This window comes from Epargyreus clarus, unplaced genomic scaffold (assembly GCF_041222505.1).
Source record: "Epargyreus clarus isolate Ecla_fem2 unplaced genomic scaffold, WU_Ecla_fem_2.2 ptg000006l, whole genome shotgun sequence".
In the NCBI taxonomy this organism is placed as follows: domain Eukaryota; kingdom Metazoa; phylum Arthropoda; class Insecta; order Lepidoptera; family Hesperiidae; genus Epargyreus; species Epargyreus clarus.
The window spans coordinates 8,545,388-8,833,745 of NW_027332214.1; the positions used below are offsets into that span (position 1 = coordinate 8,545,388).

General features: G+C 36.5%; 5 protein-coding genes across 6 annotated transcripts; all 5 read right to left on the reverse strand.

Moving 5' to 3' along the window:
- Nucleotides 1-3,352: 3,352 nt before the first annotated feature.
- LOC140742561 (CLIP domain-containing serine protease HP8-like) lies at nt 3,353-7,865 on the reverse strand. Its single transcript, XM_073073463.1, has 5 exons — nt 7,721-7,865; nt 7,172-7,323; nt 6,620-6,755; nt 5,981-6,158; nt 3,353-3,599 (listed from the first exon to the last, which is right to left on the reverse strand). Exons 1-5 carry the CDS (start codon nt 7,743-7,745, stop codon nt 3,353-3,355), a joined length of 738 nt encoding a protein of 245 aa, XP_072929564.1. The 5' UTR covers nt 7,746-7,865.
- A 5,444-nt stretch (nt 7,866-13,309) lies between these two features.
- LOC140742913 (venom protease-like) lies at nt 13,310-23,042 on the reverse strand. Its single transcript, XM_073073983.1, has 7 exons — nt 22,853-23,042; nt 20,153-20,292; nt 19,294-19,633; nt 18,548-18,723; nt 17,600-17,708; nt 15,105-15,279; nt 13,310-14,546 (listed from the first exon to the last, which is right to left on the reverse strand). The coding sequence occupies exons 1-7, from the start codon at nt 22,917-22,919 to the stop codon at nt 14,315-14,317; spliced, it is 1,239 nt and encodes a 412-aa protein (XP_072930084.1). The 5' UTR covers nt 22,920-23,042; the 3' UTR covers nt 13,310-14,314.
- Nucleotides 23,043-25,992: 2,950 nt separating this feature from the next.
- Nucleotides 25,993-33,427, reverse strand: LOC140742911 (CLIP domain-containing serine protease HP8-like). The gene is made up of 7 exons (XM_073073980.1): nt 33,272-33,427; nt 31,941-32,068; nt 29,883-30,039; nt 29,011-29,177; nt 28,318-28,426; nt 27,158-27,317; nt 25,993-26,354 (listed from the first exon to the last, which is right to left on the reverse strand). The coding sequence occupies exons 1-7, from the start codon at nt 33,333-33,335 to the stop codon at nt 26,123-26,125; spliced, it is 1,017 nt and encodes a 338-aa protein (XP_072930081.1). The 5' UTR covers nt 33,336-33,427; the 3' UTR covers nt 25,993-26,122.
- A 2,115-nt stretch (nt 33,428-35,542) lies between these two features.
- LOC140742915 (venom protease-like) lies at nt 35,543-43,946 on the reverse strand. The gene is made up of 7 exons (XM_073073984.1): nt 43,705-43,946; nt 42,983-43,116; nt 41,418-41,709; nt 40,536-40,702; nt 39,414-39,522; nt 37,582-37,756; nt 35,543-36,636 (listed from the first exon to the last, which is right to left on the reverse strand). Exons 1-7 carry the CDS (start codon nt 43,763-43,765, stop codon nt 36,405-36,407), a joined length of 1,170 nt encoding a protein of 389 aa, XP_072930085.1. The 5' UTR covers nt 43,766-43,946; the 3' UTR covers nt 35,543-36,404.
- Nucleotides 43,947-45,994: 2,048 nt separating this feature from the next.
- On the reverse strand, nt 45,995-214,678 carry LOC140742912 (B-cell receptor CD22). 2 transcript variants are annotated; one of them, XM_073073981.1, is made up of 15 exons: nt 214,441-214,678; nt 140,795-140,878; nt 77,518-77,710; nt 76,664-76,790; nt 74,995-75,188; nt 64,632-64,742; nt 58,564-58,764; nt 57,106-57,269; nt 55,746-55,899; nt 54,964-55,094; nt 54,020-54,179; nt 53,112-53,450; nt 50,462-50,737; nt 49,215-49,391; nt 45,995-48,394 (listed from the first exon to the last, which is right to left on the reverse strand). In XM_073073981.1, the coding sequence occupies exons 3-15, from the start codon at nt 77,603-77,605 to the stop codon at nt 48,219-48,221; spliced, it is 2,298 nt and encodes a 765-aa protein (XP_072930082.1). In that variant the 5' UTR covers nt 77,606-77,710; nt 140,795-140,878; nt 214,441-214,678; the 3' UTR covers nt 45,995-48,218. The 2 variants fall into 2 exon arrangements, with proteins under 2 accessions (XP_072930082.1, XP_072930083.1); XM_073073982.1 differs by lacking the exon at nt 140,795-140,878.
- Nucleotides 214,679-288,358: the final 73,680 nt, after the last annotated feature.

The following is a 288,358-nucleotide window of genomic DNA, read 5'->3' on the forward strand; positions in this document are numbered from 1 at the left end:
ATAACAAAACGAGATGACGTCACCAGAACGTTTGTATTTTTTTTACATAAATTAATTTTCACAATATATACTATATTATGAAATATATACTAGATTTATTTGATTAATATTAATTGTGAATGAATTGATTATATTATTAATGATGATAAATTATGATTATTATTATAGATAAAATGGGTAAATTGATTAACATTAATAAAGTGCGAAGTTGCTCTTATTGATCAAACTTTGGCAAATTTATTCAGCAAAATTTGGAGAATTTCGCGATTTTGTTGGAAAAAAATATTGGATTTGCAAATATAAACGCTTTCTACACTCACAGCCCCACACTAGGATTCCCTGTGTCGTGGGTGCCAGGGACACACATATACAAATACACAAACACCCAGATTTAGAAATATAAATTCATCATTTAGATATCTGTCTGGCCGGGGATCGAACCCGGGACCCTTTGCGCCTCGGACCGTTATGGTAACCGCTCCGCCACGCGGGTCGTCTATTAATAACAGTAACCTGACAAACCTGTAATATCAGTCACATCTTTAAGTCTACCTACTATAGAGGGGAAATTATTGAGATATTAATAAATCCAATTAAAAATGAAATTTAATAAAACTTATAGCCATTAGTTTACATAGGAAAGAGTAGGTAATGTTTCAAATGCGTATTATTAAATCCAAAAAAATATTCAATCGTCTCCATCGTTTGTGTCAATATTTTTATAGTCTTCACTGCTACTCCAATCTATGCACCTATTGGTCATTAACATTGTCGCCGTCTTCGTCTGTTTCCGTAATAACTCAACAAAGTTAGAATAATATTAGCCTTTAATTTATTTATAATAATTTCATATCATAATTACAAACCTGACGAAGTCCTTAGAAAATCACGGAAGCAAGCTGAAAAATGGTATTGGTCAGCCATTATTTTCTGGTTCTTCTGAAGTCGTTTTTTTTAAGTGAGCGTTGTTCGAAATTGTACAAATAAAGTTAGCAAAAATTGTTGTAATTGGTCACTTTTAGAAGATAGTAAACTGCTAGCATCAAAATTTCATCACAAAGAAGGATTAGGCCACAGTCCACCGCGCTGGCCAGGTGCGTATTGGTAGACTTCACATACCTTTGAAAACATTTTTTTAAGATTCCTCAGGTATGCAGGTTTCCTCACGATGTTTTCCTTCATCGTTTAGCAAGTGATAATTAATTTCTAATACGCACATAACTTTAAAAAATCAGAGGTGCGTGCCTGTGATTTGAACCTCGGGCCCTCAATCGAGAGGCCGAGTTTCTTAACCACTAGGCCATCACTGCTTTCGATATATGGAATCGATAGATTATTGAAAACTGACGTTATTTACCGAGACACATTTGTTCAAATCATACTATAATTTCCAGTGATACGAGAGGTTAAAGAAATAAATAACATCTTTAGATTTATATTATTACTCTATGTGAGTATGATATCATTACTTTAATAAATACAAAACAAATGATAAGTTGTCATGTGCAATAATAATAATTTATAATAATCGGTATTTTTCCTTATTATGTTTCAATATTATGGTAAGGTAAGTTGACACTGCGGACACTGCCGCACATGGACCTCCACAGTCAACAACAGATTAGATTAAATTCCTACTGGAGGTAGGCCACTAATGCGCTGCTACCACTCATAACTAAGCTGGAATGCCTCGGAAAATGATGATTTCTTTACTACACCCCCCAAACCAGAACACAGCAGCGCTTAACACTGATTTTATTTGGCAGAAATAGGTGTGGCGACAGTGCCATCGGATTCAAACCATAATGGGTTCTACCACCTTTAAATAAGTAGGTAATCTAAATACTGTACTGTCATATTCGTACATTGTTGTTTTAATTTTTACGTTAAATTTAGATGGGAATTCAGATGTTTAAAAAGTAAAATGCTCAGTAGGACTACCATGAGTTTACAAAAGTATTACTTGCTAGCGACTGCGTAAAATAAATGTATGAAAAATTGTACAGCGCCTCTGGTGGTTACTCGTAGAACTAAAATCCGTAGTGACGTAACTCGATACGTAAAAAACCTATCGACATCAAATCGCTAGCGAATGTCATTATGATCTATTGCCATACAAATTCGGTCCCATGAGTCATTAATTTGACAGACGTTGTCAAGAAATACCGTAACGATAGTAGTTACGAGTATGTTATTCACTAGCAAAATGACAATAGTTTCCTATTTACCATTTCTATAGTGGCGTTTCTATGCCAACTCATGGTAATGCTACAGTTTATTTTCTTTACATTGAGTTTGATTATTAAACTATATGCCCAGGATTTCTGTTTTGTCTAAGATTAACGGACTGGCCAAGTTTACAAAGAACTTTGTCGACAATCCATTATTATTAAATCGGCAAGGCTCTCCTCTTAGAGAGCGTGGAATTTAGGCCTCTGGTTAAGTGCGAATTGGTATACTTCATACTATCTTAAGATATTTCTTAATAACGTCAGTGTCAGGCGTGTAGGATTCCTTACGATGTTTTTCGTCGCCGTTTACAATAATGTCAGTTAAATTATAATAGTTACAAAAAATCAGAGGTCTGGAATTTGTACCTCGGCCCCCTCTGCTTTAGAAACCGTGCTATTAACCACCAGACTATCGCTTTAGCTGCTTTGAATTAAATCCTTATTGTGACTTAAAAACGAAGATTGGCGTCAAGTCCATGTCCATGGAAATGGGGTTTCCAAAAATTACATTTCAAGTTTATTACTAACGTCTACTTTTGGAAACAGATTTTATATGCATTACGGACTTGCTTTCATACGTATATCTATATACAGGAGGATATTTTATAAATACATTTTTTTTAAACAAGAGTAGCAGACAAGCATGCAGTCCACCTGAAGGTAAGTGGCTACTGCCACCCATAGACATCTGTAATCAACCCCAGATAGGATTAGATAATCCTACCTGAGGTCGGCCACAGATGCGCCGCTACCCCTGAGGACTAAGCTGGAACGCCTCGGAAAAGTCTGTCTCCCTTAACACACCCGTCAAAACGGAACACAGCAGCGCCTAGCACTGCTGTTATTAGGTATGGCGGTGATGCCGCCGGAGTCGAACCACATAGGGTTCTCTACCACCTACTAATACTTTGAATACTTAGACGCTTTCTGCACTTACAGTTCTAAGGGTTCCCTTTGTCGTGGGTATCATGGTTACACAAAGATGAATACACACATACTAAGACCAAGTAGATATATAATTATTCATTTCATCTTGATATCCGTCTGGCCCGGGATTGAATCTGGACCCTCGCGCGTCAGACCGCTCCGCCACGCGAGTCGTCGGATAATAGGACAATAAACTATTCTTTGATATTGTCTAGAATCCATAGCATGAATGGAGATACAGCGGTGTAGAATTTAGGTGTATGTTTTCGGCAGTTTCCGATTCCGTTGCTCAAAATTCCATACTGGATATAGCTCAACACGTTATTGTATCTCCCTTCTAACATTAGAGGTATTCCTGAGTCTAAATTGCATGCGTCCTTGAGGCAGGTTCCAGCGCAAATCTCTCTGTATCCCAAATTTGCATAGTCCAATTCCAGAGTACTGCAAATAGGAAACATATTTAATAAAATTACATATAAGACTCAAATTTGCTCGATAAATCCCTGTAATTTCATGAGTTTGAAGTTATATCTTCGCTAGATACATAAGAGTAAAAGCACAATGCTGATATCCTGCTCGATCCCCTTGCGACCACTGAAAAACACAAGCCTGTGAAATATATCACAGGGGAAGCAAACAGCCTAAAAAATCTGTTGTCGTTTCTCAAAGAGGATTATACTACTATTTGAGGTCAGGCACAGATGCGTTTTTACTCCTGGCTTTTTTTTAGTAGACGAGCATGCAGTTCACTTGATAGCAAGTGGGTACTGTCACCCATGGGTAATAAATGGGTAATAATGGGTAATTTTTTAAATAGGCCTTCAGGGCCAAATCCGAAACCACAATGATAAGCGAAAAATGCTGAAAAAGAGTTACGAGGCCGATTTTGATAAAAACGAAATCTGCATCATTAGTTTTTTTTAATATCTTTTTCCCTATTTGGGAATGGAACGAGTTCATTTTGAAAAAAATTACACCCTCTATATTATTCCACTCTTTGATAGTGTTGATTATAAGGATCAAATTCTGGGAAGTAATGATAAATGGCAAACTAAACGAAAGGCCTCAATTTTACGATAATACATATTTTTTCATATTAATTTGGCAGATAAGTTCCCGACATTCATTAATTTAAACATTTCGCGTATTAACATTTCAACGGTCCCTATGTATAAAGTGACATGTCAAAAATTGCAATTCTTTTTTTATTGCATAGTCGGCTCTAGATTGTCCATACGCTCATGCCTACATAAGATTTTCTTCTTTAAATATGATGTATTTTACTAGATTTACCATTCGTATAAGAGAACAAGTATAACAATAACAGGAAAAAGGTGTCGTACATGCGGATATCTATACTTATCATTTTGTACGATGTCTTAAGAAGCGCACCACTCGGCATGAACGCGGTCATATCTAACTTAACATCAAGTCTAAAAAGCATATTTTCCGCTTAAAATAATAAGTAAGAACACAAAAAAATTGTTATTGTTTTTCTAACCTACAAAAGTAAGACATCAATGTAAAATCTGAGTAAGATATCAATAGCGTTTTCAAGTTTCCTACGTATAAAGTTGTATCTCAGACTGTCTGGCATGCTTTTATTTGCGTTTTCACGTAGAAACAGTCATCTGTCAGTTTTTCTGGTAAATATAAAAAAATCAATATTTAAAAATACTAGTACAAACTTTCGAAAGCATTATAGCTTTCATTATTTATATAACATTATAAAAAAAATATTCTTAGAATTGTATAGGGAATTATTTCTAGAGTGGTTTGAACATTAATTACGCTCTCATGTAAACCTGCGTTTTCGACATGTCGCTTTATACGTAGGGACCGTCGATTTTTTTGGCCTAATGTTTCAAATCATTCGAAAGCGGACGTTTGTTCTCCAATAATTTACATTTTTATGTTCGACTTGGTTAAGGTTATTTTTAGGACCATTATAATAGATTTTTAACTTATCATGCGCGGAGTTTCGTTTGATACATTTGTAAAGTTGACAAATTGCGAGAATAATATTTTCGAGCGATATCCGAGTGATTACTTAACAAAGAGATATAGAAAATCATATTGAACGTTGAAACGAAGTTGTCTATAACAAAAAATACGAATTTACTAATAAATCAGTTATATATTTTTATTAAAAAACTAAATTCTAAAAACGGCGGGAACATAGTTGCCAACCTATTACTTTCTCATAGTAAGCCTATGTCATGGTCATAACATCGAAGAATTAGCCAACAAATTCTTCAATATTATGATAAACTTATAGTCCTAAAGAATTATACATAAGTCATAAGTTATGTATAATTCTTAAGGATTAGTATGCCAATGTATGGAAAAATATGCATTTTCTTCAAAGTTTTCCTTTTCCTTTCATTTGTCACATAACATTTCTTCCTAGAATTTGATCCTCATAAGCGACACTATCAGATAGTAGAATAACAGGGTGTATTTTTTTTCAAAATGAACTCGTTCGATTTCCGGTTAAGGAAACAGATATTTTTAAAAAGGAATGATGCAGTTCCAGTTTTTATCAAAATCGGCCCCGTATCTCCTTTCAACATTTTTCGCTAATCCTTATAGATTCGGATTTGGCCCTGAAGGCCTATTTGAAAAATTCACCCTGTATAATTAACGCCAGATAAGATAAGACTTCTATCTGAGGTCGGCAACAGATGCGCCGTCCCTGAGGTACCGCAGAAGTCGAACCAAACAGGGTTCTGTCACTTCGGTGCAAATGTCTGTTTCTAACACACTCCTCACAAGAATATACTGAAGCGGTTAAAACCAATAATATTTGGATGAAGACATACTTTCTAGAATAACTAATACACTCGTCCTTAGTGTAAACGGTAACAACTGTCTTCGAGATAACTGTGAGTTCTTTGGTCATATCCGCGACTCCCCATCCAGCGACCGTCGCTACTTTGTTTTCTAAGGAACCTTGGCGGAGCTCCTTCGTTATCGGCAAACACATTTTACCAGCATTTTCTGTACAAACAAAATAAACCAACCAATTTACGTATACGAATTGGATACGATTATGGCGACATCCCATAACTCGTCAAAATTGCGTGATTCAGAAACACCATCTGTTTCTGAATCACGCTGTAGCGACTTTCTGTTCTTTCTGGCTTGCAACATGCAGTCCACCTGGTAGTAAGTGGCCACTGATTCTCTGGACATCTGAGGTCAGCCATAATAACTGGCAGTCTCTGAGGCCTAAGTTAGAACGGATAAGTTAAACGTTAAAGTTAAAAGTTAAACGGATCTCCCTAACCACACCCTTCATAGCAGAACACAGCGGCGCTTAACACTGCTGTACTAAGACAGAAATAGTTATGGCGGTGGTGCCAGGGTTGTACCACAAAGGGTTAAACTCCGGAGTGGTATGGTTGGACGGAGTGCTTATATCACTTTAATGGGAAGTAAAATTGAAGTGGTTGCCTTACTGTATGAGAAGTTAATGTGTGACGCAAGACGTATTAATCCGATATCGTTAACGTATTTCGGATGACCTTCAAAATTTTCGTGAACAATAGCTGCTTCTACTTGTATATCCTGTAATATAAAAATACATATAAAACTCTGGGGCCCAAAAAAATATATTTTTTTATTTTTTTGGGCCCCTGAGTTTCAAATATGTTTATCATGTTTTAAAAATGTCCTCCTTAAAAAATCTATTGAAAAAAAAATTGAGAGGTTACTCAAGATTATTTAAAATCAACATTTGGAATGCATTTTCGTTTGTGTTTTTTGTCAAAAAGTATAATACTTATGCTATCAATTTGTCAACTGTTTGATATGCAAAGTTTTTGCGTTATTTTAGCATAACAATCACAACGGCACCAGAATTGTTCTCTAGATCACACCCAGCATTGACAGAACAAACAGAATTTCTATCAGCGTCGTTACCGTGCTGTGCCGTTGTTGTCTCAATGAGGAAGCGCCCATTAAAACATTTTAATACACCTACTTGTTTGTGTTTTTCACAAATTTCAGTGCCGGGTGTTATTTCCTCGCTCGGTCTCATATCGCAGGTCAAATTCGCCGACACGAACGCCGACAGTATTCTTGTTTGCAATACAAACTGCTGCTGTCAACACGTAGCGTGAGTTGATCACACTTCCTTCACACGCGAATAAAAATCCATCGTCTGGAAACACATTTATTTCATGCAACGCACGCAACTTTGCGTGCATGAGGCCTTATGATACCACAATCTGAAGAATTTTACGTCTTCGCGCGAGGCAAGATTGTTGGATGTCGGGTTGTCACCTTTGGACCTGGCTCTCAGATAAATAGATTTGCAGCGTGTTTTAGTACACGTCACGGGAAACACGGCGTACTTAATAAATTTTAACTAATTTTTACGAGTTTTAAAGCCGTAAGACCTAAGTAATGATTATTTCTTAACTAAAAAGTGTTTATTTTTTGTTATATTTTTATTATTATCATTTTCCATAACTGTATATTGTGGATTATCTATTGTATTAAACGTAGTTAACGGCATAGAAGTGTATTCTGAATAGAAATAATAAACTATTTCTTACCCGATCGGTGTGATATCAAGGCCATCCAAGGGAATTCATGAATAGATGCCTCTGTTCTTCCTGAGACCCGATTAACGGTGATTTCGCCGCATTCCGTTGGCAGCAAGTTGATGTTCGGGTGGTTTTCCACCTCATCTTGAGTACCACCTGAAGAAATCAATATTTTTAATTTAAAATACATATTTTTTTACTAAGAAAAATGTTCTGAGGAGCTCAGCAATGATGTGCTGTCAACTAAAGACTAATCAACTATCAACTAATGACTAAAATAAATTGGAATATAAATGTACATATGTATTTTTTTAGAGAATTCACTAGTACTTCAAATTAACAAAAACCTTATAGTTTTTATACTTACCTTATTTACGCAGTAAAATGTGTTTACTGTAGTTATTGTACAATATTAAATACTGTATTAATTTTATATAAAGTAAACAAATATGAAGCGAAAGTTACACAGTTCCGCCTTCAAAGCTTGCATAATTAATAATATTTTTTTATGTCCTAGAAAGTCGTTTGTTACTTACTCGTAGATACTATTAGCTAGCGCTTTAAAATTCGCCGATATAAACACACACAAAACGTACTTAATATACCACATAGTTACTCTTTGCGGCAAGCAAGCTAAACGTTTGTTATAAATTTAATTAAAGATCAACTGTATTAGACTGGTCTCACTTCCTCTTACGCTTCTACAGTACTAGCCACTCATTGAAATAGAAGTGTGCGTTTGTATTGTTCGACGTTTGTCCACCGCCACCGTCATTGAACCGATACCGATAATTAATGACGACACCGAAGTACCGTGCATACAGGTCCTTCAAACGAGCACCGTCATCCTTGGCACCGATGTTTCGAGTAGATTGGCTTGACCGCTAGATCGGCACCGAGATTTTGATTTCCTGTTGGAAATAATAGAACTTTTTTAACACCATTTATGGAAAATCTACCCTTAAGAGGGTAAAATAGGGGTTGAAAGTTTGGTGGGAAGTACGCAGATTTTGAAACAAAGTCTATGAAAAGTGGTATTCAGCTTTCTGATTGAAAATAATAGAACACATATTTTACCGTTTTTGAAAAATCAACCCTTAAGTTCGATTAATAGGGAATATAACTTTATTTTAAAATTCGTTAATTTGGAAACAAGGATTGTAAAATTAGCATTTAGCATTCTGGTTCGAAATAATAGAGCTTCTTTAACACCGTTTATGGAAAATCTACCCTTGAGAAGGTAAAATAGGGGTGGAAACTTCGTTTAGAAGTCCGCAGCTTTTTAAGCAAAGTCTATGAAAATTGTTATAGTTATTAAATGTTAAATCAGAAAGCCAATCTGATTGAAAATAATAGGACACCTATTTCACAGTTTTTGGAAAATCAACCCTTAAGGTCGTTAAATAGGGGTTGTAACTTTATTTTATAATCCGTTAATTTGGAAGCAACCACTATGAAAAATTATCATTGGACTTAATTAAGCATCTGAGTCACTGTTTTTTTCTGTTTCAGCATTTTTAGCAACTCAACAATCAACCCCATTAGGGTACTATAAGTAAAGATTTTTTTTAAAACCGTTATTGAAGTTACTTTCTTTGGCGTGTCTGGAAAAATAACAGAGTGCAGAGAAGTTTAGTGTAGGGCAAAATTCCACGGGCCGTCGTAACATATATTTTAATAACATGGGAGTGTATTGCGCGTGCTGAAGTGCAGCGATTTTTTAGGGTTCCGTACCTAAAGGATAAAAAACGGAAGCCTTTTACTAAGACTTCGCTGTCTGTCCGTCTGTCCGTGTGTCACAGGGCTCTATCTCTGGAACCGTAATAGATAGACATTTGAAATTTTTACAGAGGATGTATAACGGTGGCCGCTATAACAACAAATACTAAAAATAAAAAAGGTGAAAACAAAAAGGGGTCCCCATACAACAAACTGCTATTCGATATTTTCCCAACTAACTTTTGAACCGTTAGAGGTAGACAGTTAAAATTTTCACAATATGTGTACTTTAATTGCTGCAATATTAAATACTAGAAATTAAAAAAAAAGAAAATTTTGGTTGTACGGAACCCTCCAGGTGCGGGTTTGACTTGCACTTGGCCAATTATTAGTAACGCGTGTATTTGGTATACTGATTAGGTATACCAACATTTTGTCCTGCCGTAGGGTATGGTTGTGGTTATGCGTGGATTAGTGATGGTGATGTGGTAGACACATAGACCTTGGATTAAAATTTTGGGCTAGAACAGGGCTACAGTATTCCCTGCCTATCCCTGCCTATATGTAAGTCCAATTTACGTGCAATAAAGAGCAAAATTTACCTGCATTAAACGACAGATTTTTTGAAACTACTTATTTTGATAAGGATTACTATTTGGTATCTATTAAAACCATTTTAATATGAACTTAATTTTTGTTTTCTTTTTAAATCATAAAAACAATTATTGGGGAGTACGCAACAAAGATAGACATATGCCATCGCGGGCTTATTTGTAGACCTTTTTAAAGTGTATAATACTGTAGAACATTATTTTGATTTCGCTCGTAGGGTTCAGCCGGCGTTTGCAATGTAACTTGTACAAAAAAAATGTTTGTTTACGAAATCTGTAAGAAAGATTATCAGTGTTTTTCTACTATGTTATGAGTGTATTATACATGTAAACCTTCCTCTTGAATCACTCTGTCTATTAAAAAAAACTGCATCACAAAATCCGTTGCGTAGTTTTAAAAATCTAAGCGAACATGAGGACAGACAGCGGGAAGCGACTTTGTTTTATAATATGTAGTGACGATAATGACAATGCTTCCAAAACTTTTTCAAATTCCGAATCACTTACTTTTCTTTTATTTGAACTCCTAAAATCTCTCCAGCCCGTATGACATAAATGTAAATTATTATTTTATACATTGTGTTATCGTCGAAATAACATCAAATGATTAATTAAAACAAGAATGTAATAAAAAATGAATAATATGCGAACAATATATTATGACTAGCCAATGTTACAGAATTGGAAGACAGAAGTGGAGCCAGTCGTCTCACGCGATTATGCTTCAGGAACAAACGCTTATTTTGTGATGAGTCTGAATAATATAATTGGTACAAAGTAATAATAAAGTATATAAAGTACCTTTTTTGTGTGTTAATGTCGTTGATTTTTGAGGCGTTAGCTAACCGTAAGTAATCAAGTATATTATAATAAAATAAAAAGTATTTTCTGTAGCAATTTACAACTTTTTTTTTATTCAAGAGCGTTCTTTTTCTTTTTTTTATGCTAACTCATAAAATCTTATCAGCCAGTGACTATATGAATCATCATCAACATCAACCCATTATTGTCCCAACGCTGGGCACGGGTCACCTCTCAGAATGAGAAGGATTAGGTCATAGTCCACCGCGCTAGCCAAGTGCGTATTGGTAGACTTCACATACCTTTGAGATTTCTTTTTTATAAATCTTTCAGGTATGCAGGTTTCCTCACGCTGTTTTCCTTCACCGTTTTAGCAAGTGATATTTAATTTCTACTACGCACATAATTTCGAAAAATCAGAGGTGCGTGCCTGGGATTTGAACCTCGGACCCCTCGATCGAGAGGCCGAGTTTCCTAACCACTAGACTATCACTGCTTATATGTGCACTTATTATTATAAAAATAACACATCTTGAAAATAATACAAAATAACTTCGTATGATGCATTTATGCAATCATGTAACTCTTTGTATTAATTAAGTAATATTATTTTATTTAATGCAATATATAATACAAATAAATAGGAAGTCGGTAAATCACACTTAAGATAATCCCAACGATAGGTCATTGTGTATTTTGATGACCCAAAACACATTCACGTAATTCCTAAAATTACAATTTGCGTCATTCTGTACATTGAAAATATTCATTGATGTCATAAAAGCAGTATTGCATACACAGACCTGTATATTTGCATAAGCCATTCGGCAATTTTCCTCTTAAAAATGTTTAAGGTCAGATCTTTGTATATGTCTGGTAACTTGTTATATATTTTTATAGCTATAAGATAAGCATTTTTCCTCAGTGAATCGATCTTTCAATCCAGAAGATCGAAATTCGATTTATTCATAATTTACCTACAGTTACTTTACTTATCCATGTTAGTCGATCATCTATCTATTTATATAAAAATGAATATTTGTCCAAATATATTTTATTATAGAATCGTAAACTATTCATTTGATCAAGTGATGATCATTAGCAAAATTTTTGTCCAAGAGTTCACGAAAGTTTGTGAGTTGGTAAGACCAATTTTCGACAGATGGCGCCACTGTCAATCCAATGAAGGTACAAATTTTCTGTTTTATGTATGTCATATTATTTCTTTAAAACGTGGGCGAAAATAATGTTTTTCCTCCTTATCGAGCTCTGAAACCTTTATAACTCAAAACCCTCTAAAAAACTACAAGATGATCTGTCAATACGTTTAATAATAATGATGATGACATAATGAATAATTCTTTTCAAAATAAAATAAAAATCAAGCATTTAATGTATATAGAAAATGAAATAAATGTATATGTAATAAATTTGGCCTTTATGGTATGTAATTTTGATGCATAGTTAGTTAGTAAACTTTCGGTCAATATCATATTGCGGAACATTGTTGCGGAATCAATTAATGGAGAAGCGCACGAAAATATGTTTTTTAGTGGATTTAGTAGAAACTAACCATAAAGAAACAATTCAATTTCTTAGATAGGTTGTTTCTTAAAGTAACATATTATATTTATTAGTTTTATGTGAATTAGCTGAACCTCTCTGCAGCAACTTACGTGGAAGATCATTGATTTTTTTACAAAAGGAGAGAGAGAACAGTGTTGTAAGTGGGGTGACAGTGAATGCGGAGAATGGAAAAATGAGGAACGTGTTCCTTTTCATTATCGAATGGAATTTTATGCGATCTTTACTAATTGAAAAAGTGAATCGGGAGAAAGTTTTTCATGAGTAATTTAAGATGCCTTCAATGTGACTACAATTGTTGTTGATTTATGTAATTTACAAACTTGACGTAACAGGTGAACAGATAGCTTTTTATAATATAGGAGTAACAGACGAGCATACAGTCCACCTGATGGTAACTTCCGCCCATGGACTTATGTAATCAACCCCAGATAGGATCAGATATTCGTACTTGATTCAGCCACTGACGCGCGGCTACCCCTGAGGACTAAACTGGAACGCTGGAAAGTATGCCTCCCTCATCTCACCCTTCGAACCAAAACACAGCAGCATATAATACTGCTGTTATTAGGCAGAAAACGTGGAAACACGGAGGGTTCTACCAACTTTTTCAATGCGGAGAAAGTTTTTCCCAACCTTATATTTTAATACCTACAGTACCTACATCATATATACATATAAAATTCTCGTGTCACAGCGTTAGTTACCCTACTCTTCCGAAACGGCTTTACCGATTTTCACCAAATTTTATATGTGTATTAAATAGGTCGATAACCATAATTACAAATGCACCTTACGTTGAATGATATAATCGTATGAACATAATTGCTTCACAACATAGCAATTTGCGAATTCAAGCAAATTAAAATAATAATTATTGGGATACTTGTGTAGGGTATTTATTCTGTTATTACTAAAACTGTATTATATTGTACAATTTATTATTTAATAATTGACTTGATTTATTTTGTCGTTCTATAGATTTGTGCATGTGTTCTATTAAGGCCTTTATCTTACTGGGACGCCATGGTTACACCAGATAAACGTACGTAGGCATTGAAGGCACGATGTTATGAAGCTCGGTAACCGTCACCGAAAGTATTTGATATCCGAAATAAATATACTCGTATATCCGAAAACGTAACTGACTATGATATAAAAGTTTCGAATAATTTCAGATTAGGGCGGAACGTAAAAAATACCATTATGAAAAGTTTTTATGCGACGCCGACGCCGTCGTTATTTTACAAATAAAATCAATCATTCCTATTTTCTTCACGCATGGTTAATTAAAATTGTAATTGTAAAACGAAGAATCTGAATTAATTCCATATCCATAACTGCTGCTCGTCGCCGATGTACTAGCAGCGGTTGCCAGCTCAGCTGTCACTCGTGTTAGAGTCAGCCCCAAACTTCTAGTCCGCTCTGAATATAGAAACGAGTTGCACAGAACGCAACAGCAAATTGTAGATATTAACGGGACAAGACAGCACGGGACCCCCCTCGGCACCCGTCCGCTGCCCGCTCTCCCCCACGGGTACATAGCTGCGTTAGTGTGCGTTGGTTCTGAGTATATGCTTGTAGTTGTGTTCGACCGCATTCGCTCGCTGACTACACCTGCGCGCAACAACTTCAGAGCGGACTAGAAGATTGGCGCGGATTATGCTTCCCTTAGTCCTCTACATTTTACTGACAACGTCGCTAGCATCTCAACACAACCAGATACCACACGTGGAGCCGTAATTTCACATCGTCATGTAAGTCATCTGTCTTGTGTTTCAATATCTTTTGGATACATAGCCGACGTCCCGGTGAGATAAAAGCCAAATTGGTCATGGTACCAACACATAATAATATACTTTATTTACAACACCAACGTGTAACATAATCATGCTACAATATTCTTCAGAATCCAATCGATGAACTTCCTCACATCAGTATAGACCCCTGGCGCTTGCGTCCCACAAGTTGCCGGCCCATTTGATACAATTCCGTATTGGATATACCTCCCCGTGCCCTCATATTTTCCTTCAATGATCAGGGGCCCACCGGAGTCTCCTTTGCAAGCATCCTTATTCTCAATACCGGCGCAGAATTGCGTGGTATTTGCATTCATGGAGCTGAAAAGTAATTTGTTTTGCTCACATTAAATAAATATTAAAATACCTTAAGATAGGCTGTTCCTTATTGAAGTTTACATAAACCGTTACACAGCACAGCAGGACACGGGCCGTGCCTGTCAAAACATTGTTTAATAAAATTGGTCAAGTATCAGTCAAACTTGTCCACGGGGGTTCCGTACCACCAAATGTTTATTTGTTATTAGTTTTTTTTCATTTGTTATAGTCTTGTTACAGCCATAGAAGTAAAGGCATTGTGAAAATTTGAATTGTCTACCTATTACGCATAGACTAGCTAATGCGGTTCAATAGCGGTATCTTGTATGGCTGTATCCATTTATTTTTAAGATTTTCTTTCATTGTAGAGATTTCAGAGTCTCAGTAATACGATTCGGTTTCTACCCTTTATGTACGGTATCCTAGAAAACATGATTATGTCTGCCACGGCCTGTGTCTATTAATCAATGTCAGTTGGCTAAAACTTAGTTAAATCTAATATTATTTTACATTTGGCTTCGGATAATAGAGAAAATAATAAATGTACTTTGCAGACCGTACTTGTAGTAATATTCGCAGGATTCGCGTGGTGGCACGGGAATTGTCACTGTGCGAAGGATAGAAGCTCCGGTTTTGTTTTCTGTGAGTCCCCACCCGGTAACAGTTGCTATCTGGTTGATGAATGACCGAGTACGCAACTCTCTCGTGACCGGTAGGCAAATTGGCTGAACGTTTCCTGCAATATAGGAGTGTACCGATTTCAATGGTATTTTCGCTAATGGTAAGAAGTGATAGCCTAGTGGTTAAGAAACTCGGCCTTTAGATCGAGGGATCCAAGGTTCAAACCCTAGGCACGCTCTGATTTTTCAAAGTTATATGTGTATTAGTAATAAATTATCGCTTGCTTAACGGCGAAGGGAAAAATCGTGAGGAAACCTGCACACCTGAGAGATTTTATAAAAAAAATCTCAAAGGTATGTGAAGTCTACCAATACGCACTCGGCCAGCGCGGTGGGCTATGACCTAATTCTTGTCATTCTGAGAGGAGACCCGTGCCCAGCAGGGGGATAGTAATGGGTTGATAATGATGATCAATTGTATTTTTATAACAAATTCTACAGGTAATTCTACCGGGCAGATACACACTACAGCTATTTTTAGTATGAAGCAGTTATGTTATGCAGAAGCAGTCCGGTGGAAGCTATGTCGATAAATTGTGATATCACTATGTGTGTAGACGCCGGCGCCCGCCGCTGCTGGCCGTGCCGACAGCCAGGACCGAGCTATTGGCTAAGTCACCTCTCACTCGAGCACTCTGTACACTCAACCAGGCGCATGAACAACTTGACGTATTTTCATGCAACTTGAGTGAATTCGCAATAGTTGTGCTTCAGATATTATGTTTAATGAAGTAGGAATGTAGGTAAGAATTTAGTTAAGTATTTAAAATAAGGCCTCTCTATCGTATTGGGTGTTTAGCCTGTAAGGATAGATGTAATGGTGTTTTAAGAATAAATAAATAAATAAATAAATAAAATCATCCCAGGTTGTTTAAATTAAGAAAAAAATACGCATACGAGTAAGTACATAAGTCTTATGAATTTTAATTATCTGTCTTATAATGTTGTCGGATAATTCACTATAGTATCAATCTATATGTTACACTCAAAGTGATCAAATAGCTATACAGGGTGAATTTTTCAAACGTGCCTTCAGGGCCATATCCGAACCTATAAAAATTAGCGATTTTCAAACGGGCCTTCAGGGCCAAATTCGAACCTATAAGGATTAGCGGAAAATTCTGAAAGGAGTTACGAGACCGATTTTGATAAAAACTACATCATTACTTTTTTAAAAGATCTTTTCCCTAGCCGGGAATGGAACCAGTTCATTTTGAAAAAAAATACACCTTCTATAATATTATTCCACTATCTGATAGTGTTGCTTATAAGGACCAAATTCTTCGAAGTAATCATAAATGGCACACTAAAAGAAGTCTCAGATTTAGCCCTGAAGGCCTATTTGAAAAAAATACCCGGTATATAATAGCAGGTAAAGTTAGTCAAAGTAATAAATATGTTATTGTAAAAGCGCGAAGTACGGATAATCTTAGATTAACTGAAATTATTCATGATGAATTCTGCTGTATCAACGTCATGTTGGTTGTAGTATTACAGTTACTATAAATCATATAGAATAATCGTGAATTTTCGTGAATTGGACTCGCCCACTCGCAGGGCAGTAAGACATGTATTTTTATTAATTAGGCTTTTTATTAATCCATCCCATAGCTGGTTTACATAACATTTTTTTCCATTTTTCGACATGTGGATCATTACAAAATTACAAAAAGTATAAGGAAAATTGAAAAATAAACTTTACCTATACTTGTTTTATTGCTTTATCCAAGTCTTCAAAGGTATTATATATAATGGCTGGTTAATGTGATTAACTCTGTGTTATTTATCACATTGACTAAATTAAGTAGATATTAAACAAAATTGCTAGATATTATGTATAACATCCCCGAATTTGATCCTTATAAGAAACACTATCAGATAGTAGAATAATATAGAGGTTGTATGTTTTTTCAAAATGAACTCGTTCGACTCCCGGATAGGAAAAAATATATCTTAAAAAACTAATGATACAGTCTTAGTTTTTATCAAAATCGGCCTCGTAATTCCTATCAGCATTTTTCGCTAATCCTTATAGTTTCGGATTTGGCCCTGAAGGCGTATTTGAAAAATTCACCCTGTATATGTATATAAAATAAGTGTTTCCCTATATGTCCTTTATAACTTTGCATTTCATCATGCGATTATTAGCAAAGTTGTCACGCATGAGCCCACCAAAATAAATGAGTTGGTACGACCAATGTTCGACGGATGGCGCCACTGTCATCCCAATGATACATTTTTTTTATTATATGTATGGTTCTTATTAGTGATCGAAGTATGTATGTCATATTATTTCTAGTTTAATTTCTTCTTCTACTTCTATTTTTTAAAACGCGGGCGTAACCGCGGCCACTTCTAGTATCAAAAAGTTCTTACTGTGATTAAAGTCAATTTCTTGTTGAGTACGTATCAGGGCAATATCATATTCATAATGTGGAGGTCCTACGTAGTCCTTGTGGCAGATCAACTCTTCCACTGGTGTATCCTGTAATTTAAGTGTTGGTATAGTATTCATTATGATTGCACCTAAATATGAAAGTCTGTCTGTCCAGAGCTTTGGCTGCTCTCGGTTCAAATAGTTGCACTCTGTAATAAATGGGTAAAAGCAAAATATATGTAGTACATTATACTATATGAAGTTACTATCGGTACTATCGCTACTATCGGCTTTAACGATTGGTGACTTTAGCAATTAATTAATCAGTCTGGACAGTTTTTACTAGCATAGAAATTTGTCGATTTCTAGAAGGCTATCTTATGCAAAACGTTGGACAGATCTCCTGTCATAACTACCTACTCTCAAAGTCAGTTTGAAACTGCTTGGCTATTAAAATTAATAATCGAATTCATTTATTGCCACACAAAAAATATTATAAAAGAGAAAACAAAAAAACATAAAAGATGTAATAAAAAAGAAAGAACAACAAAAAAAAGGTTACACATCGAAAAAACAACCAAAAAAAATGCACCTTAAATGCATATGAGTTGTGGGCATAAGGACATGTTAATTAGTAGTACGAATAATATGCAAGTGTATCGACATATAGACGAGTGAACAATCGAATAGTGACCGAATTGTCAAATGAAATTTCGAAATTAAACCCAAGTATGGTATCGTATCAATTTTATGGTATCGAATTTTCTAATGGTTTTGTAAAAAATCACTCTCATTATTTTTTCAAATGCACCAAAAGAAGACTTTGGGATTAGATCAGCTTAAATTAAAAATCTAAAAGCAATTGATACCGTTGCAATAAAAAACGCAAGTATACATCAACAAGCGAAGCCGGGGGAAAACGCTAGAATTTTCAACGTTTTGTTTACCTGAAGATGTGATTCACAAGCTACGAATGGAACGGATACGCAATCTGTCTCTTCTTGTAGATTGTATTCCCCAATGCGCACGCCAACTACATTTTTGTCATCAACGCAATGTGCGGCTGTGAGTACATACCGCGAGTTGATGATTGAACCTGCGCAATGAAATGAACGAACACCGTCTGAAAGGGAAAAAAATATTTTAAAGGAAATAGGAATTTGAAGGTAACCCTTTGTGATTCACCTATGTCTGCATAATAATAGGAGTGTTAAGCGCTGCTGTGTCCTGATTTGAATCGTGAATCGACATACATACGTTCCGAGGCGTTCCATCTTAGTCCTTAGGGGTAGCGGCGCTTCTGTGGCCGACCTTAGGTAGGAATATCTAATTCTATCTGGGGTTGATTACAGATGTCCATGGGTGGCAATAGTTACTTACCAACAGGTGAACTGCATGCTCCTCTGCTACTCCTATATTATAAAAAAAATGTTCAACGTTTGAGCAAAAGCACCCACAAAGCTCCTTCAAATGCACCCACTGATCTCTATCTTTTGTCTGGACACGCCACTCTTTTGAATGCTTGGCTCTTGCTTTGCTTGTTGCATTATCATTTCTTGGGTCTCCCTCTTCGATAGGCCCATTAAGGCACTATTGTGCGACGATTCAAGCCCTCGTAATTACGTAATTTCTGCTCATATGCCAAAAAATCATATCGATAAAATAAGACTGAAGTTCATTTTACGTTACTTACCGACCTCGGAGGAGATGAGCACCATCCATGGGAATTCATACATCAACGCTTCGTGTCCTCCAATGATCCGTGATCCGGAGATATCCCCACAATCATTAGGTAGGAGTAGATTTATTTTTCGGATTGTATTCTCTGTATCATGTTGTTGACCTGGTTTGGGTTTTCCCTCTAAATCTGGCCCCATTAAGCGTGATTCGAACATAATTTCTGGCGATTGTTCTGTCGTACTGTCGAAATGTATCGTATCTTCGTCGGACGATCGATAGGTCGATTGGGAAGTAGGTCGGTCAGTCGGTCGGTCAGTCGGTCGGTCAGTCGGTCCAAAATCTGAACAACATACCTGTGAAAAAATTGGGAATTATGAACACATTTGAAATAGATAGAGATCGTTATAACGATCGTTATATCGTTATAACGATCTCTAAATATATAAATTGATATAAATTTTATTTAATTTATAAATTGAAAGTTAGGTTTTCCATTTCTGCGGGCAGAAAAGAAAAATAAATTCCGTTAGCATAAAGTAAACTAGTCGTGTGTTAATTATATTTTACAGTGGCACTGCATCCGTGCTCGGCTACAAGGAGAAACGTATTTCTCTATGGATTTGGTTATATACCACCAATGGTCTCTCCCACCCATCAAGGGTGGGAGAGACCATTCACCATCTAGTGGACTGCATGCTTGTTTGTTAATGCTTTATCATAAAAAACCAGTGACGTAAATATTATGCTATTTTAGCACACAACTCAGTAACATACTTCTCTTGATAAGAGGAGATTGGCATTGGTTAGTGACTTTTTATGACCTAGGTATAACCCTAAATGATAACAAATAATAAGTACTAGATAATAATAACCTGGACAGTAGTCGACTCATTAGTATATCCGCAATATGAATTTCTGATTAACTGCTTTGTAGCCTCATTTGGTTCATTTGTGGCCTTTTGCACGGCTTGCGCACAATCGTAATATGGCATACAATCTCGAGGACACGATTCTGAAAATAAGATCACATATTTTGAAAAAAAATATATTTAAAGGTGGTAGTAGTCTATGTGGTTCGACACCGGCGATACCACCGCCACACCTATCAGTATCGTGTATGTGTTAGAACTTTCCTTAGTTCGACTCTAGATGCAACAATGCCGTTCCTATTTCTGCCTTGTTAGCCGTGTTAACTGTTGCTGTATTCTGATTTGGGTGTAGGAAGAAGAAAGCACTCATAGGAGCCGTTCTAACTTAATCTTGAGTAAATAGATATGTGTGATCAACCTCAGGTAGGATTAGGACTCCAATCCTGTTTAAGATTCATGTAAGACCATGGTTCCATCGGATTCTATCTATATTTGTATGTATTGGTCGTTCGGAAAGTAATTTCGTTTTTTCCCGATAGAGGATTTAATTGTATTTTTTCACAGCTAATTTCACACTTAAGTCGCATTGTCATTATATGTTTTTACAGCTGATATAGCAAGGCTTATGTGTGAATAAGTTTAATTGGTTTTATGCAATAGTTTTTGGTGGGTGCCCTTTTAAATTGCAAGTCAGAAAAAAAATATCTAATGGGTATGGAGAAGATGTGTTGTCAGTACGCCAGTGGCAGAACTGGTTTACAATATTTAGATCCGGCAATTTTGAAGTCAAAGATCCACCACGTTCTGGCAGGCCGATTAGGGATTTTTTGAAAAATTAAAATTTAATTGAAAATTAAATTTTGCAACATCAAGATAATAAGAAAATTCTATTCTGAGTGAATGTTAAAAACATACAGAATGTGCAGGCTTTGGGTTGCCTATTATTTACGTGGACGAACTACTGGGTTGTCAGGTATAAACAGGTATTTCGCTGGCAACTACTTTCACTCATGATGATAATAGATAAAATTTTATATCAGTAGAAGCGCTGTTTTATTGTGAACACGTTGATATAGGGTTGTCTGCAAAATGAAAATTAATTTTTCAAAAAATAATTAAAATTATCCTGTCCAGGATTTTTTTAGCAAACCCATTTTTAATGTATTACCCAATGTACTAATTTCGTTATAAAATGAGTTTCATTCTATTATCAGCTCGGTCCAGTTCGATTTAGCTTCGGATCTTCTACTAGTGGAATTACGCTCCTACCAGAAAGATGGCTTAAGGTGTTGGGCCAAAATGGCCAATATATAATTTTATAAAATATTTATTAATTATACGAAAATTGTCTTTCTTTTTCACAAAAATAAACGAAATGACTTTCCGAACAACCCAATAATACATTCGTAATGCTATCGGTAATGCGTCAATGATGACGTAATATTTCAGTATGATGAGCTTTATTTTTGATTCTTTTGTCACAATCACAGACATGTAATATCTATTTTAGGCGATTTTAAACGAATCTTAATCGATTTGTATTGTTTATGTCTGTTGTAGAAAATCTTCTTTAATTGTCAATTGGTTTTAATGACTCTTTATTAAATAATTTTCCTCGAGTGTGGCTTCGTACATTCTTAAAACTTAAAAATAGGATAAAATTTCCCATTAGATTGTACAACTGGTTTTGTTTCAAAGAGTGTGACTTTTTTAAAGATTTATGAGTGTTTGAAATACATATTTGTTTATCATACAAACCAATATAACGTTTTATCAAACCAATATAAAGTATTTCTTACTTTAATAAGTAAAAAAAAATGTAAGCATTAAAAAAGAAGCTTGAACTGAACTCGAGAATTAGTCAAAAAAATTGGCCAAGTACCACCAATTTTTTTTTTAATTTGTACTATTTGTTATCATCATAGCTCCCGTAGAAGTAAATGCATTCTTAACAATTCATACGTTTACCTCTTACGGTTCAATAGATAAAGCGAAAAATTCTGAAAAAATAGATGTTTGCTCTATGACGATCTCCATTTATTTCCTCATGTTTTTTTATTTTTAATATTTGTTATTATAGCGGCCAATTATATATAAGTCAGAGTAATTATGTATAAGTCAGAGTATATACTCTGTTAAAAATTCAAGTGTCTATCTATTACGGTTCATGTGTACCTGTGACAGACGGTCAGACAGTGGAGCCTTAGTAATAGGGTTCCGTTTTTACTTTTGGGTACGGAATCCTAAAAACGAACTTAATTATTTTGTCTTGGCTTTTTATATGTTTATCAGATAAAGCTCATCTATAGAAAACTGTGATCTGAAAGCTCAGGATGATTCTGATGATAGTTTAAGTACATATTTTGCACGAAAAATTGAATTGCACTTAACTAATAACTGCATTTGTTATATACATCGTAAAAGATGTCAAAATACATATATAAAAGCAAATAAAGAGAAAATATTTTAAATAAAGTCGTTAGAAAAAACAATCAAATCTTCGTTTGTCGCTATAACATATTAAAAGTTTGTACCGACAAAGTCAGAGAACGCTAATTTAGTAGCGATCATCTGATTAAAGTCCTTAAATAAAGTTTAATAACATCCACTTTTGCAAAAATACGTAAGTTACGTAAATTAAGTTTAAAAGATATAATAGGGAAAAGATTAAAGGTTATCAAATTATAATAAACAAGTACTCACTTATTAAAGGTGTCCCGTCTGTGGTAGAAGCTAATATGGCACTCAACAACACCACTGCAGTAAACATATTAAATAATAACTATATAATATAATAAAATATAATATAATATAACAAAAGCGTGACCGCTTGTGAGGACCGCCCACAGCTAAATGCGATCGACTTGAAGTAGGTAAATATTCCACTGACAGATAAGCAACTAAGGCCGTAGATCTCGGATCATTATATTAAATACTTAAAAAACGTATATTATATAAACAATTGACCATATCGCTCGTTTATAGTAGACCCGAGTGTGTGCATTCACAGTATCTACTTACGAATAATGGAGTCGAAATTTGTCGAAATTTTTAACTCATCTTGTATACATACTTTGAAGGTGGTAGAACCCTTTGTGGTTCGACTCCGGCGGCATCACCGCCACACCTATTTCTTCCTAATAACAGCAGTGTTAGGCGCTGCTGTGTTCCGGTTTGAAGGGTGTGGTAAGGGAGACAGACTTTTCCGAGGCGTTCCAGCTTAGTCCTCAGGGGTAGCAGCGCATCTGTGGCTGACCTCAGGTAGGAATATCTAATCCTATCTGGGATTGATTTCAGATGTCCATGGGCGGCAATAGCCACTTACCATCAGGTGGATTGCATGCTCGTCTGCTACTCCTATAATATAAAAAAAAATACAAAATACAACTTTTTGGACTAATTCGGAATGTCACAAAAAAGTATCTCTTCTTCACACACAGCGCTTTTGGTGTTATTAAGCAGAAGAAGGTTTTTATAATATAGGAGTAGCAGACGAGCATGCAGTCCACCTGATGGTAAGTGGTTACTGACAGCCATGGACATCCGTAATCAACCCCAAATAGTTTATATACTCCTACCTGATATCGGCCACAGATACACGGCTACCCCTGAGGACTAAGCTGGAACACCGCGGATAAGTATGTCTCCCTTACCCCTTCAAACCAGAACACGGCAGCGCCTAACACCGGTGTTATTAGGCAGAAATGGACGTGACGGTGGTACGGAGTCGTACCACAGAGGGTTCTTCCTTCAAAAGTTTATTTCTGTTTACACATTTATGTTAACCTTTAAGCGATTATGTGTATTATGATCACATATATATTCTGCAATTCTTAAATTTGAATAATGTGTTATTTTAATTGTGTGCGTTATATGACTCTATACAGCTGTGGCTGCCTGTGGAGCATCTTGATTAACCTGTTTTTATACATTTATTGTAAAGCTGGTTTTATCACCAGTCTCTAGATGCTCAGTTGAGTTGACATAATGACCCGTCAGACTGGGTTAAGGCACATCTTCATGGTCACCAGACGTTATATTGTGTCGTAATTTGCTGTGAACTTTGCAGAACTTTTTGTGTCGATGGTTTTTTATAGGTTAGGTTTGAATAAAATCGGGCAAGTGCGAATCGAACCTACACAGTTCCGAAACTTATTGAAATATTGAAAACCTTTATTTTTTTTTTATAATAGCTGCTATAGAAGTAATGGATTGTGATTTCAAATGTCTCATTACAGTGACAGACGGACCCTGGCTTAGCATTAGTATGCCGTTTTTACCTTTGGGTACAGAACCCTAAAATAAAGCATTTATAAACATCGACATTGGTTTAGTTATGTAGAACTGATATCTTTATCAGTCAGAATATTCTTATATTTTTCCTCAACTACAGTTGGATCATAATAAAAAACAAACTGACGGCTAGTGCACCAAAATCATGCAAATAAGAACAAGTTATTTTGTCCTTATTTCAAGGTCATGTTCAGTTTGTTGAGCCAGTGAAACAATGGAACTATAAATTGGTTCCTTATAGGTGTTTTTTTAATATAGGAGTAGTAGATGAGCATAAAGTCCACGTGAGTTCACGTGGTAAGTGGCTAGTGCAGCATATGGACCTCTGTAATCAACCCCAGATAAAATTAGGTTCCTACCTGAGGGCAGTCAAAGAAGCATCGCTATTTTTGAGGACTAAGTTGTATTGTCACGGAAAAGTATTTCTCTCTTACCACAACCTTCAAGCAAGAACAAAGCAGGGCAGGGCAGGGCAGGGCAGGCAGGGCAGGATGGTGGTATCTGCCGACATCGACATCTCTAACTAACCCCAGATGGGTTTAGTCCTACCTGAGATCATATATTCTGAGCTATTCTGAGCATTAAACTGGAAAGCTTCGTATACGTGTCATTCCCTTACCATACCTTTCAATGCGGAACACAGCAAGGCTTAACACTGCTGTTATTGGACAAAAATAGGCGTGCCGGTGGTGCCTCCGGAGTCGAATTACAAGTTTCTATGTATGTACTACCATCAAACTAAACGGCAACAACGCTTAACCCTGCCTTAAGCAGGAATAGGTGTGACGAATTGTTCAACTTTATTTTTATTTTTTATTTTTTACTAGCAACCCGCCCTCTCTTCTCACGGAGAGAATAAAATAAATTTCTATTTTTTTAGTAGCTTCTTGAAGGTGGCACCTTTGTGGTTAGACTCCGCCGGCATCACCGCAACACCTATTTCTGCCTAATAAGGATTACTATTTGGTATCTATTCAAACCATTTTAATATGACATTAATTTTGTCTTCTTTTTAAATCATAAAAACAGTTATTGTGGAGTACGCAACAAAGATAGACGTATGCTATCGCGAGCTCATTTGTAGACATGTTTTAAGGGCTACAATACTGTAGAACAGTATTCCTACTCGTAGGGTTCAGCCAACGTTTGCAATGTAAGCCCAAAAATATGTTTATTTACGAAATCTGTAAAAAATTGTTTTTCAACTTTGTTATGCATGTATTATATACATAAACCTTCCTCGTGAATCATTCTGTCTATTAAAAAAAGCTGCATCAACATCCGTCAGGCACTTTAAAAAGATCTGAGCGCACATGGGGACCGCAGCAGGAAGGGACTTTGTTTTATAATATGTAGTGATGTAGGTGTGTGGCGGTGGTTCCCGTCAATACTTTCTATCGAAAACTTATTTGCTTAGTGCTAGAAATGAGAATGACTGGTATATGCGTCCCCTGTCGAACCATACAGGCTCTCCCAACTTTCTTGTGATTTACATCACACTGTGATCGAACAAAGCGGGTATGGAAGTAGTATAAGTATATTAAAACTACTCGTACATAATATCATTTATTTGAATTTACCTCTGTAGAAAGCAAGTTACAACATAAATTTTAAAATGTAAAATGATATATTTTAAATGTATCTTAATGTAAATATTCTTATACTCCAAATCTCAATTGATTATTCGCTAATATTATTTAGAATCCAGTTCATGTATTTCCTGACATCGGTATATACTTCTGGGGAATTTGAGCCACATGGTACAGGACCATGGGACAAGATCCCGTATTGGACGAACCTCTGGATGCGTCCATCCGTGGTATCAATCATAAGCGGGCCGCCGCCATCGCCGACACAAGTCTCATTATTTTTGTTTTCAGTGCAGAGTTGTGTGGAATTCTCAGGAACGTTCCTTAAAATATATGTTCTTATTATATAACGGGCAGTAATGATGGTATGTGCCTAATGTCGCCCATGGACATCTGATATCAAACTAATAAGATTGGTCTTATATAAGGTTGGCCACAAAAGCATATAACCTTAAAGACTAATTAATGTTCGGAAACAGTTTTAAAAAAAATATCAAACCGATAGTGTTAATAAATACATAAACTATCGGCAAAATGACTTCAGAAACCGGCCAGTAGAATTCCTTTGAGTAAGGTACCTTACTACACACTAACTCAGAATACAACAGTTATAAGGAATGGTAGGAATAAATGTTATAAGGAAGAGATACTGTCACCCAATTCTATATACAACAGACATAGATTAGTAATGATTACACTCTTTACAAGATAATGTAAACAGTTTTGACAATTGAAATTTTTTTCGTGTTTGAAAAATATTTAAAAAATGTAGTTTGTAGATCATTTACGAATGAAACGATATTTCTCCGCTTTTTCTTCTTCGATTTCGTGTTTTTGCAGTACTTAAAACTGCGCATGTCGGCATTGTTCCGCGTAAATTACACCATGACAGCCCTTAAATGGCTGACACATTTATCAGCTGTTTGAGTGGCTTCCTTCAATTAAAAGGCGGTGAGATATCTATACTTATCTATGAGAACAGGGATAAAATATGAAAGTCGATACAAGAATCGTTGGCAAGGCATCCATACCCCTCTACCGAAATGCAAAAAGTGCGTCACTCTAATTATATGTTGAAGATAGTTTCCTGGTTGAACTATAATTTCCACTGTAAACTGTATTTTACCCAAAGCAATCTTCGAGAACAGGGACCATCGCTTTCCGAATGATTGAAACTCCTTCATTACTTCCAAATAGACCCCATCCAGCTATTGTTGCTAGCTTATTTCCTATCGATCCAGAAATTTGTTCTTTGGTCCGCGGTAAGCAAATTGGCCCTGCATTTTCTGTGAATGAAATAGACATAATTATAAAACAATAAGCCCCACGTAAAGTAAGCGTCTTGGGAACCTTGGCCAAAGACAGTGATGGCGACAATTTATTATGGTAGTGTTTTTGTACTTTTGTTTTTCATTTTTGTATATAAGTAAATTTTGTAAGTAAGTGATTTTATATTTATAGTTAAATTATTATTTTTATTTTTCTGAAAGTTTAATTATAATTGTAAATATTTATCAGTTAATAAAAGTTACAATTCTAACTTTAAAAAGAAAAGAAAAAGAATAAGCCCCATTGTATAAAAATACAGCCTATTTTAATTCACCAATTTAGACGTATCTAACGAAACCTTAAATATTAAAATAAGACAATTGTTTGGGCTATAGGGCGTGACAAAGAATGAGACACACATCATCATCATCATCATCATCATCAACCCATTACTGTCCCACTGCTGGGCACGGGTCTCCTCTCATAATGAGACACATATACTTAGTTATATACGCTCGGTAAAAAATCCCTTTGCACGAAGAGTTGGGTAAGAACATTGAACCAGAACCAAATAAAGGTCTATCTATTTAAATTTCTTTTCTACTTTTTCTGTTTCCTTGTGGAATAAACTACCTCATCGTTTCATATTCCCTTTTCTAACTTCATACGCACTTATACCCCAGATAGTATTAGATATTCCTACCAGAGGTCGACCACAGATGCGCCCCAGATCCTGAGGACTAAACTGGAACGCCTCGAAAAGTATGTCTCCCTTACCACACCCTTACAAACCATAACATAGCAGCGCTTAACACTGCTGTTGTGAGGCAGAAATAGATGTGGCCGTGGTGCCGCCGGAGTCGAACCACAACGACTTCTTCACCACCTTCAAATTTCCAACATTTTCCACCCCAAGTATATTACGGTAGCATATACCGTTTAAGATCTGTTCACACAGTGTTATGTTAAATTTAAACAATGGCTAAATATTGACTAAATATGGCTAACAGTGCTTACTAAATGAAAAATCGATTGGTTCCTGGACACGTAACAAGGCAATATTGTGTTCGAAGTTAGGTGGCCCTTTGTAGTCTTTGTGGACAATTGCCTCTTCCACTCGTTTATCCTGTAATATTTATAATGTATATACCAATCATATAAGTGTAAAGATTAGGGTTATGATAGGGGAAGAAATACTTTGAAACCTTTCGTGTAGTACAGACTAGTGATTTTTTTATTATATGGAGTAGCAGACGAGCATGCAGTCCGCCTGATGGTAAGTGGCTACTGCCGCCCATGGACATCTGTAATCAACCCCAGATACGATTAGAAATTTCTACATGAGGCCGGCCACAGATGCGCTGCTACCCCTGGGGACTAAGCTGGAAGGCCTCGGAAAAGTCTGTCTCCCTTACCACACCCTTCAAACCGGAACACAGCAGCGCCTAACATTGCTGTTATAAGGTAGAAATAGGTGTGGCGGTGGTGCCGCCGGAGTCGAACCACAAAGGGTTCACCACCACCACCTTCAATTCTTGATCTGGTCAGTCCATCGCATGGGACAATGTCTTGTACACAGGAAATGTGGAATGTCGATTTTAGGTAGGTAATACATCGGGTAAACATTTAAAGGACGTAAGTTTTGTTTCATTATCAAAGTATGTAAGATGCTTTAGTTACTGCTGTCAAATGACAACACCGATCGCTTACCTGAATATGATTTTCACAAACATCGCCTACGCAATCATATTCCTGTTCTAAATTGTATTCACCAATACGGACACCGGCTATTTCATTATTCATAACACAAGAAGCAGCTGTGAGTACGTAGCGTGAATTTATGACGGTCCCGGCGCACCGAAATTGTAAGCTGCCATCTGAAAATAGAAACTTTAGTTAGGTTAAGTTAAGTTCGATTAGGTTATGTTGTGGGCAGGCGCCGTCGGGACCGCGGACGAATGCTTTTAGCGTACCCGCAGTCCCGTCAAAGGGCGTGAAGAGGAACACCGTGGGGTTTTAGCCGGTAGGAGTCCGGCATATCCTCTCTGCTACCCCCGCTGAGAGGAACCCATGATGGGTTTCCCCACGAAAAAAAGATTAGGTTATGTTACTTTGTTAGGTTAAGTTTTATGGTAGAACTCTCTGTGGTACCACCCCGGCGGCACCTCCGCCACACTAATTTCTGTATAATAACAGCAGTGTTAAGCGCTGCTCTTCTGAGTTGAAGGGTGTAAGGGAGACACACTTTAACGAGCTATTCCAGCTTAGTCCTTAGGAGTAGCGGCGCATCAGTGGCTGACCTTCGGTAGGAATATCCAACCCTATCTGGGGTTAATTGTAGAAGTCCACGACAGTAGCCACTTACCATTAGGTGGACTGCATGCACGTCTGCGATTCTATATTATATAAAAAGGTTTCAAGAGTATTGTAAAGGAAAACATCGTGAGGAAACCTACATACCTAAGATATCTTTAAAAAAATCGAACTAACCTACCTCGGACTATAGCCTAACCCCATTCTGAGAGGAGACCCGTGCCCAGAAGTAGTTGACGACGACATTATAGGTCTAAATTGGTACATACTTATTTCGAGACTGATAAGCGCCATCCAAGGCAATTCGTATAAGGATATGCCAAGTCCTCCTAAAAGTCGTGAATAGTAGCTGACCCCGCAAAATGTTGGTAGTAGACGTAAGTTCTGGTGCTCCCGTTCTTGAGGCTTAAAGTCAGAGCAGCATATCTGTGTAAAAAAACCGTGTGACTAAGTAAAATTGCATCTGCAATTATAATCTTAAGCACAACTCCGGCGGCACCACCGCCACACCTATCTCTGCCTCTTAATAGCAGTGTTAAACGCTGTTGTGTTCTGGTGTGAAGGGTGTAAGAGACATACTTTTGTCGAGGCGTTCCATCTTAGGTCTCAGGAATAGCGGAACATTTGTGGCCGATTTAGGTACCAATATCTAATAATATCTGGGGTTGATTACAGATGTATATGTGTGGCAGTAGCGACTTACCATCAGGTGGACTGCATGCTCGTTTGCTACTCCTATATTATAAAAAATAAACATCTTAAGAAGTTTTTGCCCAAGCATAAAAGATCGGTTGAAAGGGCACTAGGGCTCGCGTGCGTGCCTTACTGATCAATAACTCTTACCGATTCCTATAAGAATGATGTTATTCATGAAATTAATCGCTCGAATAACTTATTAATTATGCTTAGTGGATATAATCTGTTTAAATATGCTTCGTAAAGTATTTTGACATCTGATCTTTCCTAGATACAAGTATTACAACTATTAGAATTTAATAATATCTACACTGGGATAATTTATTAATAATGCTTAGTGGTTATAAGCTATTTGAATATTCTTTTATGTGTACTTTATATACTATTGGAAATTAATTATCACTTGCTTTTAAACGTAAGGAAAATATCGTGAGGACCTTCATATTTGAGAAATCTTAAAAAAAAGTTTTCATAACAATGTTTCAAATTCAAATAAAATAATATATTGCCTGAAAATGAGTAGGTACAAATGATCGACGGTAATAGAATAGGTCCGCCAAATTCCACATGTCAAGGCATTCAATTTATAGGTACATACAAATCATTATTATATTAATTTAAAAGATTAGTCACAGTTCAAGTACAATTATTCATTAAATTCGTATGTAATAAAACGCATTGCAATATTTAATTACAATATAAAATATCAATAAATATGTCAATAATCAAAGTCTACCAATTCACACCTATTACTAATAATTCTTCTCATTCTGAGAGGAGACCCGAGCCCAGCAGTAGGACAATATTGAATATACTACATTGAAAGCAGCATATGGGAGTGCACTTGAAAGAATAAATTGCATTTGACCTTATCCAATAAGGGATTTACATGTTTTCGATAAAAGTAAAACAGTGGTGCGTCACTATGACTCAATAAGACCGGTAAGTGTGACAAAGAGCAAGGCGTCCTGCTTGCTCATATAACCCAATGAACAGCAACTTTTTAGGGTTCCGTACTTAAAAGGTAAAAACGGAGACCTATTATTAAGCCTCCGCTGTCTGTCCGCCTGTCACAGGGCTCTATCACCTAAACCGTAATAAATCGATACTTGACTACCGCTATAACAAAAAATACTTTTAAGTTTCCGTAATAAGTAGACAGTTCAAATTTGTTCAGTGCATGTACATCAATGGATGGAATAATAACGAATAGATAATAAAAAATTTAAAACATGAGAATTAGTTTTACGCCACCCCCGGGCCAGTTTTTTTTTATAATATAGGAGTAGCAGACGAGCGTGCAGTCCACCTGATGGTAAGTGGTTACTGCCGCCCATGGACATCTGTATTCAACCACAGATAGGATTAGATGTTCCTACCTGAGGTCGGCCACAGATGCGCCGCTAGCCCTGAGGACAAAACTGGAACGCCTCGGAAAAGTCTGTCTCCCTTACCACACCCTTCAAAATGGAACACAGCAGCGCCTATCACTGCTGTTATTAGGTAGAAATAGGTGTACAGTTCAACTTGTACTTGGGCAATCTTTAAGATTAATAGTATAATTATTCCCTGTGCACGTTATTTATCGTGTGGGACAGCCCGGTCTCCGACCGGTTCTTAATACACATTACCATTATCTTCATATCTTTTAGTCCGCAGTATGCCTGCCTCAACTTTTGTGTTGTTTCGTCATTTGACGTGTTCATAAATTTTAAGGCATCTTCACATTCGAGCACTGCCACACATTCATCGCATATCCCTGAAATAAAGTATTAATTATACTACTTCCATTTCTTTATTTTCTCGATGACAGTTCTTTGTAGTGTTGTGACCAAATAAACGATGATATCGATCGCATATATTCATTATATGTATTTTGAACAAAGAAAAATACAACAAAGAAGTAAGAAAAATAACATTTTGTAAAAAAGGGTCTATTATCGTGTTTCGTTTATATATATAGTCCCTATAGTAATCATTATGTGTAGCATATGTCCATGAAGTACAGTATTATCTGTGTGACATTTTAACGTAAACAACACAAAATTACATGGGCGTCGATCTGTCATCAAGAAAACAAAGAAATGGAAATAGTATAGGTATTAAAGTATTTAGTAGTAGTGCGTTCGTTATTGAAAGCTTAGGATTCATCCATCAATGCATGGTATGGTGACCATACCGGTCTGACACATAGTGGGTTTCGGGTTCGATCCCAGGCCAGACAGATACCAGAATGATGAAATTAGATTTCTGTTCTAAGTCTGAGTGTTGTGCTTTTATTTTGTGTATATATATATGGCACTCATCACGTTAATTTAATAAAATATTCGGTTTATTTAATATAATTGCGATCTTAAAAGATTACGTTATTTGTCAATGGAATAAATAATTTTAACATTATTATTAGAGATTCTTATATGCGTTACTTTGATAAATGTGTTGGTTAATTTTTTCTAAGTCTTAGGTAGTTTTAGCAAACTGGCAACATTAATGACCAGTGGCGCCCCTACCACACGGACAGGAAAGTTTTTCGGACTATAGCACGATCGGTATATTTATCTGTGACACATCGGTAGTAATAAAATGTTTTAGTAACACCTAAAGGGCTCTTTAACTTCGATCAAGTAAATTAGTGCTCTTCTATCCCTTGTATAACATAATACTTATACCTAATGGTTTTGAGGAAAATATACGCAATGTGTCTATAAGGAAGTACTTATAAGGAAATATTGTAATATTATAATATAAAACACTGATTTATTTCGTCGAAAACAAAATAATGTAAATGATTTATTATTCTCACGGTATCCTCACAAATAATGTTATTAAACACCATCAATAAACCATTCAGTTACGAAGAAACAAATAGGTAAAGTATAATAATAATTATAACATTGTGAAGACCTGTTGTTGAAAGAGGTGGATTTCCAAGAATATATACATATATGGAACGTATACTTACTCGGAACTAGTTCTCCCAGCACAGTTCCCGTTATGACACTTATTAACAATATATAATTCAACATTGTCCGAACATATAATTACAGTGACAGTGACTTCCTCCGAAGTCTGAGTACGACTGAAAGGGATCTCCGTTTGACTTCGTATATATTATAATATAAACAGATAACCAGTAGGCTATCAGTAGAATATTAATTCCATTCGTATAAGTAAGCCTTCATAATTCGAATAGATCAACACAAATTGGTATTCCCGCTAAAGTCTTTGCAAATTAGAACTTGAAAAATATGTGACTCACACTATTGGTACATAAGGAAACGTATAAAATTATTGTCATGTGTGGTTATGTGTGGTAAAATCCAGTCTAAGACACATGAAGGGTAACAAACGCACATAAAGGGATTCGTGCCATTGTTATAGATTATGTATGGTCAATATTAAGATGGAGCCATTACAAGGAAAACGCGGAAAATACCTACTTCTTGTAGTGTACGTGACCTCCAATATTTATAACTTTATTTAAGTTTATTATTTCTTGTTATTACATTTAAAGTTACACATTTTGTACAAAATTCAAGTGTCAACAACAATTATTCGAAAAATAAGCCGAAAACATACCGTTAAATGGGTTTCTCCTCTGCGGATCCCTTCGATTTTTATTTTCAGGTTAATATTTGTAACAAGAAATCTTAACAATATCTTCAGATAAAGAAAAGAGCTTTATCAGATGTTAAAATGAGCATTTCAATATAAAATAAATTAAAGTTAATCAAACAAACTCAACATTAATAATTGTCTAGTAACTTTGCCATGAACTTTATCCCCATAACGCCATCTAGCGATTCAGTGATGAACTTTGTAGATTGATAACCGCGTCACTTGGCTATTCAAATATGATTTAGTCCACACCAATCGTTAATCCTGAGGATCCTGATAAGGACAATGGGACAAAATTATTAATCGTGCATTGTCATCAGTTCTTGACAATTGTTCAAAATTTTTGAATATTTAATAATAATTGACCGTTTAAAGTGGGTAAAATAGTTCAAAAATTCCGTTACATACATACATAACTATGTAGACACACACATATAAAAGTCAATCTAATAAAAGCGTAGTAATAATCAAATCTCTTAGTTGTCTTAATAAGATTTCGTTGGCACCGTTTGTGTAAGAAGTTATCAGACCAATTGTAACTTACATGGGTTTTTCCTGGACGTGCCATATGTTGTTCATATTGTGCGATTGCGTGGATAAATACGTACATACTCTTATATTTAAATAGGCCACCTTTGCCACTTACTATCTCTTTTTTGATTGGTAGGTAACTCAACCTAAAACTGATTGGTAGGTATTTATTATTGATATGTAATGTTCTGATTATAGCGAACAACTTATTTTTTTATCAAGACATTTCATTCTTTAGCAGCAGGTTACATGAACAGGAGGCATAAACGAAACGCGTTATCCATAAAATTATTTCCAAGAGGTAATAAAGTCTATCTGTATATGACAACTTTCAATCTTTCTTTTATTATTTTGTTTTTTATATTATATATAAAATTCTCGTGTCACAATGTTACTTACCGTACTCCTCCGAAACGGCTTTACCGATTTTCACCAAATTTTATATGCATATTCAGTAGGTCTAACAATCGGCTACTATTTTTCATACCCCTAAGTGATAAGGGTTGTTGACCTTTAACATTTTTTTATTTATATGGTAAAATAACCTTTGCTGGGTCGGCCAGTTTTTTTATAATATTGAAGAATTAAAAGATTATATTCTGCACTGTGAGCTTCAATAAAGCAAAGCCCGGTTAATAGTGCAATCTATTTTTTATTACAAACGAGCTTGCAGTCCACCTACATGATAAGTGGACCATGCGGCCCATTTACATCTGAAAACATCACCATATGAGATTAGATTTCTGAGGTCGAACACAAACGTGTCGCTATTGACGAGAACTAAGTTGGAATTCCTGGGATAAGTATGTCATTCTTACCAAAAACACTTCAAACTGGAACATAACAGACAAACATTATACTTACTTTACTTAGCAGGCAGAAATAGGTGCAAAAACTTTCAGCAACGCCAATTTTAACCCCTCAGGGGTGGAAATTTCAAACAAGATTAAAACATTATTATTATTTTGATCTCTGGTACAATCAGTACCCTTTATATTTTAAATATAAAAATACTGTATTGTATTGTATTTTATAAATATGATATGGTTTACATATTAGGGCGTCTAAATAAAACAATAGGTAATAATTTTTACTTATTTATTTACAGACCATAATGATAATACGTGATCACTCAAACCGACTACGAGAAAACTTTATTAAAATGGCCAATAGCTAACACCGGTTATCTATAACCAATCTATCCAATGTTTCGCGTACCAAATATCTATATGTGACAATTTCTAAACTAGAAATCGATTAATTTGTTCTTTGGTATGTAAAAAAATACACAGATTAATGTAGTAATTTATGAAATATTAGATTAATAACCATTTTGGGTAGAAAAAAAAATTGCTATGTGCGAGTTGACCTTGCATACGGAGGGTTACATATGTCTCCCTTAACACACCAAAAGTAGCATAATAGTTTGAGCTATTACAAGAAAAGATTATCTTATAAGTAATTTCTATCATAAAATTTACATATTGCAATCATTTAAATTTATTAATAATCATAAATTTGTCTCAATACTGAGAGCGGACTGAAAATCAGTGTAGTGTACTAGTGTATAGTCCGCGTAAAACTGCGAGTCCGCTCTGAATATAGAAATGTATCGCGTCGTCATAGCAAATTGTATGACTACACCTCCTTGCAACAACTTCAGCCTTGGCCTGCAGAACGGTATGCAATACATTATCCGTAAAATTGTATATTTATAAGTCACAATTTTCTCTACGTTTTTGTTATAAATGTATTTTATATAAGCGGCGAACAACATACCGGCCTCACATGCAAAGGGTTCCGGGTTCGATCCCCGGCCAGACCTAATCCTAGTGTGGGGTTGTGAGTGTAGAAAGCGTTTAATATTTATTATTATGTTATGTAACTGATTTGTTCTTATGTTTGCTGTAGTCCTTGTTTTCGTAAATAAACGTTATTGTTATTAATTATTCCTTAATGGTATCCAGAATCCAGTCCATATATTTTCTGACATCGGTGTAAATTCCAGGAGTTCGTCCACATTCGGCGCCACCATTTGATACGATTCCAAACTGGACGTACCTGATCAAGCCTCTATAAAAATTCTCCAGAATTAGTGGTCCACCGGAGTCACCGCGGCAAGAGTCCTTATGTTCGTTCCCAGCGCAGAATCGTGTGGAATTTTCATTGAAGTCTCCTCTAGAATATTAAGATATTATTGTTATTTCAATACGTTAATTTGCAAGGTTGTTTTTATAAAATTCATGAAGTAAACGACTACATATGGTAAGATGTTACTGGCGATGAACAAGTTACTTGATGAATATTGCCGCTCATAGAGATCTGTAATCAATCGGTTATAGCAACAGTCGGCAACCTTTCTGGTAGCAAGGGTCTGATAGTAATCAGGTAATGTTAGACCGCATTTATGGGTAGATAAGCAGTGTTCCCAACCGTACGATAATTATCGTACATGTACGATAATTTGATACCACCGTACGATGTACGATAGCGAGTCATTATCGTACGCAAATGTACGATAATTGGGTACTTGAAACTTTTTGGGAAACTGTTTTAATGAATTCATAAACGTATTATATATATGCCTTTAATTGATAATTTTTTCGAAAAAAGGGCGATTTATTAATAAATTTTTTTTTTTATTACCGTATCTGCCGAAAAATTATCGTACATTTCATAAGAACGCGAATAAATCAACAATAAACAAACAACAATAGCACGGAAGAGCAAAAAAAAAAAAAAAAAAAAAAAAAAAAAAAAAAAAACCACCACGAGTCGACCTGACTCACCTGACTCGGCACATCTCTACTCGCGCCCACGTTCTTATGAAATGTACGATAATTTTTCGCCAAATAGGATAATTTTACGCCCCTGGTACGATCAACGCCATCTCCCAGGTTGCCAACACTGTAGATAAGTTGTCGATAAATAATAGTTTCTATATAATATGTAGGAGGGGCCGGGAGGCCTATAAAAGATCAGGTTTGCAGGTGTACAGGTTGCTGACCCCTGCGATATAGGATTGAAGTCATGAATGTTGTCATTGAAATCGATCACAGATGCTTAGATGCCCCTGAGGAGTCGGATATTCGGAATGTAAAGAAAACAAAGATACAAACGCACCTGTAGAAACCTGCGCAAACGTCTGGTGAATTGACTGGAATAATAACTTTGCGGAGAATGGAAGATACAGTATTGTGTTCGGTTAGTCCCCAACCGGTAACCGTAGCCATTTTGTTTACTATAGACGCTTCGCGCAGTTCCTTAGACACTGGTAAGCAAACTGCTTGTGCGTTTCCTGAAAATTTATATGTTATGTATGATCATCATTAACAGGAAAACTTTAGGATGGAACTTATTAGCAAAGTAAAAAAGAACTCGGTTTGTTTTTGTTGACCAACATACGGTAATTTTAACCTTGGAACGTCCTTAAAAACTATTTTTATTCCCATGATCATAGATAATGCATTAATGTCTCCTCTCAAAATTATCGTGTTATATATACAACTCGAGAAATACTTTATAAGTAAGCGATGAGCATATAGTCCACCTGGTGGTAAGTGGCTACTGCCGCCTATGGAAACAACCCCACATAAGATATACAGGGTGTCCCGTAAGTACCACGACAAACTTGGGGAGAACATAGGTGAGGGTCTGACCTCTCAGAGAAAAAAAAATTACCTTGGTCAAAGTGTCAATTTAAAGTTGAAGAAAAAAAGTTAAGGCCGTTTTTGCATGAAAGGGACTGAAACCAACTAAAACGTAATGATCGATTTTTTATTTAAATTACGGTTTCTACCGACTCACAACGTGTCAGGCGGTACTACAATCACATTAATACCTATATAGTTAAACACTTAAAAATATCATTGTTCATTTGTAAAAAAACAATTAAGTAACTAACTAGCAAATAAAGTAATACAATTTATTAAGACAATTTTTACCTACTTTGAACTGTCGTTTCGAAGTGAAACTTCGTACATGTATGTTATTTGAATGACAATATCATAATTTGACATCTTGGAACTAATCTGAAGGTGGAGGCAGCAGGTGTATGGTTCATTTCTTAGTAAATCCCTCGAGTTTGGGCTAAATTGGTAAGAGATCTACCATCCATATCCTGACTCCATCATTATATATCATCATATCTCAAGCGTAATTTAAATAAAAACACGATCAATACGTTTAAGTTGGTTTCAGTCCTTTTCATGCAAACACGTCCATAACTTTTTTTCTTCAACTTTAAATAGTAAGTGTGGTACCTTTTTGAAATTTCTATTAACTGGACATATTTTTTTGAGCAATGTACACTTATAGTCCAGTACTTTTTTTTGCACCGCGACGAGTCAGATTTGAGGGAAAAATAGTAAAAAAAATAAAATCTAAAAATATCCCTATTTTTTTATGGTTCCGTTCCATCTTTTAACCAATTTACATTTCAATATGATAGACCAACTATCTGATAGTATTTAACAGAAAAAATAAACACTGCATCACCAAATTTGTACACGCAGTTAACGAACGAAGATGAAGAGGGCTGAATTTCTCAAAAAATGTAAAACAATTGATAGTGCAAAAACGGTGACACTTTTACTAAGGTATTTTTTTTTCTCTGAGAGGTCAGACCCTAACCTATGTTCTCCCCAAGTTTGTCGTGGTACTTACGGGACATCCTGTGTATGCCCCTATCGGATGTCTGGCACAGTTGCGCCGCTACCCCTGAGTACTAATCTGGAATGCCTCGGAAAAGTCTGTCTCCCTTACACAACCTTTAAAGCAGAACGCAGCAGCGTGTAATACTGCTGTTATTAGGCTGAATACTTTTCTAGCGAGACTCAGACGTCATTCACTTTAGACAAAGATGTGGTATTGCTAACGGTTGAACTTAATTGGTTCTACCAGATTCCAAAATTATAATAGATATAAGTACTTATTCAAATTCAAAATTGTCTTACTGCGGTCAAAGTTGATATCATGTTTAAGCCGAATCAACGCAATATCGTCAGCATAATCCGGATAGCCTTTATAAACCTGGTGGTAGATGATTTCTTCCTGTTGTATATCCTGTAATTAAGATTTTAATTAGTTGCTAGGGATTTAGAAGTCTCAGGTTGTTACTGTTATAAATTTGTATCGGAGATAGATAGATACTGCTATTCGTATTTTAAAGGAAGAAAAGGAACGTTTTATGCAGAGCCGGATTTAGAGGTCTAGAGGCCTTGGGGCAACAAAGGAGTGGAGGCCCTCTGGCCAAATTATTTTCCGAATAAAATGAACAATTTTTTCAGTTGAGTTTTTCAATAAATATTTTATTGTGAAACGCAGGTAAGATTCAGATTCAGAAGCAGTATTCATGTTTGTACGAAGTACTGTAGATAAAGGTAAAACAGGGGAAAAAATATCAAAGGAAAAGATATATTTTTTTTACTAGTGTTTACTAGTCGGAATTTAAAAAAAAATCCGACGTCTCTATTGTGGGGGCCCCTCTTTTGTGGAGGCCTAGGGGCTGCCGCCCCGGTTGCCCTTCCTTAAATCCGGCCCTGTTTTTATGTCTTGGGCTTAGGCCACGGAGGTTGGAACTCAAGGAATCCACTTATTCGTGCGCTTTGACACGTCCGTCGTTCGCCGCTGCTGAAGTAAGACTGACTGGAGTCGACGGAAGGTTTACAATCTCATATTTATTATTTGAACCACAGGTACTACAATACACCCAGGTACTACCCAGGTAGTACAATACATCTTGGCATAAAATCGAAAAGTACACCACAGAAAAGTCCAATTCGTTAAATTAGGCTGGCGTTAGTTTAGCAAGGGGCTAAATTTAAAAAGGGCCAAGAATATATACGAATTAACTATTCTAGTCACCTAAATTTTTGTGACTAAAGTAGTCATCACACCTTATTCCGTCCATTTATTAAGTGATAATTAATTTATAATAAGTACATAACTTTGAAAAATCAGAGGTGCCTGGGATTAGAACATCGAACCCTTCGATCAAGCCGAGTTCCTTAACCACAAGGCCACTGTACCACTGACGCTGGATGATTTATTTGGTACATATTATTCATCACATTTACCTGAATATAGCTTTCACAAACATTGCCGTCACAGTCTTCGGCATAACGCATGTCATATTCGCCGATACGAACCCCGGCCACCCTCAAGTTGACCACGCAGTGAGCAGCTGTGAGTATGTAGCGGGAGTTGATCACTGAACCCGAACATTGAAATTGAGTGCCGTAATCTGAAAATATATTTGAGAAGTGAGAAAAGCCATCCAAAACGGTAAAGGAAGCGACATCTTATATTAACATTTTTTATAATATAGGAGTATCCACTTACCATGAGGTGGACTGCATGCTCGGAGTAGCAGAAACTCCTACTACTACTCCGAGCATGCAGTCCACCTGATGGTAAGTGGCTACTGCTGCCCATGGACATAATATGTAATCAACCCCAGATAGGATTCGATATTCCTACCTGAGGTCGGTCACAGATGCGCCGCTACCCCTGCGGACTAAGCTGGAACGCCTCGGAAATGTCTGTCTGTACCCTACCACACCCTTCAAACCGGAACACAGCAGCGCATATATAAAAACACCAAAAAAATATACGCGACGAATAGATAACCTCTCTTTCTTTGGGAAGTCGGTTAAAAATAGGGATTGGTGATAAAAGGGTAAAATATAGGATTTAGGATTAGGATTGTATGTATTTTTAATGCCACATTATAAAAAAAATAAAAACAAAAAAAAAAGTTTAAATATTTAAAAAAAAAATGTTAAGGGTGAACAACCCTTATCCTTTAGGGGTATGAAAAATAGATAAAAGTCGATTCTCAGACCTACTGATTAGGCATATAAAATTTGGTGAAAATCGGTAAAGCTGTTTCGGAGGAGCACGGTAACTAACACTGTGACACGAGAATTTTATATATCAGAAGAAGATAGACTACTTACCAGTGTAGTAGCCAATGAGTGCCATCCAAGGATATTCGTACATGTTTGCAAGAATACCACTAGTTATACGCGATTCGTAAATGTCCCCACAGGAATCTGGCAAGAGACGCAAATTTGGGTGATCTTTGTTCGCTGGAATTGGCGTAATTGGCTTAACTGTCGTAACTGGCGTAAATGTCGTAACTGGCGTGATTGTCGTGGCTGGCGTAACTGGCGCAACTGGCTCTTTACCTACTTCTATCCGGCTAGGAAAGTCCACGGGCTTTTCTGTTTTGAATAATGAACAACATACCTGGAAAAAATGAAAGTTAAGTTGAGATTGCAAACTATTTGTTTATATTACAGAAGTATTAATATAAAAGTGTATGGCAAGCAATGATGGGCTTATTAGGGTTCCATACCCAAAGGGTAAAAACGGAACCCTATTACTAAGACTTCGCTGTCTGTCCGTCTGTCACATGGCTATATCTCCGGAACCGTAACAGATTTTTTACAGAAGATGCATAACGGTGGCCGCTATAACAACAAATACTAAAAATAAAATAAAGTTGAATATTAAAGGTGGTCTCCATACAACAAACCGGTTCTTTTCGGCATTTTTCGATCTAACTGTTAAACCGTACTAGGAAGACGGTTGAAATTTTTACAATCCGTTTAATAGTAAAACTGGTATTATAATAAATACAAATAAGAGACATAAAATATTTTTTAATACAGTTATTTTAATTTTATTATACGTTGATTACGTATAATCGTCGTCCCATCGTCACCCCAACGCCATCTATTATTGTGTTATATAACTAAGTATTGTTGAAAATAATAAAATTAATAAAATAATGAATATTTGGTGGTACGGAAGCCTCCATGTGCGAATTCGACTCGTACTTGGCGAATTATAGTAAAACTTGACATCTCGATCGAGTGGTCCGTGGTTAGAATTGCAGGCATGCACCTACGAGCATGTAGTCCACCTAATGATAAAGGGTCACTACTGTCCAGGAGCATCAGTAATACCGCAGATAGAAAAAGAGTCCCAACAAAGATCGGCCATATATTCATTGCTACCCCTGAGGTTTAAGGCTGTTTGTCATTAATTATCGGTATCGGCTCGGTAGCGGTGGTCGGTGGACAAACAGCGTGGTTAAAATGACTCGTATGTGCTTCTTCTTGACTAAACATTGTCAAACAACACATCAGCGTTTAAGACTGTTGTCATTCGTTAGAAATAAGTGTTACGTTAGTACCTGAAGGTTGTAGAACCCTTTGTGTTTCGACTCCGGCGGCCCCACCGCCACACCTATTTCTACCTTATAACAATAGTTTTAAACACTGCTGTCTTCTGGTTTAAAGGGAAGGAAGACATACTTTTCCGAAGCGTTCTAGCTTAGTCCTCAGGAAGTAGCGACGTATCTATGGCCGCCCTCAGGTAGGAATATCTAATCCTATCTGGGGTTGATTACAGATGTCCATAGGCGGCAGCAGCCACTTACCATCAGGTGAACAGCATTCTCGTCTGCTACGTCCTATATTATATATAAAAATGCGTAATATTGGTATGAACAAACCTTGGTGACTCGGTTTTGGATTCCGCATTTTGCCCGTTGAATTAACTTAGCTGTTTCCTGATCCTTTTTACGTAAAATCTTCATTGCTTCCGGGCACTTATAGATCAGCATACAGTCGTCATTACTGCAATCAGCTATAGGTGAAACAGATTAATGTAGCTTTTGCTTTTGAGGGTTTCGTACACAAAAGGAAAAAAATAATTAACAAAAAAATACAACCGACTTCTATGTTTTTTTTCTAAGAGGCTTTTTTATAATATAGGAGTAGCAGACGAGCACGCAGGCCACCTGATGGTAAGTAGCTACTGCCGCCCATGGACATCTGTAATCAATCCCAGATAGGTTTGGATATTCCTAACTGAGGTGGGCCACAGATGCGCCGCTATCCCTGAGGAAATGGCTGGTACTAAACCAACATTTATTTCAATTATTTTTTACTTTGGGACTTATTATTTGTGACTTATTTTTTACTTTGTGAAGTCGGTTGTATTTTTTTTATTAAATTTTTTTTTCACCGTTTTTAGTGATGACTTTTATTAATATTTTTGTTTGTACTATTTCATTATAGAGACAGGAAACGTTTAATGAAAGACCCTACATATCTATCGTTAGAACTTGTAAATATAATTAATTTAATTATAGAAATATAAATAATTATGATAATTCATAGCAGATTACAAGGTTGCAGACAAAAAGCGTGGGTAATAAATTTATATACTCACTTGTACACGTTACTTGCGTGATAACTGCTAGGAAACTTAATAATAATGTTGCCGTAAACATTATCTGTGATAATTATTTGCAACAGGAATAACGGACGCTTCCCAAGACCTCCCAGTTAAGACTAAACTTATCGTTTTCAATTTAACATTTACGTAGGTACTGCTCACAATAGCGTTTATGCTTTATTTATATGGACCTCATTATTGAACCTAAATGGATGATAACACACTCAGCGCGAATATAATTGCAACAAATGAGATATAGCTGTATTGAATATGTAATCCATTGCTATTGTAAAAAATATATTGCTTTTTATTGAGATGTTTTTTTTAATAATATTGGAGTAGCAGACGATCATGCAGTCACCTAACAGTAAGTGGCGACTGCCGCCCATGGACATCAGTAATCAGTCCCAGATAGGATTAGATTCCTACGCGCCACAGATGCGCCGCTATTCCTGAGGTCCAAGTTGGAACGCCTTGGAAAAGTAGTCTGCCTAACCACACCCTTCAAACCAGAATGTATTCTGCTGCTGTAGCAGCACTTAACAGTGCTGTTATTGTAGAAATAGGTGTGGCAGTGGTGCCGCCGCGGTTGAACCACAAGGGTTCTATTATATGCAAAATTATATTATTATTGTTACATTAAATGCCTGAATTATCAGTGGTTTACTTAGTCAGACACAAATACGAATATGTTTTCCTTATTATGGTGAAGGAATTATATTGTTACCCATCCACAATATATAACTTAATCTTAGACTTTGTTATAATGACTCACACTTTGTTAGTATGGCTATCTCACAAGAATTTAAAGAGTGCAATAATAAAGGCTTCTTCCCTAAGTTTCATACTTGAAAACATACGAAGTAATGGAAATTTAAATTTAAGCTAAACCAAGTTAACTAAGTTAAGTCAAGATTACTCTGCTCAAAATAGATAGTACCTATTCTTCCTTATTTTTGACAGAATTCAAGCTTTAAAAACACGAAGCGTTTCCTTTAGTTTGCGCGTGTGGAGGCGAAATTGAACCATAAATTATACGAGTAGGTATACTTAACTAAAAAAACTTTTGTACTCTGAATTGAAACTCTTTACTCTTAAACTCTTTGTCATTAACAATTATTTTCTAGTTTTTAGCAATTTAGCCATTAGCAATAAAAGCGTTTTTTAGGTTTTTTTTTTAACTTATTTATTTAGTCTTTATTTAAAGAACTTTAGCAATTTCGCTCTGTAATAGATTACAATATGAACAAATTTATTTAATCGTGACTGACTTAGGAACGACGTTCACCCATCCATTTGAGAGGCGAAAACTATTTTACATCCAATATAGTATGATAAAATACTCGTATATATCGTGAGTGACTTGTCTAAAATCCTGGCGTGAAAATTATTCATTAAAATTCAAAAAATGTATTGAAAAACATATTCTTTTCCTTTAGTTTGTTTTAAGTATTTTATGCCCATATATACATTATGCATCCCAGAGCTTGATCCTCCTAAGCGGCACTTTCAGATAGTGTAAATTATACAGGCCAACTTTTTATTCAACACTAGTTATTTTTACCAAAAAAGAAACACATTTTATGTTACGCCATCTGAAATATAATATTATCATAGTTCAGTCTTTTACTGAAGCCTAAATTATATTAAATTATATATGTTTCTATTTCCACAATGAGATGATGTACCTATGCGTAATAATCTATTAATAATATAAAGAAATACGGGCATTGTGACTTTATCGGCGTACGTCATAATGTTTAATTAACAAAAACATAAACAATCCAATTAGTGCCAATTATCTGTGTGTAGTGTTATTTACGTATAAGTTTTGCTCTGGGGAATCCATTTGGTTGTGTCTATAAGGAAAAGACCATTTAGGTCACGTAGGGTTGTGTAAGAGGCTTTTTAATCTCTAGGGACGAGGGGGGGATAGGACTAAAACGGGGCTCCGGGGTTGCGGGTGGCAAGAGTGGGAGCTCGAACCCCTCGGACACGACCCCGGGAAGGACGGCGGTCTGTGTGGTCGCATACTGTTGTGCACACCAGACGGTGTGGCGAGCGACTAGCTCACCTGGGCGGAGCCCGACGGTGCAATGCGCTAAGAGGACTCCGGTTGCGTTCCTTTAGAGATCCCGGAGTCCTCTACACAGCGCCGAGGACGGCCACCGGGGAGGTATTAGTGCGGTAAAAGTCCCATATAACCCGGCGTCACTCCCATGGCGTCGGGTACCTTTTGAAGGTTTCCCATTCGTAAAAAAAGGTTTAATAATAATGACATATATCATCTGTTTAGCGTTTTAATGAAGACGTCTTTACAATTAAAGCATAATTACATTCAGTTTGGCAGTGCGGCTTCCCGTTTTCAACAAATCTGGCATTTATTCATGTATTTAACAATCTTTGTAGCTTTGTAATTAATTTTCATTATTTAACTTCGTTAAAATCTTATCAAGTATAATACATCCTAGCGACTTAAAACTAAATAATTTACAGAATAAAGGAGACTGGGCAAATTTGTATGGAGTCATGAGTCAGTGATGCCACTTATGAATAAAGTTTATATGTAAGTCTTGATTATTTCAAACTATGAAGTAAATCTTATTTTTGTTAGATGTGTAGAAATAGATTTTTTAATAAGAAAGATGAAGACGCTTTCTTGACTAGGTGTCCCTATTTCGTGGGTGCGAAAGACACGCACAAAGGCAAATGGACAAACAGCAGACCTAGAACAAACAGATCGACGGTCTCTACGTATAAAGCGACATGTCACAAACGTAGGTTTACAGGAGAGCGTAATTAATGTTCAAACCACTCTAGAAATAATTCTCTATACAATTCTAAGAATATTTTTTTTATAATGTTGTTATAGCTTTCGAAATTTTGTAGTATTATTTTTAAATATTGTTTTTTTTTTATATTTACCAGTAAAACTAACAGATTACTGTTTCTACGTGAAAAGGCAAATAAAAGTATGCCAGACAAGTCTGAGATACAACTTTATACGTAGGAAACATGAAAACGGTATTGATATCTTGCTCAGATTTTACATTGATATCTTACTTTTGTAGGTTAGAAAAACAATAACATTTTTTTTGTTCTTACTTATTATTTATAGCGGAAAATGTGCTTTTTAGACGTGATGTTAAGTTAAACATGACCGCGTTCATGCCGAGTGGCGCGCTTTTTAAGACATCGTACAAAGCGATAAGTATAGATATCCGCATTTACGACACCTATTTCCTGTAAATGTTATATTTGTTCTCCTATACGAATGGTAAATCTAGTAAAATACATCATATTTAAAGAAAAATCTTATATAGGCATACGCGTATGGACAATCCAAAGCCGTATATGCAATAAAAAAAATTGCAATTTTTGACATGTCGCTTTATACGTTGGGACCGTCGAGATATCTCAATTCATCATTTATGTATCTCTGACCGGGAATCGAACCCGGAACCTTTTTAACTGGGTGGCTTTTTCAACTGGGCATTGATAGGCAATTCCTTAAGGATCTATCACGAATAGCGAAATGCCCAGTTGAAAAATTCATCCATTTTTTATAAAGTATTTTTTTTATAATATAGGAGCGTGCAGTCCAATTCATGCTAGTAGTAGCGACTGTCGCCTGGGACATCAATATTAAACACCAGATAAGATAAGATTCCTACTTGCGGTCGACCGCAGATTCCACTACCCCTGTGGACACAGGAATACCTTGGAAAAGTAGGTCTCCCTTACCACACCCTTCAAAATAGACCACAGCGCTTAACACTGCTGTTAAGGCAGGTGTGGCGGTGTTGCCGCTGGAGTCGAACCGCAGAGTTCTACAAGCATAATTTTCATTACTGGCCACAAGATCATCATCATCAATCCATTACTGTCGCACTGCTGGGCACGGGTCTGTTTTCAGAATGAGAAGGATTAAGCCATAGTCCACCGCGCAGGCCAAGTGCGTATTGGTAGACTTTACATACCTTTGAGGATTTTTTTTTATTATAAATCTCTCAGGTATGCAGGTTTCCTCACGATTTTCCTTCACCGTTTAAGCAAGTGATAATTAATTTCTAATACGCACATAACTTTTGAAAAATCAGGGGTGCCTGGATTTGAACCTCGGCCCCTCGAGAGGCCGACTTTATCACTAGGCTATCACTGCACAAGATCACGCTACAAATGAAACCAACAGCCTTCAAACTTCCCTTTCTCTGTGTGAGGTTAGGGTGACGTCTGGCGGCGGCGGGTCCCAGGTGTCCCAGGTCAACCTCGGACCCCTCGATCGTTAGGCCGAGTTTCTTAACTACTAGGCTATCACTGTACAAGATCACGCTACAAATGAGCCCAACAGCCTTCAAACTTCGCTTTCTCTGTGTAAGGTTAGGGTGACGTCTGGCGGCGGCGGGTCCCAGGTGTCCCAGGTGAACCTCGGACCCTCGAGAAGCCGAGTTTCTTAACCACTAGGCTATCACTGCACAAGATCACGCTACAAATGAGCCCAATAGCCTTCAAACTTCGCTCTCTCTGTGTAAGGTTAGGGTGACGTCTGGCGGCGGCGGGTCCCAGGTGTCCCAGGTGGGGCGCGGCTTGCGGCGGCGGTCCACTGCGGGCGCGGACTCCCCGGAGCCGTCCGAGTACCCGCTGCTACACGATCTGATGCTGCAAGACGCGTGGACTTTGTGCTCTGCAAGATTACGATATACAGGGTGAATTTTTCAAATAGGCCTTCATGACTAAATCAGAAACTATAAGGATTAGCGAAAAATGCTGAAAGGAGTTACGGGGCCGATTTTGATAAAAACTAAAACTGCAGTATTAGTTTTTTAAATTACGCTTTTCCTTAACCGGGAAATAAACGAGTTCATTTTAAAAAAATACACTCTTTATATTATTCCACTATCTGATAGTGTCGCTCATAAGGATCAATTTCTGGGAAATAATGTTATGTGACAAATTGCGTTAAGCGCTGCTGTGTTTTGGTTTGAAGGGCGTGGTAAGGGAGACATACTTTTCCGAGGCGTTCCAGCTTACTCCTCAGTGGTAGCGGCACGTCTGTAGCTGACCTCAGGTAGGAATATCTAATCCTATCTGGGGTTGATTACAGATGTCCGTGGGCGGCAGTGACCACTTACCAGGTGGACTGCATGTCCGTGAGAACCGCCGCTAGAACCAGAGTGGCCTAACAGCATTTTAATGATTTTTGACTTATCTGTATTTTCGTAATTTAAAAATATTGTAAAAAATAACTCAAGACTATGTAAAGATAACCTCTTATAGTATCTAGGTAATCACTTGCGACGTCATCCAGCTGCAGCACCTGGATGACCGGGACTGGCTTGCTCCTGGACCGTCGAGCTAGTGGCCGATCTCAGGTAGGAATATCTAATCCTATCTGGGGTTGATAACAGATGTCCATGGGCGGCAGTGACCACTTACCAGGTGGAGTGCATGCCCGTCTAATCCTATTGTATATAAAAAAAAACTTAAACTATGCAAGGACCCACCTCCAATAGTATCCAGGTAATCTCTTGCGACGTCATCCAGCTGTAACACCTGGATGACCGGGACTGGCTTGCTTCTGGACCGTCGAGCGAGCCTCACCACCAGCGTTGTGGAGATCAGGAACACCGCCACCAGGACCACTGCGCCGACGGAGATACCCACGTCTTTTTCCAGGAGGACTGAAACGACAAGATTTTAAAATATTAATAATATAATTGCAGATTGACTGCTGGTCCTCTTATGATGGGATTTTCGGTTTCGGTTTCGGTTTAAATTCGAATCTTTATTCTCAAAAGAATTATCAAGAACTTATCTAATCTTACAATTAAGTACAATATTCGGCGTGCATACAAATATTTTATCATAATCTTAAATGTTATATTCACATTACTAAAGATTTACAATGTGGTTAGTTTTGTTAAATGCAAGGTATACGAAGCGCAAGCGACGATAAATTACACGGATGCAGAGTGACTAGATTTTCTATCAGAAAACTTCTGTTTTCTGCTTCTCAGTTGAAAGATTAAACTCTTTTATGTGGCTTAAGGGCAGCCCTGTTTTAAACATTTCAAATCTCTAAAGGTGGTTAAACACTTTGTGGTTCGACTCCGTAGGCATCACTGCCACCTATTTCTGCCTGATGTTAAGCGCTACTGTCTTCTGGTTTAAAGGTGTAGTGAAAGACATACTTATTTTCTTTCAAATTAGCCCTTGAGGATAGAAACAAATTTATGCCGACCCCAGGTAAGACTAGCCTTATATACGAGTGATTACAGATGTTTCTGGCCGGCAGTTGTTTTTTACTACCAGGACTGCAGGCCCATTTGCTACGTTTATAGTAGTCTGTACTATAAAACACTTTGTTCTATTTTGACAAATCATCAACAACCCATTACTGTCTCACTGCTGGGCACGGGTCGTCTCCCATAATGAGAAGGATTAGGCCATAGTCCACGACGCTGGCCAAGTGCGTATTGGTAGACTTCACTTACATTTGAGATTTTTTTCATAAATCTTTCATGTATGCAGGTTTCCTCACGATGTTTTCCTTCACCGTTTAACAAGTGATCATTAATTTCTAATACGCACAAAACTTTGAAAAATCAGAGGTTCGTGCCTGGGATTTGAACCTCAGACCCCTCGATCGAGAGGCCGAGTTTTTTAACCACTAGGCTATCACTGCTACTACATTTTGACCAAAACGGTACTGAGTTTCTATAGTATTGAAAAAATCGAAAACTATACTTACAATGCCACCAAGGTGGTGATGCAATTTCCAGTAAATTTTCCGTTGGCCTCAAGAGAAGAGCTCTGGAGCATCCGTATCTGTTGCAAGCGGAGGCTCCTGCCTCATCACCAGCTTTTAGTCTTCCCAGGGGACCTCTCACGAGCCAGGGACTCCCGCCGCCTTGTGCCAACGGCTGGCTGGTCCCGTAACCCATGGACCCACGACGTTCTAAGAGCAACGAAGCATTTGATGTCGACATGCGCCACACGGATACTTCGTAGTACGTCGCGTTTTCCACTAGAAAGAGTAGTATTCAATCATTGATTAGTAATACTCACTCCTAACAAGAAAATGTAACCAGTTTTGAGAATTGAAATAGTTGCGTAAAAAAGTTTCGTCAAGTCTCCGTGCTGAAATGTCCCTAAAATATATGAAATACTTATTTATTTACTATGTAAATTACGCAGTATTACTTATTTATTCGTAAATTTCCTCTAAAATGTTTTTTATTTGTCAAGAATTAAAAAAAACACATGACAAATAGCTGACAAATCAGCCTTTTAGTGGCTTCATTCAATTTCAAGGTGGCGAAGTATCATTACTTATAAAAGTAATTATTCAATGTAATTATTACAAAGAAATATAGTAAATAATTCGCCAAGTACGAGTCGAACTCGCACATGGTAGCTTCCGTACTACCACATTCATTATATCTTACTAATTTTTATAAAATAACCATATCAAAATATGTTTTATCGTTCTTATTTGTATTTATTATAATAGCAGTTATAGTAGTAAACGAATTGTAAAAATTTCAACTATCGTTCTAGTACTTTTTAACAGTTAGATCGCGAAATGACGAAAAATACCGGTTTGTTGTATGGAGACCCCCTGTAATATTCAACTTTATTTTATTTTTGGTACCTATTTGTTGTTATAGCGGTCACCTTTATGCATCCTCTGTAAAAATTCACGTGTCTATCTATTACGGTGTCAGAGATAGAGCCCTGTGACTGACGGACAGACGGCGAAGTCTTAGTAATAGGGTTACGTTTTTACCCTTTTACGGAACCTTAATAAGATATATAATATATTATAGGGTTTGTGCTACTTTTTATTTTTCTGTAGGTAAGTTAAAGCGGTAAAATATATGTATGTAATACATAGACATTTGAATTTCTAGAGTATGAATAACGGTTTGAAAATAATTGGGGTTGCCATACAAGGAACTGCTATTTTTCAAAGTTTTTCGCTTTATCTATTGAACGGAAATGCCACAGACCTGTATCTGCACCCTTAGTATAAGTTTTTACGTTTTTACAAAAATGACTGTTTTAGTATTTGTATACGTAGTTGCCCATACATTTCCAATCAGCGCCCCTAGCGGACTGTATCAGAACGTATTGGAAATATATGGGAAATGCGTAAACAAAAACAAATACAGCCATTTTAGTCAAAACGTAAAAACTCACACCAAGGGTACTGAGCTCTGCGGGAAATAAGTAGACAATTGGAATTTTCACAAAGCATTAACTTCTATGGTCGTTAGAATAACGAATAAAGATAAAAAAATAAATGAAAATTTAGCAGCACGGAAACCTAAGTGTGCGAGTTCGACTTCCATTTGGCCAATTACATAGATTAGTAAAGATATCTCACTGCCTTGTAATTGAACGTATATACAGGGTGAATTTATAATCATTCTGGGAAGTAATGATAAATAACAAACTAAAGGAAAAGCCTAGACACCTTTCAGCATTTTTCGCTAATACTTATAGTTTCGGATTTGGCCCTGAAGGCCTATTTGAAAAATTCACCCTGTATATAATACTATTTATGTAACGCAAATTATATTTAGAGTAAAAAATCGCTGCACGTGTATATGGTATCAATCCTTTTCTTATGAATTTAATTCCTTAATTACGTACGTAAATATAATTTACGTAAATTCGTAAGGAAAGATGATAACATTTACTTTTGCGGTAATTTTTATTTTAGTTTATCGTCACTTGAACTATTGCTCCCAATTTGGTTAGCTGGAATAGAATGGAGGCTATCTAAATAAAATTGTTTTGTTATCAGCTATACATAATAATGACGTGCATTAAAATGTTTATGTAAATACCAGTTTCATTTTTGTTGGTCAAGTTTGAAATTGAATAATCATTATATATATAAATGAATAATTATATCTAACTAGTCATAGTGATAACATTTGATCTTTTATACGTTTTATTACTTTACTAATCAAAATATGATATTGTTTTTTCACAGAATTGAGGTGAATAATGAAAAGTTTTTCCTTGTTTAACTTATTTTAACGATTACGTCTTTTTATGTTGTTGGCGGAGTCATATACTATGAAGAAGTTAACAAAAAAAATACAGCCGACTTCCATGTCCACTACAAAGTAAGAAATGATTGAAACAAATGTTGGTTTAGTACATAGTTCTGAAGTTGGCGTTCAGTATATTTCGTTGGATAACACAGCGTCCAATATGATTGATTTCCTGATTTCCTTATAATGGGACCATCTTGTAAATATATTTTTTCCAACAAAAAAGTTCAAAATCGGTTCAAAAACGACGAAGATACCCGCGAACAAACAAAAAACAACATATATACGGTCGAATTGAAAAACCTCCTTTTTTAATTAAAAAGAGAAAATTACCTGGTATACATCTCATTTGAAATTCCTGGTACTCGAAAGCGAGGTCGCACTGTTGAGGCGTGGGAGGCCTGAGTTGTTCTAGGCTGAAGTTCCTCCTACACGGCCTGTCTTGTGAGGCCACGCCGTTACCAGCTTCGCAGCTGGCGTGGAGTGTGTTCGCTAGAGGACCAGTCACTTGGCTGAGTGGCAGGATCGCGGACCCTGTGGTCAAGTGCTGCACGTCCATGCCGAAAGGCTGGACATGCCAGAAGTAGGTGTCGGGGGTCGGCAACGCCCTCACATTGCAATTTAACGTTTCCTTAACTAGGGTTATGCCGTGCTCCGCGCATTCCGGCGGGTCTGAAATTAAAAATGACGTTAAATGTAAATTGTTTCTATTATATTAATAGTCTATTAAAATGTTACATGAGCGTTGCTTAGACCTTCTTTAATTTTTAAATTAGGGCAAAAAGTTAAATAAATATATTTATAGTGCAAAATATTGTGCTACAAATGATGATTTTACAATTTTTTGTAAGACGCATAGTTTCCAAGATATCGCGAAAAGTCCATTTCAAAATGGCGTCCCAGGAACAATGGTGGCGACCCCACAAACATGAGATTAAGCTTCTATTGACCCCTCACACATGTCCCAAAAATAAAATTGCGTCTTCTGACAAATGCAATGCATGACAAATATTCTGTCCTTAATTTGAAACATTTCAATGGACTATAAATGAAATATTTGCTATTTTATTTTAATATTTGTTGTTATAGCGGCCACCGTAATATCCTCTGCAAAAGTCTCTATCTATTACGGTTCCAGAGATAGAGCTCTGTGACAGACGGACAGACAGCGAAGTCTTAGTAATAGGGTTCCGCTTTTACATTTTGGTTACGGAACCCTAAAAATATCGAATATTACGTACAGAAAACAATAATACTGATATGTTCGGCCATGGTCTCCCCGACGCTATTCCTCGCGGAGCAGGAGTACTGGCCGGCGTGCTTGCGGCTCGCTTCCTCCACAAACAGGTCTTTTGAGGAGGTATTGTAGCCCCAGATACCGTCTGGTTTGATTTCCATATCCTGGAAGGTTTAACATGTGTACAATTAAACAAAATTCAAGTGTTTGAAAATAAAATGCATATTGTTTATATGTCTATGGACTTTGGCCTAATCCTTCTCATTTTGAGATCCGTACCACTCCCAGCTGTGGGACAGTAATGGGTTGATGATCATGGACTAGATTATATATTAGTCACTTCATAGATTAATACGAGTGTAAATTCAAACTGTAATTTCGTTTATTATTATTATTGTGTTTTACTTTTGTGATGTATGCTTACAGTAAGTCTTTGATACTCACCTGCTATGAATAAGTGATTATGCATTTATTGTTAATTGGCTCATATAAATGTAATAATAAATAAATGACGAGACCATCACATCCACTTTCCTACATACTCCACAGATTACCTTTGAGGATTTTATTAACTTACAGTTATAAGTCAAGTTTTTTATGATATCTTCCTTTGCGTTTGGATTCGAATATACACAGCGCAAGGGCAACCACTGTTTCCTGGGTATTATGGACACAGACAAAGACGATGACATAAAGACCCAGATCCAGACCCAGAAGAATCACTCGGCGGGAATAAAACAGAACTGTTTTAGTAGGTCGTGGTACGAAACAAAATAATGTTGATGCAATATGAAATAAAACTTTCCTGAATTATGGTTTTTAAAAGATGGTCGTAGGGCCCCTGGAACGCTTTGCACGTCAGACCACCTCACCTCGCGGAGCGTCAACGTTTTACTAGTAGGTTAAGAACATGAATTTGTATCACCAAATTCATGGAAAAGAACTTACATTAAAGTACCACGTAAACTTCTCAACCGGTGGGTTGGCTCTCACTTCACATTCTAAATGCATCGGATCCAGCTCGACCACCTCATTCAGTCTTCCATCTCCTACCTTTGCTACTTCTACTATCGGGCTATCTGGAATCGTATTAAAGTTTGTTGATTTACATTCTTGCTTACATGAATACGGTTATTTATGTCTATAATATTGAAGGTGGTAGAACCCGTTGTAGTTCGACTCTGGCGGCACCACCGCCACACCTATTTCTGCCTATTACAGCAGTGTTAAGCGCTGCTGTATTCTGATTTAAAGGGTGTGGTAAGGGAGACATACTTTTCCGAGGCGTTCAAGTTTAGTCCTTAGGGGTAGCGGCGCATCTGTGGCCGACCTCAGGGAGGAATATCTAATCCTATTTGGGATTGATTACAGATATCAATGGGCGGCAGTAGCCACTTACCATCAGGTGGACTGCACGCTCGTCTGTTACTCCTATATTATAAAAAAATGTATATAGGTACCTATATGACGATACATTATCTATATGAAGAGAGATTATCTATTCGTCGCGTACATTTTTTTTTTCATATGCGCATAATGCGCTCATATTGGATACGCTGTTTACGCGGTTATCCAACAAAACATATTGGGCGCCGACTTCACAACTATGTACTAAACCAACATTTATTTCAATTATTTTTTACTTTGTAGTAACATAGAAGTCGGTTTTATTTTTTTGTTATTTCCATTGTACATTGATATTATTATTTTATTGTATTTGAACAACTTACATGTAACATTCAAGATAATGACATCAGCTTTAGAATCGCGCCCCGCCGCCATAACAGTGTTTGTGGCTACACACGCCAGCGTCGCTCCATTGTCGGCCACTGATGGTGTTAGCTCCAAGAACGATATGGCGGTACGGGTAGAATTCACCCAACTCTGAAATGAGGTTTAGAATAAAACTAGTAGTATTGTTAAAGAAAAACTCGGTTGCTTACTAGTCGGTCACTCTTACGCTGTTTGTCCACCAACCACCGACACCGAGCCGATACCGATAATTAAGACGGCGCCGAGGTAGCGTACATACATTTGCTATAGCAGCTTGTCCACTACCACCACGTCCGTCACCCGAGCGCCGTCATCCCATAGTAAATGTATGTGTACGCTACTTCGGCGCCGTGTTTAATTATCGGTATCGGCTCGGTGACGGTGCAGTGGACAAACAGCGTTACAGTTAAGTCGAATCCAACGACCTCATATGTTAAAATCCGTCAAGGTCCGTCAAAATCTTTGGGTTACAGGGCGTGCCCTAATCCCGGAGTTCTCCAACAAGCGTTGAGGTCGGCCATCGGGAGAGTTTTAGTTCGGTTAAAATCCCACATAACCCGGCGTCTCTCCCACGTCGTCGGGTACCTTTTGAAGGTTTCCCCTCGTGAAAAAAGGGAACACCTATTTCCGCCTAATAACTATAATCTTAAGCGCTGCTGTGTTCTGATTTGATATGAGCATATTATTATGCTAATGGGCACTTACTTATGCAAGGCTTTCCAACTTAGTTTTCAGGTATCAACGCATCTGTCAAAATTCAGGTTAGACTGATATTATCTGGAACTGATGACAGATGCTCGTAAATGGCAATCACCACTTACTGGTGGACTGCATGCTCGTTTTGTACTTTTCTCCTACATAAACCCATCACTGTCCAGTTACTGGGCACAGGTCTCCTTTCAGAATGAGAAGGAATAGGCCATAGTCCACCGAACCAAAACCGAGTTTCTTAACCACCAGGCTACCACGTATCCTACTATCATTGAAAAGGTGGTAGAACCCTTTGTGGTTCGACTCCGGCGGCACTACCGCCACACCTATTTCTACCTAATAACAGCAGTGTTAAGCGCTGCTGTGTTCCGGTTTGAAGGGTGTGGTAAGGGAGACAGACTTTTCCGAGGCGTTCCAGCTTAGTCCTCAGGGGTAGCGGCGAATCTGTGGCCGACCTCAGGTAGGAATATCTAATCCTACCTGGGGTTGATTACAGATGTCCATGGGCGGCAGTAGCCACTTACCATCAGGTGGACTGCATGCTCGTCTGCTACTCTTATATTATAAAAAAAAAAAAATCATAACAAAAAAACTTGAACGACTTACCTGGTTGCTATGCTGCGTCAAATGGCGATGATCCAGCCACCAGGAGAGCTCCGGAGGAGGGTAGGAGCCGTACGCAGCACACTGGACTATTGCCGGTTTGCCTGCTTGCAAGATGTCCTCTATCGTGCCTTGTACCCAGTGAATTGATACATTATAGGCCGGTACTGAAAGTGGGAAAGAGACATGACATTTGAAGGTGGTAGAACCCTTTGTGGTTCGACTCCGGCGGCACCACCGCCACACCTATTTCTACCTAATAACAGCAGTGTTAAACGCTGCTGTGTTCCGGTTTGAAGGGTGTGGTAAGGGAGACAGACTTTTCCGAGGCGTTCCAACTTAGTCCTCAGGGGTAGCGGCGCATCTGTGGCCGACCTCAGGTAGGAATATCTAATCCTATCTGGGGTTGATTACAGATGTCCATGGGCGGCAGTAGCCACTTACCATCAGGTGGACTGTATGCTCGTCTGCTACTCTTATATTATAAAAAAAAAAAAAAACATAGCACTTTTTAGTAGTAGTAGTAGTCTTATGTAATTCGCGAACGAACTAGTTCGAAAGAGCGCTCCCACAAATGAACTACGCGAACTAGATCCCCAATTTCCCGCTCCATAGTTCAGAAGCTCCTAACTAAACTAGTGATAAAATGACGGTAACCGAGCTAATGTTGTCATATTTTATATGAATCAATAGGTATATCCTGTTTTTACCGCTCAAACATTTTAATTCATGCATTCCTTTATCTTGTCACATAGTCTACAAAATTCAAATCTACAAATTGATTAAAAAAAGGCAGATCTTTTAGTTCATCCGTTCTTCAGTTCCCAATTGTTCGGTGAGCAGCTGGGAGTAGACGAACTAAAATAGCTAACTAGTTCGTTTAGGAGCCCTGAACTAGATAGAGCGATCCCAGTTGCGAACTATTACTTTTTAGAATACACAATAATGCTTAAGGAACCCTATCGTACTTAAAGGGTAAAAACGGAACCCTATTAATAAGCCACCGCTATCTGTCCGTCTGTCACAGAGCTCTATCAGCTAAATCGTAGATATATACTTGTTTTTTTATACAGATTGTGTAATAATATAGTCACCATAACAACCAATACTAAAAATATATTTCTCCATACAAGGCACTAGTATATGAGTATTTCACGTTTTTCGGTTTATCTATTATCTATCGAACGGTAATCGGTAGACAATTTAAAATTTCACAATGCATGTATCTCTATACTTGTTGTGATAACAAGTTCTAAAAACAACCCTCTGTTTATTTTCATATTTTTTTACTATTTGTTAAGCATGCCACTAACACCAAATAATGACCACGACCGCTCTGACAAGAGTGTAACGCTTAAGAAGAATTTGTTAGACGGATAGAAAGACAGACAGCTTAGGCTTAGTAACCTGTTTCCGTTGATACCCTAAGGATACGGAACCCTAAGGTGTGTTTACACTTACAAAACAGTTCAATCTGCAACGCAGCTGATATGGGTCCTGTCAGCTGGGTGTTCGTGGCTCTGCAGGAGAGGGGGGCGGTGTTCTCGCGAGAGAGAGGGAGGTATAGCTCATTCTCTCTCACGCCAGGGATGTCGCTGTTCCCGTCTGAAGCGTCTACCAGCACTTCGCCGGAGTACCACGTGATGCGTGGTGGGGGACGACCTGGAAACAGTGATTATTAATTATAATCAAATGCTTCTACAAATTTTGCGGATGTGTTTTGAGACGCCCATATTAGTCCTCATTTGTAGCCGTAGATTAGTAAAGATTACTCACTCTTAACAAGATAATGTAACCAGTTTTGACAATGAAATTGTCACTGTCATCTTTTTTCGTGTTTGAGAAATATTTCAGAAATGTAGTTTTTAGATCATTTACGAATGAAACGAGATTTCTCCGTACATTTTTTTCGATTTCGTGGTTTTGCACCACTTAACTGCACATGTCGGCATTATTCCGCGTAAATTACGCCATTAAGTTTAGCAGCGTTTGAGCCATTTAATGGCTTCCTTCAATTAGAAGGCGGTGAGATATCTATACTTATCTATGGTTGTAGCAAAACATCTGTGATCGGCTTTAGGTAGAACCCTTGTTCGATAAGGAATTAATAACCAGACACCGATGGAATAAGCGGCAATGGACATTTACCGCCCATCAATGGACTGTGTGTTCGTACTTCTTTTTTTAATAAATATAATTATTATATAAACAAAAAAAAAAATACGTGTGGCACTCGGAGACTGCCGCGGTAAAGCTATTGCATAGCATTTTTTATGCTATGAAAACGCTCTGAAGGAATTCCAGAAATACAATATATTCTTCCATAATCATCAACATTTACATTAATACATCTTTATCCACTATTTTATCATATCTCCATTATATAAGACATTGCAAATATCAGCTGACATTTCATAACTCCAAGCAAGACTGAACATTCTAAAATATAAAATAGAAAAGTATTTAATAAGTGACATAAAGTATTAACAACCAGCAATATAAATGGATCAATGCGATGTGCCTGTGACATTTGGCCGAATGTTACAGGTACATCGCATTTTTCATTAATAAATGCACTTTGTTTATTCATATTTAAAACACTTTGTACACATATTATTTGTACCATAAATCATAATGGCGTTTTGATTTTGTGCTGTCAAGTCTGTCAGTTGTAATTGTACGTTTAAAAATAACAAACACTCTTTTACGTTATTTTATCAATCCAGAATTCAACATAGCTTATGTTGATAAAACATATTATTTGGATAATATGGTACTATAATTTTGAATTTTATAATGGGAATATAAAATATACTTCACGCAATTTTAAGATTTCTGCACGGATTATAAAAAAATGTGTATTACTGCCATCTGTGTTCAAGTTGACGAATTAAGGTTATCAAATAAAATAATAAGGAATGTAAAATAATACTTTATTCAATTATATCCATATTTTTCTATTGACAGTCAACAACTCGGTTGCCTGGAGACTTGATATCCAACAGTCCTCCACCGCTATTTTCACTTACACCACCAGGGGCGCCGGCAGCATTTGGTCAAGGTGACGGCGCACCAGTATGCCATTTTCAGTTCTGACTTCATAATAGAGTCTACCTAATCTTCGGATGACGACTCCGAACTCCCATTTAACTCTTGGGTTGGTGTAACTGCGGACTTGTACCTTATCACCTTGTCCGAACTCCTGCGTTGGCGGTGCATTGTAATGTAATCTGGATAGTGGGGCGGATTTCTTAAATAAGGCATGCATATAGGTTCTTACCTCTCTGCCGAACATTAACTGATAAGGTGATAACTCTTTTGTATTAGGTGTACGTCTCAAGCGTGCCTTGACAGTTAACAGTTTATCAAATAAACTTCCGCTCTTGCTGATATAAAAGAACATTCAGGTATTAGCCGATTATTTTCTTTTTGTACATTCAAAAATTTAAATTTTAGCTTTGTATATATTTCTTCAAATTCGTACCTGTATTTTATTTCCTCTTCTAAATTTTCTTCTGTAAGCCATTAAATTTTTTCTTGAATCGCGTAGAATTTGTTCAAATTTTCTTGTAAAGAATTCAGTCGTATATTTATTTCTTCAATGTCAATTTTTTCTATTCCCGAAATGTAATTTTCGGTTCGTTTCATTAACCCACGTAATGTGGCTCGTATTTCCTTATTGTTTTTTAGTTCATTCGACATCTCGTCGCCAATATCAAATAAAATAATAAGGAATGTAAAATAATACTTTATTCAATTATATCCATATTTTTCTATTGACAGTCAACAACTCGGTTGCCTGGAGACTTGATAGTTGGATATCAAGTCTCCAGGCAACCGAGTTGTTGAAAGGTGTTACTTATTTTCGTTACGGAATTTCTCGATTCGGTCGCCGCGCTCAAAGCCCGCGATAAAAGCTATGCAATAGCTTAATAAGACGAATCGAACGTAGGGCGCGCCATAAAATGAGACACACATGCGTACATACTAGGGTTGTTGCGAATATCAGCATCAGCATCAGCATCCGCTGATTATCAGCTTTCTTTTAAATATCAGCATCAGCATCCGCATCCGCAACAAAAGATGCTGATATTGAAATTGTAAAGTGTTCGCTGAAGGCGGGACCGAGCTTAAATCACGTGGAGTTTTAGCCAATCACAGAAGTTTATAAACACAAGTTTCAACAAACAATCATTCGATTGTATTGACAACGTAATTTGGTCAGACATCAATAACTTTCGATCATAGTTCAATCAATCAATAACAGAATTATGTATTCAATTCATAATGCCACATCCAGTGAAAAGTACAATATGACCAAATATTTCGTTATTGAACAAATATACCACTGCAGAGTGGAGGGTAGCTTAAGTGGATGTTGGTTTGGTACATGGTTCTGAAGTCGGTGCTAAATATATTTCGTTGGATAACGGCGTAAACAGCGTGTTCAATATGAGCGCCGGCTTCGGAGATATGTCCTGAGCCAAAATTTGTTTCAGTTGATTTTTGCTTTGTAGTGACATGGAAGTCGATTGTATTTTTTAATTAATTTTTTTTTTCACCTTTTTTAGTGATGACATACTAAAAATCTTACAAATGCACTAGTCGCCCTAACGATTTTTGAAAGTTCCCCTCGATTTCTCTGGTGATCAGATCCTTATTTTCTTATAATGGAACTACTTTGGAAATATCTTTTTTTCCAACAAAATAAAAATCATCCAGTTCGGTTCATAAACGACGAAGTTATCCGCGAACAAACATAAAAAAGACATATGGTAGAATTGAGAAACCTCCTCATTTTGTGAAGTTGGTTCTTCAAAACGGGTGGGCCGATTTTCACTCCCAGATAAATGATGTTACAAGGATAAGGTTATTTTATTTTAGAATTTCGAAAAGAATTAGAGTTTCGTGCAAGAAATAAAATCTATGAAATGGCGAGAGTATTTACACTATTGAAACAGCGGGTTAATCCGCGGGGCACAACTACTACTTAATAATTACGGCAAGCTTCGAATGCTTCGAAATGCTTAACGCAAAATCTCGAATCTAGGAATTTCAAGAACATTAATAAATTTTAAGCCTGCGTTACACGAACAACTGGAATTTTAGGGAAATAACGCTACATTTCTCGGATTTTATAGTGCGTTTTTTATATCTGTATTGTAAGATGCTTAATGACTGGTTTTATTGCGTTGCGTCTTAAGATCTTGCCTGACAGGAGACTATAACAATATACTTGTAACTCTTAATGTGAATACTGTATTTCTTTCCTTCAATATATTTTTACCTTTTACAGTAATTAAATGAAAAATCTACTTAATGCAAGTAAAATTCGAAGCTCATTACGCTTTTGATAAATATACTTTTTTCTTAAATATGTGGTCCAGGTGTAGTAACTTGACTGTGACCGACTTAGATAGGACTTTAATCCTATTTGCGATTAATTGTAGTATTCTTTGGCTGCTGTTTATAAAGTAAAGGGCGTCCTTGCCAAGAACATGTAAAATGTGGAATGAGCTTCTTTCCGAGGTATTCCCGGAGCGCTATGACATGGGGCTCTTTAAAAAAGGTGTAAAAAGATCTCTCATCCAAAGCCGGCGATGCATTGGCGACTCCTCTGGTGTTGCAAACGTCCATAGGCGGCGTTGACTACTTTTCTTCAGGTAGCACGACTGCTTAATCGTTAGGTTAAACAATAATTAAAAAATAAAAAACTAGACTGCATGATGTTGAAGAACTAGAACATTAATTAAATTTAAAAAAAAAACTTTAAAAGAAAGAAGTAAAAATATACAATGTTAGATTACTTCGTGCATCCCTGGAATCTGGTAATGTACTCCGTGGTTCTTAATAAGTCTAAAATACGATGCTCATAAACTAATCCCTATCATAATGGCACGAAAAGTAAATTAAAATACTACTAAATACATTGCTATGTAACTTTTTTGTAATACTTGTTTACTGAATAAACAAAGTTAATTAGTTGTTCAAATCCTAACTAGATGTAGCTTTGTCAGCGACTAGTTTGTAAATCTAGTTGTTGAATAAAGACGTAAAGCCAACCAGTTAAGTTATTCTGTTTGCGTACATAACTCACATAACTCATTGTGCACGTAAGGCATATTTAATATAGTTATTATACGCTACAAAAGCACAGAATGTGGCGGCTATAAAGAGGAACTATAATAGTTCCATACTGTGCAATAAAATTTATATTAGAAGAATTTTGGCTCGTGTGTAATTTTGCACATGCGTACACATTGCGTCCTAACATATTTGTGATGCGGTCGCAAGGATATTGCAGCTCTAACGTCTTAAGGGGCGGCTAAGGGTGGCCTCCAAACACAGTTGCTAAAAAATGGTAGGAACCAAACAATCTATGAAATCTGTAAAAAAGGTCACCGAACCATACATTTGTCTATTGTAAAATCAAATTATCTTTTTACACTGGAGACCGCCATTCAACTTTCCGCCCCGGGCTCCGACGTCCTTAGTCCGTTACTGGATTGCAGCACAAAATAAAATTCGTTTTTATTTTGTGATTGCAGTGAGTTATTTCACGCGTATCAGTGGTACATGCGTGCGGGTGTCCCGCGTGACAGGAAACAGGTCCTTAAGATAACATCTACATGTTTCTAGCATCGAGACGCGTTACCATAATTTTATAATAAATTACCAAACTATTATTACTGATGCCTTATAACTGCGATAAAAATAAAGTTTAAGCTGTAAAAATTGAAACTTATATTTAGACAAATATAAATAAAAATATTATGTATTTTTTATTTGGTAATCCAAATTAAGGAAAATTAATACTCGTAACGTGGTCGTTTTTTATTACTCTTGTTATAAGGAGTGGCAGACGAGCATGCAGTCCACCTGATGGTAAGTGGCTACTGCCGCCCATGGACATCTGTTATCAACTTCGGATATTATTAGATTCCAGCCTGAGGTCGGCCACAAATGTGTCGCTACCCTTTTGTTCTTACTTAAGGGACTGGACGTATTTGAAGTTACAACGTATTGCTAATAGATGGCGCCATGCGTAACGAAACGGGAAGACGACATATTCTCATGTTGTCGTTTTACTTCGATTATTAAAAGATATCATATCTGGTTTAGTTTTTATTAATTAAAGTTTTCTGTATTTATATGGATATAATTATTTAATTACTTTTGATTTGTCAAAAGACCTAAATACCTAAGTAATATTTATTTGTTTAAACTAAGTAGTATAAATCTCTTTGAATAAGTGTAATGAAATGACTATTATTCTTTTTTGACGCTTATGAAAATACTACGCCTTATGTTGTCAATAAGGAAATACATTTTTTTGTTATTTTTGAAAAATTAATCCTTCCGCTTAGCGGCCACATGTTAAACAAATCGAATGATGCAGTGTTAGTTTTTAACTAGATTGGCATTTTTCTCTATTTCTTACAGTTACGGATTTGGCCCTGAAGGTCCACTTCAAAAATTCACCCTATAGGTAGTCGTGGAAATAACTAGTGAAATAAAAAAATACCAACCTCCGATAACAAGGCAGCTTAGCACCAGGGTATCTCCGTCGTGGTAGGGTCCAATTTTCTTTTCCACTTTATTCCCTAGTTCATCCAGAAAAAACGGCACGCTCGGGAGCACTGTAAAAAAAATAAAAATAACAAAATATTTGTTAGGGTAAAAGATATAGGCGTTAAATTAATAAATAATTTGTTGTACGTTATCACCATCATCGGGTTGTCACTGTCTCACTGCTGGGCACGGGTCTCCTCTCAGAATGAGAAGGATTAGGTCATAGTCCACCGCGCTGGCCAAGTGCGTATTGGTAGACTACGGATACCTTTGAAAACTTTTTTTTAAGGTATGCAGGCTTCCTCATGCTTTAATTCACCGTTAGATTAATTGATAATTAATTTATCTTACGGGGAGAAATATAGCCTATGCCACTCACACAATTAAGACGAATCTAATGGCACCTTACGTAAAATCGTTACGTGAAGGTGGTAGAACCCTTTGTGGTTCGACTCCGGCGGCACCACCGCCACACCTATTTCTACCTAATAACTGCAGTGTTAGGTGCTGCTGTGTTCCGGTTTGAAGGGTGTGGTAAGGGAGAAAGACTTTTCCGAGGCATTCCAGCTTAGTCCTCAGGGGTAGCGGCGCATCTGTGGCCGACCTCAGGTAGGAATATCTAATCCTATCTGGGGTTTATTACAGATGTCCATGGGCGGCAGTAGCCACTTATCATCAGGTGGACTGCATGCTCGTCTGCTACTCTTATATTATAAAAAAAAAAAAAAAACCGTCAAGCCGTATCGGCATGCCAAAGAATGAGATGTGTGTACATACGCTCGAGCAACATTACCCTCTGCAGTCGGCTAAAAAGCAATCAGCAGACAGTAATATAAGTCAGTATACCGAGAAGTTATTCAAAACAGCATTAAGGTCGCCAAACCTCTTTCTTGTACTACAAGTGTACTATTAAATCTAGGTACTTTTTATCACAAAATAACGACATGCGAACATGTACTATTGTATTTCTCGGTAACGGTCCTGCAATCTAACCATTGATTACACGCCACATATTTGCTGGATTTAAACCAGCAGTTATACAGAAATTAAATTCAAATAGCTAGCCTATAAGTGAAAAATAATTCGACTGTAAGGCCCATTGCACACTAGCTACTTTTGGTTTCGGCGATTGACAATTAAGATGTTTTTATGCAATCTTCTGTTCGGCTCCGGAGGCAACTCAGACGCACCTACTTCTCCCTAATGATAGTAGTGTTAAGCGCTGCAGTGTTCCGCTTTGAAGGGTATGGTAAGGATACTTATGCGAAGCGTTTCAACTTAGTCCTCAGGGGTAGCAGCGCATCTGTTGCCAACCTCGGCTAGGAATCTTATAAGGTTGATTATAGATGTCCATGGGCATGTCCATGTCCGGCGGTACTCGCTTATCAGGTGGACTGTATGCTCCTTAGCTACTTATATTGTAAAAAAGCTTGAAGCAGCGATCAAATATAGCGTTTGTAGCCTGCGCAGCTACTTTTGAACGCTCAATGCAGTGACTGATCGCAATAAACGCTATACAGCATGAATACAGTCGAAGTGCGAACGCCTCTAAACGACAAAGCCTGTGAAATGTCGATGCAATCGCTGAAACGCGAATCGCGTAATCGCGAACACAAAAGTAGCTAGTCTGCTTGAACCGTAATATCGCAGTGATTTGATTTATTCTTAATAACACAGTCTGTTTCAAGGAATCGACGAAGGTTCTCATTTACTCATTATTTTCATTGCTCAGTGTTGCACATTGTATCAAATGATGCGAAACTACTACTATTTTATAATACAATTTAAAGGGAAACTGTGAACTAATTTATGCTAAGGTTTGATTCTATTTCAAAATTAGTAATATTATGCTAAGGTTTGATTCTATTTTAAAATTAGTAAGATTATAAAATACACAAATTGCGAACATTACTGATTTTTGTCGTTTATGTCGTGTATGTTTATGTTGCTACAATTACGATATCTTTTAAGAATTAATGTGAACATTATGATATATTTAGCCGTATTCTACAAAGTTTTTGAAGATTTCCATAGTACCTATTTAGGTATTAAGAAGCGTACCTATAGGGTAATTTTTGATGTGAAACATCTATAGCCGCACGTAAAACCGATTTCTGGCGTGGCGACGCATGCCGTACGCTACCACGCTATACGATGGTATATATATACAGTCTATATGCAGTAGTGTGTACGCCATGCGCAATCGAATTCAATAAATAGTCATCGTTATCTGGAAAAAAATCGTAATATTTTATTTTATCATTATGACATATTTAGTTCCTATCACAATATGTTCTTTTCTGTATATTACTTTTACAAAATAATGTCGATGTTTCACATCTGCCAGGCGTCCCGTGACGGCTCACATTTTTTTTTATGGTTATAGATGCTATTATATAGATGCTAATTTTTCCTTAATAAAATAAATTGGTATTATCAACTCTATATTATGTTTATCAAACAGGTATCAATGAAAGAGACCATGCTCTCCAAAACCTAAATCACCCGATGGGCTTTGATCAAATATGTACTTTGATCGAAGCGACGGTCCTTTTCTTTCTATGTAATATTAATGCCGAGTAATATAATAATACTTTTTCTAACACCATAAAGATTGGCAGTCCCTAGATACCATAAAGTGCATAAAAAAAATAACGGGTAGCACTCCGGGGAGCGCCGGCAGAAGTGAACACTTGAATATTAACGTTGATATTTTTGGTATTTTGGAATGGTTAGCGAATAATATTGCACGAATTGCTTTAATTGTACTTCACTGCATAGTCTCTTCAATGATAATGTTGACATGTAGTACACCGCCAGTCGCCAGCCTTGTGTCACGTATATTCAGAGCTAAAAACCTCGAATTCAAATAATTTAAAACAATATCCAACCTACTTATAGCGCCCCCTACCGGTAAATGTCATTATCGTTTTTCGTGCAGCCTGTGTACATTTATGATTTTTCAAAATAAGAAATAAAATAAGTAATTTATAGTAAAAATTGTTAATTTATAACAAATATTTCAATTAATAATTTATAAAAGACGTAGGTGTGATATATTGTGCAGAAAAGTTACAATGGAAAGTAAAGAATTTTGACGAAATTATTCTGAAGACTTGTACTAGGCGGCCATTACGAATGCCGTCGCAAATTGAAAATGTATTATTTTCATTTATTAAAGATAAGATGACAATCTTATATATTAATGAGGAATGACAAGGTAAATTTTTACATATATATTTTTCCAAGCAAAGGATTTTTAGATTACCATATTGTTCTGTAGCAAGGAATTTGACGTCTTATGTTCATTAACTAAGCTTGTCACCTATTTAGGTGATCTCGCTTATTTAAATCCTTATATAAATCTCGCTTATATAAAGCTATGAACATAGAAATAGGGTGCTATTTAGCCCCGTGCATGGGTACTAACCCGTTTATACTGAGTATTTACTCACATAAAAGAATCTACTATTGAGTAGAATATACCTAATGGGTATTCACCCGTTCAAATAAGGTTATGACCCTTACATATTGGATATTTACCTACATTACAAGAAATAGGGTGCTATTTAGCCCCGTTCGTGGGTACTAACCTGTTTATATTGAGTATTTACTCACATAAAATAATCTACTATTGAGTAGAATATACCTAATGGATATTCATCCGTTCAAATAAGGGACCCTTACATATTGGATATTTACCTATGTAACAACTATAACAAGATACTACTATTAAGTAGACGGATACAACGGATATTCACCCATTCTAATAGGGTATTATGTCCTTTACATTGGGTAAATAACCCATATAACAAAATACTAATAATCAGTAGATAGACACAACTATTACCATCGAGTGGATGTAATGATTTTAATGAATGAACATTTTATTGAAGAATCATTCAGATTAATAATGTACATGATACAGGATATAGAGATGACAATTTATATCCTTTTGTAATACTCTAGAAGAACCTAAATTTGGTTTAACCATTCATAAGAATTTGGTATCTAGGTAGATCAGCATATTAAAGAGTAATTTACTAAAGGAACTATCTATCTATCTAGATGGTGATAGATAGACTAAAAGAAAAAATAGTTTAAAGGAAGAACACTAGCCTCTAAGAAACTGTGGGACGGATAACACATGATTAGACTTTAAAAGTTGCACAAGTCGCAGTTACTATTGTAGCTGTAAAGAGTCAAAAGCCATGCCACATCAGGCGAATGCTTACTGCTCTCGAGCATTTGACATGATTGTTTCTTAATAATTTTAAATTATTTGCCTTTATAAAGATAATTTGCTATCAATTATCTTATTACTGGTGCTGGTCATTTATTATGTATAATAAATAATAAGAAGAAATTTCATAGTACAAGTACTGGAAGAAATGATCGGAAAAATGGTTTAAGAAACAATGATTGTTCAATTCATATATATATATATATAGTACAATATTTTATAATAACAAATATAACGAAGATATTTACACTTCATCCTATGATAAACTTCATCCAAAAGTTTGAGATACTCATACCAAATAGGGTCATTATCTGACTTACAACAAGCCTCATGCACAAATACCTGTGTCACAGAAAGGCTTGATCGAAGTTTCCTTTGGAATAAATCTTCAATCACAACAGATTTTTAGGTGAGTGGTTAACAATGTGGTCGATTATAATTATAATTTTAAAGACCAGTTGTAACAAATAACTATTGACCCAAGCTTTGCAAGTGGTTAGCTTTAAGAGTCTATTTGTATAAACACTTAAACTCATTATTCTCAAGGAATGAAGATTTTTTCAAAATATACTCGGTATGTGTGTAGAAAGACTTCTCACATCAGTGGTAACATATTGTTTACTCTTAACCAATTTTTTACAATATTTTACTTTACCAACACCTGATGATGGTGATGTTGGTTTATATTGAATATCTTGGTCTTAATCTTGAGCTTTAAATAAAGCCTGGCATTCCACTCACTACTTACTATTGTTTTCAAGAAAGCATATTTGGATACTAATTCATGATTACCTTAAACAGTGTTTACATGTCTATGGTTAAATGGAAATTCTATGCATTTCAAGTTCTTTCCTTTGGTTTGAGCAGAACACTATATTTATGTTTTTACTAACCTTTTAAAAGATACAAGACCATACATAACTGATTAAGATCTAGGGACATTGTGTCAGTTATATATTTATATAACATAGTTCCTATTTGAAATGTCATAATAATGGACAAGGAACAATAACGATACTTAGTAATTTAGGATCATAGACATAATAAGCTATATCATTCTTTAGGATTTATTGGTTACTTAAAAGATAGTTTGATAATTGGAAATAATACAACTGTTAAGGTTGTATTATACAAGCAAGAAATAAATAAAAAATCAAATTGCTTTACCATTAGATTAAAGATTAAAAATCAACACAAGGGTGAAATAAAAAGAAAAGAAATAAAAAAAAATATATATAATAATAATATTAAAAAATAAAAATTACAATAAATGCAAAGATATGTATATATATATAACAATTTTAATAATGTTTATCAAAATACTATCCCTCTTACAGATAGATATAATTACAGGTGGTAGTTGTCATATTATTTTTATTATCGGGACACAATCAGTTATGTAACATATGGTCATTATTCTCGGTATTTTTGTTATTTGATTTAAATAACAAATCCGATCAACTATTTAAAGTTAAATGCAGTGTTACTTGTGCTTAAAGATATTTTTTCAATAATCATCTTCAACATGGTGAAACCTAATACGTGTAGGCAACTCCACAGTTATTTCATATAGATACAGCATGGTGTTTAATACCCACATTTAACCGTAATATCAAGGCACATATTGGATTTATTGAATACCCAAAAAATGTTTTTATTTCCCTAATACATTCAATAATTTCAGAATGAATTTGCTATCACTAAATCAAGATTATACATTGCGAATTAACACTTTGAAGGTTTTTAAATAGATTTATTTACTAGGAAACCTACAAGAAGTATGACTTACATGTCATGACTAAGGTTATACTATTTAAATGGAAATATTCATTTTATTTCTAATAAAATAATTGTTGTTAAAGATTATCTCTGAACGGTTGGGGAGCTTGTGGTAGTACCAGACTGGTCCAGACAGTCCTAAAAAATAGTATTAAAAAAAAAATAAAAAAAATAATAATAATAATAAACCTTTCATTTTGGAAGGGTTGCATTTTGGGTCTCATATGAATTAAAAAAAAAAAAAAAAAAAAAAAAAAAAAAAAAAAAAAAAAAAAGATCTAAATCCAATTGTTTTTCGTCAACGCTTTACCCTGTATGTTACTCGCTTCCTCGAGGAGCGTTTCGTTTCTATACACGAATCCCAAGATTTTGTTGCTCTACAAGCAATGTTAGACGCAATAATGAAAACGTGATGCTGGTGCTTATAATATTTTGGCCTAAACAGTGTAAATAACTAGATCTATCTGTAGACTGGTTACAATATTCTTTTCATTTTGATATACATATATATATATATCTAGAATTATTTTTGTTCTTAAAATGCATATTTAGGTTTTCTATCCTCCATATCCCAAGTATGCTATTACTTGGGATAGTTACATCTGATGTATAAATATTTTTAGCGAGTTAAGTGTAAAATATTATATATTATTTAGTGGAGATGATGAAAAAATACTATTTACTTTTTTTGGTTATTGTAATTACTCATATAGTAAAAAAAAAAAAAAACAATAATAATATATAAGTAATATATAAAAACAATAGATATCGTATATATTATGACGTTCACTTGGTGTAAGCCCGTGAATGCCATTATTACTACCGATTCGCCTACATCTGAGTCGAGACTTCTAAAAAGTATACATAAACATAATAATAACATTATTGTATATTAACCAAATTGCTTGTCGGAAGATATTGTATATTAAATTGCCACATGAATTTAAACCTTACTATAACCAGTGTTCAAACAATCTAGTATTACCATTATTTCATAGTAATCATAGTATTTGTCCAGCACATCCTTAATAAAATTACCTAGATAGGCCTAGTAACACTTGAGAGTTGCAAGAATAAGTTTATTTCTTTTATGTAATCTTATAATACAGTGACCTTCCAGACGACAGTTTCTAGATTTTATCAACCACGGAAGATGATGGCATTGATATATCATTTTTTACAATACATACCATTAGAGAGCACGCATTACCACGCTGCTACGCTGACGTCTAAACATATGAGTGTCAGTTAAGACCCCTCTTAGAAGGATAGCTGAATGGATCAGATCTAAGTTCAATTTTGTAGTAGAGACGTTACATCAAACATATACTTGATAACTGTAATTAATATTTAAATAGATAATATATTAAATTAGGAATTTTAAAAATAGTAGGATTTATATGTTTTTGTATTTTGTTTAATAGGCTCGTTATTTTACAAATCTCTAAACATCTACATGTCAACATTATCATTGAAGAGACTATGCAGTGAAGTACAATTAGAAATTAAACGAACTTACCTAAGTGAAGTTCCATTTCAATTGTACGAACTGCATAGTCTCGAAATGATATTATAACCCACCCACCCATACTTATATACGATAAGTATTACCCATAATATCATCTATGTTGTAAAATAATCGAGCTAATGAACTTACATCTTGACCCCAGGATCTCTAAACTTAATGACATTTACCGGTAGGGGGCGCTATAAGTAGGTTGGATATTGTTTTAAATTATTTGAATTCGAGGTTTTTAGCTCTGAATATACGTGACACAAGGCTGGCGACTGGCGGTGTACTACATGTCAACATTATCATTTCGAGACTATGCAGTTCGTACAATTGAAATGGAACTTCACTTAGGTAAGTTCGTTTAATTTCTAATTATCCGTGTATAATTACTATCATTTATATTGTAAAATAAAATATTCATTTATTGCACTATCGTAAACAAAGATCACAGTCTTATGAATCCAATCCCGTGTTCTGACGCGAGTTTAAATGAAATGAAATGAAATATATGTTTATTTGTATAGGCCAACGACGGCACTTACAAATTGTCAGGTACAATATTTAAACTACCGGATCGGAACGCGACCTCTACTGAGAAGATCCGGTAAGAAACTCAGTGGGATTGTCTTTTTTTTTAATAATAATTATTCTCTTTTTTTTAATGCCATCATTTTACATATAATTAATAAAGCATTAGTTCCAGTATCTTGCTTTACTTTTTATCTAAAAAAGAAGTTAAAATTTTTACCCATCACAGAAAGTGCATAACGCCGCTAAAGAAATTTTCACTTTAACAATTTCTTAATTTCAACGGTAAAAAGAGGTTTTGATACAAGATACCCCCAAAGTAGTACCATGGTTATGTAATCGAAACCAGTAGATATTAATGACACAAGACCGAGTATCATGGGAATTCTTATGGGGTTTTTCACATTTTTTATACAAATTGCAAACGACGTCGTAAAAGCTGTAATTATTGTGCTACAATTATCCGGATCATTGCTTTTATAATTAGTATGTTTTTTCTGTTGCTTCATAAATTGTAACTATTGCAATACTAGTAAATAATAGTGTTAGGCTCACTTCCCATTACGTAGACTAACATCTTTGTTAAAACAACTTGAAAGTTGCTTTAGCGAAAATCTGATTTTTTTATAATATAGCAGTAGCAGACGAGCATGCAGTCCATGGTAAATGGTTACTGCCCATGGACATCTGTAACCAACCCCAGGTAGGATTAGATATTGGTATCTGAGGTCGACCACAGATGCGCCGCTACCCATTAAGACTAAGCTGGAACGCCTCGAAAAAGTATATCGCTCTTACCACACCCTTCAAACGAGAACAATGTAGCGCTTAACGCTGCTGTTATAAGGCAGAAATAGGTGTGGCGGTATCGAACCATAAAGGGTTCTACCTTCAATTATTGATGGACTGTAATAAGACTTATTAAAATTAAAAAACCGATAATAACCCTGACGACATATCGAGTGTATGACAAAAATATGGCGAAAATATCGTAGGCAGTTGTGGGTCTAATTATTACAAAAACAGAAGACCCAACTGTTTAAACATATAGCCCAAGTCACGCTCATAATTTAGACGAATCCAACGACTCCTTTACAACGACAACGACAATGGCAATGATAATAATAACGACAATGTTAAAAGCCATTTGGGGTGCAGGGCGTCCCAAAAAAATAAGATAAGCTAAAGCGTTATGACATGGGGCTCTTTAAAAAAAGTGCAAATAGAGCGCTCCTTCAAAGTCGGCGATGCATTGGTGACTCCTCTGGTGTTGCTCTGTGCTGTTGGTGTCCATAGGCGGCGTTAACTACTTTTCATCAGGTAGCATGTCTGCTTTATCGTTAGGTTCAAATATAATGTCCCTGTAGTTCCGGGACTAGAATAGGGCTACGGTATCCCCTGCCTGTCGTAGGAGGCGACTAAAAGGGGGCTTCCGGGGTTGCGGGCGGAAAGAGTGGGAGCTCGAACCGTCCAGCCAGCGACCCCGGGAAGGACGGCGGTATGTGTGGTCGCATACCATCGTAAACACAACATGGTGTGGGAGGAGCGAAAACTGCTCCCCCAGGGGAGAGCCCGTTGGGCATCGCGCTTGGAGGGTTCCGGTTGTGTTCCGTTGGAGATCCCGGAGTTCTCCAACAAGCGTTGAGAACGGCCAACGGGGGGGTTTTAGTGCGGTAAAAATGCCACATGACCCGGCATCGCTCCCACGTCGTCGGGTACCTTTTGAAGGTTTCCCCCTCGAGAAAAAAAAAAGGTTCAAATATAAAGAAAAACCTACATTCTGGAAAACATAACATTCCACAGGTAAAACTAGTTGTAGACATTTGAACATATAATAAGGTGTTCCAGATTCGATACCCAGCCAGACAGATATCTGAATGATAAATTTAGATATCTGTTTTTGTATAATGTTCATACCGTCACGACACGAGGAATCCTAGTGTGGGGTTGTTGTGTAGGAAGCGTTTTTAAATAAGCTTTCAAATACCAAAAACCTTACCCAAATTGAATGAGTTGTTGAGAAAATCGCAGACATACCTACATACATGCTTTATTTCTTATCCGACTTCCCAAAGAAGAGAGGTTATCTATTCGTCGCGTATATATTTTTTAACGATGTAAACAGAGTGTTCAATAGCACCAATATCAGAACTATGTACTAAACATTTATTTCAATTAATTTTTACTTTGTAGTAACATAGAAGTCGGTTGTACATTTATGTTATTTTTTTTTTAATTTAAAAAACGTTGTACATACCTGTAACGGAGAGATTGACACCAATATTCTTCGTCGGGGAGAGCAGGAAGTCCACCCTACAGTGATACAAGGCCTGGTCGTCGTCCCGTAGGTAGGAGATGGTGATGGCCGTGGGCTGGCGGGTGAGGTCCGCTTTGAGCCTGCCACTCGAGTTGAAGGAGCTCGACCATTCAGTGCCTACGCGCGCGTCGTAGCTGCAAAGAGTTAGGAGTTAGGACTTGTACGACCGACGGCGGTTAACGAGTTAGGTCGTTTGTCCACCGCCACCGTCACCGTCACCGAGCCGATACCGATAATTAATGACGGCGCCGAAGTAGCGTACATACATTAACTATAGAAGCGTGTCCACCGCACGTCCGTCACCCGAGCACCGTCACCCGGCCGCCGATATTTCGAGTAGATCGGTGTGACCGCTAGATCAGCACCCGAGATTTTGACGGGCTGATGAGCCGGCAATATATATTATATACTAATAATATATTGCCGTCACACGCGTGACAGCTAAACTAAACCAGCGATATCGGTCGCGGTAGACAAACTATCGCCGTCACGTCATATTAAAGTCGACCCGAAATACTCTCGTTCTCGGTGACGGTTCGGTGACGTTGGCGGTGTCGGTGGACAAACGGCCTTCGAGCATTTGTCCATCGCTGTTACGGTGCTCGGGTGACGAACGTGCGATTGAGCTGAGCATCTCACAAAGCGTTTGAAAGTATGAGGTCGTATCCACGAATAATGTTAAATACGTTAAAATTAATCGCTTGTCGCTTCTCGCTAGCCGTCAGTCGTGCCTTCTCATTTTCAAACTAATGAGTGGTCGTGCAACCGAACATTTCTAGTTAAATACTGAAAAGCATATATAAAGCCTTCATTTCCCTGCCACTCCAGCCTGTGTATAACGCCCTTAATAGCCAGCTTAAGTTTTTAATTTGAATATGAATGTTTAAACTGAAAAACTGAAAAATATACCATTCATTTTATATTAAAGTTAGTGGTCTTAACTTCGCACCTTTATTCTTGAGTGTTGGTTATATTTCAGTGAACTAGGAACATGAAATAGCCAAGTAGACGTAAGGTAACACATAAATAAATTTGCAAATATGCCAGCGAGTATTTTTTGTACTAACACAAGTAAAACAGAATGGAAAGTGGTTACTGCCGCTCATTGGCATTTTCAATCAACCCCAGATAAGATTAATAACCTGCCAGAGTTTGCCTACCGATGCGTTGATGTACACGAGGACTAAGTTGAAACGCCTCCGATAATTTTGTCTTCTTTTTTTATAATATAGGAGTAGTAGACGAGCATACAGTCCACTTGATCGTAAGTGGCTACTGCCGCCCATGGACATCTGTAGTCAACCCCAGATAGGATTAGATATTCCTACCTGAGGTTGGCCACAGATGCTAAACCTGAGGTATAAGCTGGAATCCTTTTAATAATAGTATATTTCCCTTATCCTTACACCCTTCAAACACAGCAGCGTTTAATACTGCTGTTATGAGGCAGACACAGGTGTGTCGGTGGTGCCGCCGGAATCGAACCACAGAGGGTACTACCACCTTCAAATACATATGCCTACATACGTATACATAAATTTGTTTGAGTTCTACCATTTTGTTATAAAAGATAGGTCTAAGTATACATTCACTTTTCTAATTAACATACCTATATATTGGTGCATTATTCTTGTACCAAACCAGGAGCATCAGCTCGTCATTGGGCGTGTCTGAAGTGGAATCACAAAGCAGGGTCGTGCTGCCTCCCTCCAATCCTTCCAGGGTTGATACGGGTCCTGAAAAGTGAACCAGCTAGTAATTATAATAAAATTCGAACGCCTAAATTAATTTATGCAGGAGTAAGGAAGTAGTGTAGCTTAGGTTGCTCTCATAATTAAGACGAATCCAAACTTTTAACCCTGTGTAACCCTTATAGGGGTGGAATATCAAAAAATCCTCCCTTAGTGGGTACTTACGACATAAACTTAACCTATGGTTTAGGCTCTGTGAGTTAGTACAAAATCCTTTTTACTACGCTTTTATTAGCTTGTCATGTATGTGTGTATGTATGTATGTATGTAACGGAATCTTTGAACTCAATTTTTACCTTCTTTGAACGGTCCAATTGATTTAAAATTTTGAACACTTATCAAGAACCGATGAAAATATTGACTTGCTAAACGGTGAAGCAAAATATCGTGAGGAAACCTGCATACCAGAGAGATTTATAAAAAAAGAAAAAAAAAGCCTCAAATGTATGTGAAGTCTACCAATACGCACTTGGCCAGCGCGATGGACTATGGCCAAATCCTTCTCATTATGAGAGGAGACCCGTGCCCAGCAGTGGGACAGTAATGGGTTGATGATGATGATGATGACAATATACGAATTTGATAATTATGTCCCATTATCCTCATCAGGATCTCCAGGATTAACGATTTTCTTTGCGCGACTTTAGCGTGGGTTTAGTTTTTAAACTATATATAATTAATATAAATATACATTTGATGTTTGTCCACTTACCGTCAGCTCCTGGTATGAAGCCGTAGACTGAGGAACTGATGAGCAGTAAGTATATCTGCGCCGGGGAGACGCGCATCCTATGGTCCATCCATGCTCCCGCGCAACTCTCTCATTGGGTAACACCACTCATACAATCGGTTATGAGTTATGCTTCTTCTTACATACTGCTTCTTCTACCGTTGTCGATTGCATTCTGAAATTAAAATAAAATAACCGTTATAGTGATTTTCTGAGCCTAATATATGTTAGCTTTATAATAATGTAAGAGTAACACGCGAGTGTACGCGCAGAGCATAATCCTTCCTTAGTAGTTTCCTAACTTGTATTCTAACTTTTATATTTTACTAGCTGAACCGGCAAACGTTGTGTTGCCATATAAATAAAAAAATGTTAAGGGTGATCAACCCTTATCACTTAGGGGTATGAAAAATAGATAGCCGATTCTCAGACCTACTGAATATGCATATAAAATTTGGTGAAAATTGGTAAAGCCGTTTCGGAGGAATACGGTTACTAACATTGTGACACGGGAATTTTATATATAAGAAGATATATTTTAACCGAATTAAAGAAGAGAGATAATTTAATCGTCCCGTATCTAAATATATATAACTTAAAGGTGACTGACTGACATAGTGATCTATCAACGCACAGCCCAAACCACTGGACGGATCGGGCTGAAATTTGGCGGGCAGGTAGATGTTATGACGTAGGCATCCGCTAAGAAAGGATTTTGATCAATTCTACCCCCAAAGGGATAAAATAGGGGGTGAAAATATTATTTCGTAACGCGAGCGAAGCCGCGGGCAAAAGCTCGTTGTATAAAATACAAGTAGCAAACGTGCATTCAGTTCTGATGATAAGTGGCTACTGCGCTTGAAAATCTGTAAGCAACCCGAGGTAAGATCCCAACAGAGTCCCAACAGAAGCCAGCGACGGATTCATTGCTACACGTCAGGACTAAGTTGGAAGGCTTCGTACCTATAGTCTGATTCATAATTAGGTGTCCAAAATGTAAACAAAGGTGTTGTCCTATCAAGAAAATACGTTTCAAATGGTAGTTTCTTATTTTTGACAATATTAAATTAATACAACAATAATAAAATAATAATCTAAATAAATTAAGATCAATTCAAATTTTCTAATATTTATATTACCTCAATTTCGTTTTATACAGTAATAATAATAAAACAAGGTTTATGGTAGAAAATTAAAATGTGATTATTGGTAACACAATCGGAACCCAAGACATTTCTTGTGCCGTCATTTTTAAGTTTCGTAGCTGATGTTATTCATTTTCGTGATTGTAATCGTAACTCAAATGTATTATCGTTTTCATAGCGCGTTCGATAAATTGCGAATAATTGTAAAGTTTTCATTTTTTGTTGAGTTTGTTAAAGTTTTTTTTTCTTGTTAATTTTGACAGTGACATTTGTTTGTTTACATTTTGGACACCTAATTATGAATCAGACTATATACAGGTTGAATTATTCAAACGGGCTTTCAGAGCCTAAACTGAAACTATAAGGATTAGCGAAAAATGCTGAAAGGCGTTACGAGGCCGATTTAGATAAAAACTAAAACTACATCATTACTTTTTTAAAATAGCTTTTTCCCTAACTGGGAATCGAACGAGTTCATTTAGAAAAAAATACACCCTCTATATTATTCCACTATCTGATAGTTTGCGTATAAGGATCAAATTCTGGGAAGAAATATTAAACGTATGTATGTATCCCTTACTACATTCTCCAAACTAGAACACAGCAACGCTTAACATTGCTATACATCTAAAGTCCAACTACGAAAAGCCCTCAATGAGATAAGTCTATTGTTGGGTCTTTATGGAGCATAGAAAATAAGATATGTTGAATAAGCATACTGCAATGCAGTTCACTTGATGTAAAGCTATTGCTGGCTATTGACCGTATATGAAAATCTTTTATCGAATCCAAACAGGGCGGAAGCTAAGTCCTACTAAGGCACAATGACTGCCTATAGATGCTATACAGATGTGTGCGTAAACTTTACATGTAGTGGTTTGTCACAAATACGTAAGCAGGTAAAAGTATAAGAACACACGTAAAGTTGACATGTGTTTGTAAAAAGAAATATCTAAACCTACTAATTTTAATTTAATTGGAATTCCATCTGCAACCACAGATACAAGAGATCCCTTGGCGGCGGTAGCCACTTACTGTCAGATGGACTGCATGCTTGTCTGCTATATTATATACTAGCTGACCCGGCAAACTTTGTACCGCCTCAAAATCTATTTATCAAATATATTTCATATAAAATATAGCCTATGTTACTCGTGGATAATGTAGCTTTCAAATGGTGAAAGAATTTTTAAAATCGGTCCAGTAGTTTTTGAGCCTATTCATTACAATCAAACAAACAAAGTTTTCCTCTTTATAATATTAGTATAGATATAAAAAAGCTTAGTCTTAGGCGTAGCGGCGCATCTGTGGCCGACCTCAGGTAGGAATCCTCCTATATTTGTAATTGTTTGTACAAATGTCCATGTGCGGCAGTAACCACTTACCATCAGGTGGACGGCATGCTCGTCTGCTACTCCTATAATAAATAAACAAGTAATTAATTTAAAAAATCAAAAACCCGACTGCACCAAAAAGGCTGAAATAGAACTTCCAAAAGCAGTGAAATAGGCATTTCATTATTTTTATCCAGAAAACCAAATACAAAGTTTCAAAGTAGGTGTCTGCTTCAAAAACAAAAAATGTTCAAACAATATTATCCTATTTTATCCTCATAGTGCTCATTTACGCTATGTAAAGAACCTATGTCTAAAATTCCAGCACGCTTAAGTTCAGCGGCTTCCCTTTGCGTTGATCTCTGGCACAGCAACTCACTCATTTAGTCAGACAGTCATCCCGATGTGTATATACGAATGTATATGTACTAGCTGACCCGGCAAACGTTGTGTTGCCATATAAATAAAAAAATGTTAAGGGTGAACAACTCTTATCACTTAGGGGTAAAAAAAAATAGATAGTGGCCGATTCTCAGACATACTGAATATGTATATAAAATTTGGTGAAAATAGGTGAAGCCGTTTCGGAGGAGTACGGTAACTAACACGAGAATTTTATATATAAGATAAATTATGTAATGTATGTGTAATCTCCTCTTAAATTCCTTTATTTTGACACCCAACTCGATAGGTTTGGTTAACTTTTTTTAAAACGTGTTACTATTTCGCGAAAAAATCCACCATTTACGGTCTATAAATTATATAACTTCAGTAAATCAAAGTTTCGGTCATTATTTTACCTCGGTAGAGGTAGAATTTAATTAAATTTTAATTTAATTTTTATCCAACAAGCCTGATACAAAATATCATAGTGTTTACTTCAAAATTTAAGATTGTTCAAATGAACTTTTAACCCTTATTTTACCCTCTACGGGGTTGATTTTTCGGAGGGAGATAAATTAGTGCGTCCTTGTTCCTATTCAGAAGGCTAAATACAAAATTTTATAGTAGTTGCTTCAAAATTAAAGGATTTCAAAAAAACTGTATTCCCCTATTTTACCCTCTTAAGGGTAGAATTTCCAAAAGGCCTTTCTTAGTACTTATTAACGCTATATAGAGAACCTATGTGCAAAATTACAGGACTGTAAGGTCCTTGGTTTAGGCTGTACGTTGATTTCTGAAAAATTAAAAAGTAATTTAGTTAGTCAGTCAGTCAGTCACCTTGCTGTTTTATATATATACAAATATGTTTTTATAATCTTCGTTTAATTTCCTTTCATTTGATACCCTATTCGATAGGTTTGGTTAACTTTTTTTTTTAAATGTGTTACTATTTCGCGCCAAACATCCGCCATTTTGTTTTTCTTTTTCTAACACCTATCTTAGGACACTCGGGTCATTGAGACAAATATAATGGCACCTTAACTGTTGAAATTCATCCAGCCGTTTGTTAGATCGGATCAAATAAAGAAAGACAAACATACAAGATTCGCGCGAAAAACATAACCCTTCCTTGGCAGTCGGGTAAAAAGGCAGAAGTAACTGTGATGGTGATGCCTCCAAAATCGAATCACAAAACGTGGTAGCTACAAAATATTAATAACAAAATCGATAAAAATCAAAAGTTAAATAGATGCATGAAACAATCGTATATAAGTAGTCGTTGATTACCGAATGAGATTACCAAACAAAATACATTTGGATAATAAAGTCACGAATGTTTACCATTGTTTGTGAAGCACTGATTCATACGATCAACAATACTATATCTGAGTATCATACGAGTACAATCAGATAATTTTAAATGCATTCAAGTAGATATATGCTGGGATAAATTGCATTCGACTGTGTAAGCTGATTTTATCGGTTTATATGCAGGTTGTATTTTTGATTCATACCGAGTGGTCATAATGGACCGTGATTGTTATTAAGAATTTGAGAAAAATGTTTTTTTGGCAGTCAGTAGCTAAAAGTTACCGAGAAATTGATCAGAGCGGCAAAAGTGGGACGGCAAAATATGGGGCCCGTAATAAAAGCTATTTGTTATAGTGCATTTATATCTGCAGACTTCTCGATCTTCACCTATGGAATTAATGAATGAAAACTAGCGAGCGGGTTGGCTAAAATAATCTTAGCTAGTCTGGCGAGATACTCGTATAATCGATTAAAATTAAAAAAATGTTACTATGAGAATGTATTGTGCTTATTGCAAAGGAATCTTTCCAACGGTTAGGATTTGTTCTGAGAAACTCGCGTGAATTTAAATCTGATCAGGTAGCTCGTCTGTTATTTAATGCACTAGTACGCAGTAAATTGGAAGCCAGTTCTTGCGTTTGGAATCCTCACGAGTCTTTTTACGAGCTACTACTTGAGAAGGTTCAGAAAGCATTTCTAAGATACCTTTACACACGTAACTTTGGATACTACCCATTCATGTACCCCACGGCATTCCTCCTGGGATGTCTTGGCTATAGCTCGCTTAAGACCAGAAGAGCGAACGATCAATTAGTAACTGCATTCAAAATCTACAGAGGGATGATCGATGCTCCTGATTTACTAAGTGAGTTGGTTCAACTTTTCGCCCCAAACAATTACTGCCGGTGCCGTAAGCACGAATTACTTGTGGTTCCATTTAGCAGAACAGTTGGGCGCGCAAATTCACCGATACCTCGTATTCTCTCAGCTATCGGCGCTCTCCTAAAAGCTTTTCCTGACTTTTATATTTTTGCGGATTCATGGCAAAACGTGTTAAAAGTGTGCCTAAAGCACACTGACAAATAATATTGATTTTTTTTCTTCTATTTTGACATCGACAGTTATCATTTAATGTTTATCTTAAATTGTATTTTTTTTGTATTCTGTTTTTTTTTTTATATAATTATTAGAATTTTGAATAATCATGGAAACAATGTAACATTTAATACTTAACTATTGTATTTTCATAACTTGTCTCTTATCATCATTGACATTTTTTTTATTTATTATTATTATTATTATTATAATCAACATCGACATTGTGAATTTATATAATTTATTTTTATCTGTCTATAGAAATGTATTATTTATAATGATTGTTAATAAGTGTAATCGGTGCATAACCGTTCTTCTTAACATTAAACAATAAATAAATAAAAAATAAATGAAAGAAAAATCTTTAGTATTTTCTCTAAAGTGCACCTTTTCCTTTAGTTTGTCATAATATAATATCACTAGTTTTTGCCCGCGGCTTCGCCCGCGTTTAAAAGAAAATATATAACATATATAACATACTAACATACATAAAACTGAAAATTCGTACCTTCAACTTTGCTAAAGATCATCACTTGATCAAATGCATAGTTTACGATTCAATCCATACTAATATCGATTAAAATAATCGATGTTTTTGGGTCCAAAAGATCGATTCTCCGATTAATCGACCTTAGATCGCCATCCCTAGTTCCCGTGGGATTTCTGGGATAAAAACTATCTTATGTCCTTTCTCGGGTCTCAGACTATCTTTGTACAAAATTTCATTAAAATTGGTTCAGTGGTTTGGGCGTGAAGAAGAGGCAGACAGACAGACAGACAGACAGAGTTACTTTCGGATTTATAATATTAGTAAGGATTACTTTGCTTTAGGTGACATTATCAGATAGTCTAATTAATAATGCAGTATAACATATCCTTTATTATTATTTTTTAAGGATCAATATTAGAAAAAATATGAGTTTGTTTAACAGGACATTTTTTTGCCTAGAGCGGTTAAATATTAGCTATCGGGCCTTATAACCATGCTAGCCTTAGGTTACAAGACGTCATAATGTAATTTTAATAACACGTAACTCCATATCGTGTGGGTAAATATAGGCTGTATATAGGCGGGCCATTATTGAAGTATTTGGAATTGATTTATAAAAACAAGGCAATCAGTCAAAGTAATCATTAATTTTATGACTTCAACGTATTTAACCAATGAATCATTCACAAGTGAGATGAAGTCATCACGTAAATCACAATCTTGGCTGTCATAATATTTTTTACCATTAACCGTAATGATTCACTTACATTAATTTAAATCGATATATGTAGTGCAAGCTTCGAATTATAAAAACGGCGAGTGAGCTCACTTAGGGCCAGAGCAGATATGCTACTTTTTTTTATCGTACCATATTGTATGAGGCGACGACAGACTGGGGAGGCTTCCGCCCCTGGACATTCTGGCGGATTTGGATGTATGGATGCATGCATGGTCCTCCTTCAGAGGGCTGAACCCTTCAGCGAAGAGACAATCATAGCGCTTCGGAGGAGAGCCAGATGGCGTGCTCTGAAGTGCTGGCGCGAACGACTTCAGAAGCCTCGGAACATACGCCAAAGGGTGGTTGACTCTATCTTGCCGAACTTTCGAGCCTGGCTAAGGTGTTAGTGGATAGGATATAGTAGGTCGAGTGACCTACTGCCTTACTCAGATACTCACCAGACATGTCTGTTTCGGTGAGTATCTGAATAGGATAGGCAGGGAAGAGACGGCGATATGTCATCACTGTGAGCATTATTATTCATCATTATCACCTTCTGCGACATACTCATATCCGCGAAGGAAGACGCTAAGCAAGCAAGGGAGCGCGCTGAACCCGCTCGGAGAAGGAGTCGCTGCAGGCGTACAAAAAGGGCGCAGGCGACTAAAAGGGAGCTTCCGGAGTTGCGGACGGCGGTATGTGTGGTCGCTTTCCGTCGTTCACACCAGACGGTGTGGCAAGCGTCACGCTCACCTGGGCGGAGCCCGATGGGGCACCGCCGCTATGAGGAATCTGGTTGCTTTCCGTTGAAGATCTCGGAGTCCTCTACGCAGCGCCGAGGACGGTCACCGGGGAGGTTTTAGTGTGGTAAGAGTCCCACTTAACCCTGTGTCGCTCCCACGGCACCGGGTACATTTTGAAGGTTTCCCCGTCGTTATACCAAAAATAAAAAAAATATGCTACTTATAGTATTTACCCTCGATCGAGAGGTCGAGTTTCTTAACCACTAGGCTATCATTTATATCAATATTGCTTTAATTTATGATAATTTCAGATTATCAAGTGCTTTTACGAGCTTCTTTCATATTTCTTTATCCTTCAGAGCAAACGACCTGGCGTATTAATGTTAAACGTATGTTAATGAGAATTACCTTTATCTTGATTGATAGCATATTTTTCGTGTTGGTCCACGTTAATGGCCTTTTGCGCTATTTGTATAATGAAATGTTAAGCTTGGTGCTCACTGTGCGAAAATGCGTAACGAGTATCTAAGTTTGAGGTGGTAGAACCCCTTGTGGTTCGACTCCGGTGGTGCCACCGCCACACCTATTTCTACCTAATAACAGCAGTGTTAGGCGCTGCTGTGTTCCGTTTTGAAGGGTGTAGTAAGGGAGACAGATTTTTCCGAGGCGTTCCAGCTTAGTCCTCAGTGGTAGCGGCGCATGGCCGACCTCAGGTAGGAATATCTAATCCTATCTGGGGTTAATTACAGATGTCCATAGGCGGCAGTAGCCACTTACCATCAGGCGGACTGCATGCTTGTCTGTTACTTATTTATTATAAAACAAGTATTTATAGAAGTTAGGTATAGGTAATGCTGTAGGCGAGCCACGACAGAAAAACAAAGTATGGATGAAACAATTTTTGTAACGGAAATATTACGATTAAGTTACGTTTTATAATAATACGCGATGATAAAATATCATATGTATGAATTTCGGTGATTTGAAATTACACTAAAGAAGTATATCTTTATGCATGCATACGAAAAGACAAAAACAATTTGTTATTTGTAAATAAGTAAGTCCACCTGATGGTATGTGATCACCTGGTCGGGGAGCGACCTGTATTCCTTTCCCAGACGTGGTCTCTGTAATTCTTTTACACTACACTAATATTATAAAGAGGAAAACTTTGTCTGTTTGTTTGGTTTGTAATGAATAGGCTCAAAAACTACTGGACCGATTTTAAAAATTCTTTCACCATTCGAAAGCTACATTATCTATGAGTAACATAGGCTATATTTTATATGAAATAACTTTGATAAATAGATTTTCAGGCGGTACAAAGTTTGCCGGGTCAGCTAGTCCCAAATAAAATTGAAGAATGATGAGGTCCGCCAAAGCATAAATGAAACATAGCATCATAAAATCAAGTCTCCTTTTAAGTATTTTTACCATTATTAACTCATCCTTTGTGTATTTTATAGCTATTTTCCACAAGGTATCGTCTTGCATGACACACGTGTTACATAGCTGACAAATATTTTCCCGCTAGCTAGCTTGATAAAGTAATCTTTTCAATATTCTCTTAGGCACGAATAGACAATTTTTCTCTCTACACTCCTTCCAATCGGTTTAGATCACGTACAATGTTGAGAAAAGCTTTCTCTTGAGAAAAGAGACAGAATCGTATAAAGTGTATGATATATACAGGACAGGGATTTGAAACGTTTTGTTTTATTTAAAAGTAAATTATTATACAGTCTGTGTTGTTGTGAAGCGCACAGACCCGCTCTAAAATCTTAAATTACTTACATAAAATATATTTATATAAGTACTCGTATATATTTTTAGTTATATTTGTTTTGAGCAGGATCCAGTTCTCCGTTTCGAGGAAAGAGTGTCGATGGCTGACTTAATGGGGAACCATCTTACTTCTCAGTAATTGGCTTCGGAGGGGTTACTACCATCTCTTAAAACATTATTTTAAGCGTACATTGAAATTTCGTACCACGACCTGTTTTAAAGAGATCGTGGTACGAAACAAAATAAAGTTTCTTGAACTATGATGGTTTTTAAAAGATGGTGGTAGGCCCCCAGGTAGAACTTTTGTTATATATGGCATTGGTTACAGATACATTACGTGTTGCTTGCGTTTTGAAAAGCTACACCTCATAGCACTCCGCCAATACCTCAGAAGGTTATTCCATATCTTGCACGTTCGAGTGAAGTAAATAAAATAAAGTCCCTTTTATAATTACATTTTTTTAATTTTTAAACTTAGTAATTATTTTCAACAAAGTATCAGTATTTTTATTTTTGTTATCAATAGTGTACACTATGCTTTAGATTACAATAGAACAAGTTTTAACCGTGGCGGGGTGACAGTTAAAGTGATAGACATTGATGGCTGTTGCTTTCGGGCGCAGTTAGGTCACGGAAGAACGGCATTTTATATAGTTCTAGTTAACTGTTTGCTATGGTTTTGATCGACGAATTGGCACATAATCTAATATAATATAAATAAATGTCTGTATGTCCTTTATAGAATCGTGAACTATCCGTTTGATCATGTGATGTTCTTTAGCAAAGTTGTTGTGCATCAGCTCACGAAGTTTCTGAGTTGGTACGACCAATTTTCAACAGATGGTGGCATTGTCATTCCAATGAACATACATTTTTTTAGTTATTCTTTTTAAACGCGGGCAAAGCCGTGATCACTATTAGTATGTTATTACATACGAATAGTGATCACGATACATATATTGATCCGCCGAAATAGAAATATAGAAAGAATGATTTTTTCGGCTAATCGCAACACAAATGAAATGACGAGAGTAAAAATAAAGCAAAAAACAAACAATAAAAGGGAAACAAACATATAGACTTAAATATTATTATACTATGTGATGCAACGACCGAGAAAACATACAAACACCTGCCCATACAACTAAAAATCTTTGAATTTTTGGAGCCTTTGAGTTGTTCAATTTGAACTGAGGATTATCTACGTTAGGTAATAAAATATTGTGTTACTCATTTTAGGTATCCAAAGGGTAGAAAAGGGACCGTATTACTCAGCTACCGCTGTCCGTCTGTCAAAGGGCTTTTCAGAGTATGAATTGTAATGGTTGCTAAAACAGCAAATAAAAATAAATAAGTTACCAGATAATTTATGTTAAACATCTGACTACCGAAACATATGAATTTTGTCAGTACCCCAATTTGGGCGAATCCATCCATACCTCATTTGTAAAAATCCGTTGCGTCGTTTGGATTGTAATAAGTACCAAAAATGCATAGATACACGGATAAAGATTTACTATAAACATTACACTCCACCTTCGGGTAATAAAGGGGTCCCCAATATACGCATATAAGAAACCAGCGGTTCCGAAACGGTATTAATTAATTAAAATTTAAATATAAAATTCCATTCCATTCTATACATTAATATTTAATTTTATTTATCCTACAAGACATTATAGTAAATTCCAAGGATAGGCATTAAATTGCGTTTTTGTTAAAATTAGTGAAACAAAACACGAACATTATTATTATGTAGTTCGTGCTTTAATCGAAAATATCGACATTATTATAAATAGAAATATTTTCTACATTCACAGCCTCAAACTAGGATTTCCTGTGTCGTGGGTGTTACGGACACACACAAAGACTAATATACAAACAGAATATACAGACCCGCAACAGATATCGAAATTCATCATTCAGATGTCTGACTGGCCGGGGATCGAACCCGGAACACTTTACTCATCAGACCGGTATTGTGACCGCTTCGCCACGCACGTCGTAAAATCCTTTTAAAATTATTCTGTACATAACATAAGTTTACGATCGTGTTTATGTATTAATTAATTTAAATTATAATGACTTAATACACTCATTTGTAAATTGCTTAAATTATGTTAAGTATTAGTAGTACTGATAACAATAATTATAATACATGGTCAGGCGTAACCTTTAGAAATACTTCGTTTGTATAGGTATTTGATGATTACTTCACTCTTAGACTAACTCCATTATTATTAATCAATCTATATAAATGTTGCCTACTGAAGATAGAAAATTGTCAATTTATAGTATGCAGAAATTGTCAAATCTATGGTTACTCGGCCTCTTGATCCAGGGGTCTGAGGATCAAATCCCAGGCACTGACCTCTGATTTTTTAAAGTTCTGTGCGTACTAGAAATTAATTATCACTTGCTTTAATGGTGACAGAAAACATCATGAGCATACCTGCATACCTGAGAGATATTAAAAAATCTCAAAGTTATGTGAAGTCTACCAAAACGCACTTGGCCTGCGCGGTGGACTATGACCTAATCCTTCTCATTCTGAGAGAGGACCCGTGCCCGGCAGTGGGACCGTAATGAGTTGATGATCTTTGGAAGGCCAATCGTGGGATTGATTATTAATAATGACGCTAGCACTTTTGGGGTTACCTACCCAAAGAGTAACGTACCACATTTACAAATTGTCAAAGTTGTCAAATTGACAAAATATCCCCTGCGGTTCACATGCCTATATAAATATTTATCTTACAACTCTATTAACCACAATTTAATTTACTAATTGGGATGGGAACGGGAGGAACGAAGCCATTCGACTACATTCAATTAATTGTGGTTCTACAAAATAATCCCTTTAATCGACATAGTTTGTTTTATATAATAGAACGAGTCAAGCCCTGTGGTTTTACCCGCGTTTATAAGATTTGTGGATGATTTACTAGAAAAAGTAGTGTAAGTAACTCCTAATTAGTAATAGTAGTAGTTAATAAAATTAGTTCATTGCCAGTGAAAGTCTCATCAAAATCGGTATAGCCGTTTCAGTCCCGGAACAAACACACAAACAAAAATAATATATATTTTGTAAAAAGTAACCTATACTTTTTCATGCAATTATTAACAACTTGTTATTTTGACTTTGCTAACAGACACTTCCAATCTTTTTTTATTTGTATACTAAAGCAATTAAGAATATCTTTCCTTTTATTTATTTGACTAAAACTAAATGATTAGTTTAGTTTAGTCGTATTTTAGTTTTACGAAATTAAAAAGTTCCTCAAACGTCCTATATTATTATGTATTTGTTTTCATTCTAATCTGTTCTATTATAGTCTGATGTAGTGGTCGAAATTACTAGGCTTTACCCTTCAGTATGCAGGATAGCCGTATTTTCGCCCGAAATGTTGATACACCTTATATATAGGTACTGTCGATATACCTTACGAATAAAGTTTCAAGCAGGCTTCACCAATAAATATTAATATCTACTTCGACACTAATAATTTGACCTAAACTTTAATCTGTTAATTGAATTGTATGAATAGTAAATTACTTTCGGATCCGAAATTTCGTGAAGGAACATGAAAGCGAAAACGTTGGTTTTAAACATGAATTATTATCAAACCGTCATAATTGGACCGAAATCTACATACAAAATGAAGATAATAGTTCTCCAGTTTGAGTTTGACTTGCGTGAATTCAAAGTTTGCATGTCAGTCCTCTAACTTAGTCTAGAGCTGGCTTCCCACGGCCTATGATGTTACGGATGGACGTGGATCAATTTGCAAAGACGTAAAGTGCGAATAACATCGTGTGTTGTAGCGCAAATGGCTTAACCCTATATTTGACTGTGTGCACTTAAATGCACATTCTCATCAGATTTTATTTTCTGAAAAACGCAACATCGAATCTTTTTAATAATAACTCAAAGCGACTTATCAAACGTTTCTTTACGTCAGAAAATGAAATCTATATGTGTTTCGTTCACACATTGTCAGTCGTAAACAAAATAGCGAGCCGTCGGTCAGCGCCTGCGCAACGCTCTCTAAGTATCTAATTTTATCTGAATGAAATTAAGTTATATGTATGAAATTTATATAATTTTACTTTCTGCAAGCTTTATGCAATTTTTTCGTGATATTATTTTTGACATATAATGTTTTGAATATATAGTAATTCATGACTTTTGTTATGTGTGCATTAAAATGCACACTACCAACGACGTACACTATTACTGTTTGTGAATATTGTATCTTTAAATGCACATTGCCAACTTTGCTACTATATACTAAGGTTCTGCACCCAAGGTCGGGGTAGGGTAAATAAGGTTCAGGCAGAGTTTTTTTTTTATAATTCATAACTGCCATTCACATTTTCCCCTTCCTCTAAATTCCCAGTCCTTAGCTTGCTTTTTTTTTTCTTTCATATGACTGGAGGTCGAAAAATTCTAGCTTTGGTGTCTAAATTGCGTAATTAAATCTGACGTAGAATCCAGCAAATTTTAGAAGGTGAATTCCAGATGTGTAGTTCTCATCAAGACGTCTCTGAACTCAAGTCCTGTCCAATCAATAGCGTCTTCTGTCAAAAATGTAAACATCTCCAATCATGATGACTCGAGAACATCTGCAATATCAATCCCAGATAAGACCAAATTCCCACTTGAGATCGGCCATAGATGCGCCACTAGCCCTGAAGACAAAGCTAGAATGCCTCAGAAAAGTATATTTTCTTACCACAACCTTCAAACAAGTGGAATAAGGTCTAGTCATATGCTCAAATTTAATACAGCATTATAACGGAAATATAGATTAAGGTTTAAACAGACAAGTCGCTTTATACCGTACAGATGTGATTGGTCATCGTTAGTATTGTCTTCACAGATTTTGGACATCTTCGTTTGTAATTCCTGGTTGCTGTTTCGCCATGAGAATAGTGGTAAACAAAAATTATTGCCACTCACAAAGTTTCGAGTCGCTTTATTTGGGAAACTGTGTTTTTTGGGAGGAGGTCTTTTAATGTCTCAACTCAACTAAAATATCTCAAAACTTGTCGATATATCATAACTTCCGAGACTTTTATCTTTAGTATTTTCAAAATGTATGATATTTTTTATGTTTTTTAATTATTCCTTAGTTTACCGAGTACTTGGCGGTGTGCATTTAAAGACACATTTTTTTTTCTTGTGAACCTGGCAGTGTGCACTAAAAGGCACATACTATATCCTGAAAACTGAATTTCAGAGATTTTTTCTTTTATTTTTCCTAATATCCTTATAACCCAATTAACGCAGGGAAGTAGCAAAAATATATTTTTTTTAGGATAAAATTCTCTGCCAAGTATAGGTTTAAAGGTGCGTCATTATAACTCACTGTGCATTTTTTCATTTTAAATTTTGAAATAACAAAATGGGCTAAACTGTAAAATAGAATACACCGACTCACAGACCGCCACGCGTCGTCGAAAGAGCATTTATGCGGTCCGTGGCAGTGTATAATCGTTCGTGCGTACATTTGTAAGGTCAAGGACCGTGGGAGACCGCCATTAGTAACGATTGAACTTAAATATGACTTATAGAAATGTATTATTAATATGTAGATATTTTTTAGCCGAAATATAATATGACCACCGTAGCTTTGTCAGCACCATATCGATCTAACCCGCAGGTCCCGGGGTCCGATGACCAGAAATACGTCTTTGAATTTAGAATTGAATTTAATTGAAAGAGAATTGAATTTAGTTTACTACTCTTTTAGGTGTGTATGTACTCCTATTTGGGTTATAGATATAAGGGGCAGGTCAACTTCAGTTACCTAAAAATATACAGAATTAAAACTAAAATAGAATTAAAACTACTATTAACGAACTTAATATATCAATGTGTTTTTTTTTTGTGTACGCGAACGTAAAGGATAGCGTGGTTTTATTTTTTCAGTACAAACAACATTTGTAGTTGTTTGTGGTAGGGAAATAGTTTGCCGAGTTTCAATAAATATAGGCTAAGTATAGGTACATGAACAAACTAATTTATAGAATTCTAAAGGTGCGAGCGTTTTTAAGCCAAGCTGTGGCGTTTAAACGAAATCTATAAAGGTACATATGGTAATATGGTACATATGGTAACATGTATGGTAAATCCATACATGTTGAAGTTGGTAGAAACGTTTGGTGTTCGACTACGGCGGCACCACCGCCACACGTATTTCTGCCTAATAACGGCAGTGTTATACGCTTGGTTTGAAGGGTTTGGTAAGGCAGATATACTTTTCCGAGGCGTTCCAGCTTAGTCCTCAGGAATATCTCATCCTATCTGGGTTTGATTACAGGTCCATGGGCGTCAGTAGCCACTTACTATCAGGACTGCATGCTCGTTTGCTACTCCTACATCATAAAAAAAATGTATGAAAAATCGCATTATGCCAGCAATTTCTTTCTTCTCCACGTGCAAGTGATGTCTGGAGAAGGTTATTCAGAAACAAGGCGGTATGCGCTTCAAACGAAATTCATACGGAATCCTTTTGTTTAGGTTGATTGCGTGTGTCGTTTAGGGATGTGCCTGTTGTTTGTTGAAACTATCGATACATCAGTGACACAAATATGCAACGGAATGTGATTTTATTTATAATTAACTTTTTATTTAGTTCAGAACTAAATGTAAGACATTTAGTTCTGAACTGTTTCATCTAAGTGCGCTAAAACTGTCTCAATTTAATTAATTATATTTGTGAGTGTCTCTATATATTTTATTTGCGTAAAAATATATTGAATACGATTTTTATTCATTTTTTAAGTAGGTACTTAATTCATTTATTTATATGTAGGAGGTTTTATCAAAAACAATATGAGAGTAAAAATATTTTTGCTAGCAATAATTTATTTTGAAGTATTTCATAATGATAATGAAAAAAATGGTAACGTAATTAGAATATGGAATGCTTTTTTTACCGCCGAAACAACTTACATTCTCCAACGGCTTATAAAGAAACTGTGACTAAAGTCGATACATTGCAAGCATCGATACTTTTTTCATATAAAAAGTTCATCACTAGTCGTCTCCAAGGATTTCCTGGCTCTTAGAGTGTAATGACCCTGGCTTTCCTACATGGGCAGATACCATCTCTACTTATATTGGTCGGGACGAAAAGATGTAATTACATAATAAATCAACATACTGTACTGTTACAGCTGCCCAAATATTTTATCAAAGTAACAAAGAAGAATGGTGTTTCATTAGAAGAAATATTTTTGTTGTGTGTCTTTATTTGATGTTGTTTTATTATTTGTAATAGTATCGTTAATAATAAGTAATTTATATAATTAGTAAACGGTATGGTGAAACCAGTGATAGCCTAATGGTTAAGAAACTCGGACTCGAACGAGGGGTCCGAGGTTCAAATCCTAGGCACCTCTGATTTTTCAAAATTACGTGCGTATTAGAAATTAATTATCACTTGATTAAAATGGTGAAGGAAAATATCGTGAGGGAACCTACATTCCTGAGAGATTAATATAAAAGAAATCTCAAAGGTATGTGAAGTCTCCCAATACGCACTTGGGCAGCGCGGTGGACTATGGCGTAATCCTTCTCATTCTGAGAGGAGACCCGTGCCCAGCAGTGGGACAATAACGGGTTGATGACGATGGTGATGGCTTAGTAAAAAACTCTGCTGCTCTCGTTCGAGGGGTCCGAGATTCATACTAGAAATATGTGCTTGCATAAGCGCTAAATGAATACATCGTGGGGTAACCAGCATTCCTGAGAAATTGTTAAAAAATCTCAAAGGTTAAAAAGTCTACCAATACTTGACCAGCGCGGTGGACTATGGCCTAATCCTTCTCATTCTGAGAGGCGACTCGTGCCCAGCAGTGAAACAGTAACGAGTCTCTCTCTATTCTATTCAGTATTACAAGTTATGATACTTGTACTGTGGTATAACGTCACTCATCACATTCTTCGGCTTTGATACATCAAAGATTTTAATCTACCTTACTTATGACCAGTGGCGAATTTACCAGCAGGCTGAGTAGGCTTCAGCCTAGGGCGGCATATTTTTGGGGCGGCAAATTTGGGGACCGAATTTTCTTTGCTAGTTCGTTCATGCCTTAAACGTGTCATGAACTGGTGTGACGAGCAAAAAAAAAACGGGAACCGTAGCATGAGTCGTCGCGGCGAGAAAAAACAACACGAAACAGGTTCTAGGCCGACGTGCCGAGTAAAAAAAAACTAAGACATGACAATTGTAGAAGCAGGGGCGGCAAAAACTGTACAGCCTAGACCTTATTTTTTTTAAATCCGCCACTGCTTATGACATAAAAACTCATGTTTACCATCCCAATGTTCATGTATAGACGACGAAGCAAAGATTATTTGATTACCTTTCATGTACGGCCAGTTAACCTTTAGGTTTAAGTAATCGTTAACAACAATGACTTGTTGTTTCTTAACTGAATAATAATTATGTATCTAAATGATTTGGATTATGTTTCCTTTGATGTGTCAGAAAATGATTGTTAAGTGATGATTAAAGGTAGAACCCTTTGTGGTTTGCTCTGGACCGTCGTCACACTTATTTTTGTTTAACAACAGCAGTGTTAAAGGTTTTGAAGGGTTGGAAGTCGTTCTAATGTAGCTTATATAAGGCGTTTTATCGTATTCCTGTTAATAATAATTAATCCCGTTATTAATAATTAATATGTTGCCTACCAAAGATCGATATTTGACAATTTCGAGAAGGCTAATGTTGAATTTAATCAAAACATTTACAGAGACGTTATTGAATAGGGGTAGCAATGTATAGTCCACGGTGTAGTCATACAATTTGTTATGGCGACGCGATTCAGAGCGGACTAGCAGTTTTACGCGGATGATATCTATTGCCACACTCAGGTATGACTCTGATCTTAGGCTGGGTCGATTACAGATGTCCTATAGTAGACAGTGAATATAGTCTGGATGACAATGTAGGATTAGGTTAGTGATATCACTCTTAATCCAATATTGTTGATGTCCTACGATAACTGTATATTTTTTATGCATCCCCACGAAATGGGTATCAAAGGAGGTTTTAAAAAAAAATGCGAAAAATGAAATGAAGCTACTTAGGTACTATAGACACACTATTAAAATGGTTGTTCTTTTAATATGAATTTAAATTTTCCAGAAGAAGAATGTATGATTCCTCGTTGTCGATTCGTTATTTCTTACAATCCATAAGTTTTCACATCTTTTACCTTACAAAACACTCGAGACCAACGGTCCTTCTTAAAATGGATTAAGTAGAACAACGCTCCTTAAAATGGAATAGCCATAGTAGAAGAGAATGATGAGGTATGATTGAACAAAATGCGACGTGACTTAGTGTAACACAATTGGATTCGTGGCAACGTTCATAACTTTCTATTCGACCACTGAAATTGACCTAATACGAAGAGATTAAATACATGTAATAATATAAGGCTACAGAGCGGATATTTTAAAGGATAAAAAAAAGGTTTTTATTTAAAAAGTTTCAACACTCATATAATCTGAGATTTCTTGCCGTCTCACATATATTTCGGAGCTTATTCCAAATGTCGCCTGTTAGTCATAACCACAGACCTATATCTAAAAAATACAGGTCTGTGGTTATAACCAATCTACCATGAGTTGGCATAGAAACACCACTATAGAAATGGTAAATAGAAAACTATTGTCATTTTGCTAGTGAATAACATAACTACTATCGTTACGGTATTTCTTGACAACGTCTGTCAAATTAATGACTCATGGGACCGAATTTGTATGGCAATAGATCATAATGACATTCGCTAGCGATTTGATTTCGATAGGTTTTTTACGTATCGAGTTACGTCACTACGGATTTTAGTTCTACGAGTAACCACCAGAGGCGCTGTACAATTTTTCATACATTTATTTTACGCAATCGCTAGCGAGTAATACTTTTGTAAACTCATGGTAGTCCTACTGGTATGCTTATAAAGATAGACATAAGACAATTTTGGCATTCTACATTTTATCAAGTTTTAATTTTTGGTAAGCAAAATTTGAATAAATAACAGACGTAAGTCGTGGATGAAATTCCTCACCATATCTTGTCTATTACTAATATACTATTAACTTGAATGTCTTTGGTATAAGTAGATACTGTTCTTTGTATATCCTTGATATCCACGACGGCACGAATCCTTGTGGTAATATAGTGTTTTTGCGCACCTTTCGTATTATAGAGGGTTTAGGAAAATGAGTTTTATTTCATTGTAGTGGTATTATACGATAACGGAAATAGCCAATACTATAGAATAATGTTTTCTTAATGTTTTTTTCGGTTCATGAAAACTTTTTCCAAGATTAATCAATGTATATCAAGAATTGAAAGTGTGATATTTTTTATTTGATTTGCATATGAGTAATTAGATCAGTTCATGCGTTCTGTTGCTACCTATTTCGGGAAAAAATTCGAAAAATGTTGGTATCGACATACGGAGACTTCCCAAGAGAGCATCATCGTCAACCCATTACCTACTATCCAATTGCAGAGGGTTTTAATCAAAAATATTGGAGTCAGAACTGAAGAACGCTAAGATCCTACCAATCGGATAGTTAAGATAAAATATTGTTACAATATGTAGAAAATACGTCGAATTTTGACAACTTCGGTATCATCAAATTGTCTTATTTTTCAAAAAAGCATTGCCCTCAAAAGACATAAATTCAGACACAAACCCGTATTTGTAGAGTGCTCTGTTCTCGACAAAGCCTGAGTGACCCTCGTGATAATATCCATTTCCTATTTTGCGGGCTTTTCTTGTACCGTAAATAGTATTTCTAGTTTCAGGCTAGAACTAAAATACTTACATTGTCAAAGTAAGTCCTATAATCATATTGACTATCATTTCAGTGGAAACATAATCAAATAATTACGACTACTTGTAACTACTATTGTACAACATTTTTTATAAACAATTGAGTATTTACAAAACAGGAAGTAACAGTTAAATAGATAGAGCAAAAAACGTCGAAAATTAACAGTTTATTGTATGGCTACCCCCATTTATTTTCAACTTTTTTTTATTTTAGTATTTGTTATTATAGCGGCCATTCCGGAGATAGAGCCGTGTGACAGACGGACAGACTGACAGACGGCTAGACGGACAGACAGCGCATCTTAACAATGGGGTTCTGTTTTTACCCTTTGGGTACGGAACCCCAGAAAGTAAGGAAAAGGAACGAAAAAAATGTTAGAAAAACAAAACTTCATGAAAAGAAACGTTTGAATTTTCGAAATAAAAGGAAACGGAATGAAACGAAAGTAAGAAAAAACAAAACTAAATGAAACAATTTGTAAGAAGTGCCCTTTATGAGAACCTCTTTTATATACGGAGTTGGTTACAGTCCATGGGTTGCGGTGACCACTTACCATCAGGTGGATGTAGGCAGGTTACCACATGATGGTGAGTGGCTGCCGCCCATGGAAATCTGTAATCAATCCCAGATAAGATTATATTCCTACCTTACCTACCTATCCCTACCTTAGGTCGGCACCGCGTAGCACCGGTACTCCTGAGGACTAAGCTGGAATGCCTCGAAAAAGTATGTGTCCCTTAGCACACACCCTTCACACTACACTGTAGTGTACACAATTCACACTATAGTGTAAAGTACACACTGTAGTGTGAAGGGTGTGTGGTAAGGGAGACATGTGTTGTAACACAGCAGCGTTTAATACTACTGTTATTAGGCAGAAATAGGTGTGGCGGTGGTGCCGCCGGAGTCGAACCACGGAGGGTTCTACCACCTTTCAGATCCATATGAATAGTCACATCGATATAGACAGCAGTTAATTCTATTAAAAAAAGAAAAATACCTTGTTAGCTAAGAAAATAGCAGTTATTTTCAAATTCAATTCTTATCAATAGGTATAAATTAGAACTTAGTACCGAATGCTTCAGGATGTCTTCGAAAAACTTAGGTATTTAATCATCGTCATGTATATATGTAATTTACGCTTGAATTCGTATGAATAATCGCCTCAATTTTTTGCTATCTGCCGAACAAATTACGTTCTACCAACTACGAGTATGTACAGTCAGCTACAAAAGGAGAGGCGCTGATTAAGTTTTCAAAAATACCTATTTACCCGTGCGTTCATAAACAGCAGAACGCCCCTAGAACCATAATTAGATGAACAGCTTAAAAATTTGCTGGACACCGACATGTGCAAAAAAAGCTATCGTCACTAATATGATATGTCATTGTTCAGCTACTTTTGACACTGTAGTGTTCATTTACCTTTGAAACTTTACTACATTCATCTAATTATGGTTTTAGTTGTGTTCAGCAGTCAGCTACTTATGAACGCTTGGGTGTATAGGTATTTTTTAAACCTTCATCTACTTTTGGAGCTGACTGTACGTCTATGTCATTAGAAGACATCCTGATTCATACGATTTTGATCCTTGTGTCTTGTAGTTAAGTGCTTGAACTTTGTAATACAGAATTTCGTGTTGTTGGTACATGAAAATCGCTTTTATATTTTTGGTGTAAGGCTTAAAGTGTGTGGGACGTTGGAGCGTACGAAAATTAGTCGGAAATACCAAAAAACTACGGGGTCAGGCTTTGGGACTTGCGGTTTTGTAACGTGTGGTCACTTTGAGAATTTCCGTTCTATAATCTTATTAAATTCATTGTGTACACAGTTTAGGCTTCAGTTTTCTCTTTGAGCTTTCAAACTTGTTGAAATATGTAATGTAAGCTGAAACTAATATAGAAATATTTTAATAGGTATTCGACATTTCAACACTTTTATACTCTTTTAATATCTTTTGCATATAAATATTTAATAAATATTGATAAGTTTTACTAAAAATAACAATTTCATAGCTAAAACCTAAGTATGAAAATATTATTTGATCTGGAAAAAATCTAAAATTATTTTTATTATTTGACATTTTGACACTTTTACACCAATTCAATACTTACCATACTTGTAAGTGATATCTCCAATACTTGAATCCAGTTATTTTTAATTAATTCCAAGATTCCACATACATCGTCCTTGTCATCTGTCGTTTCCCGCCATAATTCTTTTATTATTTTTTTAAATCACCAATACAGCGTTACGGCCAATTAAATGTAGCCAGCATTATTATTCGAGTGAAAGATTTTAAACTATTTTTAATTTTATTTATTTTCATAATGTTGAATAAAGTATAATAATAAATGTGACCTCACATATTAAACATTTTTTTACTGCTTATTTTTTATTAACTTAGTGTTTATTAAAAAAATAAGCAGCCACTATAAGTAATACTTAACTTATTTGCTATAATTAAATTTCATAACATAAAATAATTTTATATTTTTTACGTAAGTACGCATCATTTTCTGATGGCCACAGATAAATTAGTGACTTTATCTACGCATCGGTTGGATCAGATTAGATTCGATTAGATCTGATCAGTTAGTGTAAAAAATGTCGACATCTCAAACCTGCTCAACTTGACCTTGCGTTTAATTAATTTCTTTACTATTTGACGAAAAACAATAACGAAGTATATACATACCTAAGTAAAACGTATTTATTCGTATAATGTAACTATTATCGATACATCGATAAGTCCAAACTATTTAAGGAGAACCTTACGTAGGAAATTTCCATAGATTAGTAAAGATACTTCGCCGCCTTGAAATTGAATGAAGCCACAAACGGCTTATTAGTAAGTTCTTTTTTCGAATTCTTGACAAATAAAAACATTTTTAGAGAAAATTTACGAACAAATAACTAATACTGCGTAATTAACATAATAAATAAATAAGTAACTTTTTTACGCAACTATTTCAATTCTCAAAACTGGGTACATTTTCTTGTTAGGAGTGAGTAATCTTTACTAATCTATGGGAATTTCACAAATTATAATTTCTTGCGACCTTTGATTTTTGGACTAACGCATGTTATTTTGATTAACCAAGGTTCTGTGCGAGTTATAAATTAATTGTCGTGAGGAAACCTGAATACTTGATAGATCTTTGAAGAAAGAAAATTCTCAAAGGTATGTGGACTCTACCAATACGCACTTAGCCAACGCCATGGACATATTCGTTGTCATTCTGAGAAGAGACTCGTGCCCAGCAGTGGGACGGTAATGGTTTGACAACAGACAAATTTCAATCTTGGCAGATTGAAAATCGAAAATATGGCTTATTACTAATGGGTTTTACTATTTAATTTATTAACTGACGTTTATAATATATTTTAGAAGAACGTCGTTGAATAAGATCGTAAAACAGTTTTCATAAGAAAACAATTCCGAGAAATATTTCTCAAAGAAGTCAAGCGCAGAAGCTTTCAACTCAGTGGTTTGTGTACATTGTAACAGATCTACAAAGACAAGCAACGTCGGGTGCGGTCGGTTGACTGTGTGACTGGAAATGGTTAAATGTAAAAAGTATGAAATTTTCCGTGTCTTGAAAATAATTTATAAAGATACTAGTTTTTGCCCGCGGCTTCGCCCGCGTTTAAAAGAAAATAATATAACATACTAACATACATAAAATTGAAAATTCGTACCTTCAACTTTGCTAAAGATCATCACTTGATTAAATGCATAGTTTACGATCAATCCTTACTAATATCGATTAAAATAATCGATGTTTTGGGTCCAAAAGATCGATTCTCCGATTAATCGATCTTAGATCGCCATCCCTAGTTCCCGTGGGATTTCCGGGATGAAAACTATCCTATGTCCTTTCTCGGGTCTCAGACTATCTTTGTACAAAATTTCATTAAAATCGATTCAGTGGTTTAGGCGTGAAGAAGAGACAACCAGACAGACAGACAGACAGACAGACAGACAGACAGACAGACAGACAGACAGACAGACAGACAGACAGACAGACAGACAGACAGAGTTACTTTCGAATTTATAATATTAGTAAGGATAAGGATATTTCTTGAGTGTATCACAATAAAAGAAGCATTTAGAGAAAGATGATGTATTTTCATAAATATTTCATAACAATGATAATTATGACAATTGGCTTCCCGCCAAAACTCAATTTCTCCCGCCACGCCGCACAGCGCCTCACCACAGCACACATTATAAATCGCTCCGCCACAAATTTCTTAAACTTTAAATAATTTCAAAGTTTATTAAAATTGATAAACTTTATTTTCGCCGAATAAGGCGTATTATTTTATTGATTGACGTTTGACATATACGAGTACTTCACACAAAAAAAATACCAATTGGGAATACTGAGAATTATATTTTTTCGACCCATCTTCGACCTATTACCATAAAACAGTTTACATAAGCAAACAATTCGGAGAAATATTTCTCAACGAAGTCAAGCGTAGAAGCTTTCAATTCAGTGGCTTGTGTACATAGTGATACATACAGATCTACAAAGACAAGCATCGGTGGCGGTCGATTGGCTGTGTGACAGGAAATGGTTAAATGTATGAAATTTTCCGTGTTTTGAAAATAATTTATTAAACTAAATAATTTCAAAGTTTATTAAAATTGATAAACTTTATTTTCGCCGAATTAGGCGTATTATTTTATTTATTGACGTTTGACATATATTTCACAAAAAATACCACTTGGGAAAACTGAGAATGATATTTTTTCGACCCATCTTCGACCTATTACATATTAAGTTCAATGTCTTTGAACATAAAACAGTTTACATAAGCAAACAATTCCAAGAAACATTTCTCAACGACGTCAAGCGTAGAAGCTTTCAACTCAGTGGCTTGTGTACATAGTGACAGATCTACAAAGACAAGCAACGTCGGGTGCGGTCGGTTGACTGTGTGACTGGAAATGGTTAAATGTAAAAAGTATGAAATTTTCCGTGTTTTGGAATTAATTTCTTAACTAAATAATTTAAAATTATATTAAAATTGTTCAACTTTATTTTCACCGAATTAGTCGTATTGTTTTTAATGATTGACTTATGACATATATTTCAGAACAACATTTTACCAGCTGTAATGCTAGAAATATATTCAAATTATATAATTATAGTATTATTTTACTTAATTAATTATTTGATGTTATATTTATGATGTGTGTTTTTATAATAATAAGTTCCCATTTATTTGGTACGATTGTATGAGTTAGCATAAAAAAGAAAAAGAACGCTCTTGACGTTTGAGTTGTATTTTGCGCGGGATTAATAAAAGTTGTAAATTGGATCAATAAATAATTTTATTTTGTTAGTAATGATTTGTGAATGACACTTTTTCGCCCATGTTTGATCTATTACAAATTTAATTGAATGTGATCATAAAATCGTGTACATAAGAGAACAAATAAGAGAGAGACATAATATAGAAGATTTCAACGCGATATTATTTAATACGCACATATCAAAAAAAATGTGCGTGGAGTTTCAACTTATGAATAGACACCAATTTTTTACGATGTTATCAATGCTTGATTTTAATATACCTTTATCTACAGATATAATTAAATAAACAATAAATTGGTTTATTTTCACGACGATAAAATATACAAAGTGGCTTTAACAATGAATGACACAACCCAAAAGAAATTTCAATCGCAAACAGAAATAATAAGGGTCAAAGATTGAAACTTTGCAAAACGAAGTAAATTACGATTTGCCCGATACAAAAAACGTCTGAATCGTAAATTCTTATATGAACTAAGCCGAAATATTGCTGAATAATTTCAGCATTTATTTCAGTATTCCCAGAGCAGCGGGTTTGTTTTGATTTGACGCAAAGGTAAAGAAACTTAGCTCATAATTTTGCTCTTAAGAATTTTATAGAACCTCTTTAGTGGCCTTTTATTAAAATTATTTTATACATACAATTTAATACCGTTTTCAGCTTTCTCGGGGTGGCTGTAATTACATAAGCTTTTCAGTCATAATATTAAAGTACTTGGAGCAGAAATTATTGTGTTTTACCAACTTACTTTTGCTTATTCATTTTATTCAAGAGACTTAACGCGAGCCTATGGTGGTTCTATGTTCACATGTCCCTGTAGTTCCGGGACCAGAATAGGGCTACGGTATCCTCTGCCTGTCGTAAGAGGCGACTAAAAGGGGGCTTCCGTGGTTGCGGGTGGCAAGAGTGGGAGCTCGAACCGCCCGTCAGCGACCCTGGGGAAGAAGGGCGTTTGTGTGGTCGCATACCGTCGTACGCACTAGACGGTGTGGCGAGCGCCAAGCTCACCTGGGCGGAGTGGGCGGGCGGGGCAACGCGCTAAGAGGGCTCCGGTTGCGTGCCTTTAGAGATCCCGGAGCCCTCTACGCAGCGCCGAGGACGGCCACCGGGGAGGTTTTAGTGCGGTAAGAATCCCACATAACCCTACGTCGCTCCCACGACACCTTTTGAAGGTTTCCCCCTCGTAAACAAAAAACACAACAAATAAGGGTGGTTCCATGTGGTTCGACACCGGAGGTACCACCGCTACACCTACTTCTTCCTAATAACAGCAGTGTTAAGTATTGCTGTTCCACTCCAAAGGTGTGATAAGGGAGACATACTTACCAAGGCGTTCCAACTTAGTTCTTAGTTGTTGCAATGCATCTGTAGCCAATCTCAGGAATCTCAGGTTGATTACAATTGATTGTATATTTTATTGTCCTTTTGTTGTTGTTTTATTTAATTTTTTTTCTTTTGTTTTATGTTATTTTTATTTTCTTTTTTTCTTTTGTTTTATGTTATTTTCATTTTTTTGTCTCTCTCTATTATAGTATTTCATTTGTATTGCAATTATCCGAATAAATGTTTCTTTCTTTCTTCTTCTTTCAAATGTCCATGGGCGGCAGTAGCCACTTACCACCAGGCTGCATGCTCGTTTTTTACTTGAATGTTATAAAACAAAAGTCAGGGCTAAATATTACTCTTACATCTAAGTAAGTACAATAGAATTGTAGTTAGTAGATAACTCGAAATTAGAGCTATCATTAAAGCCCTCAAAGGACGACTTATCTCATGATAATGGAGACTGCTAAATTATGTAGAAAGTAGCATACGGGTATACTCAGTCTAATGTTATGTGATATGTACGGCTTATTTGTTATTATGTATAATCAACATTATGTTATAGTCTTATCTAAATTTGGTATTTTTATAATACAGAAGTAGCAAATGAGTATTCATTACAGCGGATGGCATAGATTAGAAAAGATTACTCACTCCTAACAAGAAAATGTAATCAGTTTTAACAATTGAAATTGTCACTATCATCTATTTTCGTGTTTGAAAAATATTGAAAAAATGTAGTTTTAGAGCATTAACGAATGAAACAATATTTCTCCGCACTTCTTCTTCGATTTCGTTATGTTTTTGCACCTTAATTATACATGTCGGCATTGTTCCGTGGAAATTACACTAAGACAGTCGGAGACGTAATGGGAAAACAGTCAGCCATTTTACATGTGTCAGCCATTTAATGGCTTCCTTCATCTCACATCTCACAAGGCGGTGAGATTTCTACCTATACTTATCTATGGCGGATGGTAACTGGTTTTGCGACCTATGAAAATCTGTGATCAATCCTAGATTCTAATCATAACTGAGACCGGCTATAGATGCGTTGCTACCCCTGCAGACAAAGTTGGATTCTTAAATAAATCTTCTGTGTTTCAGACAGCAGCACTTAACTGTTTCTTATAAAGTATAAATAGACGCCTCTGAGGATGATGCACGAAGGGTTTTACACTTTTAGTACATTATGCAATTTAGCACACATTCTAGAACAGTAGTATACGCCAGCTAGAAAACGCGAGCAAAGTCACATCAAACTACACAAGTTTCACGACACATTTGCATGACGTTTTTGATTAAATCTAAAGTTAGTTTCGCTAAAACGTCGCTGAGTTGCGCTCAACTCGCTACGTAAGTTTTGTTCCTAATGCATGCCAAGCAAGCATTAGCTAAGCAACACCTGATGTAGTGCCAAGTTTAGTTCGGAATAGATCTCTGACAAGTTAGATGACGTTCTCGAGTTGGGAATAAGTTCATTCGTATTCCTAACGTAGATGTACTCGTATGAGGGGAGTTATCGTCGCGAAACTAAGTTTAGGTAGGTTTTGTAGTTGATTTGGGTTTTGGTATTGATTTTGGTGACGAATATACGTTGTAAGGATTTCACATACTTGCGATGTTATACCTACAATGTGTGTGTGTGTCTGTATGTGTGTGTATGTATATATGTACAAAGCTGTTGGGTTTTTCAGGAATAAAAGCCTCTCTAATGAAAGGTCTCCGGCAATCAGACAAATCTCAGGCATGCATTTGATTTTTCTAAATAATATGCGTGTTAGGTTTGTGTGTTTAACTTACACTTACTGCTACCCTAAGCGATCTGTATCTATCGACAATTATTCTCCCATTGCTGGGCTTGGTTCAGTTACAGTTTACTGCGCTGGTCAATTGCAAATTGGAGGTAGACTTTGCACGGACCTATAGTTCCGGGAATAGAATAGAGCTACGGTATCCCCTGCCTGTCGTAAGAGGCGACTAAAAGGGGGCTTCCGGGGTTGCAGGCGGCAAGTGTGTGCACTCGAACCACCCAGCAAGCGGTATGTGTGGTCGCATACCGTCGTAAACACAACATGGTGTGGGAGGAGATCAAACGTGGAGGCATCGCGCTTGGAGGACTCAGGTTGTGTTCCGTCGAAGATCCCGGAGTTCTCCAACTAGCGTTGGTTCCCCGTCGAATAAAGAAAATAAAAACCTTTGCACACGTTTAGGAATGTTTTTTTTTTTTAAAGAACTCTCATGATTATTAATTCTCCATAATGATTTCTTTCATCGACATAGCAAGTGAAAAATAATTTATAATACGGTTATAAATTTAAAAAAGCACAGGTTAGGATCCACCGAATGAGAGGTCAAGGAGACATAAAATTGTTATACAAAATCTGTGTGGTTTTATCGTTTTATTTTATTGTATTTCTCTGTAATTTCTGGTAAATGATGAATAAATAATAAAATCACTAGGCTATTACTGTAGTTAAGATAATATCGGACAAGACACTACCTGTATATAATTAACGACACATCAATGCTACAAGCTTATTCGTTATCCGATGTACGAACTAAATAAAGTCGTTACAATCCGGATCCACAAATAGTGTAATGCCTATAATTATACGCTACTGTAGACCTTCATTATAAAGTTATTCTTATAATCACAGCAATTGTACGCTACTTCCTTCTGTGGAATTAAAGTATCATTAGGCAATGGTTGCTAACACTTTTTATACAGTTTGCGTTTCAACAAGATTTGCGAACGGGATAATGCGAAGGTTTTTCGTGCTATGTATTTAAGTATGTATTTTTTTTTATAATATAAGAGTAGCAGACGAGCATGCAGTCCATCTGATGGTAAGTGGCTACTGCCGGCCATGGACATCTGTAATCAACCCCAGATAGGATTAGATATTCCTACCTGAGGTCGGCCACAGATGCGCCGCTACCCCTGAGGACTAAGCTGGAACGCCTCGGAAGTCTGTCTCCCTTACCACACCCTTCAAACCGGAACGCAGCAGCGCCTAATACTGCTGTTATTAGGTAGAAATAGGTGTGGCGGTGGTGCCACCGGAGTCGAACCACAAGGGTTCTACCACCATCAATGTATGTGTGTAGGACAATTTTATTATTTATTTACCCGACTGCAGACGTACGTTAGATAGACGGGAGATGTACATGTCCATTGAAATGTAACAAATGTTGGTCTTTAGCGTGCAAAATTCAGACAGCGCAATATTACTTTTTGGATCAAGATTTGAATTTGGTTTGGTTCTAAGATAAAATTTGTAGATAATTAAATTGGAGACCATAATTGTCCTAACAAATTTTCTGAGGGACGAATGAATACTTTGTTGACTATGTTGCAGTATTAAGTAGGCTCTGTAGCATTACCATGAGTTGGCATAGAAACGCCACTATAGAAATGGTAAATAGAAAACTATTGTCATTTTGCTAGTGAATAACATAACTACTATCGTTACGGTATTTCTTGACAACGTCTGTCAAATTAATGACTCATGGGACCGAATTTGTATGGCAATAGATCATAATGACATTCGCTAGCGATTTGATTTCGATAGGTTTTTTACGTATCGAGTTACGTCACTACGGATTTTAGTTCTACGAGTAACCACCAGAGGCGCTGTACAATTTTTCATACATTTATTTTACGCAGTCGCTAGCGAGTAATACTTTTGTAAACTCATGGTAGTCCTACTGAAGGTAAGTGTCCCATTGACATCTGCAAATGGGGGACCTGAGGTCATCTACAGGTGCTACCCTAAGTTTTAATACCTCGTATCTCTCCCCTACTTCATCCTTTAGATCAGAATTTTGCAACGTTTAACATGATGTTATTAGGCATGAACAGATGTGGTGCCTCTGGAATCTTAACACGTGAGATTCCACTTTAAAGCTATTACTACAAAAGCTTTCTTACAAACGTTTTCTAAGGGATAACCCGTATCCTGAAATGGAGTTCTATTATTGGATGGGTAGTGGAATGTTGTAGTTATTTTAGTTTTCCTAACCCAAGCACAGATTCTCGTGGAAATAGTTTTACTGTGTTAACTTTCGAACTTTTCATTTAATTACAGCGCGGAAGCCTCGCTCGGTTCTACGTTGCCATTTTTTCAATTTATACGCAGATATATTTTTGGATTAAAACGTACTACCAGTTAACATGTTCCCAAAGTTCTTTATTTTGTGTGAAAAACCACTAAAAGTTTTAAAGATTAATCTGTAAACGCAGACAGACAGATAAAAAAAATGAATAATATATATACGGGTGGCTTCGGGGGACTTCCGTCAGGAACGAAGTTCCATTATTGATTGCAAAATTGTAATGATGAAGCATTACTTACGTATTTGTACCAAATAAGTTTCGGCCATGGGTAATAATATTAAGGGTATATAAGGATTCCGGAATGTCGAGTTTTGACGAAACATCTACGCGTTCATTATAGAGGTTATAAAACCGGCCGCGTATGCTTGCCCGAATATAACAGAAAAAAAGACACACACACTCAGAGAAAGAGAGAGAGAGAGAAAGTCATATGGATTTTTTGTTAGAAATAGATGTCATGTTTAACGCTTTTTTCTTACGAGACAGTTTATATTATTCAACTTCCACTTTCAAGTTGTATTAAGTTCGTCGTAGTAAGTATTAAGTTCAAGTTGTGTTAGTTGTTATATTATCTTGTAATAGTTATCTTGTACAATATTCTGAGATCAGATATCATTTTCAAAAATGAGGCAAAGCTCTTAGGAATATTTAATGAAAAAAAAGTTTTAACGCAAGAGAAATTTTAAAATATTGTTATCGTTTAATTGAAAATTATGTGCTTTTAGCGTTGAGGTACTATAACTATAATTAAATATCTAAATTATTCACGGGATTTTAAGCCTTAAAACCACTTAATTTGAATTATAATAAATGTGGTAGAAAATACTAAAAGTTCCACAAAATTTTCATTGTTCGAATGCGGTGGCCACTGCCATTACGTAATTTTGACTGTAACTACAATATATAGTTGTGTTTTGATATCCTTTATATTATTATATTATTCTTTATATTTGGTATCCTATGTTGTTTGAATAAAATCTTATCTGGGATTGGATTACAGATGTCAGGGGATTACAGAGGGCATCAATCGCACTTCCTATCAGGTGGACTGCATTCTCGTTTGATACTTCCATACCTATCACTAAACTAAAAAACTAAAACGCTTTCTACACTCACAGCCCCACACTAGGATTCCCTGTGTCGTGGGTGCCATGGACACACACATATACAAATACACAAACACCCAGACCCAGAAACAGAAATCTAAATTCATCATTTTAGAAATCTGTCTGGCCGGGGATCGAACCCGGGACCCTCTGCGCGTGAGACCGGCATGGTGACCGCTCCGCCACGCGGGTCGTCACAAATAATAATTATAGAGTAAAAACTAAAAACCACGCTAAAATCGCACAAGGAAAATCGTTAATCCTGTATCCTGACGATCCTGATCATGAGAATAGGATAAAAATATTAAAATCGTGTATTGTCATCGGTTCTTGATAAGTGTTCAAAATTTTAAATTAATCGGACCGTACAAAGTGGGTAAAAATCGAGTTCAAAGATTCCGTTACATACATTCATACATAGATACAACCCAAGCTAATAAATGCGTGGTAAAAATCCTTAACACAGAGCAAAATGCTTTAAATACCAGTTTAATATACCAGCTTTTACTACAAATCTTTATTGTTTAACAGAAAAGTAATGACTATTCACTCCCTAGACTAATCTGCAGTGACTGGTCTAAAACAAAAAATCTAGAACAGTTTTTGTTGGGACGTGTCGGGATAAAACTTGTTGCACAAATTGAAAACTCTTTTAGTGCTTGCTTTATCCAGACAGTATCGAAATTTCAATCTAGCACACACTCGTAACTTTAGTTTTTTGACTGAATTTTTTTGTTTCGATTTGATTTGGAATATAGAAGACGGGAGGTTATTTTGTGGGACAATTATGCTTTTGAAACGTAGAAATCTTTATGCTTCGACTCGGAGGCATTGTCGCCACGCCATGGTAGTTTATAGAATTCTAGAACATTCTGTGGTTCGCTTCCATCGGCACCGATTTCTTTCTAATAATAGAAGTGTTAAGCCTTTTTTTTTGTTAATGAGGGGGAAACCTTCAAAGGTACCCGGTGCCGTGGGAGCGACACAGGGTTATGTGGGACTCTTCCCGCACTAAAACCCCCCCGGTGGCCGTCCTCGGCGCTGCGTAGAGGACTCCGGGATCTCCAACGGAACGCAATCGGAGCCCTCTTAGCGCGTTGCCCCGTCGGGCTTCGCCCAGGTGAGCTTGACGCTCGCCACACCGTCTGGTGTGCATGACGGTATGCGACCACACATACCGCAGCCCTTCCTGGGATTCTGACTTAGCCTATTAAACTAACAACTCAATATTGAAAGAGCTCTGATGGAATTCCAAATTCTAATCCGAAGTGTGTAGAATAGTCCATAAAGAATTTTAGAACTTAAGAATTACTATCTGCCTCTCAATCTTGGGTCAAAGGATCCCAGGTTTTAAGCACTCATTTGCTTGAACGGCGAAGCAAATATTTCGGTCTGAGCGGACATAAAAATGGTTCGGACACAAAAATCTACCAATCCGCACTTGGCAATCGCGTTTGACAATCCATACAGCCATATGGCCATATGGATTAACAATACTAGGCTTGTTTCGTTGTCGCATTTTTTTAACATAATTCCAAAGCTATACAATGTCGCCCATCGACAAGTGACCGCCCGAAATATTCTGAATGTTCATGAAAAATGATGGAAAATAAACTTCAAAAGGGGGGGTCTATCTTTAATATTTTTGAAGTTATTCAATTTTTTACTTTTTAAGTAGCGTTTGTGACCTTGGTTTACATTTTTTACCATATCTCCTACGTTTTTGGCTCGATTTGGATTTTGTTTATTGTTTCTAAAAGCTGATGAGTTACTTTAACGGATTTAGTAACATTTCTTTCAAAACTTTATAGACTATGAAAAAAAAGGGACGTTTAGCCTTTTTTTTTCAAAAAAAATATGTTGATTTTTTTTTTAAATCAAGTGGAACTCCATAAAATGTCCCCATAAGAGTACTTTTATAACCATTATTTATAATTTACTACATAACAGCTACAAATTCACAAAACATTATTAATACCTATCTATTAAAAAAATTTAACAAATAACTTCTTGAACATTTGGCATGATTCAAATAAAAACGGTTCCTAGAAACAGTTTTTTAACAATGGGTCCACACCACGTGCGCATTGTTGTCGACTTATCGGCTAGCGTTACTTCATTTAGTTGCTTGTTAACTGTTCCTGTGACGCTACGTATTTTTTTATTTGTGCCCTATTTAATTTAGTGAAGAAAAGTTAATTTTAAGCTATTGCATAGCTTTTATCGCGGGCTTTAATTTTGGCTTATAATCCGTTCGGAAATCTTAAAATTGTGTGAAGTACATTTTATATTCCCATTATAAAATTCAAAATTATATTCCCACATTATCCAAATAGTATGTTCTATCAACATAAGCTATATTGAATTCTGGATTAATAAAATAACGTAAAAGAATGTTTGTAATTTTTAAACGTATAATTACAACTGACAGACTTGACAGTACAAAATCAAAACGCCATTATGATTTTTGGCGCCATTTTTGTTTGTTTGATAAAAAATGCTATGCAATAGCTTTACAGCGGCAGTCTCCGAGTGCCACACGTATTTTTTTATCTCTACAATGGTTCGATTGTGTGATCTACAGCCATCTCATGTGGCAGATATGCATTTTATTTACGGCGTTTGTAATGGGAATGCACGCGCAGCTGTCAAAGAGTACAGACGACGCTATCCAGATAGACCAGCACTTGGGTACAGATCTTTCATTGCCGTACATCGTAATTTTTGCGAAAGAGGATTATTTCCACAACAAAATGAGCCCGGCGTGATTATTGATGTAGGCGTGGAAGAGGAAGTGTTACGTTTAATACGCGCTAACCCTATGCTAAGCATTCGTCTCCTATCGATAAGAGTTGGTATACCGAGAGTAAGAATATGGAGAATTCTCAAAAAAGAAGGCCTGCACCCTTATCATTTCCGACGAGCACAACGTTTGGAAGGTATCGATTACGGTCCGAGATCTGTTTTTTGTAATTGGATACTTGCACAGCAAAGAACTTACATCAATTTTATGAGGAAGATTTTGTGGACAGATGAGGCCACTTTCACAAGGGCGGGTATAACAAATCACCGCAACCTCCACGTATGGGCCACTGAAAATCCACATGCCATTCGGGAAACCACTTTCCAGTCACAGTTTTCCATAAATGTATGGGCTGGAATGATAGACGATCACCTAATTGGCCCATTCGTATTACCAAACAGGCTGGATCAACACGCGTATTTGGATTTTTTAAAAAATACGTTACCAATGCTTTTGGAGGATGTACCGCTGGAAACAAGAAGGCGGATGCAGCTGCAATTAGATGGAGCTCCAGCACACTTTGCGCGTCTAGTTCGTAGTTATTTAAATGAAAATTATCCGCGGTGGATTGGCCGAGGAGGTCCCATTGCTTGGCCGCCGCGATCTCCCGACCTTACGCCCCTAGATTTTTATCTTTGGGGCTACATGAAACAGAAAGTTTATGCCATGCCCATTGAAAACCGCGAGCAATTATCAACCAGAATTTTTGCTGCTGCTGCGGAAATAAAAGAAAAACGTGCAGAATTGCGTCGTACTACCACAAGTGTAGCCATAAGGGCTTTAGTTTGTTTACAGGAGGGTGGGGGACATTTTGAACATCTAATCAACTAACATTCTTATTTTTTTATGTTCGTGTGTTTTTTTATGTTTATGTTATAAAGATATTTTTATTGATTGATTGTTTTTAATTATCATCCTCATAATTATTTTAAGCTTTTAGTACTCACTGCTAAGAGCAGGGATATTAAATTGACTTTCCAATTTTTTTCGTAAATTTTACTATTGACAGTAAACTGACAATAAACTCTAACGGCCTTACAAATAAAAATATACTTATACCATGGTTATGCTATGAATAGTTATATTTAGCATAAATTATGCATAAGAAAATTTAATTTTCTAACAAATAAACTCGGCATAACATCGTCATAACTATACCCAATTTACGTATAACTGCACGAAACGGCAACGTCGCATTTCACAAAAAAAGTAGACAATTGTTTATGGATATTATGTCAATTGTATCACCAAAGATTACAGTTGACGTTTTTAATGTCATTTGAACAATTATTTATTATTTTCTCAAGTTCAAATATTCAAATTATTCACATCGTATATTTTCATAAATATTGAAAAGTTTTTACACCTTCCTTGGAAAATCGATATTTTATACGAAATTCTGCATCATTGAATAATTCAAAAGGATTTTCTCTTTTTTTATAAGTTTTTGTCCTTCTTACAATATGTAAATTGTTTATTACATAATTAACTTCCTCTACTTCTTCTACAGCTCTTACTCCCATCATAATGCTTTCAATTTAATTAAACAAACAATTTTTATAAAAAAATGGAGCGATGTTATATTATAGAATGTCAAAGATTTTATGTTATACGGAACTTAAACAAGGATGAGGGATTGTATAACTCTTGTATGGACGGTTATATAGACGATATACTATGTATAAGCTATTACAAGTTTATTTGTAGGAATTTCGCTTATTCTCCATTTATGCTTAACATAACATTTTATGACACGTTTATTTGTAAGGCTGTAATAGTTTATCATTGGATTTTGTTACAGGTAGGTATTAATGATGTTCTGTGAATTTGTAGCTGTTATGTAGTAGATTATAAATAATTATTTAAAAAGTGCTATTATGGGGACATTTTTTGGAATTACACTTGATTTTAAAAAAAAAACAACATATTTTTTTTGAAAAAAAAAGGCTAAACGTCCCTTTTTTTTCATAGTCTATAAAGTTTTGAAAGAAATGTTACTAAATCCGTTAAAGTAACTCATCAGCTTTTAGAAACAATAAACAAAATCCAAATCGAGCCAAAAACGTAGGAGATATGGTAAAAAATGTAAACCAAGGTCACAAACGCTACTTAAAAAGTAAAAAATTGAATAACTTCAAAAATATTAAAGATAGACCCCCCCTTTTGAAGTTTATTTTCCATCATTTTTCATGAATATTCAGAAAATTTCGGGCGGTCACTTGCCGATGGGCCACACTGTATATTTAAAAGGAACATAAGTAATATCTACTTAGCAGTTTCTATTGCGTTCACATAACAAAATAGTCTATTACTCGTAACGGTCCAAATAAATCAAGTCCGGTCGCGCATAAAAGTTGTGAATAACAATTTCCATTAGCGAAATAGCTACATCACATAGAAGGTTCTTTAATGACGGATAATAACCGTAGCTCATTGTATTGTACTTAAAAAATAATTTATGTTTTTAAAATGTGTTGTATGTTACCATTTAAAAAGGAATTCATGTATCGAATATTGTATAAAAGGTGCTTAAATAGGTGTATTGTGAGCAGGTAGATGATTTCTCTGACAGCAGTTACAGATCAGTGGTTGAAATTCAATTCTGATTGTATCATTGTTTTTTTTTTATAATATAGCAGCAGGAGTAGCAGACGAGCATGCAGTCCACCTGATGGTAAGTGGCTACTGCCGCCCATGGACATCTGTAATCAACCCCAGATAGGATGAGATATTCCTTCCTGAGGTCGGCAACAGACGCGCTGCTACCCGTGAGGACTAAGCTGGAATGCCTCGGAAAAGTATGTCTCCCGTACCAAACCCTTCAAAACGGAACACAGCAGCGCCTAAAACTGCATTAGGCAGAAATAGGTGTGGCGGTGGTGCCGGCGGAGTCGAACCACGAAGGGCTCTACCTTCCCGGCACGACTCACACACCTCTGATTTTTTCAAGTTTTTTGCGGATTTAAAATTATTCATCACTGTATGTGACGGTAAAAGAAAATATCGTGGAAAACTTCACTCTTGACGTGCTTAAAAAAGTTTCTGAAAGGTGTGTTAAGTCTACCAATTCGCTATCAATCACCTTGGTCTTGTGACTTATCCTATGTAGGGTTTGCTATAAATGTTTGAAGTGGCATTCAATTACTATCAGGTATACGTGTTCGTTTGCAACTATAGAATAGAGAATTATGAAAACAAACAATCCAACTGCTTACAAAAATAGCGTCACTCCCATAATTTAAATGAATCCAACAACATTTCATATGCTAAAATCCTTCAAACCGTTTATGCTGACGTGCACAAGAATACGACTCATACATTTAAACATTTTGAAATTTATGTGCGTATTAGAAATTAATTATCACGTGCTTAAACGGTAAAGGAAAACATCGCGAGGAAACCTGCATACTGAGAAATGTTAAAAAAAAGTTTTCAAAAGTATGAAGTCTGCCAATTCGCACTTGGCCAGCGCTATTTACTGCGACGCATTTGAACTATCAGGATTAAATTATGGTGGTTCGTATTAATCTGTTATTACAAATGGATTGGGGATTACAAATTCTCGTAATATCTATCTAGGTCATCTTCCAGAGGTATTAATTGATCTTTGAAATTGTAAATCAAAGACCGCAATACATGCACGTGGTTTCAATATTGATGAAATTTATATTGGTAAAGTCATTCACCAAGTTTACTATCCTACTTCTGTGGCGGTGTTTAAATTATGAAATTATTTTAATGTGACACTTGGTAATTAAATATTGGTTATAATTCGATTCTAAAAGATATTGTATAAATAAGCATAATTATTAATTGTAATACTGTGTTATTAAATTATTTTTATTACAGTATTATTTAATGTTATATAATTAATTATTTCATGTTATTTTGACGATAAAACAATGTTTAAAATAATAATTTATATTTATGTCCTACTAGCTGGAGAGATTTTAACTTGGCACCTATTGTACAACTTTATTTGCAAATAATGTCTGATTTTATTTGATTTGATTTAATTTGGGTTCCTCTAGGAATGGGAGAGGTATTCAACCTCATTATCTTCATTTAGGCGATTTTTGAGTTCAAATGCATAATAACAAAATGGGCTGTGACTGTAAAATCATTGGATAAAAAAACATTAAAGAAAGAAATAAAAAAATTATTAACTTTCTAAAACGCACACAACTTCGACAACTTAGAACTTGGGACTCCGAAATTCATACCACCAACGTTTTCCGCAGCTTACATTTATTCATTATAATATAAAATGTCTATATATAAAATCCTTGTGCCAAAGTGTTAGTTACCGTACTCCTCCGAAACGGCTTTAGCGATTTTCACCAAATTTTATATGCATATTCAGTAGGTCTGAGAATCGGCTACTATCTATTTTTCATACCCCTAAGTGATAAGGATTGTTCACCCTTAACATTTTTTTATTTATATGGCAACACAACGTTTGCCTGGTCAGCTAGTATATAAGTATATATTACAATATATATCTTATTTGCCAAACAGTAATAACATAAACTTTAAATTAAACCCTAGTTAAATTAAAATATTCACTAATAAAACACACTCATTTGTTATTACTAAAATACTAACATAAAACATTTATCATTTACAAACGAATTACAATTCCTTTACGATTCGTATAGACACAAGTACTCCGGTCCATAGAAGTAATTCTATTAGTAAGTCGACTCCAAGACCCAATTGATTGTTTACTGGACAAGGAAGGTGTAAGAATTAAGCTTAGTCCGGTTGGTTCATTGCGTTTTTATGGTGATTGCTTTTCGAGAGGTCTGTTACTGTTTCTGGTAATTAAATCAATACACGCTTGTATGGGACAACTGTTGATCATGATCCATTTTATTCAATTTTATTTTCTAAGAATATCAACGTTAGTTGGTGGAAATCGCTAAAAAGGGTGAATAAAAATTAACAAAAAATACAACCGACATCTATGTCACTACAACGTAAAAAAAAATTAGATAAATGTTGGTTTAGTACATATTTATGAAGTCGGCACGCATATTGGACACGCTGGTTACGTCGTTATCCAAAGAAATTTATCAAGCGTCGACTTCAGAACTGTATTACCAACATTTTTGAATTATTTTTTACGGTTACGTCGTTATCCAACGAAATTTATCAAGCGTCGACTTCAGAACTGTATTACCAACATTTTTGAATTATTTTTTACGGTTACGTCGTTATCCAACGAAATTTATCAAGCGTCGACTTCAGAACTGTATTACCAACATTTTTGAATTATTTTTTACTTTGCAGTGACATAGAAGTCGGCTGTATTTTTTTATTTTTTTTTTATTAGCAAATGGACTCTAACATCTAATTGTATTTTTTTTACCGGACAAGGAAGTAAGAATTAAGCTTAGCACGGTTGGTTCACGGCGATTTTATGGTGATTGCTTTTCGAGAGGTTTGTTATTGTTTCAATTAAATCAATATCTTTAAGAGCCAACTGTTCAATAGTAGAAAGAAAACAGGCTATTGAATATAAACGACCTGCGTGGCGGAGTTACCATAACAACAACAACAATAACATATTCTTAATTTGTACACCACCATATAAAACAATATATGAAACAGTATACAAATAGGCGGTCTTATCGCTTAGAAGCGAGTTCTTCCAGACAACCTTTGGGAAGGAAATATGTTATGAGGAAGAAGGGATACCTCATACCTCACGAGCAAACGAGTTTCGGGTTCGATCCCCGGTGAGACAGATATGAGTGAGTAATGATAGTGTGAGTCAATGTTCTTTTTTTATAATATAGGAGTAGCAGACGAGCATACAGTCCACCTGATGGTAAGTGGTTACTGCCGCCCATGGACATCTGTAATCAACCACAGATAATATCAGATATTCCTACCTGAGTTCGGCTACAGATGCGCCGCTACCCCTTAGGACTAAGCTGGAACGCCTCGGAAAAGTCTGTCTCCCTTACCACACCCTTCAAAAACGGAACACAGCAGCGCCTAACACTGCTGTTATTAGGTAGAAATAGGTGTGGCGGTGACGCCGGAGCCGAACCATAAAGGGTAATTACAAATTGAAATACTACTAGATACTACTGAGCAAAATATCAAGTAGTCAACGCCGTCCATAACTCCATAGACATCTCATAACCAAATCCACATAAAACAGACGTTCTACCTGAAGTACATCACATATGCGTCACCATTCCAGTAGCACTACCATGAGTTGGCATAGAAACGCCACTATAGAAATGGTAAATAGAAAACTATTGTCATTTTGCTAGTGAATAACATAACTACTATCGTTACGGTATTTCTTGACAACGTCTGTCAAATTAATGACTCATGGGACCGAATTTGTATGGCAATAGATCATAATGACATTAGCTAGCGATTTGATTTCGATAGGTTTTTTACGTATCGAGTTACGCCACTACGGATTTTAGTTCTACGAATAACCACCAGAGGCGCTGTACAATTTTTCATACATTTATTTTACGCAGTCGCTAGCGAGTAATACTTTTGTAAACTCATGGTAGTGCTACTGAAGACTAAGACGGTCGTATTTAAGTCAACTGAATGTCGTATTAGTACAGCGAACGCAGTTTACATATTAATTAGGAACTTAGAGATGACGTGCTGGGTACACATCTGAGTTATAGCCGTTTTAGAAGTTAGACCGGGGCTTATGTAGTTTGTAACCAATCTAGAAAGTTAAACAACGTGTCCCGGTTGTGACACGACCGTTAGTGCCTCGATAACTAAATAATTATTATAAATATCAGAAATAATTGGCCAAGTATGAGTCGAACTCGCACATGGGGAATTCCGTACCACCAAATTTTCATGCAAGTAACGCCATCTATTGGAGTCCTGTATGCTACCGATATGTAATGCATACTGTGTGCGCTGACAACTTATTATATGTGAACACAGATGGTGTTAGTGGTAAGGTCTGGTCGTTGATTTCTTGTATTTCGACCTTTTATGTTCAACTTTTTTTTATTCTTAGTATTTGTCATTATAGCGGCTAACGTTATATATACATTGTAAAAAATCAAGTGTCTATATATTACGGTGCACGAGATAGAGCTCGGTGACAGACGGCCAGAAGGATAGACCGCTGATGCTTAGTAATAGGATTCCGTTTTTACCCTTTCGGTAGGGAACCCTAATAACCAACTGCTTGGAAATATAGCCCATGCCATTCCTACAATTTAGACGAAACCAATGACACCTTATATGTTAAAAGCCATCAAGCCAGATAGGGTTGCAGGACATGCCAAAGAATGAGACATTCATAAATACGTACGCTATGTAAACATTACCTTCCACAGTCGGGTAATTGGAGGGTGGAGGAATATACATCAAGTTATTCTTTTTTTTTGGGACAAACCCCTGTTTAACGTGGTTCCCTTCAACCCATTTCTGTCCCACTGTTGGGTACAGGATCCTCTCAGAATGAGAAAGTTTAGGTTATAATTCACAGCGCTAACCACGTGCGAAATGGTAGACTTCACCATACCTTTGACAACTGGTTTTAAACCTTTCTCAAATATGCAGGTTTCCTCACGATACTTTAGCGCTAAAGCTAGATCATTAATACCTGCTTGCAAAATCAAAGGTGCGTCTTTAGGATTTGAAGCTGGGAACCCTCGATTAAAAGTTTCATCTACTATGCTATCACTGGGGGCAATAAGACTTACAGCGAAACGTACTTTCTATTGAGGCAATAGTACTAAATTGAATGTAGATTGTAGAGCATTTTGTACTAAAACAATAAAAGGGCGATACAAGGAGATTAAACGTTGATTGTTCGTCTGTCCGTTTATGGCGTTTTTATGGCGATTGCTATTCGCCTTCAGATGCGCTGTTCCAGTTAAATCAATACCTGTATCTATTTCCAAGGAAATGGCTCCTATACCTATATTGTAGGTATATTTTTTATAATATAGGAGTAGCAGACGAGCATACAGTCCACCAGATGGTAAGTGGCTACTGCCGCCCAAGGACATCTGTAATCAACCCCAGATAGGATTAGATATTCCTATCTGAGGTCGGCTACAGATGAGCCGCTACCCCTGAGGACTAAGCTGGAACACCTGGAAAAAGTCTGTCTCCCTTACCACACCCTTCAAACCGGAACACAGCAGCGCCTAACACTGCTGTTATTAGGTAGAAACGGGTGTGGCGGTGGTTCCGCCGGAGTCAAACCACAAAGGGTTCTTCACCTCACCTTCAGGTGATTTCATTTTAAATTTTTTCTGGAGAAAAATGTCTATGTTTTTCTTTATGTGTGTATATGAGAATGTAACTTTTATGGCTTCTGGATTTTCAATTATAATTGCTTATACGAAATTAGAGCGAGCAACTTTTCACAGTTCCATTGGCTAGTACTTTAGTCTCGTGCTGCTAGTTGTTCGCACATAGTAGTCAGTGGACGATCAATCTCAGTTAAAACCTTAGCTATAAACTTCTTACATTATCACCGTGATCCAAAGTCGACCATTACTTGCATTTTTATTTTTTATCGAAAACATGAAAATAATAAAATTAATTGACATTTTTTTACGCCAAAAAGATTTCATACTTTTTTTTAATGAATAATTAGCCTAATATTAAGATCTATGTATTCCTGTTTTGTCTATGCCTATTCATATGTACTTACATTGATAGAGGTATAGAGCTATAGTCTGAATAAGGCGCAAATATTTTACAAGTATAAGATATTTTGAAGACGCCCAACTTCTAAGGACATTCGGTCTTAGTCAACCCCATAGATTAGTAAAGATTACTCACTCCTAACAAGAAAATGTAACCAGTTTTGACAATAGAAATAGTCACTGTCATCTGTTTCCATGTATGAAAAATATTTAAAAAATGTAATTTTTTAATCATTTACGAATGAAAAAATATTTCTTCGCACTTTTTCTTCGATTTCGAGTTTTTGCACCATTTAACTGCGCATGTCGGCATTGTTCCGCGTAAGTTACACCATGGCAACCATTAAATGGCTGTCAGAATTGACAGCTGTTGAAGCCATTTAATGGCTTCCTTCAATTACAAGGCGGTGAGATATCTATACTTATCTATGGTTAACCCTTGACAACTTATATTTGCGAATCGTCCCAATTTTCGCACGTCTCCGTGGTCCACGTTTTGTCTCAATAGCCACAAAATTATACTCGTAGCTACTATCGTGCTCCAGGGGTACTAGGAATGTTGAAAAAATATCGATATTTCAATATTTTTAATTCGACACATCGATTTTTGGCATATAAATTTTGATCTGATATATCGATACAAAATATCCAATATCGAAGATTGTATATAAAAAACGATACCTATATTTTTTATTCCAGCACTACCGCTGTACGACGATGATGTTGAAACTTTGTAATTTTACCTATTAAAAAGGAATACTTTGTAAATTCAATATTAAAAAAAAAACTATTGATATTATTGAGTTAGGCTGAACTAAATACATAACTATTTTAACACCGCCAAATGTTTTGCAAATTTTACCGATAATCGATATATCGATGTTTTTTTCTCGAAATATAAACGCTGATATCGTTATCGATATGATTGAGTTAGGCTGAACCAAATACATCATTATTTTAAAACCGCCAAATGTTTTGCAAATTTTACCGATAATCGATATATCGATATCTCACTTCCTACATCCCTAGGGTAGCAAACATTACGTTCTCGCTCAAGTCAACCGAAACCTAAAGGGACTAGCTGCCATGTGGAATGTATCAAATATGAATTATTTACTGCTTTGGAAATAAAGCGTGGACTTTGAAGTTGAGACCCACATATCATATTGATACGGTACAGGCAGTCTTCTGAACCCTTTTCTAAACAAAGGTAACCGCTGCATGGCAAATTAAAAATGAATATTTTAGTGTCACTACGAAACACATATTAACTATTCATAGTTAGAAATAAATAAATAAATAATTGGCCAAATACGAATCGAATTCGCACGGAGGGTTTCGTACCACCAAGTTTTAATTTTTTTAGGGATCCGTAACCAAAAGGTAAAAACGGAACCCTGTCTGTCTGTCACAGGGCTATATCTCCGGAACCGTAATAGAAAGACACATGAAATTTTACAGAGGTTGAAATTTTTACAATCCGTTTAGTACTATAACTGGTATTATAATAAATCCAAATAAGAACCACAAAACATATTTTAATAAAGTTATTTTAATTTTATTATACGTTATTTACGTATCATTCATTGTCACCCCTACGCCATCTATTTTTGTATCATATAGGTAACTAAGTATTGTTGACAATTTACGTATCATGATCACCCCATTGCCATCTATTGTTGTCTGATTGTTGTAATTAAATATTGATGAAAATAATATAAATAAGTAAAAAAAATGATCATTTGGTGGTACGGAAGCCTCCATGTGCGAGTTCGACTCGTACTTGGCGAATTATTTACTTTTAAGCAGCCATAAAAATAGTGCATTGTAAAAAATTGAACTGTCTGTCTCTTACGGTTCAATAGATAAAGCGAAAAACACTGTAAAATAACAGTTTCTTGTATGGATTTATTATTAGTTTTTTACTTTTATTTTTAAACTATTTTAATTTCTGTATTTGTACCGTTATATAGATACACATTCTGTGCAAATTTCAAGTTTCTACCTATTACGTTTTTAGATATATAGCGAAAGCTTAGTAATAGGCTTCAGTTTTTACCCTTTGTGTACAGAAAACCCTAAGAAAGATTTACGATTTAGCAATATTAGAAATGGTAATGTATATAAGGCAGTGATAGCCAAGTGGTTAAGAGACTCGGCCTCTCGAAAATTATCGAGAAATTAGCTGTTATCACTTGCTAAACGGTGAAGAAAAACATCGTGAGGAAACCTGCATACCTAAGAGATTTATAAAAAAAAATAATCTTAAAGGTATGTGAAGACTACCAATACGCACTCGGCCAGCGCAGTGGACTATGGCCTAATCCTTCTCATTATGAGAGGAGACCCATGCCCAACAGTGGGACAGTAGTGAGTTGATGATGAATTATTATATTAATCAATTTTGTCGAAAATTGGTCGAATCAATTTAGAAACGTCATTCGTGGGCTCATGCACAACAACTTTTCTAGAGATCATCACATGATCAATTGCATAGTTAACGATTCTATGAAGGACATATAGACAAATATTCATTTATATATAGATACATATAGTTTTATGATCGTACGTTAGCAAGATAGGTATTACTTTTACGAGCACTGTTCTGGTTTAAAGGCTTTCGATGTAATTACGGCTCCGAGGATTTGTGTTACCCCTCAAGGGATGAACGCTACTGTACTCGTAACCTAAAAACTATAGGCTTTGATAGAGGACAGTTCATCACACTTTAACGTTATGTAAGGATTAAGTATACGTTTTTTTTTTCTCTCGAGGGGTAAACCTTCAAAAGGTACCCGACGACGTGGGAGCGACGCCGGGTTATGTGGGATTTTTACCGCACTTGTTAGAGAACTCCGGGATCTCCAACGGAACACAACCGGAGCCCTCCAAGCGCGATGCCCAATGGGCTCTACCCTGGGGGAGCAGTTTTCGCTCCTCCCACACCATGTAGTGTTTACGACGGTATGTGACCACACATACCGCCGTCCTTCCCGGGGTTGCTTGCTGGACGGTTCGAGCTCCCACTCTTGCCGCCCGCAACCCCGGAAGGCCCCTTTTAGTCACCTCCTACGACAGGCAGGGGATACCGTAGACCTATTCTAGTCCCTTAAAAGGATTAAGTGTACCTAAGGTAACATTGCCACTTATGTTATCCGGCTTTAGGATTGGTAGTTACTGAGCCTACCAGAGTTAAGATTATATGAAAGGTACCATTGTCCCTTTATTCTGTGTCAATTAGTGTTTAGGTTTGTGGTAGTGATACTAAAAAATAAGTTAGAATGCTTTGTGTTCCCATATAATGTACAAAACACAGGACGTTATAGCTTAGGTCACAAGGTTTGGTAGAGTTCCCACCACGAAACTAAGATGGAATGCCTTTTGTTTCCATAAAATGTTCCCATAAGATGTTTTAACTTAAGTCACAATACAGACAATTCATAAGCTAGTATTTTTGCAGTTAACCATGGGTTTAAAGCAGCAATTAAGGGCTTGGGCTGTTTAGGGCATATCCTACGAATTACTGTAGCCGTTAGTGCTTCGGGGCGTGCCAAAGGATGCAACTTACATATATACGCTCGAAAAACACTACCCTCTGCCGACTGCAGAAGGTAATTTTTTTACCCCAACTAACATAAATATAAACAAAATCTAGTTACGATATTAACAGTAAGTTGGACCCTGGACCAGAGGAAACTAAATCTAGTTAGATAAACTGATTTGTGACTAACTTTAGAGGAACTAATGATATATGTTTATGAGGATGAGGTTAGTTATATGTGCGTCATTATTCAGGAGATTAGGTACTCGGCGTATTTAAATAGTTTGAAATCCGCGTCATTTTATAACGAAAATTCACACTATTTTAATCTGAATGATGTATTTGTTGTATGTAATGTTTTATGTAATACTTAGATGCAGTCCGCGTAAAACTGCTAGTCCGCTCTGAATATAGAAATGGATCGCGTTGGCATAGGAAATTGTATGACTATACCTGCTCGCAACAACTTCAGAGCGGACTAGCAGTTTGGCGTGGACTTTAACAGATGCAAGTGCTGAATTTTAAAATAAAATCTCCTTAATCCGTTTTTGCTAGTATTAAATTCTTGAGAAAACATTTTTTTTTATTTTCTAATGATTTATATTTTGGCCGAAATTTTTATTGAAATGTTTGAATGGTATCAGATGCAAACCTCAGTGAGGTAGGTACGTTTTAACTTCAACACATTATTCCAATACGGATTGGTTGAGGGTAATATAATATGGTTGAAACTTGGCCTCTCAACTGGGGTTTTATGGTTGGAAACCGAAGATCGCACCTCTGTATTTTCAAAGATATGTGCGCGTTAGAAATTATTTTATTGCTTTATTTAACGGTGAAGAAAAAATTCGTAAGAAAACTTGCACGCATGAAATTTCTATTCGTAAAAAAGTTCTGAAGGGTATGTGAAGTTTGCTGATTTGCAATTGGCTCGGATGGTGGACAAATGCTATAATCTCTCTCACACTGAGAGGAGACCCCTGCCAAGCGGTGGGACAGTAATGGCTGGACGATGACGTATCTCATTTTTTTTTATAATATAAGAGTAGCAGACGAGCATGCAGTCCACCTGATGGTAAGTGGCTACTGCCGCCCATGGACATCTGTAATCAACCCCAGATAGGATTAGATATTCCTACCTAAGGTCGGCCACAGATGCGCCGCTAAGGACCAAGCTGGAACGCCTCGGAAAAGTCTGTCTCCCACACACTTCAAACCGGAACACAAATACAATATAAGCTACGAGCGCAAAAAGCATTCCATTTTTAAAATACCACCGAACAGTAAGTAAATGTCGCCTAACTTACCTTAAAATTAAAATTTAGCGGAAAAGCGGATTTAAAAGAACTTTAAAAATTTAATGTTGCCTAACTACATTTTAGTGCCTACTTCGTTTCCTTTTAAACCAATAATGTAACTGGAAATTGTGAGTAGGTAAATTTACCGTTTAACTGTAAATTGGTCTAGGAACTTGTTTTACTACCGACGAGTAGAGAGATAAGGGATTTTGTTTCGCGTTTCAATTTAGTCCTCAGCGGTAACAATTTCTGTGGCTGCATTCAGGTCGGAGTTCTAATACGTGAAATAGTATCCTGAGAAATGAAACTATAACTGGTATTATAATAAATCCAAATAAGAACCACAAAACATATTTTAATAAAGTTATTTTAATTTTATTATACGTTATTTACGTATCATTCATTGTCACCCCTACGCCATCTATTTTTGTATCATATAGGTAACTAAGTATTGTTGACAATTTACGTATCATGATCACCCCATTGCCATCTATTGTTGTCTGATTGTTGTAATTAAATATTGATGAAAATAATATAAATAAGTAAAAAAAATGATCATTTGGTGGTACGGAAGCCTCCATGTGCGAGTTCGACTCGTACTTGGCGAATTATTTACTTTTAAGCAGCCATAAAAATAGTGCATTGTAAAAAATTGAACTGTCTGTCTCTTACGGTTCAATAGATAAAGCGAAAAACACTGTAAAATAACAGTTTCTTGTATGGATTTATTATTAGTTTTTTACTTTTATTTTTAAACTATTTTAATTTCTGTATTTGTACCGTTATATAGATACACATTCTGTGCAAATTTCAAGTTTCTACCTATTACGTTTTTAGATATATAGCGAAAGCTTAGTAATAGGCTTCAGTTTTTACCCTTTGTGTACAGAAAACCCTAAGAAAGATTTACGATTTAGCAATATTAGAAATGGTAATGTATATAAGGCAGTGATAGCCAAGTGGTTAAGAGACTCGGCCTCTCGAAAATTATCGAGAAATTAGCTGTTATCACTTGCTAAACGGTGAAGAAAAACATCGTGAGGAAACCTGCATACCTAAGAGATTTATAAAAAAAAATAATCTTAAAGGTATGTGAAGACTACCAATACGCACTCGGCCAGCGCAGTGGACTATGGCCTAATCCTTCTCATTATGAGAGGAGACCCATGCCCAACAGTGGGACAGTAGTGAGTTGATGATGAATTATTATATTAATCAATTTTGTCGAAAATTGGTCGAATCAATTTAGAAACGTCATTCGTGGGCTCATGCACAACAACTTTTCTAGAGATCATCACATGATCAATTGCATAGTTAACGATTCTATGAAGGACATATAGACAAATATTCATTTATATATAGATACATATAGTTTTATGATCGTACGTTAGCAAGATAGGTATTACTTTTACGAGCACTGTTCTGGTTTAAAGGCTTTCGATGTAATTACGGCTCCGAGGATTTGTGTTACCCCTCAAGGGATGAACGCTACTGTACTCGTAACCTAAAAACTATAGGCTTTGATAGAGGACAGTTCATCACACTTTAACGTTATGTAAGGATTAAGTATACGTTTTTTTTTTCTCTCGAGGGGTAAACCTTCAAAAGGTACCCGACGACGTGGGAGCGACGCCGGGTTATGTGGGATTTTTACCGCACTTGTTAGAGAACTCCGGGATCTCCAACGGAACACAACCGGAGCCCTCCAAGCGCGATGCCCAATGGGCTCTACCCTGGGGGAGCAGTTTTCGCTCCTCCCACACCATGTAGTGTTTACGACGGTATGTGACCACACATACCGCCGTCCTTCCCGGGGTTGCTTGCTGGACGGTTCGAGCTCCCACTCTTGCCGCCCGCAACCCCGGAAGGCCCCTTATAGTCACCTCCTACGACAGGCAGGGGATACCGTAGACCTATTCTAGTCCCTTAAAAGGATTAAGTGTACCTAAGGTAACATTGCCACTTATGTTATCCGGCTTTAGGATTGGTAGTTACTGAGCCTACCAGAGTTAAGATTATATGAAAGGTACCATTGTCCCTTTATTCTGTGTCAATTAGTGTTTAGGTTTGTGGTAGTGATACTAAAAAATAAGTTAGAATGCTTTGTGTTCCCATATAATGTACAAAACACAGGACGTTATAGCTTAGGTCACAAGGTTTGGTAGAGTTCCCACCACGAAACTAAGATGGAATGCCTTTTGTTTCCATAAAATGTTCCCATAAGATGTTTTAACTTAAGTCACAATACAGACAATTCATAAGCTAGTATTTTTGCAGTTAACCATGGGTTTAAAGCAGCAATTAAGGGCTTGGGCTGTTTAGGGCATATCCTACGAATTACTGTAGCCGTTAGTGCTTCGGGGCGTGCCAAAGGATGCAACTTACATATATACGCTCGAAAAACACTACCCTCTGCCGACTGCAGAAGGTAATTTTTTTACCCCAACTAACATAAATATAAACAAAATCTAGTTACGATATTAACAGTAAGTTGGACCCTGGACCAGAGGAAACTAAATCTAGTTAGATAAACTGATTTGTGACTAACTTTAGAGGAACTAATGATATATGTTTATGAGGATGAGGTTAGTTATATGTGCGTCATTATTCAGGAGATTAGGTACTCGGCGTATTTAAATAGTTTGAAATCCGCGTCATTTTATAACGAAAATTCACACTATTTTAATCTGAATGATGTATTTGTTGTATGTAATGTTTTATGTAATACTTAGATGCAGTCCGCGTAAAACTGCTAGTCCGCTCTGAATATAGAAATGGATCGCGTTGGCATAGGAAATTGTATGACTATACCTGCTCGCAACAACTTCAGAGCGGACTAGCAGTTTGGCGTGGACTTTAACAGATGCAAGTGCTGAATTTTAAAATAAAATCTCCTTAATCCGTTTTTGCTAGTATTAAATTCTTGAGAAAACATTTTTTTTTATTTTCTAATGATTTATATTTTGGCCGAAATTTTTATTGAAATGTTTGAATGGTATCAGATGCAAACCTCAGTGAGGTAGGTACGTTTTAACTTCAACACATTATTCCAATACGGATTGGTTGAGGGTAATATAATATGGTTGAAACTTGGCCTCTCAACTGGGGTTTTATGGTTGGAAACCGAAGATCGCACCTCTGTATTTTCAAAGATATGTGCGCGTTAGAAATTATTTTATTGCTTTATTTAACGGTGAAGAAAAAATTCGTAAGAAAACTTGCACGCATGAAATTTCTATTCGTAAAAAAGTTCTGAAGGGTATGTGAAGTTTGCTGATTTGCAATTGGCTCGGATGGTGGACAAATGCTATAATCTCTCTCACACTGAGAGGAGAACCCTGCCAAGCGGTGGGACAGTAATGGCTGGACGATGACGTATCTCATTTTTTTTTATAAAATAAGAGTAGCAGACGAGCATGCAGTCCACCTGATGGTAAGTGGCTACTGCCGCCCATGGACATCTGTAATCAACCCCAGATAGGATTAGATATTCCTACCTAAGGTCGGCCACAGATGCGCCGCTAAGGACCAAGCTGGAACGCCTCGGAAAAGTCTGTCTCCCACACACTTCAAACCGGAACACAAATACAATATAAGCTACGAGCGCAAAAAGCATTCCATTTTTAAAATACCACCGAACAGTAAGTAAATGTCGCCTAACTTACCTTAAAATTAAAATTTAGCGGAAAAGCGGATTTAAAAGAACTTTAAAAATTTAATGTTGCCTAACTACATTTTAGTGCCTACTTCGTTTCCTTTTAAACCAATAATGTAACTGGAAATTGTGAGTAGGTAAATTTACCGTTTAACTGTAAATTGGTCTAGGAACTTGTTTTACTACCGACGAGTAGAGAGATAAGGGATTTTGTTTCGCGTTTCAATTTAGTCCTCAGCGGTAACAATTTCTGTGGCTGCATTCAGGTCGGAGTTCTAATACGTGAAATAGTATCCTGAGAAATGAAACCAGTCTTTATAGTCTAAGATCCCAATATAGGTCGACCTGGGTTATGCATGAAACTTTTTTTATATCAAATTGAATTTGTCAAAAATATTAAATTGCAAATGGATTTACAATGGATTGAAAATTTCAGTCCAGACTATGACAAGAAAATCTTTTTTTTCTTAAACTGGTTACATTAATAGACCAATTACAACTATATAAGTACTAAGTACAGTAATTACATACTAGAATATGCAAACGTTAGGTTGACATTTTCTTCTCTCAAGATATGAAAATATACAAAAGTTTATTCATCTTTGTGTGTGTCTATGGTATCTATGTAATAAAAAAAACGAGTAAATAAACGTACAAATATGTCTATGGCATCCACGAAACAAAGAAACAACGTACTATGACGGTACTGATTTCATTTTTACGACGAGAACATATTTACGCTTCTACCGTAAGGATAATTACTAAATACCCAAATAACAAGCCACCAAAGAACTCGAACATGATTTAATAGCTGCTCTAATTACAACAGTAGCTGCGGAATGCCCCACGTGCCTTTCGGAGCACGGGAACGCTCGTTATGAAATACTTGCGGTCAGCGGTGCTATGGCTGACTGAAATACTATTTCTGATACAACGAGCTATTGAACAACCTTATAATTATTAAATGTGTAGTTAAGGCAAAATTTAGAAGTAATTTTTGGGATAATGTTTCACCGATTATTAAATAAAATAATGCATTCGAAAATGGTCGTACAAAGTATGCCAGAAAAAGGTAAATTTGAATAAATCTCTTATATAAAATAAGCTCTAATAAACCATTGGATAAACCAATAAAATATTGGATCAGTAGTTATCGAGAAAATGGAGGACATACAAACTTACATACATACCAGTACATAGTGGTCGAATACAGAACCTCAATTTTTCAAGTCTGTTAATAATTTCAAATTTACCGTCTACATGTGTAGGTTTACATATGTATGTTATATAAAATACAACAGTACTATGTACTTTTAGTGTTCTAAAATAATACATAGCTCAGAACTAGGTTAAGTTATAAGAAACTTTATGCTCATTATGATTAAAATAATGAAATAATAATATATACTTGGCATTGGCTTTTGGTTTGGCTACCCGTCTTTGTGTGTACACATGACAGCCATAAAGGAATTCTCTAATAAGACAGATTAGGGAATTCCTATCCGATTCCTACTTATAGATCTTATTCTCTATATGAAATGTTATCCTTATAGACCTGATTCACCATCGCAGTGCATAAACTGTTGAAGATGAGGGTTACATAGGGGTTAGAAGTTTGTTTGAAAATCCGTCCGAACTTTTTTTAAGCAGTCCTTCTGTTTAAAAATAATGAAACAACTATTTCATCGTAAACAAAGTCGTGGAAAAATCTAGTTAAAAAATATAATATCCGATAACATAAGTAGCTTCTTTTAACTTATTGTGTACCTTTACAATTGTCGGAGAGTGAGTTTCGCATTATAGAAAATTCCATTATAATTTGTTTCATAATAGACCGATACAAAGACTAATAAGGGATTTTCTAGCGAAGCTCTTTATTGCTTTTTAAATAGAAATATCTATATAGGTAAAGTAATAGTAAGGTAGGTAAGACCGTTCGTGTCGCGACTGTTGCCGGTGATCGCTGGCGACACGTCGGCGATTATGGTCGGTAGTCGTTCGCTGACAACAGTATCTTAGTATGAGTTTTTACGTTTTGACAAAAATGACTGTTTTTGTATTTGTTTACGTATGTCCCATACATTTCCAATTAGTTCGGATACAGGCCGCTAGGGGCGCTGATTGGAAATGTATGGGCAAATACGTAAACAAATACAAAAACAGTCATTTTTGTCAAAACGTAAAAACTCATACTAAGGGTACAGGTAACGACGCTCAGACAGTCGCTGACGATCGCCTACGGTGGGCTACGAGTGCTACGACCGTCATAAATTGTCGTCAATTGTCGTTTCACATCGGCGATCGTGGTCGGTAGTCGCTCGCTGACAACTATCAACGGTCAGCGGCAGTCGCTGGCGATCGGCGACAATGGGCTAAGACCGTCACCAATTGCCGTCAACTGTCGCCATTTGAAGTCGACGATGGTGGTCCGGAGTCGCTCGCTGACAACAGGCAAAGATGCTTGGCGGTAGTGATTGACGACCGCCGACAATGGGGATCGCTAGTCGCTAGCTGACAACTATCAACGGTCAGCGGCAGTCGCTGGCGATCGGCGACAATGGGCTACGACCGTCGCCAATTGTCGTCACCTGTCGCCATTTCAATTCGGCGATGGTGGTCGGTAGTCGCTAGCTGACAACAGGCAAAGATGCTTGGCGGTAGTGATTGACGACCGCCGACAATGGGGATCGCTAGTCGCTAGCTGACAACTATCAACGGTCAGCGGCAGTCGCTGGCGATCGGCGACAATGGGCTACGACCGTCGCAAATTGTCGTCACCTGTCGCCATTTCAATTCGGCGATGGTGATCGCTAGTCGCTAGCTGACAACAGGCAAAGATGCTTGGCGGTAGTGATTGACGACCGCCGACAACGGGGATCGCTAGTCGCTAGCTGACAACTATCAACGGTCAGCGGCAGTCGCTGGCGATCAGCGACAATGGGCTACGACCTTCGCCAATTGTCGTCAACTGTCACCATTTCAATTCGGCGATGGTGGTCGGTAGTCGCTCACTAACAATAGGCTACGACTGTAACATCGATTGTTGTTGTCGACTTGGTTGGCGGTGGTTGTCGGCATCGCCCATATTAGCCAGTAAATATATTAAAGATCCTTACTAATATTATAAATCCGAAAGTATCTCTGTCTATCTGTCTGTCTGTCTGTCTGTCTGTATGTCTGTCAGGTTGTCTCTTCTTCACGTCTATACCACTGAACCTATTTTAATGAAATTTTGTACAAAGATAGTCTGAGACCCGAGGAAGGACATAGGATAGTTTTTATCCCGGAAATCCCACGGGAACTAGGGATAGCGATCTAAGATCGATTAATCGGAGAATCGATCTTTTGGACCAAAAAATCGATTATTTTAATCGATATTAGTAAGAATTTAATCGTAAACTATGCATTTGATCAAGTGATGATCTTTAGCAACGTTGTTGATGAGCCCACGAAGGTTTCAGAGTAGGTACGACCAATTTTCGCCAGATGAAGCCACTGCCATTCTAATGAAGGTACGAATTTTCACTTTTATGTATGTTAGTATGTATATTATTTTCTTTTAAACGCGGGCGAAGCCGCGGACAAAAACTAGTAACCTATAAATCTAGCTTGTCCTACACTGCATCTTAAAACCGTAGTTTACAGAATAAAATAAAACTTTATCTCGATAAGAGTTGTTGGAGTATCTGTAGAGCTGCGCAACAAATCGGATCTATGAATAGAATAGAGAGCGAATACTTTTAAAAAATGTCGAGAGTAGAGCACAACCTCAACGCTTCGCTTATGAGGCGTGCAATAATTTCAAATTGTATTCGCATCATTCAATTTAGTAATGTGTAATTTTCGATTCCATTTATTATTCAATTCTATTTTTATATGCTTCCCTTTAATTTTATTTTTTATTCTATTTTTATTTTTATAGCCCTTCGTGGCTTGCCACCGGCTTGACATCACTTATAATAGTAGTGTTAAACGCTGATGTGTCCGGGTTTGATATGACTGGTAAGAGACAGACAATAAGAGAAATTCTAATAAGAGCACAGATAAATGTGTGGTCGCATATCGCTGTAATCACCAGGGGATGTGAGAGGAGCGTAAATTGCTCCCCAGGGCAGAGCCCGATAGAAGGGCATCGCGTTAGGAGGACTCCCGTTGTGTTCCTTTGGAGATCCCGGAGTTCTCCACCAAACGCTGAGGACGGCCACCGGGGGGGTTTTAGTGCGGTGAAAATCCCACATAACCCGGCGTCACTCCCATAGCGTCGGGTACCTTTTAAAGGTTCCCCCTCGTCAACAAAAAAAAAGGTTCAAATCCGTCAGCCCATTGGGTTGTAGGGCAAAGAATGAGACATATATACATACGGTTGGGATACATTAACCTCCGTCGTTAAAAAATATTGAAATTTGTTTTACGGCTTAATTTCTCAAAGGTATGAACTATGAAAATAACCTTGAACGTTCACTGACTGTCGTTTAAGTTGTTACCCTCTTAAAAATGAATTCCGAACACGCCATAACAGTTATGTTTTGGGTAAAACATGTTATTTCAGCCAATAAGTAATTTGAATTACAAATCAATCACTTTTATTTTTATCGCGATTAAAAAAGCAATTAGGTTTTATCGCGTATGCACGATGTGGAATGCTTTCTTTAATAGTATTTCGTCATCAACCCATTACTGTCCTGCGGGACACGGGTCTCCTTTCAGTGTGAGCAGGGTTTAGGGCATTGTTCACCGCGACGACCAAGAGCCAATTAACATACTTCATATATCTTTGAGAACGTTTTCTAGTCTAGTCGTTAATGAAAATTTCGATATAGTGACATACATTTTCTAATACACACAAAACTACGAAATTCAGAGGTATATCTGGCATTAGAGCCTCGGATCCCCTGATTGGGAAGCCGAGCTTCTACCAGTAGGTTATCATTTTTTTTTATAATGTAGGAGTAGCAGGCGAGCATGCAGTCCTCCTGATGGTAAAAGACTACTGTCACCTCTTAGAATCCTACATAAGTACTCATACGTGTCGCCATCCCTGAGTTCTAAGTTAGAACGCCTTGAATATCTCCCTTACCACACTTTTTAAACCAGGACGCAGCAGCGCTCAATACTGTGGTTATTAGGCAGAATAAGTGGTGGCAAAGCTCTACCATCTTCATCGTTGTTACGGAAGAAAGATACAAAATTTATTTAATGTAATTAACGTTATAGAAGAAGTGAAGGTAATTGGTATATTTTCATCAGAAAAATGTGCATATGATATGCATTGCACCTATCTATATTATACACATTTGAAGGTGGTAGAACCCCCTGCGGTTCGAGTCCGGCGGCATCACTGCCACACTTATTTGTCTTATAACAGCAGTGTTAAGCGGTGCTGTGTTCTGGTTTAAAGGGTGTGGTAAGGGAGACATACTTTTCCGAGATATTCCAGCTTAGTCTAAGGGGTAGCGGCGCATCTGTGGCCGATTTCAAGTAGGACATATGTACGGGTAAATATATATCTTCAATGAACGTTAGATACACTTATCACAGCACATTATTTTTGATACACAACTGTACACATTAAAAGAAACTCGCAGACCACACTAGGTGTTTATAGAACGGAATGTACCCTTGCACCATTCAAATATAGCGTACTATAAACAATAATGTTCACATCACAACGAAGATGTTTCATGCCGCATTAGGGAACACAAATAAAATACGTTTGTTTGAACTTTACTCAGACGCCTTTGGTATGCTTTCGTTAGCCTTTATTTGTTACGAGGGCCGACATTCTTTGAGATTTTCGATTGTCAAAACGCGATGAATCTAAAAGAACTTATCATAAACATTTTTGTATATTTAGATATATAAGTACATGATGGGATTTTCAGAAACGACTATAAGGATTTGTCGTCGTCGTCGTCACCCATTACTATCCCACTGCTGGGCAGCGGTCTCTCTCAGAACGACAGGGGTTTAGGCCATAGGCCAGGTGCACTTCACACACCATTGAAGACTTTTTTTTAAAGAATTCTCGGGCGCGTCCGTTTCCTCGCGACGTTTTCATTTACCGTTATACCTGATAAAATTAATTTGGACGCACAAAACTCTTGTAAAATCAGAGGTGCATACCTAGGATTTAAACCTCGGACCCCTCGATTGATAGGCCGGTTTACAACCCCTAGGCTTTAGAAGCCGCCATAGTGATCTAACGAAATACAAACACAAAAAACGTTAACCTTATTATAATGTAAATATTTTCGTTTTTTAACGCCATCTCTGTTTCATTATTGTTTGAAGAGTATGGTTAGGTACATATGGATATCCTGATGTATCTATATTTACATGAGGCATATTAGAATTCGAGACAAACTAACTACAGTTAACTTTAATCGATCCGTCCTATTTCAATTAAATCAATTGTATCCGTATGTATCTAGTTATTTATGTAACAAATACTGCATTTCATGATACGAACAGACAGAAACATTTCATATTGAATATTTGATTGCTATGCTTTTAAGCTACATTTAGGCATCCATGTATATTTATAAGGGTCGTATGGATGACTATAAATTGTATATATAAATAAATGTGTATCGTGTTAATACATAACCGTATGAATTATTAAAAAAAAATGAAAGAAAAAACATTATAGTTAGAAGTAGCGAATGTTCGATTCAGTCCATCTAATGGTAAGTGGTCACTGCCGCCCACGGACATCTGTCATCTCCATAAGAGTAAGAGATCGACCACAGATGAATTGCTACCCCTGAGGACCAAGTTAGAAATTAATTATCACTTGCTAAACGGTGAAGGAAAACCTCGTGGGGAAACCTGCATACCTGGGAGATTTATAAAAAAAAATCTCAAAGGTATGTGAAGTCTACTAATACGCACTTGGCCAGCGCGGTGGATTATGGCCTAATCCTTCTCATTATGAAAAGACCCCAGCAGTAGGACAGTAATGGATTGATGATGACGACTAAGTTAGAATGTCTCGGATAAGTTATCCATTTCACCTAGTTCAGCTGTTTCTTCCTAATCACACCAATGTTATGTGCTGCGGTGTTCTGGTTTGAAGGGTGTGGTGGTAAAGGAGACATACGTTTGCGAGACGCTTCAGCGTAGTCCTCATGGCTAGCCGCGCATCGGTGGCCGACCTCAGGTAGGAATATCTTATCCAATCTGGAGTTGATTACAGATGTCAATGGGCGGCAGTGGCCACTTAACATCCGATAGACTTCGTGCTCGTCTGCTACTCCATAAAAAAGTAGGTATGTCTCCCTTACCACACGGTTCAAACCGGGATAAGTAGTCGTGTGACCTTCAGAGATCTACCACCTTCAAATTGTATACCCTGTTCTATAAATGTGTATTCACTTCACAGTATACTTAATTATTACTTAAACCCAGCTGCCTTCAAACACTTGCTTTAAGCGAGAAATATAAATGAATATCCGAAATATTCCGCCCTACTTTCATGTAATCATCGCCATTATTACAGAATAAACGGACTAAAATATATACTAGAGACAAAATCTTAATTTCGTAATGGGTTCTATTCATTTCGCGAGTGTACCTATACCGCGGTGTAAAAACTTTAAATTAAACGAAATCTGCATTTTTTATCCGACAACAATAAGACAATGAGGAATTTTTTGACTTTCTGGTGTTACTGTGTTTTGATTACATTTTTGAGCTGAATTAATAAATGTTGTAAAAGTACTCGTACCAAATTAGTATATACATTACAATTGAGAATGATCTTCCTCCTAAGGTATTTCCGGTGCGCTATGACGTGGGTCTCTTCAAAAAAGGTGCAAAAAGAGCTCGCGTTCAAAGCCAGCGATTCATTGGCAACTCCTCTGGTGTTGCAAATGTCCATAGGCGGCGTTGACTACTTTCCATCAGGTATAAGCAAACGGTTCGTTAGGTTAACCAATAAAAATATGACTGCCGCGTATGGACATTTCAGTCAATTCCAGTAAGGATTTTAGTCCTGAAGGCAAAGGGTTGCAGTCTCTAAGGATTAAATAAGAATGCTTCATGTGTTCCTCTAACCTTACCATACCAGACCAGAACACCACAGCGCTTGCCACTGCTGTTAAAAAGCAGAAATAATCGTGACCGTAGGGCCTCTGGCGAGCCACGAGGAATTTAGCTCCTTCAACATATTTCTACCCTTTTACTGCTTATTTGGCAGAAATAGCTGTGTAACACTGTTTTGGTTTCAGTAAGGCAGTATCTATATCGAAAGCAGTAGTATTAGTACCTACTATAGAATGCGTTTCAACTTGGTTTATTACAACAAAGTTCCTGTGATCAAGTGCTACTATCCGCTAGTTATATGTGATCTTGAAGATCTTCATGTTTGACCTCGTCAGTGGCGTGTTTCAGCCGCCCGGGGCGAAGGCCGAATTCGACTTTCAGGGAGGCTGAATTCGTAGGCCCTTGAATCCAAAAGTTTTCAGTATGTACCTATTTCATATTAAAGCTGATGGAGCTGCTTCTTGCACACTTTACAAAACGTAACACTTTACAGAAAGTAGTAATACATAATAATAAGTAGGTACAAAATGAAAATAGAAATATTCCCGAAATTGGAAATTTAATATTTGGCATTAAAGTAAATTGCCCAATTTTTAAAATCTTTTAATTTTGTTATAACCTCAGTATGATTTCACTGAATATAAGTTTTATATTGACTATCACATACGTAACCATTGAAATATGTATTTTCGATATTTTGCCACCAATTTTTGATAACCTATGAAATATTATTTCTAATGACTTATTTATTAAAATGACATATATTTTTTCATTTTCTGCATAATAAAAACAGCATTAAATGTTATTGTATTCTGGTCTGTATGGTCTGTGGCTGACCTCAAGTAGGACTCTTATTTAATCTGAGATTGATTATAGATAACTATAGGAAACAGTACCCATTTAGTATTAGGGGGATAGCGCATTTTTGTTTGCTATTTCTTTATTATAAAAAATACGTTTATACAGCCGTTATACATCATTTAAAAAAAAAGTTAAAAGTCCCACTTCATACGTTGGATTTGAGAGCAGAATACACGTCAATTACGAATATCTGGGTTATGTAAACTAAATGTTATCTAAGCCAGGATTTTGAGTGTAGAAAAAAATAGTAAACGAAAACTAGAGTTTAACCGTTTATTTTAACCTTCTTTTTTCTCTCTTTATAAATAGCAAGCGTTTTGAGTGCTATGAAATAATATGTAAAATTCACAAGCTTATATTTAACTGATGTACTAAAGAGTAAATTTTACACCGAGACGAATTCAACAAATCTACACGGTTCTTCACATTGGTAGAACACTTTACGGTTCGACTCCGGAGGAAACACCGTCACACCTATTTCTGTCTAATCACAGCAGTATTAACGGCTGCTGCTTACTGGGAGCATAGATAAGTATCTAAGGAGTAGTAAGGAGCAAATCTCACCGCCTTGTAATTGAAGGAAGCCATTAAATGGCTTAAACGGCTGACAAATCTGTCAGCCATTTAATGGTTGTCCTGGTGTAATTTTGTAATTTACACGGAACTATGCCGACATGCGCAGTTCAGGGGCACAAAAACACGACAATGAAGAAAAAGTGCTGAGAAATATCCTTTCATTCGAAAATGCTCTAAAAGCTACATTTTTTAAATATTTTTCAAACTCGAAAATGGATGACAGTGACAATTTCAATTGTCAAAACTGTTTACATTTTAACACGCATGCGCGCACGCACACACGCAAACGCATAGACAAAAGCAACGTTATCCCAACTAACGCAACTAACGCACTTCAATCAGTAAATAGAGGTTTGAAAAAAATTAAAAAAATTACAAAAGTAACATACTTAGCAAGTTATTAAAAATCTAAACAGAGGTATAGATAATAATAAATATCGAACGTAGTTAATTTTAGATATGAAATTAAAATTGTTTTTTTACGGCAACTTTTCTATATAGAAACAATTTTATAGTTTTAAATGACAGACTCATATTTATTCTAAACGGAACTCGACCGGTTTTAAATTACGCCCGCCAGTGACTATACCGAAATCGGAACACAGCCTACAGCAACGCAATGAATGAAACGCTGAAAACATTTCAGATACAGCTGAAAACAAAGACAAGTTGTTGGTTCACAAACTTTTTCTTTACGAGATGTGTTTGTTAAAACGTTACGTATGGTTTTACATCCAAAAAGCTACAAAAATACAGTACAGTTGTAGCTTTGTAGGTATTTTAAAATGTAAGAATTTGTTTTTATTATCAAGCTGTAGAATATTTGAGGCGGTATTTCTATTAGTTTTTCAGTAATATACACGTTACATACATTCAAACATGCATGTATGCGCGCACGCACACGCGTATACGTAAGCAGAAGCAACGTCGCACACACACATTAAATCGCACACAAAGTTCCTAAGAGTATTCCCCAACTATTACATAATTATCGAATAGAATTGAATTTTAATATATTCTGCATAATAATTAAATTAGAAACGACCTACTTATTATTAAGTCATATGATGTAACACACAAACGCATGCCCGCGTGCTCACACATACGAGACACGCGTACGCTTATGGTATCTAAGAAATTCTGTCAAATGTTAGCTTCATTATATTTGTGAATGTTTTTATCACTAGCTTATATTCTAAATTACTGTTCGATCCCTACGTACTACGTACGTTTTTTTACTACTAGTAAGTTGTCAATATTAGTTAATCAAATACCTGTATGTACCAATCTTTATTTTACTAAGAATTGTACAAGTTCTCTTACAATAAATGTTCAGGATGGTTAGTTCGGGTCATTGCTGTGAATAAATTTAAATAATATTGTTTGTGCTTAAACAAACGTATGTGAAATGCGAAATTATTGTTCAACACCAAGTACAGTAACGTGATATGGAGATTAGCTATTCTAATGGGCGCTTACTGAGAATGCCATGTTCACATGATACTCAGAAAAAAAGACAGAAAAATAAATTTAAAAATTAAAAAAAAGGACCTAGTATTAGACATTTTCTACACTCACAGCCTCAAACTAAAATTCTATGTATCGTGGGTAGCCATGAACACAAACAAAACGAAACACCCTAAACCTAGAAAAGGTATCTAAATAAATCATCCAGATGTCTGGCCGGGGATAGAACCCGGAATTCTTTGAACTCTTTGCTCGTCAGATCGGTATGGTCACCGATCTGCCACGCGGGTCGTCAAGTAAAGAAGTAAAACCTATATCTTCCATATCTATCATTGTTATATTTGCTTTACTAAAAAGGTTTTTAATCGTTATTTACTAATCAAATGTTAACACATGTTAATAATTCCTTGTTAGAATTTATATACTCGTTTCCAAATAAACATTGTAATAAAGTGCTCGTACTATCCATTATGGCACATTTTAAATAAAATGTATTGCTCCATCAAAGCATCAGTGCACATTTGTTTGGGTAAATATATTTAGAGATATATTATTTATAGAGTTATGTGTAATGTTTATGATTAAAACTAGATACTTACAAAAACAGAGTTTCTTCTAGGCCCGTGGCATGTGAGCTTTATATGATGAAGCGCTTAAATCCGAAATCTGGGAGCAGAAACTACCTACAAAGATATATTAAATACTATATTACGAGGCATCAAAACAATCAATAGTGGTAAGCGCTACTATATTCTGGTTAGAATGGTCCCTCAGGGTGGTTTATGTAGTAACTAAATTAACAAATGGTGAGGACTTAGCTGCCAGTGTCATACGAAACATCAGATTTTTCTTAAAGAGAACCTTTTCCTTTAGTTTGTAATTTATCACTACGTCTCAGAATTTCTTCTTTATAAGCGAGATTATCAGATGGTGGAATAATACAGGCTGAGTTCTTTTTTAACGAGCTCGTTCGACTCCCATAGAGATTTTTTTTTTAATTAATGAAGGAAGTAATTTTTATCAAAATCGGCCTTGTAACACTCCTTTCAGAATTTTCGCTAAAACTAAGACGTATTTTCGGAATTCGCCCTGAAGGCCTACTTGAAAAATTTACCCGTATATTTGTGGATGACCTCAGATACCTATAGATGATATATCTTATACTGTCCAGGATTTCTTCCAGGTCCCTGGTAGGAAGTTGACATTTACCATAGACTGCATGCTTGTTAATTTGGCTTACCTTAAAATAAAATAAAAATACATGGCGCTAGTGTCGTATTTAAAACTTGCACGTGTGATCCAGGCCTTAGGGTTAAACAGATGCAGTCTTTAATGGTTCTCGGAAATATTGCCGCTTTAAACTCTGTTGACAACGCAAATATGTGGTTACCAGTATATATGAATAAGTTCCTCGAAATCAAGCTCGTTGCCATATTGACTTTGGCGAAATATTTTTTTAATATAAAAATGATGTTTAACTATTGAGAATATTTTTCCCAAAGCTTGTTTGACTGTGATCGTAGCTATTTTTTTTTATAATATAAGAGTAACAGACGAGCATGCAGTCCACCTGATGGTAAGTGGCTACTGCCGCGCATGGACATCTGTAATCAACCCCAGATAGGATTAGATATTCCTACTTGAGGTCGGCCACAGATGCGCCGCTACCCCTGAGGACTAAGCTGGAACGCCTCGGAAAAGTCTGTCTCTCTTACCACACCCTTCAAACCGGAACACAGCAGCGCCTAGCTAGCTAGCGCGTGTGGCGGTGGTGCCGCCGGAGTCGAACCACAAAGGGTTCTACCAGCTATTGCGAAATGGCACCGTTTTGTGTATGTTATTTTGCATTTTATCTTTGTAAAATTGGAGTAGCAAATTAGCTTATAGTTTACATGATGTTAGTGGAAACTACGCTCATAAGCACCTGTGACCAACTCCGTATAGAATAGGATATTTACAAAGCATTGTCACTTGTCCGTTCCGAGTACCCATGGTCGCTTCAAATATAATTCAACCAACATTCACAGCTTCCTATCGATACGCAGAACTGGTTCGCGCTAGAAGTAGATGTTGCGGTGGTACCCCTTTTTTTTCTTAACGAGGGGGAAACCTTTAAAAAGGTACGCAACGATGTGGGAGCGACGCCGGGTTATGTGGGATTTTTACCGCACCCCAAACAGTGTGAGTTTTTTAAAACACCCCAGGTGGCCGTCCTCAACGCTTGTTGGAGAACTTCGGGATCTCCGACGGCACGCAACCGGAGTCCTCCAAGCGCGATGCTATCGGGCTCTGTCCTTGGGGAGCAGTTACCGCTCCTCCCACGCCATCTGGTGTTCACGACGGTATGAGACCACACATACCGCCGTCCTTCCCGGGGTCGCCCACTGGACGGTTCGAGCCCCAACTCTTGCCGCCCGCAATACATCACTTCGCCTCTTACGTCAGGCAGGGTATACCGTAGCCTTATTCTAGTCCCGGAACTACAGGGACAAGCGGTAGTACCCCTGTGGTCGAATAATACCGGCTCTATCATGTACTATGTTCCAAAATGTTGTCCTATTGTAAACCTATACTGTCTTTCTTTCTTTTTGAGGGCAATAAAGTATATTATTCAATCATAATATGTTAAAAAAAGCAAATGAAAACAGCTAACTGTTACGATATCTAAATATCCAATTTTTACAATGTCATAATGTTAAGTTTAACACACTACTGGACCACAAATGAGGCCTTTATGTGGTAGACTTGAATAGTGATTGTAAGCAAGACATAGTGTTTATTCTATGTACAATTGGCTTTGTTGCCTGAGGTTTCTGGAACAGGAGCAATTAACAAAGGGTCAAATGGCTACTGGCTGGCTAGGGCAATGGGGCCGTATAATGGTCCCTTAGTATTGGACCTAAAACACTGATTCTGTTTTGTGTCAATAGGAACATAACATTTTATACAACTCAGGAAACAGAAAAAATGTGTTACATCGGAGTGCGCATCTTCGATCCATGGTAAAATTACACTAATCTGTTGTCAGAAATGCGACAAAAAAATATAACTTCAACATATTAAATTGATAAAACAACAACAACATACATAGATCAACAACAGAGTTGTTAAAATTATAAAAAAAGTTTGTCGAAAATTAAGACATCCGGATTTTTACAACAGGCGCTGTCGCCTACCCCGGGTCAACCAGTTTTTAATACAATCTTTCTCATAATCTGATTTCACTATTATAACTTATTAAACAGTTTTGTTTGCGAGAGTGGAATCAAATCCGCTACATAACCAAAATAGTTACATGATCGGCATACCGACCATCAAATCTTTATAACTCGTCCAGTGAATGTCATAGTTCAATAGGTTTACGCAACCTTGGTTAGTGGTTAGTCCACCATCGGTATTGGGACACAAGGTAAACAATTTCGTTGATATTTCATTCGAGGCATGTGAGGAGAGAAATAATCGATTCATTATTAATCGATTTTTTTGGTCAAAAAAGTTATAAAAAATAATGCAGAAATTATTAAAAGTGAATTCAAAATTGGTCAGCATAAAGACCGCCTTCACGAAATTTGCTCTTCAATTCTAGGTTGAGAGCCATAACCACACCCAACCAGACTGCTCATAAAAAATAATCGAGCGAATAATCGATATGTAGAAAAAAAACTAGTTTTTACGAATAGACTATAGCAGTTTTAAAAACAATACATAAAGATCTATCATTTTTCAGATCCCTATTTCATTCCATACATAATCGATTCGTAAAACTAAAAATTAACTTTTAATAATCGATTAAAAACTCGATTAGTTTTTCACATCCCTATCAATCCATATTACACGATGCTCTTGTTAGTTGAGTATTATCTACGATTGCTTTTTGATTGTTACTTTGTATGTCAAGTCGTTTGATGTCAAGACCCTTGGATTTAGACATCTTGATGAGTACCCGAGTACTGTTATTATTGATTTTGTTCGAGCTTTGATTACCGCGCCATCTTGTATTTGCAATATTTGTAAATTGCGAATTAAAGACTAAAATATGCTGGTTTGTTGGTGTACAATTCTGGGCTAGGTATGCTTAAGGCGTTCTAACTTAGTCCCTTGGATTAGCGTTTAGACGGCTGAATTAAATATGAAAGAAAGAAAGAAAACATTTACTTCGGTAAACATCCTGTTACATGAACGGTACATAGTACTTAATACATATTATACATAAAACAAACAGACAGAAGAATATACATAAGAGGTGATAAACGTAGATAGTGACTGATAGTAGGGATTGAAGCCTCCTCAAGACTAAGATTAGTCCTCAAGAGCGGCAAAGCGTATGTAATGGGCTTCAGGTAAATCCCTGTTCTATATGAACTTTATTCTGTAATCACATAATCCATGTCCATGAATGGCAATTACAATTACCGTCTCAGGCTTATTTGCTATCTCAAAGACACCAGTTATAATTAGCGTTGCAAAGTGGCAATGGCCACTTACCATCAGGTATATTTACTTGATGCTTTAAAACTTAAGCAAATAAAAAATAAATGCGCAAAATAAAGAAATATAAATAAAACACGAAAACAATAAAATATTTACAATATGTTCTAAGAATATTAAATAGTCCGTATTTACATATATTCACAACAAGTTATTTGCATAGTCATTCCGACTTGATTAAGGACAAGTTTTTGAGCTGCAAATGGGTTGGTTGCGTGAATCTGTGAATCTTTGCTCATAATAAATGGTGAATTTTTCATTTTTATTGCCCTTCTTCCAAACCTTTAGGCATTAGGGCTGCCCACCCCAAATTATGGTAATTTGGCGACACTCAGTGGAAAATACGAGAGAAATTATTACGAATCCATCTTAAGCTGGCTTTTAACTGTGAAATATTAATGTGCCAAGTATTGCATTCTATCAGATATTTTGACTGCGATCTAATTGCTATTGTGTGTACTAGATATCTGTAATCAACCCCCGATAGGATTAGATTCTTATATGAGGTCATCTACAGATGCACCGCTACCTCGAAAGACCAGGCTGGAACGCGTTGAAAAATCATGGCACTCTACAAACCAGAACACATTAGCAGCCAACATAGCTGATATTAGTACATGAGTGTGGCGATGTTCCGACGGAGTCGAACCACAAAGGTGACTACTACCTTCAAATATAGGTTAGTGGTTGAAAATCAATCTCAATCAATTTTAGCATCCAAGACAGCTCTGATTTTTTTAAATAATGAACGTATTAGAAATTAATTACCATATAACGGCGAAGGTGCAAATCGTGAGGAAAGATGCCTGAGAGTACTTTAAATAATGTTCTCAAGGTATATGAAGTCTAGCAATTCGCACTTAACCAGCGCGGTAGACTACGGACTAAATCCTTTTCCTTCGAGAGGATACACGTGCCCAGCACTGGATCAGTAATTACCACGACATATATTGTATGACCCATATATCAGTTCTCTAAATAATATTTTATAGTTTAACATACAATAAAACCATATATATGAGCTTTTGACTAAAATATTGAAGCATTCCAATTTTTTTTTCGTTTTTCGGCGTATTAACGAATTATGCATGGTAAATTTTCGTTAAATTCATTAAATCGAGGTATGAAAATTATCCAATGTTTTACCAGACGATTAATTTACCAGAGATCAACAATTGAGAAGTTCTGCCAACTATTAACAGTACGTCAATTGTCAAATTAGTTATGTAAGAAAAATAAATAAATCGATTTTTAATAACGGATTTAAGTGCGAAGCAACAAATCCGCTGCTATGAACCCTAGCTCACAAAAGTATCGACTAAAAAGAATTTTATAGTGAGAATTGAATGAGACTTTGAAGGTGATAAAACTTTGTGTGGTTTGACTCTGAGGGCTCCACCGCTACATCTATTTCTGCCTTACAGCCCTGTTATATACGCTATATCATATCTACATATTATATCTACAATATGCATGTCTACTATAATAATATGCTTATGCGAGACATTCCTACTTACTTCTCAGGAGTAGTCAGTCGTCTGTGACCGCCCACTGATAGGATTCTCAATCAATCAATCAAACATCTTTCTTCTAATTTTATGTTTGATTACAGATGCACATAGACAGCAGTAGCCACTTACCATCTGGACTGCATGCTCATTTGCTACTTCAATATAATATAAAAAATGAAAATACCAAGATATTTATATTAATTTGTATTTTTAAATAGTGCAAAGTCAGCCTTAATCTCGGATTGGCGCTGCGGTTCCCGGGTCTGCAAATTGTGCGTGACGGCGAAACGACTCGTTAACTGTTTGTCTTGCCCTCCATTTGCAAATTTTTTCATAATTGAACAGCCTCTTATCTCAAAAATTAAAGGTACCCTTCAACGAAATAAAAGGATCCGTTTGAAGTGCTCCAGAGGTCAGAAGGGTTTGAGAAAATTAATTTGCACGTTTTTTGCACGTTTTGGAAATAAAAAGTCATAAGCTACAATTATAGCATGAAGCTACGAGAATTTAGATGTTATCAGCACGGTTGCAAGCTTCGTAAGTTTGTAATGAACTTTTGTACACGGCATCTATGTAGGTATGTACCTACCTCCGTACATGGCCTTTAATACGGAAACTTAATTAAAAAGAAACTCATTTTTTATCTCTTAAAGAATCTTATTATGTGGCCTTTACTTAAAAATTCACTTTAATAATTTCACCTCTTTTTAATAGACTGATTCATTAACGATAGGACAAAATAAAATGAAGGATTTTTTAAAAAGGTTTTCAATACACTTACAAATTGTCAGTCATTTTTTATTACCGGATTGCAACATGACCTCAACAGAGAAGTACTAAGGGAGGTAATGCAAGTGCGACAGTTGATGTCGACGCCCGTTGGGGATTGCCGTCGCTTGTCATCAGCAACCATCTCCAGTCGGAGAGACAGTTAAGACAGTCGTCTTTAGTACCCTTACCAGGAGTTTTTACGTTTCGTCAAATATGAATGATTTGGTTTTTGTTTACGTATGGGCTAATACGATTTCCTAGTTCTGACACAATCCGCTAGGGGCGCTGATTGCAATTTGTATTGGCAAATACGTAAACAAATACCAAAACAGTATATTTGTCGAAACGTAAAAACTCCTGGTAAGGGTGTACCCTGTGGTGTACCCGGTGGGTGTACGGCCTGTAGACCGTGGCAATAATGTGTCATTAGTACTCATTGGTATTAGCTCAATGTCGCTCGTGTGTTATATACCTTATATTTAAATGGCAAAAATCTAGCTTTTGCACAAATATGCTATTAAGATAAAAGTTTTATGACTCGAACATATACACAGACACGTGACTTTATTTATCCGTATAGATTTATTTAGTTGATTACATGCACAAATTGCCAGATGATTGCGGTTCAGAAGGTAACGAAGCGAGGTACGGGGAAATCCGTACGATTTTAGTAATTTACATTTTATATAACGCAATACATTCGGGATGCAAGTAAACTTATCGGTAAAATATATGATCAAGTATAGAATATTCGTTATTATATCGACAATTCCAAATGACACAATATTTAAGTAAAACTTATTTCACTGTAGAATTTCAAATATTTTTTTACAACCTTATATTCTGCGATCGAGTCTTATAAACTGTAAGTACAAAATGGCAAAAATTATCGATATCGATATTTTTTGATAGTATCGTACCAGCAATGGTTTTATATCGATTTTTAGGGTCGATATTGAGAATCGATGTATCGTTGCATACTTAATGGCAATGAACATGCGACCATACAGCCACCTGCTGTTTCAACTAGAGGTCACGGTCGGCCATCTTAAGATCCCAAAAAATAAATTTGAATAAAACTTCATTCGCATTCTGAGCGAATGTATCGATATATTGACGGGTTGTACACCTACGGATAACGGATATTGGTTGGTTGGTAGATATACCATAGTCATATTAGTCATTTGTAAAAATATATACTTTATGTAGCTGTTATAATCGTAGATCATAATCCTTTCGAAGTGGGTATAGTCCGCGTAAAAGTGCTAGTCGCTTCAAAATGATTAATAGGTCATTTGGAAAAATACATACTTTATGTAGCTGATATCAGCGTAGATCATAATCCTTTCGAAGTGGGTGCCTACACCATAAAATGAAATAAGGTACCCATTGTCCAAATTTCATAGTTCCATCTGAAGTAGTTTAGTTTCTGTGATGATTGACTAATATAAGGACTACTCACTTACTAAATAATAAGTATCCTTATAATTATTAGTAAATATGTGATTAGTGAATATCCTTTCTTTTTCAAACAAATGTATATAAGATTTGCCTGCTCAAGATCGTAATTTGATATTTACTAAAAAGCAGAAATTGTCCAGTTTCTAATTATGGTAAGTAGGCAAACACTGGTTAAAATTTTATTATTGCCATATAAGCGTTAGTGTTTATACTACCACTAAGTTTAATGACTTTATTAATTTACTAACGTCTCTAAAATCAGCTTATCCCATAAAGGTTACTTGGGCAATCCCATAAAGGTTACCTGGGTAATAATAAGTATAAAATTAAATGCTTAAATCAAATTACAGGCTGATTGAGCCTTATTTAAATTAGCTACTTTTTTCAAGGCATTTCGTAGTGTTGTTGAGAATTTAAACTAGATTATTATGATAAAACCAAAAATCCGACTGCTTAAAATATAGCCAATGCCGTTCACACAACTTAGACCAATCCAAAGATACCTCATATGCTTCGATCAAGAATAATGTTGATCGAAGCTCATATGTTAAAATCCGTCACGCCATTTACGCTGCGAAACGTAACAAAGAATAAGACATAATATGTAATAAAATAAGCCTTTATTAGCACAAAGTAATATAAATTACTAACTAATTATTTATAAATAGGTTAACATATTTTGAAATTTACACATATTATGTTTTATTATTATTATTTTTGTTTTTTCTTAAGATCGGCAAACTTTATTCCTCTGAAGCAGCTTGTCTTCCGACATAGGCCTCCTCTAAAGATTTCCATTTATCTCTATCCTTAGCTATCCGGATCCATCGTGGGCCAGCTATCTTTTTAAGAAAAAAGAAGACATAATATGTACTTATTCAGTCTATTGTTTATTATAATAATGTATGTGTAATGGAAGAGTGGGGCTGCTTGACACAAGTATAAATTTATTTATGCTTACAAAGCAGCTTCTACGAAATGTGTAAAACGAATGTTATAATTAATAAATAAACATTTCATTTCATTTCACATTTCATAAACATTTCATTTCATTTCATTATTCTTAAAAAACATTACCCTATGCAGTCAGGTAATAACGATCAAATTTCCCTAAATGTCAATCTAACGGCTTACTATCATATTACCCTAACTATTACCCTAACATTACTGTAGTTTGCTGTGCTACCTACAATCACTGCTACATAGACTTATTGAACAAACATCCATAACTACAGAATTTATATGAGAAACCATTTATCCTTTCGTGCTTTCAGTGAGTTTAGTCTGTCGATGGCAGTTATTGTGCAATAGGAGCTCGAAACAATACATCATCTTTGCGTAGCTAAAGACAAGCCAATAAGGTTGATCACAACGGATACGGTTATCGGATTGGATCCGGAAAGCTGAGACATTGATCCGATCGGACGTCTTAAGTGCACTGCGATAGTGACGCGTCCGGCTTTGCGGTTCCTCATAAAATTAGATACGACAAGATCGGATAGTGAAAAGATTGCCTTTTACATTTAAAGTGTAAAAAAGGTTTAAGATGATTAAGCTATCTGATGTTTCCTGTAGCTCATTTCCATCTGCATTAATATAACTAACTTTACTGTACATTGCTATGCTACATAGATTTATTGAACAAACAACTATAACTACTGAATTTATATGAGGAACCATTTCTCCTTTCGTGCCTTGAGTGAGTTTAGTCTGTTGATGGCAGTTATTGTGCAATAGGAGCTCGAAACAATACATCATCTTTGCGTAGCTAAAGACGAACCAATAAGGCTGATCACAACGGATACGGTTATCGGATTGGATCCGGAAAGCTGAGACATCGATCCGATCGGACGTCTTAAGTGCACTGCGATAGTGACGCGTCCGGCTTTGCGGTTCCTCATAAAACTAGATACGACAAGATCGGATAGTGATAGGATCGCTTTGCCTTTTTTGTTTACAATGCAAAGAAATATTTAAGATGATTATGCTATTTGATGTTTCCTTCTTTCTGTAGTCCATTTTCATATAGTATATTTATATTTATATAAAAAGCGTGTGTTTCCTTCATATGTAAACACATAAGAAGTTATACTTCCTTGGCTTATGATGTTTTAATGCATCTTAACAAATTTTAATTTAGTTACATCGAAATATAAACGAAAATAAGTACAATAAACAACATTTATTTTATGAATAAGCACTTCAATATGAATGATGTTCAATACGTATCGACTAATTTAGAATGTTGACATTCACAAACTTGTTTACCCATTGAACAGTGATGTACTTACTATAGCTATATTTTGAACAAAATATGTCTATAGTAATGAAAGGCTATAGCAAAAATCTTCGTATGTGTAATGAGTTTAATGAGTGTAATGAGTTTATAAGTTTATAAGTTTTTGAAGGTGGTAGAACCCTTTGTGGTTCGACTCCGGCGGCACCACCGCCACACCTATTTCTACCTAATAACAGCAGTGTTAAGCGCTGCTGTGTTCCGGTTTGAAGGGTGTGGTAAGGGAGACAGACTTTTCCGAGGCGTTCCAGCTTAGTCCTCAGGGGTAGCGGCGCATCTGTGGCCGACCTCAGGTAGGAATATCTAATCCTATCTGGGGTTGATTACAGATGTCCATGGGCGGCAGTAGCCACTTACCATCAGGTGGACTGCATGCTCGTCTGCTACTCTTATATTATAAAAAAAAAAGTAATGAAAGGCTATAGCAAAATTCTTCGTATGTGTAATGAGTTATAAGTTTAATGTTTTTAAGAACACATCGATCCTCGTCATTTCAGTTCCCTATTAAAAATACTCTGTTTTGTTTGTTTTCCTGTTTGTTTTTCTGTTTTCCCAAACGCGCCAAAATACATATAACTCCCAAAAAGACATATTGAAATAAAATGTATTTATTTTCTGTAAGCCTACTGGAGTACTTACAAATTGTCGGTTACAATATTTCTTATCCTTAATCTACCAAAGCATGGGGCGATAATCCGGATCAGAAAAGAAAAATAGTCCTTTTAGGTGAATACAAATGTTACGCAGTACCTTCCAAGTACCTATGGGTCTCTTTATGTAGATGTTATAGGTAGATACTTGGGGTTTTTAGATCTGTAGCAAAGCCTTCCTATAAAGTTATATACATATAGCTGTCACCGATACGAAAAATAAAACACAGAAAATAGGTCTCTGGACTCTCAGGTCTGTAGATTTTCTCACGATGTTTTCTTTTATCGGTAAAATAAGTTATTATTTATTTCAATAGTATATGTATTTTGACATAACTTCCAAAAATCAGAGAGGCGTGCGTGAAACTTAAAGGCTGGCTTCCCTTATGTATATAAAACTATATATACCGACACAACCTACAATTTTGGCATTCTTTCGTAAATGTTTTCCCTATGATCCTACAATCTTCCAGATTATCGTGAATGAGACCGAATGTTTGCGCCCGGCCTAAAACTTTTGTTCGAATGTCATCCAGCCATTACGTAGAAGAGGTTAACTGAGACAAACAGATAAAATAAATTTTATTTATCCTGTGTTAAAATGTTGTTTAAAAATAAAAGGCTGAAAACCATTGCCAATTAGCTGTCTGCGAATTTGTGAATACGATGAAGTAAGGTATTTAACCCTATATTTGACTGTGTGCACTTAAATGCACATTATCATCAATTATTTTTTCTGAAAAACGCAACATGGAATCTTTTTAATAATAACTCAAAGCGACTTAGCAAACGTTTCTTTACGTCAGAAAATGAAATCTATATGTGTCTCGTTCACACATTGTCAGTCGTAAACAAAATAGCGAGCCGTCGGTCAGCGCCTGCGCAACGCTGTAAGTATCTAATTTTATCTGAATGAAATTAAGTTATATGTATGAAATTTATATAATTTTACTTTCTGCAAGCTTTATGCAATTTTTTCGTGATATTATTTTTGACATATAATGTTTTGAATATATAGTAATTCATGACTTTTGTTATGTGTGCATTATAATGCACACTACCAACGACGTACACTATTACTGTTTGTGAATATTGTATCTTTAAATGCACATTGCCAACTTTGCTACTATATACTAAGGTTCTGCACCCAAGGTAGGGGTAGGGTAAATAAGGTTCAGACAGAGTTTTTTTTTTAAATTCATAACTGCCATTCACATTTCCCCCCTTCCTCTAAATTCCCAGTCCTTAGCTTGCTTTTTTTTCTTTCATATGACTGGAGGTCGAAAAATTCTAGCTTTGGTGTCTAAATTGCGTAATTAAATCTGACGAAGAATCCATAAAATTTTAGAAGGTGAATTCCAGATGTGTAGTTCTCATCAAGACGTCTCTGAACTCAAGTCCTGTCCAACCAATAGCGTCTTCTGTCAAAAATGTAAACATCTCCAATCATGATGACTCAAGGACATCTGCAATATCAATCCCAGATAAGACCAAATTCCCACTTAAGATCGGCCATAGATGCGCCACTAGCCCTGAAGACAAAGCTAGAATGCCTCAGAAAAGTATATTTTCTTACCACAACCTTCAAACAAGTGGAATAAGGTCTAGTCATATGCTCAAATTTAATACAGCATTATAACGGAAATATAGATTAAGGTTTAAACAGACAAGCCGCTTTATACCGTACAGATGTGATTGGCCATCGTTAGTATTGTCTTCACAGATTTTGGACATCTTCGTTTGTAATTCCTGATTTGCTGTTTCGCCATGAGAACAGTGGTAAACAAAAATTATTGCCACTCACAAAGTTTCGAGTCGCTTTATTTGGGAAACTGCGTTTTTTGGGAGGAGGTCTTCTAGTGTCTCAACTCAACTAAAATATCTCAAAACTTGTCGATATGTCATAACTTCCGAGACTTTTATCTTTAGTATTTTCAAAATGTATCATACATTTTGAAAATACTAAAGATTTTTGATGTTTTTTAATTATTTCTTAGTTTACCGAGTACTTGGCGGTGTGCATTTCAAGACACATTTTTTTTTCTTGTGAACCTGGCAGTGTGCACTAAAAGGCACATACTATATCCTGAAAACTGAATTGCAGAGATTTTTTCTTTTATTTTTCCTAATATCCTTATAACCCAATTAACGCAGGGAAGTAGCAAAAACATATTTTTTTTAGGGTAAAATTCTCTGCCAAGTATAGGGTTAAGAGCCTTTTCGGGCACGAAGGGGAAACCTTCTAAAGGTACCCGATGCCGTGGCAGCGATACTGTGTTACGAGTCTTACTCACCGATACCCGTCGGAGGCGTTATGTAGTATGTACTCCTGAATCTCTAACAAAACGCTGGTGGGGTCCTGTGAGCGCGAAGTTTCTGACCGGCCGTTCTCGGGGACAACGGCCGTTCAGCAACTCCGCTCATCATTCGCTTTGGGGTTTTTGGGGTATGCCACGCATGCCGCATTATAGTTAACATGATAAATTAGCCTTACTGTAGACTTTTGTATTAAAGTAGACTTAGCTCCATAAGCAGTGTTGTAATTAATTTTTATGCCACATATCCCAGCTTGACTTACTTTTTTATTAAATTCCATTTAAAACTTTACATACTAGTTTGTATCTCATTTTTATTAAAAAAAAAGTATTTTGTGTCTGTTACATTCGGTTTTTTTCTGTTACATTTTCTTTCGTTAAAATATCGTTAGTTGCGACAACGGTTCATTCAGCTTTTTATCGATCGTCACTGACAAATTAATTACTTACCATAATTTAAGTGAATGCATAGATACTAAATGCCCATTTAATTAATATCTTGTCATTGAAGCATTACGAAAATCTTGAAGATTGATTGCATTTTAAATCATGTCTAGAGTTACATTATTTTTCCATAAGTTGAGCCTATCCGAAAATCATGTGATGTCATCTCGGTTGTTTGTGTTAAGGCATCTGACATAAGCGTAAAAGAATGTGTGCCTTTCAATAAGTTTCATTAAATAAGCATAAATAAGTAAAGATATCTCACCGCCTTGTAATTGCAGGAAGCCATTAAATGGCTTAAACGGCTAACAATTATATCACCCATTTAATGGCCGTCATGGTGTAATTTACGCGGAACAATGCCGACATGTGCAGTCAAGTGTTGCAAAAATACGAAATCGAAGAAAAAGTGCGGATAAATATAGTTTCGTTTCGTAAATGCACATATCGGCAGTGTACCGCGTAAACTACACCATGACAGTCGGAGACGTAATGGGAATTCAGTCAGCCATTTTACATGTTTCAGCCATTTAATGGCTTCCTTTAATTACAAGGCGGTGAGATATCTACACTTATCTATGTTTATTTCTTAACTTCTTTTTTTTCTAAATAGGTATTCCTTTAAGTTATTATTTTCGCGCCAATTTCAAAAATATTATCTACATCTTGTCTATGCGTATTTATTGCGGTCTAAAATCCTCTAATAATAATTATCTACGACAAAAAAACTCATCAAATAAATGTGGTGCAAAATAAGCTTACGAGTTGCAGCCCTTTTAATAGTTTTGATTAACGGTTTATCTTCACACTCGCGCACCGGAGCGTCGCTACAAGCGCTTTGGGCAGCCTGCCACCAGCAGTAATTCCCGGCGATATTGTGGATGCCACAATAAATACTTAAGCTCTATATTTTTGGTACTATGGTGCCTGTGTTGATATTTTTCACATAGTGTAATGTTCCAAAGCGTTACAATGGTGCGTTATGTAATGCGCGAAGGGGTTCTCGACATAATTAAGCCGAAATGTAACGCTTGTGTTTAATATTCATTTAAACATATTACTCAAAGTAACAATAATATATTAAACGAGCCTTTGCCCGCGGCTTCGCTCGCGTTACGAAGTAATATTTTCATCCCCTATTTTATCCCCTTGGGGGTAGAATTGATCAAAATCCTTTCTTAGCGGATGCCTACGTCATAACATCTACCTGCATACCAAATTTCAGCCCGATCCGTCCAGTGGTTTGGGCTGTGCGTTGATAGATCACTATGTCAGTTAGTCACCTTTGAGTTATATATTATTATATTTAAGATGTTGCATAAATCTAAAATGGGCTAATTGATTGAGAATATACAGTTGTAATTACACAAATTGTAACATTACAATCATGCATTTATGTGCTCATTCTCTAATAATTACAATAATAAGTTATATTTACCGCACTTCGAAGTTGGACAAAAATAACTCAATGTAAATAGAATAAATAAGCACTTATATTCTATTCTTACCACCTGACATACAATCATGAATACACTACTTGAATACAATTATTATCTTATATATAAAATTCTCGTGTCACAATGTTAGTTACCGTACTCCTCCGAAACGTCTTTACCGCTTTTCACCAAATTTTATATGCATATTCAGTAGGTCTAAGAAGCGGCTACTATCTATTTTTCATACCCCTAAGTGATAAGGGTTGTTCACCCTTAACATTTTTTTACCTGGCAACACAACGTTTGTCGGGTTAGTTAATTTTATATAATAAACTTACTTGTATGACCAGAGCTTTAGAATTGTTACCATGACAGGCGGTTTTAGAGTTTAGCAACATTAGTCACCTTTTCATTGAATGGGGATTTATATGTAAGTGCTCATTGACATCGCACCATTAGATTGATGCCTGATTAAGTTCAGTTATTGTAAGTACGCCTCTGTATTTAAAATCATTATAAAGAAATCATAAGAAGTTCCGCGTTTTTATAAGAATGTTTATAATACAACACTTATGTTTGTCCTTCTAAGAATTTGACCGATTGAGTTTGTACTTTGACACAACATACTTATTAAGTCAAGACGATGATTCATGTAGATATACTAGGATATTATAAGTAACGCTGGAGGAATATTAATTATTTATAAGCCAAACTAACTTATTACCTTATTAGCCAAGTAATTATCATATTCCTATTCATACTTTCAAATTTATATTAGTATTATTATTATGGTTATAAAGAATCAGTATTTATCGCAGCGCGTTCTTGGGTATTATAATGTCCTTTACACATACATGTTTTTTTATAATACAGGAGCATCCAGTCCAGCTGATGGTAAGTGGCTACTGCCACCCATGGACACCTGTAATCAAATCCTGATAAGATTATGACTGCTAAACCCTGAGGACTAGCAACCTCTTATTTTTATAATATAGGAGTAGCAGACGAGCATGCCGTCCACCTGATGGTAAGTGACTACTGCCGCCCATGGACATCTGTAATCAACCCCAGATATGATCAGATATTCCTACCTGAGGTCGGCCACAGATGCGCCGCTACCCCTGAGAACTAAGCTGGAACGCCTCGGAAATGTCTGTCTCCCTTACCACACCTTTTAAACCGGAACACAGCAGCGCCTAACACTGCTGTTATTAGGTAGAAATAAGTGTGGCGGTGGTGCCGCCGGAGTCGAACCACAAAGGGTTCTACCACCTTCAAACCAGAACATAGCAGCGCTTAATACTGTTATTATTAGGCAGAAAAGATGTGGTGGTGGTGGTGGAGTACAAACACAGAGGGTTCTACCACCTAATATTGTAATTGTTTCGTGTAACCAATAAAATTAATTAATACACGTTTTATGAATGTGCCAACATATTCTAGGAATACCCGTATTACATTACGTGTAATATTACATACGTGTATATTTGATAAAATTCCGGGATAGGGGTGCGTGAAATGTTATCAATCATGATTTGAGCTCGCAGTTTTAACAATTTCGAAGGAATTCCACATTATGAATACCTATCTAAATGTATTTTCCATGAAATATGTAAACCAAAAAGGGGTCTACAAAAGGCCAATTGTTTCCTTCTCGGAAAAATATAGCTGTTTTATAAAAATGTACTCCGACCTTGGCATTGATTAAGTTGCAAAATAGACTCCTACACCATGACCTTATCTAAATATATATAACTCAAAGGTGACTGACTGACATAGTGATCTATCAACGCACAGCCCAAACCACTGGACGGATCGGGCTGAAATTTGGCATGCAGGTAGATGTTATGACGTAGGCATCCGCTAAGAAAGGATTTTGATCAATTCTACCCCCAAGGGGATAAAATAAGGGATGAAAATATTACTTCGTAACGCGAGCGAAGACGCGGGCAAAAGCTCGTTTTTTAATAAGATTGAAGTAACATACGAAATGCAGTCCACCTGATGGTAAGTGAGCACTGCATGTACATCAGTAACCATCTCCATATAAAACAGAGGATCTACTTGAAGCCGATAACAGACGCGTTGCTACTCCTCAGGAGTAGGTGCTCGCCACAAATGTTATTAATTGGCACTAACAAAGTAACAAGTACATCAAAGACAAACAGTATTATTTTTTACCATTAGCAGTCTATTTACTTACTTCGTCAGTGGTCCTAGACATCAAACGCCACCTAATGAAAAATTCTGGCTTATTACATGACGTAACTGACGAGCGATGAAAGCCTTGTGGCAGGAATGATTGAATTCAGTAAGGTTCATCAGCACTTTCATGTTCCTAAACAATAAAATGTATCCTGTATATACTTTAATATAACACTATTCAATGGTGGAATAATACAGCGTGTATTTTTTTTAATATACTTGCTCGATTTCCGGCTAAGGAAACTGATTTAAAAAAAAAAATACTTAATGTAGTTTTCCGTTTTCAAAATCTGCCTCGTGACTTCCTTTTAGCATTTTTGCTATTCTTTATAGTTTCGGATTTGCACATGAAGGCACACTTAAAGTTAAACGGGAGAGAGTTTATCAGTATAAATGCTCTCCCGTTAATACAGTAAATGCGGCAAACTATTTGGATATACCACCGTCGGGCACGGTTTTTCCCTATATCTGGGAGACCTCATTTTTAGGGTTCCGCACCTAAAGGGTTAAAACGGAATAGGAGTGACCTAGCAACTGTAATCAGCTTTAAGTGTAACTTAAACAACGGTGACCACTTACCATCAGATGGACTTCATGCGACAATAAATTTTATAAAAAAATTGTACCCAGAAATGCATGAGAAATGCACAGTAGAACATCGTAACTTATGTTCCTAGAATCCTTAAATGAGTAGGTAGAATGCCATGCCCAGCAGTGGGACTACGTTGCGCAAGTTACATTGTCATCGTTATTTCCTTATAATTAATACAAAAAATAACACGAAGCGGATGATGGATGGTCTTGCTTGTGAAAGGCAACGGGTCAAAGTTATATGGATGAGTCATTTCGGAAACTTAATGGCATGTTTATCAAATTCCGATCGTAGATTATAAAGTTTCTTCAGTCAGACATACAATTTTTTTGTAATATAGGAGTAGCAGACGAGCGTGCTGTCCATCTGATGATAAGTCGCTACTACCCGTAATTAAATAGTAATAAACCCTAGATAGTTTAGATTCCTACCTGAGGACCGCCTCAGATGCGCCGCTACTCCCAAGGACTAAGCTGGAACGCCTCGGAACAGTATGTATATCTGTTTTATCTACACTAATATTATAAAAAGGAAAACTTTGTTTGTTTGTAATGAATAGGCTCAAAAACTACTGGACCGATTTTAAAAATTCTTTCACCATTTGAAAGCTACATTATCTACGAGTAACATAGGCTATATTTTAATGTGAAATATATTTGATAAATAGATTTTGAGCCGGTACAAAGTTTGCCGGATCAGCTAGTGTACTATAAAGAAAGTACAATGATATTTTATACGCATTCGATATATGAATGATTCGATAAAAAATATTTTGCCATGTTACATTGTGTATGTAGATAATGTAAAACAACCCATTTAGGGTTCTGTACCCAATAAAAATAGAACTGTTATGTACGCAAGAAAATAATTGGCTAAGTGTGATTGGAACTCATACGCAGAGGGTTTCGTACCACCCCTTTCTTATTTTTTCTTTTAAGCATTTGTTATCACGGCACATACATAATACCTTTTCAGATACAATAAATAAAGCGAGAAACGCCGGACAACACCTATGTTTTGTATGGAGACCCACTTTTATTTTTTATTTTACATACTATGCAAAAATTTAAGTGTCTATCTTACAGTTCTCAAGATAGAGCCCTGTGATAGACGAACTGAGAGCGGAGATGGAGTCCTGTGACTGACGGAGAGGGAGATGATACTTAGTAATTAGGTTCAGTTTTACTCTTGGGTACGGAAACCTAAAAACCTCGCTACGGACCTATATTTAGCTGTCAAAAGCAGATTTTCATATTTTTAGTATTTATTGTTATAGCGGCCACCATTATAAAATTTCCAGGCTCTATTTTACGGTTCAGGAGATAGAGCCCTGTAACAGACGAACTAAGAGCGAAGGCTAGTAATTCGGTTCAGTTTTACTCTTTGGTACTGAACCCTAAAAACCTCGCTACGGACCTTTAGCTGTCAGAAGCAGATTTTCATATTTTATTCACAATCACTATCACGATATATGTTAAAGCGATAGCCGATATTAATACAGTCGTACGCTCCGTCAAAGGCAGATTTGTGAAAATTTTCCGAACATTTAATCTCCGTTCGCTTTTTGCAGAGAATGCTTCGAAAATTCATGACGTGTACAAATGAAGTATTAACTGTCTGTCTCTTGTTTTTAGAATATAATCTTACGATTATTCGTAAGGTGGTAGAATCCTCTATGGTTCGACTCCGGCGGCACCACCGGCACACCTGTTTCTGCCGTATAACTGCAATGTTAAGCGCTGCTGTGTTCTGGATTGCAAGGGAGATATACATTCCCGAGGCATTCCAGCTTAGTCCTCAGGGGCAGCGGCGCATCTGTGGCCGACTTCAGGTAGGAATCTAATCTTATCTGGGGAAGATCACAGATGTCCATGGGCGGCAGTAGTCACTTACTTCAGATGGATTAAGTTCTCATTTCTTACTTTTTACCCAATGTGCCTATGTATGTCTCATCATTTGGCACGCCCGGCAACCCACACGGCTTAACGGATTTTAAGCAGTCAAGTTTCTATTTTCATAATTATTTTCTTCTATAAACAAGAGAATAATTAAACATAAAACATGTAATTGGAATGTAGAATAAGCTGCTATTTTCCTAAAAATATCAAAGTTTCTGCTGAAAATAGGAAAACCGCAGAGGTAGGTAAAGCCACCTTTGTGAGCGCATGTTTCATACACGAAACTTAATAACTTCGGGTTTTCTTCGCAGAATCAATTTCATCACTGCTCGTAACATTTGCGTTATTCTTTTCCTGGATTTTTCATTATTGTAGCGTTTCATATTAATATTAATGGAGTTCTGGAAATGAAATGTCTTATGTACGAGTATTTGTCGTATATTTTTTTATTCTCACATGCGTCGTAGGATGAATTTATTGCGTATTAAAGGAGATTTACTTACCCAGGGCTTTCCAACTTTGTCCTCAAGGTAGCAAATAGTAACGCATCTGTGTTCGACTTCAGCTGGTAACCCTGTTTTGTGTACAGTACCCTTAATATTAGTTTTTACGTTTTTACAGAAATTGTTGTTTTTGTATTTGTTTAGGTATTTACCCATACACTTCCAATCAGCGCCCCAGCGAACTGTATCAGAACTGATAGACTGTATGCTCGTTTGTTACTTCTATATCATAAAAGATAACTTAGAATTTAGAAGGAGACAGCTTAAGCAATTTTTTCCTAAAAATGTCAAAGTTTCTGCTGAAAATAGGAAAACAGCAGAAGTGTAGGTAAAGCCATCTTTGTGAGCGCATGTTTCATACACGAAACTTAATAACTCCGGGTTTTCTTCGCAGAATCAATTTCATCACTGCTCGTAACATTTGCGTTATTCTTTTCCTGGATTTTTCATTATTGTAGCGTTTCATATTAATATTAATGGAGTTCTGAAATGAAATGTCTTATGTATTTGTATAATTTTTATTCTCGCAAGCGTAGGATGATTTTATCGCCTTTTCATGGAACTAAATATTCTGAAAAAAAACGATAAAAATTTCATTTTATTACGACTGTTCCTAAGACGCCTTATGTGCAAAATGTAGACGGATTGTTTTCTCGTTAAATTGTGTAAAAGGTCCTTTATTATAAAAAAGTAAGTAGATAACAAGCATACATACATCTGGTTTCAAAAGATTATTGTCGATAGACATCGATTGTTAATCCTAATGGGTTTGGAGGTGGAGAATCTAAGGTGGGCTATATGCGTTGCTACCATAAAGACGTTAGAAAGCTTAGCGTTTATTGCTTATCGTGTATCTGTGTTCTATGACACACGTCTAACAGGTGGTAAAACTTCTATAGTTCAACGAGGAGTTACCATCGCCGTTCGTGGGTAATATTAGCATGAAGCACTTTTCATGTTTCGGTGGAAGGGCATGAATGCCGACTGATGTATGAGGCGGCCTGAGTCTAGAGGTGTGGCAACACATCAGTCATCGGCGTCAACTAAAACTCCTGTTTTATATGGAGCAAGATTATTTAGAAGGTGGTATAACCCTTTGTGGTTCGACTCCGGCGGCACCAGCCCCACACCTATTTCTGCCTAATAACAGCAGTGTTAGGCGCTGATGTGTTCCGTTTTGAAGGGTGTGGTAAAGGAGACATACTTTCTGAGCCGTTTCAGCTTAGTCTTCAGGGGTAGTGGCGCATCTGTGGCCGACCGCAGGTAGGAATATCTAATCCTATCTGGGGTTAATTACTGATGTCCATGGGCGGCAGTAGCCACTTACCATCAGGTAGACTGCATGCTCGTCTGCTACTCCTATATTATAAAAACAAAAAAAACCTATCTAAGGACACTCGGGTCATTAAGATAAATATAATGACACCTTGTTGAAATTAATCCACCCGTTGTTAGATCGGATCAAATAAAGAAAGACAAACATACAAGATACGCGCGAAAAACATAACCCTTCCTTGGCAGTCGAGTAATTAAAAACCCTTAGTATTGAAATAACGCTCGATTCAAATTAATATTAATTAAATTGCCTACGTCATTCAGCTAATACGATTCTGGCTTAATACAAAACAGCAATTCTGACATAAAATTAGCCATTTCTATGCACGTCCGCATTTGGAATTTCTATAAAATATGTAATATCGTGTAGTCAGCTAATATACGGTAAATTAGAGTTACCCTGATTATATTTCGGCGTGGATGAATACCGCGGATTTACTTGCAAATGTTAGAAATGTCAGAGCGGTGATTTATTGTTTTTAGGGTTCGGTACCAAAATTTATTATTATTATTAAAATTGAGATAGATACTTGACTTTTTTAAGAATATGTATGAATGGCCGCTATAACAACAAATACTAAAAAAAAAAGAAAAAAATCATGGTGAGAGTAAGACACATTTTTTCGTTTTTCTGTTTATCAATTGAATTGTACAAGGTACACCATTTACATTTTCATCATGCATGTACTATTATAATGGTGATGGTAATAAAAAAATAATGGTGGTACGGAACCCTCCGTGAGAGTTGAAATCGCACTTGTACAATCATTTCCTTGTCTTTTTCTGTTAACAAAAGCGCAAAATATTTACCCAAGGAACATCAATGGCAACAATCAAACACGTCCCATTTGTATGAACAAAAGAAAAGAAATACAAAGCTGTGTATTAGATAAAAGGCTTCCGAGTATGATTACTTGCTGCCCATTCAATGAGAAATGATTAAGAATCACTCTAAGTTCCTTCATCAATCTGTTATTTCTGTGTTGGGTGATATTCATTCATTTATATACTAATGGTATGAACTTCGGTTTTTTATGTCAGAGGTTTTGGGTTCCAATCTCAGGAATCTTTGAATTAATATCATAAGTATAAGTAATTTAATATCATTTGATTTAATTGTGAAAAACATTGTAAAGAAAACTACATGCCGGAGAAATTTAAAAAAAATCTTAGAGGTAATATAGGAGTAGTAGACGAGCATACAGTCCACTTGATGGTACTACAGCTCACTGATATCTGTAATCAACCCTAGATAGTCCCTGAGGACTAAGCTGGAATGCCTCGTCTCCCTTACCGTATGGTAAAACCAGAACATAGCAGCGCTTAATGCTGCTCTTATGAGGCAGAAATAGGTGTGCCGGTGGTGCCTCCGGACCTTATAAAGTGAAGTCTTCCAATCTGCATTTGGCTGGCGTAAAGCGAAGAGGCTATAGCCTAATTTTAAAAGGAGACTTGCTGGGACACTAACGGGTTGGTGACAATAATGAAATCCTAATTGTCCTATGCAATTATTATTTATTTTATTTTATTTATATATTTATTGTAAAAGTAACACACAGTTATATTACAACAGGGCAGACTTAATGCCTAATGGCATTCTCTACCAGTCAACCCTTGGTGATTGGAGAGAATTTGCGGCAGGTGTTAAATAAATAAACAATATAATACATTAAGGATAAATAAATAATATACATATTATATACATACATAGATAAATATGTTAAAAATATAATACATACACGTGATAAGAGAGAAAAAAAAAGAAGCTTTATTTGTCAGATGAGGTGCTCAGATGCTCTCGGACAAGTTTTATGAAAATAGCTTTGCCGGGTGCTTTTCTGATGTGCACGGGCAGGGCGTTCCAGAGCAGAACTGCCTGAACAGTGAATGAGAAATGGAAAAGCCACTATTATGTGTTCGAATGTCTGCTTTTAAATTATGGGGCGACCGACCGAATTAGCATAAAATAGAGTATTAAATTTACTATAACGTTATTTCATTAATCGAAATTGAAAACTTTAAGACACACCTCTACAATATTAAGAAAGTAAATAAATTAAAGTCTGACAGTTACATCACCAGCAATACTTAGGCTAATGCTATTTTTGCATTGACCAAACGAAGCCTTTTCCTGCCTGAAATAGAGTGAGAATCCAGGTTTTATCCAATAAATTCTAACGCGACAGTTGAGCGAAACCGACTGAAAATTCGTATTATTTAAAACGGAAACGTCTCGCGTGACGAAGCCGTCACCGTATCGATGTGACGCGCAAAGAGTTCAAGATTCGAACCCCGGTCAGTCAGATAATTGAATTATGAGTTTAGATAACTGTGCTGGGTTTGGGTGTTTGTTATTTGCCTTGTGTGTCACTATAGATACAAGGATTATTTTTTTGTTGACGAGGGAGAAACCTTCAAAAGGTATCCGGTGCTGTAGAAGCGACGCAGGGTTGTGTGGGATTCTTGTCGTACTAAAACCCCCCCGGTGGCCGTCCTCTGCTAGAGGGCTCCGGGATCCCCAAAGGTACGGCCAAAGGTGGCCGGGCGGTTCGAGCTCCCACTCTTGACTTTAGTCGCCTCTTACGACAGGCAGGGGATACCGTAGCCCTATCCCAACCCCGAAACTGCAGAGACAAAGATACAAGGAATCCTAGCGCTATGAGTGTGGAACGCATTTTATTAAATACTTCACTATATAAAGGTACTTCAGCAACTTTATTAAAACATGAATGTACTAGAGCCTAAATTAATTCCTTTGTCTAGTCTATGATGCTGTATTTTACAGCGAAATTTAATAAATCTTAACGAACTTTGAGAAAAGGCCGATAAAAGTATTATGTTCCAGAGAATGTAAGCTCGCCTTTAATTTTAAAAGCGTGTCAGGTGAATTTGTCTGCGCTAAGAGATAAGAATTTACAGAATTACTTTCAGTTTTCGGAAATTTTCGAAAATGGATGTCTTCGTTGGTTAATATTAGCATTATAAACCGAGTCTTAGTGTTATATTTATTAGTATTATTATATTTTGAAGGTGGCAGAACCCTATGTGGTTCGACTCCGGCCACAACTATATTTGCCTATTAACAATAGTGTTAAGCGCTGCTGTATTTTGGTTTGAAGGGTGTGGTAAGAGAGACATATTTTTACGAGGCGTTCCAGATTAGTCCTCAGGAGAAGCGGCGCATCTGTGGCCAACCTCAGGTAGGAATATTTAATCCTATCTGGAATCGATTACAGATGTCAATGGGTGGCAGTAGTCACTTACCATCAGGTGGATTACGTGCTCATCTGCAATCCACCTCACAATGACAAATGGACTGCTCCTTTACTTTTATAAAAACAAATATTCATATTGAAATTTCAAAATTTTATAACTGCAGTTGTCACATCAGAAAATCCAATTAAAACATTTCAGTTTCAGAGGATTATACTCTATTTTCGATGATAGCACAAAAACGAGACATTGCTTTATTACGTTCGAAACAATCCATTTTATTCCCTCTGAAGATCTTTTATCGGGAGAATTCTGGGTGGGTAATAACGTTAATTCGAGATGTGAGGGTACAACGAAGCTGGCCATTAAGCTAATTGAGCCGCTGGTTATATTTATACCGGTTTAGGGTTCCCTACTCAAAGGATAAAAACGGAATCTTATTACTAAGGCTTCGCTGGCTGTCCGTATGAACTTCTGTCCGTCCGTCTTTGTGTCTATCTATCCGTCTGGCTGTGTGTCCGTCTGTCCGTCTGTCTTTCTGTCTTTCTGTCCTTCGGCCCTTGGGTTCTTCTGTCCTTCTGTCCTACTGTCCTTCTGTCCTTCTGTCCTTCTGTCCTTCTGTAGTTCTGTCTGTTTATCCTTATATCCGTCTGTCACAGAACTCTATCATTTAAACCGTAATAAATAGACACTTAAAATTGTATATATCATATATTCTATCAATCATAAAAATCTGTTTAAGAAAAGGTGTGCTCGATAAATGACAGACAAAAATATTTTTGTATTCGCCTGGTTTTTGTGTACCTATAATATGTAATATCGTCAAGAATTTTATTTGACAGTTATACATTATATGTGATGAGTACTATAGTCAAGTTAAATCAAAAGAGTGTCACAAAATGTATTTTTATGAATTCTGTAAAAAAACATCTATTTTTGTAGGCATCTACTAACTTGTGCGTGAATTTCAAGTGATATGTGTCACATATATGAAATGTCTATTTTATTTGACAATATTGTACGTAATAAACGTAAAGGCTGTAGAAAATGAATTGTCTCTTTATACATTGTACTAGTACGTTACAAGGTGTCTACTTAAATTATCGGTATTATATTCTGTCGGCGCTAAATATCTCGTTCTAAACGCGTCTATTAATTCCATAGTCACGATTATGTCGATGTTGTGTCGTTTTTGCGGCCAAGTGTACATTACATAATGATGTTAAGTGCTAATGAACTTCAAGATTACACATAAGCTTACTAGGGATTTCGATCTGGGATTAATTAAACAAAGAATCGATTTTTGGACCCAAAATGACGATATTTTAAATCGATACCCAAAAATCGACATTCGACATTTCTCTCTTAGTTGTTTAAAAACTTATTACATTTTTCGTGTTAATTACTTGTTTATTTTAACCATTCAATACCTAGGTAGTATGCAAGAACTTTTTCCGACATATTACCAGAGCAGCATAAAATAAATAAAAAGCAATTTAACACTTTTTTATTAAGTCTGAAATAAAACCTATGGTCCTCGGCATTTTTCTGGACCAATCGTTAAGAAATCGATTGGAGACGATTTAAAAATCGATATTTTACGGGAAGAATGACCATCCCTAGTGATTACATGTTTTATACATGAGGTATTAGATTACTACTAAGAAGTAAACGACATAATAAATACGATATGAGTAATTTATCTATTCGCTTAACAATATTATATTAACTAATCATTCTGTCAATATCCATTACCTTCTTAATTGGTCAATGATATTTGTTTATAGTAGTGATGTGTTATTAGTCATAATTTTTTTACAAATCGTTAATTATTTCTTAAAACTATTGTGTGTGTGTTTTTTTCATAATATAGGAGTAGCAGACGAGCATGCAGTTCACCTGATGGAAAAAGGTTACTGCCGCCCATGGACATCTATAATCAACCCCAAATAGGATTAGATATAACCTTAGTCTGCCACGGATGCGCCATTAGCACTGAGGACTAAGCTTGACACAGCAGCGTTTAACACTGCTGTTATGAGGCAGAAATAGGTCTGGCGGTGGTGCCGCCGGAGTCGAACCACAAAGGGTTCTACCGCATGCGTACGCTCTAATAACATTACCCTCCGCAGTCAGGTAAAATCGGTGTTGAACTGAAGGGCTCTACAACCTTGAAAGGTTCCGTTATACCAAATCTTATTAATTTGGCTTTTGTGTGAAAATATTAATAAGTCAATTATGATGTTTCATCATTAAGGATAAACCGGATAGAATATTGATTACCTGCTTATTGTGTATTAATTGGTATAGGCCCGTTATTAATATTCTATCCACCAATGTTTTGCCTACCGTAGGTCAACATTCGATAACTCATTATCTTTACTCTAACTCTTAATTCATACTAGAAATGTCATTTCATTTTTAATATTTAAAAAATGGATTAATTGCGGGAGATATTCGTAGGTTCGGTTTTTCACCTTTGATAAGTTTTTTTCGTGTTAATACTAAACAAGACGTAGACGGCCTTCTAGGATATTCAGGATAAATGTCATCTTGGATTCTCATTTTGGCGACCCCTAGTCAAAGGTCAAGTGACAAGTTTGCCACGTCACTGACATCTCACTGAGATAGGTCAGAATGTGAGTAATGGTCTATTTAAATGTTACATTTGTGATTTTAAGAGGATATAATTTTATTTTATGGTTTACTGTAAAGCTATAATCATAATTTGTAGTTGATCTTCTTGTCCTTCGGCCGCCATCTTGAAAAAAGGGGCGCAAGTCGTTTTCACGCATTACGCAAACTATTTTAATTATGATTTCTAATTAAGTATATATAACTGTGGTGTTATAACTTTTGTCGTAAAATCAAAAATAAAAAATTAAAAATCACGGACCGAGTCTGACACATACTGTGTCTGTATACACAAATGTATCATTAACATTAACTACATATTTATTATAACGTACTCTCCATATTTTATCCAAAGAAATAACTTTCCCCATTAGCAAGCTTTACTGATAGACACGTAATATTTTTTACGTATCCTTGAAGCCTCGCCATTAATCTCTGCCAGAGAAAATCGTATACGCTTGACATAACATCTATTGCGTCGCTTGATTCACAGCGTAATTAATTCATATATCTCGGCCGTGAATTCGGGCGACGGCGACAAGCGACCTCACAACCTTACCACGGCCATGGTCTCGGGCGACAGCGACAAGCGACTTCACAACTTTACCACGGACACGGACGTTGGCGAGAGCGACAAGCGACTTCACAACTTTACCACGGACACGGACGTTGGCGACAGCGACAAGCGACTTCACAACTTTACCACGGACACGGACGTTGGCGACAGCGACAAGCGACTTCACAACTTTACCACCTCCATGGTCTCGGGCGACAGCGACAAGCGACTTCACAACTTAACCACAAGCAGGGATTCAGGCGACAGCGACAAGCGACTTCACAACTTTACCACGGCCATGGTCTCAGGCGACAGCGACAAGCGACTTCACAACTTTACCACGGCCATGGTATCGCGCGACAGCGACAAGCGACTTCACAAGTTTACCACGGACACGGACGTTGGCGACAGCGACAAGCGACTTCACAACTTTACCACCGCCATGGTCTCGGGCGACAGCGACAAGCGACTTCACAACTTTACCACAGGCAGGGATTCAGGCGACAGCGACAAGCAACTTCACAACTTTACCACGGCCATGGTCTCGGGCGACAGCAACAGCACAGGGACATTACAAGCTACAAAGATGCATGCATTTAAATGTAGCACTGTCTAAAGTTTTTTTCTAAACTGTCTCTTTAGTCTCTACAGGCTCAAAAGCCGTGAGCTTTTTAAGTAAAATATTTTTAACGTGAGGTTCTACCACCTTCATTTCTATTCAATTAGCTATGTCGCTTGTCGCGTCGAGTTTATGGCCTAGACGTTACGTTTATTAATGAAAGATTTCGTGACATCGCTTAAACTTGCACGCATTTTTACGTATTGTTTACTGGATTGATGGTCATAGCTTCATCGCTTTTTAAATTTTTAATGTTACTACCCACGCGATCGTATAAATTGGCTACAAGCTATAAGAAGGCCGATTTGTTTGTAGAAAATATTACAAATAAATAATCTTTTAGGCAACAGTTTGTTATAATTATTTAAATTAGTTAATTTATTAATATAATTATTAATAATATCTTTGATATAATAATGTCTTCAATACTTTGAAAAAGTTTTAAATGCACAAAGTTGCGTAATTCTACTATGTTCCTTGCCTAAATAAAAAAAAAATCAGTATTTAATAAGCAGCATTAAATATAAAATCAGCGTTTAATTTTTTACTCCTTTGACAAGCAGTGGGTTCCGGGTTCGATCCAGCCAGACAGATATTTAAATAATTAATTTAAATAATTTATTTATATATGAGTCTAGGTGTTTGTGCATCCATCTTTTTGCGTATGTATGGCACACACGAAACCGCAAAAACCTAATGTGAGCATGAGTGTACAACGCAATACCTTTTTAAATTACCTTCGTTACATGATTCTATCTGATGTGAAGATTACGTAACTCCTTCATCCTAAAATACACATTTTAACATAAAAATTTAAAACCAGTTCACGACTCGGTACATAAATGATCAGGAAGCAAAGCGATTGTGTAAAAGACGCTTTTTTAGAAAAAACATTAAAATATAGTTGCGTTGTCATTCCAAGGGTAGCTTGGTGCCCCGCAGAAACCCTCTCGTCGACTTTAAATAAGTAAGTACGTGCATTGCATTTTGCAAACAGAAGACAATGAAGAAACGGGAACGTGACAAGCGACGCTGAAATCCTACAGTTTACCTAAGAAAAGATAATATTAAGTGTAACGTTTTATCTTTTTTCATATGTTTGGAGTACATCGTAATTCAACTGTGGCTGTTTTGCTTTACATAGGATTTTGGGAGTCTAAATCAAGAAATGGCCTAGATCTTCAATTTTTAATTTATATTTTAGAAAAAATCTAATCAAATTCCCAAAGGTCAGTTGTGAATTACCGTCCATTTAAAAACTTAAAACGATTTATTTAAATACAATAATAATATATTTAAAACCCTCACAAAAATACCTTTCATTCATATATACTGGCTAAGAAAAATGCAATGAGAAAGCAACCCTTTTCGAAAATTAATCTATTTCAACAGGTCTATTTATAGGGCACTGTATAAATATGTACCAAATTTCAACTTAATTCGTCCTGCAGATAAGGAACAACCACTTTAAAAGATACACGAGTATTATAAGGGTTCCGTATTTTTAAAGAACGGTGCTAAAATATATGACCTAGACCATGTTAATTTTGAAGAAGCATAACTTATGAATACGATCCATACGCTGTCTATGCAATAACGTCAAAATTCGTAGCTAAAATATAACAATTACTATTGTCATTAGCTCGGTCCTTGAATAATGAAAGTGTGACCCACTTTCCACCCTTAATAGGGTTGGTACTCGGAAATAGATACTTCAGTAGCGTTACAGTCGATCTTTATTAACGTCATCTATAAAGTAGAGAATTAGCATAAAAGAGTGAATTTGAAGGTGGTAGAACCCTTTGTGGTTCGACTCCGGTGGCACCACCGCCACACTTTCTGCCTCAAAACACCAGTATTAAACGCCGCTGTGTTCTAGTTTGAAGGGTGTGGTAAGGGAGACATACTTTTCCGGGGCGTTCCAGCGAGGAGTCTTCAGGTAAGAATATCTAATACTATCTGGGGTTGATTTTGGTTTGATTTGAATCTTGGTTTGATTGAGAAATAGGTGTGGCGGTGCCGGCGTCGAACCACAAAGGGTTCTACCACCATCAATTAAATGTATTTTGAGATATTAGAAAACGTTGGTGATTTCGAATTTCAAACAATTCAATTTATTTGTACATACCCACAGGTCATACAATCATTTAAACCTTTTGTAAAGGCCACTATACCTGGTCCCTCAATTTGAAGGTATTGTGCGTGCGACGTTCCCGTGGTTAAACCTTTACATGATTGATTGTTAACTATTATATTTGTAGTAATAGTAAGCTTAATTTCGAAAAGGGTTTTATAGCCAAGTGATGTGTTGTGGACCCAAGCGATATCGAATAAGATATTTTATTTTCTTTGCGAATGACAGTAATGTATCTAATATTGCCAAAAGGATGCGTTTAAAACATTTTTTTTTATCATACTAATCTGACATGCAAAAGTTTCCGAGTTTGAGTCTTGATCAGGCAAATATCTGAGTCATGTAACATTTTTACTTAACGTGTAAAGTCACATAGCCTGAAACCACCGAATGGATTAAAATTATGGATTATGTTGAATTATGATAAGCAAATTAGAAGTTTTTTGAAGGTGGTTGAACCTTTTCTGATTCGACTTCGAAGGCTTCTCCGCTGCACCTATTTCTGTTATAATAGCCCAGTGTGCAGCGCTAGAAGCGTGTGGTAAGAGTACCATACTTAATCCTCAAAATCAAACAATTTAACATTTGAAAGTACATCTTCAATTCCAAATTTGAGATTAGATCAAGTTTCATATAATGTTACAAAAAAATGTGTTGGCATTAAACATCAAACAAACAACAAACAAACAAACAAGGTCAAATAATTTACCATTGCTAAACATCTATAATTATGTAAATAATTATTTCTGTATTAGCCTGGTTAAGAAACCTATATAACGCCATTTTTATAATATAGGAGTAGCAGACGAGTATGCAGTCCACCTGATGGTAAGTGCCTACTGCAGCCGATTAGCTGATAGGATTAGGTCTTCAATTATAATTCCTACCTAAGGTCGGTCACAAATGCGCCACTTGAGGACTAAAAATATGTATCCCTTACCACACCCTTCAAACCGGAACACAGCAGCGCTTAACACTGCTATTATTAGGAAGAAATAGGTGTGGCGGTGATGCCGCCGGAGTCGTACCACAGAGGGTTCTACCACCTCTAAAACACTAAAATACAACTTTATTTTAGAAAATAAATTTGAACCCCGTAAATAGATAAATCAGGCAGAGCCTCGTATCAATTATTTATTAATATAACAATTAATAATGGTATATCTTTGCCACACCCACTCCATTCATATACCTCAACTAAGGAAATAGTAATACATTTCAATCTTAGAACAGAATACCACAGAATACCAAGGTTTATGTTTGATTTGACGTGCTAATGTGTGTATACGCACACATGGTTACTCTAATGAATCACTGTGCTCTACCCCAAAGGAAATAACCTACACGTATCAAGTAATATGTAATAACCTGAGGTGTTGACTCGCTGTCTCAGATCCCATTGGCATTTAATATTAACGAACAGGGCAGATCTGAGGTTCTCAAACTTCTTCCAACTACCACTCACTTTTCTAGAATGTTTTCTAGCGCCCCCTAAAAAATGACAATTCTGCTCTTCAGGAACATGCTAAAAAAGAAGATAAATCTGGGAAATGAAAAAAGGCCTTGCAAAGCTAATGTTACTAATGTAATTTTCGCTTCAAACTTTTAAATAAGATGAATTAACTATGGCCCTCTAAACAGCTTCAGAGCTCGTTCGATTTTCAATAAGCTCTTCACCGCCATCTGTAAGCCTCCAGCGTGGGTCAGGAGAAGGTATGCCCACTTTGACAACACACACACACACACTGGTATCGATGATTTATACTGGAGCGTTCCCCCACTTTTTGCTGGGCCTTTTACCATCACCCATTTGACCTCCAGCGCCCATCAAAAGGCGTTGTGCTCACTTTGAGAAACACTGGAGTGGATGACTTATGCTGGAGCGTACCGGGACGTACGAGGTACGGGCAAGGCACGAGGTGGAACTGTTAAAATTTTATACGAAATAGCTCGGACATGCCCCACCCCGCTTCGCCTGGAAAAACAGTTAAAAGCCAAGAAAAATAAACTATTTTTTCCTTGTTGTTCTAGCTTTATAACAAGGAAACATGCTTGTCTTCCTATAAAGGTAGAACTCTTAGTGCTTCGATTGCAGAGACACTAAAGTTTTTTGCCTTATAAACGTAGACTTAGAATTATTTCATACCATATCTATGCTCCCTCTATGGTCCCTCTCCACTTGAGTTGTGTAAGGTAGCTACATTTTAAGCCATGCAGTATGCGCCACTCTCACCTACGTAGGATACGTGCACATGCAAATAATAAGACATATACACCAACATACATATTTTTATAATTATACTTTCTAACTACCGTAAGACAATCGACCACTATAATTACAAATAATATTCGTAGATGTACTCATGTAACAATATATGTACATACATAAAATTTATTTGCCGTATGCATTGATATCAAAACAAATTTTAAAATATTGCAATGCCTTACTATCAATACGCCTAAATAGGCTACGCCGAAATAGCAAAACGTCCAAATACCGAAAATTTCTATGAAGCAATATGTGTAATAAGCAAATTGCCTTAATAGCAAAATGTCCAACTATTGAAAATTCTAAATAGCAGAGTGTCCAATAAGCAAGCCATCTAACATTTTTAACCCCAAAATTAACTTTTCAAGTCTAGGTACTTCATTAGTTTATTCCTAGCACAACGCGTTTAGCCTGGAATATCTCGTATTACGAGCTGACTACGTTTCGTGGTATGAGCAATTATTTAATTGTTTCGTGGAATTCGTGGACCAGGTATGCTCACTGATTAATTCGATTTGTGGCAATTTGCTCCTTATTTGTCGTAGATCTTGTAATAGGGAATGTAGGAATTCTATAATAGTAGCCTTTCTTTTTGTTATCGAGGGGGAAACCTTCAAAAGGTACCCGGCAACGTGGGAGCAACGCCGGGTTATGTGGGATTTTTACTGAACAAAACCCCCCAAGTGGCCGTCCTCTGCGCTGCGTAGAGGGCTCCGGGAGCTCCAAAGGAACGCAACCGGAGTCCTCTTAACGCGTAGCCCCGTCGGGCTCCGCCCAGGTGAGCTTGACGCTCGCCGCACCGTCTGGTGTGTGCGACGGTATGCGACCACACATACCGTCGTCCTTCCCGGGGCCGCTGGCCGGGCGGTTCGAGCTCCCACTCTTGCCGCCCGCCACCCCGGAAGCCCCCTTTTAGTCGCCTCTTACGACAGGCAGGGGATACCGTAGCCCTATTCTAGTCCCGGAACTACAGGGACAATAATAGTAGCCTAAGCTCCAATTTCACAGATTATGTGAATTAATATTTAATTATCATTTGCTTTAATAAAGAAAACATCTGGCAGGTATCCTGCGTACCTAAGAGACGTAAGAGACCTTAAAAATCTCAAAGCTATATAATAGCAACAGACCAAATATGGGGAGAAAAAGGGCATGACTTATTACTAATTGGTAAAAAGTTCTTCTCAAATATCAAATGTCAATCAATGAGAATTGGTGTCAGCATGTAACGCGATGAAACTTTCATATGAAAATCTTGACATTCCGCTCTATACACCTATATCTCTATATACACCACTCTATAACCCTGTATATTAAATTTATTAGATTAAAACCTATTTAAATTAAATTCGTATGTACCCTTGACATACTTTAGTAATTTGACAAACTTAAAATATTTGACACCCAAAAATTCCGCAATATTTTTTATACCGTTCACAATATTACCACGAAGCTCTAAAAACCATCCTTGCAACATTAAGGACCCTTGACACGACCCGCACAGCAATATAGATCGGCCTGCTTTATTCGATGTTGGCTAAACGTCTCTATAGGCCAGTTAACATCAGGTTAGGTCGAATCCGTCTTCAGAATAACAAATAGGCACGATTCCGGAAGGCTAAAACCAGGAAGTTAAATATATTTCTGTGAATACGACGAAATAAAATTATAACGTTTAAATTTGTATTAAAGTTAAACATTAACAAAATGTTGGAATTCGACGAATTTAGGACGCGACGAAAAATGGAAAAATAGCAAAACTTCATACCAAAAAAATATTACTATTATCTTTTATTTACTTTGAGCCTATTATAAGATTCTTGTGCCAGAAACTTTCGAAGTTCCTCAATTCAAAATTAAAATAAACATGAATTGAAATGAAAGGAAATATTTTTAATATAATTATGTTAATTAGCGTTAAATATATAAATAGTTTAAGTGTCGGTATAGCAATATTCATAAGAAAAATGTTTTCGATGTGCAGAGCGATGAAAGGCCTTTTTCTTATCACGCGTGTGAATCTGGTCCACACACGTGCCACTCACATTAATCACACATCGTGTAATTCCATAGTTCCTTCTATCATGTATGCAACAAGCACACGTGCCGCAGAAATCACGCATGCGTGTAAGACGCTCACGCGGCATGAACCCGCGTGACAATAACAAAAAAATACTTTTCTCCGAAATAATAAACGTATGTCTATTATTTTTTTGATTAGTATTTAAAATAGTGATATTTCATAAAAGTCATATCTCTATAACGCATGTGGTCCATAGCGGGTTAAATGACGCGTGTGCGGGCATTAACACGCGCGATAAGAAAGTCATCTCAAAAAGGCCTTTATAGGAAGTGCTCACTATTGCCTCTAACAAATCTATTTAAAGCAGTATTGCAGTATTTGTATTTTGATTCGACTTAAGTACTTTGAATTTAGATGCATGCGGCATTGAGGAGACGTCAATCCGTATGAAAATTTAACTACTCTAGTCTGACTTTGCATTGAGTGATGTTAGTAAGTCTTCCATCTAACTTAAGATTTAATATGAATATGAATAATACATAAAGATATTTTGAAAATTTAAATTAGGATTACGTATTTGGACAATGGTTATCTGAATAGTTATAATTTTATTTTGTATTTAAATTAAACATTTATATGCACTTGTGTGGTATAAACACGTAATACACACAAGAACCAAATTATTGACGTAGTAGTTTTTTGTTTAATAGATTACTAAATTCTTCATTTACAATTCAGTCAAAGCTAGGGTGTAATGAAAATTGAGATTTCACATGATATATAGTCCACGGAGCTGTGAGGTATTCAAAGTGTTTTCAAATATGAAAAAAAACTCAATAAAAAAATAATGCAAATATCTAAAGATGTTTGGACATTAAGTCCATAAGTATTTTTTTTATCATATAAGAGTAGCAGGCGAGCACGGAGTCTAATTAATTGTATGTGGCTACTGCTGATCATGCACATTTGTACTCAACCCTAGATAAGATTAGATTCCTACCTGAAGTCAGCCAGAGATGCGCCGCGACCCCTGAGGTATAAGCCCGAATACCTCGAAAAAGTATGTCTCCTTACCACACCCTTCAAACCAGAATACAGCAGCATTTAAGACTGCTATTATTAAGTACATAGGTGTGGCGGTGGTGCCGCAGGAGTCGAACCACAGAGTTCTGCTACCTTCAAAGTTATCCGAGTCTATCATCATCATCAACCCATTACTGTCCCACTGCTGGGCATGGGTCTCCTCTCAGAATGAGAAGGATTAGGCAATAGTCCACCGCGCTGACCAAGTGCGTATTAGTAGACTTCACATACCTTTAAGATTTTTTTTATAAATCTCTTAGGTATGCAGGTTTCCTCACGATGTTTTCCTTCACCGTTTAAGCAAGTGATAATTAATTTCTAATACGCACATAAATTTGAAAATCAGAGGTGAGTGCCTGGGATTTGAACCTCGGACCCCTCGATCGAAAGGCCGCGTTTCTTAACCACTAGGCTATCACAGCTTTATCCGAGTATATAAGTAGTATATTTAAAATGCACGTAGCGAGACCGCGGCGGATGTGTCGTCCTCCTGAAAGTTTAAACAGTCTGCTACCACACTTTGTTTTTGTTGGGATAAAAACAGTACCTAAATTTATATTTAGAATGTTCTTTTATAAATCAAGCGCTTGCAAAAATAAAATATAAAAGTTGCAAATTAGTATGCTGTCCATCGTGATGGTACCTACATCATCATAATCATCAACCCATTATTGTTTTACTGCTGGGCACCGGTCTCCTCTCAGAATGAAGGAAGGATTAGGTCATACTCCACCGGGGTGACCAAGTGCGAATTGGTAGACTTCACATACCTTTGAAACTTTGTTTTAAACATTTCTCAGGTATGCAGGTTTCCTCAAGATGTTTTCACCGTTTAAGAAAGTGATAATTAATTTATATGCACATATAATACGCACATAACTTTCAAAAATCAGAACTACGTGCCTGGGATTTGAACCTCGGACCCCTCGATCAAGAGGCTGATAGTGATGGTTCCTGTACATCTGTACCGTTGGTAGTATTGAAACCCTATTGATCTACACCTCATATGCGTTCTTGCCTTGAGGAGTAAGTTAGAATACCTTGTTAATTCTAACTGGCCATTTTACTCTGAAAAGACTCAGAATGGAGATTTTTTTAGATCTCTTTATTATTCTACGCATATGTCCGGTGGTCGTGTGAATTTATAATTAACCGGGTTTTACTTTAGCTCCCATTCAGAGACCCGTATGCCATTTAACAAATCCGCGGAAACCCAGATGATACCCCTAATTAAGCTTAATAAGTGCGGATTTGTAGATTTTAACACGACTGTAACATTATACTAATTATAGAATGCTCAGGCCATGTGATATTTCCCTTTAACAATAAAGTGAGTAAAGATTAACTTCTACTAGGCACCCGTTAAAATGGTTGAAATTCGCCTTAATTAAACGCAAAAGAAATCTTGAATTTTGATTTTTCAATTTCAGTATTTTATTTTTTATGACAAATACCACACTTCTCTGTGCGTCAAATATATTTCGAAACAAGTACATAGTTTTTTTTTCGCATATTATGATCACAACGACATGTGCGAATAAGAAGAGGCAATCTCTAAAAAAATATTAATTTGAGTAGAACTGCAACTGTAAACGAATCGCGAAAAGAAATCCTATTAATAATGGTAAAGATTAAAACTAAAAAATCTGATCCCTGGACAACGGATTCTACTTTGGATTAAAACAAAAATAATTTCCCTCTTCTAAAGTATAGAGAACTAACTGTAACACTGAAATGTTCGCGCACCAAACTTACCTTTTAAGCAGTTTACAGATTTTCTTACGAACTTCCTCGAATTAAACGTTACATAAAATGCACCCCAGCGTTTGAAATGCGCATTTTGACGGTTCCATTTCAAAGCCTTTACGTTTTTCAAAAAGCTTTGTAAGCTGCTGTTGGTTTTGAAAAGGACGTGTTTTTTTGTTAGAATACCTGTGGGAATTTCGCAGCCTCTTTGGTGTGAGAAAACAGGCGCCCTGCGATATGTTTATATCGTAGGAAGTTTGTATTATGTGACTTTGAAGACTCCTTCCATTTCTGATTATATACATCCTGTAGGAAAGAGTTCTACAGTAGATGACCTTATTAATAAGGTGAACATCTTCAGCCCAGGTTAGTCCACTGCTGGACATATGCCTCTCCCAAGGTACGCCACTGAGCCCGGTCTTCGGCTTTCCTCATCCAACTAGTTCCCGCCGCTCGGCGCAGATCGTTCCGCCACCTTGCAGGAGGGCGTCCCTCAAGGTGATCATCATTTCATATTATAACCCCTTGTCCCTTAGTTGTTCCCGGCATTCATAGGAAAATTAGCAGTGCTTTTCAGGTATGCGTATGGGACTCGAACCTAGGGTCGCACGATTGAAGTAACCACTACGCTAACACTGCTTTGAAGAGTTTCGTACCGTAATATACTTCCACTTTCAACTTAAGCCTTAGATATTACAAGGCACTTTATAGTCATTCAATGTAGGTACTCTTATGTTCAAGTAGGATAAATCTGATTTCCTGAAGCCGTTTATTCAATATCAGATGGACCGTATTTTCTATTTCCACCTCCTAAAATATTCTCACAAATCATCAAAATACAATAAAAAATATAGGGTTTGTTACATCACTAATAACATCACTAATAACGTATCACTTGTTCCGTTAATAGTAGTGAATTTGGCAAAAATATCACCCGTGGGAGCCTAGGCACAATAATTCCTAGAAAACAAGCCCAAGACCCATTCATACGAGAAAATAGCGTATCATTAGGTGTTCTATTGTCGTGTGTAGAGAAGGCTATGTTGAGGTAAGAGTGTTTGTACAATATCCGATCCGATGCGGTTTCACTAACACATACAGACGCTATCGGTAATATGTCAGCCATGATATTTATGTGTTAATGTGATGTGAGTTTTAAAAGGTAGATCCGGGGAGGTACCACCGCCATATCTATGACTAGTGTGAAGCTTGTTCTGCGTTCCGATGGATGTGTGGATGTTACCTGACTAACATATGATGGATCATCTTAGTACTCAGGAGGAACAACGAATATATGATCTGCTTCAGGCAAAACTTCTGTGTAACAACAGTAAACACTTACCGTAGAATGCATGATCTAAAGAACAGGTTAATTAAGACTACATGCTCATTTACCATTCCAATCCTATCAAAAAGAGATTTCCCAAAATCTGGATCAAACTTGCCGGATGTCAAGAACATTTTAAATTAAATTGAAGCAGTATACACTAGAGTTCACCTGATGATAAGTTAAAACTAACCCATGGACATCTCCATATAATCAGCCCCAAATATATCAGTGTTATCTACGGTCGCCCACAAGTGCTTTACTTCTGAGGATTAAGTGGGACCACCTCGTATTATTTTATTAGGTCTTCAACTTCCTTTAAATCAAAACTGAATAGGGTTTAAAACTGTTTTATTTATATCACAAATAAGAGATTCGAGACGACAGCCATAAGATACCGATAAAAGTTGAAGATTTTGAAGGTAGGTAGGATAGGTAGATGGTAGTACACTTTGTGTTTTGGCACTACAACTACATCCTTTTCTGCCTAATAATAGTAGTGTTCAGCGCTGCTGTATTCCGGTCTGAAGGGTGTAGTATGGGAGACGTACTTATTCGAGGTGTTTGAAATTATTCCTCAGGAATAGCAACGCATATGTGTCTGATCTTAGACAGGATTCTTATCATATCTGGGGTTGATGAAAGATGTCCATTGGCGACAGTAGTCACTTACCATCTGGTGGACTGCATGCTCGTGCTCTACTACTTTATTATAAAAAAATATTTGGATTTTTATGTGTTCCGGTTCCGGATCGGTATCGGATCGTTAGAACAGCTTTACTAATGGAACAGCTAAACCGTGACGCAGATTAGCGTCGGTACGAGCCCTTGGAGGTAAAAACTTCTGATTTTCTGATCCGCTTTTTCTTCCAAACTTTACAAACTAAGATAAAATCTTTTAGCGTTTTTTTATTTTTTCTTTAGTCTTTCTTTAGTTTTTGTGAAGATCTTTTGTGTAGCTAACAAGGTTACGAGTTAAAATTATGCGAAACAGCCTCATTTATTCCTGTAACCGACATTTACGTAAAATAATGTTGGAAGTAAATGCTAATTATATTCAACATTTAATTCAGATGTTTTTTTCAGTTTCATGTTACGTTACAAATACGGGAACAAGATTTGTACTTGTAATATATGTAGGAACAACCCTTTAATGACTCCTTCGCTTCTGTTCTTCTGTTTTTTTGTTTTTTTTTTTATAATATAGTAGTAACAGACGAGCATATAGTCCACCTGATGGTAAGTGAATACCGCCGACCATTGACAATCGTAATCAACCCCAGATTCGATTAGTCCTACCTGAGATCTGCCGCAAATGCGCCGCTATCCCTGGACTAACCAGGAGTGCCTGGGAGCATGTCTCCCTTACCACATCCTTCAAACCAGATCACACCAGCGGCTAAGACTGTTGTGTTCGTACTTGAGTTGGATAACAAATGAGATGCTCCTAAGCACTAAGTTGAGAAGTCTTTTGATAAAGTTGAGTCTTATATTATTAAAAAATTCAGTTCGACTCCGGAGCAACCACACCTATTTACCCAGTAACAGACTTAATCGCTGTTGTGTTCCGCTTCAAAGGATGAGATTGTAGCATGCTAATTTAGTCTTGAGTGTAGTATCTGTTGCCAACCTTAGGTAGGAGTCTAATCTTGCCTGGGATTGATTACAAATTTCCATGGATAGTCACTTACTGTCATACCGATTTCTGGTTCAAAATTATAAAAAAAATGTGCCGTCAGTAGCCTAGTGAGTTTTTCCGTTTTTACAATAATGACTGTTTTTGTATTTGTTTACGGATTTCCCATACATTTCCAATACAGTCCGCTGGGGACGCTGATTGGAAATGTATGGGCAGATACGTCAACAAATACAAAAACAGTCATTGAGTAAAAACGTAACATCTCATACTAGGGGTACAAGTGACTGTATGACCGTTTAGTACTTCTATCTATCTGTCAGCCTTTGAAAGTCCACTGCTGGACATAGGCCTCCCCTAGTCTGCGCCACTCCGACCGTTCTTGAGCCGTCTGCATCCAGCGGTTACCCGCCGTCCGCTTCAGGTCATCAGTCCACCTGGTCGGGGGGCGTCCTGTACTTCTTTTGCCGAGACGTGATCTACATTCGAGGATCTTCCTACACCACCGATTATCGGTTAGCTCTCAAAATAAGCAAGCTGAAGCGGCAATGGGCTGGCCACATGGTTCGTAGTACTTCTATAATATAACAAAAATACCACCCTTACTTTTTGTATTCAGTTACCATCCGGCAACTTATATTCAGCCTTGGCCCTTAATTTTTCAAGCAAATAAATAATTTATTTCGTATTCTGACAAGGGTAATCACACTAATTATCATATTTACACGACGGCTTATCTCGAACTGTCAGCGTTCGTTTATTTGCCCCGAAGAAAGGCTTTAGACTAAGTCAAGGTCTAGACAACAAACGTCTTAACTGTGCTAAGTAGAATTAAGATTATTTTTGTTGTGTTATAGTTTGTTTTATCGAAGTGAGACACTTGACGGGAAAGTTTTTGTTACTTTATTCTACTGTAACCAATGTAACAGTTACTTTTTCTAATGTATGAGAATCGTAGGTGTATTTTAGTATCTCGTAGACATCTGCTACACATATAGGATAGCAATAACAGCATGTTATCCTTACTAATATTTTACTAATATTATAAATCCGAAAGTAACTCTGTCTGTCTGTCTGGTTGTCTCTTCTTCACGCCTAAACCGATTTTAATGAAATTTTGTACAAATATAGTCTGAGACCTGAGAAAGGACATAGGACAGTTTTTATACCGGAAATCCCACGGGAACTAGGGATGACGATCTAAGATCGATTAATCGGAGAATCGATCTTTTGGACCAAAAAATCTATTATTTTAATCGATATTAGTAAGAATTGAATCGTAAACTATGCATTTGATCAAGTGATGATCTTTAGCAAAGTTGTTGTCCATGAGCCCACGAAGGTTTCAGAGTTGGTACGACCAATTTTCGCCAGATGGCGCCACTGTCATTCCAATGAAGGTACGAATTTTCATTGCTATGTATGTCAGTATGTCATATTATTTTCTTTTAAACGCGGGCGAAGCCGCGGGCATAAACTAGTTAGCAATAAAATATCTACTTTAACGGTAAAGAAACACATCGTGAGAAAATTTACATTCCTGAAAGTTCTTAAATATCTATCACGGTTCCAGATATAGAGCCCTGTGACATTACAGACAGTACCGACAGACCGACAGACAGAGATGTCTTAGTAGTCTTAGTAATAGGGTTCCGTGTTTATCCTTTTAGGTACGGAACCTAAAAAAGCTTATTGTAATGAGTTGACGAGAATGAAAGTAGGATGGATATTGGACCTCTTTTATAAAAGAAAAACTTAAAATTTATCTTGTCTATGACATTAACAAGATGGAATTTCACAGCGTATAAAATATTTTTTATTCTACAATCTATGGTTCTGCAAAAATTACCTTTCTAATTAAAGTTTAAATGAATTGCTCTAACTAATTTAACTTAACCGGTGAAGCCTATGGCGTGAACGTGCGTCGTTATTCAGGTAATCAGTAGGGTGCGGAAAACTCAAGGGAAAACATACTAAAATTTGTATATTCATAGTTACTGTCCCACCGCTGGGCATGGGTCACTTTATAGTGAAAACGGGTTAGGCCAATTTAGGCTATAGTCTCCCATGTTGCATATCATCATCATTATGTTCCCACTGTTGGGCAAGGGTCTTCTCAGAGTGAGAAGGGCTTAGGCCAGTTTAGGTCCTACGGTCCTATTTATGCGTGCAGAGTTCCTAACGATTATCCTTCACCGTTGACGCAAGTGATTGGGATTGAACCTCGGACTTCCCAAATGAGGGGCTGTATTGTAACTAATCTATAGCTACTTTTCCTAAATTTTCCAATAAAACTACATATAATTACTTAGTTTTGCTGAATTCGAAGTTCTATTATTTTCGGACTTCACTTCAGCCTGAAATACTAGCATCCCACTGCTGGGAATAAATCTTCTTTAAGATGAAAAAACGTTGGTCAAGTGAGGATTGGTGGAATTCACACATCCTTTCAAATTTTGTATAAAACTTTTAGGTGTGAAGGTAATACAAAAGACGATAAATTTTATTATCCATTGATTAAAGCGCCAGGCCTGTACAGTGAGTCATATTTTATGGTCATTGACCTATTACAGTGTTATCGAACAAAAAATATGTACTACTAATCTATATTCCTACTCTACCTACCTATCTATGGTTTTATACAATTGCGTTTATTTAGTATAATTTATTTTTAGAAGGTGGTAGAACCACCGCCACACCTATTTCTGCCTCATAACAGCAGTGTTTATTAATGCTGTGTTCTGGTTTGAAGGGTGTGGTAAGGGAGACATACTTTTCCGAGGCGTTCCAGATTAGTCCTCAGGGGTAGCGACGCATCTGCTGAACTCAGGTTACGTCCATTGAACGGATGGGAAAGGTCGTCCCTAATTCGGATCTTCCATTAGATTAATTCAAGTAAAACACATCATCATATATTATCATATTAAAACAGACAATTCATCACAAAAAGCAGGTTGTCTTAACCCAATTCAATATCAAACGAACTATTCTCAAACAATATAAACCAGTTACGAGATGTAATGCTCGGTACGCAAGATTGTTTCGGTTCAACCCTTAGAGTAATTATAGGTATAGAGCGCGCCTACTCGGGTAAGAACAGTAGACACAGGTGAGAACAGCTTATTGTGGTGTAGAGCGAACAGTGTTAATTGAAGTTCAAGTGGAGTGAGAAAGTTTAAATTGTTATTATAATAGAAAATATTTTTAATCGTGTGAGTTTGTCTATAAATATAAAAAATATGTATAGATATCGTTCTATCATTATGTTAGTCCTTTTTATATGTCCAGTGAAACTTTAAAACGTTATAGAAATTAATCGCGCCGCCATAGTAAATTGTATGACTACACCTCCTCCCAACAACTTCAGAGCGGACTATACACTTTTACTTCTCTCCATATTGTAAATCGTTTTTTGTAGTTAGGCTACTCTGATCTAACAGCTTCAATTATGCTAAACTTATACAGCTATAATACATCTGCTTAGGGTTCATACAAAAATATTGGTTAAATAGACGCGCTCTATGACATTACTACTCCGAGTTTCAACCCTTTACTAGTGGGATAATTATACCCGGGTCTTGGGACTATGGAACTTGATTACAGAGTGCGTGTTTACACATAACAAAATATTCCGTAGCTCCTATATTATGCAAGGTACCGATACAAGAATCGTTCCCCTAGTTGGGAAACTATGAATTATCTCTGTGTTCAGTGATTAAGTTATTGGGTACTTGTTGTACTGTAAGGGTACAGCGAGTAATGAGTTGAGCGAGTTACTCGCTTGATATGAAATAGTTCGCATTATTCGGCAAACATTTCTAATTCACTGCGGAAGGTAACATTTTTCGAGCATGTTTGTACGGAATGTGTCATTAATAGGCTTGCCCTGCAACCTAATCATCAACAACCCATTAACGTCCCACTGCTGAGCACGGGTCTCCTCTCATAATGAGAAAGATTAGGCCATAGTCCACCGCGCTAGCCAAGTGCGTATTTTTATAAATCACTTAGGTATGCAGGTTGCCTCGTGATGTTTTCCATCACCGTTTAGCAAGTGATAATTAATTTCTAATACGCACATAACTTTGAAAAATCAGAGGTGCCTGGGATTTGAACCTCGGACCCCTCGATCGAGAGGCCGAGTTTCTTAACCACTAGACTATCACTGCTTCACACTGATTTAGACGCGTCGACCAAAACCTTTTGAAAGTTTCCCCCTCGTAAACAAAAAGGGGCGTGCCAAAGAATGATACATAGGAAAAACATTAGATGTGGTCTTCATTGTATTTATTGTATTTTGATGTGAAACATCTATAGCCGCACGTAAAACCGATTTCTGGCGTGGCGACGCATGCCGTGGCTATACGATGGTATATACATACAGTCTATATGCAGTAGTGTGTACGGTGTGGCGACGCGTCACCATTCGCAATCGTAATATTTTATTTTATCATTATGACATATTTAGTTCCTATCACAATATGTTCTTTTCTGCACATTACTTTTACAAAATAATGTCGATGTTTCACATCTGCCAGGCGTCCCGTGACGGCTCACATTTTTTTTATTGTACTAAGTACAAAGCAAAATAAATACCTACAACGATTGGATCGTTATATCTATAATAAATTTGAAAAAAATATCAATTATGTTAAAAAAATTGTACACGTCGGATTTGGATATAGATAACATTATATCACAAAATATTCGTTTTATTTTGTGATTATATTCTTTGAATAATACATATGTTTCGGATACGGAGCTCTGTAACATCACTGACATCTCAAGTAAATGATACAGAAATCAAGGAAGTGAGTAAAATAGGTTTACACAAACCAGTGCCGTTGCCATTTGAAGCAAAGTTATATTATGTTTACTTAGTAATAATATGGCATGTATTTTCATTTCCGTTTGTTTGTTTAACGAATTGTATTAGATTAAACAAGAAACGTTACGTTGTTATGTTTATATGGGGTGATTTGTTGAGGAGGAAAACAGATGTAGGAGGTTTAAACTGAATCATTCGTATTTTGATATTAATATGTCGGAGTAGTCACCTGTGACGTCATCAAATGGGTACTTTAGAACACAAGCTATTTAGGTGTAGCTTGTGTTCTAAAGTACTTGGTGGAGCTTCGACAGAGTCTTGGTGCGGCGTTCGTATGGGCCGAACGCATACAGAGCGACTTGGGAACAGACGAGTGAAGTTGACTCGCGCGCGCCGAGGAACTGTCTCCGTTTTGATAGTGTCCATTTAGTTCTAGTTCGATTAATTAGAGTATTCTCAGTATAGTGATTTAAGGACTATGTAAGGCATTACAAGTTATTAAGTTAAGAGACATAAGTTAGTGATAAGAATATTTGTGACTGTATTTCTACCTGTATCTGTATCATAATTATCCTGACAAATATGAAGTAACAAAGATGTCGGTTCGGGAATACATTTAAAATCAACTAATTCGGCCATCCTGTTGCGACAAATATATCTATCTTATCTTTTATCTTATCTCCTTGAGTAATTACTGATTTACAAAAAAATATTAATATCTTATGGAACTGACAAGCGAGCATGCAGCATTCATGAACCTCCTAGCCATAGTCCACCCTGTTAGTGAAGTACGGATTTTGACCAAGTCTACCAACTTCACACATCTTTCAAATGTCAGGAGTTACCACGCGAACTTTCCTTTCACCGATAAAGCAAGGGACAATTATTTCTGATATGTACTAATGTGTCTCTCAAAAATCAAAGGTAACTGATATTAATAAAACTCACTGTGGTCATTAAAACATACGACTAACAAGCCCTATTTTGATCTGTTGACTTCTGAGAGCTGAAGAAAAAAAAATATTTCCATCTTGTCCCTGATTAACAAACTTTTGCTAGCAGAGATTCGCACTGAAGTAAGTTGAGGATATTTCTGTTACTCAGCTGTCTCTAAAAATGTAAGAGACATAAAGTTGACAGATACATTATATTTCTCCCAATCTTACTGTCACATTATGTTGACGATTTACAAAATAATGGAACAAGCATTTTTATTTCTACACGTAAGCAAAATATAAGGAATTTCGTAAAATATTCCGTTTTTTAAATCAAGTCATTGTAACGATTCTATTGTTTAAAATTAGAACGGTTTCATTTAATCCTCTTAAAATAATCATTACGGTACTTTCTAACATTTAAAAAAAGAACTTCAAAAGAATCAAACTGAGTTCAACAAAAAAGAACAGCGAGCGTGTCGAATGAAAAGAATGGTTAAATGGAACTAATCATTAGTCGTGATCGCTCGGTCCGAGTCTACTCGCGAAAGCCGTTAGTCTACTAGACGCTTATATTAATACGCAGTTAGGGACTGTAACGAACCACTAGTCTCCTCTTAATGAGTAGGATTAAGCCCATGTACTCTAAATGCCGATCTAATGCCAGTCTGTTGACTACCTAGCTGGTCAATAATTCAAATGTGCGTGAATGGCTAAATCCGAAATTATAAGGAATAGCGAAAAGTGCAGAAAGGAGTTACAATACAAAATACAAAATATACCTTATTATTTTGCGATTACGAGGCAGGCTTAGATAAAATGAAAACGAGATAATAATGAAAAAAAACATCCTGTATGATAGCACCATCGGATAGTGTCGCTTATGAAAAACAAATTCTGGAAGGAAAAAATGTTAATATAAAATTTTACGTAATCTAAACAAATGTTGCCTAACGTTTCAAATCATTCGAAAACAGACGTTTTCTTCTTCTAGAATTTATATTTTTTATGTTCGGATTAATTAAGATTATTAAAGTAGAATGTCAAGTTGCTATTCGCGCAGTTTCATTCAATACTGATGCAAAATTGACAATTTGCTTGAATGACTCTCAGTTGAGTTGCTACTCTTTATGATTAAATTGGAGCGTCTCGAAAATATGACTCTTTAGAATTCTCGGTAACTTGGAATGTAGAGAGTCTCTTTGTAATTAATAAAGCAAGTGATAAATTCTGACGGTACACCTGACTTCGAAGAATAGCATACCTGGAAAACGAAGACTGTATGTGGGACCGAAATTCAATCTACTATTACTATTACTACTTGTACTATTTGTAAGACAACATTCGCAAAAAATAATAGGGATGTGAGAACGAGCGTAAGAAAATATATTTGTAATAAATCGATTATTGAGAATATTCTTATTTAAGAAATAATCCGATTAATAAGCGATTTTTCAAAGTATGGTCAAAATTGGCCGGTGCAAAAAAGATCGAGGGCCGCACAAAAACCGAAAAAAAATCGATTTCATAAAACAATCGATTATTTAAAAAGTCGATTATATTTTCACATCCCTACTTAACAACACTATACGTTCACAACCATGTAATTGAATAGCATATGAATTGAAATTTTTTGTTGCTACTAATTCGCATTTCATTCTCGCAAATTATTTTCGTACGGTAAATTACTCGGCTTTATTAATACCGCGCTTAACGATGACACTCAATATAATTTATCTAGAGCAAGATTTATTACTGGTACTTTTTCTTACCAACCTATCTCGAGGAAAATCTGCTATTTTACACCGTTATAAAATTTGGAGATAGAATATTAATTATCAGCTACATTAATGTTCGTTGTAACTTACCTTTTAACCGCCTCCTGGGAGAACACGCTTACCATAGTAATGCGATTAAATAATGTACAAAATTTAATGGATAGTAACTATATAGAAATGTTTATATATAGTACCTATCCATTAAAATTTTGAAGGTGAAATTTTGATACAAATTTTGAAGGTAGGAGTCCCTGTGCGACTGTGGCGACACTACCGCCACACCTATTTCTACCTAATAACAGCAATGCTAAGAGCTGTTGTATTTTAGTTTGAATGGTGTGGTATGGGGTACGTACTTATTCGGGGTATACCAACTTAATCCTCAGGGGAGGAAGCGGATGACTATCTCAGGTACGATTCTAATGTTATTGAGGGTTGATTACGAATGTCCATGGGCAGTATGGGTAGTAGATACTTCCTGTGAAGGCTGCAAACTCCGATGCTACTTTCATATTATAAAATACCATATGTAAGATGCATAATAGAACATGCAGTGTATAGTGGTCATTGTATCGATTTTGTACTAAGTCTATGTAGATCAAGGATTCCACCTGAAGTATAAGTATTATAGGTACCTACATACCGCTCTCTAGTGATCATTTACGTTATATAAGTAACACCTGTATCAGATCTGATCAATCAGTTAAATAACGCATAGATTATATTTATGTCTGCTATAGACATTTATTAAGAGGATAATAATCTAGTCACGTACATACAAATGGTCTTTAATACCTAAAAAATCCTTTTAAAGTATTTACTGTGAATACACGGTTAATACTGCACTCAGAATACACAGAAATAACCGTGTTTTGTGAGTGCAGTGGTTAAGAAACTCGGTCTCTCGATCGAGGGGTCCGAGGTACAAATCCCAGGCACGCAGCTCTGATGTTTCAAAGTTATGTCCGTATTAGGAAATAACTATCACTTGCTAAACGACGAAGGAAAATATCGTGAGAAAACCTGCATTAAAGAGAGAGATTAAAAAAAAATCTCAAAGGTATGTGAAGTCTACCAATACGCACTCGGCCAGCGCGGTGGACTATGTATGGCCTTATCCTCTTCATTATGAGAGGAGACCATGCCCAGCAGTAGGACAGTAATGGGTTGATGATGACTGTGTATTAATGCTTCTAATAAACCGACTTCCTTCAATCAAATCTTAACCATAACTGTTTACAAAAGATATTTAAAACATCCGATTTTTTATCGGAGCGTTATACATAAAATAAACAACACTCACTCGTAATACAAATACAAAAGGTATAAGAAAGCTTGAATGACAGGGTGTCAAACAAAAACGAAAAACCTTGACGGTCTCGATAACAGCATTAACACATGTCGAATGGATTACACGGAATGGGATCTTCTTTATTGGTACGACACGACACCGGCTCGGCAGCAGCAACGATATTATTGTACGAATCATTCTTTGAAATTGTACTGTATGCCGTCCTACTGCTGGGCAAGGGTCTCCTCTCAGAATGAGAAGGATTAGGCCATCGCGCTGTCCAATTGTGTATTGGTAAACTTCACTTACCTTTGAGTTTTATTTTTATAAATCTTTTACGTATGCAAGTTTCCCTACGATGTTTTCCTTCTCCGTTAAAGTAAGTAATTAGTAATTTCTAATACCCAAATAACTTCGAAAAAGTCAGCGGCCTGGGATTTGAGCCTCAGACCCCTCGACCAAGAGGCGGAATTGCACAACAATCACTATCTATCACTGCTTCTTTTACTTAATAAATTAGTTGTTCTTCACTAAAATAAATAATAAATAGTTAGGATCAAAATGTTGCCGTGTCGTGTCGTTTCAATGAAGAAGCGCTCAATGGTTACATAAAACACGTAGAAAATAGCGGGATTATGGTAAAGTATGGTGTGAAACAGCTATAAATAACGTGGAAGCGTGGAAGAATAAAATATTTTCGCTCTAAACTCACGCCGATATAATGACTATGAAATATTTAATGGCAAGAACGGAATATCGGTTTATTTCTAACGAGTTATCTTCAGCCACCCCTATACAAAGTTTTTCAATTGTTACTCTGTAACGACGGATATTTTTAGGTCAAAATATCTAGATTATAATAGCATCTTTATAAGTGGAAGTTGTGTTTTTGTATAGACGAATCCGATAAATCTAGCGTAATGGTCACCATAACCATCTTGCTAGACTTCAATGTTTCCCGGATTGAAATCCCGAGAAAAAAATCTTATAATAAACTTATTCAATTTGGATTTAATTGTGATCATGTTTTGGTGTGGTTCGGTGCTAGTGTATGCTATTCGTTACATAGTACGAATATAAGCATTTTTTATAATACAAGTCCACCTGATAATATGTGGCCAACTCTGAGATTCCCAGTGTCGTGGGCATGAGAAATTGTAATACGACAATAAAATAAACTATAATACGAAAAATTATAATACGACAATAAAATAAACTATAATACAAGAAATTATAATACGATAAAAAAGAAACTATAATTCGAGAAATTATAATACGATAAAAAAGAAACTATAATTCGAGAAATTATAATACGATAAAAAAGAAACTATAATTCGAGAAATTATAATACGATAAAAAAGAAACTATAATTCGAGAAATTATAATACGATAAAAAAGAAACTATAAATCGAGAAATTATAATACGATATAAAAGAAACTATAATTCGAGAAATTATAATACGACAATAAAAGAAACTACAATACGAGAAATTATAATACGACAATAAAAGAAACTATAATATGAGAAATTATAATACGATAAAAAATAAACTATAATTCGAGAAATTATAATACGATAACAAAAGAAACTGTAATTCGAGAAATTATAATACGACAATAAAATAAACTATAATACGAGAAATTATAATACGACAATAAAAGAAACTATAATACAAGAAATTATAATACGATAAAAAAGAAACTATAATTCGAGAAATTATAATACGATAAAAAAGAAACTATAATTCGAGAAATTATAATACGATAAAAAAGAAACTATACTTCGATAAATTATAATACGATAAAAAAGAAACTATAATTCGAGAAATTATAATACGATAAAAAAGAAACTATAATTCGAGAAATTATAATACGATAAAAAAGAAACTATACTTCGATAAATTATAATACGATAAAAAAGAAACTATACTTCGATAAATTATAATACGACAACAAAATAAATTATAATACTTACAACAACACTAAATAATCTTAATTCTACTTAGTACAGTTAAGACGTTTGTTTTCTAGACCTTGACTTAGTCTAAAGCCTTTCTTCGGGGCAAATAAAGGAACGCTGACAGTTCGAGATAAGCCGTCGTGTAAATATGATAATTAGTGTGATTACCCTAGGCGGAATACGAAATAAATTATTTATTTGCTTGAAAAGTTTAGAGCTAAGGCTGAATATTATTTACTGGAGGATAACTGGAAAAATTAAGGGTGGCAAACTATTTTCCTATTATTTTATAGATTTTATAGAAGTAGCAAACGATCATGCTGTCCGTATTTTTGGCAACTGTAGCAAATGAACCTCTATATTCAACCCCAGATAGGACTAGAGGCAAATATTTTTGCTATTTTCGCCTCACTGACAGAGGTTTGACCACTGTCACAAAATAAAAGGTATTTTATTTTGTGCTACTGTGGTCTAATAATAATAGAGAGGGGATCCAACTTAGCCCTCTGGGGCAATAATGTCTTATTTAACGTCGATTACAAATGTCCATGTGTAGCGGAGACATCCAATATGTGTTCGCATGGCGCTTTTATAAAGAAAAGGTTACCTATTACTAAGGTGATTTATACTCGAACGACAGTGAGATAACGCCAGTCGACGACGATCACTGTCGACAAGTGGTAACAATCGATACGAACAGTCGCTCGTGTGTTAGCACCCTTATTTTTCATTTAAGATCGACAAAAATTTATATAGATGTGTCATTCGATTTATCAAACATAGTCAATAAAATGTGTGACACAAGTTGTGAATTTGAATGTAAAACAAAATTGGTTATCATTATGTTTTACATGCGTACATAATAGAACAACATCCTTCTAACGGTTGGACAGGTTTATCTAATTATATATACGGAATCAATGATACTCCGCCTAGATTGAACTAATAACATTATGTTAATTTATGTAAATCTTATTTTATAGGTTTTTGTCCATGTAAAATCTTTTTTAATTTATGTAAAAAAAAAATTATATGTTTTTGTCCATGTAAAATCTTTTTTTAGCTCTAAACATTTGCACATAATGTTATCGGTTACCTTATTTTTATTATTATCCTTATTATTTCATTAATGGCCACGAAACAAAACTCTTTCTCTAAGGTCACAAGTTAATTACACTTGATTTGAAAATAATTATTCAAAGATTTTTTAATAACACGTTTTTATAACGGACTGAAGAGTAGAAAATAATATAAATTATGTTTGAAGTCGGAATTCGTATTTATTGAATTTATTTATCGTATTGAATGCGGTTTCAGCTTTTGAGCTCCGTACCATAGTGAAATTAAATACACCGGTTTTTAAATGTAATTATTTTTTTTAGTAAAAAGAGTTCCATCAAATGGAGTAGTTATTTTTGCGTTATGGTCGAATAAACAAACTAAAAGTTTTATAATAGTGTACATGCTGAGATGACAACTATTAATTCAGTCAAAAAGTTTTATTAAGTTAGTAGAATCAATATGGTTCGAAAGAATGGTTGGATACCATTATAAAAGGCATGCATTAGGTTGACAGCGTCACTTAACGATTAACCGTCGTAGAGTCAACTTACCCTGATGATGCTCCGTTTTGGAGCGAAACACGTGTTGGTGGTGGTATGTACGGTGGTGTATATTTTTTGCATATGCACGCCCTCCTTTGTGGGAGGAAGGTAGTACATACTGCATGGTTTAAAATATATACCATTATACATATTTGTAGAGGATTGTTGCGAAGTAGTTTTAAGATTAAAATGTAATCGAAATAATTCGACTACCGCCACACCTATTTCTTACTAAGCAGCTCTGCGTTTTGGTGTGGGTGTGGGTGCCAACTGTACTACATGTAAGGTGACCATCTTAGTACTAATGAGTGGCAACACATGTGTGATCGGGTTCAGGCAGACCTATTTGAAGACTTGTCCTATTTGGAGTTAGTTCAGACACAGTATAAATATGTATACAGTATTTTATCTTCATACAAACGCACGGAACACAAGTTATATCTACGCGCCTCTATTTCGGTATGCGCTCGGTATGCGATCAGGCGCGAATGTGCCGCAGTGATATATATAATACTGTAGGCGCGCAGCCCTAACGTTAACTCTCGCCCAGCGCCCCTGTAGGTATATAGTTCAAGGACAGGGCCGAGTTACAATACTGTATAGATCCTTATACTGTGGTTCAGATGTCCTTGCTCATAGCAGTTCTAACTTACCACCAGGTGGGCTGCATGCTCGTTTCATATATCAATCTTACAAAATAAATATTGTACGAATATATTTTTAAATTGTCAGTCCTACAAAGATAGGCGTAGGTTTTTCCAAACTAGAATAATCTTGAGATAAGTCTCCTATGTAAATTAAGATGAATCAGTGGGCAGACCGGATACACTATCTTCCGATAAGGCTAACGATTGTTATATTTTACAGCAACAAGATTTATCTGGTCTAAGGATGGGTGGCACAATGTAACTTTATATTAACAAAAGCCTAACCACCCTTCAAATCAACGGTTAAGCAATTCATAGATTTTACTATTTTAGTTATGGTTAACAACGTCACAAACTTAATGTTGATCGGTCGATTCGATTGGTTAAATTTATTGTTTATCATCATTTCATATTTGTTAACGTCGCTTAAAATTGTATATTCAGTGACACAAATAACGTTAATGACAAATAACTTGGTGCAACATAAAGTCGTTGCTTCCGTCGCTATCGTCAAAGTTATTGTTATAGTAAACTTTAAACTTTTTTTACGGTGCAACCCACTAAGAATCGAATGTTATCAAAACGTATGAAATTTTAAATTATGATTCAATACGGTTGTATTTTTCGAAATGGAAACTGTTGAAAGTGCTCGAAAGTTATTTATATCGGCTGTTATGGTTCTTAATCTCAATTCGGGCGGCAACATCAAAGGGCGGCATGAATGAAACCCTTTTTTACAACGTGCAGTCACTTCGGAATCCCTAATTAATTCATCAAGTTTGTATTAAATAAATATTATTGCCTTTTCTGTAACTGCCTTTCGACACACTTACATATGTTTCGATTTTATGTTTATTATGTTTGTGTAATAGCAGCGATAGCCTAGTGGTTAAAAAACTCGGCCTCTCGATCGAGGGTCTAAGGTTTAAATCCCAGGCACGCCTGACCAGGTACCTCTAATTTTTGAAAATTATGTGCGTATTACATATTAATTATCGCTTGCTAAACGGTGAAGGAAAACATCGTGAGAAAACCTGCATACCTGAGAGATTTAGAAAAAAAACTCAAAGGTAGGTGAAGTCTACCAATAATAGGCCAGCGCGGTGGACTATGGCCTAATCCTTCTCATTACGAGAGAAGACCCGTGCCCAGCAGTGGGACAGTAATAGCTTGATGACGATGATGATGATGTTTATGTACATATTTATAATGCCAAATGACATTTTTTTTGTCACGCGTGCTTGCACTCGCACGCGCGTCCCATATGCTTTACGAATATATAAATGACTTCGTAGTAGTCTCTTTGCAAGCTACGAATGCTCTTTGCTTGTGTACGAATTAGATATGACGTGCGTGCAGGCAGCGACTGATCAAGAGTTCTGACCGCCCTAGGCTAATTATGAAGACGCGCCCCACCGTTACGATAGACCTTAAAAGTAATATATTGGTTTGACTTTGTTTACTAGCATGAAATTAAAAGTGCCGAAGACACAATTTTGGTGCAACCGCCTCCGCCCCCCCCCCCCGATCCTCACGCCCTAGGCTGCAGCCGAATTATCCTAAGGGTTTGTCAGGCCCTGCGTGCAGGCATGACAATATCGACATGTATGACGGCAAAAGCTAATTAACATTATAACAAGTAATTAATAATAACAAGTTAATAGTGATTTGTCGCTAGGATATTTACTTATTATTTAAAATTTAAGTACCAATAAAAATAATCGTTGTCGTGTAAATAAGTTCTTCGGGATTAAAAAAGAAACTGTATAGTTACATTTTGTGACTAATACAAGAACATTTTCTATTTTTAAGAAAACACTCGTAATATCTATTAGAATCTTTTATTAAAACACTTATCTATTATATCGATATAAAACTATCGTGCATAGACTTCCATAAAACCAATTGATGTGGAAAAATTTAATAAAAACGAAAACAATAAAATAACATTCGTGAACTGAAAATTTCATAACTGCTACTGAAATGGGATCGGCATTTTCCTTTACAACTTTGCAAGCCAAGCACGTCTCGCTAGCTAGTAAAGTGAACATAATAAACGCTGTATAAACGATATTCTATTTATTAGGCCATATTTCCACGCGTATATAATAATGTTTCAATATTAGATTGTGTTTTGTTTTAGTAGCAATTCATGCCTCGTAGTTTAAATATGACATAATATTATCTAATGTATAAAATTCTCGTGTCACAATGTTTGTTACCGTACTCCTCCGAAACGGCTTTACCGATTTTCACCAAATTTTATATGCATATTCAGTAGGTCTGAGAATCGGCTACTATTTATTTTTATACCCCTAAGTGATAAGGGTTGTTCACCCTTAACATTTTTTATTTATATGGCAACACAACGTTTGCAGGGTCAGCTAGTTATAATGAAAGCATTATTACATAAGTACTCTATTAGCATTTTTTATACCGTAGTAAACGTGTACTCGTACACACCTGACAGTGAGTAGGTACTGCCGTTTATGTACATCTATATCCAATCCTTGATAGAATCAGAGTCTTAATTAAGGTCGACCACACATGCCGTCCCGAAAGACTAATTTACAAAAACTTGTAATAATGTACCTCGTTTATGACATTCTTAAAGCCAAAAAAACACTGTTGTATTAGGCAGGAATGGGTATAGTGGTAGTGATTTCGGAAAAAACCTATACATATAAGTGCTTTTAAAATCATAACCTCGTGGTTTAGACCTTAACCGATTTTAACGTCAAGAGTTAGATGGGTTACCGCTGGTATCGAAATTTCATGCGCATATGCGTTTTGGAGAACTCTTTAAGACGTTGATCGGTTGTTATTATAGCCGTCAAATCTTTTCTGAAGTCTGTGGGTGGTTTCAACTTTCAATTAGCATTCATAGTGAGGTGGAGACTCCAGTTCTTTCCCAGATATGAAGAAAGGACATAAACGTTCAACGTAGTGGGAAATAATATAAAATTATAAAATAAAAAGTACTGCGGTGATCAAAACTGTACCACATGCCTACTACAAATTGTACCTTTATTCCAGGAAAACAGCATGGCTTTAGTAGGATCAACAATTTGCGCTCAAAGGCACAGTATGTAACAAAAAGGCTGCCAACTCAGCATAATGCTTTGAGAAAACCGGTGCAGCACTTAGCTGTGACCTATATTAAACGAAACATCGTTTGCAAATCATCGTTAACCCCAGAGACCTCACGTGAATAAAAAATTTAACTTGTCCGTAGAAATAGCAATTTAAAATTATAAGTAAGTATGACTTAATAAAGGAAATAGCTTAATTATTCTCGCTATTTCTGAGATTATTAAGTTGGAAATTCTTGCATTGCTTAACGTGAAAATATTTCCTCTTTTGGTGATTATTATATTTAATCTGAAAGACTAAAAGAAAGTGTCGGTTTCCGTTTAATGCGTTCATATGTGTAATTTTGTATAAAATCTTATGCCAGAGATATTCTGGGTATTATTATTGATTAGTTTATTCCCGCGGCTCTGCCCACGCTATATAAACGTTCTTTTGAGATAGTAAGGTATCCTATGTATTAATCCAGGTTATAAATTATCTGCATGCAAAATGTTATCCAAATATTATTAGTAGTTTTTAAGTGAAAAAGTAACAAACATCTATTAAGCATCATAAACCCTCGTCTATAATAGTCTTAAGAGCAAGATAAGTTATATATTAAGACGATAAGTTTCTTTCTGTATCTAATGTGGACACTTATCTTGGATCACTTATTACCTATAAGTAAAGAAAATATAATAATACATAATTGTCCGTAAGATTAGCCCTATTATTTTAAGATTTAATTACAGGCAGACAGTGGTAATGTAAAAAAAAACATGTAAAAGTTTAGACTCAAAAAATTTTGCGGGATGCCTCTGGCCCTCTAGGCCTACAGCCAAAATCTTTACGTGTCTAAAGCACATAAATTATCAGAAATATTTACCACTGCCGGCCATGAATCAAAGAACGGACCGTAGCCGCGACATTTCATTTTCAATACAGCGGTTTCAGTAACAAATTTAAAACACAATTTTGGGAATCAATTTCAACATTTTGTACACAAAGCTGTTCGAATAACAATTAAGGGTTGTTTGGACAGATCTCATATAACGAGTCTCAAAGCGTGTTATTTTTGAAAAAGTACCTATAAAATATTGGAAATCATAAAAAATATTTCCCAAAATGTAAAGGTTTCACACAACAATTTACTACTGATCTAGATTGATATTGTGTTTATCGCGTTCGCTACCACCGAAAACTATATTGGTTGTAATATATCAAGGGGCCCCACAACTTTCGGAGGCCCCTTTTATTTTACGGGTCCCTGATATCTTAATCATATCACATAACTACCACTAAGTACATTATAAGCTTATTACAATATCTTTACTTATAAAGAAATACTTAACAACGTAATAAAACCACAATATAATCTAAAACAACCATTCACCTCATTACTAAAGCAATAAAGAAATTGTTAAACAAAAGTTATATGATAATCAATGAACATGATTGCACATTAGCTTAAAAAATGGTACAACTTTTCCACTGAAATTCCTTTACAAAGTAGAGCGTGACTCCGGGATAATTGAACGTTGTGGTTAACTTTTTCTGACGCTAAAACTTTTCCATCAGGGATTTCCTTGTCATAAAATAATGTTTAGGTAATAATATTTATGTCCGATTTACGTAGGTAATAATTGTAGCCTAGAATATGACCAGTATTATGTAGTGCAACAGTAATAATGTTAGTAGCGTCTAGTGGGTTGAAATTATATGCGTATTATAATAAATCAATACATGTTCAGTCTTTTTATATCCACTTAAAATAATCTTAAAAAATGAATATACAAAATATATGTAAAATATTATTAAATACAGTGTATTAAATAATACAAAATATTCATTATTCATAGAGATTCACAGCATTACTACGCTTTGCACGCTCTCCGCTTTCTATCTCAAAAATAGTAAAATTTGCCGCGAATTTTATGCTCTATAATATTTAATATAAATGGTAACATGAATGGTAACAGATATCTATATAATCACGAAAAACAATAATTGTGACGTTTGACATTAAATTTTAGACACTTTAAGAACATTTTAAGAATACAAAAATTAAGGCATAGGTAAGAGTTTTCAAATAATTCTCTCATTTTATTCTGCGTAAGTCACTAGTTTAAAACCCGTTTGCTTATCTTATACCATAATATCGATAAATTCACGGTCATGGCCATAATTATTTTTCTAATGCCCGGATACCGAACAGATGATTATTCGTAAACCGGAATGTTTTTAACATAACATGAAAAGCTAAAGATATTTTGTATTTGTGCAAATACAAACGCGCAACTGCAATGCGGATTAATAAAAATGTGGATTATAGGACAAGCATACAGTAGCTGTATATTCGTGGGCCCCAAAGGGCCCCTTTGGCCCATTGGAATCGATGTTTCGACGGCTTCAATAAAGGCCGACACAGGCAAGTGCTCTTTGAAGTCTACAATAAGAAGCTTTGTGTTGAAATGGCTTCAATTCCACATATGGGCAATAGCGACACACTCATTGGATGTATAAGACAAAATATTTTTGACAGCGATATCGTAGACGTAAATCATAACAATAAAATACTAATTTGAAACCTCAATTTCACCGCCCTACAGTTGTTTTTGCAAACTGTGAAATTCTAAATACTAAGTTTCATGGAGCTTTCTTCAAAATTAGCGGATTAAATACAAACATTCAATCCTTTAAGGATTAAGTTAAAAAATAAAAGCTACCACTATAACATCAACATTTATACGAACTTGAGGTAAAAAATTAAGCCTCTTTATTACGCCTCTCGAACAGAATAATTTAAAGAGCCCATTATTGGATATTTTACGAATTCATTGCAATCAAACATGCACTACACACATGTAAAACCTCAATAAAGTATAAAGACTTTAACGTAGGAATACGCAATACATCCATGGTCAGTCCCAAATTAATCAAAGGCTGCAATAAAGGGCGGTAGAGCTCAAACGTGGCTCTTTGAGCACTACAATAAAAAGCTCCGTGTTGTACGGGCTCCAATCACGGAAATGATGCTCCTCGAATAGACAGACCCGAAATGAATGATATGTGCCTCAAAGAGTTTAATAGACTTTTCTTTTACATAGATAAAATTAAGAGGTTTGGTATATAACATACTTAAATATATGTTGAAAAAATTTGCAGATCTCGCGAAATGTATGATATTAGTGCCGCAAAGAGTTTAATAGACGTTTTTCTTCTGTCTATAGATAGTTAAGAGATTTGGAATATACTAAAATAATGTTCAAAAAATTGCATTTAAAAAAGATAATAGGACTTAGTACCACGCTTCTGATTTTTGACAACCTTCGTCTTTTGTATCAAATATAACTTGGGTACTTGAAAAGTTATTTAAATTTGAAAAGTGTGGCACACTTGACAGCTAGTGTAGTTACTGAAAGATTTGCCTATGACAATGTAACTAAATAGACGCTTAATGCTACTACATAATTTACTGATAATATAGTTAAGTCGATTCTATGTAAAATGTATGTGTTGGCATATAATCTTGTGTAACTACGAGTTCATATAATTTTTAAATCAATAAAAATGAAACCTGAGACAACCAATGTGAAATTATCAGTAAATGTGGCTTCATAGATTGTTTTTATCTTAAAGAAAAAGAAAACAAGCATACAGTCCGTCTGATGCCGGTTAGTACCAAACTACCGCTCATGATAGTTAATCAACCCTAGATTACATATTAAAATTATTACATAAGGCAAATACACAAGTAAAATATTAAATTAATCAGTAATTAAATGAAAATAAATAAGATAAATTTGTGCACTACCTGAGATCGGCCATATATTCTACCCCTGAAAACTAAATTGAAACCTCTTATATAAATATCACCCTTCAAACCAAGTACATAGGAGCGATTCAGTCAATTATTATAAAAAAAGGTGACGTTGGTGCCTTCAGAATGGAAACGATACATAGATTGGACCACTTTACTAAATTTATTACTAAACAGGAGTCTATTTATTGCTACTCAAAGTACCCACAGACATCGATCCACAGAATGTTAGTATTCAGATCGTGCCTCAAACGTGCAATCTGACAATGCTATTCCGGCGCCGGTTCAGAACAAACTCAGGGCTTATCTTACAGGCTGGCATGCATAATGTACGATGCACATGCATACAATCCATTTCCTACTATCACCGTACATTTATTTGTGACTAGTGCTTATTCATAAATGTTTAAATAATAATACAATAAATAAAAAATGCAAATATTTTTCAAAATATTTTTAACCAATTTAATAAGGATTTTCTCAAAAACTACTGATCCGATTCAATGGGGTTTTGTTTTTTGAAAGATTATTATTTACAGAAATATTTTTATACGTCAAAACCCTATTATCACATTGGAAGGAACACATATTTTTCATATGTTAAAGTAATACAATATCATCTGACACTAATGGAACATGTAGAGCTGGAGCTACTTCAGACCACAATTTGACTGTTGTGACTAAAATTTGATTTTTTTCAATCACTTTTTTTTTCGACTGCGAATGGTTTTTTTTTATAATATAGGAATAGCAGACGAGCATGCAGTCCACCTGATGGTAAGTGGCTACTGCCGCCCATGGACATCTGTAATCAACCCCAGACAGGACTAGATACTCCTACCCGAAGTCGGCCACAGATGCGCCGCTACCCCTGAGGACTAAGCTGGAACGCCTCGGAAAAGTATGTCTCCCTTCATAACGGAACACAGCAGCGCCTAACACTGCTGTTATTAGGCAGAAATAGGTGTGGCGGTGGTGCCGCCGGAGTCGAACCACAAAGGGTTCTACCACCTTAGAATGGTAATGTATTTTGGGCATATGTATGCATAGGTATGTCTCATTCTTTGGCACATTCTGCAGCCCAAATAACTAGACGGATTTTAATATATGCGGTGCTGTTAGATTCGTCTACAGTGTTGGAGTGAAATACGCTGAGTGAATACTGTAAGCTACATATATTTCTTAACGTTTATTTATATAAATATTTTTGTAAAATAATAAGATCTTACGAGTAACATCAACTTAAGACACTTCCCGGTCACTGAAAACACGGACATTAGGAGCCTTTTAAAATCTTGGTCAAGTGTAAACCGGATTGCGTACAGAAAACCGTACTATGCCACTGCCCGTGGGAAATCAAAGATTCGAAATTTTCGTTTACTTTTTTCTGCAAAAAAAACCAACATTGTCTATTCCGTGGGCCTTTGTCTGATTTTGTTTCAGTCTGAGGTTAATTGGTAGAAAAGTGACGGTCATGATTTTATGTTAAAAAAATAAAGTACGATCAGAATAATGATTAAATGATACACATATGTATGTATCAGTCACTCATACAAAGATGAGCTGGAACCAGAACACAAAATCTAAACTCATCACTTACATCTGCCTAACCAAGGATCGAACCCAGGATCCTTTGCATGGTCATGGTATCGTATTTAATACATAAAACTAACTTTGGAGATTAAGATTTATAACTTGACTATGGAGGGGAATGTTGTTTGAACATATGTGTGAATAATTGAATATACCATTCTTTGGCACCTCCTTCGCTCAAACGGCTTGACTGGGGGCCTACCACTAACTTTTAAAAACCATTATAGTTCAGGAAAATTTTATTTCCTCCTAAAAACAGTAAAATATTTCGTCATACACAGTTGAATAAACTTAAACCCTTATTTTTCGCTTATCCATTGTATAAAACAAACTGAAATTGTCATATTTTGCTTAAAAAGTTAAATTTCCTGCAAAAAAAGTAAAAGTATGATTAAAATAATATTATGTTAAGAGATGGTAGTAACCCCCCTGAACTTTTAACACGTGAGATGTCATTGTATATGTCTAAATTGTCGATCTGACACAGGCTATATCTTTAGCCAATTTTTATTTTTAAACATATTTGCTAGTTGTAAATTGATTAAAATAAAACAATTAAGGTATAATGTAAAGTTCAAAAGATTGCTAAAATGTACAAGGGCACGTAAGCAGCTGACTTTGACAGATGATTCTACAAAGGTCTTTAGATAACTTATAAATATTTTGGACCTCAGTTATTGACAGATACTCATCTGTCAATAACTCTCAATATTAACTCCGATGACTTATCGGCAAGTAATATTGTATTAATATTATGTCTCGGCTATTTTTGGAAATACATTTTTGTTTTTTACTTTGGTTGAAGTTAAAATAAAAATATACCTGAATTATTTTGATTACCTACTAATTTTAAGTAGTTGATTTTTTTTTCAAAATGATACTTTGACAATTTTTACTCTCATTTTCAGGATCTATTTTGTAAATACCATACACACAAAGACCTCGAAAATAAATCTTAATTAGTCGCAAAGTGTTTGTCTGACCGGGCATCGAACGCGGTACCTCTGCTTGTCAGGGGGGCTAGCCAAGTTGACATTCTACAGTCGCTTGCGCTGTAGAAACGCTGTAGAAACGCTAAAATGTATGAAATTATCAATGATCACGTGATCAAAATAGCGAAGTAGAAAAGTCGTAGCCAAGTTACACGATAGAATAGAACGCTAGCGATTCCACAATGCCCATGTCATTGCTTTTTTCCATACAAATGACAACCTTTGACAACCTTTTGATTTTTTTGTCAAATTTGTTAGCGAAGCGTATTCTAAGATAAATGTCATAGTGAGCGATCGCGCCGACCCTGTAGAAAATGTAAACGCTAATAAAATGGCGAATTCTGTATCAGCTGTTTGTCACTTCACTACGCGCTATCACTACATTATAGACTTTAATTACTTTTGATCATTTGAAAATGTATACCTACTTTAAATTTGTTGAAATTTGAATATGGCTCTCTATAACTAGTGTATCCTAAAATATTATAGAAATGAATTGCACATACGTTTTTCTATTTTAAATTAATATGAACACATAATACAATAGATAAGTAGATAGGATAGAACTTAGAGTTGTTCCAGTGCTTAAATAAAAATATTGTCTCAGTTTAACTGTTTTATTGAATCATTATTAATCCTTCTCATAATAACTTTACTTGTAACTAAACAATTTATTTAAATCTTAAAAGAAAAATGTAATATTAATATCCGTATCCTTTTTTTTTTCATTATTATCTCCTGTTTCCCTGCAATCTCCCTGTCTAGGCATAACACTGGTGGTTATGAGGTTTATTTGTTGAGATGGCATGTATGGTATACACCCACTGACATACCCATTTATAATTATTGCCTCCTCAGAAGCCGCTCCTACGATGAGAGAAGATCCTGAGTAGCTCTCCTTTTGATGAGCTTAAAAGTGCGGGTGGATTTCATAAGCTCACTACCAAGCCCATTGGGGTGTCCTTATATGACAAGTATATGATTTTAGTTTATTTGTCACTTCCTCTTTCCCTGTTATCTCTGCGGCATCAGCTATCATGCGAAGCATTTTCGATTGGAAGCGTTGTGTCATGTCCAAGTTTGAGTTGGATGCGGTTATCCAAAGCTTAGATCCATATGACCATATCGGTTTTAGTATGACTTTGTAGTAGTCAAGTTTGTTGCTGAGAGACATTCGTGCCATGAGCCAGTAAATTTTACGAAGTTGGACGTCCAGATATTTTCTTTTGGTCACATCACAAATTACATGCAATCGCTGTTACTGTCATTAGTAATATCGCTATAAACAATAATTTGTATGCTCTTTGTAAACAATCACCAATCACCATAGTTACCGTTCATAGACATTATTAAGTTTAGTTTTTGCAAATAGTTTTAATTAACAAAATACATGTACTATAAAATATGGTATATTTTTTATGTATATTATGATGTTATATTTTAATATTACTATTAAATAATTAATCATTACCATGTAGGTATTTTGGCTGGTGTAGAAACCAGACGATATTGTATTTGACGGCACATTGATATTAAATGTGATCGCTAACCATAGACTTATCGTATATGTAGAATGAAACTTGCTAACGAATAGAATAGAAAACGAATAGAATGCAAAGTTTGTAACATGGCTAGCCCCCCTGATCGGTTACGTGACCGCTCAGTCACGCTGATCGTAAGAAACTAATGTAAACATGAATGAAATATTCGAAAATGACGCTACCATAATATAAAAATTACCACTTAACCCCAAAGTTACGAACTTCAGTATATTTGCATTTCAAACGTGGAGTAAGTTTCTCATAAATTCCTCATTTCTTATACCTCGAAGTCACTAAAAGCGGGTGATACTTGGTCTAGAGTTCGAAACTCTATGAATTTAAACCGATAACCCGTTTGTTTACGTTCAGATCAACCTTGCCGCGAGGTAAAGTACCCTCGTAATTGGAGGGTTAATTATCGTTTGGCTACGAAAAGTTGTCGGATATTTGTCGGTGAGTGAAAATGTTTTCGCTATTTGATACACCTTAAACTTTTTTATCGATTTTGTCCGTACACTTCGCTTAGTTTTGTTTATTATATTAATGCAGAGGGTAAAGTTACAATGTATGTATATCTCATTCGAAGGCACGCCGTACAGCCGAAACTGCCTAACAGATTTTAATATGTGAGGTGTCATTGGACTCATTTAAAATGTTGGAGTGAGATAGCCTATATTTTTAAGAAGTCGGGTTTTTGGTTTTTACAATGATTTATATTCGGTAAATTAGCATTCCAAACGTAATTGGTGGGTTAATTATCGTTTGGCTATGAAAAGTCATGTCAGATATTTTTCGGTCGGTGAAAATGTTTTCGCCATTATATCAACACAGGTGTATCAACCTTAATCTTTTTTAACAGTTTAATATATACAAAAATTCATATTCGGTGTGTTTGCATTTCTCATAAATTCCTCATTTCTTATACCTCGAAGTCACTAAAAGCTGATGAACCTTGGTCTAGAGTTCGAAACTCTATGAATTTAAACCGATAACCCGTTTGTTTACGTTCACAACAACCTTGCCGCGAGGTAAAGTACCCTCGTAATTGGAGGGTTAATTATCGTTTGGCTACGAAAAGTTGTCGGATATTTTTCGGTGAGTGAAAATGTTTTCGCTATTTGATACACCTTAAACTTTTTTATCGATTTTGTCCGTACACTTTGCTTAGTTTTGTTTTTATATGAATGCGTCGGGTAATGTTTTTAGAATGTATGTATATCTCATTCGAAGGCACGCCGTACAGCCGAAACTGCCTAACAGATTTTAATATGTGAGGTGTCATTGGACTCATTTAAAATGTGGGAGTGAGATAGCCTATATTTTTAAGAAGTCGGGTTTTTGGTTTTTACAATGATTTATATTCGGTAAATTAGCATTCCAAACGGAATTGGTGGGTTAATTATCGTTTGGCTATGAAAAGTCGTGTCGGATATTTTTCGATCGGTGAAAATGTTTTCGCCATTTGATACACCTTAAACTTTTTTAACAGTTTAATATATACAAAAAATCATATTCGGTTTGTTTGCATTTCTCATAAATTCCTCATTTCTTATACCTCGAAGTCACTAAAAGCTGATGAACCTTGGTCTAGAGTTCGAAACTCTATGAATTTAAACCGATAACCCGTTTGTTTACGTTCACAACCTTGCCGCGAGGTAAAGTACCCTCGTAATTGGAGGGTTAATTATCGTTTGGCTCCGAAAAGTTGTCGGATATTTTTCGGTGAGCGAAAATGTTTTCGCTATTTGATACCGCGTAAGCTTTTTAACGATGTTGTGTGTAGCTTGCTTCGTTTTGTGGTTTTTACCTGATTGCAGAGGGTAGTGTTTTTAGAACGTATATATTTTTTTATGATATAGGAGTAGCAGACGAGCATGCAGTCCACCTGCTGGTAAGTGGCTACTGCCGCCCATAGACATACAGATGTCTTGATTACAGAATCAACCCCAGATAGGATTAGATATTCCTACCTAAGGTCGGCCTCAGATGCACCGCCACCCCCGACGACCAAGCTGGAACGCCTCGGAAAAGTATGTCTCTCTTACCACACCCTTCAAACCAGAACACAGCAGCGCTAAACACTGCTGTTATGAGGCAGAATTAGGTGTGGCGGTGGTGCCACCGGAGTCGAACCAAAAAGGGTTCTACCACTTTCAAGACAAGATATATTATGTATGCCTCATTCTCTGGAATCTATCAAGCCGGGCGGCTTGATAGATTTAACATAATTATGAGGTGTCGTTGGACTTTTCCGTACGTCTTACTTACGTTTTTTATATGTAGTGATATTTCAACAGAAGGTTACATTAATTAATTATTTTTCACGTGTTGTAAAGCTGCGTAATGATTTTCTTTTGGATCTAAGCGCCATCAGATCGTATATCAATGTATGGTTTTTATATAATGTGTTTTAGCAATTTGAGATTGCATTATATTATTTTACTCTCATACTATTCTCTTCTAGTACAAAAGCTAGCCTTGTTTATCTAAATTAATAGAGTCGTGATTTAACAAAAAATATAAATCAATGTAAATAACGAAACCGATCGTACAAACATTGCGTAAATGAAAGGTAAACGTCAACAAATAATTTTCCATTTTAAAATTAGAGACGTAACACACGAACGACATTTCACTATAGAGGATACATTCAGCGTTAGTCGGAGCGTCTGTAATCATTGATTTGTCGTCAATGTTGCTGACACTAAAGCGGGATACTCATACACCTGTCCTATTGCAGGGGTGTAAGAGTGGACATGACCTTTCATTGTCAAGTGTGTAAGTAAGCTGCACAACGGCAGGATGGGGCGAGGGGGTGCCAGACCATCCTCGGTTCTTAGATTGTTCCTGTCACCATAACGTAAGCAGATCAACATACTCTGAAAGACTGCACGGCAGGCAAGTGTGTAGAGATAGTCCCGATATCGCCACGACCGCCATGCATCCTAGATTGCCCCTGCAGTAGGTGTGTGTATAGCCCGTCTAATCAGAGACCGTTGGTGGCAGTCGTTGACATGAAGATGGTAGAACCGTTTGTGGTTCGACTCCGGCGGAACCACAGTCACACCTATTTCTGCCTCATAACAGCAGTTATAAGCGCTGCCGTGTTCTGGTTTGCAGGGTGTGGTAAGGGAGACATACTTTTTCGAGGCGTTCCAGTTTGGTCCTCGGGGGTGGCGGCGCAACTATAGCTGACTCAGGTAGGAATATCTAATGTTTTCTGGGCTTGATTATATATGTCCATGGGCGGCAGTAGCCACTTACCAGGTGATTTGAAATTTGATTTGATTTGAGGTGGACTGCATGCTCGCATTATAAAAAAAAATAACTGTCGCTCGTGTGCTAGCTCCTTTAAATAAAGTTAAATTTGAGTTTTCGTTTCCACTTAAAAGTCACCGGCACATTACCAAGTGAAAAGCGAGTATGGCTTCGAAGTTAAACTATGAATTAATTAACTAATGCCCGTCTGTTTGATTATCATTTTGCATATTAATAGTTTATAAGTGTGCTATCTAGTGGAATGGACTTTGGCATTCCACTTAGTTGGACTAGACAGAAGTTAGATGGGTAGCAAATTTATTTTAAGGTATTTTAAGGTCAGAAATTAATTATCACATACCTTAATGATGATGGAATACTATATAAAAACTATGCCACAAAGAACCATAGTTTATGGGTTTTTCAGCCGATTTTTCACGTAAGATGACCATATTAGTCCTCAAGAGTGGACACATGTGTTATCGACTTAAAGTAGGACAATTGGTTAAAGATGTCCATGATCTTTTTTTAATTTAACCTAACAATAAGGCAGACGGGCTACATGATGGAAAGTCACTGTCGCCTAATGATATTTGCAACACCAGAGGAGACGCCAATGCATCGCCGGCTTTGAACGAGGGCTCTTTTGACACCCCTCTTGACAGCCCCAAGTGTAGTAAGCACTTTCTAACAGTTGGATTGCAAGCTTGTTTGCTGTTGTTATGCTCGAAAGTTTTTGATAATGTACTTATATGATGAATAGCACATCGTTAAACTGTTACTTTGATGATCTCTTATGTATGGCATTACCGTAGTCTGTGTTTTTGTTCTGAAATATTTTACTGTTAGCAAATAGGTAAGGCCTTGGCGGGGTAGGGCATATTGAAATCCCACTCTCCTGAATTGTCAAAATATATTTTTAACCGACTTCCCAAAGAAGAGAGGCTCATATTCAGAGTGCTGTTTACGTCATGATCCAACAAAATATATTGAGCGTCCGACTTCAGAACTGTTCTAAACCATCTTTTACTCAAATTATTTTGATTTGTGACATAGAAGTGTATTGCATTTTTTGTATTTTTTTTATTATCTGGTGCTACCCGAAAGTTTTCACAAGGTGTTTATAAGCACCTTCTAAAAATGACTGTTAGATATACATAAACCTTGACTGTCCAAATGCGGTATCACCAAGTGATGTCGTGATCACACGCAATCGTAGTTTAGGAGCTTCTATCTATTGCGTGGTGTGTTCAGGGTGTGATAAGGGTGTTATGGTGAGCGTAGTGTAGTGATAGTGTAGTGTGGATAGGTAACTATTAGGCATTAAAGGCTGTTTGTTTTTAGCTAAGTGTCATTTTAATTTATGTGTAAGAACTCCACATATTTTAACTGTCTACGTATTTTTTAAAGAATCCTGTTAATTCTACTTTCGCATAAAAGTTATGTGGAAAGTATTTCGCATAAAATTATATCATCGCTTACAGATAAATACGAAGGTATTTTTTTACGCAAATATAAATATATTAACATTTCCAAAACGTGTTTTTACTATTGGTTACTAAAGTAATGAAACTTAAAAAATATTGGTCACTATAAATTCACGGTATAACAATTTTTATTTCCGTAGTTCTTATTGTATAAAGAATTTTGTAAAAAATGCGTTATTTTAATTTAACTCTCAGCGCATACCACGCCTTATTTCCGGTTTAATGGGAACAAATTTCTAAAAAACTTTTTCCGTAAGTAATTTTATTGTGCTTAATTAGAAGGTAATAATCGTTAGGCTTAAGGAAAATTGTGTCGAAATCATTTACGCGCTTAATATTTTGACCTATAAATACGCCTTTGAAATGTATTTTTTTAAAGAAATTCTTTGTTTTTGTGATTTTATTCTTTTCAAACACGACATGTTATATAATTCCTAACCATCTTATTGTTTGTTTTAAGAAACATTTTTCTGTATAAATAATATTTTTAAAGATTTTAAAGATTGTATTGAACAAAAACACGTTACAAAAAATACAGTAATTCGTAAACATCTGCAATAGTAAGAAAATGTGTCGCAGGTGTTTACGCCCATCCCGGGTAACACAGTAATGATATGTTCAATACACAAGTTATTTTATTGAAACCACTAGTTTTTGCCCGCGGCTTCGCCCGCGTTTAAAAGAAAATAATATGACATACTAACATACATAAAACTGAAAATTCGTACCTTCATTGGAATACTGGAGTACAACATTTCATTAAAATCGGTTCAGTGGTTTAGACGTGAAGAAAAGACAACCAGACAGACAGACAGACAGATAGATAGAGTTACTTTCGGATTTATAATATTAGTAAGGATGTTATAACTTGCCCGCCGAACTGTTTTCTTTCGTTTTCTTAGAACATTATCTATTATATGTTTATTTCTTTTATATATTACATTATTATATTATGTTTTATAGCACTTAATACAACTTTTATCTAGTGTCATTTTAAATACCGGTTCTTAAATATTAATTTGATCTTTAAAGTTAGTAGAACTCTCCGTCGTTCTATTTTAGGTACCACATACACATATGATTGCATTCTGATTGGAAACGGTAAGACTGAATCGCTTAGCGTATTTCTCTGTAAATTTGGAGTTGCAAACCAGCTTGCAATCTTTTTTTATAATATAGGAGTAGCAGACAAGCATGCAGTCCACCTGATGGTAAGTGGCTACTGCCGCCCATGGACATCTGTAATCAATCGGAGATAGGATTAGATATTCCTACCTGAGGTCAGCCACAGATGCGCCGCTACCCCTGAGGACTAAGCTGGAACGCCTCTGAAAAGTATGTCTCCCTTACCACACACTTTAAACCGGAACACAGCAGCGCCTAACACTGGTGTTATTAGGTAGAAATAGGTGTGGCGGTGGTGCCGCCGGAGTCGAACCACACCTTTGTGGTTGAACCCTTGTTCTTGTTCTACCACCTTCTAAACTGGTGGTAAGACCGCAAGTAGACATGTGCGTCCAGCTCCATATAAAACAAGTTCTACAAGACATCAAGGCACCATTTTCAGCTTTAAGCCACCTTTGAGCTAGCAAAAAGTAAAAAATGATCATAAAGTGACTCTCATGTGTTAGGTGTGATCGTCACTCAAGCCATCTTCAACGCTTATCGGTGCTTCAACTCCGCCGTCACTTCAACGGTATAATCGTCTGTCTACGATTTTTTCTCTACAGTATAGGTACTTATAAGGTAACGATCATGCAGTCCTTATGGTAACAGATGGTAAGTGGCCACCATCGCTCATAGACTAGGGCTCATAGACTAGGCAACTTATTGAAGTATTAATGTACCCTAGATAGTATTTCTATTAGGAATACTATCTGAGGTCGGCTACAGATGCGTCGCCACTTCTGAAGACTAAGGTGCCTCGTATAAGTATTTCTCTCATACACTCTTCAACTTACCACTGTCACTAGGCAGAAAGTAGATGTGACGGTGGTACCTTCAAAGTCAAACCACGAAAGCTATTACCTTCATATTCATTCAATTCCATTAAAGATTCTGTCGTGTAGAGAAACACTGAGCGTAACTCATTCTGAGTGATATAGAGCTCCAAGTAAATATTCACGTGTGTTGCTATACAAAATTAAATTACTATACGTAGGAACACACATTCACGGTACATTACGAGCCTGCTTTATTTGTTATTATACCAGTAATGGGCAAATACCTACCACATTACGCTACGCTTAGTGACTTTTAGCTCACGTTAAAGCTTACAGAAAAGGACGCATGAAAGGATTACTAGCTGTAATACAAAATTTAGTAAGTGACATATATTTTTTTATAATACAGCAGTAGCAGGCGAACATGCAGTCAACCTGATGGTAAGTGGATACTATCGCCCATGGAACAAACCCCAGATAGGATTGCATTCCTACCTGAGGTCAGCCACAGGTTGCGCCGCTACCCCTGAGGACTAAGCTAGAACGCGTCGGTAAAGTATGTCTCCTTTACCACACGCTTCAAACCAGAATACAGAAGCGCTTAACACTGCTATTATTGGGCAGAAATAGGTAAAAGTTAGGTGTTCCGGTGGTACCTTCAAAGTCGAACGACGAAAGCTACTACCTTCATTTTTATTCACTTCCATTAAAGATTCTGTCGCGTAGAGAAATAGTGTAACTCATTCTAAGTGACATAGAGCTCCAAGTAAATATGCACGTATGTTGCTATACAAAATTAAATTACAGTACGTAAGAACACACGTTCACGGTACGTTAAGAGTCTGTTTTATTCGTTATTATACCAGGAATGGGCAAATACCTACCACGTTACGCTACGCTTAGTGACTTTAAGCTCACAGAAAAGGCCGTATGAAACGATTAATAGCTGTGATACGAAATTTAGTAAGTGACATATATTTTTATAATATAGCAGTAGCAGGCGAACATGCAGTCCACCTGATGGTAAGTGGCTACTACCGCCCATGAAACAAACCCCAGATAGGATTACATTCCTGTCTGAGGTCGGCCACAGATGCGCCGCTACTTCTGAGGACTAAGCTAGAAAGCTTCGGAAAAGTATGTCTCCCTAACCACACCCCTCAAACCAGAAAACAGCAACGCTTAATATTGCTGTTTAGGCAGAAATAGGTAAAGGTTAGGTGTTAAGATAGTACCTTCTAAGTCGAACGACGAAAGTTACTACCTTCATTTACACTCAATTCCATTAAAGATTCTGTCGCGTAGAGAAACACTGAGCGTAACTCATTCTGAGTAATATATAGCTCCGAGTAAATATTCACGTGTGTTGCTATACAAAATTAAATTACTGTACTCGTACGTAAGAACACACGTTCACGGTACATTACGAGTCTATTTTATTCGTTATTATACCAGTAATGGGCAAATACCTACCACGTTACGCTACACTAAGTGACTTTAAGCTCACGTTAAAGCTTACAGAAAGGACGTATGAAACTATTAATAGCTGTGTAATACAAAATTTTGATAGTGATTTCAAGATTGGAAGTCAGATTAAAACTTAATTTTTATAAGGCCATCCATTTTTAACCGACTTCAAAAAGGAGGTGGTTATCAATTCGGCCGGTATCTTTTTATTTTGAATTTGTAAAATTACATACGCTTCATACTTATTAAAAAGCAATAAAGTGATTATAGTTAATAAACTTTGATTATATTATATCCTGAAGTTAATTATTTATCGATCAATAATAAATATATTTCCATATTTGAGGCAGCCATATTTGAGGTAACGCTAAATAATCTTAATAATTTATATATTAAAATTTAATTGTATTTTTAGTGAGGTATTTTACTCAAGAAAAAATATCATCGATTTTATCATTATAAGGTAGCCCCACCTTAAAAATATTTATCGTTTATTTACTAGCATCCTTTATTTATCCACATTTAAAACTTTATGTGTCTTTTTTTCAAATTAAAAATGTACCAAAAATGGTAAAAATACTACATAAATAATATAACACGCAGAATTTTTTTTTTTGTATATTGTAATTTATCGTAAAATAATTACATACTTATTATTACATCGAATATCATGATTGCAAACTTTTATACTTTTTATAAGCTTCGTAGAGCGAAACAAATCCTACTTATTATAATTTTCCGGGGATTTATAACCGCTTAAATTAAGTTTTCATTTATATTCAAATACGTAAATCCGGTGCGGGAAATTCCGAGAACCATAACGGAAAATCAATATACCTATTCGCAATATTTTAGCTTCAACAAACTTATTCTACTATACTCACAAGGTCCTAAAAAAACATGAGTATCACACCAGCGACGCGGTCCAATATTTTCTCACAGTCATCAATAATTCATAACAAATTATATAACATACACCAATAAAACTGGTCTTAACAAAGTTGTAAAATAATCGCCACAGATCACAGACACAGAACGAATTTTTATTTTAAATTTCGAACGATCGTACGTACGTACGCGAACGAATGACCGAAAGCATAGACACGTGCAACTCCACGCCGGCCCGATTTCAACTGAGCCCTCAGCTTTCAACTATGTTCGCGCAGTTGGATGAACATGAGTAAGGAAATATAAGACACTCATTCTGAATGGATTAGTTAAGCTCGTAATATCTCTCGCATCAATAGCCGCTTCGTTAATTTCGCATGATCTATTGAATGTGTTGAATGAATAGAATTTGCGGGAGCAGTTATTACCGTCATTATATTCAATTCTCGATAAATTGTGTCACAAAAAATCTAAGATATAAAATACGTAGGATGTTTTCGAAAGCAATAAAATTTGGTTGTTTAGTATGGCGCGGTGTAAAATAATTATAATTAAGTGTATATTGACATTTCTTCGTCTTGTAAAACTTGATTGCTTTGACACATGGTATGTGATTGTAAAAAGTAAATAAACCCGTGGAATTGGTATTTAAATGAGCGTGTCGAATTTGTTAAGCTTTTTTATTGGTGTAAATCGAGCCGAAAGGTGTCAGTGAAGGGCGTGTCTAAATGAGGTATCGCAAATTGTTGACCCAGCGCTACCCGAGGTCTCACTTGAGAATCTATTAAGCAATAACACGCAATGAATGATTGACCTATTAACAAAATTAAAGAACATATTTTTGGTGTAATTTTGTTTTGTTTACGACTTGCCTAAAAATTAGATGACTCGATCATTAGACATTTTGCTATATGAACTATCAAATGAGTTGGACATTTTGCTAAGAAGGCAATTTGCTAATTGGACGTAGTGCTCAATAGACATTATGTACCTGGAAATTTTGATATTTAGGCGTATTGATACATTCGTATCAGGTCATCTATTCGTATCAGTACCATCAGTGTCATTGTTATCTAATAACAGGCAAAAACCTATCAATCAAGTTTCCAATCTCAGGCTCCTCTGATTTTTCAACGTTATGTTTTTTTTTATTAAATTATACCTAAACGATGAGGCAGACGGGCTACCTGATGAAAAGCAGTCACCGTCGCCTATGGATATTTGCAACACCAGAGGAGTCGCCAATGCATCGTTGGCTTTGGAGGTGAGCTTTTTTTACACCTTTTTTGAAGACCCACTTGTGCCAAGTGCATATTTGAAATTAATTATTACTTGCTTGAAACAATGAAGGAAAACTTTGCCTACAACACGCCTGAAAGCTAAGAAACTTCGCGAAGGTGTGTGAAGTCTAGCCAAGAAGATATCTTGAGGGAACCTTTTCTTGTCATGTGTTCCTTCACCGTTACAAAGTAGGTACAACATTTTACATAGTAGGTAACAGAGATTATTCATGGCAGCGACTTACAGAGTTACTGTTTCGTATTTACTTAGTTACAGACTTACTTTAATAATTGTACAATTAAACAAACTTACCAAGTGTAGTTCGATTCGTGACTTACAACGAGGTACAGATTATGCAGAATTTTTATTTTCAGAAAGATTATTTAAACTTATGTGGCGATAGTAAGTGCTAGGAAGCTAACTAACAGTCAGTATTCTGTGATCATCGAGGACGAGACAACTAGGGCATAATTATTAAATTATTACATTTATTTGAGCAATGATAGCCTAGTGGACGATACTAGGCCTTTCGATCGAGGGGTCTGAGGTACGAATCCTAGGCCTCTAATTTTTTAAAGTTATGTGCATTTTAGAGGTCATTTGCGTTAACGGTGATGGAAAACATCCAAATCTGCATACCTCAGAGATCCTTAAAAAGTTCTCAAAGTTATGTAAAGTCTACCAATACGCTTTTGGCCAGCGCGGTGGACTATAGCCTAATCCTTTTCATTCTGAGACGAGACCCATACCCAGCATGGAACATTAATGGGTTGACGACGACATTCTTTAAATATTGATTTCTTAAAGATAGTTACTTTAAGACAAGTACCACTGTTTTAAATCTTTATAGAAGGAAACATGCAAAGTAAAATGGTCCATACTGTAATAGACGTTAGAATTGAAATATCTCTAAGAAGATCTACTTTCACTTTATATTTTTGATTTATCACAACACTTATAAAGGTTCAGCTGCTGTTCAACAAGAAGAAATTACCATAAGCAAGTATTCTATATTATATCAGTGGTTTCCAATATTTTTTGTGACGACTTTCAAAATGAGAAACGATTTTTGATGCAACATTTCTTTGACCGATCTGAATGTGACCGCTTCGCTTCGAGAACTGTGTGACTGCGGGTTATAGGTTCGATCCCGGGCTATCTAAATTGTGCTGGTATCGATTATTTGTGCTGCATCTGGGATCTTATGTAATCTTCTTAATATATTTGTGGCACTCACGACACAGGATAAAATCCTAGTGTGTAAAAAGTATAGCTATGAGTGTAAAAAGCGTTATATTTATTATTTTTTCACTCCACGTCCGTCTAAGTATTTGAAAATATAAAAATAATACAGCGAAGAGTTTATTTTTACTCTCCACTATAGAAACAGCGGATTGAACTTGTAATATTATTAACGGGTAATATTACCTATATGAAATCCATTGAAAATGCTTCTTTATTTTCATAAAAGGTGAAATAAAAATGTTATTTAGTAAATATATTTTATTTAACATTTTCTTAGTAAAAATATGTTTCTGATCTTTATATTGTTTTTTAAAGACTTTGTGACATTTCCCGACTTTTACCCAGGGGGTCACCAAACTTTGGAAAACACTGCATTCTTAAATCGACACTGGACAAATTATAGTTATGACTTTTTGGCACATTGGTGAAGTGATAAATACCTACTAGACTGGTAGACGCTTCCTACTCCTACTTAATATATTGACGCAATTAAAATGCATACAAGTAAAACCTATTACTTAAACATGTCTTAAATAATATTTCAAAAATTATAACTTAAACAAGTTTCAATAATAAATTGATTTGTGCACACATAAATATTGTACGATTAAAAAATATTTAATGGTTATGAGTGTTATGACTCACTTAATAAAGTTGACTAAGGGAGGTAGCACACGAGCGACAAGCAAGGCGACGACAAAAATTGAGCACTGGTCGTGGTTATAAATTGTCGCTCGTGTGTAACACCCCTACCATGTGTAATGTACCTACATCATTTAATATAATGTTTTCTTTGGTAATTTTCGTGAATTTTGTATTAGACCCAAGACTTGCCTTTTCGGGGTCTTTTTAAATGCAATATCCTTAATCTTTACATCTTAAAGGTGGTAGAACCTTTTGTGGTTCGACTGCGGCGGCACCACCGCCACACCTATTTGTAACTAATAACAGCAATGTTAAGTGCTACTGTGTTCTGGTTTGAAAGGTGGGGTTAGGAAGACATACTTTTACGAGGCGATCCAGCTTAATTCTTAGGTAGAAACCTAATCCTATCTGGGATTAATTGCAGATGTCCATGTGCGGCAGTAGCCATTTACCAACAGGTGGACAGATTGCTCGTCTGCTTCTTCTACCTATTACATAAAAAAACTTAAGTCCACGCCAAATTAGGTTTGTAATAATAGATTTGTAATAAAAATGTCTAAACGGTATGTCTCACCACAAAACTTGTTTTACGTTCATATTTTATCTCAATGTTTTCTTTTGGCATTTTAGTGAATTTGGCCTTTGGTTTTCGTAAATTTACTACTATACCCAAGTCCATTTATTTCCAAATCAATGGTTTATAAGATTGAATTTCTTAGCATAAAATACCAATACATTATTATCCATACCTTTTAGGTCTATTTTTTGCTTGTCTTTTTATATTTTTGAAGTAACAAACGAGAATAAAGTCAATCTTATGTTTACTTTATGGACATCTTTAATAAACCTCAGATAAAATTAAAATCTTGGGTATCTAATGTCGGACACAGAGGCATTGTTAACCCTGAGGACTAAGTTGTAATGCCTCAAAATTATGCCTCGCTTACATCTTCAAACCAGAATAAAGCCGCTTAACACTGTTGTTATTAGGCTGTAAAAGGTGTGGCGGTTCTGCCTTTGGAGTAGAAGGACTCCTCCTTTAAAAATTACATCTTTAAATAGGTTCTATATTTTTAGTATTATAAAATATTAAAGTATAACAAACACATTTAGTCATTTTAATGTACATTCATAGCTGTTTTAGTACAACTAGTTTTTATCGGTTTTAATCACTAGTTTTAATTATCATCATCATCAAAAAAGAAAATATGTTAATAACCAAAAGATTAAAATGTTCTTAACTGGTTTTTTCGTAGCCTTTTTATATAATAATGTTATGTCGCACGTCGCACGTTTCTTTATAATAATTTTCTTTTGGCTTGAATAACTCCAAAAATAGTAAGTACTAAAAGATTCCAAATATGGAAATTATGAATAGAAAAAAAATCTTCTTGCTTTTATAACTTCACGCTATTCTTTGTCGTAGGCGGCATACACACAAAGACACAAATATCTATAACTTATGTTAAAAATGTGTTGCCATTTATTTGTGTGTACGTAAACGAATCGAAATTTAAAATTGTGAATATCAGACCTGGCATTGAACCCGCAACTTCCAGGATGTTTGACCAAATTGATAAGCTACGCGAAATAGGTAATAAATCGATTGTCACGCCGCAATTTATTAAATTAAACATCGTATTATGGCGTCACGCGGTGCCAGTTGGAAACGGGTGTGGCAATTTTTATTGTCCCATTAATTTGTCGCACGAAGTCCTTAGTCACCCGCGTCCATTGTCACCCTAATTACGGGTGGCGAAAGATTACAGTCAAGAAAGCGTTACAGTCAAAAATCGGAACCAGTTACAAGTACTTTATACTAGAAAAATCGATCAAAATGCTTTTGACCGATGCTTCCGACAATAGTACTTTTGACTGAAATGAAAAAGTCGTTTTTCAAAATGGAATTTTAAAAGTAGTTTTGACCGATTACCGACCAAAATGGGAGTGGAACATATTCCAGAAAACTACAAAATAAATGAACAAGACGTAGAAGCGTCCTGCGAGAGGTTGGGTTCTATTCTTGGGTTATTTAGTTATTTTAGTAGTAGTTGTTATGACAACGAGACCAAAATGGGAGTGGAAAATATTCCACTCCCATTTTGGAACGTATTCCACACCCATTTTGGTCTTCTAACCGGTCAAAACTACTTCTAAAATTCCATTTTGAAAAAAGATTTTTAGAACCCAACCTCTCGCAGGACGCTTCTACGTCCTCCGGTTGTGTTCCATCGGAGATCCCGGAGTTCTCCACCAAGCGCTGAGGACGGCCACCAGGGGGGTTTTAGTGCGATAAAAATCCCACATAACCCGGCGTCGCTCCCACGTCGTCGGGTACCTTTTGAAGGTTTCCCCCTCGAAAACAAAAAAAAAAGGACGCTTCTACGTCTTGTTCATTTATTTTGTCATTTTCTGTAATGTTCCAACTTAACCTAACCAATATATATAATATACCGTTCTAATTAGATCAATAAAATAAATAAATAAATAAATAAATATACTGATACTGTGGCAGTTAAACGTGGTTTAAACTGAGAGCGTAAGTTAAGTTTTAACTACAAAATTATAATTAAAACTACCTACTTTTAACCAATAGGTAAAAATTAACCATCAGACATTACGTTGGTTGTTAAATAAATACATTTTTAGACAACCGACCTCAGCCAAAATAATTTTTCCTGTATCTTAATTATACTTACTTAAGACGGATTTAAAGTTTTGACTGCAACATAGGTACGGAGGGCTTGGATTACAATTTATAGTTTTGAGAGCGTCCGCTGAAGAGTGGAACATTAGGAAACTTTCAGGACCTCGTTAACATTTTTCATGTGCCAAGATTTATGCGACCTACTTCAGAATGTATTTGGAGGTTGTCAAGTTTCATCGTAACTATTTGTCTTAGTTTGGACCGGTGTGAGGCTTTGACGGCGGCGTTGGTCTAAGGTTCTCAGGTTTGATTCCCGGCCAGGCAAAACTAAATGTGTTTATGGGTGTAGGGATAAATGTATGATATTTTTATTAGATTGAAATAGCAAATAAATCCCGGTTTATTTCTTTGAGATTGTAAAGTGTCACTGCCAACCATTTAAGGTTACCTCTAAGTAAGGGCCTCACTTGAAGCGGATCACACAGTTCCTACCACAAGTGCGTACTAAGATAATCATCTCATATGTAAGTCAGCCGACACCCAAACCGTAGTGAGACGTAAAAACTGCTTCACGTTAGAAATAGGTGTGACGGTGGTACCAGTTGATTTGTACTGAAGGTAGTAGAACCCTTTGTGGTTCGACTCTGGCAGCACCACCGCCACACCTATTTCTACCTATTAGGTAGAAATAGGTGAGGCGGTGGTGAGATTTTTTTTTATAATATAAGAGTTGCAGACGAGTATGTATTGCGCCGCTACCCCTGAGGACTAAGCTGGAACGCCTCAGAAAAGTCTGTCACCCTTACCACACCCTTCAAACCGGAATACTGCAGCGCCTAACACTGCTGTTATTAGGCAGAAATAGGTGTGGCGGTGGTGCCGCCGGAGTCGAACCACAAAGGGTTCTACCACCTTCGAAGATAAACTGATTATAATAACTGTAGGATTTCACATTCTACAAAAACTTGTCATCTATTAAAGGTTAAGGTATAGAGCCCTACGGTGGACGGACAGCCAGCGGAGGAATAACAACAACAAACAAACAACAAAAACAATTATTACTATAAGAACAGGATCCTATCGGGTCTTGCTTTTACTCCTTGGACATGGAAGCCTAAATTAGCGTTACTTTTGCAGTCGAACTCCCATAAAGTCTTCGGAATTTTAAGATCTTTAACCATAACAGGACCTGTATAACATGTCTAACACATGTCTAAGGGGCATTGAACCCGGAACTTCAGGGTTAATGGCGGGTACAATAGACCCAGGCGCTCGTAAACTCCTTACAAAAGTGTCTAGCTTAACGAATTCGCCTATAAGAATCGCGAAAACTGGTATTTACTCTCACATAATATGTTTTAAACCATAAAAATATAAAATATTTAAATCCGAGTCGTAGGTTGGCGAATATAGTTGTAATATTCAAATTAGCAACTAAACAAATAAATAAAATCGAAGCGTCCGTCTGTAGCATAAAAAAATTCAACACATAATTCAATAAACTTGGGTCTCAAAAATTTTTTGTAATGCTTTTGACATTTTTATTTGTCATCAATTTAAATGCCTTTAATGAAGTATATTGTAAATGGTACAACAATTTTGACAGATCTTCATGCCTGTAGTCTTGTAAGTAAGTTCGCACAGCAATAATTAAATTTAAAATAAAAAATAATATCTATGTACCTTAATCTTAATTTAGACGAATCCAACAAAACTTCATATGTTAAAATTTATCAAGCCGTGTGTTGGTGTGTGTGTGTGTGTGTGTGTGTGTGGTGTGTTGGGCGTGCCAATGAATAACACAAATTACAAATACACATTCGAAAAATATTACTCTCCACAGTCGACTAAAAAAATGTAAAACGAAACCATGTGGTGATTCATATCGTACGAAATGAATTTGATTTGAAATATTTTAATCCATAAAATAGGGCTATAAAAATATTTTTTAACATACGGTATCGTGTATAAAAATTCAAAATATTAAAGGATTCCGCGGTAGTCATAAGCTGATTTCCGAATAAACATCAAAATAGATTATAACAAATTAGCCATTATCATAAATAATTCGAGATTAACTAATCAACAGTGATTATGGCCTAATTCTTCTCATTCAGAGAGGAGACCTGTGCCCAGCAATGGAACAATAATGGGTTGATGAACCCTTTCAAAGTTACTACTCGTAGCTCTTATAAAATATTAAAAGAAGAGCTTAAATACTTACAATACTTAACAGATACAATAATTCAAGACAAGCTTTCATGTTACATCAAGCAGAATCTTAGATAACTGACATACGAGTAGGTTTCAGTAGGCGTAAAGTTAATGTTTTGCTCTAAGTATTTATAGTTCATGAACTTTGCTATAAAGGTACATAAAGCCGTGACCTCTGTTTATACAGTACTTGAGATGTTTCGCGAATATAATGCGATGTCAAAACTTGAATAATTTAAGGAGAGATACCGTGACAACTATTTCTGTTTTATGTATCTGTAATTCCCAGTAAGAAATTTCAAAACACTTCCAGACGCAGTTTCTGGTTCAGAATAGGGCCATATTTTCCTTGCCTATCGTAAGAGACTACCAAAAGCGACCCCGGGAAAGACGACGGTATGTGTGGTCGCATACTGTCGTACACTCCAGACAGAGTGCGGAGCTTTATGCTCACCAGCGGAGCCCGATTGGGCGGCCCGCTTAGAGGACTCCGGTTGCGTTTCTTTAGAGATATTGCGTCCTCAACTTTCCCCCTCATTAACAAAAATGCTACCAGATATTTGATCTAGTTATTTGACAGAGATTTGATCTAGTTATCCAAAAAATCTCGATTAACATGAGATTTTTTAAGGTGATAGAACTATACATTGCTCGACTCTGGCAGCAACAGCACCTATTTGTGCTTAATAACAGTAGTGTTATGTTGCTTTTTTGAAAATTGTAGTAAGAAACACATGAGGTTGTCTAACTTAGTCATTCTAGGGTACCCCATCTGTAGCCGTCCTTAACCCTATACTTGGCAGAGAATTTTATCCTAAAAAAATTATACTTTTGCTACTTCCCTGCGTTAATTGGGTTATAAGGATATTAGGAAAAATAAAATAAAAAATCTCTGAAATTCAGTTTTCAGAATATAGTATGTGTCTTTAAGTGCACACTGCCAGGTTCACGAGAAAAAAATATGTGTCTTTAAATGCACACCGCCAAGTACTCACTAAACTAAGAAATAATTAAAAAATATAAAAAATATCATACATTTTGAAAATACTAAAGATAAAAGTCTCGGAAGTTATGACATGTCAACAAGTTTTGAGATATTTTAGTTGAGTTGAGAGATTAGAAGACCTCCTCCCAAAAAACACAGTTCCCACATAAAGCGACTCGAAACTTTTTGAGTGGCATTAATTTTTGTTTACCGCTAATCCCATGACGAAACAGCAACCAGGAATTACAAACTAAGATGTCCAGGATCTGTGAGGACAATACTAACAATGGCCATTTGTACGCTATAAAGCGACTTGTCTGTTTAGACCTGCATCCATGTTTCCGTTAGAATGTTGTATTAAATTTGAGCATATGATTGGACTTTATTCCACTTGTTTGAAGGATGTGGTAAGAAGATATACTTTTCTGAGGCATTCCAGCTTAGTCTTCAGGGCTAGTGGCGCATCTATAGCCGACCTCAAGTGGGAATTTAGTCTTATCTGGGATTGATATTGCAGATGTTCTGGAATCATCATTATTGGAGATGTTTACATTTTTGACAGAAGACGCTATTGATTGGACAGGATTTGAGTTCAGGGACGTCTTTATGAGACCTAGACATCTGGAATTCATCTTTCTAGAGATTTGCTGGATTCTACATCCGATTTAATTACGCAATTTAGACACCAAAGCTAGAATTTTTCGGCCTCCAGTCATCTGAAAAAAATATTGCAAGCTAAGGACTGGGAATTTAGTGGAAACGGGGAAATATTAATTTCAGTCATGAATTATAAAAAAAAAACTCTGTCTGAACTTTGTTCACCCAACCCCCTACCTTGTTTGCAGAACCTTAGTATATAGTAGCAAAGTTGGCAGTGTGCATTTAAAGACACAATATTGACAAACAGTAATATTGTATGTCGTTGGCAGTGTGCATTTTAATGCACACATAACAAAAGTCATGAATTACTATATATTCAAAACATTATATCTCAAAAAAATATCACCAAAACATTGCATAAAGCTTGCCGAAAGTAAGATTATATAAATTTCGTACATATACCTTAATTTCATTCAGATAAAATAAGATTCGAGAGCGTTGCGCAGGCGCTGAATGACGGCTCGCTATTTTGTTTACCATTTACAATGTGTGAACGAGACAGATATTTATTTCATTTTCTGACATAAAGAAACTTTTGCTAATTCGCTTTCAGTTATTATTAGTAAGATTCGATGTCGCATTATCCGAAAAAAAAAATCTGATTCTAATGTGCATTCAAATGCACAATGTCAAGTATAGGGTTAAGTAGGACTCCAATCATATTTTAGGTTGATTACATCTTTCCACGGGTGGTAGTTGCCACTTACAGACAAGTAAATACATGCTCGTTTTCCATTTCTATATTATAGAAAAATTATACAAGGCTACATCCGTGAACACATCAATGATGTCGAATTAAGAGAATCATCCATCAGGGTTGCGTGTTCGAATACAAAAAAGTAAAACGGACTCACACACGTAGAGTTCCGTGCCATCATTAGACAAATAATCGAGAAAAAACGTGTCAAATGTCAAGAAATACATTTTTGTTTGAGGTCTTTAATTTGTAAGGTATTTCCTTTTAAAAAAAAACTACGGGTGGTGATTTTTTCGAGCAATGTATGTCTTACTCTTTAGCATGTCATACAGCCCAAACACCTTGATGGCTTTTAAAATCGTTTTACCTCTTGTCTAAATTGTGGGAATTTCATGGGCTATATTTTTAAGAATTTAAACTTTTTTCAAAATAAATTCACTTATATTTTTTGTTGTTAAAGTGTATTATCACTGTGTATAAATTCAAGAGGCTATTACATTACCCTTAGTAAAACACTGTTTTTGTATTTGTTTATATATTTGCCTATACATTTCTAATCAGCACCCTTAGCGGACTCTATCAGAGCTGATTGTAAATGTATGGGAAGTACGTAAACAAATACAAAAACAATCATTTTTGTACTACATAAAAACTCACACTTAGGGTACAGTTCAAGAGAAACTGACAGACGGACATCAGCAACTTACTAATAGGGTAAAGTTCGCATCCGTTGCCTACGGAACTCTAAAACCACTTGTTTTACCACAGACATGACTCATAACCTACAACTTGTCAAAACCACAATGAATTAAGGTCACCTCCTACGTCGACTATTTTATTCATTAAAATAATAGTCATTAATATTAGTTGCGGACATTGATTTTTATACAATTAGTTCCTACGCATAACATTTGGCAAGTAAATTTTTACGAGTATATTGCGTGGCTCAGCGGTCATATCGGTCTAAAGGTTCCGGATTTGATTCTTGACCAGGTTTACGTCTAAATAATTAATTCAGGCTTCTTTTCTGGGTCTTGGTGAGTCTTCATTCATGTGTAGGGTTATTTAGGAAAATAACCTACAAACCCACAAAATAGGAATCAGTTTTATCGAATAGTTTAATCCAGAACCCTACTACCCAACGTGCCCCCAAGTATGAAAGTGTGCTTAAAATTTTGCCTCTATCGGTTACCCATCCAACTCGTGACCGTGTCATATACCGATTAAGTTTGTAACTTCCCTGTTTTTCACATAATTTCGAAAATCAGTTGCCTGGGATTTGAACCTTGGACCCCGGCGTGAGACCGAAGTTCATATCAATAAGCTGTCGCTACCCAGTTATAAACGATAATATAATACATAAAAGGTAATATATTATTTTCTACTAAAAGTGGTTTACGGTCCCTTTGATATGAATACACAGAAAATAGAGAATATTTTCTTTACTCAATAAATACGTTGAACGTACGTTTATGAAACAAAACATGAAAATATTTAGTATTTTTATGGAACGTATAATAATAATGCCTTTTGCGCAAAAAAATATCTTCAAATACGTGTCGCAACGATCACCATAAGTCGGAAATGCAGAGGGTGTGTGGTTTGATTACCGATCAGGCAATAATCTAAAACATACTTGTACCGGATCTAATTATTAAATGACATTCGTTTTATACCGATTTTGTAAGTTTGCTTTTCATATATGTATTTAAATACCTTGATTGCTACTATAAAAGCTCTTTACCCGGAGTGCATGTTTACCCCCGCACGCGCGTCCCACCCCCACATATAAATCATCGGCGCTTTTCCTGTCTTTTTTGTGCTCTGACAATAAAAGGTCTACCCTGCGAATAGAGAGGGAGTGATCATAATATCATTAGCACCAGCGCCGCGACGATGGCTATAGTATGGCACTCATTAAGTGATTTAGTGGGTACTAAACCCCTTCTGGCTTTCGTTCTCGGGGACTCCACAGCCGTCGTCGGATGGCGACCTGTTAATAGGGAAAAAGACTCACGCTTGTGTTTATGTTTGCACGCGCGTCACACTCACACGCGCACTGCTTGCATACAAGTGTGTCATACGCACACGTACACGGTTCGTCTAGAGTATTCAGCTAGTTTATGTGTGTGTGGATCGCGCGTGCTGTCTGCAACACGCGCGACAGTAATTCAAACTAATTGCAGTCTCTCCACGAACCGTGTGCGTGACGGAGGAAAAGATATGAAGCAAATAGCACGCATGTGTTGAACGCATGCGAGAATACACGCTTGAAAAGACAACCACCTTAAAGCGCGTGCCTTAAAGATGTGGTTCAATTCCGTCGTCAGCATCGCGACACCTATTTCTGCCCAATAACAGCAAAATCAAGCGCTGCTGTGTTTTCGTTTGAAGGGTGTAAGTAAGGTAAGTTAAGGGAGACATTATTTTCCGAGGCATTCCAGCTAAGTCTCTCTTAGACTTCTCTTAGTGGACTGCATGGTTGTATTCTATTCTTATATTAAAAAAAAACACCCCATATCATACCATCACCAAAACATTTTTGAATTTATTCGATAAAGAACACGCATTTTAATTAACAAAGAGACACTCAATCACAAAACTTGGGAACACGCCATAAGTAGATCTACCCCATTATTATGATATTAAATTTCTAAGGTCGAGTAATATTATACCGCTCATAAAAGTGGGTAGGCATTTTCTCGCACGAACTACGACGATATTCTGAGATTAAATTGAAAATATTAATATAGAGGATTATACTTCTTTCATAAGACGTACAAGTTTTTAATAAAATGAGTATTCGCGTATTTTAAGATGGAGAATAATATGAAGAAACGATTATTTCTTTGTTATAAGTGGTCATTTCTTTCATTAGTATAATAACTACGTAGAATTTAGTATATGAAGCTATTTATCGGCCCTTATGTCTGTTTGTCACATATTTTCTCTAACTGTATATATTTTAAGGTTGTCATAGAGATTTTTTTTCTAAGGAAACCTTAGATACATGTTTATATAATACTTAATTATGAAATATTTAATAGCGCTATCTCCAATCATAGTTACGGGCGCTATACAAAGCTCGTACAAAGACAAGAGTAAAATACAGACTTTGGGGTCTACCTGGCCGTAGATAAAACGTAGGACCCTGTGTTAATCATGACCGCTTTGACATGAGAATCGGTATATAAAATTTTAACATTGATATCTTAGAGCTATATAAATAATAGTATTTTTTTGTGTATAATTCCTTAATCCGTAAAACTAAAAATATAAATTAATAATAGGTACAAAATCCTTGAAAGTTTATTCATGGTATGAAAACAATCGTTTAACACAGCGACCATAAAAGGCATTCTGATACTTTTTCAATTCCAATTTCCAATACTTTTAATTTAACCAAACCTACTCTACAAACTCGTAAATACCAATAATGCTTTTACAAGGCACATTCCCTTTACACACAAAACGTACGATAAACATCAGAAACAATATGAAACGGTTTAAATTAATGTGTATCCGCCCTAATGGCTTAGCTAATGCTGGTTCTACACTCGCGTTGGTCAAACTTGGCTGAACAGTAACTTAACATTGTTACAGTATGTAACGCGCTACAGTGTTTGATTTGAATGGTATGGTGAGGGAGATGCTTATCCGAGGCGTTCGCATGGTATTTTGGCCGTCAGGAGTGTCTGAGGGCCAAAGTTGCTTCATGGGTCAAGTCAGTCGGTTAACTCAGTGCTTAACATTCGCCACTGAGTTATTAGAGTAAGTTGAACCTTATTTCTCTATTATTAAAATTAATAAATAGCGATGACGTAATGAAACCTAAATTGTTGAGGACTATGCTTGGGAAGGACAAAACATAAAAACAACCTGACTAAAGCATAAGAATAAATTAGGTTTTTGTTCTTTTTCTATTAAAATAACGACAATTTGGGTCCATACAGAATGGCGATAAACCTGTTATTAATAATTTAAGGTTCCCACCAACATAAAATTGAATAATAAATTTTATTAGTGTGGTGTTAGTTTCAAGATGTCTTCGCCCTAATATCAAGGGTGTTACGGTTGACTTTCCTAATTGAAACCATCTTAAGGTGGATGGCCCAATGTATACTATCGCTTGAGCAACTAGCGATTAAATAGTGGTTAACGCAACTGCAAGACCTGTTGTCGAACTACTTTGCATAGATGCAATTTTATAATATAGTAGTGGTAGACGAGTATGCCGCCCTCCAGATGGTAAGTGGTTATTGCCGCCCATGAACATCTGTAACCCCAGATAAGAATTGAAAATTGAATGATTTTCGAAAAAATCAAACATGTATCGCGCGTAGGTCGGACAAAATCGGACAAATTGGACGCCCGAGCGGTTGCAGCTTAAGCAGTTTAAAACGTATGAAATAAATTATTTATTTTGTATAGATTTACGGAGGCACTTAGAAATTGTCAGTTACCATATTATTTCTTATACTACTACCAAATTGGTAACACGACCTCAACTGAGAAGATCCGCTAAGAATCTTAGTGGGTTTGTCTTTTTTATTATCACTATATCTTTTATTATTATTAATGTTCATTTTATTTTTTAATGCATTCAATCATTCAAGGCTTAGCTTCAGTACCTACCAATATTTTTAAAATGAGTCCGTAGTTTAAAGGAGAACCTGATAGCTTAAGCAACTATCAACCAAGCGATGGAAGCCACTGTGCGGTCAGCTTTAAAGGCGCTAGAACAAATGATTGAAGTTCTGTTGAATAAACGCCCGTATTGGGTGTACCTAATATCGGGAAATACGGCGTTTGGGAGAGATAAAGTGATAAAACGAGGGCAACAGTCGAGGCGTCGGGGAATTCGTGTAATGAGATATCAAGAGTTATTTTTCATCTAAGAAAACCGATCTGTAAAGGCAGGGTGATTGACGAATTTGTGCTGTTCATCCACTTGACTAGTTGCCATAATAGGCTTACATCCTGTACCCCTAGTATGAGTTTTTATGTTTTTAAATAAATGACTGTTTTTTTTGTATTTGTTTATTGTTGTAAAACGTAAAAACTCATACTAAGGGTACTGTACTAATATTACTATAATCCATCTTATACAATTTTTGTCTAGCATGGTTCCAAATTTTAATAACATAGTTGTACAATTTTTTTAAATTCTGATTGTGGTAGGAAAAAAATTGGTTTTCTTTTATTATTAATGGGACATTAGTTGCAACATGTTCTGGGTGTCCTGGTTTTCTGACCGCGAGTCAGATATACTATGCATCTCGAAATCGTATATATCATTCGTTGAAATGCCCTAAACTTCAAACAGCTCGACGGATTTTCACATATGAAAATCGTTAGATTCATCTAGCTTGTGGGAGTGACAATGGCTATGTTGTAAGTCGGATTTGTAGTCTTCTTAAAAAAAGTCTTAATTTGTGTATTTCTCTTTATATGTGTGCATAGTATCATTCGACTGTACCATTGGGCTAAGAGTGTAGAAAACGTTATTATTAAGTTATCATCTTCTTTAAGTACTTACTGCCGCCAAGGAAAATGTGTTTTCAACTCTAGAACTGAACAATAGTACATTACAATACGAGGACGAAAAATTTTTTTCTGACAAGTGTGAGTTTGCAGGCCGAGCCGCAGGCGAGAACTGCAATCACACGAGTCAGAAAAACATTTTTCGTCCGCGTGTTGTATAAAATTTTATATTACGGGGTCGGAAACGGGGGTTTTGCGCACGCGAAGCGTGCGTAAAACGTCCATTTACGCACGCCGTGATATAAACATCTTTTTAGATAAATGTAAAGCAAGATGCTGGAGCTAATGCTTTATTAATTATATGTAAAAATGATGGCATTAAAAAAAAGAATAATAATTATTAAAAAAAAGACAAACCCACTGAGTTTCTTATCGGATCTTCTCAGTAGAGGTCGCGTTCCGATCCGGTAGTAGTTTAAGAAAAATATTGTACCTGACAATTTGTAAGTGCCGTCGTTGGGCTATACAAAATAAATATATTTCATTTCATTTCATTTCAGATCTTGCTAACAATTGTATACCATTTGAGTTACTTTCCCTTAGAGCAAATTATGTCGAAACCTGTTCGTACCAATGTGTGTTATCTTATATATAAAATTCTTGTGTCACAATGTTAGTTACCGAACTCCTCCGAAACGGCTTTACCGATTTTCACCAAATTTTATATGCATATTAAATAGGTCTGAGAATCGGCTACTATCTATTTTTCATAACACTAAGTGATAAGGGTTGTTCACCCTTAACATGTTTTTTATTTATATGACAACACAACGTTTGCCGGGTCAGCTAGTAATCATAAAGATTTATGTAACTATTTTTATTTTAGTATTCATTCATGGGTACCAGCGCAACAGTAAACGCTTTTTATGTTCATTGCCCATCTGACGTGGGTACGGTAGATAACTATACTTTACATACATAACTTTCAAACCCAAAATAAAAAAATGTTGATTGTTTACGTGCATTACGTCAATAATCAATGTAAACTAATTTTTGTCTACCTAAATGAGAGACGCCTACATGACTGGGGATGGATCACCCACGTAATGGATAGGTGTAATACCCATTGCACTCAATGACACCACAAAAACCAATCTTTTATTCCCTGATATAAATATAGACATTGCTATATTGAATTTGTCTATCCTTCAGAGATGGTAGAGGCCTTCAAAGTTCAACACTGGATGCACCACTGTTCATTCCATTTTTGTCTTATCAACAGTAAAGTGCTAGTGTTAGTTTTGGTTTAAATCTCTATTGGTAGAAATAAAACTATGACCGATGTCAGGTACCTTAATCTATTTGGAGTTCGTTAAGATAAGATAAGATAAAATACTCTTTATTAGAAAGAAAGAAAGAAAGAAAGAAATACTTTATTCAGGAATATTGCAACACACAGTACAATTACAAACACACAAAATAAATACACAAACTGCATGGTTATAAAACTAGTTAATAAATAAGACAATCAATTTAGAATAGATCCTTTAAAAAAACAAATAAGATTAAAAAGATACAATACACAACTGAACTTATTTATTGCACAATAAATGAGTTTATTATAACATGCTATGTGCTGCAACAAACGTGAATGGGGATAAACTCAGTGAATGCCATGAGCAGGTAGACTGCGTCTTGGCCCTGATTTTCAGTTAGCCCCGTGGCATGATGTCAATCGGACGGCTGTCCGCATGCTTGTTAATGGTGCCGTATTAATACAAATCGCTGTCTATTTCCGATACGTGAGACAATCAGGTATCACGGTGAGTACCTTCATTTTAATAATGAAAAAAAAAAAAAAAACGGTAAATTTAAAATTTGTGTTTAACGAAAATTAAACAAGGCGTCATGGAACACTACTTATCGTTATTTCCAGGAAACGAGTCTAGCCAGATGTTCTCGTACCTACAGTATTGACGATAACATGATGAGCTGCCAGATCATACTAGTACCACCACGAACATTGGAACCCTGCCTCTTTGTCTATGAGCCACAATCTATAGGTAAGTTAAAATATAAATTAGACTACGCTTTGTGATAAGTACTTATATTTAAAAAAAAATTAAAAAAAATATATATAATAAAATAAAATATATATATATATAGTCTCTTAGTATTGTACAATAATATCCTACATAAGTAAATTATAATAAAAAGTAGATAGTATCCTCAATTTATGAATGAAATAAACGTTTTAAAAATGAAATGTGGGGAAATATGTATTAAATGTACTGATATTATATTTAAGTGTATTACACATACAGTTGAAATTTAACAATAAGCAATATACATAAGAGGTGAAACAGTATGAATAGGCGGTCTTATCGCTAAGTAGCGATCTACGTTACGTAAGTTAAGATCTACGTAAGTAGCGTTACAAAAAGGATTGAGCACATCAGTACCCTTACCATGAGTTTTTACGTTTCGACAAATATGACTGTTATGGTATTTGTTTACGTCTTGGCCCATACAATTTCCAAGTTCTGATATAATCCGCTAGGGGCGCTGATTGGAAATAGTATGGGCAAATACGTAAACAAATACCAAAACAGTCATATTTGTCAAAAGTAAAAACTCATGGTAAGGGTACAGATGAACTATGCTCGTTTGCTAAAAGTCTTATATGTCAGATAGAACTTAATCCTATTTCGGATTGATTACAGATGTATAAAGGAGACATTTACTATTTACAATCAGGTGGTTGCACCATCAAAAAGCTTACTTGCTTCTTTGAACTCAAACTGCATGCTCGTTAGGTACTTCTGTGTTATAAAAAAGTATAAGGAAGATGTCAGGTTGAACATCAACCATAATTTTGGATTAATTACAGACGTACTAATGTAAATTATAATTTACTATTCTCGAAAATCTTTACGCTTCGAAAAGTTTTATTTCTAGTATTGCCATTTATTCCTTGAACATTCTCCTAAAGCTGATTCGTTCGGTGCCAATTTTATATTTATTTATCTGGATGGTTAACTCCGTCTTAGCTCGATCCAATTTCGATAAAGTGTCCGGCACCGGACGCTTTCGACCAACACTTCGTTTCATCAATTTCGATAATAAAATATCTTTCAGGAATTGGAAAGTCATAAATTGAACGCGAAATTTCTTTCATAAGGAAAATGCTGGCACCTTTGATGTCTTATTAAGCAAATTGCTAAGTATTTTCCACCGCTTTCCTCAGTCTAAATATAAGTAAATTGCAAATAGTTTAATTTCTGTCTAGTTAAGTAACTGTCGTATTCGAACTGATCGTTTTTGCTAAAGAGGAATTTGCAGGATACAAAAACATAACAAATACTTTTTGAATATCACACATCAACTGAACGAGTCAGGGCTTCAATGGTTCCGAAGTCAATTCTCGGCTCGTAGACATCTAAAACACAATTTCGGTTTCTGTTTAAGGTTGGTAGTCAGCCTGATGGTAACCCAACCTCACCGTTTAGCAGACAAGACACAACAGGTTAATGCTTACTGTTATGAAGCAGATATGGCAGTTACACCTCCGAATTGAACTATGAAGGATTCTTCATATTCATACATATTTTTAGCTTTGTATAGTATGTAAGTAAGCAGTGATAGCCTAGTGGTTAAGAAACGCGGCCTCTCGATCGAGGGGTCCAAGGTTCAAATCCCAGGCACGCGCCTCTGATTTTCAAATTTATGTGCGTATTTAAAATTAATTAATTATCACTTGCTTAAACGGTGAAGAAAAACATCGTGAGGAAACCTGCATACCTGAGAGATTCATAAAAAAAAATCTTAAAGGTATGTGAAGAACCAATACGCACTTGGCCAGCGCGGTGAACTATGGCCTAATCCTTCTCATTCTGCGAGGCGACCAGTGCCCAGCAGTGGGACAGTAATGGGTTGATGATGATGATAGTATGTAAGTAACTTTATATCTACATACTAAGGATAATATCTAAGTCTTTATATTTATAGTCTTAGGTTGCTACAACGATACCAGTAGATACAAAGATACTTCAGAAACGATATCAATAAACCGTTTATTTATTTAATATGAAATATTATTTCATTTCTTCATTCCGGTTAAGCGGATCGGTGAGCAAAGAGATCTGCAACGTAATATTTTACTTTCAAACGTTCACGAACCGTGTAGCTTTAAAAATAATTCATATGATGTCTATAATACACGTCCCGGGGAAACTAGACGCAAAAATATAATTATTTCATTTATACATATTATTATGTTTCATGGATTGTGAGATGTAAACTGATATACTGTTTTTGACAACCTGAGAATCACTAATCATCATTCATTTCCAACAATATCAACAATAATGATACAGTAATAAATAATAAAGATTTTAAGGCGTTAGAATCCATTGGAGTTCGACTTCGGCACCACCGCGACATGTACTTCTGCCTAATGTCTTGTTAAGCGCTGCTGTGTTCTGGTTTGAAGGGTGTGGTAAGGGAGACATAATATTTCGAGGTGCTTCAACTTAGTCTTCAAGAGTAGCAGCACATTTGTGGCCGAACGCGGGTAGAACTCTTATGTTATCAGGGGTTAAATACAATTTCAGTCCATGGGCGGCAGTAGCCACATACCATCAGTACCCTTACCATGAGTTTTTACGTTTTGACTAAAAGACTGTTTTGGTATTTGTTTACGTATTTGCCCGTATAATTTCCAATCAGCGCCCCTAGCGGATTGTGTCATAACTTGGAAATTGTATGGGCTAATACGTAAACAAATACCAAAACAGTCATACTAGTCAAAACGTAAAACTCATGGTAAGGGTACAGGTAGACTCCATGCTCGTTCGCTGCTTCTATATTACAAAAAACATGTTATTTCTTGTCTGTACATCCGTACACATTTTTTATGTTTCCCTGAGTTTAAGTATTTCTCAATAGCTATTAAGTAGTAATTACATACTCTTTGATTGCTATCGCATTGAAAAGCTATCGTTAAAAGCGACATTACGACTTTTTATGGCCGGGTTGCACCGACCGTCCGTTTAAAGTTTACGTTAAAGTTAACTATGTATAACAATAATTGTGACGATCGAGATGGAATGTACTCGTAACAATTTTGTGTCGCATCCATTTATTTGTTATTAACGTCATTTGCGTTATTGTCACGATACGAAAGTGGACATAAACAAAGTTTAACCAAACGAAATCGACTTGTTATGGGTAAGTTGTTATGATGTCGGATAAACCGTAAGGAAATTGATGCAACAAAAGAAAAAAATGCAATTGCTGAAAAGTACATATGACGGCTTATTAGTCGTTTAACGTTAAAGTTACACGGTACAACCCACCTCTCACAAAACGCCGACAAACTGATCACAGGTTCATTTCCAGATAATTAAGAAAGTAAACAAATCGTGCGTCGAATGACCCGTTATGGTCAAAAGCTGTTTATTCCAAAAAATATGTAATCGAGAACGCAGATGTAGCTAATTAATGATACATGAAGGGCATCACACTGTCAAACCCTACTCAAAAGGACCGCTAATCGCTTCATTATAAAACAGCGACAAAAAATCTATTAATACATGACCACGCGCGCGGCTTTCCCCGCCTTGTGACGCGTCAGTTATTTTTTTAATGACCTGTTTTTTTTGTATATAAGTATCAATGAATCAAATAAATAATTATTGTATTATTTATTAAAATGCATGTAGAAGTAGATTATATAAGGTACAATGTACAATTAGTATCTACCGAAGCCCCGAAATAAATAAAGAACAAAAAAATAATAATTATTGTAGTAAAAGGATACTTAAAATACTAACTTTTAATTTAAACTTAAGGATTAACTATATTTTACGTAAAATACAATTTTTCAGTACTTACTCGGCATGACATCTGCAATGGTTTTGGCACATAATTCAAATTGTGTGCAATAAATATATTACAAATATTTAATTTTTTTTTTTTTTGAAAATGAAAAGAAAATTTAAAATCTGTCATCATGCCCATTGTAGCCTTGCTGTTCCCTATAAAGTCCACTATTCTTAAAATCAAAATCTGATCAGACTATTTCGTTAGTTATTCAATACTTTAGAAATAACACAAAGAGAGACAGGAACTAATGAAATTAACCTCTTTTGATTTGTAAAAAATAACTACTAATTCGGTAGTAATAATTTTATTCTACTCCTGAAAATAGTTAACGTAAATAACAGCTCCGTAGAATGAAAGAAAATGTGTAGTAATAAATATTTCTTTACCGATAAGATCATAAAGTACTTAACGTCGTAGTTTTAATCAGCATTATTACGTAAGAAGTAATTTTCCTACATTCCATTCACGGACAGACACGCCAACATTTTTATTATAAAACTAAAACATTGGATTCTTGTACACAATACCGAGAGGAATTTTGTCAACGGACCCATAAAGAAAAGGGTCGACAGATGTTGCCCATTAGGGCTGTAGATTTGATTACCTTTAACCGAGCGACTTAAAGATGACTTCAATTTGTATCATTATTGTTGTGACTTATTGCTTTATTTCTTTTGTAAGTCATTTCTAAGAATTTGATAGCTTTCTAAATATAGGCTTCATTTCGAAGTTTGTTTATTAATTGACTTATTCTTTATGACGTATTGCTTATGTTCAATTTGTATCATTATATTCGTGACTTATTGCTGCATTTCTTTTGTATGTCTTTTCTAAGAATTTGATAGCTTTCTAAATATAGTCTTAATTTCGAAGTTTGTTTATTAACTGGCTCATACTTTATGACGTATTGCTTATGTTCAGTTTGTATCATTATAGTCTTGACTTATTGCTACATTTCTTTTGTAAGTCATTTCTAAGAATTGGATATCTTTCTAAATATAGTCTTTGTTTCGAAGTTTGTTTATTACTGACTTATACTTTATGACGTTATTGTTTATGTTCAATTTGTATCATTATAGTCGTGACTTATTGCTTCATTTCTTTTGTAAGTCGTTTCTAAGAATTTGATAGCTTTCTAAATATAGTCTTCATTTCGAAGTTTGTTTATTACTGACTTATGACGTATTGTTTATGGACTGTTAAGTTTTTAATGTATTAATTGCATTGATGTATTTACAAATAGCTGACCCGGCAAACATTGTGTTGCCATATAAATAAAAAAATGTTAAGGGTGAACAACCCTTATCACTTAGGGGTATGATTTATATGATTCTTTTTTAAGGAATCGTTAACTTTTTTTAATTAGAGATGACTGAGAGTTTATAAACGTAGGAGTAGACAAATATAATCAGAAAACTTCGGACTGCTAAGCTATCCGGAGTTGCACGTGTTATTGTGAGTCAACCATAAAAGATAGACATGCTGTCGTGGGATATTTTTTTATATAATTTTAAGGAGAACATTTCCGTCATACATGATTTCTGTGTAGCTTTAACCACTAAGGTTGTACACGCGACGGAAGCTTAAAAAATGGAGTAACTTCTCCCGTTTTCCCAATATTCCCTTCACTGCTCTGCTCCTATTGATTGTAGCGTGATGAAAAGTATACTATAACCAGCTTAGGAGTATGAAAAATAATTGTACCAAGTTCCAAGATTATTATAAGCATAGATATAGATTATCTTTGATTATGATTTAGCTTCAGTACAGGCAATCCAATGAAATGTAATTTAGTAATCGAATAATATTACTCTCCGCCGTCGTAAAAAGGGTTGCAAACTTGTATAACCAATATAATCTTGTGAGATTAAAATCGTTTCAAGTCGACGTTATGGTTTAACTATAACAATGATAGATACCATATTTAGTGCCTAATAACAGTAATGTTGTGTTGCGGCATAAAAGGGGTAATAGTCAAGTGAGGCATCACTTTATACCTTTGGGGATTTAACGGAATGTGAAGGACTTAGGTAGATTTCCCAACGGATATCCACGGGCAGCAGTAACCACTACCATCATCATAGTCTATAGTCGTCACAATTTATTAGGCCCATTTTGACACATGACGTCACAATGTCATTAATGTTATAAACTAAATTTTTAGTTGGCAGATTATGACCACGTGACGGTTAGAGCTTGCAGCTTCAAAGCATTCGGAAGAAACCATAATCGATTAACTTTGAAATAATCGAAACTTAAAATTAGCAATAATTAATTATTTATCCCTTTTTTATTATAACAACAATAAAATAATCAAAACTTTGTTTCTTAGTGAATGATAAAACGAAAAAAAAATACAATTTACGACCGATGCTTTATTTATCTTGTAAAAATGATTACATTTTTAAATTACACTAGAATTAATTTTCATTTCTCCTTTTTATTGAATATTTAGATGATTTAGAAAAATATAGAATAAATATTCTGCTTACAAAATATTAAGTAATTTATACAATACGATGTGTGGTTGAAATCGATTTGTCGTAAAAATTGGTTTCTTTGGTTATCGATTTGCATGTCACATGCTTAGAGCCTAGCGATGGCATGTGTCAAAATGGGCCTATTAGATTGTGACGATTATAACTACTATGGTTTAATTATTTTTCGTGGAGAAACTCAGCATTAGGTCCTCTCAACTGCGGGGGCAGCTGGGAGTATATGCTAGGATCCTACTGGCTAAGATCCCACGGTGTTCAGAGAAACACCTAGTAGAGGAACACCCTTTGTCGGGACCACAGGTACGATAATAGCACTCGTCCGCGGTAGTATGGTTCAACCTTTTTTTCTTTTCGAGGGGGAAACCTTCAAAAGGTACCCGACAACGTGGGAGCGACGCCGGGCTATGTGGGATTTTTACCGCACTAAAACCCTCCCGGTGGCCGTCCTCAGCGCTTGTTGGGAAACTCCGAGATCTCCGACGGAACACAACCGGAGCCTCACAGCGCGATGAACCGATCGGAGCCCAAAAACATCTGGTGATTACGACGGTATGCGACCACACATACCTCCGTCTTTCCCGGGGTAGCTTACTGGATGGTTCGAGCTCCCACTCTTGCCGCCCGCAACTCCGAAAGCCCCCTTTTAGTCGCCGCTTACGACAGACAGGGGATACCGTAGCCCTATTCTAGTCCCAGAACTACAGGGACAGTATGGTTTGAGGCGTAGGTACCAGCGACACACCTATTTTTAGCCTGACGGAGTTCTTGCATTTCGATGAAAGTGCTTGGATGTCGGCTAACTTACTATGAGATAACCTTAGTCCTCAGGTGTCAACTCATTTGTGTTCGACTTTAGGTAGTCGACTTAGGTAGGTAGGACTAAAGGTACCACAATTCTATAAGCAGGTACGACACGGGTAGCAGTGAGGAACTGACTATTAACTATCAGGTGGACTGCATGACCATTTATACTTAAATTATATAAAATACACTCAGCATACGTGAACTAATTTAATTTTCATATAATTTAGTTGAGTACTTTACGGCAACCGTGATAAACTTTGAAGTAGATTGTACAGAAATTATGAACACTTAACCTAATAACTTGGAATTCCTGAGAAGTCTACGGATGCTTGCTGAAGTACTTTAAACTGTTCTCTTTAGATAAAACAACAGCATTACTTTTAATATTATTTTAGTACCTAGTTGAAGGTGGTAGAACCCTTTGTGGTTCGACTCCGGCGGCACCACCGCCACACCTATTTCTACCTAATAACAGCAGTGCAGGCGCTGCTGTGTTCCGGTTTGAAGGGTGTGGTAAGGGAGACAGACTTTTCCGAGGCGTTCCAGCTTAGTCCTCAGGGGTAGCGGCGCATCTGTGGCCGACCTCAGACAGGAATATCTAATCCTGTCTGGGATTGATTACAGATGTCCATGGGCGGCAGTAGCCACTTACCATCAGGTGGACTGCATGCTCGTCTGCTACTCCTATATTATAAAAAAAAAGTACCTACTCGATGTGTGTGCTGTATGACTATGTGATACTTGCTACCTTTTAAGGTAGTAATGAAGTAGGTAGTGATGAAGTATTAGAAGTGTATATTACTTCGTTGCTGATGTAGATCTCAACTGGTCTCCAAATTAAAGCAACGTCAGGCGCGGTCAGAAGTTGGATGGGTGACCCCGAGTGGTACATGTGCATTTCATCGCTTTGGAGCGCATATTAAACCGTCGCATATTGTCCCTATGTCCTTATGCGACGGTTTAAGATGCATTTAATCCTTGTAGGATTAAATTCTGGAAAATGATACATTTATTGTTTTCGATTAGACCATCCAGGCACACTTGAAAAAATCTCCATAAACTTCTTGCAAAACAAAAGCTTCTTCCCAAAACAGACAATCACATTCAGAGAGTAGACTGAATAACAAAATATTTTGTTCTCTGGATGTCTAAATCGGTGATGTTATGAAGCTCCGTAACCGTAACAGAAAATATCGGTTATTCGAAATAAAAATGTATTTGAAACTTTAACCGAATCCGAAAAATGTTTCGAATATTTTCGCATACGAGCGGATTTCATGTAAGACAAACAATAACAAGTTTTTGCCGAACAGAGCCGACGTAGTATCCGCACAAATATTTACAAGAATAGTCAGATCATTACATAATACATTGTATTATATTTTAGTTAGTTTTACTAGTCCATAAAATTATAATGTCCGTGGCATAATTTCATATGCGTTTACTACTGATATAACTTTTTTACCTGACTGGTGAGGATTATGTTTTTCGAGCGTATGTTTATGTATGTGTTACAGTCAAAGTGATCAAAGATTGGTTATTATGTGTAATAACTAATTTGTCCAGACAATGTGACAAATTAGTCACTTTATCCAGCTGCTATATATAATAACATGTTAAAGTTAGTCAAAGTAATAAATATGTTATTGTAAAAGCCCGAAGTACGGTAAAGTGAAGTACGGTGTGAAGGTGGTAGAACCCTTTGTGGTTCGACTCCGGCGGCACCACCGCCACACCTATTTCTACCTAATAACAGCAGTGTTAGGCGCTGCTGTGTTCCGGTTTGAAGGGTGTGGTAAGGGAGACAGACATTTCCGAGGCATTCCAGCTTAGTCCTCAGGGGTAGCAGCGCATCTGTGGCTGACCTCAGGTAGTAATATCTAATCCTATCTGGGGTTGATTACAGATGTCCATGGGCGGCAGTAGCCACTTACCATCAGGTGGACTGCATGCTCGTCTGCTCCTCCTATAATATAAAAAAAAATCTTAAGATTAACTGATATTATTAATGATGAATTATGTTGTACCAACGTCATCTTGGTTGGTTGTAATACAGTAGCTATAAATCATAAAGTTTAGATCCGAATTATCCAAATCATGTAAAGTCAATAATGTACTTAAAATATTTATAAGCGAACGGAGATAAGAGTAAGGCATGTATTTTATTACTCCACACCATAGCTGATTTACGTACATCGTGTACAGAGACTATGCATAAAATATCTCAACATGTCTAATGAGTATGTATGTTTAATTTGAGTGGAGACCTTTTCGGTTAAAAATAATTATAATATTTTTTTGTATGCAATTTTCTATTTGTGTTCATTGTATATTTTTTTGCCGAATAAACTATTTTCTTTCTTTCTTTCTTTCTTTCTTTCTTTCTATTACTCGATATGTGGATCATTATAAAATTAGAAAAATATAATTATGCTTAAGGAAAGTTGAAATAAAATCTTTACCTATACTTGTTTTATTACTTTATCTAAGTCTATGAAGATATTTTATATAATGGCTGGTTAATGTGATTAATCCCGTGTTATTTATCACTTTGTCTGTAACATATGTATTTGTACGTGTACATACTTGTACGTGTGTCTTATTCTTTGGCGCGCTCTACAGCTCAAACGGCTTAACGGATTTTTTTATATGAGGTGTCGTTGGATTCGTCTAAATTGTGCGAGTAACACAGACATTATTTACCTTATCATATTTTATTTTTATAATAATTACTACTATTTTGTTTATCCTAACGATTAAGCACACGTGCTTCCTGATGGAAAGAAGTCATCGCCGTCTAAGAACATTAGTAACACCAGAGGAGTCGCCAATGCATCGCCGGCTTTGAATTAGAGCTCTTTTTTGAAGAGCCCCATGTCATAGCGCTCCGGTAATACCTCAGTTCCTATATCCGTATACAGATCCGAAACATCCATAACATCCCTAGCCTAAATAGTCCAAGGCCGGTATGTAGCATAAGACTGCATATTTTAGCATCTCTGAGAAAAATATAGCGTTTATACTGCAGTGGAGAGTTCAAACAGGACAAACGATTCGAGTTATATAAACATCATACAATATTTATGGTGTTTGAAAGTTTTTAAAGCTCACCGCATATTGAAGTGCAAAAGAGTAGATATTTTTATTAAAATTACGTAAATTGGTAATTTGAGACACTATACTGTCATGACTTAATCTAGGAGACGGGTTCCATGGCAGATTCTCTGCTAAGTTATTCTACGTTTGCAGTCACCAACGCATATAGTCAAGTATAGGGACTACGGCAAACTTCCATTCCCAGCAGTGGATTCCAAGTGTTTTTGGATAATAGATTTCGTGTGTTTGTGACACACACATAAATAATAAGTACAAAACATAAGTAATAATATGCATTCAGAACCACGAATTCTAAATGCATGCTAAAGCTCTACCTGGTCGGGATTCGAACCCGGAGCCCTTTACGTGACAGACAGATATCCACTGGAAGACACGGGTCGTCAAGTTTTACTTGTTCTGTATGCGTTGAGTTTATCTCAAGATATTTCTTCTATTCTGACTATCGAGATACGTTTACGAGTGATATATGAATACAAATACGGTTAAAGACCTGAGAAGATAGAAGACTATCAGTTGTATATTCCAAACAAAATTCTTGTACATTATGTTTATACATCTTCACTACCACCAAAATGATGATAGTACGAACTTTGGTCTTCTCGGTGTTCCTCTACGATTCTGAGTCCTGGACGATCCGAGCTGTAGACAGAAGGAAGATCGATGCCTTCGAAATGTGGTGCTGGAGGAGAATGTTACGAATACCGTGGACGACTAAAAGAACCAGTAAGTCGATTCTCCAACAGCTAAAAATTAAAACCAGGTTATGTTCGCTCTGCTACCAGCGCATTCTAACCTACTTTGGCCACGTAGCACGAAAAGATCCAGACAACCTTGAAGAGCTGGTTGTGGTGGGCAAATTAGATGGGAGAAGACCTAGAGGCCGATCACCTAGCCGATGGTCTGACTCCATAAAAGAAATTACGGGACTTCCAGTGACAACCGCTCTCAGACAAGCTGAAGACCGGGTAGCATGGAAGCAGCTCGTCAGATCTTCCACAGAGGCTTACCAGAACGAGCACGACCTTCAGAAATGAAGAAAACGTCAAAGAAGAAAGAATGTTTATACAACTGACCTGAGCTTTCTTTAAAGTAGGTAGCTCATTCCTTACTGTCTGCAAATGTTCAAGTGTGAGGCAAACGCTGGTGGTGGTAGAACCCTTTGTGATTCGACTCCGGTGGCACCACCGCCATTTTCTTTTTCCTTTCATTACCTTTTTCTGCCTAATAACAGGAGTGTTAAGCGCTGCTGTGTTGATAAGTTTTCCAAGGCGTTCCAGCTTAGTCCTCAGGAGTAGTGGCACATCTGTGGCCGAGCTCAAGTATGAATCTAATCTCATCTGGGGTGAATTACTATCAGATGGACTGCATGCTCGTCCGCTACTCCTATATTTAAAAAACGTGGAAGCCAGGCAGATCCTAAGATTTTTGCTGGTAGGCATCATTCACGGGAATATTTTCCAAAGGAAATGTATCCATAAATCCACACAAGCTATCCATCCAAGCACCCATCTAGGTTTATGATGAAAATTTCATTGTACGAGTACAATGTATCGAATTTCTCCTACTCTATGGAAAATCGAATGCCAGTTCTATAACTGGCCGTATCAAGATAAGTATGCCTGAATCAAAGGTTTTCGAGCCGTCCACTAGGCCATTCAATTTGCAAATGTGTTTTGCTTTTGCTTCGGTATGCTCGCTACTCGATGATCGTGTATAGATTTCCACTGTGACAATCTATTGATGATCTTCTTCTGAGTGACCATGAGGTTACTTTATTTTTTATTTCTGATTCTGATTCTGCTAAAAGATTCACAATAAGAGAATTACTGCTCATTATTTTAATTGCTGGTGAGTAGCGGTCTAGGGGGAAACTACACGTATATAAAGGAATTGTTATTTAATCTTTATTATATAAAATAGTATTTCTGGTATGATCAGCTTATACTTCAGAAGTGGGTTCCATTCATTATTTTCTCTGACAATCCATTTTATGACGTCTTATTCTCTAAACAATATAATATCCTTCTTTATTTTTTATATGCGAGTACTTTCTCACTAGAGTGCTACTCACCAGTAATTAAATATACTCTTAATTACATAAAAAAAATAAAAAAGTATTGTAATGCTAGCAAAATGTATCTAAATATTTTAAATTAATATACCCTTACAATCGACAGTCCTGAGCGTCCTCGCACGCGACACCTGGTGGATACCTAATAAACACCCATTGCTCTTCAGCTGTTCTACATAAACTTTATGACATCATTGATGTTGACTATTAAAATCAAATACCGTGGGTCGTGACTATGGTACCCAAATGTACTTCAAAAACAAGCCCTTATTTGTATGATTCTCTTATCCTATTATGGGGTCCACAAAGAGGTCTGTCTGTTACTCTGACATTCGATTTGATCTCATAGTTTTTTTACCCATAAGCGTGAGATCATTGATATACTACTAATTGTCTTTATTAGTAGTATATCAATGCGTGGGATTAATTGGTTTTGTGAATATTTTGACGTAAACAGCGTTGAATTTGAGCTTGTTTTCCGTAAGCGATAATGATATTTATTATTTGTTAGTGTTCATTTAGAACGCTATTTATAAAACAAATAGCTGAAGGATCTCGAATAGACACCACATACAAATTGGGTTAAAACTGCAAATTAACGTATGATTTGGAAAGACAGGTGAAAACGCTTGAGGGTTCGCTAAAAGGCTGTAAGGCAAAGCCACATAGTAGAAACTGAGGCAGTCTATAAATAGATTTCCTACAGAATGCATAGCAAAAAATATGTTGATGGCAAATTTTAGGGAAAAAAATATTTTATTACGTACTCAAGGACAGACTTATCCTATTTCACTGCTGGGCTCTTTTTGGGCTGTTATTGCTCCAATGTTGGGCTCGGCTCTCCAATCAGATATCCTTATATTATAAAAAGGCATGTGATAATTAATTTCTAATAAGTTAGCTTATTTCTAGTTACCTACAAAACTGTAGCCTCGACTGTAATATTAAAGAATTTACCCAACAAATATAAAGCGGTCTTCACCAGCGTATATGGAATTTCGCAAAGTTTTACTCTATAAAGCATTAGGGATGGCGATCTGAGATCGATTAATCGAAGAATCGATATTTTGAACCAATAAAATCGATCTTTTTAACCGACCTCTAGTAATGGATATATTCAGTGAATCGATATTTCACGAAGTAAAATCGAAATTAGTTTTTTTTTTATTTATTAAATATTCACAAATGTGTTATACATATTTTATTGCGCATTTTACATACATACATACATATTTTACTGGTTAATTGTTATATTTACGCTAGCTATTTGCCCCTGAAAAGATCGAAGATCGATTTTTTGCTGATCGATTCTGTAGGTCTCGATTTTTTGTGAACCGATTCAAACATCGATATTTTTCGGAAATAATCGCCATCCCTATTAAGTATTTCAGCACATTTCTAAAGTTGGAGATTGATGATTTAACACTTTGAAGTGGATTAAAAGTTGAGTTGATTGAAGATTCCAATTTATAGTTTGTTATAGCGATATAAATAAATTACAACTAAAATGCTTGCTAAAATTATAATAAATTATAACTTTTGTTATGTAAAACCAAAAATCCTCAACATATTATCTTCATTGGAGCAGCGTGGTGGACTATATTAATAAAACGCTTTCTACACTCACAGCCCCACACTAGGATTCCCTGTGTCGTGGGTGCCATGGACACACACATAGACAACACAAACACCCAGACCCAGTAACAGAAATCTTAATTCATTATTTAGACATCTGTCTGGCCGGGGATCGAACCCGGGACCCTTTACGCGTCAGACCGGTATGGTGACCGCTCCGCCACGCGGGTCGTCAAATGTTTTATCCGACTGCGGAGAGTAATGTTGTTGAAGCGTAGATATATATGTATGTTTTTTCTGAAGAGAAAAATACAGTTACGTATCATAGGGTCAAGGTGTTTGGGACCATGCGACTGACGCGTAGGTTTCTTACAGGTCAATGGGTGTTACATCGTCTCGTATTTTTTTATTTCATAATATAGGAGTAGCAGACGAGCATGCAGTCCACCTGATGGTAAGTGGTTACTGTCGCCCAAGGACATATGTAATCAACCACATATAAGGTTAGTTACCTCCCTGAGGTCGGTCACTAATACGCCGCTACAACTGAGGACTAAGCTGGAACGCCTCGGAAAAGTCTGTCTCCCTTACCACACCCTTCAAACCGGAACACAGCAGCGCTTGACACTACTGTTAATAGGCAGAAATAGGTGTGGCGTTGGCTCCGCCGGAGTTGAATCACAAAGGGCTCTACCACCTTTAAAACGTATAAAACAGACAACCTTACTATATCAATTATGCACGTATGTATACCCAAGTAGTTATATGTACGCTTTTATAACTACATAACTGTTATCCGTAATTTTATTACTCATATTTAATTTAATTCCCATAAATGCCTGCATTAGATTTGATCGATTGCCCGGATTAAAGTTATCAATTCATCGCTAAACCACCATATCAAGTTACATTAGAATATACAGTTACAATTATATGCAGTTTGTAATTAACACAAGGAATTAACTGTTTTATTCATAAGACACGGATTTTATTGCTACTAAGTCGCGATCAATGATCATAACGTTTGATTTAAGTTCTCTTCTAAAAATTCCTATCTTAGGATTTTTGTCACCGACACCCATAGATAAGTATAGATATCACACCGCCTTGTAATTGAAGGAAGCCATTAAATGACTTAAACGGCTGACAATTCGGTCAGCGATTTAATTACTGTCATGGTGTAATTTACGCGGAACAATGCCGACATGCGCAGATAAGACACAAAATCGAAGAAAAAGTGCGGAAAAAGTTGTTTCATTCGTACTCGTAAATGATCTAAAAACTACATTTTTTTAATATTTCTCAAAAACGCAAAATAGATAACAGTGACAATTTCAATTGTCTAAACTGGTTATATTCTCATGTTAGGAGTGAGTAATCTTTACTAATCTATGCCGACACCTATAAACGTCATAATAATAAATTTAGTAAATCGTTTTGAAAAAAGTTCCTATAGACGCTTTCTACACTCATAGCGCCACACTAGGATTCCATGTATCGTGGGTGCCATGCACACATAGACACACACACAAACACCCAGACTCAGAAACAGGAATTTAAATTCATCATCTGTCTGGGAATCGAACCCGGGACGATTAATTCTGTAAAAAACTTTTTATGTGCAACATTTTTTAAAACTTGTTCACAATCTAGAAGTACCCATATGTTATGTAATCCATTTCCAATAGCTCTTATACGAAATGAGCACGAAATGTCATTTGAATTTGTAAGTAAAGTAGGTGAGCTTTCGATAAATTGAAACGTTAACACGGAAAGAATTATTTTGATAAAAACATGTTACGGTGAAAATGTGTAAGAAATATGCAATTCTCTAGAAGCTGTGTTGAGTATAAGCATAAGCCCTCTGACTTATTGCTACAACTATATTCTGTTACTTATATTTAGGTTAATACCCATTGAAACTAAAGGAAAATAGTCGCCAAGAATGTTATCTTGAGTTGTTTTTAATAAAAGATTGAAGGAGCAAACGAGTAATCTACTTAATGATACTATTAGTGATACTAATTTAATTATATTTATCAAGATCCATTAATTATTATTATGTTTATAAAAGTAATTTAATTAATATAATTTCTTAAGTTTCACCATAACTTTGCAACCATTATTATATAACACATTGTACTAATTTTAAGTGTATGTCATATTGCGGTTCAACAAATAGAGTCTTGTGACAGCCGGACAGACGAACAGACAGCGGAGGCTTAGTAATAGGGTTCCGTTATTAACCTTTGCGTACGGAACCCTAAAAAGCACAAAAAATACCTACACTACCCGCGTGGCGGAGCGGTCACCATACCGGTCTGACGCGCAAAGGGTCCCGGGTTCGATCCCCGGCCAGACTGATATCTAAGTGATGAATTTAGATTTCTGTTTCTGGGTCTGGGTGTTTGTGTATTTGTCTTTGTGTGTGTCCATGGCACCCACGACACAGGGAATCCTAGTGTGGGGCTGTGAGTGTAGAAAGCGTTACTGTTATTTAGTACTACTAGTACTTATCATTCTACTTTAAGCTATTTTTTTATACTATTAGCTGTTACGATAGTTATAAGAATAGCGGACATTAAACTGCATAACCAAATTGGAAGCTCTGATTCTCAAAACCGAGTCATTATGGTCTAGAAAATCACTTAATGAAAAATAATTGAAAGGAAATGAAGTAGTTTCCGTTGCTTTTCCTATTGAAAAAAATCATTAAAAACGACTCACAGCTCGGCTCGTGTGAAACACAAATATTTTTCGTGGAAAAAATAATTTAAAGACGGCAAAAGATGTGTGTGCACTAATATACACTACTTTTTATTTTTACAGGGTTACCCCTTTGTGGTTGGATTCCGGCGGCACCACCGCCACACTAATTTCTACCACATAACAGCAGTGTTAAGCGTTACTGTGTTTTGGTTTGAAGGTGGTAAGGGAGACATAGTTTCAGCATAGTCCTCAGGGGTAGCGGCGCATCTGTGACCGATCTCAGGTAGGAATATCTGAACCTATCCTATCTATCCTAGGGGTTGATTATAGATGTCCATGGGCGTCAGTAGCCACGTACCATCAGGTGGACAGAATGCTCGTCTGCTTCTCCTATATTATATAAAAAAATCTTATATCTAAATGTATGCCTATCTTCCTATAAATTTAAAAGTGATATAACCCTTTGTTCGTTGTTGGATGCGGATAGGATGCCACCGTCACACAGATAACACATTACTGAGTAGAACTTTGGATGACAGAGTATACTTTGCATTTCAAAATTATCACGTGGAACCATAGACTTAGAATTACAATGATATGTTGCTACAAACCGGTAACATTCATTGCTATGCAGATGACAGCACGGGAGATGCTGTGGTGTGTATGCTCTCGGACCTTGCGAACACTCGTGGAAGAAAGCAGAATCCGACTTGTGTCTGAAATCGAGAACTCTCTAGAACGGCTCTCGGAATGGCGTCGACATAATGTTGAGTTCAATCCCACGAAGACACAAGTCTGCGCATTTACTTCTAAAAAAAACCATTCGTCATAGCGCCTAGGTACCAAGGTACTCCGCTTTCCATTGGTAGAAGTGTAGTGATCCCGGGAGTTGACATCTCGTATGACGTGCAGCATTGGAGTTATTTGGAACTGGAATTTCTGGGCTCCTTCCTTTTTGGGCTCAGTAATAAATAAATGGACCAATATATGCAATAGAACCATAATTTTAACAGAATACCTTTCTATATTAAACTAAACTAATTAAAACTTACTACAAAATACAACTTGTTGAAACCGGACTTCCAGTGGAACGATAAATTACTTGCCAAAATTATCTGTTATCTGTTATCCCTTACCATGAGTTTTTACGTTTTGACAAATATGACTGTTTTGGTATTTGTTTACGTATTTGCCCATACAAATTCCAATCAGAGCCCCTAGCGGATTGTATCAGAACTATAGTGTCAGTAACGTAACATTAAGTGTCTAAATTAAAAAAATGGCGCTTTATGTTTTGTCTCTATTTTTTGCGAACATGTGAGGCAGTCAAAAAGACTTGAGCACTTACTTATTGTTACGTTACTCAGTCTACTGAAGCAAATGGAACAGAATAGTGGATTGAGTAAACGTAACATAAAATTGTGGGGTGTTTTGAAAACTCATGGTAAGGGTACTGAACTTCGATAGTCCTCTACATTGATGGATGGGATTTAGAACTTAAAGTTGAAAATTTGCGTAACGTTAAGGTAGTTTAGTAAACTTGGTAAATTTTAACTTCGGAGGGCAGTTAAGTCACCTTTCGGTTACAATTAGGATTGACCTTGTCGGCCATTAAAGCGCTTTAAAAGTGACACTCGAGCGATGGGTCGTTAATGACCATTTTAATTAATTTTACTCAGAATTGTGTGTTAAAAAATTGTCCAATATGTCTTCGTGTGGAAAAGGTATAAAGGGTGTCACAAATAAACTTTCGATATTTTTAACTGATTTAAAAATTTCAATACCTAATTTGAGTATAACAATTTAATGTTTATCGTTATTTTTCGCAAAAGAATGAACCCGCACCGCCAGCTCCAATCAATTTTATGCACCTCCAGCACCGCCAGCGCCGCTTGCAAGTCAAATCACCACCCCTTTTTTTAAACCGTTACAATAATATTTCCAGCCTAGTCGCACGTTACTTCAAACCCGATTCATTAAGAAAAATGAATCATTATTTTCAAAAATATTTTAGAAGATATATGGATTTATATAGAGCGTTAGAATTGACACAATACGTACTGTTTATCTTATAGGTAGCTAAAATACTAAAATGTTATTTTTCTGTATTTATTTCACGTAACAACAAAACTTATCATGATTTTCAAACCATATTGGCGCTATAACATTCATTATAATCAAAGCACCCTATTATGTGGCTTTAAATGACTAAGCCTAAAAGCCTCTCACACTGTCGCTACATAGAGTACCTTTTGAACTCGTCATCAATAGAACGCCCAATTGAAAGGCGCAAATTGGTCTCCGTTCCTGCAGCAAATACCGCATTGACCACGGCTTATTTCGAAAAGGACTGTTTTGGGAAATACTGATGTAAATTCTCCATAGAATACATATAGTCTGATATAGGAACAGGAAAATGGTTTACACCTAAATAGTACCCTTAGTATGAGTTTCAACGTTAACGTTCAACAAAATTACTGTTTTTGTATCTGTTTACGTATTTGCTCATACATTTCCAATCAGCGCCCCTAGCGATCTGTATCAGAACGGATTGGAAATGTATGGAAAATGCGTAAACAAATACAAAAACAGTAATTTTTGTAAATACGTAAAAACGACTAGGTACTGTATACAATAAACGTCTATACAAGCCTCATACACATACATTACATACACATGTATATAGACATATATGACCATCGCTAAAATTTTAAGTCTATGTATATGACAATATATACAAGAACTTGATATTGAACTTTTAAATAGTATTTGGTGATAATCGGCTACCTTCGAATTTCGTCGCACAAAACCCGAACAGTTCCATATTTCTTAAGAGTTGTTACAACACTTATTTTTTGCTATACATGTAACTTATACAATGATTATTTCTACCTAAATAGAGTAGTGTTTACAACTCTTTATTATATAATTCATAGTTGACACGAGTACACTTCATGGAAACTTAACAATGTCTAACAAATTAACAAACACATGTGATAGACAGAGACGACGCTCTACAAAGCCGACATAAAACGATTGACCTTTTCTAAATCTCGAAGTAATACTAATTGCTATATTATTTTTATTTCTTTATCTTTACACTTTAATCAATGAAATGAATGAGTTATTTTTTTACACCGTGAAAAGGTATTCTTAGTTCCTAAATTAAAATTTTCATTCCGTACACGGCAATGCGTAGGTGTATTCCGTGGAGGATTAATAAAAAATAAAGTTCCAAAAATATTTGTACACGCTCCCACATGAAAAGAAAATATTTTTACCACAAAAGTAAGACGCTGGGAGAAGTAGTAATCCTTATTATTTCATTCCTTAGAATGAATATTAAAAAACATCCAAGCGTACACATATTATAAAACGTAATATTCTTGCATAGCGGAGCTGTAAATTATTATAAAGCGCGTTTTAAAAAAACAATAATGGCTACTTTTAATGTCCACAAAAATACAATAACGCTGGTTAATGCTCACAAAAAACCGAAAACGACATATTCAAGACCACAACCTCATAGGTGGTCGCGAGTGAAAAAAGTTAATGAACTTTTCCTGGCATATGGGCGTGTCTACAATGTAAACACTTCGAAAGCGCATTATAAATTATATAATTGGCCAAGTGCGAATCGAACTCGCATATTGAGGGTTCCGTACCACCAAAATTTTAATATTTAATTTTGGTATTTGTTATTATAGCAGCCATTGAAATTAATTGTAAAGGTTTGAACTGTCTATCTTTTACCGTTCAATGGATAAAGCGAAAAACGTCGAAAAATAACGGTTTTTTTGTATAGCGAAGCCCATTTTTTTTCAACATTTTTTATTTTTGGTATTTGTTGTTACAGGGGCCATCGTTATACATATCCTCTAATCATTTCAAGTATCTATTATGCTTTAGGAGATAAAGCCCTGTGACAGACAGCGGAGGCTTAGTATTAGGGTTTCGATTGTATCCTTTGTGTACGGAACCCTAAAAAGCTATATTTTACGACAAGAAATGTCTCCGACGCAATAAATGACAAAATACGTATTCTTTACAACTTTAATCAGTAACACGAAATCCGAATACAATGTTTTCCGTTAATGGGCGCTTCTTATGGCACGACAACGGTACGGCACGACACCGACACTGTCATAGCTTTTGTCATTTCTATCAATGCCATAGAAACAAAAGTAAATAGATCGCGCATGTATCACTATCTGTATAAATCGAATCGTGCCAGTTTTTTCTACATACTTTGACGTCACAAGGACGTAGTGATTCTCTGTCCGACCGCAACCAATTTAAAATACGGATATCAATCTCAGATAAATGAAACAAAACAAAAAACAAAAAATGTTAAAAACGAACAAATTAACTGTACAATTTGCTGTCCACAAATGAATATACATAATAATATGCAATTATAAAAAAAACTTTTGTTCTCCCTTTAAATTGAAATTTACATAACACTTTGAACGTCTCTTTAGATATTGTCTGTTGTACCGGTGTCGTGTCGTATCGTCTGAATGAATAGCCAATGTCAAATGGTTATTTCTTTCGTAACGTAGAGTGTAAGAGGGAGAGCCATTTGGGCGATTAGCCCTTTTTGGCCACGTGAGAGAAACCTTCCAATTATACGAACCTTTTATGGGAGATCATTTGCGGCTTTTACTTGCTAATACCTCTTGTTGCGCAGTTTTTCTGTTTAAGTAATAATTACGATAAAATTCAAATCATTTATTTAAAGTTAGTATAATCTTTTGGAAAGTCAACAATCTACCACCGCGTTGAAAGACAAATTTATAGTATACAAATTGAAAATAGCAAAATCCATAGTCATTCGACACCGAAGATACTATTGCCACCTATACATACATAGACATACATAATTACATACTACCAAATATTTCTGCTTAATAACAGCAGTGTTAAGCGCTACTGTGTTTTTTGAAGCTGTGCTAAGAGATACCTTATAACAGGCATTCAGTTAATAGCTCTCGTCCCTATTCGGTCCACTCTCAGATGATGGGTAACCACGCCTTTTTTCTCCTGCCAAACTTTCTTCTTCCAACTTCTTTTGCCAACCTTCTTTCATTATAAATGTATCGAACAGAAATCCTTTAAACTGAAACGCCACTGAGATATTAGCAACAATAACTCATAACTATCCACGATACCTTGCTACGAAATAGATTTTCGAGTTACGACATTTGCATGAGCGATAGTTGTATGAACCGTAGTATAGGAGTCTGGGGAAAGTTTACAGATTGCAGTCCAACTGCACGTCGGTTTGTGACGCCAGTAACTATGTATAACATTTCCATGACAATACAGTGCAGTTGCTACAGTTTTAGTTAGGTCATTCTTATGCATAATATTAGTAACTTTTCTTTGTCAAGAATCTCTACATCTGTATATAAATAGGGTAACGGTATTATTGTTCAATCTATCAAGTTGTTACCTACTTGAGATCGAAATTTGATAACGTGTGGTATGAAGAAATTGTCAGCTGTCATCTATGATAAGCAAAACATTGGATTTTTTTATGATATAGGAGTAGCAGACGAGCATGCTGTCCACCTGATGGTAAGTGGCTACTGCCACCCATGGACAACAGTTATCAACCCCAGATAGGATTATATTCCTACCTGAGGTCGGCCATAGATGCGCTGCTAACCCTGAAGGTTGTTACACTTTGACCCGCGCCTTCAATACACGGGATCTCGGTAATGAAGCCATTATAGATCTTAGGCTTAGCACGCACTACGTTTAAACGCGCGTGTTAGAAGTATGGGAGATTTGATAAATGGAAATACATTTTTGCCCAGAGGCTGTCAGAAGACTCTAAGTCGCTCAGCGAGCTATGGAAAGAGCTATGCTCGGTATTTCTCTATGCGACAAAATCCGTAACGAGGAAATCCGTAGAAGAACGAAAGTTACCGACAGCTCTCAAAATAAGCAAGCTGAAGTGGCAATGGGCTGGCCACATAGTTCGTAGGACAGCTAATCGATGGGGTAGGAAGGTCGCTGAATGGAGACCACGTCTTGGCGAAAGGAGTACAGGGCGCCCTCCGACCAGGTGGACAGATGACCTGAAGCGGACGGCGACTAACCGCTGGATCCAGACTGCTCAAGACGGGTCGGAGAGGCGCAGATTAGAGGAGGCCTATGTCCAGCAGTGGACTATTAAAGGCTGATGGATGGACGGATGCGAGTACAGAACTCTTTTATTCTACAAATATTACTACTCCGATCTTAATCTATACGTAGCTATGCTCCCTATATCAATACATAAATTTGTTTATAAAGTCGCCTGACTCACCGTTAGGCTAACACGGCCCTCCTGCCCATGCTTCGCTCTCGAAGCATTCCTTTTATATACCTTGATTTAAACTTATATTAGCAAGCTTTCAATATCTTCAAATGTTCATACCTTGAAATTTAATTCCTAGCACACCCACCTTTAGGTAGGCTACTCGCGCCTTGCGGTCCTAGCACACCCATCATTTAAACTACGATACGAACGATAAAACTAATGCCACAACACATGCTGTTCGCGAGAAATCCACGATGGTACTGAAATAAAATCAAGCCAAAAGCCAACCGCAGTGCGTGTTTATGTCAGTTTTTTGGGATTTTAGGTATTTCTATTCCGTTTGCGTTTAACCACAGTGTGTGCTAACCCTTACGGCGCCCGTACGTTACTTGTTAACCCAGCTTTGAAGTCTGTGGATACATTATCTTTACTATTTTCTTAACAAGCGGCAAAGGTAAACGTGTTCTTATAATGTTCTAGCGTTTTACCGCATAAATTTTGTGCTAGATTTTATGAATAGTGCAGACTTATGATACTATATGTATATTAATTTCTAAAAAATCTTTGCTGTTTTTGAAGTAAAAAATTTTTTTGCAGCGTTGTACAGTTTTTGTGATGGGTAAAAAATGTTAAACTCATGCCTGAGGATCACGTGTACTGATCGAAAATTCGTAAGACGGCAAAGCAAACTGCAAAATGTTATCCAGTGTCAGCATAGAAAAATATTTAATGTTTTATGTATTATATTTTATTATTCAGGTTAGGTTTCGAATGTTTTCTCTCTTGCCGTCACTCCCGCAGTGCTTTCCCGTTGATTTTTTTTATGAAAATGAAGATCGACTCCAATGCGTTGCTACCCCTAACAACTAAGTTTGAACATTGAACGTGCCTTATAACCTCCTCTACTACACTATACGAACTAAATAACAGCGTTCACCAACGTATTTTATAAGGTAAGTGGTGTGACGGTGATATTCTACCGTAAGAACCATGTTTTTAAGGTGGTAGAAACCACCTTCAAAACGTGTTGTTGTAAAAAAAATACTACTTATTATCATATTTCCGAAAGAATTATAACCTCAAATATGTTACTCTTTTCGCAAAACCATTGAACGACAGGCTCAAACTGAATTTAATTATAAGCATAAAGTACTCAATTACACTCGTACCCTCGCGATACGTTTTCCCGATCGTCCATTTTTCACTTTCGACGTCCCCGACATTGACGAGGGAAAACGATAGCTATTTACATTTTTACGCTCTGTTTATCAAGTAGTTTGAAATAAATAACGTTTTGATAGCCTGACAAACGGAGAATGCAATATCTAAAACAAAAAGGTCGACTAAAAAAGGAATTTTTGTTTCTATTGTTCTTGACTTACTAATCTATACTAATATTATAAAGAGGAAAACTTTGTTTGTTTGTTTGATTGTAATGAATAGGCTCAAAAACTACTGGACCGATTTTAAAAATTCTTTCACCATTCGAAAGCTACATTATCCACGAGTAACATAGGCTATATTTTATATGAATATATTTGATAAATAGATTTTGAGGCGGTACAAAGTTTGCCGGGTCAGCTAGTCCCTTTACATATGAACAAGTATTAGTGTCACTGCGATCATATTGGTCCGCAGGAGTGGTTGGCTGATAGACTTCAGGTAGAGATGATGATGATGCCTTATATACCAGACTTTTGGGACTCAAATCCCGGGCACACCTCCGATTTTTCGAAGTTATGCGCGTATTAGAAATTAATTATCACATACTTTTAGAAATTAATTATCTTTTCCTTTACATATTAATTAACAAGAATATCAACAGGAACTCAAAATGCCCGAAAGATATCTTAAAAAATATTCTGACATTAAAAGTCTACCAATCCATACTTGACTGGCTGGTCTATAGCATAATACTTTTTTTTTTATTTTGAGAGGAGACCCGTGTCCAACAGTGGGACAGTAATCAACTCAGGGCCGGATTTAACGCAAGGGCAACCGGGGCGGTAGCCCCGGGGCCTTCACAAAAGAGGGGCCCCCACAATAGAGATGTCGGATTATTTTTTTAATTCCGACTAGTAAACACTAGTAAATATATATATACTCGTATATATATATCTTTTCCTTTGTTTTTTTTTTCGCTGTTTTACATTTATCTACATTACTTTGTACAAACATGAATACTAGAATCTACCTGCGTTTGACAAAAAAATATTTATTGAAAAACTCAACTGAAAAATTGTTCATTTTATTCGGAAAATAATTTTGTGCCAGGGAGCCTCCACTCCTTTGTTGCCCCAAGGCCTCTAGACCTCTAAATCCGGCCCTGACTCGACTCATTATAAAGCAATAAATTATGAGTGACACTCGCGAAGAAGATCACCATATTAGTCTAGCACTTAGGGTATAGCGGATTCAGTTCCCGGACAGACGGGTATCTAAATGATAAATTGAGATTTATGTTTCAGGTCTAGATTTTATTCTTGTGTTACACTGATTATGATAAAATATGGGTATGTTGAACGTACAAAGCGTATTTAATACAACAAAAAATAATGTAATGAACAACAAATATAATATTAAGTATTTCTCTTATCATTATAGAAGTATTAAATTCGCTGTGGTTAATCAACAAGTCATTTTCTGTCAGTCTAATTAGACCACATAGGCATATACTTGTACTTGTAAGAACTGTATGTTATTTATTATAAGTAAAGTAAAGTGTTTAGTGCTGTTAGTGATAGCTGTGGCCTAGATAAAAGTGGCTAAGAATAAGATTAAAAATAACAAAGAAAAATCGTGGTTCGACTCCGAAGGCACCGACGCCACACCTATTCTGCCTAATAACAACAATGTTAAGCGGTGCTGTGTTCTATTTTGAAGGTTGTGGTAAGAGAGACATACTCCGGGAGACAGGGAGACATACTTTTCCGAGGTGTTCCAGCTTAGTCCTCAGGGGTAGCGGCGCATCTGTGACCGACCTCAGGTAGAAATATCTTTTTTTTTTTTTTTTTTTTTATAATATAAGAATAGCAGACGAGCATGCAGTCCACCTGATGTGGCTACTGCCGCCCATGGACATCTGTAATCAACCCCAGATAGGATTAGATATTCCTACCTGAGGTCGGCCACAGATGCGCCGCTACCCCTGAGGACTAAGCTGGAACGCCTCGGAAAAGTCTGTCTCCCTTACCACACCCTTCAAACCGGAACACAGCAGCGCCTAACACTGCTGTTATTAGGTAGAAATAGGTGTGGCGGTGGTGCCGCCGGAGTTGAACCACAAAGGATTCTACCACCTTTGATATCTAATCCTATCTGGGGTTGATTACAGATGTCCATGGGCGGCAGTAGCCACTTACCATCGGGGGACTGCATGCTCGTCTGCTACTCCTATATTATAAAAAAATAAAAATAAAACAGCTTCCAGCTGTTTTTAAATTACTCGTTCTGTGGACATTGTAACCTAACTTCAACTAGGATAAGAGTCTGTAGTGACGTCGCTACTGAGTGCTAATTTAAAACCGCGTTATAAAGTATGTCTGCTTCACTTCAACTTTAAAAGCTTTATTCACTTCAAAAAGCTTTCTACCAAGAATTAACTGAAAAATATATTAGAGGTTAATAAGGGAAAATTATGCTCACTTCAGTACTTTGGAGGGCACGTAAAGCCTTTGGTCCCAGTTGTTATACGATAGCAGTCGTTATACTTATGGGAACGTACTTATGGGAAATATTGTTAAATTTGAAGTACCAACTTCACTCTCTGTGGTTCGATTCCGGCGGCACCACCGCCATGTCTGTTTCTGACTAATAATAGCAGTGTTAAACGCTGCTGTGTTCTGGTTTGAAGGGTTTGGTAATAGAGACATACTTTTATGAGGCATTCCAGCTTAGTCCTCCGGGGTGGCGGTGCATCTGTGGTCAAACTCAGTCAAGAATCTAATCTTATCTGGGGTTGATTACTTACCATCAGGTGGACTCCTTGCTTACTATTTCAATATTATATAAAAAACCTAAAATCTTCAAAAGGAAGGTAAATCTAATTTATTTTAGACCTAACAACGAGCCTGTGATTCAGAATTAATTAACCCTTTGCCTAATTAAGATTAGTCGTCGTCCCTAGGTAACCGACAAAGCGACCTGTATGCCTATTCGTTCCTTCGTCTTCATTAAAACTACCCTTTGTCCTAAATTCAATTAAAAAGTAATTTATGTAAAAAAATATTAGAGAAATAACTATAGTATTTTATATATTTCGTCGACCCGCGTGGCGTAGCGGTCACCATACCAGTCTGATGCGCATAGGGCTCCGGGTTCGATTCCTGGGCAGACCGATATCTGAATGATGAATTTAGATTTCAGTTCTGGGTCTGGGAGTTTGTGTATTCGTCTTTGTGTGTGTCCATGGCCCCCACGACACAGGGAATCCTTATGTGGGCTGTAGGTTTAGAAAGTCTCTTTTGTGGTGAAACCTTCCTCTCAGCCGCAGAGGCAGAGTAGAGGATATACGGGACTCCTACCGGGTAAAATCCCTCGATGTTCCTCTGGACGCCTTTTGTCGGGACCACGGGTAGACTAACTTCACTTTTTGAAGGTGGTAGAACCCTTTGTGGTTCGACTGCGGCGGCACCACCTAAGAACAACAGTGTTAGGCGCTGCTGTGTTCCGTTTGAAGGGTGTGGTAAGGGAGACATACTTTTCCGAGACGTTCCAGCTTAGTCCTCAGGGGTAGCGGCGCATCTGTGACCGACCTCAGGTAGAAATATCTAATCCTATCTGGGGTTGATTACAGATGTCCATGGGCGGCAGGAGCCACTTACCATCAGGTGGACTGCATGCTCGTCTGCTACTCCTATATTATAAAAAAAAAACTTTTCGCGGTCCATGCGTTTACCCACCAGCTTGGCTTTAGGCCTACCCCAGCTGTGGGCAGAGAGTTGTGCCCAGCAGACCAAAAATTGTTACTGCTAATTTCACGCATTGTGTCCCGGGTTCGATACAAAAAGATGAATTAAGACCCAGAACAGTCTGGATATAGTTATATACCCAGTCTACTCAACTTTGTATAAGTATAGCTATGGTATTTACGACATAAAAATGTTAGCGAGGCTATAAGTGTAGAAAGCGGTATTTATTTTATTATCAAAGTCAAACAAAAGAATGTGTTGAGCGGACAATAGAAGTATTGTTTCGGACATCCAATTTTCGAGAGTGACCGGCCTGCTATGCCTTACGGTATTAGTAGACATGCCACTTTCGGCAGCAGCGATTTGCCTTTTTTCGCGATTTTATTCATGCTGTATCACATTTTGGTGTCAAAATCGTTTTTACGAATGCTGCATGCTGCATCGCGTTTTATGTCCAATTAATAAGGAGGTTAATATTTTTCGAGCGTTTGTTGTAACATACATTTTGAGAACTGTTTTTAGAGGTGTCTCAAGTATGCAGATTTTCTCACGGTATTTTCCTTCAGCTTTTAAACGAGTGATAATTATTTCTAATACCCCCTGTGCAAATGGGAACTGAACCTTGTACCTTACGCTGGAGAGGCAGTTACAACACTAGGCTATTAGTGTTTCATTGTCGCTCGCCGAAGCTCAAAGTAGCACGTCTGCTTGACCCTTACTACGCCCCCGGATACTTAGTAAAGCTTACGGAAAATACTTTTACAAAGCTCTCTGATACTTACAAAAGCTTTGGGTGAAAATAATTGTACATACATATAAAACTAATACTTGTGTATCAATTCAGTTTTATAACAAGTTTCTTTGACCCACTTGTATTTGTACTATATAAATCTGGTACATTCAAATTGGTGCTTAAAAAGAATTCAGTTTTTATTATAAAAGAGTTTCAGTTACTTTGACTTACTAACTAGACATTTGGGTGAAGATCCGACCGATCTAACTTACATTTTTTTTAATAAATGTAATGAAGGGTGCGTTACATTTTTATATATTTCACGAAACACTTCTAGCGAAATGCGCATTAAGAAAAATAATTAAAAAAAAATGCCTTTTAATTTCACATATATTATAGTATGCGTAGAAGTCACATATATGAAGAGTTTATGAAACGAAATGAAATGAAATATATTTATTTCCTACAGGTCTGCAAAGGCACGTCAATATCATACATGGGTATAGTCCGCGCCAAACTGATAGTCCGCTCTGAAGTTGTTGCGAGCGGGTGTATTCATACAATTTGCTATGGCGACGCTATTCATATCTATATTCAGAGCGGACTAGCAGTTTTACGCGGACTATACCTACTATAATATAAGAAATAGAAGCAGAATACACATACTAAACCTATCAGTAAGACCATTACGTGTGAAAATGGCTTTGGAAGTCAGTAATGAAACACATAAACTATAGCGGATTGCCGATAATTACACATTTTAGCATACTATGAACGCCCACTTTAAGTAAAATGACCATTTATGGTGTAGTTATGAGAAATACTGTTCAAATATTGGTTTGGTTTTAATTGCAAAATCTAGTGAGTTATTAACTGCTAATGACTTGAAACAGTGTAAACGTTTGAGTAATACTGGTTCGAGTTATTCGGTGTTTAGGCGGTGATAGCCTAGTTGCTAATTCGGCCTCATTCTAGGGGCCGAGGTTTAAATCCTAGGCACTCAGCTCAGATTTTTCAAAGTTATATGTTAATGTCTAACATTATGGATCATTTGCTAAAACAGCGAAAACATCGTGAGGTAACCTGCACGCCTAAAAGTTAGAAAAAAAAAACTCAAAGGTGTGTGATGCGTACCAATTCGCATTTGGCCAGCACGCTGGTCTATCGCCTAAATCCCTTAATCTGATAGGAGACCTGTGCCCATCACAGGACAGTAGGTGATCACAGGTCGGATAATAACGGGTTAACGACGATTAACCTAGTGATAGTAGATAGATAGTGAAGCAGCAGTGATAGCCTAGTGGTTAAGAAACGCGGCCTCTCGATCGAGGGGTCCGAGGTTCAAATCCCAGGCACGCACCTCTGATTTTCAAATTTATGTGCGTATTAGAAATTAATTATCACTTGCTTAAACGGTGAAGGAAAACATCGTGAGGAAACCTGCATAGCTGAGAGATTTATAAAAAATATTAAAGGTATGTGAAGTCTACCAATACACACTTGGCCAGCGCGGTGGACTTTGGCCTAATCCTTCTCATTCTGAGAGGAGACCCGTGCCCAGCAGTGGGACAGTAATGGGTTGATGATGATGATGATGAACGACGATTATTTAATATCAGTACAATCTCAACTGCTGATTTACAAACTGACGACCAGCATGGCGGGCCGGTAACCACAACACACACATCTTAATGATGAATTCGTATATCTGTTCTGTATCTGAGTGTTTGTGTATTACTCTTTGTGTGTGTCCATGGCACCCACGACATAATTGAATTACAACTATTATATACAATATACTAATATTTGTTTAACAACTATGAGACGATATATCATTATTATATTACAACTTGACGAAAACAAGTTAGAACTTTTAGATTAATTACTTAGCACGCCTTATTCATTCCCCGAACATGAAACGCGATATTTATCAAACCTTATCAATTACATTAATGACATCATTTGTTTTCTATTTTAAAACATTGTTGGAATAATGAGGACTGAATAATTCATAGGTCAGTCGCTCCTACTGGTAGCTGATGGTGTAGATTCGATTCTGGGTGGGATCGATTACTTTATACTTTTGAAGTTATTCCTTCTGTGGATAAATGAACAGACAGACATCAGAAGCTTGGTAATAGATTTCTGCTTTTACCCTTTAGGGTCCGTTCATACAGACAGGCTCGGAGAGCATCGGCCCGCATTTTTCTTTTCACACATACCGGATGCTATACGCTTGGAATTGACCGAAGCGGAGCCGCCAACTATTTCACATAGACCGACTGGTAAAGATCTGAAAGCGGATGCACTGGCAATCGGAGCTACGCGAGGGAGAATGAGCACGTAGTCAGAGCCGGTCGGCTCCTCTTATTATTTCACACGAAGCGCATTCAAGCATTCTTAGTGACAAAAGAAGTGCACATACCAAAATAAACCGTAATACATTTAGGTACGCAAAACTCTGTTTCCAACGTAATAAAAATCTGCTCTCCTCTCTGAGCCGGTCTGTGTGAACAGACCCTTAGGTACGGAGCCCTAACATAATAAAAGAGAAGTTGTATTTCTTTTACATTATCGAAGTAGCAAATAAGCATGCAATCCATCTGATGATAAGTGACAAAGGCCACCCATGGAGTTCTATAATCAACTCCGGATAGGATTGGACACCTTCCTAAGGTCAGCCACAGATGTGTTGCTACCTAGGACTAAGTCGGACCTCATATAGTGTCTATTGCCATATCTTTCAAGCAGTACACACAGTAGCTCCTAAACACGCATACCTAACCTACCTTACATATATGTACCTAATCTAAACGACTAAAAAAATAATCAAAAACAATAGTAATAGTAGCAATACATACGTAATTTGATTCATGTAAATCCCAATTGAGCTGATTCTGAAACATAAACAATTTGTCGGTTATATTTGTATTTGTACTCATTAAAAAAAAGAAAAATAATAACAATAATATATTTATATATACATATAAAACAGAGATCTGAAATATATCAAAAGCAAACAGCAAAGAGTCGCGCTGATAGAATAGATTATTTAAAAAAACCTAACCTAACCTAACCTAAACGAATCCGTGTAAACTTTACTCGTGAACAAAGCTACCGACAAAATATCTGTTTCGTGATTACTATGAACTTGATGAAATTCTCCCAAAGCTATTAGCCCGAAACATTAATCTGCTGTGACGTCAGAGCAAATATACCGGCGACTAACCCCAGATCGCGGTCCATACATCTCTATTCATCACGGGAACTATCTCGTCACTCTACGTATTTTATTTAACACTGTTTTTCTTCTACTTTTAACATGTTTTGACTTTTGGGGTTTTGAAAAATACTGGTTCACGGTTATTAAATCACAATCTATGCAGTTATTTTCTACCAGAGATTGAAATTTGAGAATTGTTAGTAAGCAATAAATGACAAATTATATCTTTAGCAAGCAAAACAATGGATAGATTGATTTTTTTTATAATATAGGGTTAGTAGACGGGTAATCAGTCTACCTGATGGTAAGTGGCTATGGCTGCCCATGGACATCTGAATCAAACCCAGACAAGATTATAGCCCAATCTAAGATTGTCCACTTGTGCGTTGACCCCCTACAGACTGAGTACGAACACCACGTATAGTGTCTATTACCATACCTAAAAACGGAACCCTAATACTAAGCTGAATACTAACCCTCCGCTGTCTGTCCGTCTGTCACAGGACTTTGTCTCTTGAACCGTTATAAATAGACATCTGAATCTTTTACAGAGTATATATTGCTATGTCCGCTATAATAACAAATACCATAATAAGAAAGATAATGAAAATTTGAGGTAAGAAATCCCTTTTGTACGAGTTCGACTCACACTTAACCAATTATTATTAATAAATAATGATAATAGCACACCAACATATAATAATAACCATTACTTCAATGGAATTGAGGTGCTAGTGTAACTAAAATTACATAAAATTAAACTGTCTTCTAAACGCACTATAATTTCAAAAGTAATCAAGATGACGGTTTAATCAATTAAGCCATGTGGATGTGAAGACATTAACACATCAGGCTTAATGATTTTAGTATTAAATAGTAATTTTCATTAACAACCTATTGCCAGTACCCTTAGCATGAGTTTTTACCCTTTTACAAAAATGACTGTTTTTGTATTAATTTATGTACTTCCCATACATTAACAATCAGTTCTGATACAGTTCACTAGGGGCGCTGATTGGAAATGTATGGGCAAATACGTAAACAAATACAAAAACAGTCATTTTTGTAAAAACGTAAAAACTCATACTAAGGGTACACAGTAGGTAATGACTATTGAGCATACGTTTCCTCTCGGGATTAAATGATTAGATGACATGGTTTACCACGCTGGCCTATTGTGGATTGATAGATTTTTCACCTTTGAGTTTTTTTTTATAGGGAAATAGCAATCTTGTTTATAGACGGCATTAGCCAAATTGAGTCCAATTTGCTCATGAGACATTTGCTCCTAATCAATCCCAGATAAGACTAGGGTCCTATCTGAGGTTAACTGAGGACCCCTGGTCCCCTGAGGAATAAGCTGGAACGCCTCGAAAAAGTATGTATCTCTTACCACACCCTTCAAAACGGAACACAACAATGCCTAACAATATTGTTATTAGGCAGAGTGGAACCACAAAGGCTTCTAGGAACTCTCGCTCTGGCTCTCGTCGCGTACGGTCGTGCCTGCGCGTCCGTTCCCACCGTGAGTCACCGCTAGACGACGCCCTGTGCGTCACCCCGTGCGTCATCCGCCGCCACCTGCGTGCCACGTGGCACGTATCCGCCGCGCTACCTGGCGCGGAGTTTTGTTAACGCGAGTGCTGTGTTGTGCGTTTTACATTGTATCCCTTGGGTACAGTGTATAGTGTGTACAGTGCAGTGTTTGTGTCTTCGTTGTTAGGACAGTGTAGTTCGCTTGCCCGAGGCTCTGCCCGGCGCAAGCAGCTTGTCCGTGCGTGGTTCCAGCCCGCACGCTTACACGAGTAAGTCTTATTATTAGGCACCCACCCCGATTCACCAGATCGAGACATTAGGGTCACACAATAGGCACACACCTCCCTGTTTAGGCAGGGAGGAACACACTTTCGCTTATTGTCAGTATGGCAAAAACTCAATGGTTCGAGGGCATGGAAGCGTTCTTAAAAGAACGCTACCCAAATGTGCTCGAGTCATATATCAACTCGAGTATGCCCTTATCGCCGCAACACCCATCCTCACCCAGCCCTCCAGCCTCTCCACAGGTAGCACCTATGGACGAGGATGAACCTAGGACTTCCGATTCGGAAGCTAGCGCCAAAGCGTTCTCGGACGCAACTACATCGTCGGACTCAGACTCCGAAGGTTTCCAGCCCGTTATGGGCCGTAAGAAGCGCAAGGCGAAGGCCGCCAGCACCCCTCCCCCCTCGAAAAAACCCTCCGTTCCAGAGGTATCTGACCCTAGCCCTGCCTCTGAGCCCCAAACTTCCGGCCAAGTACGGCCAAAAAGCCTCCCGCCCCCAATTTTCGTTAGGGATAAATCCAAATGGGACTCCCTCATGTGTGTCTTGAACACACAAAATATTAGCTTGGTCTCGGCTAGGTCCACTCCCCACGCTATCAAAGTACAGGTAACCTCCGAACAAGACCACAGGAGGCTTACCCGCGTTCTTTCATCCCAGTCGATAGGCTACCACACCTATGCGTTGGAAGATGAAAAAATGCTGAGGGTCGTCATAAGGGGCGTACCCAAAGAACTAGAGCTCGAGGTCATCTCAAATGATCTCAAATCCCAAGGTTTACCTGTTAAAGAGGTATTCAGGATGTACGGCAGGACAAGGCAACCGTATGACATGGTCCTTGTGGTACTGCCAAAATCAATCGAGGCAAAGAAAATCTTTGCCATTAAAACTGTATGCCTACTCTCGGGCATTGCCATAGAGGCTCCCCACACTCGCATAGGCCCCTCGCAGTGCCATCGCTGCCAACTATACGGCCATTCGGCCAGAAATTGCTTTGCACGCCCTCGCTGCGTGAAGTGCCTAGGAGACCATAGCACCCCCGATTGCCCCAGGCCCAAAGACTGCCCTGACCCACCGAGCTGCGTGCTCTGTGAAACTGAAGGTCACCCGGCCAGCTACCGAGGATGCCCCCGAGCTCCTCGCAAAAAAACGTCCAAGAAGGCTCCCCGCCCTCTCCCAAAAAATAATTCAGCAGGGAAAACTCCCTCGATCCCTACAGCTAAAGCCTTCCCGGTATTAGCCGCACCCGTTCCCAACGCATGGGTCAAGCCGCCTTCGATAGTGGCAAAAAAGGCCCCTGAAGCCACTCGCCCCCAACCGGCAGCAGTTACTCCTAAACCCCCTGTAGCACAGAATTCTAACCCTTCTGTTGCCCGCAAGCCAAACCCAGTCCCACAAAACCAGCCAACACTGGTGGCGGAGGACTTCCAAACTATCGGGGCTTTCATGCAGGCCATCGATTTTGGTGAGCTCAAACTCCTAGCCACGAAACTCAGGGCTGCAAACTCACCCCATGAAATGATGTTCGCAGCATGCGAGCACTATTCATTATTAGACGCCATGTGGCGATCAAAGTCCTCTTTTAAATAAATCAATTATGGATTGTACACCAACTAGGGAACACCACACAGCTAGGGTAAAACCCCGCTCTCTGGCCATAGCGTACTTTAACGCAAATGGCCTTAAACCCCAAACCGATCTCGTTCGTGAATTCCTTACATCTCATCAAATAGATATAATGCTAGTACAGGAGACTTTTCTTAAACCAAGCGTAAGCAATCCCAGAATTGCTAACTACAACATCATACGCAATGACAGAGTAACCTCGAGACTCGGTGGTACTCTGATCTATCACAGACGCTCCTTACACTGCACCCCATTAGATTCTCCCGCTCTTACTAACATCGAGGCATCCGTATGTCACATGGCAATGACTGGACATCAATCCATCATTATAGCTTCAGTATATCTCCCTCCAGGGAAAACACTCCTTGAATCCGACCTTAGGCTGTTGCTCAGTATGGGAGACTCAGTCATCCTGGCCGGGGACCTCAACTGCAAACACCCCAGGTGGAACTCACTACGCCAAAACACAAATGGCTCCCGACTAGACAAACTAACAGACAAACTACAGTTTGAAATCGTAGCGCCCCTCACACCAACCCGATTCCCCCCAGGGGAACAGTCAAATCATAGCCCAGATGTCCTCGATATAACGCTCCTCAAGAACGTCACACTCCGGTTGCGAAACATAGAGGTCCTACACGAGCTGGACTCGGACCATCGTCCAGTCCTACTCAACCTAGGTACCGTTCACAACCCCCTCCAAAGGACCAATCGCATCGTCGACTGGTCTAAATTCGACAAAATCCTTAACTCGACCGACTTACAGACGTTGCCTGAAAACATTGTCACTACACAGGATGCCAACGTGGCTATTAGCTCCCTGACTAACCACATACGGACTGCGACAGACAAATCGACACGGGAAGTCAAAGTGGCGAACGATCGACGCTTTGAACTCCCGGACGATATAAAATCTCTCATCACAGCTAAAAACACTGCCACCCGTAGATACGACCATTTCCCTTCTCCCGAGAACCGTAGGACTCTTAATTTCTACAAAAGGAAGGTTAAAGAAAGCATGAACGAGATACGGAATAACCACTGGGGTTCCCTGGTCGAAGCGATTTCGCCATCTCACCAGGCTTACTGGAAACTGGCGAGATCGCTGCGATCAGAGACTGTAGTGTCAATGCCTCCATTGACCAGACCGAACCTACCACCAGCGTTCGATGATATGGAAAAGGCCGAACATCTGGCCGACAGTCTAGAGAGCCAATGCACACCAAGTACTCAACCGACAGATCCAACACACGTCGCCCTAGTCGAAACAGAAGTCGAGGCTCGGTCTGGCCACCCGCCAATCGATCCTCCACTATCACCTATCACGTTAGACGAAGTGCAAGCAGTCATAAAAGACATGCACGTCAAAAAGGCCCCAGGCCCAGACGGAATTACAAATAAGGTGGTTAAACGCCTTCCCCCCCTCCTGCTAGGACTTCTTTTAGCAATATTCAATGCCCTCCTATCCAACTGCACATTTCCAGACGCCTGGAAGGAAGCAGATGTCATAGGAATCCCTAAACCCGGTAAACCGAGGACTGAGCCTTCGAGCTACCGTCCCATAAGCCTTCTGAACACGTTTGGAAAAATATATGAAAAGTTACTTCTGAACCGACTTAGAGCGGTCGTCCAGTCCAAGAACCTCCTAATGGATGAGCAGTTTGGCTTTAGAGCAAAACACTCCTGCGTACAGCAGGTGCACCGCCTCACGGAGCACATCCTCGTAGGATTAAATCGGAAAAGATCTAGAGGCACAGGTGCCCTCTTCTTCGATGTAGCAAAGGCGTTTGATAAAGTCTGGCACCAAGGCTTGCTTTATAAGCTCTACCATATGGGAGTGCCAGACAGGCTCGTGACCATCATACGAGACTTTTTATCAAACCGCCGATTCCGCTTCCGAGTGGATGGCACACGCTCATCCCCTCGCTCCTTACGAGCCGGAGTCCCCCAGGGCTCCGCTTTATCCCCACTCCTATACACACTTTATACAAGTGATGTCCCGCGCCATCCAAACGTGGAACTAGCCTTGTTTGCGGATGACACCGCTCTCTATTACACCCACCCAAAACCCTCAGTCGTCACCTCAAAACTCCAGTCCGCAGCCACCGCCCTAGGTGAATGGTTTAGGAAATGGAGAATTGAGGTCAATCCAGGAAAAAGCCAAGCTGTTCACTTTGCCAGAAGGGCTTACTACCTCTCTGCCAAAAGGGACTGCTCCCACAGGACCAAACAGGTACTTAAACAAGTATCACTATTTGGAAAGCCCATCCCATGGGCTAAATCCGCCAAATACCTAGGTGTCACACTAGACAGTAGGTTGAACTTCACTGAGCACATCAAAATAACGCGAAATAGGGCCGCTTTCGTACTAGGGCGACTCTACCACATGTTAGGCAAGAAAAGTAAAATGGCACTTCGTCATAAAGTGACGCTTTACAAAGCTTGCGTTAGACCCATCATGACTTACGCCAGTGTAGTCTTTGCACATGTAAAACTCATTGATAGATATCAAAAGCTTCAAAATCGATTCTTGCGCATGGCCACGGGCTGTCCCTGGTACGTGCGTAATGTAGACCTCCATAGAGATCTTGAGCTGCCCACCATCGCTCAATACACGAAGCAACTTTCCAAAAGCTATTTTGATACAGCTATTGACCACCCAAATCAGCTAGTTGTCAAGGCAGCCAGTTACATCCCTGATAAGGATGCAAAGGCTCTACACAGACGCCCAAAACATGTCCTAGGCTACCCTGATGATAAGATCACGTTAGACAATGCCCTCCGGCAAGGAGAACCCCCTCCTCAGCCTCCACACACACTCAACAACAACAGATTCTATACACACCGTCCCCGCCGGCGGAGACGAGGACCCCACTACAGTACAGCCGTCACAAGGTATCCCCGCGTGATTGGTCGTCTTTCCCCTGTGCCCCACATTAGCGTAACTGACCTAAGCCGAGGTCCGTACCTCACAGGAGGTGCCCTTGGGTCAGCCGCAATCCCTATCTGACAAGAGGTGGATGGTCAGGACTCCGGCAGTAGCTGGGTCCGCAACCTTCTCTCCCTCCAGCGAAGGTGGACGGCTTAGGGAACCGGCAACGGCGACCAAAGCTATCCCTCCCTTCCAGCCCATAGTCTTCTTGTCCCGGCTGAGCCTAAGGCTCGCCTCTCAAAACCCGGTGAAGCTGTACAGGTCGCTAGGACCAACAGTAAACTACACAAATCGAAAAAAAAAAAAAAAAAAAAAAAAAAAACAAAGGCTTCTACCACCTTTAGGTAGGGTCGTGGTAGAAAGAATAAAATAGTTAAAAAGATTTCTCCATATAACTTTCGTAGTAAATTAAGCAAATACAACATTATTCTATAATGTTTTCGCTAATTGCTACTTTTTGGCTTAATAGGAAACAGGGACCCAAACGAGCAAATTTAAATCTTTTTTTTTTTTTTTTTTCAAAACATTGCCACTATTACTCTTGTATCATTTATTTCATAGACATTTAATTTAAAAAGTCTCATCATAACACTTTTGCATAACATAAAAAATTTACAGCATAAGTCCGGTTCACCTTGATAACAACGTAAAAACCAAAATATGCGGATAAAATACAATAACTACGAATAACCATTTTGGATCTGATTGAAATAATAAATTAGGCATAATTATGGCTTTGCTGGCGTGGAGAATTATTTAAAAAGACTTTATTATAAAACTTAAAGAGATTAACTCCAAGGAATTCATTAAAATATTTAATAAGGTAATAAAACTTCGTACATAAAAGCTGGTATTTCTTAGGAATTAAGAAAACTTATTACTAACTTATAACTCCTTACGTTTTGATAACACATTTTTAAACAAACGTTGCAACTGAATTTCATAAAGATTCGTGGCGTCCCAGCTCAGTCTTCATGAGTAGCAACTTCGGCTAGACTCTAATCCCATCTGAGATTGAAAAAAAATTACAAAAAAATAAAACCGACTTCTATGTCACTACAAAGTAAAAAATAATTAAAATAAATGTTGGTTTTTCTACCTACATAGTTCTAAAGTCGGCGCTCTATATATTTCGTTGGATTACGGCGTAAGCAGTGTGTCCAATATGAGCGCCGACTTCTGAAACATGTACTAAAACAACATTTATTTGAAACATAATGGTGTTTGAATCATGTGGATCAGTCACGGCATCTCGTAAAAATCGCTGGACCAAGAAAATAAACGCGACGAATAGATTTCTCTTCTGATATATTTTAATAGATTTTAATAATCTCTTCCTTTGGGAAGTTTACATTGTTGGCAGTGACCACTTACTGTCAGGCAAATGGCGTGCCCATTTTATTAATTGTAATAATTATTATATTGACAAATATTCGAGGTTTTCCACCAATATTGGAGATATCACGGTTGACATGAAACCTCTTAACCCGTCAATACCCATACACCCCACTCAATTTTCTTCCCCACTCTGTATAGCTCAGTGGTAACATTGCATAGCTCAATATCAGTGATGTATAACTGGGTTCAAATAATTTCAATGTAATAACTTAAAATCATAATTACCTATATATATACTATACTATACTATATATATTATAACGCTATATTTCTCGAGTGTATCACAATAAAAGAAACATTTAGAGGAAGATGATATATTTTCATAAATATTTTATAACAATGACGATTATGACAATTAGCTTCCCGCCAAAACACAATTTCTCCCGCCACGCCGCACCGCGCCTCACCGCACCACAGATTAAAAATCACTCTGTCACAATATTATATTATCTATATACAGTGCGCATGCATCAAGAATTAATTATAACAACATTATATCTTACCTATTTACCTTGCACAGCGTAACCTCCGACTTCATTTTCAAAGATGTTTCTTCAATCAAGTTTGTTGATTGATGAGGTAAAAATGTACCAACCAATTCATAAATAAAACATACACAAGTATTTTGATAGAGTTAAAATAGCAAGAGTGTGCAGTCTAAGTGGTTAGTAGTTAGTAATTGCCTCCTAAGGACGTCTTTTATCAACTTCATGTACAGAATGGTGCTTCTGTCTGAAGTCGATGATGCTACCTAAAGACGCCTCAAGTATGAGTCAGCCGGCATCCATAAAAGCATGTTGGATCATGTGACCTTAACCTGCCGCTAATAGGTCACTGGAACTAATCAAAAACCAGATTTTTTACCAATGAACGATAGTGTACACAGGAATGTCAATTGGTTAGAACTCAATACATTTAAATACAATTAATTTTAATTGTTTCAATAGCAACTGCATACTCCATTTCAGACGATGCTATTAGAATACTCGTACTATTAATAGATATCGTACAAATGCAGGTTTGCCACAAACACGGGCGATATCACGGCAGCGCAAAACGCTTAACCGGTCAATTTCCATAAGACCCACTCAAGCACAACGCTTCGGGAACATGTTAGACGGTCAGAATAATTATAGGCGTCAGACTGCGCCAGGGAACGGAAACATTAGGTAAAGTGGAGCTATAGTCCGTTGAAGGAATCATCAATTTATTATAAATGAAATTCCTTAGGGTTTATAATTTTTCGAATTTGTTTGCGCTTTGGTTGAAACTCGGTCTCACAATCGGAGGGGCCGAGGTTCAAACAGTTTTCGGTTTTTTTATTTATTTTCATATAAGAAATAATGTAATACAAGCTATAACGGTAAAGGAAAACATCGCGGGGAAAACTACATACCTGAAAGTTATTTGAAAAATGTTCTCAAAGATATGTAAAGTCTACCAATTTGCAATTGGTCAGCACGTTGCACTTTGTAAGTAGTTTCTAAGACGTCGGTTTTATTTTTTATGATTCCAAACCCAACTGCCTACGCCATTTACCGCCTTACGATGCTATTAGAATATTCAAAGTGTTAATAGGAGACCATCGTACAAATATTTGCCACAAACACGGGCGATATCACGGCAGCGCAAAACGCTTAACCGGCCAATTTCCATAAGACCCACTCAAGCAGAACGCTTCGGGAACATGTTAGACGGTCAGAATAATTATAGACGTCTAGGATTAAACTGCGCGATATCTCAGACTGCGCCAGGGAACGGCAACATTTGGTATTTATTCTTATAATGATTTAAGAACAGTTATATAAAAAATTGAAAAGTATGATATGCTTAAAGTTGTAATTTCCAAATTTTACTGAATACGCTATAGTTCGACAGAAAGAGATTCACAAAATAAGTCCGTGTCAAATCCAGGCACATTTTTTGTTCGAAGGAACCGAATAAAAAATCGCTAATTGCTGTAAATCGCATTCATGTGTATTTCGGGCACTCCAACGAGTAGGACGCAAATCATAAAAAGACGTACCTACGTATCGTGGAAAAATATTGAGGTTTTTTCTGATATTAATAAATTTAGTTCACTTAATCTATTATATTAAATTATTAAAATGCAACATTTTTATTTTGTTGCATTAAAAATACGATTTTTATGTTTCAGAATACAAAAAAATTCACAAAAGATTTACATAACTTATCGTGAAGAAATCTTTCTTATTACTCCTGAACTTCATGAATAACTTTCAAACTCGGACTTTCTAGTTAGTAGTTTCTACTTTAAATATTAGATGCAGATTTCATTATGACTTTTTCCTCAAACTCACATATTAACTACATTAACCAGTTTAAACTTAAAGATATATATATTATATAAATGTAGCAAATGAGCATATAATTCATCTTTCTATTAATCCCAGACAAAACCTAATTCCCATCTGAGGTCCACAGATACGGACCTACCCCTTAAGCTGGAATGACACCGAAAAGTATGTTTCCGTTACCTCACTCCTCAAACTAGAACATAGCAACATTTACACTGATGTTATTAGGCAAGGAATGAATAAATAAAGTTTTTATGATAGCATCTCATGGGTTGAGTACCCCTGCGCTAAGCTGTGCGCTCGAAGCGTTAAGAGCGTTGAAAGTGACGTCTCAGGGAGGTGGCGCCTCTCTAATTTGCATCTATTATTGGTTTACGCTAGCTAAGGTGGCCAGACCACTTCACACAATCGTCGCATTGTTGCCTGACATAATTATTGTATGCAATTGTATGATTACTTTAAGTCAACCCGCATATTTACTTTTTTATTGTTAACCTAAGCGATAAAGGAGACGGACTATCTGATGAAAAGTAGTCACCGTCATGATATTTACAACACCAGAGGAATCGCCAATGTATCTCCGGCTCTGAAGGAGAGCTCTTTTTATGCCTTTTTTGAAGATGCCCATGTTATAGCGCTCATCCCATACCTCAGGAGAAAGTTCATTCCACATTTTGCAAATATTTACCAGTTTAAACCGCTTTTAAGATAGCATCTCTCGTGGGTTAAATACCCCTGCGCTAAGCTGTGCGCTCGAAGCGTTAAGAGCGTTGGAAGTGACGTCTCAGGGAGGTGGCGCCTCTCTAATTTGCATCTATTATTGGTAACGGAAGCCAGGGTGGGCAGAACACTTAGAAATTACGAGATCGTTGTATTGTTGCTTAACATAATTGTTTACTGAGGGATTCTTAGAATATTTTATGAGATTCTTAAAAATCGGCTCAGTGCGAGTCGGACTCACATATACAGATTTCCGTACCACCAAGTATTATTATTTTTAGTATATGTTATCATAGTAGCCATAGAAGTGCGTTGTGAAAATTTGAACTGTCTATCTATTACGGTTCAATAGATAAAACGAAAAATAGCGGTTTCTTGTATGGGGATCCCCATTTATATTGAAGTTTAAAATTTATTTTTAGTATTTCTTGTTATACCGGCTAATTGGCTGTCTATTGCGGTTCTAGAGATAGATAGTTCCAGAGATATGACAGGACAGCGGAGACTTAGTAATAGGGTTCCGTTTATACCCTTATGTTACGAAACCTTAATTAAAACGAGCTTTTCTTAAAAAAGTTTTCGTTTCACGATTCCACTGATGTTGCGACATTCACTAATTATAATTTTAGTGACTAGATCATTTATTTATTTTATTAGCTTGGTTTCATTATAAAACTATTAACTAAATAAACTATAGTGGACGAATCAACATTGTATTTTATGCGCATATAAGGACAAACGTTAGAGAATAATATGTGTTTATATGCAATAAGAAATAAAGATACATATAAAACAAAATAAAAGATATGCCGTAAAGAGTAAGGTTATCTATACCCGACCGTTAGTATGTCTCCAATCTTTCCCGAAATTTAAATTCAACGAAGAAAAGTAAGCACAGTATATCAATTTATATATATCAGATGAGCTTTATACGCATTCGCTACTTTAAAAAAATAAAATAGTTGGCCAGGTACCAGTCGCACTCGCACAAAGAAGGTTCCGTACCACCAAAATCATAGCAGCCACAATGTCCACTAATTACGGGTCAATCTCCATTCATTTTCAATCTTTTTTTATTTTTAGTCATAGATTAGTAAAGATTACTCGCTCCTAACAAGAAAATGTAACCTTTTGACAATTGTCACTGTCAATTATTTTTGTGTTTAAAAATATTTAAAAAAAATAGTTTTTAGATAATTTACGATTGAAACGATATTTCTTCGCATTTTTTCTTCGATTTCGTGTCTTAACTGCGCATGTCGGCATTATTCCGCGTAAATTACACCATGACAGCCATTTAACGGCTGACAGAATTGTCAACCGTTGAAGTCATTTAATGGCTTCCTTCAATTACAAGGCAGTGAGATATATATGCTTATCTATGTTTTTAAGTATATCTTGTCATAGCGACCACGTTATATATACTCTGTAAAAAAATAATGTATTACGATTCATGAGATAGAGCCCTGTGTCAGACAGTCAGCGGAGGTTAAATAATAGAGTTCCGTTTTTACCCTTTAGGTATGGAAATGGGAACCCTAATCCTCCAAAACCAATTCTAACAGTAAAATATTAAGTGCACTTAATAACCTCTTTCCTTGGTAAGTCGGTTACAACTATCACTCAATACTTCTAAAAATAGTCGAAAGGGATCATTAAAATGAAAAACAACGCAATGTTGACATTGATCCACTAATTTGTTGACAGATCCATTGACGGAGAATATTTTGAGAGCGTTGAAATATGGATGACGGACGTAAAATACAAGTGACAAGGAGGATTATATCTACTTAATATTTTAACTAGCATTTATTTATTATTTATTGAGCAGTTTGGCCTGGTGATTGTAACTCCTCTCAATCAAAGAGTTTCGAGATTTAAATCCTAGGCACCTCTGATTTTTCGAAGTTATGTGTGTATTATGGTACAGGATCCCTAGTATAGTTTTCATCATTTATTAATAACAAGCTGATTTTTCGTGAGTAGCTTCGTTTCGACAAGACGCCCAACATTTTTCCTTACAGCAATGTTGGTAAATAGTAGTATGTCTCAGCTATAATATCAAAATGAACAAAATAATAGATTTTTTTTTTATAAATTTAAACTATAAAACTGGCGGACTGGAATAACGTACTACGCAATTTGTAGGACAATGTGGGTGGTAAGCTGTGTAAATGTTAGACAGCCAATAAAAAAAAATCAGCTGGTTAGTAATTATTTTTCATGACCTTGTTTATGATACATGTTGGAGAGGGGGGACACCCTAAAAAAACCTTATATTTTGTAGGACAAATATTTTTTCACGTTATTTAGATAATTGTCTCGATAATTAATAAAAAAAAAAATCGGTTAGTAATATTTTTTTTTGATTCGTCAAATCAACATATTTCATCCCTATTATTTTAGTTATAAACCACAATCGAGAACTTTCGTACGAGAATTTGTTGGGCGTCTCATTGAAACGAAGCTATTCTGGAACACTCAGCTTGATACTAATTATTTTTACATTAAGTATTAGTACTACAACTTTTAAGTGTAGGTCCGAGATGACATACCATGCAATTTGTAGGACAATGTGCATGGTAGACTATGTAAATGGTAGACAGCCAATAAAAAAAAAAACAGCTGGTTAGTAATTATTTTTCATGACCTTGTTTATGATACATGTTGGAGAGGGGGGACGCCTTAAAAAAAACCTTATATTTTGTAGGACAAATATTTTTTCACGTTATTTAAATAATTATCTTGATAATTAACAAAGAAAAATTTGGTTAGTAATAAATTTTTAGAATTCGTCCGGTCAACATATTTGATCCTTGCTGCCCCATCAAGCTACCATTTACCAACATTGCTGTAAGGAAAAATGTTGGGCGTCTTGTCGAAACGAAGCTACTCACGAAAAATCAGCTTGTTATTAATAAATGATGAAAACTATACTAGGGATCCTGTACTAATTAATTATAACTTAATTGAACAGGGAAAAAAACATCGTAAGGAAACCTGCATACCTGAGAAGACTTAAAAACAAAAACAAAAGTCCTCATAGGTATGTGAGGTGCCAACACACTTGGCCAGCGCGGTGGACTATGGCCTAGTCCTTCTTGTTCTGAGAGACCCGTGCCCAGCAGTGGCAGTAATGGGTTGACGATTCGTATTATTCATTCATTCGTTTATTAAATAACGACCCTAACAGACTAGCTACTTTTTGCATAATTTGTATTCAGTATTTGGCGATTACATCGGCGCTATAGAGACTAGCTGGCTCGGAAGCGTGTATTTTTGCAACTGCATACGTCTAACTCACGTTTTTCACGTTCAGTTGTTGCAGTGAGCGTGTAAAAATAGTTGCGGTCAACGCCCAAATCTGTATCCTTACCATGAGTTTTTACGTTTTGACAAATATGTCTGTTTTGGTATTTGTTTACGTATTTGCCCATACAAAATCCAATCAGCGCCACTAGCGGATTTGTCTCTCTTTTTGCGAACATGTGAGGCAGACAAAAAACTTGAGCACTTACTTATTGTTACGTTTACTCAGTCTACTGATGCAAAAGAAACAGAATAATAGAATGAGTAACGCAAAATTGTGGGATGTTTGAAAACTCATGGTAAGGGTACTGTACCCAAATAGTCGAGCTTAAAGTAGATAGTGTGCTCGAGCCCTAAATCATTCAATCTTTTTTATTTACTGTACCATCGTCAAAAATAATAAAAAGCGTAATTAATATTTGTTGAAGTTGCTATTCAACGTCGAAGCTATTCAACGTCAACGTCGCTAATTCAAAGGGTTGAATGTAGCACTAAAATATCCAACATTGATAAAAATAACCATTTAATAGGCTTGTGGGCACAGAACCAATCAGCAATTTCAAAACGAAAAAATGTTTTTAATTTTCCCTATCAGTGGTCAGTTTACACGGGCAAGTAATAAAGATGGCTAGGTACTAAATTTTAAAACGTTTATTATAGTTTTATTGGAAGCAAACTTGTAAACGAGGTCTCTATTTATATTTTAGTACGCTATATTGTTTCAAACGAATACGAGTACATATGTAATGCTATGCACATTAAACTTAAAAGTTTAATAAAAATGTGAAATGTATACAAAGTTACTAGTTATAGGTCTATATGCACTCCAGAATAAAATACATTTTTTTACGGATTTTTACGGTGGTAGAAACCTTTGTGGTTCGACTCCGGCGGCACCACCGCCACACCTATTTCTATCTAATAACGGCAGTGTTAGGCGCTGCTGTGTTCCGGTTTGAAGGGTGTGGTAAGGGAGACAGACTTTCCCGAAGCGTTCCAGCTTAGTCCTCAGGAGTAGCGGCGCATCTGTGGCTGGTCTCAGGTAGGAATATCTAATCCTATTTGGGGTTGATGACAGATGTCCATGGGCGGCAGTAGCCACTTACCATCAGGTGGACTACATGCTCGTCTGCTGCTCTTATATTATAAAAAAAAACATATTTACAAGATATTATAAAGATTGCATGAACTTTGGAGGTCAATTCGTCTGATTGAGGTGGATTCGTCATGTCATGGGTATATGGGTATATATACAACTTTTGGTTTTCATTTTTCTACCTGTTACCTTGACTAAGTTTGTTTATCATTGGGTTATGTGCGTTATTATTATTAAAAAAAAAAAACGCTTTCTACACTCACAGCCCCACACTAGGATTCCCTGTGTCGTGGGTGCCATGGACACACATAAACAATACACAAACACCCAGACCCAGAAACAGAAATCTAAATTCATCATTTAGATTTCTGTCTGGCCGGGGATCGAACCCGGGACCCTTTGCGCGTCAGACCGGTATGGTGGCCGCTCCGCCACACGGGTCGTGTCAAATTATGATAATATATATATTATCATGCATGGTTTAGTATTATATATTTTTAATCTCGCATTTTTTTATTTGACATTGAAAGAAAGATAGAATGAAAAACGAAAGACAATTGTTTATACTATACATCGACGTTCCTACTATTTATGAAAATTTAAACAACTTTGGATATAAAAATAATTCTCTGAATAGAAAAACCTAAAGATAGCCCTGAGCGCTAACGCACTTACTATAAGTCAGAATTAATAAAACTTTTAATATCCGGGATATTGCACAGATAAAAAACATTGTAAGTAGGTACTTTATAAGCAGTAAAAGCATCATAGCTTTTATATCATAGCCACGGGCTTAATATCACTAACGTTTCACTACTTTTATCTTTTTTTACTTACTTTCGTTTCGTGTATGTAATTTATCTGATGGTAGTGGCTACTGCCGCCCTTGGACATTTGTAATCAACACCATATTCCTACCTCTGGTAGGCCACAGATACGCCGCTACCCCTGAGGAGTAAGCTGGAATGCCTCAAAAAAGTATGTCTCCCTTACTTATCATTGAAGCCGGAACACACAAGCGCTGAACACTGCTATTATTAGGCAGAAATAGATATAGAGACGATGTCTCCGGAACCACAACGGGTTCTACCTCCTCAGCCATACCTGTGATTTTATTGCTCTTTTTATGGTTCCGTAACCAAAGAGTGAAAACGGAACCCTATTACTAAGGCTCCGCTGGCTAACTGATATGAAACCTAGAAAAGAAAAACGAACTAGACGTAGGGTAGATAGATTAATCTACCACTAGTACTTGTCAACGGTTTCTCCCCTCCACCTCAGTTTCGCCGTGACCACGATCCATGCAACTGGGTCGAAATATCGGCAATAAAAAACGAATATCGTGAGTACCCGTTACATAATAAAATGTCTCAATTCCGCGATAATTTTAGCCTAAAATCATATAAGGCTCCGCTGTCTGTACGTATGTCCGTCTATCTCTGAAACCGTAATAGATAGACAAATATATTTTTTAAACAAGTTCTTTGAATGCTTGTTCATGTGTGGGTGTATTTAACTCACACTCCCGCACCTATGAGTTTAATATTGTAAATGCATTTCAAATGAAACGGCTGTTTCCTTTATGTGATCATTGAAAACGTCGATGTATAATAATTATGTTTCCCTAATGACACGGTTCTGTTTGTGGATGTGGTTTTGCTTTGAGAACTAAATACAAATTGTTAGTCGGTTTTTGGGACCCGATGTCATAATTAACCGACAGGTGTTATTATTAATTCGTTAATTAGGGATGTCTAAAACGTTAAAATGAATATTTTAAAAGAAAATTATACCTAAAACAATATTTATATTCTAGAATTAGACAAGCTTTTTTACTGTCTAAGTAAGTCAGTCCTCGACGCTGCGTTAAGGACTCCGAGATCTCCAAACGAACGCATCCGGCATCTTGCCCCGTCGAGTTCTACATTGGTGAATATAAAACTCGCCAAACCATCTAATGTGTACGACGGTATGCGGCCACACATACCGCCGCCCTTCCCGGGCTCACCGGACGGTTCGAGCTACCCGCGACTCCAGAAGCCCCCTGTTAGTCGCCTCTTACGACAGGCAGGGGATACCGTAGCCCTATTCTGGTTCCGGAGCTACAGGGACAAAGTAAGTCAGCGTAAGTGTGACTTAAATATACTATTTATTGACTACAAGTGATAGTAAAATGCACTAAACCAGTGCGATGGACTGCTATACCCACTAGTGGAACAATACTTGGTTTGTAATAAACATAATTCAATATTACACTGTAAATGTAAATGGTAATCCCCATACAATGAAATATATTTCCAGAAACTAATTCCGTGATAAATATTGACAGCAATTTAATATCAGAATTCTTATTGAACGTTAAGAACTCAAATCAGATCAATAATAATGTCAATAATAAAAATATTCTTTAATAATACGCCAAGTACGAGTCGAACTCGCACATGGAGGCTTCCGTACCACCAAATGTTAATCATATTTCACATATTTTTATAAAATATCCATATTAAAATGTGTTTTATTGTTCTTATTTGTATTTATTATAATAGCAGTTATAGTAGTAAATAGATTGTAAGAAATTCAACTGTCTTCCTAGTATGGTTTAACAGTTAGATCTAAAAATGCCGAAAAATACCGGTTTGTTGTATGGAGACCCCCTTTAATATTCAACTTTATCTTATTTTTAGTATTTGTTGTTATAACGGCCACGATTATGCATCCTCAAAGAAAATCAAGTGTCTATCTATTACGGTTCCAGAGATAGAGCCCTGTGACAGACGGACAGACAGCGAAGTCTTAGTAATAGTGTTCCGTTTTTACCCTTTGGGCACGGAACCCTAAAAACGAATTCCGTGATAAAATATTGACAGTAAATTAATATCAGAGTCCTTATTGAACGTTAAAACTTAAATCGGATACGTGTCAATAATAATAAATTCTTTAAAAACATTCGCCTGTCATAAAGTGTGTATTTAAGTGGTTGATAAGCTAAGAATGTGCGAAGTTTCGCCACTATAAAGTTGGCAACCGGTTAATTTGCAAACAAATTATTAAACTTACATATTAATAAGGCCATACCTAAGTGGCACTGTATCAATCTTGCGTCAAGTTTCGATTTCAATAATATAGTTGTTTACAAGTTGACCAGTACCTTTAGTACGAGTTTTTACGTTATAACAAAAAGAACTGTTTTTGTATTTGTTTACGTATTTCCCATACATTTCCAATCAGGTCTGATACGGTCCGCTAGGGGCGCTGACTGGACTTTTTTACAATTTACAAATAAGTAATGAATACAAAAACAGACATTTTTGTAAAAACGTCAAACTCATACTAAGGGTCGGAGCGTAGGTAATTGTCATATAAAAAAAAACAGTAAAAGATTATTTCTAATTTTTTTTAAGTCTCTAACATACGAGCGACAGTGTCGGCAACCGTCTTCGATTGTAGTCAGCGACCAAGGACAAAACACGATGCTTAAACGACGATAGTGTTTATCGCGGCGACAGTATATTATCGTCGTCGACGGTCGTAGCAAAAACAATGTGATGTGCTGTTGTGTTTATGTTTGAAGGGTGTAGTAAGAAAGATACAGTTGTACGAGACATTAAGGCTTAGCACGCACTACGGTTAAACGCAAGCGGAATAGAAGTAGCTGAAAACGCAAAAACACATACGAACACGCACTGTGGTTGGCTTTTGGCTAAATTTTATTTCAGTCATCAGCGACCCATTACTGTCCCACTGCTGGACACGGGTCTCCTCTCATAACGGGAAGGATTAGGCCATAGTCCACCGCTCTGACCAAGACTTCACATACCTTTGAGATTTTTTAATTTTTTATAATTCTCGCAGCTATGCAGGTTTCCTCACGATGTTTTCCTTCACCGTTTAGCAAGTGATAAATAATTTTTAATGTTCACATAACTTTGAAAAATCAGAGGTTCGTGCCTGGGATTTGAACCTCGGACCCCTCGATCGAGAGGCCGAGTTTCTTAACTACTAGGCTATCACTGCCCTTTATTTCAGTACCATCAATATCATGGATTTCTCGCGAACAGCATGTGCTGTGGCGTTAGTTTTATCGCTCGCCCATCGAGACCGAAAGAACCGTCCTTTGTATACCAACGCACTCGACCGACCTCAGGGAGGATGCTAATCTGACCTGGGGCTGATTACCAAGGCCGTCAATAGCCGCTTAACGTAAAAAAAAGATGAACTGCATAGGGATATCCAGTCCATCTTTTTTAACGTTATATTTTATATTATTTTGCTTGCTTCTTTTATATTATAAGAAAATGTACCGTTCATTTTGGACAAACATTTGCCACATAAAATACTTATGAAGATTTCCGAGTATTGCTGCTACACCAGGTGCTCTTATATCCCGCAAAAGGTATAAATCCGTTTTCACAATCTCTTTGAGATAAATAAACATCGGACGTCTAATCGGTATAACGTAATCTGTTTTTAATACTGGGTTTAATCCTAATAAGTTGGGTTGTTAATTCTATACAAATATATATCGGTTACTTTATATGGAGAAAAGAGAAAAAGAACGTTACATTTGAGTTTAGTTTTGTCTATTACTACCATAAATATATGTTTCTAAAGGCCTGTTTTACAATGTCTGAGAAAAGACAGAAAAGTATAACGGTAATAACCTAGAAAATGGTTGAAATTTGGCCTCTCGCCGCGGGTCCGAGGTTCGAATACCTGAGACAAAGTTTTGTCATCGTTAAAGTAGGTTCTGAAGGTGGTAGAACCCTTTGTGGTTCGTCTCCGGCGGCACCACCGCCACACCTATTTCTGCCTAATAACAACAGTGTTAGGCGCTGCTGTGTTCCGTTTTGAAGGGTGTGGTAAGGGAGATATACTTTTCCGAGGCGTTCCAGCTTAGTCCTCAGGGGTAGCGGCGCATCTGTGGCCGACCTCAGGTAGGAATATCTAATCCTATCTGGAGTTGATTACAGATGTCCATGGGCGGCAGTGGCCACTTACCATCAGGTGGACTGCATGCTCGTCTGCTACTCCTACTTTATAAAAAAAAAGGCACCTACTCACTTTAACTTAAACTTTAACAACTGCTTTAACGGTGACGGAAAGCTTTGTGAGGAAATCTACATGTCTGAGAGTATAATACTTAAAAATACATCTTTTATTAATTCACGGGTTGTTAAAATTGTTTTAGTTCTATTAAATGTTAAATTATTGATGACTTTGATAATAAAGTTTAAAACTTTTGAGGGTACTTTTGGATTTTCCGTACTAAAGTGTAGCTATTAGAATATATTTAAAATACATAGTTATTATGTAATAGATACATAAAATAACGTTCAAAATGAGTTGAAAAAGAACCGCTTGGTAACCCAAATTACGAAATATCCTTCAACAATAATAACGAACAATAACTTAACGGTTTCAATAAAAAATGTAGAACAAACATGATAAATGAATACAGATAGCAATTCAATATTTCACAGACACATTTGATTGACATTACTTTGTTGTATTAGTGCTTTTCAACCTTTGACATGATACGACCCCTAAATACTTATGTGAAAATATTCTGCGACTCCTTACTTTTGCTGTTGTTGTTGTATTTTATTACGTTATATTAAGATCGGTTTAAAAATTAGGTTTCTAAAACAGACTCATGTTACAAACTTTGTTACGACTAAGTAACCAAACACTTTTAATGAAATATTCTTATTTAAAGATTTGAAGCATATATATTTTTTTACAGTAGCTGTCTTTTTTAGGAGAATTGTGGACGTGATTCACTCATGGATGCTTAATACTCCCAAGGGGGTCGGAACCCACACTTTGGAAAACACTGCTTTATATTACATTTATTACATTTACATCGTACTTAGGTATAATGAATAAAATTTTATGTATTACTTGATTTTATTTGATAAACCCCGTGGAGGATTGGTTACCATGTTGACATTTTCATTTATAGCTCCAGGTTCTATCCTTGTCGAGACATCTGTGCTTGTCCATGGAATTCGTGCAGAAATATCTATAGTAAGACCATGCTTTTAGAATGCGTCAAAGTCTCATTCACTAATATTTTTGCTTTTTATGCACTGATATCGATGAGGTGTGGATACCAGCTGACTTAGGTACATATGAAGCGTCTTGCTTATCCTTCAGGAATGGTGACGCACCTCCCGCACCTATAATCCTCTTCAGGTAGAGTCCCTGTTTTATATAAAGTCGTTATCTATGGGTTAATCTATGGGTGGCAGTGACTACATACCATCGAGTAGACTATATGCTTGGTGTGCTCAATCTTATAAAAAAGTATTTTTTATACACAGCAGTAATTTTGATAGTTGGTTTAATTGTAAATGTACGGTAAAAGTAATATTAATAATATGTGACATCAATTTTACATTTCGATTAGATATTAATAATCGCCACATATAAGCTAATTGTCGGATATCCGGTGGAAGCCCGGTAATTTACTAATGACAGGAAGGCAACAGGTATCTAAAATTTAATTAAGCATTTATGTATTATAAATATATAAATGGTATTCAATATTAGCACTAAAGGCAGATAGGCTTTTAGTTTTTTTTGGTCGTAGCCTTTGTGGATGTGCCTCAGAGGCACCACCGATACCACCCATTTCTGCTTAATATCAACAGTATAATAAAGGCAGTGATAGCCTAGTGGTTAAGAAGCTCAGCCTCTCGATCGAGGGGTCCGAGGTTCAAATCACAGGCACGCACCTCTGATTTTTCGAAATTATGTGCGTATTACAAATTAATTATCACTTGCTAAAAACGGTGAAGGATAACATCGTGAGGAAACCTGCATACCTAAGAGATTTCGAAAAAAAATCTCAAAGGTATGTTAAGTCTACCAATACGCACTTGGCCAGCGCGATGGACTATGGCCAAATCCTTCTCATTATGAGAGGAGACCCGTGCCCAGCAGTGAGACAGTAATGGGTTGATGATGATGATGATGATCAACAGAATTAAGCGCTGCCGTGTTCCCTGTTTGAGGGGTGTTTTAAGAGAGATACGAGGCGTTACAACTTAGACCCCAGGTTGGATAGTATGCTTATTTGTTAGGCAACGTCAAGAGCATGCAAGAATTTGATGGGTGACTAGTGGCTTTTAGGTTGTGGGTCCAGTTTTATCATTGAGCAGATCCAGGCCTTCTGCAGTTATAGGAAGTATGGAATATACCCGTACCCAGCAGTAGGACATAAAAACCATTCAACCTAGTACACAAATTGACTATTTTTTAAACCAATTAATTATAATAAAAAACGAAATACACGACTTCTGAAAAATAGGTTTTGTCACCCTTATAATTAAGACGACTCCAACGACACGAAAAACATTACCCTCCTACTATAATACATACATTTAAGCTTAATAACAGCGTTTGATAATTACACAATGACTTTAAATTCATTCTTTTTATTCACGTCATTATAACTTTCATCTTAAAAGTGCTTCATTGTAAAGCAGATGATCGCCGCACTATCCACACTTAGTGTAATTATAATTATTATAATTGCGACCCAGTAACAATGGAGCAATTATTTTATGGATCTCGGTTGTTATTGAATAGTTCGTTATAAAAAATGGTCCAGTTATTATGAGCTTCCTCGCGGGTACAAGGTTTTTCGATTTATGTTTAGGAACCCTAATTTATTATACTTTATATTTACAAAAATGATGGTTTTGGTATTTATTTACGTATTTGCTCATACATTTTCAATCAGCGCCCCTAGCGGATTGTATCAGAACTGATTGGAAGTATAATGGGAAATAAGTAAACAAATAAAAAACAGTCATTTTTGTCAAAACGTAAAAACTCATACTAAGGGTTCTACTTGAAGCCGATCACAAATTCGATGCTACTCATTAGGCCTAAAATGGTCGCCACATATATAGTAGTGGTCGAATACCACTTTATGACATTCGAACACAACTATAGGATTGCTTTCCGGTTTCACACTTTTAAAAACTTATTTTAGTTTTTAAAATTTATTTTATCCAGATTATATTCAGACCATATATTGAATCTAGAACGTCGTCAGAAGAATGAAATAATATAACTATTAACATTCGTTAAATATTTAATATACTTAACAACAAAATATAATTGATTATTATTAAATTTGGCACTGGGAAATACCTCTATGGCTACCTCCTGGAAAAACGGGAATAATTAATTTTCCCGATAATGAGTTCCCGCGCCCAAATTATTATTAACAATAGCATTACAATTTAATACTTTTGCGCTTTGAACACCGAATTTTACATCGACTTTGTGTATTGGAAATACACAAAGTCAATGAAATATGTATCTTTTTGGGTTTCAGTACGTCGAAATGAAAAATAGAACTCTTTCGTGACAATCTTTTTTATAATATAGACTTTCATTCAGTCCACCTGACGGTAAGTGGCTACTGCAGCCCATGGACATTTGTAATCAACTCCAGATAAGACTGTTTACCTGATGCGCCGCAACCCCTGAGGACTAAGCTGGTATGCCTCGGAAAAGTTTGCTCCCCTATCTTACCCTTCACACCAGAACACAGCAGCGCTTAACACTGCTGTTATTAGGCAGAAATAAGCGTGGCGGTGTTGCCGCCGGAGTCAAGCCACGGAAAATCGATTTTTAACACAACATCATTATCACTGCATTTTCTCATACGATTCTTCATACTTCGATGTGATTAAATTTCAAAATCGATTTTCGCCAACCCTAACGATAATATCTAAATGTATCTTCCTGAAGCGTTATTGACGAATACGAGGATACATCCATCATTCAACTCCCTGAAGCCGGCATAATAAAACAGAATTTTCATTTACTGGCACATAAAGTAAGGAAGGTAACACATGAGCGACAATAAGGTAATACACGAGCGACACTTCTTGTCGACCATTCGACATCGACGATTGTTGATGGTCACTGACAAAAGACCGCGAGAGTCCCCGACAGTCACTGACGACAAGTACAACTGTTG

What these genes read in the sequence shown, in the direction of transcription:
- LOC140742911 (XM_073073980.1), bottom strand. Translation starts at nt 33,335, where the DNA reads ATGTTGAATTATATATTGTTAATAAGTGTCATAACGGGAACTGTGCTG. An exon ending in GCTGGGAGAACTAGTTCCGA is followed by an intron (nt 32,069 to 33,271) that starts GTAAGTATACGT and finishes ACTTTATTTCAG; the next exon opens with GGATATGCGATGAATGTGTG. An exon ending in GTTCTCGAAGATTGCTTTGG is followed by an intron (nt 26,355 to 27,157) that starts GTAAAATACAGT and finishes ATATATTTTAAG; the next exon opens with GAACGTTCCTGAGAATTCCA.
- LOC140742915 (XM_073073984.1), bottom strand. Translation starts at nt 43,765, where the DNA reads ATGTTTACGGCAACATTATTATTAAGTTTCCTAGCAGTTATCACGCAA. An exon ending in TCCAAAACCGAGTCACCAAG is followed by an intron (nt 41,710 to 42,982) that starts GTTTGTTCATAC and finishes CATTTTTTCCAG; the next exon opens with GTATGTTGTTCATTATTCAA. An exon ending in ACTCATTGGCTACTACACTG is followed by an intron (nt 40,703 to 41,417) that starts GTAAGTAGTCTA and finishes ATATATTTTCAG; the next exon opens with ATTACGGCACTCAATTTCAA.
- LOC140742913 (XM_073073983.1), bottom strand. Translation starts at nt 22,919, where the DNA reads ATGTTTACTGCAGTGGTGTTGTTGAGTGCCATATTAGCTTCTACCACA. An exon ending in ATGAGTCGACTACTGTCCAG is followed by an intron (nt 19,634 to 20,152) that starts GTTATTATTATC and finishes ATTTTTTCACAG; the next exon opens with GTATGTTGTTCAGATTTTGG. An exon ending in TCCTGCGAATATTACTACAA is followed by an intron (nt 14,547 to 15,104) that starts GTACGGTCTGCA and finishes ATTACTTTTCAG; the next exon opens with CTCCATGAATGCAAATACCA.
- LOC140742561 (XM_073073463.1), bottom strand. Translation starts at nt 7,745, where the DNA reads ATGGCCTTGATATCACACCGATCGG. An exon ending in CTTGATATCACACCGATCGG is followed by an intron (nt 7,324 to 7,720) that starts GTAAGAAATAGT and finishes ATGTGTTTCCAG; the next exon opens with ACGATGGATTTTTATTCGCG. An exon ending in ACACATTAACTTCTCATACA is followed by an intron (nt 6,159 to 6,619) that starts GTAAGGCAACCA and finishes TTGTTTGTACAG; the next exon opens with AAAATGCTGGTAAAATGTGT.
- LOC140742912 (XM_073073982.1), bottom strand. Translation starts at nt 77,605, where the DNA reads ATGGACCATAGGATGCGCGTCTCCCCGGCGCAGATATACTTACTGCTC. An exon ending in TGTCAATCTCTCCGTTACAG is followed by an intron (nt 64,743 to 74,994) that starts GTATGTACAACG and finishes TTTTTTTTACAG; the next exon opens with TGCTCCCGAGCGTGCCGTTT. An exon ending in CATTATCTTGAATGTTACAT is followed by an intron (nt 55,095 to 55,745) that starts GTAAGTTGTTCA and finishes ATACGATTCCAG; the next exon opens with ATAGCCCGATAGTAGAAGTA.